The sequence below is a fragment of the Papilio machaon genome, chromosome 25, assembly GCF_912999745.1.
Source record: "Papilio machaon chromosome 25, ilPapMach1.1, whole genome shotgun sequence".
Lineage (NCBI taxonomy): Eukaryota > Metazoa > Arthropoda > Insecta > Lepidoptera > Papilionidae > Papilio > Papilio machaon.
In genome coordinates this window covers 5,834,478-6,070,407 of record NC_060010.1, presented here as the reverse complement: position 1 = coordinate 6,070,407, position 235,930 = coordinate 5,834,478, and the positions used below count along the sequence as shown (strand labels likewise).

The following is a 235,930-nucleotide window of genomic DNA, read 5'->3' as shown; positions in this document are numbered from 1 at the left end:
ATTCCGACCGAGCCCTCCGTGTCCCCGACCCAATGAGGCTGGGAAGGGATGAGGTAGGGCTCGGCCACGACAGCAACGGCAATTTTCCACTCCGCCAGGGCCTGCATTAGCAGGTCCTGTGCGCGGGCGGAGTGGTTGGCGTTGGTCTGCAGGAACTCCGTATGCAGGTGTCTGGGCATTTATGACACCTGCATACGTTCCTCTTCGGGCTGTTGTTGCGGCCCGGGCGGCGGCTGCGCTCTTGGCGCAGGGGGAGGGCCGGTGGAGCGGGCCTTCCCCCTCATGGTGGGGGGGGTGCATTTAGCTCCCCCCATGACGTGGGCGTGCGGGCAGCCTGTCCTTTTGCACACGGCGCAGTGGACAGGCGCCTCGCACGCAGCCCTCTTGTGGCCCTCTTGGCCACATCGGAAGCAGAGGCGACCATCCTCCGCTTCCGACGGGCATAGGGCCCGGGTGTGGCCCAGCTGCATGCACTTAAAACAGCGCAGCGGCCGGGCCCTTACCGCGGTGACGGTGGCCATACTCCACCCTATGGCCACCTTTCCTATCTGAGCGACGGCTTTTGCCGCCGCTGCCGGACATCTCACTAGGGTGGACCCCCCACCCCAGAAGCTGGGCCTGATTAGGCCCACTTTGACGGCCTCGGGGTGGCAGCCTCCGATTGTAGCCAGTTTGGCTGCCACCTCCTCGCACGTTATCGTCTCGTCCAAACCCGAGACCCGAAGGTCTGCAAGCTTGGACGGACGCGCGATGTCCGCCCAGCCGCCAATGACGCGTGTCAATTCGGCGGCCAGGCGGTCGGCCGTCTCTTCTGGGGTGCTCCCCCCCACCTCCATCAGCTTGGAGCCGGTCATGCTGGTACGCACCTTGACCGTCTCCAAGCCGAGGTCTCTAAGGCAGATCGCCGCCTTGGCCTTGGCCAATACATCTGTATATTTGGCCTCGGCGACCTGACCTTCCGCTGTCGTGATCGTGGCCCCCGGTTTGAGGGTGACGGTGATAGCCGCCGTCTTGGGGGCCACGATCTTCACTGCTTTGGGGGGGGGGGCAACCCGCTGCGCTCTTACAGGCTGAGCCTGTGCAGCGGGTGGGGCCCTAGCCGGAGCCTTCTTCTTTTTGGCGGCCTTTCGGCCGACCACTTTGGCCCATGGTGTTTCCTCGCCCCCGGGTGTTTGGGGGGCGGGTTTGGTGGCTCCGGCTTTGGCCTTTGTGGCCGTCTCTGCGCTCCCTCCTCCGCCAGCAGGTGGAGGGGGGGGAGGGGCGGCCGGTCCGGCCTTGTTGATCTTCCGCTTCGGTTTCTGTGCTGGACCGGCTTTGGCCACAGGGGCCTGGGCCGGTCGTACCTCCACGGTTTTAGTGGCACTAGCCACTAAGTTGGGCCGGGCCACAGGGCGCGGCGGCGGCGGGTGGTTCTTGTCCGCCTGGAGAGGCGGTCTGACCACCGGCTCAGGGGGGAGGCGCGTTTCCAGGTCTCCTAGGCGGGCATTGACCATCCCGCCTACGGACTCTAGAAGGTCGCGCCTCATCTCCTCGAGGGCGCCCCTGAGCACGGTTTCCACGCTCTCCTCCCGGGCCGGAGGAGTCTCCCTCGGAGTCGCGGCCGCTTTCCTCTGCGACTCCGAGTACGCTTCCTTGAACGCTTTTAACTCCGCGCGGATGAGTTCGACTTCTCTCGCCAGTCTGGCGTTCTCCGCGCGGAGTCTGCGTTGTTCCTCCTGGGGGGTGATTGAGCGGAGCTCCTCCACCGCCTCAATCACCCCCTTTGTGGCCCGGTTTATCTGGCCTAGTACAGTGCCCTTAATATTTCCGCTTTTTTTAACCTCCCCCTGAATGGCGGCCACATTCAGGAGGGCTTTAGCGGCAAGGGCCTCGATAGTGGCCGCCTCCGGCTGGGAGCACCTCGGCTCCGATGGGTCCCTGGGCGGGAGGCAAGGAGGACGGTAGGGGGGGGGGTTCGAGCCGCCTGCTCCACTCTCCCTCTCCTCCGCCATCTGTGCTCTTGCCTCCTGCAGATAGGTAGCGTGCACCCCTGGTCGTCTAGGACGGCCTCTCGCCGCCGTCGAGACTTTCACGGCAACCGGAGTCGCCGCCTCATCACCTTTGAGTGCCCTCTTTTTCGGCATTTTGGCCGCAAATCGGAGGGCAATCTTCGGGGCCGAAGAGACAGTCTTCTTCCCCTCCTCTACGTCCTTAACACCCTCGACGGTGCTATCCGAGTCAGAGGAAGAGAGTCCGGATATCCCGGACATCCCAGAAATCTCGGACACCGATTGGAATTCGGCGTCGCTCGACTCATCTTCCTCTGCTCGGTCTTTCCCTATCTTTTCTCCTCCTCTCTTCGTCCACTCTTTCCCTTCTTTCCTGATCGACAAATCCGATTCGCTTGCTGTGGTCAGTTCCGTTTTGCGTGCAGTGGTCGTGTGGCATCCTTTGGCCCCCCCAGAATACGAGGGCCGGCCAGAGGTCAGAGTGACCTCTGGGAGGGATTCTCCGCTGGCGTAGCCAGCGGTACCCTCCTGGGGTAATACTGTTTTGGAGTCTGCCATGGTCATTGTTGGTCCGGCGTTGTCGGACACCGGAAGCCGCCTTTGTTGAGCAGGGTGAGGTCCCCCAGTCATGACGCGCGGCCTTGGAGGCCGCCATACTCCGACCGAAGTCCGCTGCCTTTTAACGTGATGCCGCACGCCCTCGTCGATGTTCCGCAGGCCTGCCCGGTATGGGTGGCCCTGTCCGGTGTAGCCCTACGGAACATCCACCTCCTCCTCAGGGTAATTTTTTATAGAGGTTTTCTTCCTCGCGGCCCCACGCTCAGTGCGCAGAGCCCCCGTTTCCGCTCAGTGCGGACTTACGGTTTACTTGGCGTCCACCGATCATAAAGACCAGTGGGCGCCAAGTGTGGTGTTGCCACCAGGGTAATTTTTTATAGAGGTTTTCTTCCTCGCGGCCCCACGCTCAGTGCGCAGAGCCCCCGTTTCCGCTGGGTGCGGATTTACGGGTTTTGGTGTTTGGTTCGCGGGGCGAAAAAAGCCCTACCGCAGCAATATGCCGGGGCGTTCCCCTATCCACCACCCGGGGACGCGCCACGTCGGAGTTCACCTCTCCGCCCACTCGGACAACCGAGCAGGTCCGTGGAACCTAACCTAACCTAACCTAACCTAACCTAACCTAACCTAACCTAACCTAACCTAACCTAACCTAACCTAACCTAACCTAACCTAACCTAACCTAACCTAACCTAACCTAACCTAACCTAACCTAACCTAACCTAACCTAACCTAACCTAACCTAACCTAACCTACCTACCTACCTACCTACCTACCTACCTACCTACCTACCTACCTACCTACCTACCTACCTACCTACCTACCTACCTACCTACCTACCTACCTACCTACCTACCTACCTACCTACCTACCTACCTACCTACCTACCTACCTACCTACCTACCTACCTACCTACCTACCTACCTACCTACCTACCTACCTACCTACCTACCTACCTACCTACCTACCTACCTACCTACCTACCTACCTACCTACCTACCTACCTACCTACCTACCTACCTACCTACCTACCTACCTACCTACCTACCTACCTACCTACCTACCTACCTACCTACCTACCTACCTACCTACCTACCTACCTACCTACCTACCTACCTACCTACCTACCTACCTACCTACCTACCTACCTACCTACCTACCTACCTACCTACCTACCTACCTACCTACCTACCTACCTACCTACCTACCTACCTACCTACCTACCTACCTACCTACCTACCTACCTACCTACCTACCTACCTACCTACCTACCTACCTACCTACCTACCTACCTACCTACCTACCTACCTACCTACCTACCTACCTACCTACCTACCTACCTACCTACCTACCTACCTACCTACCTACCTACCTACCTACCTACCTACCTACCTACCTACCTACCTACCTACCTACCTACCTACCTACCTACCTACCTACCTACCTACCTACCTACCTACCTACCTACCTACCTACCTACCTACCTACCTACCTACCTACCTACCTACCTACCTACCTACCTACCTACCTACCTACCTACCTACCTACCTACCTACCTACCTACCTACCTACCTACCTACCTACCTACCTACCTACCTACCTACCTACCTACCTACCTACCTACCTACCTACCTACCTACCTACCTACCTACCTACCTACCTACCTACCTACCTACCTACCTACCTACCTACCTACCTACCTACCTACCTACCTACCTACCTACCTACCTACCTACCTACCTACCTACCTACCTACCTACCTACCTACCTACCTACCTACCTACCTACCTACCTACCTACCTACCTACCTACCTACCTACCTACCTACCTACCTACCTACCTACCTACCTACCTACCTACCTACCTACCTACCTACCTACCTACCTACCTACCTACCTACCTACCTACCTACCTACCTACCTACCTACCTACCTACCTACCTACCTACCTACCTACCTACCTACCTACCTACCTACCTACCTACCTACCTACCTACCTACCTACCTACCTACCTACCTACCTACCTACCTACCTACCTACCTACCTACCTACCTACCTACCTACCTACCTACCTACCTACCTACCTACCTACCTACCTACCTACCTACCTACCTACCTACCTACCTACCTACCTACCTACCTACCTACCTACCTACCTACCTACCTACCTACCTACCTACCTACCTACCTACCTACCTACCTACCTACCTACCTACCTACCTACCTACCTACCTACCTACCTACCTACCTACCTACCTACCTACCTACCTACCTACCTACCTACCTACCTACCTACCTACCTACCTACCTACCTACCTACCTACCTACCTACCTACCTACCTACCTACCTACCTACCTACCTACCTACCTACCTACCTACCTACCTACCTACCTACCTACCTACCTACCTACCTACCTACCTACCTACCTACCTACCTACCTACCTACCTACCTACCTACCTACCTACCTACCTACCTACCTACCTACCTACCTACCTACCTACCTACCTACCTACCTACCTACCTACCTACCTACCTACCTACCTACCTACCTACCTACCTACCTACCTACCTACCTACCTACCTACCTACCTACCTACCTACCTACCTACCTACCTACCTACCTACCTACCTACCTACCTACCTACCTACCTACCTACCTACCTACCTACCTACCTACCTACCTACCTACCTACCTACCTACCTACCTACCTACCTACCTACCTACCTACCTACCTACCTACCTACCTACCTACCTACCTACCTACCTACCTACCTACCTACCTACCTACCTACCTACCTACCTACCTACCTACCTACCTACCTACCTACCTACCTACCTACCTACCTACCTACCTACCTACCTACCTACCTACCTACCTACCTACCTACCTACCTACCTACCTACCTACCTACCTACCTACCTACCTACCTACCTACCTACCTACCTACCTACCTACCTACCTACCTACCTACCTACCTACCTACCTACCTACCTACCTACCTACCTACCTACCTACCTACCTACCTACCTACCTACCTACCTACCTACCTACCTACCTACCTACCTACCTACCTACCTACCTACCTACCTACCTACCTACCTACCTACCTACCTACCTACCTACCTACCTACCTACCTACCTACCTACCTACCTACCTACCTACCTACCTACCTACCTACCTACCTACCTACCTACCTACCTACCTACCTACCTACCTACCGTAAATCCGTTACCTCATCCATTAGGCTACTGAGTATTGTGTGTAGACAAAGAAATAGTTAAAGGATAGATGAAAAAAAAAAATACTTAAGAATATATTTTAAGATAAAATAGAACAAAAAAAAAAGAACAAAAAAAAAAAAAAGAACAAAAAAAAAAAAAGAGGAAATAACTTGATATTATTTCTTTTTATATCTGATTTCCGAGAATAAAAGTATTTTGATTAATAGCCGATAGATGGCCTGAATTAAGTTTAAATGTCGAATTAAAAAAAAAAAAAAAAGTTTCTGTTATTTCCGTTTGTGTTGTTATTGTTTTAATTATCAGAGCTACTCTCTTTGAAGCCGATAAGCTGTTCCCCTTCCGCCGATAGATGACTCTATAGTTAAAGTGCGTCTTTAATTGATTTGAGTATATTGTTATAATCTGTCGAAAAATATTGAAAGTTAAAGTGTTTTTAATTTACGTATGATGCGGAAAAAAAAAATGGTGTTTTTATTTCCTACTTTTAATCACTATTTTTGTGTCATCATTAATCGACCAAGTCTCAGAGTAAACAAAATTTGTCAGTCATAAGACTGAAAAGTCAAACATGTCCGACGTCTTTATTGCTTTTGAATTTTCTTGTATAATTTTTTTGTTGCCATCCTTACTGATGTCAACTCTTTTAACTCTTTGGCGTTGGTTGGTCTCGTACTACTAACCAGCATTGGTCAATCACTCGTCTCTGCTGCTCCTGCACGACAATTCGCGACCTCATACTGCACAGCAGACAGTCACAGTCAGCTTCGATCCCCAGTTGCAAGAACTGTGGATCGAAGCTCTCCGTCATACGCCTACAGACTACTATTTTTTCCAGAATTTGGATAACTTCTTGACAGGAAAAAAAAATTCAATACCCGCGAGGCAGTACAAAATGCCTTTGAAGAATTTGTTACCTCCCGTCCAGCTGATTTCTTTAAAAAGGGCATCAATAAACTGCCACTGCGTAGGCAAAGATGCATTGATTGCATTGGTGATTACTTCGATTAATACAAATAAAAAATACATGAAAAAAAAAAAAAAAAAAAGAAATGAACTTGATGCAGATTTAGACGTATTCAAAAAAAAAAAAAAAATACACAAGGTGATCATTATATATTTTTTAATATATTTGCCACCTTATCGTATATAAAAAGAAAAGTAGTCGAGAAACATGTAAGACGTCGTTAAGTCAACGATTTTGGTGACTTAGAATTTGCTAAGCAAATGTCTAGCTTAAGCATATTATCTATAAACTCGTAAGATAAGTCTACGCAAAGTCCAAGTACGGACTATAAATTTCAGCCTAAGTCGCCTTATGTTATGTTCTTAAACGTTTATGCCCCATCAACGCGACGTTGTGTTTACGTTTACAACGCGGTTCGTCACTTCACGTGTTCCATTATTTAAGGGTTCCGAATTATGAATTAAAACGATGCTTAAGCCGAGAAAAAAAAATTATATATCATTTATTGTAATAATTACATAATATTATAACATTTTAACATATTACATTATATCAACAAAGTATTTAGTACATTATACAGAATAATAAGGTATGTTTTTATCCGACCTCGAGGACATTTCTGCCTAAATGAATTGAATGAGACGTCTTCAGTGGCCGCGGTGCAACACGAGTGGTGACGAGGCAGACAGAGCCGGGCCAGTGCCAGCTGTAGTTAGCCGCAGTTAGCTGCGCGTGAGGTACTCGTCGGCGACGGCGCGCCAGTCGGTGTCGTCGCCGTCTGGTTGTGGCGGGGACTTGCGCAGACGCCGCAGCAGCTGCCAGCCGCCGGCGCGCGCGCTGCACGTCACGTACGTGTTGGCGGGGTCCTGCTGCAGCGTGTAGGCGCCCAGCACCAGGCTCTGCACCAGCCGCGCCGACACCAGCGTCTACAAATGTATGTATTGCCGATCGTTTTACTTACACCGTAGCATTAGTGAAACGACGGATTAAGTTTTTGCGGATCGAACAACCAATTTCTCCAAAGAACCTATACTAACTATGCGACGGATATCTATTAAGATTTTGTTTTATATTCACTTCAAATTGAGAAAGTTCACAACTAGACATGAAGGGTTCGTCGAGCCTTCCGGAGTATATAGGAAGAATAAGTTGTCCGGAAAGTCCTTCACTTATTCGGGTGGTGGTGTGAGATATGATAGTTTTTGCAAAAAAAAAAACAACCTTGAGCAGGCGGTACTCGTGGTCGGGCAGACGACGTGTGACGCTGTATCCGGCCAGCAGCACGCCGGCGCTGCGCGGCTGTCCGGTCAGCAGCATGAGATAGGTCATGGCGATGGCCAGCTCGAACACGTAGTACGACTCCTGCACGTCACCGAAGTCGATGATGCCCGCAATGCGATACTCGCTGTTGCTGTAACACACTATTGCTACACACACGTCGCCATAAAACAGTAATTTATGAATTTGTAATGTGGTATCGGACTTACGAATGGTTTCATAACTTATAACTTGATTCTGAGAGTATTTTCACTATGGTATGACAAGATTACCAGTGATGTGTCAATTGATTGTGTTACATAGTAATAATAATAATAAATTTGGTATTTAGATTTTTAATATTTTTTTTTTAATATTTATTGTTTTATATTATATTAAGAAAAATGTATAAAGTCAGAAAATAAATAAATAAATATGTGAATAATAATAATAAATAACTGCTTTGTTGTAACACTCATATACACAATTATGTGGAAGCCTTGGTTCCTGAACTAGGGAAAAGCCCTGTGTTTCAGGAGCCAATCCCTTCCCCCTATCATTAAATTAATTTTACATTTAGTGACAAAAGAAAAGAAAATAATCATTTGTAATTAAAAAAAAAATGAAATAACTAACTATTTTTTTTACAATTCGATTTTTTTGCATACGTGTGTTGTAGATTGGTGTGGTTGTTTGCGTGTGTGTGTGTGTGATAAGGATCATTCCATTTTGTCAATTTTATTTTAAAACACGAGGAAAAAATATAGGAGCATTACTTTTTGCAAAAGAAATGTGATACAAATTATAGTTGTTTACACTCATTACACTTTTCCTGAATTTAGTCTTCAGCAACCAACGATCGTAATTGTAATTGTGTAAACCCTGTGGCGTGGAATAGGTAAGAGGTAAACGGAGAGGAGGTATATACCTGGGCTGCGGCTTGCGATCGACGAGCACATTCTGCTCGTTGATGTCTCCGTGGATGACGCCGCGCTCCAGATCGCCCAGCTGCGGCACCACCGCGTACTTGAACTCCTCGATCACCTGCGACACCGCGCACCTCCTCACTCATATATACCACTACCCGTATATGTTGTACTATGTACATACTCTACTGCTACAAAATAAAAAAAAAAACACATATGATCGAATTTTTTCACCTCCTCGACAAGGTCCAGGTTGTCAGGATCTTCGATGACGTACTTGAACTTCTCGAGCTCCGGGACCTGCGACAGCATCCATATGTGTTCGCGCCCTGCCAGCCCCGAGTGCGTGAAGTTCTGCAAGAGACAGTGCTGTTACTGACCCCAGCCACCAAGTGCGTCAGTTTCGGGCGTTTGCCGTTGGGCCGATTAGTTAACTGATCAATCGGTTCAAAGGAATTTTTTCCCGTTTGACCGAAGCCCGCTTTTTATTTCGCATACAGTATAAATATAATAGCTTTTATATCATGTTGAATAATTATTCCTTTTAGTAGTAATTAATATACGATCGATCAATCGGCCAAATCTACAACTGCAGCAGCAGCAGAGACGCCACACTTGTCATTTCACAGACCGCGTCCCCGTCACATGAATATTTTTACAGGAAAAATATTTTTTGTAACAGAAATAAATAATGGCTTTAACGATGTCAAACGTACGCTAAAAATAGAATTGTCAGCTTCTCTGAATCTTAATATCTTTATCAGAAGTAATGATAATACCATAGATAAAACATAAGACGTCGCGCGCAATCTCAGATAACTGTTGAAGCAAAGTTTACTACGTGCGAAGAGCATCGTCCTCAGGTAGGAAACCATCTCATATATACTTATATGATTTATGTGTAGAGTCGACTTCCGTTGAGGGTTCACCTGCAGCTTGTTGTCGAGGTTCGCTACGAACTCGCCGAGCTGGTAGCAGAGGGCGTCGGAGCGCGGCACGTCCTTGAGCAGCTCGCCGGGCACAAACTCCAGCAGGCGCACGGCGTGCTGCTGCCCGCCCAGCGTCTCCAGCGAGTGCAGCTGCCCGAACACGTTACGCACTGGCACCGGGCATGTCACAGAGCGGCGGCCTGCAACCAACACGACACTCCAGCGTTAACATTTCGTAGAAACTAACTGACGTATCACTTCAAACTGCTGGACACGACTACGATATTTCTTATTTAGACTTTGATATTTCTATTGATATTGATTTGATACTGGGCATTGCAATTGAGAAAAATGCCTGATTCAGCTAGTAGATGGATTGGAGTTTGTGGACTGACTTAAGAAGTTCATTAGCTCGTTCTGCGCCTCAACGACGGCGAGGTTCTTGGAGTCCATGGAGTTCATAATCTTGAGGACGTATCCGTGTGGGCTGTGGCGGAGGATTAGCGGGTTCTTGACGTTGGGGTCCTCGGTGAGGCGGTAGTTGCGGTCGTCGTAGCCCGGCAGCTCGGTCAGTTCCTGCACCGAAATGCCGTACAGCCGCTCTGCCAGCAGTCGCACTGCCTCTTCGTCCACCTCCGCACGAATGCGAGCGCCCGGCGCCAGCACTGTGCCCGTCGCGCCCGTTGCACTCCCCGCAGACATTGCGATTTTATCTGCAGAGAGAGAGAGAGAGAGAAAGAGATGAGAGTGACTAATGTAAATGTGATCTCAGTCTATGCATCCGAGTTTCATGCACATCTGGTCGCGAGGCTCAACTGTTACAACTTTCGCAGTCGGCCTAACATCGGTCCATGTGAGTCACAATACTCGTTGTGAGGGAAAACTATATGTCATTATGCCACAAGAATATATAATTTATTGTTATATAGCGATTACACTGTGTGATACATTTTATATTTAAGCCGAGTCATGTGCCGACAAACTCTGAATAAGTTGTGATATCGTGACAGCTCATTTACTCTTCACTTAGCGTCGCCTCGATCGCTGACAGCCGGTGATTGACCTGAGTGCGCCACTTTGTGCTCTCAAAATTGTCTATTTGTGACTGATACATTACATAACCTAAAAGTTTTTCAGAATATACTAAACTGTGTGCGGTCACTCTCTGCACCTTCCCGGGTATCCTTGCCTAAATAACGCATCGGTTTATTATTTGTAAATAGCAAGTGATCTATAAATAGAATATTTGTACGAGGCAAGGCCTCATAAATTGAGTGCGGCGAGCACAGTGGCGCCCCCAGAGCCGCGCCACCGTCACATGACTCCTCTGCTCCGCTTGAGCGCCCTACAGAGATTCCCCAAATGCGTTTGCAACTCTTTTTAGTTTATCTCTTGAAATTATCTTCACTAAAATAACAAATCATTACTGACAGGTAAATACATAAATTGCCTAAATAATGCCTGCCTCGTACAGTGACTCCGCATTGTTCATGTATTATTAGAAACAACAATGCGCTCAATAACTTAATGATTGATTTCTCTGTGAGTCGCTGTTCATATATTTACTACTAGTGCCATTATTTACCTACATATGTGTAAAATGTATTACAACAATATGTATTCGTAGTTAAAGACATGTTAAAAAAAACTCTTGTTATTTTATTATGTAACATTTAGCTCTACTAAAGCAGGATTCTGTTTTCCACGCGATTTTTTATATAATTTGTTCATAACTTTGTTGGTAACTTGTCAGAAAGTTGTTATTGTCAAAACTAAAACGTAACCATGGAAACCGGCATTGTTAAGAAAACTTTAACAAACATAAAAGGGAAAGCATCAAAGGGAATTCAAAACCTTATTTGCCTGACGTTGTCAGGAAGGTTCTGCATCGATTGATGACAGTCATTTTATAAGCAATTGGCACACGAGCAGCAACTCGCCGACCAGAGCTGTGACAGAACATTGCACCCGCGTGCGTATTTAACATAATGTAACAAAATATGTAACTAAAGAGTTGATTCTAAAAGTAAATATATTGTATCTCATTATGTAAGTTTAACTTACGGTTAAAACTGTTTGTAATGAGTTCAACAGACAGAGTTGTGCAGCACAACAGAATTCATGTCTGATAACGTTTAATAAAATTACATAAAAATTTCTGAACAAAGTACTAGGCTATCACTAGTATAAATATCCAAAGATACCGTAATACACACAATAACGTAAACAAGTCTCACCAGTGTATGTGCGTGCGTAGTTTAGTGTAAGATCGCGTGTTTGCGTGTCCGTTTGTCCGTACGTCCTTCCGCGCCGACAGTCACAGCGCGAGTGTCTGTCTACCTATGATCTATGTGACACGTCTCGCGTTCACAAACAATAAAGCCGCATTCACATTTGCCTGACGTGTCGTGTCGTGATGCTTTCTGTCGTGATGGCTACTGTTCACATCTATGTGACGCGTTATGACGCATTTTTAATCAGTTCCGTTATAGCTCTCGGAGAGTTTACACATTCGCAATGTTTTTTCATGAATCATCCGATTCGGATTCAGATTATGAAGAAGATATGCAGTTATTGGCACTGGCAACACTTCTAATAAAACAAAAAAAGAGAAGAAGATATTGGATACATCCAGTAAATACAAAAAGATAGTTTAGTTTTAATAGATTGATCCTTATATTGTTTACATTTTGTATCATAAATCGCTTTATATTGTCGTACGTACTCGATCAGCTCGTCGTCCATACCTTCTGACGCGTCACAACACGACACGTGCGCGTGCACACTAGTCCGACCCGCTGTGTCGTGTCGCTGCGCCGTCCCCCGCACCTCACCCAACTGACGCGGACCGGGATCGCTACTGACGCGACACGACACAAGCCATCACGACACACTGCGTCAGAGAAGTGTGCACGCAACCATATTAATTGTATGAGACCGATACCTTTCTGACGCATCACGACACAACACGTCAGGCAAATGTGAACGCGGCTTTACCACTACAACACAATGCTGAGAGGAGAGCGGCCGTCGTGCATCTCGTCGAGCTGATTGCTGCTTGATAACAGAACTGTCTTGTTTCGTGCGTAGATTAAAAATGATAGCAACAAAAGTCTATTGCCATGGAGCCCAACTAGCTAGACCACAAATAAAAAAAGGAACAGTGTTTCACTGACTAATCGTAGTTCAATCTAAAATATTTAAATTTAAATTTTCTTAAGTTATTTTAATATAAAGAAAAGCTGATCTGATCGTATATATTGTCATTGTAGCTATTCGAACACCTACTTGGTTTTAAATTGACAATTAAAGACAAGTTTATCTACAAACGCGAGTGTCCACTTCGTGTAGAAAGCAATAATCGTAGATTCCTTGACACGTAATAGGTGTCGGGCAGTGATCTTGTCGTGCGCCGCTACTTGTCACTAGCAATGGCGACAGGTGACAGGTGACGCGACAAGTACAAACAACTACGGAATATTTTTTTTTTTGAAAAGACGAATTTTGCAATCAGGCGTAAACAATGTCCTTTGATAAACAACTTATAGCAAAAAAAGATGACTAAAGTAAGGTCGTACTCGCGCAGTATTAAATTAAGCCATATTTTTTTTCTATTATTTCTGCTTTTTATATAAAAATAGTTGCAGGTCTCGCCAGGCTTGTCTTGACAGTTGTATCTCACATTTGTATAGTTTAGGTAAATAAGAGGGCCATATAAAGATCGCCAACAGCAGAAAACGCCCCTCCCGCAACAGTTGTTATTATTTGCTCTGTTGTGCCAGAAAATTTTGTTCAATGAATAAATGTATTTAACTGTTATCTATCAAACAATAGGCTGTGCTCTGTACACATATACTTATCAACCGGCGTCGAGATGCTGTGGACAGGACTCGAAGGTTTGTCATGACCAGTAGAAAAAAGTATGCAGTAGCGACTGTCGTAAACAGTATTTTACATTATCAGTTTCATGACGATGATCATCATTATCAGTTATTTCTGTGTTTGTTTATCTTGGTTTGTTTGTTAGGAAATTTTATAAGCAATCAGTCAAAATGTGGCGACAGGCACGAGATAAGTGCCATCGAGGAGGTCACTGACTGCTTGCTGCTCGACACCCCGCGCTGTGTGTTGTACCCGCCCTGTCCCGGCAATGGTCCCCGCAACGTACACTTACCTTATGTTTGTATGCTGAAATAAATAATTATGAAAATCAGTCACAAATATGACTTTACAGCGAAATCTACACAATCAACTGTAAACTATCTCGAATTCGAACATTCGAATCGAACATTCTACACAACACGAAAACGTTGTATTACCTACTCGCCCACAGAGACCGCTGGAAATGTTTCACGACTTAAACTACTTGATAATAGATGGCGTACTACATCACATTTAAAAGCAAGAAAAGGAACCTGAAAGCGCTAAAAATGTTTAGTTAATTTGATATTAAAAGTAAATAGTTTTATTAGTAAAGTTAGCTGTCAATTAAGTAGAAAAATATACAAATGGAAATTCGTAGTAAATTCAGTCACGTAGAGAATATGTTACATTATGCGTATTTTGAACACTAAACATAATCACTAGATAGAGTTATGTAAAGCACTGAACTTATAATACATTTACTGTCATGGTCAACTCTTTATAACGAAGTCGACTTGCCGTTACTGCCGCCGCGGCGTCAGCACTTGGTCCCTTATAGAACATAATACTGCTGCTGTATTTGACAGTACAATACAGTATGGTATGGTATGGTATTAATTATTTTTAAACCCGTCAAGAGGCAGTAGGTGGCGGTAACGCGGGCGGCCTCTTCGACGCGAACCCCTTGCCGCTACATTGCGCTAATCCTGTCAAATTATTAACCTTGTTTTATCCGGAATCAAATAAAATATCGACCGAGCATCAGCACAGTCTTATACGTAGCTGATTACTGCACCAACATCAATTGGAGTTTGATATCAATGTACCTAGTAGATGTGTTATTGAGTTCGCGAAGACATCAAAATATTTTCTTCGTTCTACGAATTTGCACACGGTTTTGAACTCGCTTTGTTTAAATTGATGCCTTTGCAGCTCGTACACGAGAGCCCGCGATCTGGCTCTGTGACTGCTATCTTATCTCATCTCTTACTATGTGATAATAGCGCTGGTAGAACCTGTGCCGGGTTCTCTGACTCAGCACTCTTCTTGCGATTTTCGCTAAGAAGTAGCAGCGGCTGTCAAAGAGGACGCCGCTCACCCGCTCGGGGCGCCGGAACGCGGGACGCCAGCACTCCGACACAGCGTTAGCCACATAGTGTGGAGACACGACACATTCGTTTGATCGTCGCAAGTTTAATTCGCGTCGTCCTTATCGAGTTCGACGACCAGCGCGCGAGGCCCCGCGTCGGCCCGGCCGCCTCCGCGCGCGCGTTTCACCGTACTTTGGACGAGAGTTATACTTTGACAAATCTTGTTTCACGCTTCGCGTACGTTCACAAAGTCTCTTCCATCTCGCAAGCCTGTATCTGCAGCCCGGACAGTGCGCGGTGCGCTACATTCGACCTTATCCCCGGGCAGGAGAGGTGAGAGCGCGCGGGAGACCCGCAGGCGCGAGTGTCGGCGAGTCCTCAGGCAAAACACTCTCCAGATAGCAATCTCGTTAAAGGAAACGTCTTTTTCAGCTTCCATTGTCTACAATTACTCGGCTTTGTCTGAAGCATCACGCGAGCTCTGTCTGCCGCACGGGGTGTGGCTAGCTCCGTCTCGCTCGACCACCTTTGAAAGTCAATTCTGCTATTTCCACGCGACTCTGTTATTTCAACGTTTTCTTTTTTAATTATTTGTTGTTTTGTACGGTTTCGATATAAGTATTTCGTAAAGTTCATCCTCCGCAAGTCCGCGACCCTCCCCCCGGGTCGCCGCTCACGCGAATAATCAAACATTTATTGGATTAAAACGAGATCGTCTCATGTTTCTGTGATTGTATGAGGAAGTGAGTTGTACCGGAGACAGTGGAGAAAAGTTGCCACATTACATTTATAACTCTTGCTGTAGCTAAAACATGTTGTTTGACGATCGGTTGTGTTGTTGCAATCATGATTTGTCGTTTGGAGTTGTATTACTTCTTCTTGAAGTGCTTCTCCGACAATCAAAGGTTGGCGGTCAGTTTGTTGTATTACGGAACATAGCAATATTACCATACAAAAGTATCGACACCGCCTATAATTTGTAAGTAAAGGTGTAAGTTCGAGTAAAGCCGCGGCTGGCTGCGGCCGACAGCGCCCTCCCCCGCCACCGGCCGGCCGACACCTCGCGAGCCTCTACCGTCAGATAGGGTTGGGAATATTTTTTAAATGTGTTAATACTTTTCCTCTGACAAACATTAACCAAACCGTCATCTCACAACACACAAACAGTAACATCTATCGTACATTGTACGGACGGTCGAGAGAGACGTAGAGGGCTTGTAGAGCTGTACACATAGTAGGTATCTGCATCATCAAGGCAGGAGTAAAGTAAAGCTGCTATAATTTGTGTAAACTTTTATGTTGTGTTATTTTTTATTGTGTAAGGACAGCCCTGTTTGCTGATAGCTGACCTCCCTAAAGCATTTAAAAAGAAATAAAAAAGTAATAAAATACAGAGGCGCGGGGCGGCCGGCAAGGGTTCTAGTGCGGGGGAGTTCGCGGGTCGGGGGCGGGGGAGGGAGCGGGGGCAGAGGACATTCTCCGCAGAGCACTGACACTATTTGCATTTCTATGATCGAGTTATTTTTCTTAAGGAGCAATTCTGACCCCTTTTTTCTCAAATCTGTCTCCATTATCCGTCGACCGCGAGCGACCTGCACTCACTGACAGACGGCGGCGGGTGCGAGGAAGTGCTGTTTGCATCATGTTGGTTACAAATTATACAATATGATATTATGGAACCAAAGATGGGAATGCCCAACTAAAATGTCTGGGGATTTTAGGATTAGGTATAATAATTAGTACGAGATTGTATTGTGAATCGTGTTGCTAATAAGTATAAAACTAGCAATGAGGAAGGTCAAGGTTGATGAGGTCAGTTGAGGACTCAGGCTGCAAACTTGAGGATATCTTGTGAATTTGTGCTGCAGGCCGCTGCACTCCCGCGGCACTGGCTGCAGGCTGCAGGCTGCAGGCACTCAGGTCCCCAGTGACCTGTTGCCGTCGCCACAGGGCCGCATTTACCCGCTCTAACACGTTTATTACTACTTGATTAATAGTCATTGAAATAATAAGACAATTCTTATTTTATGTATATAACAGTAGGTACCTATATATTTAGCCGGTGTGTAACTGTTTTTGATAAACAAATTACTCACAGAAGGCTTTTTCTACGGATTTATACGATATGGTAGAGCAATAGTGTTTGAACTTTCTTTGAAATTAACCAAGTTCAAATCTATAACATTTATCTGAACTGTTTATTATATTAATTTCCAGGTCCGAGTCCGGCCCTGTATTGCCACCATGCTAGTATTTTGTTAGTCGGCAGCTTTGTGGCATCTCTAGCGTTTTAGTTTTTATTTTCCGTCTCTATCACTTGTAGGGCGGCGGAAAGAGAGGGCGGCGGTCACGGGACGTGGCAGTGGGCAAACATTTGACCACTCATTGGCCCCGAGTGCGTCCGGGGCGCAGCGCTAGTGTTTGCCCACTCGACCATCTGATATTTTGTCTTTGTTTGTGTAGCCTCGCACAAAGAGTTGCTTTCTGTTCGCTAGAAGCTCGATCTTTTTGACCACGACGTGTTTGTCTGCCCGCCTGCCCGCCTGCCCGCGTGTACGCCATGACCTGCTCTTCTCTTAACGACAAACAATAAAAATCACAAAATACTGCTTTGTTGTTAATCAGCATAAATCAGTAAGTACAGTGCAACTGCTGTCATTGGCCTGTGATTACGTTGACCATAAATAACAATCACTTTTTGTAACAGATTGATAACATATTAATTGATGAGTAGATAAATTCCTAAATCTTTTGAGTTTTTGAAGAACGACCCTGCTACGTGTTCCAGCACAAACTTGTCGATCAAGTGACATTTTCCTGTAACCGCGCCGTATTTGCGAAGACTTCGAGAAATCTGTGTAACTGTTTATACTTTTAAATTTAAAAAGTGTCGCAACAAAAGACAGAGAAGGTTTTAGCGCGTAGTTTGCTCGGCACATATTTGCTCGAGCGTCTCTCTAATGCTCCTCCAATTTGCCCGCACCAAAGTAAAACCATTCGACTGCCGCCGCAACGCCGCGCCGTGCGGACACATCAAATAGCCATCATTTAATCGACACACTCTCCGCCGAGACATTTACAACCTTATTTTGTTGGCCGTAAGAACTATTATTTCGTTAAAGACGTAATAAATACCGACCGAACAAAATTATTGTTTACATTTGTGTAGTAATAGATTTTAGTAAACGTAGGACGCGGTGGGTAATATGATAAAGGCGACATAAAAATTCTTTTTCGTTTTAAATTATAAATTTGTGAATGTCCGCGCTTCCAACAAATGGAAATTCAAGTTTCTAAAATATTCAAATATTGTGTCGCGTACTTGTTTGAGGAGCGACGTGTGTGTGCGCACGCAGTCACGCGGACACGCGGCCAGGCGGACAAACAAACAGACGTGCGGGCCGCGGGCGAGTAACAACATATCGCGTTACTTACGGCAAGTACAGTCAAGGAAAAGGAGATATATAAACTACCACAAAATACTAAGATGCCTACCATCTCTATAAAGCAACGTTAGGTTAACAAGTTTCCCTAATGGAAAAAAAGAATTACTAGTAGCCTAACCCAATAGATCTAGCAGATCATCGGCTGGCGACGCCCTTGGAGATAATTTCTAAATCTCGATGGATTTGTGCGGATTGTGAGCCGCGGCCTAGATGTTGTGTACGGTCTTGTCAATGTTGACTCCCGGCAATGCACCTGCCATGTCTGCACTCAGTGCATCAGTTTTTTCTCATATTCTGACCAATGCTTTACTAAATCATTGTCGTGGACGACTGTACCGAGGTGACGAGCCGTAGCTTCACGTACGTTTGCGTCATGACACTGTGTCAACTCTACCTGCGACAACAGTGTCACAGGTAGGTGTGCGTGTCTATGTGTGCTTCTTCTTTTAACTCTCTAATGGCGTTTCAGTTCTTTCATCAGATTAATATTTGTAACATTAATAATTTGACACAATTTGCATTCCACGTTCACGACCACTGCTGTGTCGACCCTGTCTCCAGGAATCGCAGCTCGCAAATTTTGTGAGAGGGCGCGTTTTACTATAGCTATAGTGCAACTGATAACTTATCCTTTACCATTGTTATTGAACATATTGTTATATTTAAATTAATTAAACTCTAGATAGATCGCCCTCGGCCCTTGTATGCCAAGCTGCTGAGCTGCCGAGTTGTCAAGCTGTTAGGTAAAGTAGAACAAATGACATGCGCTCAATCCACGAAACTTAAAATCGACGTATAACATTAATAAATTACATTTGTGAATAAATCTCCACTTCTGTATTTTCTTTGAAATCGTCAGCGGAACAATTGCTTCTCACTGGAATACAAACAATGTTTTTAAACAAAATATTGAGTTCTCCTTCCAAAAAATATAATAAAAAAAAAAAACTCCATTGATGTATGTCGAGGTAATTGTTTCCGTCAGTTGAGTATTGTGTTGTGGTTGTGTTGTGTTGTTGTACACAGTCCGAAGTAAGAGGATACCACCGCATTGTGAGTGTTAGGGGCAGAGGCAGGGGGAGGGTGAGGCGGTAGCAGAAGCTGCTCACGCGGAAGCGATTACAAATTAAATCATCAACTTTTTAGGTGAGTTTGGGGCCAAAATAAATAAACAAGGAATCGGCAACAATCGACATCTGAGCGCTGTCATATTTGACAACTTTGGTAGGTGTAGACATGACAGAGCGGGAATGAGACATTTTTAGGAGAAGGGGAGTTGACATACAGAAACTTTTAATAGTTTATACTTCGAAAGAAATAAATGATGAGGAATAAACGTATTTAGATCACGAGAGATAATGTTGGAATATCTACGGCTGACGCAGTCGCCCAAGCACAAGCAGTTCTCAGATCTTCAGGCCAATGTTAGCCCAACAGACAATTTCTGGTTTAAGCGGATGTTGCTAATGTCTCTTGTCTTCAATACCGATTCCATAAAGAAAGCTGAGACGATACTTGCATTTAATTCGTTTATCGTTTCTTAGTAATGTTTATATGAGCAAAAAAAGGTTCTTACATTAATCGATATTGTGTAACATTGTGAAAAGCCAGGGTCAAACTACTGTCCTGCGATGCGATGTGACGTGTAGGCGATGCGAGGCGAGACGAGGCGAGGCGGTTGTGCGGACAATTAGCGATTACACGGCCGACTGACAAACAAACACAATTGCGTTATTCCGCTTCAAGAATTCGCAATTTTTCTCGCCAAATTGAGACGTGAGATAAACTGTAAGACTACTTATTGTTAACAGGTGTCATTTTAATATTGTTATATGAAAACTTGTTTAATAAAACTTGCAGTTGAATTTACTAAATTGTTTAATGTTTTCAAATCTTTTTCACAACATAACTTACACCTCAACACCTCAACATAGACATCTCGGAGACGAAGTGAGTGTCAGAGAGCGCGCTATGCGACGATTTCTAAGGTAACAAAATTGCAAAATATCGCTCAGTGACAATTTAGCCACTTGCTCGAGTCGTAAAATGTTTGTCAAAAATTTACGAGAGCCTAATATTAATGTAAGCACTGCATACAGTGCGTATAGGGGAGACGCGCGAGCTCGTGTCTGGGGCGGGCGGGTGTGCGGGTGTGCGGGTGTGCGGGGGGCGGGGGGCTGGCATACTATTACTATTCAATAACTTCACTCACTATTCAAATGTATTTTACAATTACCATCCACATGTCAGACTCCGAGTCTCTGACGTCTCAACTCTTAATACAGCGCCGTGAGCACAAAGCGGCTGCGGCGGCTCCCGGACATCTCCCACGCACTCGGTCCCGCGCCTTCCGCCGCTTGGAGCCAATGTGACCCCTACGGCTCTTGACATAAAGCCCACATCGGCCGCACCACTCCACACTCTATACCTAAACAAAATATTTTATTTCAAAGCACAAAGGTTATAATAAAATTCTTTTGATTCGGTCGATTCTGCAATGATTTGCTAACAATAAGTAATTGATATGTCGAGCGCTCCCGAATAGCGGACGGCCAGCTCCAGTTGAACCCCCGCGGCGCTCATCTCGCGGATGAATCTATCCCAGTCGCGCACTCGCGGGAGCTCCACGTAATTTGGACGACGATTGAAATAATTTTACCTGCTATTATGTTGAATTCATTGAGAGGTTTAAGTGTTTTTTTATGGTACTTTTTGAACAATTAATATTGTATTGCGGCGCGCCACAGCGGCCACAGCGGCCACAGCGGCCACAGCTGAGCGGCTGCGGTCGGGGGATTGGATGACAGTATCTTTGTTGAAGAAAAAACTTAACCCGTTGTCATTTTAGGATTTTTGTAAAGAGAGCGAAGGCAATTGAAAACGTATTGTGATTATATGTAGACGTAGACAAGTTGAATCGAATAAAACAAATCGATTGTTCTCTAAACTGTGCAGGTAAAGTTAGGAAACGGAACAGGAAAAGAACATTCACTTTTTATGTTTTCATTATTTCTTCGAAAATTGTAGACTCCTTGAGTTGAATCCTTTTACATGTTCAACAACAATAATAAGTAAAATTTATTTATCAACTTGTATTGCTATAGTTAACTCATAGATATCCCTCTCATTATCTTTGACAAAAAACATGTCACAGAAACCAATGTTTGTCGTATAACGTACATAAGAATCATAAAACTTGACGAACACATCACTTAACTACTGAAATAAGTTAAATATATTGTTCGTGACGTCACATGTATTAAATCAAGGGTTTTCTTTGTATATATTTGAAAGCTAGTCCATTATAAATGACTTCCAAGTCGTGTAACCGCTATCAGCGTTTTTAAATAACGATATTTAAAGGCAATTGTAAAGCGGCGACCAACTTCCCCTATTAATTACCGAAATCGGTTTAAAGTAACCACGCCCCAAACAAAGCCAACAAAGCCACTGCTCGTTAAATATTTTTAACACAACTTTCTTTATTTCCATTATTCGCGGAGTTGAGCGGCCGCGGTGGTGAGCGGTGGTGAGCGGTGAGAGAGGTCTGCGTTCTCTGCGCGGTGCTCACCGCTCGGCACTCGACACAGGGGGCAGTCTCGCCTGCTCCCGGCGACATCAGACCGCACTGCAACTTTGTCTGAGACTCGAGGGTTATTCGATAACAATTATTAAGAGGCCCATTGTTATAGTTCTAATAAAATAATGGAAATTATAAAACAATTAGTGGAGTGGTTCTCAGAGAGTAGGTAGTTGGTGCAGTCAATGGGCGTCGTGTGGCGCCCGGTCTCCCCGCGGCCGCGTCCCGCTGCTCGCCGCACAATGGTCGCCATCAGAACATTTGGCTTCCGATATTGACGGAGGGAAATTATTGATCTGCTTAAACTATCGATTCACAACTAATATTACGCTGCAGACCGCACATATGACTTTGTCTATTGAATTTCCTCGTGTTTCCTCAGCCTCTATGTGTCGTATCTGTCTTAGCGGTGTTGTTACAATTTAAATAAACTGATGATAACCTCCTAAAGCTCCTTACGTTTAATATTTCAGAAAGCAGACATATCTATACAATGCACATGTCCTCTTTAGTTAGTATAGTGCTCTATTCCTTACTAAAATCATCAATGTATTTTAGTAAGGAGCACGAAGCCAGTATGTTACTAACTCTTCTAATTTCATTGCATTATAACGTCTGATAGCAACGTGACATGATACTTATGATAATCTCTTTATCGCAACAATCCCTTGCTATTGTTGAAGTTGTATCAAGTAAAGGCGGGGGCGTATCAGTTTGTTTGTTTATCAGCTACATCTGAGCAGCACAATGCTGTTGTGAGACACCTGCCACGGTACCGGCTTATCCTTTACCGCCATTGTCCGCGCGTGGGAAATACTGAGATCTGCTGCAATTGCGGTGACTCAGTGAACCGCGTAAACTATTGCTTCTGTTACAACTTGCGAACACAACAAACTAGAGCTGCGTCTCTCCTTGTCATTGCTATGAGGTGAGATAGAGAAAACACGGCCTCCATAATCTTATCTTAGGATCTTTTCGCAGCATTACCTCGATGCATTACACTTTAGATGTATTGTTGACATATTGTTATAGTTGATGTATTTGATCTGTATATACGAGTATGTGGCAATGGAGTAAATCTTTTGCCTGTATCTACAGGTTTGTATCAGATCAGGTATCTGAACTCTATATTCAGTTAACACCTTAGCTGCGGCAAGTAAAATCTTAAACCTTCGTCTGGTGCGGCGGCGGGCCAAAGTGTGCCCCCAATGATTTTTCCGCCAGTGCGTGGCAGGCCTTTCTCGACCCACCAGCATAAGGTTAGATTAAATCGCTATAACTTTGCGAAAACATAATATAGGTGTGTACTTTTTGGACTGTTAGAATAACCTGGAACCCACCTTCTTTAGAGTTGATTCGCCCCGGGATCTGCCAAACAGGAAATGAGAAATGAACCAGGGAAAGTGGCGGGTCGATATCGACCAGCACCGCACTAGAAAGTATTTTTAGTAGTGATGGGAAAGACAAAAATAAGGAGATATCGAAAATAAAATAGAATTGTAGAAAAGAAATGAAAAATAGTTTATTTAATTATTTATTTATGCTTGTCTTTAAAACATTTCGCACAAAGATTTTGTGTGCACATCCTATTTTTTTTTCTTGAAGGAAAATATCTATTTTTTTCTTGAAGGAAAATATCTATTTTTTTTTCTTGAAGGAAAATATTTCCTCACTGCTGTCACTATCACTTTTATCTGCCTCGCGAAGTAGTTTATTTTCCAAAATTTGTATTTTTCTTTTGTTTCCTGCAATCGTGCGTCGTTAATTTTACGAAAAGAAAAAACGCGACGTACAGTTCAGTGAGATGGCTCAACACTAACTAGCGAAGCGGGGCGCTCCGTGCGGTATCGGGTCGCCAACCGCCTGTTGGGACGGCGGGCCGCGATAGACCCCTGCCGCACCGAGTTGATATTTTTCACCGTCAGTGCGTGGTAGGCCGATAAAGGCCTGCCGTGATTTTTTATGAGATAATCGTTCCGCACCAGTGAGAGGGACATAGTTTTCTTCGTCCGCACCAGCTGAAATTCCGCGGCAGGTCGATCTAGGCCTGATCCGCAGTGAACGTGTTAAATTATTTAGCCATCGAACTTCTACTTTCTATTCTTAATAATCTATCTGTGAGTTATGTTATAATTTAATTGTTAACAAGCGTGTTTGTGATATCGAGAGATTAAATTTGTATTATTGTGCAGTTGCAATCTGTTTCAACTCACTCGGAACAAACGCAATGTTCGCAACAGACGCAATCCATCCGCCGATAGCTGCGACCTCTGTGTCGGTCGTAGTGGACTGTGACGTGCGTTACACAAGTTTGTTCGTCAAGAGATTAGGATTGTATTTGCGTCGCGAGCACAACTTTTTAAAATCCGCTAATCAGAGATGATGGCCGGCGGTGGGTCACGTGTCACGTGTCTGGAGCGCGCAGGACTTGTTGTTGTTTAAATTTAAATCGACCAGATTTAGGGTTGAGTTAATGATTGTTAAATTTAATTCTTGTGGGAAGAACGTTTGTGAAACAAACCAATGAATGGCACGTTTTACGGATTACGCAAACTTGCTACATCGTCGTCACACACAGCTTTACTATGGTACAATTTATACATGAATTATCAACTCGATTACATATACCTTATTAGGTGTTTTCCGGCATGGGGGGTACGTTATGTTTGATCGAGGAACTCTTAAATTATCTTCTAAATATCAAGAACATCCATATTCATCCAAAACACTGTTACAACATAAAAAAAGTCCATGAAAGTTTGGTAAAAATAAAAAATAACGGCCATAAAAGTCTTTGTTAGGTTAGGTTTATTTACCAAAATGATGTCTAAATAGTAAAAAATAATTTGATGTTGTGATATGATTGATTTCTTGATTTACAGAAAATAACATTACAATAGATAAATTGAAACGCTCGCTGTTGTCTGTACTATTATTTATAATCATTACAACACAATGATTCAGTTCTAAAAAACAGTATAAAAATAATAAAGAAAATTTAATGTAAGTAGATAGGACAATATTTCATTGAAGTGATTTATTGATTCTTAGGAAAAAGTTTGTGAAAACTTTTCCTGCGATTTTCATCAGATCTGTATTGGTGCGAGTGAGAAAAGATGATGTTGTCATCTCTCACCTGCAGCTCTCTCGCTACTGTGCCTCGCACAGGACCGCGTTATGCCACATGCGCTACGAGCATGAACTTTTTGTGAGGCTTTCTGATAGTTGCACTATTTACTAAAGTTACCATTACTCTTGATAATGTTTTGATATTATTTTTATCGACAAACAATTATTTATTATCTCTGCACTATGTGTTGAGTAAGAAATTTAACACATAGGCAAATTACATTATATTTGATGAATGGTGACAATGGAAAAAACATCGTCGTGTTGTTGCGCATCGCATACCGCCGTCCCCGCGCTTTACACCGCTGTGTTAAGTTGTGCAGATGAATTATATGAAAAGTTGCGACCCCGAGCTGCTGCTGTCCGCTGAACTGACTGCGGACTGTACCGAGTCACACACACATGTACCCTTTACAATACAGTTTAAAACAGTTTTTATTTGACATTAAACGACAAAACGTTATATTAATGTTGTTGGTTAAACGCTATGCGACGGCTCTCCACAAGTACTTTCCTTCTTAAACTATTAGCGACTTATGTTTGTGAGATCCAATTTGTCTTGAACACCCGCATTATGTTAACTTTCAATACCATGCAATCAAAGGCTCTACCGGTCTGTCCCACATGTTGTGTCTGAAGACAAAGCGGTGGAGCTATTGTGTGTTATCTGGAGGTCGCTACAGCACACTGCATACTGCAAGCTGCACACGGTCAGTTAGAGCACGATAACACTGCCTGACTAAGTACAACTGAACAATCATGTGACGTCATCAATCTGAACACTATTATTGTAGGACTAAACAAAGGTCTATTCTGAGATCGTCTTGTGTTTTCTCCTAAGTCATCAAGTAAATATCAATCTTTTACTGGAGTTCAGCTCAATTTTTTTTTATTAGATAGCGATCTATGTCTATGTTAGTTTGTAGGTTTTTGAATAAACACAATATATATAATGTAGACAGGACGTTCATTTTCCGACTCAAATTCTCCCAATACTTACTTAAAGCGGCAACAGACTACACGAGGATTATTTCACTGCTTATTTTATTTATTTATTTATTTATTTTACATATTTCTCCAATCCATGCTTGCTGAGTAACTTATCTCGATATTGTTATCCTCTAGTTAAAAAGAACGAAGAATGAACGAATTCATAAACATATAAAATTCTATGTACCATTGTTTTTAGTAATATGACATGAAATGCCATAACAATTCAATTTTGTAGGATAATAGAGTGAAATGTCAAATGTGCACTGTTAGAAATTCTATTTAGCACTCCTAAGTCCTAAGTGAGAAGTGACATAACTGCTCTGACAACTATTATCCTCAGTATATTTAATATGCAATATTTTATATCGCCAAAATTGTCCGTGTTAAAAATTACTGTCACATAGTTATATTATTCTTAGGTTAGTGGTTGGTAAAATGCTAAATTAGCTTTAATCTTAGCCTAGCAGTAAATATGTATAAATTTACCCCTGTTTGGTCAATTCCGCCCTTAATCGGTTATCTCTTGACGTATATTCGATTTGGCAGAGATTTTTGACTTCATGACACTCTCCGATGATTTTCATTCAACCACCAGTTCCAACAACTATTCATTCAGTAGCTGAACGTGACATTGCAGTCACTTGTACCCGCCGAGTGGACAGCGTGACAACATTCATACGACACACGCTCGCCCCGAGCCATAGTCACGTTACAGCCGCTCCACAATCGTGCGAGGCTCGACGTGACCGTCGCCATGAAGTATTCGGGGCAGTCAACGTGACAGCGTGACGTGAAAGTGGCGCTCAAGACTCACTACTAAGCTATGGTTCGGGATGTATACTTGTGGTGGGTTCAGAGTGAAAGGAATTTCAACTAAAAGACTTGTATGTTTTGATATTTGTATTTATTTTTTTCTCGATCGAGTCGCGGCACCGCTCTATACAAACAGTGAACAGTGAACAGTGAGACGCCGAGACGATAGAGTGGCGAAACACCGCGCACCGACAACGACCACGACCACGACCACGACCACGACCACTTTGTTACCAGCTAATGTTCTAGTAGCACTTGGTAGTATAACACATATATACTACATACACATGACTTAACACAAACCAAAGATAAAACAAAAATAACACATTTTTCACATACATTATTCTCATTTATTTAATTTTTTACCATAAAGCAAACTTATATAACGAATGAATTTGTATATCTTTGTATGACTACTATATAATATTTACATACACAGAGAGAACTGCTGCGTCACACTACATATTAGATAGGTTCTAATACATCAAATGTCATCAACACATAATATAGTTCTTGTTTATGTTCTCACTAGTTCCTCGTATCATAATATAATATGTATGTACCTATCTATCCTATCATTTATGTATCTGTAGTCTGTCTGCATTATTTACAAAGCGAAGCATTCCACTGGGAATATCATTATGTATTTATGTATATTTACATTTGTCGCTAAAATAATTCAAATCTACGACTTAATATCACTACGCTATGTAACTATACAAACGGTTTTTCACTATTTTTTTTTATATACTTTTACTTGTTTAAGTGTATATGTCGAACGTTTTTTACTTCACTACGACACCACGTTACTTATGTCCACGTTGCTCAAATGAGATTCAACAGTGAGAACAGCGCACACTAGGCAGGTAGCGCGGGGCCGGAGGCGGGCCGAGCTAGTCGGAGAAGCCGTCGGTGTTGGTGTGGTCGGAGGCGGAGGCGGGCGAGGTGCCCGGCGAGGGCGAGGGCGGCGGACCGCGCGCGTACAGCTCGGCGGGCGGCAGGAAGGGTGTCAGGTAGTCCGGCGGGCGTAGCACGGCTGGCAGGTAACCGGTGCCGCTGTACGGCGGCGTCAGAAACCGCCGCGACGGAGAGAACTTGAACCCCTGCCCGGGCAGCGGGGAGAAGGCGGACTTGGGCGGGAAGCCGGCGCAAGGCGCCTCCGCCCCCGGCTCGCCCAACAGCGCCTCCATGGCTGCCAGCACGTCGCCGCGGCAGCGCGCCAGCACGCCCTCCACTTCGTGTCGGCTGCGGCGCGGGAATACCTTCAGCAGTACGTCCACTGGCGACTTGTGCCCGCCGCCGCCATCCTCGTTCGGCGCACCCCCCGGAACCACCGCGCCCGGCGAGGTCCGCCGCGGTCGGTAGCCGTACGCGACCTCCGGTGCGTCCCACTTGTCGTCTTGCTCGCGCTTGACGCGCGTGTCGTCGTCGCGCCCCTTCATGGAGAGGTTCTCCGGGGTGAGCGAGCTCTCCGGCTGCTCCTCGAGCTCGTCCTCCACGTCGAGGTCACGCTCGGAGGGTGCGGGAGAGGGGCATGGCGAGGGCGAGTGCGGGGGTGGCGGGGTTGCGGGCGCTGGCGTGTGCTGATCGCGGGGGCTGCGCGCGGCGGGTGGCGGGCTGAAGTGCTCCGACAGCCGCGCGCGCTTCTGAACTGTTGGCAAAATAAAATAAAAAAACATTACAACTAGAAATAATAACACGGTAGCAGGATGGCTAAGACATGTATTACCCAGTATTAATAACCTTCTATAAACAAAAAGATTCAAATATAAAATGTAGCATTTCTTAAATATATATTTATTTAGATAGAAACAATATTTTCTTATAATGATTTATTTCCGAATGCTGTAATTCACTACGTGAGTTAGAGTATCGATAGCGATTGTTTTACTGTACATGTCTCCCGGGGGAGGGGGTGCGGGGGAGGCGCGCAACACGGGGGCGGGGGCGGGGGCGCCACTCATTGTGCTCCGAGCAATTAGAAAGCGCGGCGTTTTCAGTCGCTTGTGAGAATTTAATGGCCAAACTTATTGTTGTTTCAGCCTCGTCCCCTCGCCCCGCCGCTACAGCCTCACGTGTGCAATCGATCTTATGAAATGAAGCCGAAGCACTTGTAGCCTTTAGCTGGCAGCCGGCGCGACCGGCGCACGTGGTTGTGGGGGCGCTGGGCAATACTACCACCACTGACTGTGTCTTCAGGATACACTAACTTATCAGTGAGTTCAATGGACGCTGTCCTCTAATGTATAGTTTGTAATGTAGAGGTTACAAAAGTTTAACGTTCTCAGAAGCCAAGAAGCATATGAAGGAGAAAGCTTACTTTAGTAAGAAATAGTGAATATACCTATCCTATTGCATAATCTACGATATGTATAATAAGAGATATTCACTTCAAATGCACTTCAAAATGTTCCGTCTCTTGCACATAATTGTGAACTCAATTCTCCTTGTCTCTTGAAACTCTCATTAAACAGAAGTGACGATGTATTCAAACAATTCAACTTATTAATTAAGTACTGCACATGTAAATCATTATCATAATAATGACAACAACGTAGGGCCATATAATGTGCTGTCAGCGACGTGGACGAGGCCGCATTGTACGCTGGCCTGTCGGCGTGTCGGTGTCAGCCTGTCGGCATGGCGGTGTGTCGGTGTCCGTGCATGAGTTATATCGGCGAGTAATGCGCTTGCAATAGCTGATTGCTGGACATTGTCTGTGCGGAAATTATCGCTCGATTAAACAATACCATCGACGATTGGTTATGACATCGAAATCAACAGAAATAAAACTCACAATATTATTATGACATTTATTTCTCTCCATTTAAAGACCACTCTCTTTAACGTAAAATACTCAATTCTCTATATGTCATATCGTATACTTCTGTATAAATAAGCGAGATACGCGATATTTTAGATATCCTCCGCACAAACAAACAAACAAGTTTGATGTATAAGTACGGTCATGTTAACGTCGCGTCATCTCTTACACTACAATGACTCTATACAGAGTCCATTCATTGACTGAACACTAGAATAAAAAAACAAATGTATGTTTATTTGATTATTAAAAAGCGGCCATGTTGAGAGCGGTGCACAATTATATTAATATAAACATAATACAAAGCGGGCAGATGTGCCGCCATACAAATATAATACAACGTGTTGCGTCTCGCTCACTCCCTCCATACAATTACATTCAAAATGGCCAGCATTTCCTCCGCACGAACATTAAATCAGTATTGTTAACTGAATAAATAGAAAAGAGTATTATTTTAATGAAGTTTTCGTTTGCATTGTGCGGGGGGTGCGGGGGGTGTAGCGGGGGGCGGGCACTGTGCCGGGCTGTGTGTGTGTGTGTGTGCGGTTGCGTATAAAAACGTAGAGTTTATTTGGTCGCGGTCTCAACAATAATAAGAACCTTTTAAGATTCCTGTGTTTTATTTTATTTCTTAGCAATAATGTTTAAATACAGCGTCTTTTAAACAGATTCTTGTTAGTTGAATCGGGTTCTTTTCGTCGTCGCTTTCAATACAAAAGCTTCAAAAGTTTGGTTGGAGAAAAATCTATTGAAACTTGAAGCGATTCCACTTTGTAATGGTTATCCGTGTGTTTTGTGAGAACATGCAATATTAACTTGGTGTTTCTTCTTGAATGGTGACAAATACTGCGTTTATTAGCTCATTCTGTGTAACTTGTGAAGGGATTCAAATAAAATTTAATACATATATCTACAAATACGTATACAAAAAAGTATTTTCAACATACAAACATACCACATCTTTTAACATTGTCTGTCACGGACACAACAGCAATAAGATCTAAAGCTGCCGCTGTCCCTAAATTGTCTAAACTGAGAGTTGTTTGACTTCAGAGAGTCAGTCATGAGATTAGTGTATCTAATACAGTTTGATGATTAATTTGTGACATTTGAATAAATATAAAGAAAAAGGTGACAACACGTCACGTAATGTTTGTCATTATAGTGAGGAGAGGTGAGCTTGCGGGGGAGGTGTGCGGAGGTCAGCACTGTGTCGTGTAGGCAGTAGCCACACACACACTGTGGGAGGTGAAAGAAGGAGGGCAGGGGGAGGTGCAATAAATCTGCAACACAATGCCGGCGCCCGGCGCTGCCCGCAGTGTCACCGTGTCGCGGTGTGTCGTCGCTTTGTGCGGGAGATATAGTGTGTCCTGCAGCTGAAGGCGCCCTCTGCTGCCATTGTGTTACACTAAACAACTCGTTCAGCCGAAGCTACTTAATTACCTATCTCGAAATATCTTTGTTAGGTTCAGAAAAGATGTTTGGGCTATTTCTTGATCTCTCTATCGACGGGCCGACTTGTAAAGTATACGAACATGTACGTATGATTATATAGTTGTAACTAGATAGTAACCATTAAATACGACAAAACGTTTATTATGTTAATACAATTTTCTACATTGAAAACTTGTTCTCGGTTCTTAAATAACTTTAGAGACGTTCACTCAGTGTTTGCGCAACGCAACAGTGACTCGGGCCAGGCACCGCCGCGCGACGCCGCCGGATGGCGGGCGTTCGCAAATAGAAAACGACAAGGTTTTATGTCAGAACATTTAACTTTTGTGAAACTCGTCAGAAATATACCAACTCAAAGACTCTTACAGTTTATAACGTAAACCAACAAAGTGAATAATTATGAACGTGCTACGAACAAAAAGTATAGGAAGTAGGAACGGTTGGAGGATAATTAATAAACAATTTAATTAAAAATATGGAAGCACTCGAGAAAAACAAAAACAAATCTCTGCGCGGACACAAGCGGAGTGGAGCGGAATGTGGCGGGGAGGAGGGAGGAGGAGGTGCAGCGGAGTACAGGAGGAGGTGGAGTGGCGGCGGCACGATAAAACTCTTAATTATAAGTGAACGGGCGAGGGGCAGTTAACGGCTAATTAGCCGACGCTTTGCTATTTAACTGTGGCTACAAACGAGCCGGTTATTTACGCGATACAAAGACCCCCCCCCACCCTCCCGCGCGCCCTCTCGCGCTCACCCGCGCCCTCTTCGCGATAATTACACTCCCGGGGCGGCTATTGAATTCTTTTCCTGGTAACGAGATCTCAACGTTTATAATAGTTGTAAAAAATTGATCGCAATGAACGAAGAGAGACTATTTTTGATATGACATTAGGTAACAGATTTACCAGCATTCGATTACACTTAGAGACAAATATGAGCATGCACGTAAACGACCAAAATGAACGCGTTACATGAATGTACTAGTAGCAAAAGAAGTGAACTAGGAGCATGGCGACTGCAAAAGCACAACAAAAAGAGAAGCAACAAGAGCGTCCTTAGTCCGGCCCAGGTCCTCCAAACTCCAATCTCCGCTCCCAGTGCTTTGCTGCCAAAACTCCTCTCTGAGCGGAGCGCCCTCTGTACTTTTTTGTGTTCAATTGAGTACAGATTGTTTTGCCGCGTTTGATGTCCGCTGCAGCGCGTCATCGAATAACAAAAAACAACAACAGAAACAAAGGTAACCATTAGAACAGTTTTGTTTTTTATTGCAGTTGTGCATTCGCTGGCATTGGTCAGTGACAAGAGAGGAAGGCAGAGAGAATAAACGCTGATATAAACATAATAAAAATATTATTGTAACTCTGAAAACCACTTATTCAGTAATAAGAGCAACGTGAACGGAGGACCTCTATTGGGTAATCATACGTTTCTATTGTTATTTTAATTGTACGCAATAATACGTACTTATTATTAGATGAACATAAACAAAATTACAATAGGTGAATGCAGCCCCCCCACGAATGCAGCGGGGTCGCAAGATATTTAGCAAAGTTGATTACAACGCGGACAAAGCCGCGGCGCGGCGCGTGTGTTGCTCCCCTCCCCCGCACGTCCCCCGCACCGCGGACAATAGCGCCCCCTCCCCCCCCTCCCCCCCGCCCCGCGCTAAACGCACTCGCCTCAGACATTCGCACCCAGCACCCACAGTCGACAATACAACAGGGTTGACAAATTACCAAACAACAAAATACTCGTATATTTATATCATGTAGTACCTTTTGTACTTAATTGGAGTGTTTAAATATTATTGTCGTATGAATTTAATATCTCTGACTTTAAATTATAAACTGTGAACAAGAGATATTTAGGAGACATTGATGGTTACTATTTGAAAAATTAAAACTCTAAACAAAAGCTCAATGCGGAGAGATTTTTGATGATACCACTGAACTTAAAAGAAAGCTATTAACAGGTTGAAAATAATAGATGAGTTACAAATGAGCAAAAACAGAAGTAGAATTTATTTGTGAGTTTTTAGTACCGAAGTGATGTAACATTCAGAGGTATAAAAATAATAATAACAAGAAAATACCAAAATACTTTGTCAAAATGCTTTTTGCTCCTATTTTCAGAAATGATAACTAATATTAACCTTTTAGTTATGAAGATCTACTTAAAATGGATTAAATAGATTTTTATTAAATTTATTTCCAAAGCAATAAATTTTATTATCTAGTGACAGCCCTGTGTTGTGAGTCAGGGGTCGAATGATTGCATTGCAATAGAATACTAATTCTTCAATCGAATGCGTAACCCCGCGCTCTCAACTCACAACTCACAGCTCACAACTTGTACCTCGCTGCGTTTCCACTGCACTCGAAACTCGACACTATTCACTCCACATTAACTCTCAAAGCGGACCGAATTAATTCAATAATGAAATAGGCCAACAATTGGTTTTATTGTTACCACCCGTCGATTTAAAGTTACGGCGCTACGCAGAGTTTAAAATGAGGCTTTAATTGAATTTAAACTTTACAGCTTTTGAAATATGGTCACAGATCGGTTGTCAGATCGATTACTAAATAATAGGTGTCGGCAGCAGCATCAGCATCAGCAGCAGTAGGGTTGTCGGGCGGTGCGTGCCGCAGCGACGTTATATTAATTTTTGAACCCACTCATTGATCTATTGGAAGGGATTAGCGGAGCAAACAAATTAATTTGGAGCGAACTGGGGAGTGGAGCGGGCAGGGGAGGGGACAGCGGGGGGGGGGGAGGGGGAGCACCGACTTGTTATTAATTTATTTATTTGTAGTCTATCCACGCGTCCGCCCGCGCTCATAGAACACGACCTTTTGTTCTGATCAACATTGTATGACGTGCAATTGTTCAGTAGATTGGCTCTATAGTCGGACAAAGAGCCCCGCACCGCTGTTCTGTCGGCCAAGGGGTTTATTCTTACTTCAGTTCTAGGCTCGGCCTTACCATTACAAAACGCAATTATTAATTTTCACACAACCATATTTCAAGTCGACAACAGTCTTCTTTGTCTAACATTCTCATGTGAGGACACACATAGATTATTAGATGTTCAAACGCTAAGCCGTTAATGACAAGCGGTCGCCGCGCCGGGCATGTCAGCGTTTGCGGTTCCCTGCAGTGGCGGTACACTACGCGTAGTACAATTAGATAAGTACTAGTAAGTAAGGAAAGAAAGTCGGATAACCGTGTAAGTTACGAGCGTTATTTATTTTTGAGTGAGGGAAACGTAGTGTAGGTGCGGAGACAACATCGCAACCCCGGCCTCCGGCGGCCGCAGCGGCGGGTCTTCTCGTCACTCGACACCGCAACTAATCAATTCCAATAAAAAATCCCCGCGCACTCGCGCTCTCGCCTTTTTAATAAAAATCTGAGAAATCTTACAAGACTGAGGCTCGCGTTACTCCGCGGCTCCAATACCCAGCGCCGAGTGCCGATATGTATCACTTTCCACAATACAAAGGGGAAATCAAACAAACTGAAACTGGATGACACATCTACAACGTTGTCTTTTTACGGTTCGGGAACGTGTTAAAAAGCTTGCACAATTGGACACGCTCTCAAGGCATTTTACTAATGATGCCAACTGCTGAGACTGTCAGCTGCTTTAAGCAATAGTTATCTCTTAGTGCGTTGGTCACACGATGGTCTGTCAGCATCATCTGTATCTCCTCGTAACACATATCAAACGCAGATCTCAACATCGAGTACCGCCTCGATTACAGAGCCATTACCTCGTCCGCACCCGGCGCCCGCCCGACTGCCACGAGAGCTCTCCACGTAAACACACGACCACACAAACTATAACATACCTTATGTCCTACGTGACACGACTACAAATTCAATGCTCACATTAACAAAATTAACAACACAAATTACAAACCATTTTCAATTTTACACCCACATGTTAAAGTTTATAATCGAATGACAAGTTTCCGATTTAAATTATATCAACAGGGTTACGTCGAGTTTTCCTTGTGATTTCAATAAACTGTGGTCAAATGTCGAATAAAAAGTATTGAATTGGCTCTCGCGCTCGCACTCGCAGACACACAAAAGCACAATTTGTTTAGAAACATCTCGTTATATCAAAATGATCCAAACAACTCTTCAGCTTCGTTACTCACCTCCATCCCCCAACCCCCACCCCCCACTCGACCGTAGTGATTGTAACTCGAGTACCTATTTTGAAAATAACAATTTGTTTTCACAAGTATTTTGAATGATACTAATTTACGAGTTGGCCTAGTATACCGACTTGTCGTCTTTATATTTTAAAGTTTTAAACCGTAATTTTAAGGTTAAAATAATTTAATGAAAGCACAGACTTGATCGACATTAAAATAAAATTCAGCCAAAGCCGACATAAAAATTTACTGAAAAAAACAACACGAAAAAATATTCTAGCCGTTCGGTAATTAAATTTTAAACGAGAGAAAAACTAAAACTCGAAATATGATTCTAAAAACGTTTCGCATCTCATCGCATCTCATAGAATGAACTCAACCCTTCAAATATTCCATTGAGTCTCGGCTCGCGGCTCGCGGGAGAACTTCGTTATACCATTTTTATACAATGAAAAGTGAGGTCGCATCCTACGATGACCTTAAGTGGACACGAGATGTCAGATATGTTTGCCATCGAGTGCGAGCGGGACGGACGTATACACGAGAGCCCACTTCACACATAAATGGTATCGGATTCGTGCGAGAGAGACGCGAATAGCGATCCCTGATACGAGGGAAAGAGATGAGATAGCTGAAGAGGTTCGAAAGCGCACTCGATCTTCAGATGTTTAAAGGAACCAGATCAAAAATGTTTACAGAAATTTAATAAAATACTAGCTGCCGCCCGCGACTCCGTCCGCGCGCAGTTAAAAAAAAACTAAAAGGGGGTTATGAAAAATAGATGTTGGCCGATTCTCAGACCTACTGAATATGCTCACAAAATTTCATGAGAATCGGTCAAGCCGTTTCGGAGGACTTCAAGTTCGAAGCCCGTGACACGAGAATTTTATATAATAGAAGTAGTAATGGCTGAGGCAGTGGCTGGTGGCTGGTGGCCGGTGGCTGGTGGCTGGTGGCCGGTGGCCGGTGGCCGGTGGCCGGTGGCCGGTGGCCGGTGGCCGGTGGCCGGTGGCCGGTGGCCGGTGGCCGGTGGCCGGTGGCCGGTGGCCGGTGGCCGGTGGCCGGTGGCTGGTGGCTGGTGGCCGGTGGCCGGTGGCCGGTGGCTGGTGGCTGTACGAGCGCGGGGTCTTTGCCTGTCATTGTTAGCTGCATGTGCAAGTGTAGTCTGCTATGGAAGAGGTTTCCGTCATCGAATAGACGTATTAAAATAATTTGTAAACGAATTCTTTGTCAATATTGCGAATGGGTTTTTCTCGTGAAGTGTTCAGTAAAGTTAAGCTACCTACCTGTTATTGTAAATAATTTTATGCGGAACGGGATATAATATTCCACTTAGGAAGTTTTAATTAGTTTATTTCATTAGTTTGATAATGAAAAATTGTTTTTTCACTCAAAAATGTCCTATCTATTTGGTGAATTTTACCAAAGTTAACCGCATTTGTTATTTGGGTATAGTAATTTGTAACGATATTGTCACTCGCCGATGTATCTGACGTTAAACTTTAATTAAAAAATATTTAATGTTAGTTATTGAATTGTAAAATGTAATTAATTCGAGTGTCACAAGTGGCCACAGAGAGCAGTGATCAAGCCGCAAGACACGCGCCGCGCGCTGTCCCTCCCGAGCCCTCCCGAGCCCTCCCGAGCCCTCCCGAGCCCTCGCACGCCCTCTCGAGCCCTCACATGATATAAACAAAGCCATCAATTTAACAGACAGTGATATTATATTAAATAACGTCCCCGCCGACACCCGGTGACGTCACAATGCGGTCAGTCAACAGTCACACTTTATGTCGGAAACATACACAACAACCGGAACAATCATCAAATTAATTTGTGTAAGCAAATTGAATTTTAAAATTGTTTTATAACATGTTTCACAAACATATGAAAACAAATTTTACAAGCTCATGTTGTACTCATTTTCTGTGAGAGACATAATAAATGTTTTGGCACACGTTTGCCGCCATTGCACAGTTAGCACATAATGTCCGCCGTTACAACTGCAAACTAAATGCAATGATCATAACCAGTTGGGAGCGGGGAGAGCATACAATAAGTAGTGTGGAGTTAGCAGGTCGTTTGCGGGTCGTTGTGGTGGAATGTCGGCGGAAACTATCACTATATCCACCCCGACAGCGACGGCCGCGTGCCAACACGACACAATATCTGTTCCTAGTCTCTCGCCCAAGACATAGGAGCGAGCGGTTATATGACACATTAGCTGTTGCCCGTAAATTTGTTCGCGTGGAATTAAAAAAAGAGTCCAGGTAACTGGGCGATAAATTTTGTAATCTAGCTCTGGTCCAATTTTTTTAGTTTAGGTGCTAACAACATACATCAATACATCCAAACTTTTGAATTTATAGGTAATATAAGTAATATTATCACTGCTTCTGCAGGAATATTTGTTTGTTACGACTTCTAGGCTCAATGGATTAATGTAAAATGTTTTTTACGCACTTCTGTAGATACTGCCGTGCTACTTTATGTATACCTACTTATTTTAACTATTAAGTCCGTGTCAGTGTATGACTTGGAGCGCGTCGAGGCGAGGGCGGGCGGTCACATTCTTGCAATAATGTCGGCGACAATGCGGCGGTGTCACTTCATATCGAATGAGGGACACATTTTATGTGCACTAATATAATGTGACTGAAGACGTCAATACGAGCCTTGCTACGATACGAGCTACGAAATGGGTGCTACGACGAATTACGTATTAAATAAATAACATTTACGAATTAATCACTTAACTTTTTTTATTACAGTGAATGAAAACGACGAAGCAATTGCGACATCATGATGTTTCATCAAAGACCACAACATAAAGCTTTCGAATGCTATTCGCGGCAAGTAAAAAGTGAGAAGAAGCCAAAGGATTCGGCGCTGCTTTGAAACTTCCCTTATAAGTAAATAATTAATAGAGTGACGGAAAACTGAGAGAGGACACGCGAGGTGACGTGACGCGCCGTCAAGCGACGGTTAGACGTCATGCGGCGTCAGACAGCGTCAGCGACGTCAGTCGGCGTCAGCGGCAACTCTTTATACCAAAGGGGCTCCATCCGCTTGCGTTACGACATTAAAGTGAGAGTACAAGGCCCTAGGAACGGAGTGTCAACTCAACGCCGAGCCCCGCACTCCGCACCCCGCACTCCGCACCCCGCAACACGCGACACTTGGCATTGCTATGAAAAAACCTCTTGACGTTGCTCCCTTGCAAAGTAAAACTGTGATTCAGTAATTAAAATTATTAACACATTGATGTTTGCATCGTTTGTGTCGGAAAACCCATTTGAACAGTCAGCTTACAGCTCTGGGCAATTACCAACACAAGACACGCTCGCAATGTGTTCAGATTCAATTTGATAGCTTCATATTTTTAGTGTAGAAGTGAGCTAAATTGGCAACGAAACATTGGCAACGTTGACATTGATTACAACGTTGTCGTTTTCCCATTTAACCGTTATAGTTAGTGAGTTGGTCCTCGTTTTACCTTATTCAAATCTACAAGACTTCAAACAGAAAGTATAAATTGGTTGAGACACGAAATCGTAAATGTTCTGGTCTATCGATACAACATTTGTGCTCAGTGAGGCTGACGGGAGGTCGGCAACCGCGTCACTCCGCCGCGACGACGACTCATTCAACTTAAACACGTTCAAAAGTTAAAAACAGCCGAAAAGCAAAGAAATAAAAAATGTCTGTACATTTCCCCGAGTGCGGGGGCTTTCTCTTAATTAATTGAGCGCAGCGCCCATTAGTCGGTTAAATGTATTACAGTCTTAACTTGTGAATTAACCTGCGCTGCGGCCGCGCGCCGGCAATTACCGCGCCCCAGCCCCGGCCCCAGCCTCGACTGTAGCCAGCGGAGGCTCACTCGCAACCGACGACACGACCACGACCACGACACGACAAACAAATTGGCCAAAATACAATATCAGTCCGTTTCATATAGAAACAAAACAGTCAGAATAAACAAATGTTAACTTGTTGAAACGTAGGCTAAAAAATCGTAACAAAAGGCGTTTTTATGAATGTTTGGATTTAGACGTTGAGATTTGTGACTTTGTTAAACAAATGTGTTTGATATCGTGTCGTCGGCGTGCAGCAAGTGTTGCCCCGGCGGCGGCGGCGCGGCGGCGCGGCGGCGAGGCGGCGAGGCGCGGCGTGGGCGTGACGCTCACGGCAACGCCGCGGCCTCGCTCTTGTGCACTCTGTAGCTTTTTTCTGTGCGCCAACTCGTTTTGTTTGTGCCCACACCTTTATGCCGTAAGTAGACGCCGCTTTGTCTACGCGCGATGTAGACTTTTGCTAAGAAACTCGCTCGACGCTAAACTTAATTGTATAAAGGCAAACACGACTTGTATACAAACGTGCAATTTAACAACGTTTGTATAATTCCTTCTATTGAGCGACGGCGGCGCAACGCTGCAGAAACAGTAAAGGCAGGTATGTTGAAGAAACATTGATTGCAGCACATCCTGCAGCAACACCTGACACAAGTGTCGCTATTTACGCGGCGCGAAACGAACAAATTAATTGGACTCGGAATTCTGATCGGACTCGAAACTTTATAACAAGCGAGGCAATGGTCTGCGCGACGAGCGGAGGCAGACAATGCCTCCGAGAGGCAAGGCGCGAGGCGCCCAACGCCTCTCCAATGCTTTTTAGAGGCACGCCAACGAGCACCAATGGTGTACGCTGATGTTTTTATGTACCAATATTTAATGATCCGCAAAATATGTTAAAACTAAATACTCAATAATAATATAAATGTAAACATTATCGGGCGTACACGTATTTAAATGATAAGGTATCTAATACGTTTATTTGATTTCTTAATAAATACTTAAACAGCTGACTGATGACAGTCACGTATCAAATTCCACGAATCGTTTTGTTTGCATTGAAAATTAAAACCGTAAAGGTTTTGTGTTAAATCTTAAATTAAAGGATTTTAGGTTGTTTTTTAATGATGACTACTTTGAATTATTACTTCTTCATATTAAACAAATAAGACAGAGTACAGAGAAGTGGATGCGGTTTGCAAAAAAAACACAACGACAGCTAAATTTTCCTTGTTCTTTCGCCGTTCTCGATTAATTGATAGATTTTTATCGAAGGGAGAAATTAGAAAGCTTTTTTTTACTCTTTTGACTTGAGATTGGTGGCGTTAGGGCGCCGGGTGCCGGGTGCCGGGCGCCGGGCGCCGGGTGCCGGGTGCCGGGTGCCGGGGGCGATGGCTGTACAATGTAAACAGCAGACCTCACCGCTCGTTAGATTTTAATTACATTGCCCACTTCACTGCCATCGGAGAAATAACTGAAGCAAAATGCTAGGGAATTTTGTTCCAGATTTTAATTGTTCATTATTTCATGTTCTGAATGATATACTTACATAGATGATGTTGTTGGATATTCAGTCTAATCGGTTTATGAAATCTTACTCGTAGTTTTGTAAAAATGAACACGCTCACAGTGGTTCAGTTGGTGCTTCAGTTGTTCCTAACATGTTGTGCCTGTCCTTTATTACAACCTTCCGGTCATCGTCCGTCGTACGAACAACGCAGACTGTTCATTACCGCTTATGTTCCACGACACCGCAGCATCAGAATAAAAAGATAGAGTTAGTACTTGTTGCTTACCTGGCGAGTCGTCGGGCAGGTCTGTGTAGTGGTGCGGGTGTGCACCGGGGGGTGCGGCGGGCGCGGCGGGCGGTGGCGGAGGGCCACCATAAAGCAGGTTCAGCTCGCGCGCCTCGTTCTCCTCCTGCGCCTGCTGCCGCCGCAGCGCCACCTGCACATGTAACACCACGTCACTCCTGACTGCTGCCGCGGTAGAGTCGATCTGCTAGATCAGTAGTGGCAGAAGTTGTGTAGCAATTACCTGCGCGGCCATGACCCGCTGGCGTTCCGCGATGAGCGTGCACTTGGCGCAGACGCAGTCCCGCCAGCGACAGTAGCGTTTGTGCCCCTTGAGCGCGGACACCACGCCGTGGTTGCGGCACCGCGCGCACTTCGGCGTCCGCTGTAACACCAACAACATGTTACAATACAACACAACAAAGTACGAACCGTCTTCAACGATATTCATGTTCTTTAAAACACAAGAGACCTAATTTCTAGAGTAGGTACGATATTCACCGCAGATGTATGTTACATCCAAAGTTTATGTTATATAAATGTAGAAAGTCCAGCGCCGGAAGTCACATCAAAGCCGTTTGGTCAGCGACCGCCAGCAGACATGGATTCTCCGCGGCTGACTATGGAATGCCAGCTAACTAGCACTTTGTCAGTGAACTTCACTAGTTTCGGAAAAATATCTTTAAATTATTTACGCGACTTCATCTGCGTGGAATTTTAAAAAATAAGGGAAACGTATCTCGAGTGTTACTGGATACTATATTCTATATTTATATCAAATTTCAATATCATTTGCTGAACCGATGCAGAATATATCGAGAAAACATCTAAATGAAACTTATCCCGCGGGAACCCTACACATTTCCTGGATCATAGGTAGATAGCCTGTGTGTTTTACATCTTTACCAATTTTCATTGGATTCCTTGCATCTTTTCAGGAGATACCTGCTAACAAATATCCATACTTCCGTACATCAAATCATTCGCATTTATAATATTAGTAAATAGATTGTGACATGAATGTCTACCGGGTAACTCAAGGCCTAATATCTCTACAGGAAACTTGAAAGAAGTCGAAATTTCATTGGTGTCTAGTGCTTAACATTCTTAAGAAAATTGTGTACGACATATAGATATTTAAGTAATTATAATCAACGGATATACAAAGTAAAAGCAGAGAAGTTTTTATGTAATCTTGTTCCACTTCCGCCGCCGCCGGCCATTACTCTCTAAACACAACTCTCATTGCAACAAAAATAAAACAAAACACTTTTTTGACGACGTTCATCATTTTCCAACAAACTGATTTCATTAAATCATATATTTGTAAAAAAAATACATTCTAAAGTATTGCAAGAATAATAAAACAAAAGATTCTTTAATTCCTTTACACATTAAAAATAAACCGCAAAACCTTTTCACACCAAAGACAAAATAGAAGAAGTAATATAATTTAATAGAAAAAATCAGTTTATGCTTTCTCTTGTTACGTAAAAAATAATACAACATAAAACTATAATATATAATGCCGCAATACGTATTTGTTTAGAATTATTAAAATTCATAACCAAAATTACCGATGCGACGGCGGCGCACCTCTTCCGCAACGAGCAACCGATACCCTACGACTGCAAACTGCGCTCTTTGCACACTAATTACTTTGTTACATTGAAATTACAGTGTTACACTTCAAGTGTATTGTAACAATATTGTGTTACAATAGACGAGAACACGTTACATTATTTGATAACAATCCGCGCTAAATGTAACACGACACCGCTTTCCTTGCTGACTGCTCACAAACTATCGTTATACTGTAATTATGTTACAATAGTAACAATACATTGGGGAGTAAGCTATTCAAATAAATCATTAAAGTTATTTTGTAATATATTTAATAAGGATATCACACATATTAAAAAAGGCACAAAAGAAATGTGAGTCTTACGTTAAGTTTAAAGAACTTTATTCTCAGAGATGAAAGTCATATTATTGAGTTAGTATTCTAATGCTAGTGCATTTGCCCGCTACTGTTCCGTGCGGAATTAAAAAATCTAGTAATAAATAAAGGCTACGTCACTCGTGAATAGTGTAGCTTACCAACAATAAAATAATTTTTCAAATCGGCTGTAGTTTCGGAGTCTAATTAGTGCAAACAAACAAACAACTAAATCTTGGCTCTTTATAATCTATATCTATCTATATATACTCGTATAAAAGAAAGTCGTGTTAGTTATACTATTTATAACTCAAGATCGGTCGAACTGATTTAGCTGAAAATTGATGGGGAGGTAGCTTAGAACTAGGAGAAGGACATAGGATAATTTTTACCCCGTTTTCTATTTTTTTTTATTCCGCGCGGACCGAGTCGCGGGTAAAAGCTAGTAATAGTATAGATAACTTTCACATCGTCGTCGTTTTAGTGAAGTAATAGTTTAACATTTTATAGTTTTCTGATGTTAATTGAGACGTAATGTGATGATAATGAGTGAGAGTTAAATGGTTTTAAAACGTTAGCACGATACGGGGTAGAGGTAGGCCTAGGAAGAGATGGACGGATTGCGTGAGAGGTGACATGATCAAAAGGAGAGTGACGACTGAAATGACGGAAGATAGATTGATATAGTAGATGGAAACCTGGTGCGCCGACTCTACGTACCTAAGTGGGACATAAGTTGATGATGATGATGATTTTTAATAAGATCTTACTTAGCTTCTTGTTAAGTTACAATTCTTCGTACGTTGGAACTTTTACTTAAATAAGATGCATTTGTAATTCTTCGTCAAGTTACATTTGTATCGGCAGTTTTCTTTGTATTTTATTTAAGTATTTTTATTAATTTTAGTATTATTTGTATTTAAAGTAGCCAAAGTAACTTATCTTGGACACAAGCTCGCTTTGAAAAAAGCGTAAAATATGGGCACATGAAGTCAAGTCAACGGCCTTTGCGAAATGAGTATACGCTATCCACACAAGTCCTTAGTCGTTTATATCTTTTTTTATTGTAAAAATTATCAAAAATAATAACTGATAAATTTTCAATTTTCAGGTCGAATCTTCGTCGGCGCTGTGGAAAAGGTTCTCACAAACGTGATATCTGTATTATCAGATTTTAAAGGCAAACCAAGTGTAGCTTTACAGCTTTTTATCAAATTAGATTTAAAAATTGTTTTTTAATTCGATGATAATTGATGGATGAGCGCCCTAAAATATTACTTTTAATTAAACTAAGTTCATATTTTTTTTGTTGTAAACAATTATAAGTTGAGGTTATAACAATTTTGAATATTTCACTAATGTCTCCGTGTAGTAGGTTAGTACAATCGGGGAATGTGTTGGTGTTTCATCTTAGAAGCTTTTGTCGTTTGAACACATTGAGACAAACAACGACACAATAACTAATAGGACGCAGCTTGTAAATGTGTCTGTATGGAAAAAGGTTGGTTAACGGTACACGACTAATTTTTTATTATTATCATCCCGTCGTTTGCTTAACTCATTGCTACTTAATTGGTTATTACAAAGGGGTGGAATTTACTCGAGACAATTTTCTTTGTAAGTGTAACACCGCGGATTTCCGCGACTGTACGTACTTGGTTATAATATTGTTCTCATTATTTTATAAATCAAATTCATTTCAATTAATATTCATGTGCCAAAATAAATGTAACGCTAAAAATTATTTCATAATTTTTATAACAATTGTTCAATTGATGAAGTTATTTTTTAACAAACTGAAACAAATTTTGTCTTCATAATATTTCAGCTGAAGTTCAATAGAACTTGTTTAATTTCTTCCAATGAAATAAATAGTGAGATGGAGATATACATTAGCACTTTCTCACCTGATGTTATGTGGTGATTGTAACAAAAAATACACTTGTATTTTTCCTTTATTTATCCAACGCTTTTGTTTTTGGAAAAAAAATAAGGAAAACCGATTTGAATCGGAAAAAAAGCATCTTTGTACTTCATAAAGCTCTACCTAAGTTGCGAGAACACGGCGAATTATAATTTTAGATGCAACTACACACCTGCGTAGTTACAAAATATTTCGTGTACTGTATTCACTCAGTGCAAATGATACTCGAAGTAACAGTTTGACGTCACAACTGTAGGTACAATGTAACTTTCATAATGTTAATTGTAGGTTAATATTGTCATAAGTGTACCTGGTATCGTTCTGAGGCGCGCAGGAAGAAGGGCGGCAGCGCGGCCAGCACCGGGTGCTGCACCAGCTGCGACACGTCCACGCCGCTGCCCAGGGACATCTCCATCGCGCCTCACTCCGCACAGACCGCGCCTCACCGCCTCAGCGCTACCAGAGTCCGCTCGACACAGATCAGACGCGCCTCCTACACATCACAACACTACAGACTCGGACTAAGACACTTGTGGTGACGTCGCGAGCTCGCGGGTGTGGTAACGCGGCGGAAACTGTTGCGAGTGTTGCGAGCGTGCTGCCACTGTAGCGGGCCTGTTGCGACTGTAGCCGGGCGGCGGCGGGCGGCGGGCGCGCTGCCACACTGTAGACACTGTGTAGCCGTCCCGCTCCCGCCGCGCCCGCCGCCCCCCGCGCCCTCCGCGCGACCCCCCGCACCCGCTACACTGCACTACACTTGTATCCGCGGGTTATATAAAGTGTAGAGTGCGCGGGCCAATGGGCGGCGCGCACTCGCCGCCCCCCGCCCGCTATTGGCCGAGCGCACAAATTTATAAAGGTGACTTTTTGGAGAACGAGTTTTTGTATTACAAAGCGCTATTGAATGTGGCACAAAAACACACAATTATGTTTGTTAGCGATCTCTTTTTGTGTCCATTGTTCGCTTTTGTCGCAGCTCTCGCTGGCGGCGGGCGGCGGGCGACGGGCGGCGGTCTATCGGCGGGTCGCTAGCGGCCGCGCCCGTCGCCGCCCGCCGCCCGAAGTATGTCCCACCAGTGTGAGCATTTATGTGACAGAAACTCATTAATGCTTTCACGCGACGAGATGGATCGTGTGATAACACTCTATATGACACACAAAGGTCATCAGTGCGCTTCGCTTCGCTTCGCTCGTATCAAGTTAAAACATCTCAATTAATACCACTCACATCTGTTCAACACACAAAATGTACGGTCGTTATTCATTATCTGTAAGAATGACACGTACATAATGTGTGTGTTCTTTCGATTAAATGTACCTCTATAGTATACATACAAAGGAAAAGAATATAGAGCGAAATATGGTTGTTGTTTTTTTATATGAATAAATGCAAAATTCAGACTGGCATGCGCGGGCGCAAGCAGACACGCGGACATGATGAATCTTATCTCTGCCGCTGTATTATAATTCTAAATAAATTTCAATGATTGTTCTACATGTTTTCATTAACAAACAAAAACAACATAGTATAGGTAGATAGCAGTGCGAAACTTTGGCAACAACAAGTAGGGCTACGTAGGGCTAAGAACCGACCATAGACATTTATCACAAAATTGGAGGTACCATAGACAGTAACACTCCTCTGAACTTAATAAACGTCATGGAACATCTCTTCAATCCAGGCTAGTGTCAGTTACCTCAATGTTCACGGTTCTAGTGATGTGATACATCGGCCATATTGTCGCCGCTCGACTTCCTTCCCAACTCCGCGCCGATATTATATATGTTATAACATCTCTGCTCTGCTCTCGATATATTATAACAACGACCATAAATGAAACTCCAATTGAGCCGAGGCAGGCGCTGGCGGGCTGCGGGGGGAGGGGGCTGGGAGGGGGGCAGGGGGAGGACGAATTGAAATATTTCAATTTACTTGTCGCCGGGAATTCGATTTAAATTACAATGAGAGTCGACGCGCGGCCTCCGAGCGGGCGGAGGGCGCGGGGGGTGCGCGGGGGGCGCGGGGGTCGTGTAATTATTAATGTATAACTGAATGTCTGCGCGTATCGGAAATTAATAGCGATCGCTTATACAGGGTGTCAGCGATCGGGGGGCGGGTTGCGCGGGCGGCGGTCAGGGGGTCGGGGGGCGGCTTTGTTCCTGCTAGCCACCCCCCACTGCAGTTGACGATATCTGTATTGGTATTAATTAGGATGTTAGTAATTAACTAGTAATATTAACGATGTAAAAATTAACGTAACGCGCGCGACTGAAAGAAGAACGATATTTGTCGCACTTCTCATTGACTTAGTGATAAATAGAATTGAATACTAATTACAGATAACTCTTCTTTTTTGGAATTAAACATTAAACAATTAGGAATGAATTAAGCAATTGTTTAGACATTGGCGTAATCCTGTTTCTTTGTACGAAAGTGTTCGTAGATAACGTGTTACAAATATGTAACACGTTATCTACGAACTAAAAGTATTTAACTAGTAAAATGTAACGCTAATATTATTGGTGCTGAGCGTGTACAGTATGTTGCGGCGAGCGGCGAGCGGCGGCAGGTGTGTGTCTGTGCCGTGGGACGGGGGGAGGGGGGGGGGGGGAGGTCGCGGTTCACGGAGCGGGGGAGGGGAGTGAGGGAGGGGAGTGGGGCAGCGAGGTCTCGTCTCAAATGAGAATTCCTCAGGCGGAGATCAATTCGCGAAATGTTCACATTTCGCAAACGTCTCAACTTGGAGATAGTGATGTGACACGATACGTCGCGGCTATCGATAACCAAGATTTTTATACTATTTTGTAACACATAGGTACAACGGCAAACTTAGCTTTTTTTGTAATGTCTCAAATATTATAGATAGCATGAAAAAAAAACTTTTTCATGACAATATCAGGTAATTGTTTAATATTAACATTTCCTTCCCAACAGAGATGAATTTAATGTTTTCTGTTTGAACGAATCGTTTTAAAATCGAACAGGTTATTGTACTGATTTCAAATGTTTACACAAATTAGCAAACATGGAATATCTAATGGGTATCCACATTTTTGTATCGTCACTTACAAAAGTGGACAAACAGAAACTACTTTATCCATTAATGCTTTATTTGCTTTTCACATAAGTAAAGTGTTGAGACAGTCGCCGTGACGTAACAGACGTACGACAATACACAGAAGCGAACAAACTAACTTATGAACTTTCAGTTTTATATGGTCCATAAGATAAGTTAGTCTTTAGTATTGTAGAAAAAAGATTGAGAATAAAGTAGAAAACCGTTTATCGATACTTCGTTTAGGCGAGCGCAGTCGGGCCTCACCGGGAGCACCGTGGGATCGTAGCGGCATATCTTCGCAAAGCGTTAAAATGAAATGTTCGCAATTTGAATATAGTCCGTGTCCCGTTCCCTCCATCTCCTCCCCCGGACTTTCTCCTCGTCCCCTCCCCCGGGCATCCCCCACCTCCCCCGCATGGCCCCGAGTGCTTCTTGTTCCCGATGTAATTGCTAAACTGTTAGCACTTTCTTGTAGAGTTTATTTTTTCTCGGAGCACATCGCGATGGAAGCAAATTAGTTTCTTTTCTTCAATTGTAAAAATAGTAGAAAATTTCCAGAGCAAATTAAAAAGAGATAAGATTTTATTTTTATCATCATGCTTCATACTAATAGGTATAATAAATGCAATAGTTTGGATGGATGGATTTTTGTCACAACCTATCTCTAAGACGGCTTAACATATCTCGATGAATTGTGGCACAGAGAACACATAGACTATACTTACTTAGTTTTTATTTAAAATCGCGGGCAAAAGCTAGTAAATATATAATTTGGATTCTTAATATGTATAAGTATTTTTCCTGTCGTATTGGACTCTACAAAAATACTAAAACAAAAGTTATGATGACAACAATAACGATGGGCTTTGACGAACTTTGGGCGATGTGTGTATAGTGTCAGTAGATCGTGTGTCGGCCGCTGTCACCTTCTCTATGTCTGTCTGCTTGTGGACGTGTTTGTTACAGTGACATCACACAGCGGACATAAGCACTCGTAAAAGTACATATATCTTATTTTTAGTAAGTTTATTGTAATCAATAACAACATCGTATCACAACACAATGGGCGTCTCCGCATCAAAGTAACAAATGAAGAGGTCTGTGGCGGGAGTGCGTCCCTCCCATCCGCGTAGACACTGTGTAGCCGTGTCTCTACGCGGTGGCTACGCGGCGGCTACGACAGGCAACAGTTGCGGGCGCTGGGGGGGGGGGGAGAGGGGTTGTCGCGCGCCGCTATTGGTTGAAACAGTGTTGCTACTGTAGCTTTCCGCCGCCCTCAGACACACGCCCACACAACTACTGCCTACTGCTCACTGCCCCTTGACTGCTGCAGTCAGGAGGTGATGACGCTCTCACCGTAACAACCACGGAGTGATGAATCTGTTTAGTAAGCTTAGTGAACTCATGTTAAAAAACATAAAACGTTTAGCGGTAGAACATAAAGCTATTAAGAGAGAGTGGGTAAGTTGCGCTTGAAAATAATACAGAAAAAATCCAGTAGCTGATTCGAACACACAATACTTTATATTCCGCAGTTCGCACGATCTGTTCTCTGTCCGTAGTTTTTGCTGTCGCAGAACGTCGTAAGACAAATATCTGCAAGTCGCCGCTGACGCCGACAAGATCGCCTTCCCTTCTCACACCACGCGGTATCTGCGGGCACAACACAACGCGCGACGCGGTATTACGTGGACATGACTATTTTCCTATTATGTACTCTATTTTGTTTTTGTGCGATCTTAGCATAACGTAACCTTAATTTGATACGTAGCTGCCTATTGGAAGTCTCCATCTTAAATAAGCTTGAGTTCTAAACACACAGATTTCATCGTATTGATTTAATCTCCGTCAGAATATTGTTAACGTTGTGGACAATATTACACGGTTTGATCAAAATATATTATAATTTCATCTAAAATGTTATCTACCTTATCCATGTTTAGTTAAAGGCTGTTTATTATCCGGCGAGAACTGACAAAGCTGACCAACACAATAATTTACAGAATGTGCCACTCGGCTGGCGGGGAGCGCCCGGAGGAGGCTCTGTGGAGTTGGCCCACACGCGTCTGTTCCCGACTTCAATATTATACTCAATATAACAATATTTAATTAACTAGCAAAAACAAAAATTGTGATTCTGTTGTTCATGAATTTTGACGTTACCAAAACTTACTGTTAACTAAACTATAAAGATTCTCAATTTCCGACTGATGTGAAAGCAGCCGGTGACAGCGCGACGCGACGTAAAGGCAGCTGAGCGAAACGACGTATCTGCAAAGGTATTTCAATACAAGCAAGGCAGTAACGAAACACACGAAGAAGAAAGTATTAAAAATATTTGACGACCGAAACGAAACATTTTTCCACAATACAGTAATTTATTTTTAAATTCAACAACATCTTTAGCGCCATCTAGTGATGAACTGCAATAAGTAATATTTTGTTAATACTATTGGATACAAGATGTCAGTAAAGTCCGAAATGCTGCTTTTTCAACAGCAGACGTAGTGTTACTGCTGTCAGCCAATAGATGGAGTTTGTTTTAATTAAAATACCTTCCGTTTTGGCACCTTATTTTTCAGCTTAATAATACTAGATGGCTCTAGAAGAATAAATTTCAAACTTTTTTGGAATAAATTTTAGTGATTATAAAAACGAGCAAAACTGGTGATTTAAGAGGGCTCGCGAAGTTTTCTACCTAGTCATAATTTATAAAATATATATTTAATAAGTACATATATATCTTTTAGTGTATAGTATGGAATATTAGACATATTTTATTGGTTTTATAATTTTCTAACCACCTGGTTTATTGTTTTGTCATTCTGTCTGGTGTGAGTTGATTAAGTAAGTCAAGTCTATGGGTTTTTTTTTTTCTTATTAATGAACTTGTTAGTCATGAGCCGCGCGCAGCAAGAGTTGCGCGACTCGACGGTCAGTGGAAATAGGCACTTATCTGATGATTATTTTTTCTTAATAACTGTAACATTTAATAATATAACAGCTCTTTGTTTTTTATCGAATTTATGTCGAAATATAAGTACTCAAGTATGTTTGGATGCTATTATATTATGAAATAACAAATTAAATTCATAGGTGCTCGGCATAATATACCTAGACCTAGATTACAGAACTTCACATATTTCTTTATCATGTGAATATTTTTTAATGTAATTATGTTTTATACAACGTACAATACAACATATCACAAAAAGAAAAGTCCGACAAAGTTTATCTAAAAATGTATTTCGTACACAATAGGGGCTCGTGTAGTCTAAGTTATGTTGCTGGCCTCAGTCCACCAGCTCGGAGTTCTTTCTGATGAAGTTCTTCTTGATGTAGACGTCGGGGTGCAGCACGTCCTTACGCCCCTGCTCCTCTCCGCCGCCCTGCGACTTTGTGAGCGAGCCGAGCAGGTTGAGGCTGGGGCCGCCGTGCTTGGCGTAGTCGATGCGCCAGACGGCCGGCGCTGCGGGCTCGCGCTTGTACGCGTAGTGCTGCTGCACTGGCGCCAGCGCGCCCACTGGCAGCTCCACCGACAGCGAGCCTCTCTCCCCGCGCGCTCCCCGCTCCCCCCGCTCCCCGCGCTCCCCGCGCTCGCCCGAGTACTCTCCGCGGAATTCGGGCTGAGCGCTGTACGTCTTGTCCTTGTACTTCACCTTGTGCGGGTAGAACTTGCGCAGTTTCTTGCGCCCGAACATCGAGGTGCGCTTGTTCTGTTTGCTCGATTTCTTTCTCTTCTCCTTCGACCAGTTTACACGCTCCGTCTTGAGCTTCTGTTTTTTGCGTTTCGTCACGCCGTTATCGAAGTAGCCAGTGTTCTGGACCTGGAGAAAATTCGACAGATCCTCGCTGTTGATGAGCGGGTACTCGGTCCTGCGGTTGACGGGCTGCGTCGTCCTCTCGAGCGACAGCTTCTTGTAGTTGATCTGTTGAATGGACTTCTCTATGAGGTGACTGAGCGTGCGGTCCTGCATGATAAGCCGGCAGGGGATGCTGGGGAAGTTCCTGCAGAGCACGGACTGCATGATCGCCAGCAGACGCGCGCCATCAGCCGGCGTGGCCTGTCCCGCCTGGTTCGCGTGCACCACCGCCGGCTCCAGTGACAGGTTGTTGCTATTGTCACGCTGGAACTGAGACATCATCTTGTTCATGAGCGCGTTGTTGCGCAGTATCTTGCCGCGGCAGAGCAGCGCACACGCCAGTACCGCCAACACGTGCAGCGCCGCCGGAGTCCTCCGCACTTGCATGGTTCTGATTTATCTGTAATTTAGTATGATTCGGTTAAAATGAAAGTAGAAATATAATTTGCTAAGTATGCGAAGAGTTCAGAGAGTGTGCGACAGCCGACAGGGCGGGCTGGAGTTAGGTTAGGCGGCGCGCTGGAGACATTTAAATACTTGCCTAACTCATTGTTTGCTCACAATGTTGTCAAAATATTTGGATAACAATTTACCAAACATAAGACGCATGTTATGATACGCCTCTTTGTTATGAATACGCACAAATGATGTTCAAAATATAATCTCTATGTAACAGATGTAATCTAATGTGTCAGTTGAGGTCTTATACTGTAGAAAGTAAGCCAGTTTTACTTTGTAGCTTGTAGCAAACAGGTTACTTAAAAACATTACTTGGCGCAAAATTTATCTGATTACTAAATTTATAGTTAACAACTTACCGAAGCCGACTTGCTTGTAAACTCTACGTGCAGTCGTATCCGTGCATCTGGTAGTACAAATTGCTAATACTCTTCATAAATGTTGATTCTCTGTAATCAGAATTTACAGATATAAACAAAACACACAATACAACAACAGCTATATGTATGTGTACCTATATTTCTTTTTTCTAACTGAGGTAAAGTCTGCGAATCTCGCAAAGTTGTCTCTGTCTTAGGATACGTTTACTGAAAGAAATCTACACTATGAATCTCCCTTAGTAACTAATTAATTACTCTGAGAGCGATTGTAATATAATAATGACTGCGATTTACCTCAGTGATGCGCCACGAATAAAATTTGGCGAACGGACGCGTCGTGTAGCACAGTGTCGGTGTCGGAAAGAGTGTCGGTTGGCGAGTGGCCGCCGTGTTTGTGTGTATTGTGTTGCAGGGCGCGGCGGCGGCGGCGGCGGCGTGCTCCGCGCTGTTTGTAAACACGCGGAGCTCGTGCCCGCTGCACCGGCCACAGGCACGGACACCGCACACCGCACACCTGGCATTCAGTACTTGCAGAAATACTATAATCATACTAAAATTATAACTACATGTGAATGTTTGGATGGAGGGATAAATGTTTGTTACTAGGTATCTTCAAAACGGCTTAAAGGATCTCCATCAAATTTGGTATAGATGTAGAATATAGTCTGGAAAAATACATTGGGCATTTACATTTTTTTTATTATTCCGTGCGGACACAGTCGCGGGTAAAAGCTAGTGTGTTATAAAACTAACAATAGATGATTTATAATAACTATTTGTGATTCTATTTATCTTATTATTTCTTGGAGATGATTCTCCTATATTTTTTAAGAGCGTTGTATGATAAAAACTACTGTTAACGCAACTATTTTTGGTTACGTTACTATTATTGTAGTGGTCGCAGACACCGGCCAGTACGGCCCTGTGCTCAGTCACGTTGTTTAGTGATAATGTTTGGTTTTAGATAAGGTCCCGCCACCTCCCGTTACTTCTCGTCCGGCCGAGACGGTGACGTGCAGAACTGCGGCCAAACACAACATCCGCTGTCACGTCGAACTGAAAGAAGTGATTCAGTAAATCAGATTAATATTAACCATGTTCGATCAACACGTACCGAAAAATTCTATTAGTTCATATTTCCATTTTTTCATTAACTAAAAAAACTACATTGTTTTGTTTACTACTGTTGTACTAATGTTGTTGTACTACTGCTACTGTGTTTTGCTGCTATACGAGTATCTATACATTTTTGAAACGAAAATAACATTTTCGTAAAAATAAAAATTGATTTGGATATTAGACACTGAATTACGACTCACGCGCCATCTCACAATAATCACAAGCATTAACTTACCTCTTTGTTTTTAACCACTATTATTCACTAGATGGCAGTTTATCGCGTCCTCTTAGGTTTATTAATTTCAACAGAACCATCTCTTAGTAACACTTTTCCTCGTTTTTTTAACCCATTTCAAAAAAAAGGATAATTCTAAATCGTTTCTTTTTTTACCTAAAAATGCAAGTTTGTGCGATTTTAAATTACGTGATTCCAATTCAATAACTTGGTAATTTCTAATTAGCCTTAATTAGGGTATACTATGATGTTTCCTTTGGTCGTATCAATGCTTACAAAACATTTAAATGACTGTCGCTTTCAAGATGTACTGGCGCCAGATTCCCCGACAATAAATAATGCAATGCCACTTAACATTAAGTAGAGATGCAGTTATTCAAGACTCAATCATACCAAAAAGCGCAACCAATACGTTAAATTATCATAAGAATGGCAAGGCAAAACAATTCACAGCCTCATACACGCCGCGCCGGTGATTACTTTAAGAAAATACTATTATTTGATTTTTCATGCAAAAGTTGTATATCAGATTCAACATGGATCGAGAAATTAAAGTCACTTGAGCATTTACAAAGTAGAGATTTACTGTTTTAGAAGAATTGCAGTTTCAAAATATGTAAATACTAATATAAATTAAATATTATATTGACTTGTCTGAGAAGGTCTGATCAATATCTGTCAGACGGCGTGGGTCTACTCGTATGTTTGTCAACATGGCGGATGACGCATGCGCGGCGGGCCGGTTTTCCCGCCACACAACAGTATTTTCCTTGTCCATTTGTAATTCAAGAGTCATTATTTCTTTATCATATGATATAATAGCTTTGCTTTATTTATGACAAATTAACTAGGTATTAGAATAACGTGACAACAAACTAAGAGAGAGAAAAACAAAAACAAAAATTTACAACATACATTTTTAATCGCTTAAGTAAATGTATCGGATGTATTATAATAAGTCTATAGATCTATAGACTACAACACAGGCGATTGCATTATCCATACATACAAACATGCTATTGATAGCTATATTGAGATCAAGGCAAGTGCATTCGCGAACCAAACATAGCTCATCATAGTAAATACGTATTGTTTTTTTTATGTGACTACAAAACTGATAACATTCCTTACTCATAATTACTACGAAATGCCTTTGTCTGTAATATAAGAAATATGACAGTAAACTGCGTAGAAAAACTCATAAACTGTATTTAGTTGTCGAACTCATTAATAGCTTAACTATCTCCAGATGGTAAGATAAATCATGATTTTGCTCTGTACATTATGATAATATTATGAAAGAAGCTGGTTATTTATACGATGACAGACTGACGAATAACAAAACAGTAAGATGTTATAGTTCTTTTCATATATCTTGACGGGCCAAGGTGTTCGGCGCACCCTCCTCCCGCGTCCCACTACGCACGGGTTTACCTAAAATTGTGTTCTGCTAAGCGACTCGCGACTCATTACTGTTCAGATTTCTTGGCGGTTCTTAACTTCGCGAGAGTTGCTTCGCAAAACAAAATTTTAGGCTTAGCGGGATGTTTGGGCCGTCAAGATATTTGAAGAGAACAATACCTTTGCGGCGGGAATTAAAACTCTAAACCCATGACTCAGTGAACAATGAGGCTGGGAAACCTCCATTACACATGGCATCTTCTAAACAAATTTATTTCCTAATAAAATTATCCTGTTACAACTAAGATAAAGTTGTTTTAACTACGATAAAGAAATTTTTAAACTTACTTGACCTGCGAATGATCGTAAGTTAAAATATTTGGAGATTTAAAAAGATTTTACAATAAAATAAATACATAAACAATGTATTAATAAATAAGTAAGAAATAAATAAAGAAATAGTTCATGGAAAGTAAATGTATAGAGGTAGTCGATATGTAGGCAGAGTATCTCAAATATACTCGTATGTAAGTAAGTAAGTAGTTTGTATATTTGTCATGTAAAAAGACAACCTTGCAGAAGAACGCATTCAATTATCTTCATTGTGTTAAAAATAAACTATTTATGTATATGTCTAATTATGTGAAGTTTGTATTAAGTTGTTTCATATATCTTAAACCTTTCGTATAATATAATGATCGATTGCTTTCCTTCTTAATTAAACAAACATGATCTTTGAAAACTGATAAAGAGAAAATGTATGTACGTTATCAAACGCTGACCTTTACTTTAAGTATAGGTTAGTTATATAACTGATTACAAATGTATGCCAGATTCATATCATATATTTCATTTTTTATATTTGTAAACAATACGTAAATAACAAACGAAATAGTTGTAAACAATTACTCGTCTCTACAACTAATGTATTCGTCACCTTAACTCACAACAAAAGAAAAAATACAACTCAAGTTTCAGGAAAAATTGTTAAAAAATATAGTCGTATATAAGGTGGGCACGCGTCCTGCTCGCCATTGCAATGACGACGCGCGCCATGTTCCGACGTGCGCTGCTAGTGATGTGCGCGCTGGGGACATGCGTGAGCGCAGGGGCGGGCCATGGGCACCATCATGGACATGCCCATACGCACAGCTCACACACAGGTCAGCTACTTTAAGCAAGTTATATAAATAAAACTGAAGTGAATTTTGCTAATAAGTGAATCTTGCTCTGTTCAAAACAAAAAGTCAATTTTAGTAATGGACCAAGTGATTTTTATCTCTATGTGATAATATGCTACAGGTGGGCCGTCGTTAGGGTCCAGTGAAAATCCCATAGCGATGACCCCGTCGGGACCCATCCGGGGGTCCATGATGCAGACACGACGCGGGCGGGCCTTCGAGGCCTACCGTGGCATCCGGTACGCAGAGCCCCCTGTCGGTGAACTGCGATTTCAGGTAAGTGAGACTACTTTTGTGTTCAAATAAGACCTATAAAAATAACTGAATGATCAATTTTAATAATGTAATCATACATCAATCAGCCACCGAAAATGATTGAGAAATACGAGGGAGTAGTAGACGCTACGCAGGAGGGCCCTGCGTGTCCGCTGCCTGCGCCGCCCGGGTACTACCTGGACGAGGATTGCCTGCGCATCAATGTCTACACGCCTAGCCATAAGAGGTAAAGTAACGAAAAATGGAGTGAGGAGGATTGAGTAGTCGCGAGGAAGGCGTTTTCATTTGTTAATTTTACTAAATCGTCGTATGTTGATTGCAGCAAGGAGCCACTGCCAGTGGTGTTTTACATTCATGCGGGCGGTTTCTACGCGTTCTCTGGTCGCGGAGACGTGGCGGGCCCACACTACCTGCTCGACCGCGATATCGTCCTCGTCACCATCAACTACCGCCTCGGCACACTAGGTGAGCATGTTACAGCCGAGCATGAGAACGAGCAAACGAATGTGTGTATTTCATTGCGTCGAGTGTGACCTCGTACGTTGAGTGAAGGCTTCAAGGGAAGATATGTTTGATGAAGTGAGGATGTTAAGTTACAAATATCGTTGATCAGGTTTTCTGAGTACGGGCGATGCGCTGGCGCCAGGCAACAACGGGTTCAAGGACCAGGTGGCGGCGCTGCGCTGGGTGCGGCGCAACATCGCCGCGTTCGGCGGAGACCCCGACCTCGTCACCATCACCGGCTGCAGCGCGGGCTCCATCAGCGTCATGCTGCATATGATCTCGCCCATGTCTAAGGGTTAGTTTATTGTGTTTGCCAGCAAAGCCTGCAGAAAGTTATTGAAATCGTTTCCATAATAATATTATTTGTTCCTCTATTACGTTCTATTTGTGTGTGATGTCGTAGGTCTTTTCCACCGCGGAATATCAATGAGCGGGTCGCCCACAATCCCCGGGCCAACACCCACCGACCTTCTACCACAAGCCCGGCGGCAGGCCGAGCTAGTCGGCTGCCCCACGTCCCCAAACAGAGAAATGGTTGACTGCCTCAAGACCAAGCCGTGGAAGGAGCTCGGAGACTCTTTGAATGGATTCTATGTAAGCAAGCTTCGATTTTTTAATTCAACAATCAATAAAAGCCAATGTTAAATTAGAACTTTAGAGTATCACAATAAATTTATCTTTGCAACGGATAAAACAAGTTCATTACATAAACAGGAGTTCGGTTTCGACCCGGTGGCTATCTGGTGGCCCGTGATCGAACCGGATGTGGGCCAGGAGCGATTCCTGGCTATCGAGCCTTCCGTTGCTATCCGCGAGGGCAGGATGCACGCAGTACCGCACATCATCAGCCAGACCACAGACGAGTTCTTCTGGAAGGCCTTCAGTGCGTATTCACAATTCATATCACGTCACATCCCACGTATACGTTCTACATTATCTTGATAATTCGTTCATTTTACAAGCGTTCATTATTTTGAAGATAACAGTGTATTCCTTTTTTAGCTATATTAAACAATCAGACCCTGTTGGACGGAATGAACAAAGAATGGGAGCAGATAGCACCCATCTCGCTGCAGGTCCCACGGGAGGGCGCAGCGTCTAAGGTCAACCGGCTGCGTCAGGAGTATTTCGGAAATAGAACGCTGATCAACGACACCGCCACCGCCAAAGCGCTCGGCTACCTGTACGGTGACGCTATCATAAGCTTCCCTGTGCACAGGTTAGCATTAACAATATAGTTTTTGATGTAGATATATCAGGAAGAGTTGTAATCATTTCTGAACACAAACATATAATTACTACAAAGATTACACGAATAAGATGGTTCCAGCGAAATACCACATTACAATACTAGAGAAAAGATGGAACCTTCTGACTTTTGTTCAGTTACGATCTACATAAATTATTATTATTATCATTTAGGATGGCCAACCTGATGTGCCGACACTCGCCCTATCCGGTGTACTACTACGAGTTCGCGTACGTCGGCAACCACAGCCACTACGAGGACCCCGTCACCAACAAGCCCACAGGTGAGCTTCTAGTGATGTAAAGTCCGCTCCTACTCAAAAGACTCGTCGTCGATGTGTCGTGAGGTTATTTGCTTGTGCGATTGTGTCAGGCGCGGCGCACCACGACGACCTGATCTACCTGTTCTCGCTACGGTACCGGTACCCGGACGTGTCCGCCGCCGGCCCGGACGCTGACGTCGTCGACAAGATGACCGCCATCTGGTACACGTTCGCAAAAACGGGGTACGTACAACATACACACAACAACACATGAAGTGTAATGAAAGCGGTGTATTAAATGTGATCTGTTTGTTACAGTGACCCGAACGCGTACGTCGGACTGGACCTGCCCGAGCTGAGCGGGCTGCACTGGCCCGCCATGACGCCCGACAAGCGCAACTACCTCAGGATCGACAGGACGCTCTCCATCCGCTCCAACCTCAAGGAAGACCGGCTCAATGTCTGGGAGGAGCTTTACCCTATTACATATTAATTGTTATTTTGTCGTCATAAGTTACGTTAAATAATAAAGAAATTACTAAATAATTTTTATCTTTATTTCACATACTTCAAATGACATGACATACAACCATTCTTTATAATAAACCTGTTAATTTCTTACTATCTGTTATTTTTGATAAAATAATTTCTGCTACACATATATGTATATCCTCTAGTTCGATCAATTGATTGTTTCTAAGATACATAAAGAAAAAATACTTTATCTGCCAAGATATAAAATATAATTTGCTTTGTTGTGTAGTAAGAACGAAATTCCTACAACTCGCCCTAACGCATGCGTCAAATTCATATTCTCGCCCTTAGTGCGTAGTGATGTACTTCGTTATATCGATAAACAAAAACGGGATATTGCAATATCCAATTTTGCAAATCAATATGAAAACAAATTTTTATGAAAAATTCCTTAGTACATTAACATTAAACAATGCACTTATCAGAGTAAACTGTCTTCATAACTTGATGCAATTCATGTCTTAAAATGTTTAATAGTGTATAAATAATGAACAAATAGCAATTTATTGTAATTTTTTAATAAGGCATCATATGTATTTTTACATCTTAACATAATGTACTAGATGTGCAATATACTATATACAGCCAGGAGTCTGCTTATCCTCATTAACATAAACAGAAGCACTTCGATATGGTCGCACGTCAGCAGTACTGTGTAGGGCATCACTGGCCGGGCAGCGTTCGCGCCGCCGCCATGACACTCGCAGTCCGCGCGCCCCGCAGTGCCCCGCGTCGTGAGTTGCGCACTGCCACTGCTCTACAATAATATAATTTCATAAAATAGCGGAGAAAATCGTCACCCGCTACGTACGTATCGATTCTGTTTTTATTTATTAAAACGTACGTAATACAAGCCATAGCCTCGCGTTCTTGTTTTCTCTTGCTCCCGAACAATCTACATATTTAATACGCATTATATTGAATCTGCATTTTTATATTTAATCTGTAACTAACAAGACGGATAGATTATACATATTGTCTTCATGTTTTCTTTTTAACTTGGTAATTTCGTGAACTCTACGCGAATAATTATTTTCTCTGTGCTTGTTCCAAAGTTAGAATATTTTTATATAATTTTAAATTAATTTGTTAATCCATATACGTAATGGTTGTCGCAAAATACTTTGTAATTTTATGTTCAAATTTGCCGGTGATCGTGTCGTGGGTGATTGTCGTTGCGAATAGGAAGTGACGTGCTCGTGTGAAGTGCTCGTCACTAAACCGACGAAGCGACGGCTTGTTGAAGTTGCTAAATAATGTTGTTATTTGGTAGGTGACGTCACGTGCTGCGACCCGTGCTTTTGTAGCGAACGCCCCTGGCCCAGGTGTCTGCTGCGGCCCGCACACTCCGCCTCTGAGCGCCCCTGGGAGCGCTAATACCGGATATGGGAGGTGATTGTTTATGTTTTCTGTTGTACTTTTTTTTATAAAGTTGTCAGTGTTTACGTTTAAAATACATAGATTTTATTATTGAATTTTAATTTTATGCATTTAATTTAATATGCTTGTAATGACATGATGTTTAAAGAGTGTGAATGGTTCTTTACTTCTGTTGATAAACACATTAGTGTGACCAATATTACGTTACGTTGCAGGTTCGATTCTCAGCTGAAGCGCAATGTCTGATGGTTTTTTGTTAATTTTTATGTCATGCCGTTTGTCTGATAGCGACGAGTTAAATTAAAATTATAGTAGTAATATGTACTTATTATCAAACAATACGCAATTGTTATGCGAAAACAAGATTTTGAAAATGTGTTCCTCTGTTGTTTTGTATAACAATCGCGGTCGCGACAGTGGAAATAAAATAACAATTTCCATTCCGTGCAATGTATCTACTTGATCAGTTCGTAGTCAATATTATATTTCTTATTTATAGCTGTAAGTATTGTTTGTTAGCCTTGATGCCTCACTTTTATTATACGTCATCTCGTCGGCGCTCGGCGACGCGTCTCGTCGGCGGCGAGCGGCGAGCGGCGCAGAAAGTTGTTAAAGCGGGACGCGGTGCATGTTTAATATGTCATTGAGCGATTATTACATACGAATACAATCGAAAATATTCTTTATTCCAACTGAATATAGACTACAACAGAATGTAAATTGACACTAAATGTTCAATGCAATCCATTGAAAAAACAGTGATGTTTGCATGAATTTTGAACTTTACATAATATAATAATAGCATTTAACATATATTGATATCGTCTAAGTAGTTTATAAGGCATAAAAACGTTATCCCTTGAATATGCGTAGGCATATTCAAGGGATAACGTTAGAACGTAGGTTCTGGAATAGATTACGACTTATTGAAAAAATATAGAGACTCAGGACGCACTCACAATCTTGTTTATATTACATTCTTTGAAATTTTTTATCTGTCCTTTTGCTCGCGACTTTGCCCGTGTGGAATTAAAAAGTTCGTAATTATTAACAGTAATCTATGTATGTGCCAAATTTCATCGAGATCCATTAAGCCGTTTTGGAGATATGTATTAAATGACAAACATCCATTAATTCATCCAAACTTTTGCATTTAATGTAATTAAGAAGTGAGGTCCGCTGCCACAAAGAGGACTGGATCAGTATGAGGAAAAAAGCGTAAATAAAATATTGAAATATGTCGGAATCAACTTAGTGTAGCGCTTGTTGACTTGTTGATGTAGAATGTTTGTACTTCACAATGTTGCATGTTGTGTTTCAGTGTCGGGGGAGAGCGAGGGCTGCGCGGCGGCGCGCACGTGGCGGCTGGCGTGCGCCGTGCTGTGCCCACAGGCCGCGCCCACAGCGCCCTCAGCGCCCACAGCGCCCTCAGCGCCCTCCGCCACCGACGAGGCCTGGCAGAAAGTGGTCGACGCCTCGCCGCCGGACTCCGTGTGGCACTCCATCAGCAACTGCGTCGCCTACCAGGTCCGTGTTCTTTATGCACTACTGCCGACTTGAGCCGATAAAAAAGCGATATGAATTGTTGAACCTCTTAATCGTTCTTTCACTTTTGCCCTCGCGACGTGCGACGTGTGACGTGCGACGTGCGACGTGTACAGGCGGGCGTGTGGCACAACCTGCTGTCGAAGGGCATGAGGGACGTGGCGAAGCCGGCGGCCTTCAAGCTGGCGCTGGTGTTGCGCCACACGCCCTCCGAGCTCACCGTGCGCCTGCTCGCCGACCTGCTCAAGTCGCACCCGGAGTCGGTGAGTGTGGGGGTGTGGGGGTGTGGGGGTATGAGCGGGCCGAGGGGGCCGGCGGCTGACGGCGGGGGTGTTGCAGCAAGAGGTGACGGGGTACGTGCTGGCGCTGCTGACGGACGACACTGCGGCGGCGGCGCGGCGCGGCTGCAGCGGGGAGTGCGCGCGCTACGGGCACGAGGTGGCGCTGCGAGACCTGCAGCTGTTCGGCGACTGCGAGCTGGCCGTGCTGGCCGCCTCGCGCGAGGAGTACGACGCGCACGCCAAGCTCGTGCGCGCCGAGTACTCCAAGCTCACGCACCACAACTACGTCGAGCTGCGCATCAAGGTACGTCTGCAGCAGCACGCGCTCCGGCCACTTCTCGTGCACGGTGACTGAGCGGACCGCGATCACTGCGTAGAGACATTGATAGTCTCTAAAATGTAATTTAATTTTCAAACTTCTGGTACAGGTGCTGAACCAGTTCTCGCAGATCCCCAAGTTGTTCCACACGGAGGAGTTCGAGTGCTTCGAGGCGGCGGCGCGCGAGAACATCGAGCGCGAGATCTGCACCTTGCGGGAACACCTGCTCACCGGCAGGACCGACTAGACATCGCGACACGTGCCCCCGACACCTGCCCCCGACACCTGCCCCCGACACCTGCCCCCGACACCTGCCCTCGACACATGCTCCCGACATCTGCCCCCCGACATCTGCCCCCCGACACCTGCCCCCGACATCTACCACCGAACCTTCCCCCGACACCTGCAAGTGGTAACACCTGTGACCTGGAAACTCCACATTAGCTGCAGTGATGCGAGCTGCAGGATCATTGTACTCAACGTTGTAATGACACTTATTTCTAGACCTATATGCTAGTGACGTCATCATTGCAAAATGCCTGTCTTTATATTACCTATTTGCCTATTTGTAAAAAGATTCTTAGCCATTTTATTTAAGTTAAGGCAGTTATTTATTCGTTGCATTTATTTTTGAAATAGAAGACTTTATTTATATTGATTAATTCGTAAATGTTAGGAAAACATTTTCATTGTAAAAATTGGCAGATATTAAATTTTATTTTACCTAAACATTGTAAAAGATATTTTTCCTTTTTGTATATAATAATTATAATGCAACATATGAAATATGAAAATTATTTTAACTTATTTGTTTCATATAAATATAAAAGTTTCTCAAAGAAACTCAACTTTAAATGTGTGATCTTTACAAATAATTACACAATTTGTAGTTTCTCGCTATTGTTTTTGACTTTTATCTCATTTTCTATTAAATTTTAATTGATGATATATTTAATGATTACTTTGTCTATAGTTATATTATATTATGTGCATTTATTTTGAAAAATATATCCACACTAGCTGTCGGTCGCGACTCCGTCCGCGCGGAATTAAAAAAAAAAAAATAAAAAATAAAAACTGTAAATCTAAACCATTCTCGAATCTCCACGAACACACACAAAAAATTTCATCAAAATTGGTCCAGTCGTTTAGGAGGAGTTCAGTCACATACACACGCACACAAGAAATATATATATTAAGATATACTTGTAATGATTTCATAGTAATAGACATAAGGATTACTCTCGCTACGTGGTTTTTTTTATCTTTTAAGTCCATTATTTATTATTACAAGCTTACGAAATACTTAGAATAAGAACTTTAGATTAAACGATATGTACTTAGGTGTTCAATAATGTGTATAATAAAGAAAATCATTTTAAATTATTATTTTCATTTCACACAAACATACCGTCCTCTTGGTGTCTATAAAACTTGGCATAAAAATAAATAAATTTACTGTTACTGGTAAAATAACATTTTGCCGACAATTTTAATTTGATATTATTCAAAAGACTTTTATTTACAAAAAAAGTATGTCTATTTAAGGATGTTTACTTTGATAACTAAGGCAAAAAAAGTCACAAATTAATTTTGTATGAGGTTTAATGTTATGTGCATAACGAATAACTAACAAGTATGAGCAAATCGATTTTATAATAAAATTAATCAAACAAATAAGTACTATAATTAAGGTATTTCAATACTTTTAAAATTTATTCCAGTTCTTTGTCTATGTATCGCTTAACTAAAAAACGTTGAATGCATTTCTTTTATATTATTATTTAATTTCTTTATGCCGTTTTGAAAATTTTGTCGCAAATAAAATTGAGCTTTATGCGATTTAGACAAGGTTCAATTTTTATTTGCACTTCTTTTTCATCAAGGACAAGCGTAGTAAGGCGTAAACGGTAATATTAAACCTTATTTCTATTCAATAGAGGTCGCTTTTATTTGCGATAGAAATCTGCACTGCTCTCCGTCGCCGTTTTTTGAAAGGATCCTAATTTTATCTCGATTAATTAATGTAAAGTGCGAATCCTCACCACTGCTACCAACCGCTACTTTCAGCCGTAAATTCGCGAAAATCAAATAGGCCCAAATTACGTGGATTATAACCCATCCATGTAGGGGTCAGTTCCATAGATACAGAATATACTCTGTGTTTTTAACTAGGTGTTGAAATATCATCTGCAACCATTTTTAATCTATGCTTTTTTAAATTGATCTGAGAAAAGAAAAATGGCGTGTTTGTCTTCCCTTCTAAATCTTTGATTAGAACTAGATTACTCAGAAGTCAATAGGGAATAATAATTGTGAAATAGATTTATCCAAACGTTAAATTTTTTAGCGACAAATCAGTGTAAAGGATCACAAGTACATTGAATCCGAGTTTCTTACAGCAGGTAAACAGTATATAGGAAGAGAGGGGTTCATTGTTCAACGGGTTTGCCACATTTCATCGAGGAAGGATCTTCTGCATCGGGTATGTGAGTACGTCTGTTTCACAATGCGGGTGATGTTCACAGGCAAGTGATGTCGTGGCGCAGGGACGAACGTGGCTCCCGCTGGGGCGAGCACGACGCTCGCTGGGAGGATAGGCCGCGGACGCCCGCCTGGGAGCAGAGGCGCAGCTCAAGCCCGCGGCACTCGCCTCAGAGGGACCGCCACCGCGAGCGGTACGATCGCGAGCGCGACCGGGACCGCCGCGACCGCTATGATCGCGACGCGGACCGCTTCCGCGGGCGAGAACGCTTCGAGAAGCGCGACCGCGAGCGCCGCCGCTCGCCGCTGAAGCGCTTCGATGAACGAGACATACCGGCCCCGCCTTCGCCGCCCAAGATCAGCGGCGAGAAAGAAATTTCACCGAATTACGATTCGGAATCCAACAGCCCTTCGGCAGTTAACCGACAGGAAAGCCATGCCGAGGGTGGCGACACTAAATGTGTGAAAATGGAGGACGCGCAAAGTCCCAATGGCTCTGCTGGAGATTGGTTCTGTAAATGTGGCTCATACAATTTCAAACGTCGTCAGGTCTGCTACCGACGCAACTGCCAGGGGAAACGCACAGAAGGTACCATCCTCGGTATAGACTCCGAAAGAGGGAACAGCTCCGATCCTAACTCTGGGATCACAAAGAGACTTCTTTTCAGACGTTTAGATGCTTTGACAACAGAAGAAAAGATTTTGGAAGTATTGAAAGAGAGATGCTCAATGCAAGTCATAGATTCTATTGCAGGTATTACTATAGGACGAGAGACATTGACGGGGGCTTCAAAATGCCTCGCTTATATCAATTTCAATTCTATCTCTCAATCCACAGCCGCTCACATGGAGTTGATGTCTTTAAATCCACCTCTTGAAATAGATGGTAAAGAAGTGTTAATTACTTTTTATAATGAGCCACCTAAACTACCAAAATCTGTTTCAACCACTTCAGCAGAATATTCATCTTACTATGCACAAATGGCAAACTACAATGCACCATCATCTGCGGCACTCTCAGAAGCAGACAGAGTCAATGCTGCAGCGGCAGTGGCCCAGTCTGCCATTAACGCTGCTCAAGCTCGGCAAATGTCCTGGGTGCCAGTGTCTGCACCTGTGTTTGTTTCTTCAAATTCACAAATGAATGCCGCAACCAAAATTCCTACTGGTGACGGCAAAACTGTGTTCACTGCACCTGATGTTAGAACATTTATGTATGATGAAACATCAGGATATTACTATGATCCTGCCACAGGCTTGTACTATGATGGAGCAACCCAATACTTTTACAACAGTCAGCTAAGTTTGTACATGTACTGGGATGCAACATCCTCCACATACATAGCCGCCACCCAAGCTCAGCAGAACACGGACCAGCCAAAACTGCCCAGTCCACCAGAAGCCACAACAGAAAATACTATTATAAAAGAACCAGAGGAAAAGAAAAAGAAAGATAAAGAGGATAAAGTAAAGGTGGCTAAGAAGATTGCTAAAGATATGGAACGATGGGCTAGAACTCTAAATCAAAAGAAAGAAAATGCTAGAAGCAATTTTGTAATGGAGCAACCGTTGGATACTGGTGCCAGTAAAGGTTCAGCCGATATAGGTTTCTCTGTTCTGGGCAGTACTCCCCCCACCTTGACACATGTCAGAGAACTATCACCTCCTCCGGTGTCGACTGATGAATTTCTTGTAAAAAAAACTGAGCCCGGTTTGTTTGAAAGTGATGAAGGTATCATCGACTGGGCCAAGTTGACATGCCTTGTTTGCAAACGTAAATTCCCATCAGTGGACGTTCTAACAAAACACAAAACATTATCAGACTTGCACAAACAGAATTTGGCAGAGTTTCGCAAGAAAAATGATCTCCTGCCGCAGACCAATGGGTACAGAGACCGAGCGGCGGAGAGGAGGATGAAGTTTGGTGAGGATGAGCCACCGCCTATTAGAAAGCGATACGAACCTTCTGAAAGTTCACATGCATCGGTCATGTCACATCCCCCTCCATCAGTTGTGGATACAATCGGGGGAAAAATGTTGCAAAAAATGGGCTGGTCGGAGGGCCGGGGGCTGGGCAAAACGGAGCAGGGCAGGATAGCGCCCATAGAGGCGGAGCAGCGGCCCACGCTGGCGGGGCTGGGGCAAAAGCGCGGCGTTTACACCCCCACACCAGGGGAGACCTACAGAGATACGGTCAAGAAGTTGATGATTGCTCGCTACAAAGAAGTTGTCGGACAAGAGGAAGGAAATCATTGGTGAGTTTTATTGGTTTTATATATAAATGTTAACTCTTTATTTGCAGGTTGGATTTCTGGAGGTCAGTGGATTTGGAGTTAACCAATCCTTTTCTTTGTGTCAACTAATACATTTATTTATATCAATTAACAGTAACATAATTTACTGAATTTACAATTTAATTTATTAAATAAAACATAAATATCTCATAAAATAAATATAGTTGGATTGAAAAAGTCATTTCTAAAATATTTCTTTTAATAATGTAATATTAAAAACACATTTAATTCACAAAAAAACTACTTCATTTGTAATTTGGCACAATTTGTTGTTACATTGCAACTATGTCGTGTATTTAAAGTTTCTGTACAAGATTTTTTATCACAAAATTCTTGGCCGTACTGTTTTGTCATAAAAGCTATCATAAAATGAAAGACAATATAAATGTTAAGTACAGTAATATTTTTTGTATGTAAATGACAATGAAGACTGATGTTGAAAATGCTGGGTTTGATGTTTCCACCAAAGGCAACATGTTGCAAACATTTCTAATGTGTTGATTCTGATTTCACAACACTAGATGTGGGGGCCGCAAGCGCCTTACGACAGAAGTGGCGTGCGCCCGCACTGTGCGGTGAGTTGTCTTTATATATTTGTGTTATTAATTCATATTTTCCACAGGTCTTTAGATATTTAAAAATAAATTGTTGTCAGAAATGTGAGCCTGAGGGATAATATTACATTTTAATGTGAAACATCTATAGGATCACTTGTAAACCGAATTATTGGCGTGGCGACGCTTGCCGTGGCGACGGGTCGCCACGCTATACTGAGGTATACATATATATATATATATATATATATATATATATATATATATATATATATATATATATTATTTAATAATATTATCTTTTATGCATATTACTTGTACACACACGATGTTTCACATCTACCAGGCATCCCATTGAGGGCTCACATTTTTATTTTTCTAGGTATACAAGATTTTAAACCATTGTCGACTATTGTATACATTGTATACCAGCATTTTATAAAAGTGCCTTTTATTCCTAGTTGGATATAATTTTTTTATCTGACTAAATTTAAAAGGTTATCTATCAGATAAATTTGACTGCCATGATAAATTGTATTCAAACATATTATCATCTCTACTTTTTCAAGTAAAATGTGAGAGATGGCATTATGTTTTTATGTGAGTTTGATGACAGTGAAATCCCACTCTACAATATGCCAGTAGCTAGGCTATGTTTAGGTAAATTTTCACAAAAAGGTAACAGAAAAGAAGATTCATCGAGTAATTAGTGAACATGAACATTTAGACAGGACATGGACAAAATATCTGTGATTGAAACTGTGATATTACATTAGTGCTTGTGACATTGGGACATGAGGGTGGCCATGTGCGACTCTATATTTACTATGGTTTAACTGACAAATATGACCATTTACATTGCAGAGTCAACGCCAGCAACCAGACTCCGTGCCAAACAAAGTTCTCTTACAAAATACAATCCTCTGTTGATATTTCTGTTCACATGTAGAATATGTCAGGAATAGGAATTACCTTTTTTTTTTGTTTTTTTTTTTACTGTCCCTCCATCACATACCGTACCTATATTACAATTAGATTGATAAAGATATGAACTCGAATGGATTCCATTATAAAAGACAAGTTTTTTTTTAGAGCATCTAAATGTTAAAATACTAAAATTTTATTAGATATTTTTGTACTAAATAAGACCATTATAGTGATAATTTATAACATATAACTGTTATTTTATAAATAATAATTAATATAGAAAATAAAAACAAATTAATATAAAATATTTATAATTTCCCAATACAAGAGCAGAAACGAAGACAAAGGAAAGCAAACTTCACTTCAACATTGAATATTGATAGAATTTGTGTATCAATAATTCTACTTGTACAAGTTTTAACGTTATTGAAAAGCAGCATTTTAATATTTATTAAAGGAGCAGACTCAATTTTGTATTATAATTTAGTTTTATTTAGTAAATAGTTGTCAGAACAATTTTTTTAAGGATATTTTAATATGTTTCAGCATATTTTTAAGTATTATTCACATATTAGAAATATAATTGTGTTTTAGTACCTTCAAAACAACTGATCATTAAATTTAAATGCAAAATTGCACATGAAATAAAAATGGATTAATTTAAAGTTGTAATAAATTAACTAAATCAGTTATTTTTGTTTTTATTGTTGAAATGTGTAGATTAAGGTACTTTAACATATGTATGTACATTATTATATAGTATTTTTTATATCAACATGACTTTTATTTTTATAACCTTAAACCTACATAATTCTTCATCTTGCATCTAATAAACTGAGGTATTTTAATTTTGAATTCAAATTTCTAAAGTGGAAATGCACAGATTTGAATATAAAAAATACTGATTACCAATAATTATATGTAAGAGCGTCGGTGGCTCACGGGTTAAGCACTTGACTTGCAATCTACAGGTCCTGGGTTCAAATCCTGCCATGTACCAATGTGTTTTTCGATTTACATATGTACATTTATCCGACGTTCTTAAGGTGAAGGAAAACATCATGATGTAACCTGCACATATCTGAGTAGAAATTCAATGATATGTGTGAAGTCAACCAACCCGCACTTGGCCAGCGTGGTTGACTATGGCCTAGTCACCCCCTAACTTGGGGTAGGCTCCGAGCCCCTCGGTGAGGACGTATAGTGAGCTGATGATGATAATATGTACAATATGAGAGGAGAAAACTTTACTCAACTAAATTCTTGACATCTTTATTACGCAAAATATTTTTCATCCAAAATTTCCACTTTGACGGAAACAACTCTAAAATGATTCGATTTATTTATTATAAGATGAAGAGAACGTTAATAAAACAGAAGATTATGTAAATATATAATTTTAATATTGAAGTTTTTGTGGTTAGGTAATGTGTTTGTCAGATATCTTGGCGGCTTTTAACTTTTTGCGATTCGCTGTATACAAAGTTAGATTTAGCGGGGGGAGGGCACGGCGACGCACTGATGACCTTGGGCCGCCAAGATATTTGAAAAGACGTGTTCAGCTGCCCCGGTAGGTGGTGTAGCCGTAGGGGCTGAGCAGCAGTGGGATGTGGTAGTGCGCACCCTCGGACACTTTGAACACGATCTAAGCACAAGAAAACTTAGGTTATATTAACACGAATGTTAAGTTTTTTAAATTAAAATTATTTAACTACAAAATTGCTTTATTACTTAGTTTTATGAAACGTATCTACGTAAAGATCTGTTAATTGACATAAATTATTAAATGAAGGAATTAATTTGAACAAAAATTAGTAATTAACTATAATATAAACCTACCTCAACAAAAGGATATAAAGTAGTCTTATCGTTCTTTTTAAAATAATCTTCGACATTGAACTTCAGTTTGTAAGTGCCCGGCGCCATGGAGTCCTGCGAGAAGGGAAACTGTACCCGCCCGTCGCCAGATGTCGTTGTACTGTGCCACAGAGTCCACGACTCGTCGCGTTGCTTGTATAGATCCACAAACAAGCCCACCGCTGGGCTGCCACTGGTCGTGTCAAGCACGTGCGTGGAGAGCACTTGACGAGACATTGCGATGTTTGTGAGAAATAACTGAGAATGGTGATGTCTCTCTCATTAATAAACGAGGTCAAATGTTACTGATAATCACTTAGGGTGGGGTTACACGGTTGATTATGTAATTTATTGATTTAACTGTTTTATCACAGGCCTGCTATTTTGATTGGAGCATAAAAAAGACGTACAAAACCTGAGCCTCTTCTCTTGATATTTGATATTAACTAATTCTTAAAGATTTACAATTTTGTCGAAATCTTTATAACAGTAATACAAAATTACGAGTTATGAGGTAAAACACTAATATGTAATAGTAATGTAAAAACTAATAAATATATAGGTACAATATAACACAGCACATATTGAGTGTGTGTACTGGCCTTTGTAATTATATCATGGTTGCAGTATCTGTGGTTTGCGGGAGATGATAACGCCTTAGCGATGTGAAATACATTTTTTTTGTTTATTAAAAAAAAAATATAGATGATGACATCTGACTGTGTTCACAAAACATTCAATAACAAAAGTTCCTTGTGCTTTCTCGAGATTTAAAGAATCTTTTTGGATTTGAATCAATCATCGCCTTAATAATTTATGCTCGCTTATTTTATCATAATTGTCCTAATTAAAAATAGAGATGTAATAGTTATATTTCCTTTATATAAGTAACTTATTTGCATCTCTATTTATCTGCCTTTGTCTCTACGGGGGTCGGCACAATATGTACTACTCTCTCGTACATCTCTTTCAACCGTCAAAGCTGAAATCACCCCCTTCTTACGCATATCCTCTTTCACACAATCCATCCAAACTTTTTTTACTTCTCTGTTTTAGTCTAAATTATTTCTAATTTGGTTACTGTTTATTACGTATTGGGTACTCAGAGTTGTCATTCCTTACTATTTTGCTAATGAAATGGTGAAATTTTAATTGCATACTTATTGGATGGTTGTGGAATAAAGGTCAGTGTGCCGTGGCCTGCAGTGGACCGGCTGGCGGGCGGGTCTGCTGCGGCACGCGCGGCCTGTTGTTACGGCCGCCGAGAAATAGCGCGAAATGTGGCGCCAAGCGTAGTCTACGGCGGGAAACTTACATAGAGCTGTTTGTCATTTTTTAATTGAATTTTGGCTGCTGGTTGGAAGAAGAGTATGGGAAAGGTCACAGAAAACGGTGGTGGATAATACTATGATTATATATTCATTTTTTTAATGATAGCAAAATAAATATTTCATAAAGAAACGGAAGTTATTTACGACTCGACCTAATACATCTGAAATTATTTGGGTATTCATTAATTTGATTAACTTCGTGCATTAAAATAAATATTATTTGTTAAGCAGCTCTATATGATATGCTTTCTCCAGAGAATAGAAAAGTTGCCGTTCTCTTATGCGGCTGTGTGTCCGTCAGCCGGAGACAGTCGAAGCGTCTCTCGCTGACTACACGCGATACCAACCTGTGTCTAACAACAAATTAAAAAAATAAAATAAAGACGCGATGACCGAGAAAAGCGCGCCAACTGGAAAGTTCTGACATTTTTTATTTTTCGTGATATTTTTAGTAAACTGTTGAAAAAAGTGTTGTGCGTGTTGTTTAAAAAGTGTATGGACATAGATTAATTATTTAAAATGAAACTAAATTGTCTTTATTTGGTAAGTTTTATTCGAATTATTCTAGTGGTGGTACTTGTATAAACTAAATAGACTTTGGTCAGAGTTCTTAAGATATTTATTTTGTTTTTACGACTAAATGAATAAAATATCCCTGATATTTGTTGTTGTCGCATAGCATTTATGTAGGCTATAAAAAAAATTCTTTCAATAACTTAAGCATATCATGTTTTCCTCTTATATCTAAAGGAATTTTCTTACGTTACAAGTTAAATCGAAGTGAGAAAATAAAAAAAATTATCGTATTTTACCACCTTCGTGACTTCACTTAAAAAAAATTTAGAAAACAAAATGCACAGAGGTATATTTAAAATCTTTAAGATGACCTTGATTAGGTACCACTGGTATACAAATAGTAAGGTTCCAGTAAACAAATAGTAAGGCAGTACAGCAGCATCTAAGATCATATAAAATAACTGTGCTAACGGCAATTCGTAAGAATGCGGCGATCGACGCCACGGCCGACTGGATGCCGTTAGTAATGCATATTGGATGAGCCTGCTCGCTCCAATGGTTACATTATACATAGAATTATCAGGCACCTGACCCATTTCACAAGCGTGACATAAATACTAAAACCTGGACTAGGTCTCAGGAAATCAGTAAGTTATGTCATTGATGTTTCTGACTGTAACCGATTGACAACTCACTCGTCATAATTGCTTCAGTCGTTAATAGTGACAATGGAATTGACAAACATTGCCTTTCTGAATCAGTTGTGTGAAAATACACGTAAGTCATCTCATCATATAATTTGAAATTTATTGTTATTTAAAGGAACCGTTAAATATTAAGATCTCTTCCCACATACAAACTGCTTATTTGAGGTCGAGGACGTACAAGGTGATCATTTAACTTCAACTTACATGTAAAGTGACACTAATCTGATATAAAAGATTTAGTGAACTTAACACAACTCATTGATAAGTAACGCATTACAAATACTTATGTTACTCATATTTACATTTGTCCATAACTGTAGTGTAATAGTGAAAGTGTTTGTCAGTAAATATATATTACTAATATTATAAATGCGAAAGTTTAGATGGATGTTTTTTTAGAAGGCATCGCCAGAACGTCTCAACGAATCTTGATGGCATAGATAGAACATAGTCTGGATGAACACATAGGCTACTAATTAAGTTTTTGTTTTAATTCCGCCCGGACGAAGTCGCGGGCGGTTGATAGTATACAAGGACATGTTGGGAGCTTTCTCCTGAGATACCGTTACTGCGTTCGTCTTCCTACACAGACTACATTCCATACAAGGTCAAATAAGGATATATAAAAGTGTCGATAGTCAAAAAGGATTCGAGTTTTATATGTATTGAAGGTTTGGCGCACTTGCGCTTCAAATTTTAACAATAGATTAAAATGCCTAATGGATCGTAGGTTCGAGTTCCGCCATTCAATCCGTCTACAAGAAACACTAGTACATATAAACAAATCAATAAAATTAGAGTGTCTTCTTGTGTAATTAAAAAAAAACATATTTCGTACACCTTCGTCTGTCTGTCGTTTCTTATTATCTCTGGAACGTCTGGACCGATTTTGAAAGGAAGGTAGCTGATGCACGCTTATATATTATAGGTAACTTTTTTAATTCTGTGCCGACGAATCCGCGGTCTATTGCTAGTTTCAAACTATCATTTAAAAAACATACTTCAGTTTCAGATCATGTTTTATGAGAGACTATATTCTAAATACGTTTTAGTATATGTTATATTTTCCTTTTAGAAGATGTAATCAACAGTATCCTGGTCGTGCGCACGCTGTCAGTATAAACCTGTTAGAGACATGCGAGAGTTAACAAAATAGCAGGTTCTAGAGGCGCCGCCGCTCACCTGCTCACCGGCTGTGTGAGGCGTAGGAATGCGACATACAAAATACGTGATATTATTAACTATATATTATTTTATTATATTAGATGTTTCCAAGTTAAATCGCTCAAAAACTTTATTACCTATTTTCGATGTTAAAATACTTTGTAACTGACCTACAAGTACATTCATTGTCACAAGTGATATCTACTACATTTTACTTACTACAAATATAAATGCGTGTAAGAATGCTGCAGTAGAGTCGGTATTATGTGTGCGTTGTGTCCGCGGTCCCGTTACACTTTCCCGTGGTACATACAACAAGTACAGTCACGTACAATTACATACAGTCGCGTTCAGGTGTAGTACGCAGTCTTCCTGTGTTATAATGACATTGGTTGTGATATGCAGTGTACTGCGCCAGTATGTGTGACGTCATCGGCTAGTTGTTTGACCTTGGCCCAGTGTGGCGCTAGTGTCGCTGACCCGGTAGGGGGTATGATAGAAAATTCAAACAACGATTAACGCATACAAAATCGTGGTATGAAGATAAATATTAGAATACTAGCTGTCGCCCGCGTTTCCGTCCGTACGGAATTAAAAAAAACGTAATAAGTAGCCTATATGATGTTCTACGTCTGTGCCTAATTTCATTATGATCCTACGAGTTCTGGACATACCTCCAAACAAACATCCATACATCTAAACATGTGTATTTATAATATTAGTAAGATGTGTGATTCAATTATCCAATTACTGAAAGAAAAAAATGTATTATTTTCAATGAAAATATGATTTCATGAGTGTTGCGGTAGTGGAAACCAACGATAAAGATGTCCATATCGGGAGAGGCAAGGCGAGGCGCATCGCGTCACGCTCTGCTTTCTAAGAATACCGGAATATACAATGCTTCTGCATTTGTTGTCGGCTAAAACCTGTGCTAAAAACTTTGGATCTTACAATACGATAACTACAACAGTATTATCGCCATAGGAAGTAAGAGCACATGAGAACGCTATCTTACGGTATCTGAGCGCAACTGGGCCACATAACCTAGCTGCGTGACACTACATCACAGTGAAATAAATGTACACCTTTGTCACAATACCGCTAAGAATTATGGTTCAATTCATGCTTGATTTTGACTGAATCGTAACAATCAGCTGATAATTACCTAAAGATATTGTTGTTGTGCTTTCACACGAGGGCAGTAAAATGGAGCAGAGCAGTAGACAATATTGATGGAATGCACAACGCCGTCACACTGCACTGTCCTCGTGTTGATTAAGTCCGGAGTTAGCAGTACCCCGACCTCTAAACAACGCACTCGTAGAAATGAAAAGTAATTATGTTGAAAGTCAGACAATTTACATTTGAAATATACATTATTATAACACTAGCGACCCGCCCCGGCTTCGCACGGGTGCAATGCAAAATATACCTACTACAGAATAAATGCACAATTTATTTAAGGTACTTAAATGGATAAGGATTAATGCTGTATTGTTTAAAATCACTTCGTAAAAGAATAAAAATGGTTATGCTGGGTTATCCCTAAGAGATAGACATATACCATCGCGGACTTTTTTGTTGAACTTTTTAAGGTGAACAATACTGTAGTACATTATTTTGGTCTATCTCGTAGGGTTCAGCCAGCGTTTGCAATATAAGCGCAAAAAAACGTGCTTATTTACGACATCACATTAGAAAACTTTAAATTTATCAGTGTTTCTCTACTATATTATGCATTTATTATACATACAAACCTTCCTTAAGAATCACTCTATCTATTAAAAAAAACCGCGTCAAAATCCGTTGCGTAGTTTTAAAGATCTAAGCATACATACGGACATACAGCGAAAGCGACTTTGTTTTATACTATGTATTGATTGTAACTTGTACAAGTATAAAATTAATATAATTTTTGACTTTCTCATTTGAAATTGTTGTGTAAAGAAAGTATAATTTTCACGGATTATAATTATGAATGAACTTCAAATTCGGTGAATTAAATGTACCATTCTTCTCGCTGTTTTAATATTTATAGCTTATTGTTGTTAAAATTTTATGTTTTTGAAGATCCATTGTGCGGCAGCCAATTCTATTGCGCCGGTTACATTTAAATAAATTGCCATGTTATTGTACGAATCTGTAACAATTGAAAAGTTTTCAAGTCAACATATTCTACGAGAAACTTGCGTACGATTGAAAACAATATAACTTGTGAAATATTTACTGTAAGTAAGTATGGCAAGCTTTATATACCGTATATAAAACGGTTGTTAAAGTTTACGAGAAGTCAGGTAGCGTGTCTCTGCCATTGTTCTCACCCAGCTCCATGAAAATTGTCTCAATCTGACAGCGGTGTGATCTCAATCTTAGCCTCTTTGTTTGGAGCTCGCTCTACTTATTGCAGTTTCACTTACTTAAGTTGTTACTTCGTATCATACTGTCATAGTTTCTTGTCCATCTACATACATATTTTAATATAAAAGTAAATGGCGATTAGCTTGATCTGGAGGAGGAAGAGTTGAAGAAGAGAAAAAAAGTCGAGGATAAGGATAGGGAGATGATGATGTAGATGTATTGTGCAGGTACTGGCGAGCGTGTGGTGCAGCGCGGTGTGCCAGCAGGTCCCCGCGCCCGCCGCTCCCGCAGCGCCCGCCAGCAGCACAGAGAGCGAGGAGCCTCCAGAAGGTTACTATGCCTTCGTCGAGTCACCGAACGCCACGCCTCCAAGGTAAAAAAATAAAATCAACAAAGGGGTTTTAGAAAGCCCCTAAAAATGTCTTCTTTAAGATAAATTAACAATGTGGGCAAAGTTTGAAGAGCAGTTCATTAAGGAAGACCTCCACTTATCCGAAGATACCTTTTGGTTGATGATAGTTATTTATTTTATAACATTACTTAGAGAAAATAGGATATTTGCAAGTCATTTCCGAGTCTCGCAATAACAACTATCTGCGTAGCGCTGGCTCGGCTTTTCCAAACAACTTTCTCCAGCTGTAGTGAACTGTGCTGTGCTCAAATTCCGTACCGTAATTAATTGCTAGCTTTATGAGGAAAAACGGTAACGTGTTAGATATTTGGCAAAACTTTCACCACTTTGTTCAGAAGGATTTTTCAATGACGCAACATAATAATTATGCTGTTGCAAAACAAAGTTGAATTTTTTCAAATTACTAGTGGATATTTGTTAATTTACTTACACTTTAAGACATTTTTCTCAATAATATGCGAAACTTTAACCACTTGATAGGTGGTAGTAATTATTTTTGTGTATTGTGTTCAGGGTGCGTCCCCCTCCCTACCGGCAGTCGTCTGCGGAGTGCGGGGGTCGTGTGGGGGGTGCGGGTGGTGCGGGGGGTGCAGGGGGTGCGGGGGGTGCAGGGGGCGGGCGGGCGCACGTGACGGCGCTCAACCTGTGCGGTGACCTTAACCGCGGCCTCGTGCCCCGCAACCCGCTCGGACAACTGCCGCACGGACAACCTTACCCCTTGTCAGTATACACATTTGAACATCCTTTTAAAAATACGTCGTATTGTAGGATGTATTTCTTTTTGAATCTCACAAAAGTCCATTTTCAATAGAACATCGAGATACAAGGCATGCCTTTTAAGTTCTGTCGTTTTAATATTTCCCGGCAATTTTGTATTTTGCACTGTTTTATATTCGAGTGTGTTTACATTTTGAATCTTAAAACAGTTGAAAGTATTAAGATTAATGCTATTGTTTAGTCACAGCGTCGATTTGAATTTGACAGGTAACGTACGAAAATGAATCTTTCTAAGGAAACTGTTCGTGCAATAATTTTCTACAACTTTAAAAGACGCCTGACACGGCTTCAGTGTTTTGAAGAGCTAACATCTGTGTTCAGTGATGAAGCCCCATGTCTGCGGACTGTCGAACGCTGGTATTTAGAATTCCAGCGTGGACATACTAGTCTTAGTGAAAAATCTCGCGAAGGACGTCCAAAATCCGCCTTCACCGAAGATAACATCATTGCTGTGAGACAACTAATTCTCGAATATCGTCATGTGACGTATCGAGAGATAGAGGTTCTATTAGGCATCTCAGGGACAACCATTCAGAAGATCTTGCATCAAGCGCTTGGTGTGAGAAAGCTAGTTTGCCGTTGGATACCGCATCTGCTTTCAGACGATCACAAGGCGGCCCGCGTCAGATGGTGTAAGAAAACTCTGCAAAGGTTGGACCGAGGAGAGTCAAACCACGTCTACGACATCATCAGTAGTGACGAATCTTGGATCTATGCCTACGATCCTGATTCCAAACAACAATCTACAATCTGGGTCTATCAAGACAAGCCAAAACCGACTAAAGTTGTTCGTCCGCGAAGCACTTTAAAGAAGATGGTGGGCCACCTTCTTTGGAAAAAAAGGCCATGTTGCGACAATTGCACTTGAAGATCGTAGAACGGTGAATGCAGAGTGGTATACCATAGTTTGTTTACCACAAGTCATCGCCGAAATGCGAAAATCTAACTCAAAGCGACGCATTATCCTGCACCACGACAACGCAAGCTTACACAGCGCTCGTCAAACGATTGAGTATTTGAAGCAGGAAAAAGTAGAAATTCTTGACCATCCTCCATACAATCCTGACCTAAGCCCTAACGATTTCTTTACATTTCCTAAAATTAAGAAAAGTCTTCGTGGTCAAAGGTTCCAGCCTGGTGAAGAAGCAGTCGACGCTTTCAAGTGAGTCATTTTCAACACCCCCACTTTAGAGTGGAATAAATGTTATAATAACTGGTTTGAGCGAATGGAAAAGTGTATTAAGCTACGTGGTGAATACCTTTAAAAACAATAAAAAGTATTATAAGATTCTAGTTGTGTTTTTTTCTTCAAACGACAAAACTTAAAAGGCATGCCTCGTAATCTTCAATTATGTCAGACTCTACATCTACATTACACACGTTAAATAGTAATATCTACATTTATGTAATGTTTAATATGCTATATGTATTGTAGCGAATTGATTCGCAACGAGACGCTGCGGTTCTTGTCCCGCACCCTGCCCGTACTGCGCGCCGACGACGCGCTGCCCCGTGTCGCGCACGTGCCGCACCCGGACACCGCCCACTACCCCGCGGACAGTGCCCACTACCCCACGGACACCGCCCACTACCCCACTGACAGTGCCCACTACCCCACGACCGGCGCTCGCTACCCCGCCGATCTACCGCAGGTAGCGGAGATCAACGGCAACAGGTTACATACCAACATTGCATATTCTTTATCTTTCTAGCACCGTTCATGTAGAGAACAAAGTTACATCAATTAAGAGGCCCCAAACTCATGTAGCTTTTTCAATAAGCATAAGAGTATTTGCAGACTGGAGGAGCGGGCGCGGCGGTCGCTGGGGGCGGGGGCGGGGGCGGGGGCGAGTGCGGGGGCGGGGGCGCTGCCGGCGGAGCACCGCGGGGCAGAGGCGGAGCACCGCGGGGCAGAGGCGGAGCACCGCGGGGCAGAGGCGGAGCACCGCGGGGCAGAGGCGGAGGCGCCGCGCGAGAGCCGCAAGTTCTGCGACGGCGGCGGCGTGTGAGTACCTCCACTTTGTACTAGATGGCGCCACACACAGAATAACACGCGCTAACGTTTGCTGCACTTCACATTTTATAACAACCCCCACTTGTATGTGGTTTCTTACGACTTCGGTCGGTCTGCTGAAGTTCCCAGTTATTTTTCATTAACTAATGATTCATTTCTGTTATCGGCGAGTTATCTGTATTGGTTTTAATTGGCGAGTCAACTTGAACTAAGTTTGAACGGAGTAAAACTCAAGTTAAGTAATCTAGAACATCAATTGAGTAAGTTATCGAACTAAAAGCACTATCAAAGGATTAAAACGACTTTAGCACACCGCACTTAATTCTCCCACCTTGGGTTTCCGAGTCTAAAATCTCTGTTTAAAACATATTGCTATCTTTGTTTTTTCAAAGACAGTGACAGGAAACTATTTTGGAAAATTGAGCCCCTTTTCCAAAATGAACCGTTACCTCAGTCCCCCCCATGGCTAAATTACCTACTTTTAAGATCAATTATTATTTTTCATTCTGACTTAGGTCAATAGAAGACAGAGTGAGGATTAGCAATGCTTTAAGTTCAATATTGACCCCAGGGGGTTGATATCGATCCATTTGGGAATCCCTGTTTTAGAGTTTATAGAAAAAAAAACAAAATTAAGTTTATAGTGAAAAGTTTATTTTTTAAATTAAAATGCACTAACAGTAAAATGAACAACATTATATAAGCAGAATTACAAAGTTTATGTAAGAAGCATTTATATTTGTTTATTTTAAGTTGATTATTTATTAATTGTGATAATCTTTTATATGTGTAAATGTAAATAATTTAACTTAAGTAATTCTGTTGCTGAATTACATATGACGTCATTACAGATGATTTTTTTTCGAATAATAGATTTGAATTGATTTTAACTATTTTTAATAGTCATTTTTATATTTTACAATATAATACTTAATATTACTCTAATACAAGCAAAAACCCTTCAACATTTTGTTCTTAATAAAGTAGACATTTATAACAGTGTTAAGGCAAACATTTTCATACTAAAGCTCCCAAATAATATTTATTAAGAAAAACCTTATCTATACCATTGGTGACATTGATGACAGCTGAATGTGCTCTTGTTGTATCATGGGACTGGGGGAGTGTCATGTGTCATGTGACACCGCGGTGGCCCCCATTTTGTGCAGGTGTGCCATAACTTGGTGCAGCGCGTCCTGTCTTGTACCATCCAACATTGTCACACGACTGTCCTTCTCTATCTAAACAGGATAATAATTTTACTGAGTAATGATTGTGCTTGCCGGAGGCCCATAGTCTTCTCTCCCTCCATCCTCTTCTTAAAAGGAAAAGTGGATTTGACAGAGGAGGGGATACATTCTTTACCACAAATTACAGATTTCTATGGGCAACATTCACTTTGCTATTTCTGTGAATTCAAGTGGACGCTTGCTCGTTTGCCACCTTGTTATAAAAAAAGCAAGCATCATTATTAATTCGGCTGAAATGAAATCAATCGAAATTTGATCATTAAATGATTAAAATCCAGTATGGTAGGATATCAGAGATGCAAAAATCATGTACGTAAACTAATTTTCTTCATACATTATATTGAGGTAAATTACAAACAAAAAATATATAAATCAGTGAAGTTAGTCTCGGGTAAGCCGAGTTGTAACAACAATAACTTGTATTAAAATATTAAAAGTGAGATGTGTGAGATGTGTGAGTGTAGTAAGTGCGGTGTGTGTGTCGTGAACTACACCTCTGTTGCTGTAGTCACGAATTGTCTATTCTGAATAAACGTGCCTACACACGCATGTGTACACGTATATGAATCGAGGTACCTACGTATCCCGTCGATAATAACTCTAAATCGGGCTGCACCCGTCACTTAATCGAGGTACCTACGTATCCCGTCGATAATAACTCTAAATCGGGCTGCACCCGTCACTTAATCGAGGTACCTACGTATCCCGTCGATAATAACTCTAAATCGGGCTGCACCCGTTACTTAATCGAGGTACCTACATACCACGTCGATTTTTACTCTAAATCGGAATGCATCCATCACAGATTCGAGATACCTACGTACCTCGTCGATCTTTATGTAAGATGAACATCCTAAAGCAAGGTTTCGCACCCCACCAATGGCCTCCACCACCCCTTACAGCCATCCCTGACCACACTGTCTTAATAACTCTGATTAATATTAACAAACAACTCACCGCAGTGATAATAGTGATACACGACATATTGACATCGCATATAAACTGTACTTCTGATATTAATGGCAATTGTATAATCGCTTACCAACTGTATCTCTGAATCTGAATCAAAACTGAATCACGATCTCTGTTTGCCTTTTTATAGCATTCAGCCAAAGTGAGTAAAACATTACCCTCCAATAATTATAATATTCTGAAGTTGTTAAGGAGAAAATATTGCTAGTTCAAATACTTAGTTTTTTACCGAACTAATTCGCGTGCGTTCGCGACAGTCTGGAGGCGAGTACAGTCTGTGTGAGTGTAGTGAGTGCGGTGTGTGTGACCTGTGCGCGGTATCGGAGGTGCTCGGGCCACACGCAGGTGTCGAAGTATCCGGCCACGTCTGGAGGCGAGTACAGTCTGTGTGAGTGTAGTGAGTGCGGTGTGTGTGACCTGTGCGCGGTATCGGAGGTGCTCGGGCCACACGCAGGTGTCGAAGTATCCGGCCACGTCTGGAGGCGAGTACAGTCTGTGTGAGTGTAGTGAGTGCGGTGTGTGTGACCTGTGCGCGGTATCGGAGGTGCTCGGGCCACACGCAGGTGTCGAAGTATCCGGCCACGTCTGGAGGCGAGTACAGTCTGTGTGAGTGTAGTGAGTGCGGTGTGTGTGACCTGTGCGCGGTATCGGAGGTGCTCGGGCCACACGCAGGTGTCGAAGTATCCGGCCACGTCTGGAGGCGAGTACAGTCTGTGTGAGTGTAGTGAGTGCGGTGTGTGTGACCTGTGCGCGGTATCGGAGGTGCTCGGGCCACACGCAGGTGTCGAAGTATCCGGCCACGTCTGGAGGCGAGTACAGTCTGTGTGAGTGTAGTGAGTGCGGTGTGTGTGACCTGTGCGCGGTATCGGAGGTGCTCGGGCCACACGCAGGTGTCGAAGTATCCGGCCACGTCTGGAGGCGAGTACAGTCTGTGTGAGTGTAGTGAGTGCGGTGTGTGTGACCTGTGCGCGGTATCGGAGGTGCTCGGGCCACACGCAGGTGTCGAAGTATCCGGCCACGTCTGGAGGCGAGTACAGTCTGTGTGAGTGTAGTGAGTGCGGTGTGTGTGACCTGTGCGCGGTATCGGAGGTGCTCGGGCCACACGCAGGTGTCGAAGTATCCGGCCACGTCTGGAGGCGAGTACAGTCTGTGTGAGTGTAGTGAGTGCGGTGTGTGTGACCTGTGCGCGGTATCGGAGGTGCTCGGGCCACACGCAGGTGTCGAAGTATCCGGCCACGTCTGGAGGCGAGTACAGTCTGTGTGAGTGTAGTGAGTGCGGTGTGTGTGACCTGTGCGCGGTATCGGAGGTGCTCGGGCCACACGCAGGTGTCGAAGTATCCGGCCACGTCTGGAGGCGAGTACAGTCTGTGTGAGTGTAGTGAGTGCGGTGTGTGTGACCTGTGCGCGGTATCGGAGGTGCTCGGGCCACACGCAGGTGTCGAAGTATCCGGCCACGTCTGGAGGCGAGTACAGTCTGTGTGAGTGTAGTGAGTGCGGTGTGTGTGACCTGTGCGCGGTATCGGAGGTGCTCGGGCCACACGCAGGTGTCGAAGTATCCGGCCACGTCTGGAGGCGAGTACAGTCTGTGTGAGTGTAGTGAGTGCGGTGTGTGTGACCTGTGCGCGGTATCGGAGGTGCTCGGGCCACACGCAGGTGTCGAAGTATCCGGCCACGTCTGGAGGCGAGTACAGTCTGTGTGAGCGCCGCAACAGGCACTCCGCGTACTCCAACACAAAGTAGTACCTGCACACGCATACATCTACTCTAACTATATACACTCTAACCTGGATAAATCAGTGTTCAGAGGACGGCGATATTTCTCTCACTTATAAATGTCTAGGAAATAGTCATTATCAGAGCTGGGCATTAACTCGTTAATCCGTTAATCGTTAATTAACGAAGTTAACATTTTGCTTAACGGATTAACTTTTAAGTTAACTTCAAAAAGTGTTAACGCTTTTGTTAACTTCCGTTAAACTCAACTTCCGTTAATAAAAGTCCGTTAATCGTTAAATTAGAAACTTGGAGACATGCTGTCATTTTGTTTAAATTACGCGCCACGCCACGCTCATAAGTTCAGCTATGTTGGGCGACTGACGGCGACTCGAATTGGTGAACGAACGAATTGATAATTGATATATGTGAAGTTCACGTGCAAGTGTGATGCATCAGCGTCCGGGAAAAACGTGACCAACAGAAAAAGAAGGTTCGAAATAGTATATTTCATTACGAGTATATAAAAGCAAGAGTATGTAATAGCCCACATTCCGAACGCTCTTCGTCCCTGCAATACGCCACTTTTTGAGCAACTGTATTAAAACACTTTTTTACTGTGTGCTTTTTCTTTAGCTTTTCCAAACTCGGGCGTTCTCTTTCCCAACCGTCAAAATAATGTTTATTAAAAAGAAAAAAACAACCGCGAAGTTTTTACAAAAAAAAATATCATTGAAGTTTATGATTCATGCAATTTTTTCCAAAAAGAAGCTCCTAATTTGTTACAATATCAGATTTAATGATTTGATTCAATGAATTAGGTTAGGTTTCATTTTATTTAATATCTTTAAATTCAATTTTCATTTCATAGTAATAAAAATAATCTACTGGAGACTTGGACGATTGGGCATAGTTCCCTTTGCCTTCCCAGAATGGGTGAAGAAAACAAAAAAAATCTCTGTTTGTATTCTTTTACGGTTGGCGCCATTTTTCAAACATTTTAGTTAGTTGAGTTTATTGTGTTTTTATTATTCTATTAAATTGTTTCATTTTTCGCAACTATATTAAAAATAGTTGTTTAGTACACGTGCGGAACTGTCATTACAATTTGTTCCAACGGTCAACCCTCACCTTCGGCTGCGCCTCGGCTCGGGTAGACATTTGTTGGAATTCTTTGCAATGACAGGCTTTCCGCACTCGTAATGAAATATACTATAATGGATTCATACTTGTCTCTAATACTAATGTGTTATAGAATGTATAGTCAAATTACTATTTTAAACAAGTGTCGCCACAATAAGTGTGAAATTAGTATGTACAATTTTGGTATGGTTAACTGTTAACGATTAACTTTAACTTGCGTTAAATTTTCGAAAATTTTACGCTTTACCGATTAACGAAGTTAATTTTTTAATTAACGAATTAACGATTTACGAAGTTAACTTTTCGATTAACTGTGCCCACCTGTGGTCATTATCAATTATAGGGGTTTAGTAAATGATACAAAAAATATAAAATTGCATCTTTATATGGCCTTTAAATGTTTTGAGTTTCATTCATACAAATATTATTTTTAAAACGAGAAATTCTTGCAATAAAGCAAATAAAAGTTTCAACGTACCTTAAATTACAAATATTCATGATAGGTGCATAATTCAACACTGTAAAACCTTCCACTATCAAAATACTCTTCCCTTTCAACTCCAATCTCCCTTCTTCTCTCTCTTTACAGGAATAATGCGAACAATCCTTTCCCTCCATAGTACTTATTATATCTTTATACATCTTATCCATATCCAAGGACGATAGTATATCATAGTTATTATGTTCTAAGCCTTCACACTTCACATGATTGGGACTATCATCGGGATAGAAATATTTATCTTGGTGGAAAACATATACCGGAGTTAATCTATCTTTCAATTGATTTGCTAAAGTAGTTTTCCCACCACAAGTAACTCCGGACACTCCGATGACAATCCAATTGGCAGATACATTAGTCATCTTGGAAGTTATAAGTAAGGGTGTATGTGGTATAAAGTGAAGGACATTAGACCACCTATGAAGAAAAAGCCCCAAACAGCGCAAGCCAATAATACCCACTTTGGATCCGGAATATATTGGTATATTGATAAATCTAAAATTTTAAAACACAATGCAAACTCTAACCTTTTACTTCAACTTGACACAGGATTAAAAATAATTATTGTGACGTTTTTTTCAACATTTTTATGCAAGCATCAGAACTTCGTCACAAATAACTCTCAGATGTTTTATAAAACATCGAAAATCATTTAGTATACATTTAATAAGAGAAATTCACACTAAAAACTCCTTTACTAACCAACTAACTACTATGTGGCATTTGTCCAGAAAATTATCGGAAATCTCTAAAAAAATTGTTACAAAATAAAACTAATCTTACGAATATTATAAATACATTAGATGGATGAATATTTAAAGGTATCTCTGGAACAGCTCGATGGATCTTAATGAAATTTTGCATAGATGTAGTGCCAAGTTTTTTCTCATATTCCGCACGGACGGATTCTAAGGTGACAGCTAATATATAATAAACTAAACAAAATAAATGAAATCTTACCTTTGTCTATAAAAGGATAGGTATTAACCCAGAACACGAGTAAAAAAAAAACTGTAACCGTACACAGTAGGGTCAACTTGCCTAACACTGCATCTGGTACATCCATATATGCATTGTGACAACAAACGGCAACTTTTTGATAATTTAGCTGCAGAAATATTGCTTTTCAAATTTCTTGTAAGATTCTCCCGGAAACAGAATTGATTTGTGGTCGTCCTTTTTCACTTCAATCTTTTCCAATAATGGTTTACGTTTTACAGCTCTCTCTACAATCTGAAAATAAATATAAAGTTTTGTTAAAAATGACACTTTGATGAAATTAATTACTTCACTGACATCATAGTTTTACATTAAAATAAGATTTACCATTTATAAATAAAAATTATATAACAATTAAAAGTTATACAAATTCTATACATTAAATAAAAAAATAAAGCAACACAAAAATAATTATATTTTGAAATATTAATACATTCTATCTTTAATAAATTCACAATGTAATAAAATACACTAGTTAACACAGTTTACATAATGCTTACAAAACCTTGCCATTATCTTATCACTGTACAAAACAAAGCAATAAATCATTTGATAGTAAGAAATTAAATGTACATATATGTAACATATATACATAAGAAAAAAGCATAATTATGTTAAAAACCCTTAATACATAGTAAAAATTCCATCTCAATAAATCAAGTGTCTTTATTTTTAATCTATATGTTAAGATGACTTGCTTGAAACTGAAGTGTTCTCAAATCCTACTATATTATTATGATTTAAATTAAAAACATGTCCATGATAGAATATTTGTAATCTACAATTCATTCTTGTTTATACAATACCAGTCATCTGTTAAGCATAACATTTTGACAATGACTTCAAAACATCACTAACCGCTGTACTTAATTGTTGAACAGTAACATAAACTAAACTTACACTTCATGACTCTTGACAATTGTTGGATGCATCAACAAAATATATACTATAATCATGTGTTTCTCCTACAAAAACTTGTCATGTATCTCTTTGACCAGAGATATATTTTTGCACAGATGTTTCAGTTGAGTAAACAGATAATGTTCTCACTTCAACATGATATAAAATACCACTTACTTTTTCAGCAACAGTACTGTTTGCAGTAGGCTTTGACAAAGCCAAGAGTTTTTTGATATTTTCTTCTGCTATTTCCTTCTCCGACTTTTTCTTTTCTTTTTGTGGCTTTTTAGTCGTACGTCTGTACGGATGATTCAAGTCTGTAAAGTTTATAACATTATTATTAGGACACGGAAAGATAATTTTTTATATTGTAAAAGTCAAGGCTCTAATGATTATTTTTATCAATGACAAATGATATTTACGCACACGATATTATTTTCTGTAATGTAAACAGTTATTTTTCACATTTACTTGATAGTAACGTCAAAACTTGAATATTAAAATTCCTATATAATAATAGACTAACTAACCTCGAACTATGTTCGACTCCTGAGGTCGCGTCTTCTTTTTCCTTCCCTGTGGTTGTTTCTGTCCACTCTTCTCTGTAACAATATATCGGTTGTTATAACCACGTTATGGTTACACTTTTAAAAAAATAATGTACAATTATCCACTAATCACCTTCTTCTTCAACGAATGCGAGCGCTTGTCGTACTAAAGCTGATGACATTTTATTACTAGGGAACTCTGAGAAAACATTTATTTCGTAGTGTAAGCGACTAATAATTCTAACCTCTCTGAAAATTTCAAAATGTGAAACGTCAATGTCAAAGAGTTTGTCTTGTGTCAATGTCACAGCGCTGCACAAACGTTCGAAACTTTCACATAAAACATAGTGTCTTTGTTAATTTATTTACAAAAAAAAACTCATTTTATTGTTTTAACGCCACTATACGAATTTTTAAGTTTTTATTTTATTGTTAGAGCAAATAGCGTATATTAAAAAAATTTAATCGCAGGTTGTGCATGCTGTATCGTGCAATCAATGGTGACTCCGCCGCGGGTCCGGAGCGCCGCGAAGACCCCGGGGCTCCGGCTCCCGTCCCAGCTCGCTATGAGGTACCGCGCATTCAGAAAATTCCTTTTGGAATATTGGTTACTCATCTATTATCTCTTCCCCTTGTTCAAATTTATTTTCTGTCATCATATACCCAAGTTTTCGACGAGGTGACGAGGTGGCATGTTACACTGTGCATGGTGTTATCAGGGTCCGCCGACGCCATGTCCAGCTCGTGTGGAGTACGCGACGCCGGTGTTCGCGCGCAACTACCAGGGCGTGTGGCGCTACGTCGTACAAATACCTTACGAGGGATACTTCACACAGACTGTTGAAGTCACCAGGTGGGACTTATTATTGTTACAATCTTTATATTTTCACATTTAAGATGAAATGATTATTGTAAGAGTGTGGTAAGCAAGTGTTGAATTGTCTTGTTGTTTCAGATGTATGCAGTCACGTTGTCACTTCCTGGAGGGGGGATGTCTGAGTTCACCTCGCTGGGTGTCATTGCTGGTGGCGGAACTGCACCAGCAGCCGCAACCCTCACATGTCAGCACAAGCAATACATACAGATTTAATTAGTCATACAGAAGTCGTATTGTGTATATCTATATATATATATATATATATATATATATATATATATATATATATATATATATATATATATATATATATATATATACATAGTCAGAAAGTCGTTTTAGTTACACTATTTATAACTCAAGAACGGCTGAATCGATTTGACTGAAAATTGGTGGGCAGGTAGCTTAGAACCAGGAAACGGATATAGGATAATTTTTACCCCGTTTTCTATTTCTTATTCTGCGCGGACGGAGTCGCGGGTAAAAGCTAGTTTATAATAAACGTACATTACAGGAGGAGACGCTGGAGGGCAGCTCTGAGAAATCCATACATTGTGACACTAATACATCTCAAGGTTGCTATCAGGTCAGTTACATTGAGATTCCTATAACAGTTCTTTCCAAAAATCGATTTGTCTACCTAATTTGAGATCCATCTTTTAGCCACCTTAAAAAAAAATCGCTCCTAAGTCATAATTGTTTCGTTTACTACACTTTACTGTGAGATGACCGTGTCCAGGTGAGGCTGTACTACGACTGGTTCCTGGTGCCGGGCTCCTGCAAGTGTTGGAGACCAGATTACTTCGCACGTTACGTCCGCAGACATCATGAACTCTAACTTAGGTATATTCAATCTGAACATTCTTCTCAATAACTTTGAGGTCAGTATACTGCAGTGTATTGCTCACTTCATTTTTATTTATTTATCAAAATAACATTTCTATAACTTTTATATATAACTCTGTGGTATTTTTTTTCTGCTTAACTTTTATTCTGTAAAAAGTAGACGTACATATTTATATAAATGATCAGTATTTTATCTGTATTTTTGTTGCGTAAATTTCGTTATAACTATTTTTAATCTGTAGTATTTCAGTCAATCTTCCTTTTTATCTATGTCTTGTTATAGTTTTCGTATTGGTCCTTCAAGTCGGATATGACCAAAAATACTCATTTTTTATTATCTATGTTTTATTTTTTTTTAATTAATTACTTTTATTTTTTGTTAGGTTTCATTATGTTAACCTCATTTAAAAAATTCAACTTTTATTTTTGGTCTACATATTGGCGCTTAACGATTGAAAAATATTATATGTAATGTATAAATGCATTTTATTTAATATATGACCCATTTTTTAATGAAAATTACTTAATAAAAAAATAAATAGTAATCACAAGGTTAAAAATAAATAAATAATGTACATAAATAATTATATCTTTAAAATATATAATATATAAGAATAAATAGAATATTTTATCAAATGCATAATTACGGTGCTAACTATTTGTAGGAATATTTAAAATTATTATATAATATTGTAATTATTAATGTTAAAAAATACATAATAATAATAATGATTATTTCCAAACTCTGGTTGCATTTATAGTTGTAATAAATATAGTATTAGATTTATATTTATATAAGTTTAATTTATTAATAAAGCACCAAACAAGAATAGCTATTTTATTTATCATCGTGTTATTAGAAGACGCAAATATCTTATTAATTTAGATATATTCTCTACTAGCTTTTGCCCGCGACTCCGTCCGCGCACATTTATAAATAAAATGTAATAAGTAGTCTATGTGTTCTTTCAAAATATGTTCTACCTCATCGAGACGCGTGCAGCCGTTCTGGAGATATCTTCAAACATACATACATCTAAACATTCACATTTATAATATTAGTAAGATAAACTGCAATTGATACAAAATTAAACGCATAAAATAATATTTGTAAATTATATTTCGTGTATATTTGTCATAATTCACAAAAAAGATACATTCCTAAAAACTTACAGTTAAGCTATATTTAGATCTATACGTTTCTAAGAATAAATATAAGAAGTTATGGAGATTTGAAATATTATCTGTGTCACTACGCGCCCTAAGTTTGTGCCTCGAATAGACTTATTATAACTGGGACTGTCTGAGTTATGATAAAGTAAATAAATCACTTATTTATTGCTTGAAGTTTGATTACAAAGCTTGTTGACAGCTTTGAAGTCAGCCAATATTGACAATATGACTCCCCCCTCCGGCCAAGCCGCTTGTCGATGGCATCGAGTCTATGATTGTCTCGTCTCTGTTCTCTATGTTTGGATTCACAGCTGACACAATTATGTTATCACAACCATCACTTTTATCGATTGTATTTTGCCGTTCGGGCTCACTAACGCTCCTCTGAGGTTCCACACTGAGGTTTTGTCCCTGCCCGTTGTAAAATTGCACGGAGGGAATGCCCTCCTTCGGGTTAGAGAATGCGACGTAGCAGGCGGAGTAGGGCGGCGGGGGCTCCTCCAGAGTTACATTACGTTTGTCGCCGGCGGGCGCACAAGCCGAGTAGGGCGGCGGCGGGTCCGCGCTATCTTCGGACTGCGATCGGGAAGGAACGTCGTCTCCTTCCAAGTATTGTTCTGAAAAAAATAAGGTCTCATTATTATAAAATGTCACAAATACATCAGTATGGGACTAGATAACAATGTTATATGAAATAGGCCAGCAACAAATACTCATGAGTTTGATTTTCCACGTTTATCGTTTGCGTTTGGTTCTTAACGGAGACAAGTTACATTATACCGAGACATAGATGTATGTAATAAGTAAACTCATATACTTGACGAGCGAGATATAAATGGGATGGAAATGAGGAAAGAGCAGGATATCGAGATAAGAGACTCATTAATCAATTTTATGACTCTATTCATCTGACAATGAAACAACGAGCCGCAATCAGCTGAACTATTCCTTTCAGATTAATTAGGAATAACAGATACATATGAAGATATATATGATAATATCAAATGCGAGATACAAAGCAAGTCCGTCACCGATGTAGTGAGATAGAGCGGGGACTTACGCGAGGTCGCGAGGACGGTCGGCGTCGGCCATTCCTCCGACGGTCGCCTTCTCACTGAAACCACACGTACGCTTGTACAGTTCACATTGTACTAAACCCGGACATACGAGTAGATAAAGCAATATACCTATATTGTGATTGTAACAAGTGAAATTTTCTTTTAATTATCCCAAACACAGTAAGAGGCAACTTCCACATATTTTAAATTGACCTAATCTGTTTACCTTTCGTTTTAGTTTATAGTTATGAAGTTAAGCTGCGGGTAAAGGTTGTTATGAAATTAAGCCGAAAGGTTGGAAATAGGTAAGATGGGAAATACGGTTGAGGTTCTCTACTTGTCTTTGTTTTGTCACATTAGATTAGGGCTATCAATTATAAGATTACGTTAACATAGAGTAATGGTAGTGTAGGAATTCGAGGCCCGTTGCCTTTATTTGTATATTGCCTCCATGTTGGAGAGTATGCGTGTACTTACGGCTGAGTATCCTCCTGGTGAGGCGGTCGACAAAGCGCACGAGCAGAAGCGCGGCCAGCAGAAGCAGCACCCCCGCCACCCAGCCGCCCGCCAGCCCGCCCCACTCGCCCCCCACCCGACTCGCTCCCCCCGCCTGTCCAGCTCCACCTCCCCCCACCTCCTGTACACAAAGCATAGGCGACTTAGTTAAGGCCTAACGATTGAAGACAGGTTATTAGACTCTTAGTCCTTGGAATTTCTTGGGACTTGACGTATCTTTCCAACTGTAGCAATTCAATGTTTACTTTTAATGTGACGCAGATTTGACAGTGTGTGTGACTAATACCGAGTTGCCTTTATTGCTTATTATTCTGTAAGTTAATAGGCGTACTTACAAAATGTGGCGGCGGGGTGGCGGGAAGCCGCAGCCAGTGTGGAGGGAAAGTGCCCGCACCCGGCACTCGGCCCAGCGTCTTGTCTAATCTGGAACATCACGAGTTTCAATTGTACAACAACTATTAAATACAAGATAATTTTTGTGATTTCCAGCTTTATGGAAGGGGAAAGATTCACTTCTCAAACGTGCTTCAGCGTACGAGCTGATTGCAAACGATGATGATTTCAAACGAATAGAGTGCACAGTTACAAAGATAAATTACCGAATAATGGGTTCTTCGCCTTTTGATGAGTAAAATATAAAATCGTGGCTGGCGACGTGCGGCCAGTTGAGTGGTAGTCGCTGCATGGCCTGCAGCTCTCGCAATGACTGCAGGGACTGCAGCGACTGCAGCGACTGCAGCGATTGTAGCGACTGCAGGGACTTGAGTGACTTGAGAGCTTTGAGCGTCTGCAGCGTGATGAGGGGGTCTTTGGGGTCATGCAAGCCGCCGAGCGCGCGCCGCGAGCCCCACACGCTTGCGAGCGGGGGCCATTTGGTAGGATGCATCTCACATCTGCAGCATACACGAGACAAATATAATGTCATATATATAAAAGAAATACATAGATCTGCTTACGCCCACACCTTAACCAGCTCGATTACGGGATTCAACATATGTAATGTTCAGTCGTAATTTATAATTCGTATAAACACATATCGTCCTTCCTCTTATACTTTATGAAAAAAGCTGAGATAGTTAACAAAGTGATTTTGTAAGATTAAAAGTGCAACAGTAGAAAACTCAAGTAGTTGAATAATAGAATCGTAGTCATTCCTGCCGATGTTTAATTATCATAAACAGGATACGCATTAAATGTTGTGTATATTTGTATTTAAGACCTTATCTCATCTGAATAAGAGCTATTTTACTTTCAATTAGCAATTTTAAAATTTTTCTGTTTTTGGGAAATTTGTTCAGGGTTATCTTTGGTTTAATTAGTTTCTATTGATTTCATTTGATGTGCTTAAACTTTAACACTCACATATTTTATATTGATTAATTTGTGAAATGAAATTACTAAGAAGAGAAATATAATACTAAACATCACTGCCAAAGATCGCGGTATTATCATTAGTTGTCAAGTTGCCAATTTATACTGAAGAAGAGTGAAAAAGATCTCTTTTTAGTGCAGACTTTTTGATGGATTAGCTATCGCTAGAGGAATACATAGCTAGGCGATTTAAGAAAGCCTTTCTCATCGCAAATGTGACTAGGTTTTAGCCTAAGTACTATTCATTACAAAATACTCGACAACCGGTTGTCACAAATATGTTTTCAATATCTACTTATGTTTGCGAGTGTACCTGACTACATATAAACATTTACACAATGGTCACACTCCACTTCAGCTGGTGATTACAACCGTAGCGTAACACTGAGTTCACTCGTATAAGTTACTGTAGAATTCCATTGTTGTCATACTTGATTTAATACTATATGTGATACGGCAGTGGAGTTCTACGGTTAGAAAAACTACATGCCTTCATTATGCAAGGATTATTTGATCACAAACAAATATAATTTGAAGCACTAATATCAGGAAGCTTGTAAACACTACACACAGACACTTTTCTATAAACCAATGAAGATTGACTTTATGCAAGTAAACTTACCTGAAATGATAGTAACTTAATTAAAAAAACTCAGCATTTGATTTCCAACCAAACAGATGCTATAACAAGATCTGCAGTGAACTCCGCATTGCTTGCGAGGTTTGTTTTCATTACAAGATTCAACTGATTATCAATTGGTATATTCACTCACCAATTGTGTCCTAGGTCCAGGTAACCTAGGGGCTTGTTAATTCACTGTATGGGACTGGGATTGGGACTGGAACGATTGCACTGTGAGTGTTCTTGCAGTGGAAAGTGCAAGTGAGGCATGTAAACACGGGGGTTGCGATACGCATGCGCGAAGGTGGCGGGGAAGGGGCTGCGCGCGCTGCAGGAAAGAGGGTGGGGAGGGACCTTCTAGAGGGGCTCTGCTATGAGTATTACCTGTACGACCCTTGTACTAATATTTTTTATGAAAACATTTTCTTTTTTTTTTCTTGCAGTTTTAATACTAGTATGTTTTAATTATTTACGCATTATGTGATATTCGAAGCGGAGAAGTTAGTGGTGTAGTTTCAGATCAACCCATCTAATTAATTGATGTACAAAGAAACTGCTTTTTACCTTGGACCTAAACGATTATATCGTGCTTATAATAAGGGTCTATCTCACTATTTACTTCCTATATTTTCTTAATGTTTATCGGCTTGAATTTACGATATTTAAATTTTTGCAATATCTGCAAGTAATGGGTGATGGTCGTCGTTATTCTCTCCGGTATAACAGGTGTTTACAGATAGTGGCTAGTGGTGACAGACGGCAGAGGACAGACGAGGGTTGAGTTACCAAAAATGTAGGGAAGTGTATAAAGGGATGTGACAAGGATCATTTATAAGATGAATGCTGGAATATGTGATAAATAAAGTATGTAAACAAATATATTAATAGGTATTTGAAATATAATTTATTTATGAATATTTTTAACAAGAATACATGTAGGTATGTGAGAGCGGCAGAAGAAGCCGGACATAAAAATATACATTTTTTTATTTCTCCGTAATTTATTTAATACATTAATAGTTAATTTGTTGTAACATTTATCATAAAATATAATGGACATAACTTTTCATATAATATACTAGACCTAGACTAGAACTAGACCATAATGTAATAATATCTCTCTATAGATAAAAATATTAAACGCGATGTTTTTTTACTAACTCTCATTGTTCTAATACGTATTTAATTTGACATTTCTTTTCATTTAAAATTCTCATCTCAGATATCCGACTCAAAAGTTTTTAATTAGTTATTAGACATAAGAGAATTTCACTGAGTGTTTTGTAAATCTAACTAACTATCTAAGTCGGTGTTCTGCCGGCACCTGGCCGTGCCGTGTATGATGCCTCTGGATCCTCTTGTTACTTCGATGTCTACACACTGAGAAGTATCTACATCAATTTTGCTGTATGTACTGTTTAATCATCAATCCTCTTGTATGAAGACATATTGTCATCCCATTCATACTCTATGAAAAAGCTGAGATGATATTATTTATATGAAGGGGTGATTCAGACCACCCTTACAGTGAGGCATTCGCGTATAACAGCGTGTCATTATGCACCATTATATCGCGGTCTCCTTGCGCTGTGCGATGGCAAGCACTTGCAGCTCGTCGTAGGCTGGCGGCGGCTCGTCGCATCCCTCCAGCTCGTAGTCCAAGTCGCTCTCTGTAACACGTACCTCTTTTTTAAAAATTAAAAAATAAATAAAAAAAGACATCAAACAACGCACGATTATTTTTATTTCTAGCTATATTGGTTTACTTAGTTAACTGATTAAAAATTTGTTTTTTATGCTGATGTTAACCTAACATCAGATGAATGATAAGCCATTAAATAGCATCGTCATTTAAAATTACCGGAGAGTGCGGCGGAGTGTGGACGCATGAGCGGCGCGAGTACGTCCCCTGCGCTGGCGTGACGCGCGCGCACCACACACCGCGAGCTCGAGCCCGCGCCGCCACCGCCCCGCAGACACGTGCCCTCCAACACGCGGACTGGCTCTACACAGTATACAATAACTATATTCTGTGCTGTCTCTCACACAAAAGCGGTAATAAATGAGAATAGTTGACCTGCTGCGGGCGGCGAGTATGGCAATTCTGGCGTGTCGCAGTAGCTGGCCCTGGAGTCGAAGTGGTGTACCGCCCCCGAGCGATCCATCTCCTCTCCTGACACCTGCAGCTCGGCCAGGGGACACAGGATGTTCCGCGGCCTCTCCCGGTATTTGATGGACTCGTTCACGCTCTGTTTCACGTCTTTGGCTTTCACCCTCTTCTCCTCTACATTCCAAACTTTCAATTCTATGTTCTCTTTATTGAGCATACAGGACGCATCGCCGATGTAAAAGTTTGACATGCTGGAGGTTTGCTCCGTCACGTCCTCGTCTTTTATGTCTTCCGCGGTCAGTTCCTTGTATGATGTTACAGCGGTTTCAGGTTTCTTATTGCGAGAGCTCTTTATATTTGTGTAGTGCTTCTTACAAGGTCTGGTGACAACCTGTTCGTCAATTGTGTGGTCATGCTTGTCGACACCTGCAATCTGATCTATGTTGGGGCTGGTGTGGGGCGTCAAGACCTCGACCTCTGGTTTGAGCGGGATGTAAAGGTCCCTGTTGGAGCGCTCCCAGTCGCGCCGGTGCAGGACCTCGTCGATGACGCTGGGCGCGGAGTGGTGGCGCGCCGGGTCATCGCCCGTTTCGTGGTGAGACTTGCGCCGGCTTCGGATCTCCTCGTGGCTCCGGTGGGCAGACAGAGGTTGCTTTTTGAAACCTAAGCATCAAAAACATTTTGTTCTATTTTTTTATAAACATGTGACATGTGAGCTGCACTATATGCAATAAGCATTGCTGAAGTAACAATCATAAAGTAAGTTTAAGTTATAATTGTCTAATATTTTCTTCAAAGTAAAAGTGAAACTCCAAAAACGTGTTATTGAATATATCAATGTCCTCGGTAACATAATATGTTAACCCTGAGACATAAACTTAGGTTCCTTTGACATAGTTGTAATAGATGACCTAGTACGGTGTGACGACACTGACCCGGTGTGGGGGGGATGTGCAGGGAGACGGCGCTGCTGCCAAAGCGGCGGCCGAGCAGCTCGCCCGAGTGGCGCCCCGACTCTAGAAATACATAACAGTAGTTACATTCAGGTCAAGGTGAAAACTGTAAACATATAGGACATTGAGGACATTGAGATAAAAATTGGCAATTATTGTGTATACAAAATGTCTTATTTAAACTCACCAGTTGTAATGACCGGTCTCTTTGGATGCTTCTCAGAGCTTGTGTCTGCGAACAAACCGGTTTAATTAATTAATAACATCAGATCATCATTACCATCACACATATTATGTTTTCCGTAAATTTTTCTGTAGAAATCCACGACAAATGAATGTTTTTATCAATTCGCAGATAAATAAGTAGTGGTAATTTCTTGTATCATTGGAACATTGATACTTAATAAGGTGTTAAGCTTTAAAAATTGCCCCCACAAAATAATCAAAGTCACCAGTTGACTGGATCAGGGCATTACTTTTCGAGGATTCCTCCGAGGTCTACTTCCAATAATTGTCTAAGCGGTCATAATATTGTTATACCCAGTGTAGAGGGCGCACCTGAGTTAGTGTCGTCCGGCCAGCAGCAAAGCCAGCACAGCAGCAGCAGCGGTGCGCACACCTCCACGCCCAGCAGTGCTGCCGCGCCTCCCAAGCCGCCCATCGCGCCTCCACTCCTCCGTGACTCTACACCTATGTACCTCCTCACCACTACACCTCTGCACCTTTACCACACCTGCTGACAAAGACGATACATCAGCACGAATCAACACAATGCCGGATCTAAAACTGCTTTATAGTGTTCCGAGACGAACTGAACTTGGAACTACTTGATCACTTACCCCAGATATTTTACATCCAGAAACCAGTCCTCACTTTCATATATCGGATTTCTGATATAGAACGAAGTTTCGTTACTTACTAGAGAAAACAACAGTGAATTAAAAATCTGTGGTGCAGTTAAAGCAGATTAATGAATACGAGCTCTCGCAAATGGAAAAAAACATTTAAAAAGAAAACATTCCTTTATTGATTTTAAAACATACTTTTTTCATTAAACGTTATGTGATTTATGTGTATGTTATTTAATTGTTCCTTAAATCGTATTACAATTTGAAAAAGAACTTTTCCTAAATCAAAACTACAGAAAATAATACATAAATTAATCATTAAATAATAATACATTATTTCAGTTAATACTAATTTAGTTTACTAATTATTTTCTTACCTTTACAACAGATCACTAAGATACATAATAATAGGTTGTACACTGAAAATATTCCCGTTTGTTGTTTGGTAGTGCCACTAGATCTACTAGTAGTGGAATAGTTTCACTTTCCCCGCTCGCCGCGGACTCCACCGACTCCTCCGGGATTTTCGCCACAACAAAACGCGCACCTCTATCTATATCTTGGCTGAAATACACGAGAGAATGATAAAGTTCGGGACACACTGAGCTATTTTCGATGTTTGATTCGACAATGTGCATGAATTTAATCTAATATAGTTAATAGAAATTAAAAAAATTAAAAGATTTATATCCATAAATTTTATATTAATATTTATTCTTTTGATGTAATTATTTAAAATGTAATTTATGAGACCAAATAAAAAAATAATTATAATCTATTTTACGTTTCAAAATACTCAGAAACATTAATAACTGAATAATCCTCTATTTTAAATAAGTACATCAATCGATTCTAAAGTGAAATACGTCCATATTTAAAAATAAAATTCAATGAAAATTGTATTTATTTCCACCCGGTGTGCCGCGGCGTGTTGGAGGCTGTGGCGCCGGAGTGTCGGCTACCATCGATCCCTCTCCCCCGCCCCGCACCCGCACTCACGTCATCCCTCTTTCACACATTGCTGCTCTCTCTCTTTCGCGCCTGAAAAACCTTTCATCTCACATCACTCGTCATTTATTCATGATCAATATGTATCAATAACTCAGAATTCATTACATCAGTTTAGTAATCCGTAGTTAAGTGTTACACTTAACATGGTTATGGTCAACTTAACTATTCTTTAGTACAACTCAATTTGTAATATTAACACAATCTTACCATCTTACTAATATTATAAATGATACGGTTTTTATAGATGTAGAATTAGTTTGGAAGACCACAGAGGGTACTAATTAAGATTTTTTTTTCAATTCCGCGCGAACAGAGCCGCATGAAAAAGTCAGTAGGCTGTAAAATTCAAGGACAAGTATACAGTTGCCGTAAGTATGGGAAACCACACAGATACGGTCCATTTTACGGATTAACCCATACATTTTTAATTTTTAACTAACAATGAAATATTATATAAATGATCATAAGGTCCTAGACTGTATATTATATCAAATATTTAAATAATAGGCCCACAAAAAAGACCCCTAAAACACAATTTCGGTCCACCAAAGACAGATACGAGCCCACCTCTTAGGTACAGTTACTTAGGTCCACTCCGAAATTACTATAAAATATGTGAAATAATTATTATTTATCATTTCTCTTCTTTTTTTTTATCATAAAATTCATTTTAATATAATTGATAAGTACATAATCAGTAAATCACCATTTTATTACAAAACAATGTACTATTAGGATTACCATGGATATTAATTTAACGGGTCACAATGTCAATCAAAATACTTGTCAAATTTATTAAAATTTTATTGTTACATTAATATACCTTTTTCAATTCCTACTAATAGCTTGTTCATCGACTATATCGGTTTATATATTTTATCTTATACAAATCTTGTAACTTAAATTAGATCCGTTGTCAGAACTTTTTTCATTACTTTACCCAATCTTTTCATTGCTTTCTTAAATTTTAACTTTTATAAAATTTCACTTGTGTAATTGTGCTTTTTGGAACACTAATTTAGTAAGGGGTAAGATTTAAAATATGGAGTACGGCGACGCTTGCCTTTAACTAACACATGCCTGTTTTATATTTAACAGTCATTTTTGTATTTAAATCTTTTATGAAATGTTTAAAAAAAGGTAAAATAGATAAACACAATTAATATCAACTTTTATTTCAAAATTTGTATTAACAAACCTTAAGTTTTCCGTTTTACATAATATGGTAATAACATTAAGCGATACAAACTTACATTAACTATGTTATATTTTATTGAGTCAATAATTCTTTGTTTATTTATTGATTAATTTTATTTTTAATAAATAGTTGAAGTATAAAAGCTACAGCAAAAGGAGGTATTGTAACTGTAACGTAGAACATGTTCGTAACACTTTACGTAGCCTTTTTCGTAGCACTTCTACTTGGTCGGATTGATTTTTTTGGCACAAAATCTGACAAAATACTTTAAATGTATAAGAAAAATTTGTCTAAATATAAGTTTACAAATTCATAAGTTATTTTATTTTTAATTAATATTACAATAAAAGTTTAGAATAATGTGTCATTTAATATTGTTAATGCATTATTTTATTGATTACTCCTCAATAGATTTAAATAAATTACTAACAAACTAACAAACAATATAACTACAGCATAAATATAGTTTACACAACCATACAATTGAGAAGAGTTTTTGTGTAAATAAAAATTAATCTTCAACAGAACGATCAAACAGCCAAAATTTATAAATGTTCTACTAGATTATTTCCCTAAATATATTTTACAAATATATAACTATATAAATGGATCTAGCAAATAGATAAAATTGACCAAACTAAATAGTGAGTCGAAGTCTTTTTAATCTGTCAAGCAACAAATATTATAATTTATGCTTTATTTGTTTATCGCAATGGTATGACGGTGGGTGCGGGCAATGTGTTGGACGTGTCAGTGGCGGGAGACAGCACGATGGCGGGCGGCTTGTGCGGGGAGCGCACGCGGCGCGCTGGCACTGTCGCGGCGCGGTGATGCGCTCGGCCGCGCGGCGACGTCGGAGACAGGGGATGTCTCCGGCTAGGGGAGGTCGGGGACAGGGGACCTCTCCTAGGGGAGGTCGGGGACAGGGGACCTCTCCTAGGGGAGGTCGGGGACAGGGGACCTCTCCTAGGGGAGGTCGGGGAAAGAGGACATCGTCGCGAAATGTAGTACCCATCGGATCTTCGATTGGGAGATGTTGGAGATATTGAACGTCTCGGGGATGTGTAGTAGGCGAAGACCCTCCGGTTGGGAGAGGTGGGCGACACGGGCAGCCTGGGGGATGAAGCGAGTAGGGGGACGGGGGATGTGGGGGAGAAGGCGGAATGGCCGCGTGCGGGGGAGCCGGGGGAAGCGGGGAACACGGTGTCCTGCGGCAGTGCGCGGCACAGCCGGGCCATCGCCGTCGCGCTTTCGCGCACTCCTGAAAAATTACAAAGAACTGGTTAATATAAAGCAACGGACAATCGTGTGAGCCTGTCTTATAGTAATACCTTGAGCACGCCTCAGTACATTATCAGTAACTACAGCTATGTATCAATACAAGCGACGTGATCATGGTCCAGCAGTATGCAGTAAGTACTGACCGGGCTGCACAGGGTAAGCAGTGGGCGTAAGCGGAGGCGGCTCGAGCTGCGGAGGCGGCGGGGGGCGCACAGAGTGCACCTCCTGGAACTCTTGGTGTGACAGCTCTGGAACACAACACGAAACTCTGTGTTACAGTCAGTTTTCACTACCGTAACATTTATGGAGACATGTTGCTATCTCTGTTTATTCAAAGAGAATGACAGGAAGAGGAGAAGACAACATATTCTTGTACAGGTATTTCGGCAGCGAGTGAGTGATGAGTAAACCAACTATTGTATAAAATCAGTTGATACATTTAGAACTCTTATACAAAAGACTTCACTGAACTCACCTTTAACTCTCCTTAAGCAGAAGAATACAAAGTAGCAGCAGACGCAGATAAGGAGGAGCAGCACGCCTGCGATAGCCACGAAGTAGGCGACATGGCTGGGCACCTTGGTGGCGCCCGCGCCGTACGAGCCCGGCACACCCATCTTCTCTTTCACCTGGGAACCAGCGGCTTTAGTGTGTTAGCACCAAGAACTTTGGCAAATCCACCAACTATAAGTGTAATTCTTACGTAGCTAGTTGAAAAGTTAATTGTTTATTCAGTATAAAACTACATAATGCTGTAAAAAAGATGCCGGGAAAGCTTTCGTTGATGTCTTTTATATGTACAAACGTAATTGATTTTAAATTGAACTTTCGTCATAAATACGAGCAATTTTGTGAGAATACATATTGGTCAAACTATTTTGAGAAGTATCTAAAGATAAATTTCAATGATTTGTATTAAAATGTCTCTAGTACTTAACAGTAATTAATTTCAAACCTCTACGCTACGTGTTATATATCTTTTTATAATTTTGTATTGTATATTATTCAAAGGTAAGATTTAATTTTTATTTGAGTTTTTTTGTTTCATCAACTCTTGTATAATAATACTTAGAAGACTACATTCAGACTTACCTTATCTTCTAGCAGGATATCTTTCACGACATTTTCAGTTAAAATCCATTTTTAAACATCTACGCCAAAATCCTTAATAGTGTTTACTTCAATAAATCCAACATTTACACCAACATAATTAATAACAACATAAATTCTCCAATTCTAGTTATTTGTCATTTCTAAGCATCACAATTTCAATACATTTCACTAGTCATTATAAATACTGTACACTTTGGTAATATTAAATAAATATTTTAGAGTAAGTCACATGATCTTTTATGCTTAACAGTAAGTAGCACTGAATGCCGGATCGCAGCCTCTAGATTTAGACACGGCGGGACACATCGGAGCACGGTGTTGGTTCTCTAAGCGATATCTGAGTGTATCCGCTGCGTGTGCGTGTGGTTGGAAGACGAGATGTTGTGCGGAAGACAGACGTAGCAACAAGTGGCGCCGCCAGCCGGGCGCCGGCGCCGGCTCTTAGGGCTGCCCGCGAATACACTAGTCTTTGAGATATTAAAGTTTTCCTAAACCGCCTTATGTATTTGTGTACGGATGTATTAGAGATCTTTTATTTCAATTTTGGTATTAAATTTATTACATGTGTTTTCAATAATCGTAAAACTTTTAATTTATGGTGGTTGGATTGTGTTTCTAAAAAAGAAAATATAAACGGCACGAAACAATGTTTTATTTTTTGTGGCAAACACTTTGGAATTCTTGATTAAATGGTATTTTCCAAGTAAACTTATGTAAATTCATTACAGTTTTATAAAATTATAGTTTAGGAGTTTGCTTCGCTCTTGTGTTTCAGAAAATTTGTTTAAGAAAGTATGTACAACCCTGTGCGGGCGCCGCGACGACGGCGACGGAGAATCGTTGACCCCCGCCCTCGCCGCACGCACCCCGTCTCCGATACACCCTGTACACTTCTTATAGAAAGGCAAATATCACTCATTTTCATAACCAATGTAACCAACACTTTCTTCAATCTTTATACCCTTAGCGGATTATGAGTAGGAGCAGTAACAGTACTTAGTTTAGGCAATTTCTAAAATAATTTCACACGTCAGTATTGTTCCTTGAGAATGTGAACTTTTGTCGTATTTTAAAGCCACTATTTTCTGATTAATATTCTTGTATGTTGTTTTTTACGAAAATTGGACCTCCATTATTGAGACTATACCTATATATATATGCTAGCACTTCTTAAATCTTAACATTATGTAAAAGATCGTAAAGTAAATAAAGCAATATGAAATGTATCTGTCTGGTGACTTGTGACATTGTAGGAGACAATTCGGCAAAGCGCCAAAACAATAAACATTGTCTTGTCCGTACTAAATTACCATCTGACCAATTAACACGAAGAAATACGCGACATTAGCAAAAATTAAATAAACCGCAATGTAAATAAGAAACATCGATGAATTATGCAAAGTATAAGAATCTTAAAAATTACATTGCGTTCTATTTGTAGTTGTCCGATTTCTTTAATATCGTTCCAGGTCAAAAACAGTTTTTACATATTTATTTGTATATTTAATTTGATATACAGGATGTATAAAATGTATCAGTCTGTCTAAATTCAGATATGTAGGAACTAGGAGTATGGATATATGAGATATAATTATCACCGCCTGTAACTTAAGCAAATACAGAGATTTTAAAGTGAGTGATAATAAAACAACTTAATATGTAGTATATTTATTAAGAATTAACATCAAAGGTACAATTACATTCATACAATCATTTTGTTCATAAGATATATAATTACTGAGTACAACCAGATATGGGGCGCCGCAGGCTCCGGAGTCGAAGTGGCGCCTGCGGTGCACACTTAGATACCCTATCTTTGGAAGATTTGCCACGACCCCAAAAATAAGTAGGCGCTGCAAAAATCTATCCCAGGGCGCCGTAAATACTAAAACCGGGCCTGCTTATTTAAAGAGAAATTGACATGACATCTTAAATAAACTTGTTTAAAAACAATTACACTTTTTATCATTAACTACGTTTATGGGAAACCTGTAAACATTGAGCTTTTATTATGAACAAGCAGAGCGGAAAATATTATTTCATTATGGCAACATTTTTAATCGTAATTTTTTTATTATTAATAATAAAATGTCTTTTTTTATCTGTATTTATTTACTGTACATTTTCTTAATCTCTATTATGTTCTATCAAATACTTTGAGAATTCTATTTGAAGTCTATTTAACAAATTAATCCTGTGTTACCATATTTTTATACACCAAAGAAATACATTGTGAATATTTGGAATTAACACATCAAAAAATGGAAAATGCAATAAGTATTTATTTACATATTCTATAAAATATTATACATATTGAATTTAAATGTTAATGTACTTGAAAACTTATTAAATGCAGACTGTGACATGCTTCGTGTTGCCAACAACAAAATTACTACCAAATTAGTAGAAATAACTACTAAATTAATTATGTATAGTTTTTTTTTTAAATTATAAAGTCAGATTAGCACCAGTTATGTAATGCAATTGATAGTATGTACTTTGAAAATTAATAACAAATATAATAAAAACATATTTGAACGGACGGAGAAGATGGAAGTTTTAATATATAAGTACTCAAATATATATTTTAAATAAGTTTAAATTCCAATTATCTTTGTAGGAGATATGTTTTTGTGCAAGTGTTTCAACAATGTAAACGCACAGTAAAATGAAGAAGTTGATATAAAACATGTCACAGCGCGTTCGTAAGATTTTAATAAATCAGTCTTAATATAAATCGTAGTGAATTAAAAACATATTAAATTTTTATTCGACTTAAAATTATATTGAGTTAAATTGAGTCGAAATCTTTTAATTGAGCAACATACATAAATGAAAATTCTCTTTTCAAAGAAAATAACTCAGAAATAGCGACAAATATATCCAACACTTTTTCTAAAATGTTTTTTTTTATTTTTTAAATCTAAAACCCCCATTCATTCATACTTTTGCTTATTAGGAAAAATATAATACTAGAAAATTTATGTAAAGTGGTTTTTTTCATTTTATTCTCTTAATAAGGAATCATATAGTAAAAGGAGGTGAAAAACTTTGGTTTTTAATACTTTGAACATATTCCAGATACTTTAGGTAACATCGCAATATTGATGATATATTTTTAGAAATTTTTTAATAAACTATATATTATAATGAGTTTTTTCTTTGAGTGAATATAACCGTTGATTTCCATTGCATAAACTTTTCAAAACAAAATGTCTTTCTGAAAAAAAAAAGCCTTTTCAAATCCGCTGTAAACAGTCACGAGTCACGAGAGATAAATTTTGACTTATAAGGATCGTAAAAAAAATCTATTTTTTTTAAACTTGTTTATGTAATACAAAAAAAACATTTAAACAAAAATAAATTTACTGAGAACAAGATATTTAACTCATTGTTATTAAATTGCTAAAATATTAAAATTATATATCTATGGATTGCGTAATAAAAATTATAAATAAAATTCGGAAATGTTTATTACATTAAATTAATTACCTTGTTTTATGTTATTCTCTATGTATATATTAACTGTAGGTTTCTGAGTCCAAAATCTCTGTATAAAACATATCGTCATCCCTGTCATTATCTTTGACGAAACCGATATAACAATATGTTTTAAAAGGAGAATTTGGTCTCAGAAAGTCACTGTTAGTGTATGATACGATAAACATTTAATTAAGCTTATCTACATTGAGACATCGAGGTTATGTTCAGTAATTTATGTACTTTAATAACTATACTATCACTTTTAACATATTATGAACATCACAAGAAAATTTAAAAAAAAATAATATTAAAGGTTAGATATTTAAATAGAGCACATTTGACACTTCGTCAAAATCCAACAACGTAACCTTGTAACGACGGACTTGTTTACCTTTTTTTCAAATTTCCATTACATATTTATTGCAACAATAGCAATTGAACGTCGTTACAATGTTTCGTCAGTGAATTCTTTTTCTTTTTAAACGCAAAGAATTCACATATTATATGTTTGAATTGTGAATTAGATTCATTCACTTCAATCGATCTTTCTATGCACATCCCCTCACTATGAAGCTAAAAATAAATAAGATAAAATAAAAAAAGCTAATATAATAAATGTCAAATGTGACCTAGTAAATTGGCCCACCTACAGTTTTTACATGCGTCATAAAGTGATATATACGTTTTGACAGCTGTCAATGTCACTTTAATTAGGGCTGTGTGTTATCGAAAAAACGGTTATCGAATTAAAAATATCGATATCATAGTTTAAAATTCTAAAAACATACATTTAATAATTCGACATTACGAAGTATCTATTTCTTTCGAGTACAGTAAAAAAAGGCTTAATCTATTACACATTTATCATTAAGTTACGTAATGAACAAAATTTAAATTATTATTCACTTAATACCAGCTAAGGAACAATGGAGACTGAAGATAAAGGTCTAGGTATAACAGACACTTAGAACTTAGGTATTAACTTATAAGCCTAAAACTCGCCCGCAGTTCAGTGGTGACCTTTGCCGACTACTTGGTCGTAAGATGGCGGAAGAGCTGAAAAATTAAATTTAATTACTAAAATATTAATTTTTAAATCTGTATGTATTACACTATATTTAATTTAATTATGGTTTTAAATAAATAATGCAATTTTAACTATGTTATGATTCTATATAGCTAATGGTTTATGTTTGAAACAGTTGTACAATTACAAAATACTGTTCTCAGACTTATTCAATGAACAATCACTCCCAAAGTCAAAATTTCTTTCACTGAATTTAAACCCCTTAGTGACAATTAAACGAAACTAAAGTTCATTTAGACATAAGTTGGAATCGTACGAACAAAACTCGACAGTCGCTTCAGTGCGAGACAAACTTATACGAGATACATATTAATCTCGTTCTGAAGCTGCCGAGCGTTGCTTGAACCTTAAGACCTAACTTGATTACGATGAACGACATAGATATAGGTACTATTAAAAAACTAAATGTTATATCATGCCTTCATGCCTTTTATTATAATTATACAACACCTATATGTATTTTAGTTAGCCTATAACATGCCTTAGGACATCAGCTACCATCCCGTCAAAGTCCCATCAAAATCGGTCTAGCTGTTCCAGAGATTACTCTAACAAACACGGACTTGCGGAATGACATAAAGATAGACGATTAGTTTTTCTTAAATTTTATTTAAAAATATACGTGTCTACAATAACGCACTTAAGTGTCGTTAAGTTGTCTCCCTAAGTAACCAATCAACTCTGATTAGTAAGACGCTAAATAAAGATTCAATGTACAAGACCTCAGTTATAAAATCTTATATACGTTGTATGTATATCTTAGAGACAGACTCATGTTAAAATCAAGGCAAGAATTGACGCAAGCGAAAAATTTGAATCGCATCGAAATTTCAAATTGACCATAAACATTAATATTTAATTTTAAACTTCGAATTGTAATTCAACGGCCGCTTTGACGTACAAACATACAAACAACTACAAAGATGTGTGAAAAATTGTTGCAATTACAGATAACTGATACAGCAGATGCAGAAATAATAAAAGGAATATTATAATACATATTGGACCTTTTTAAAGCTTATTTTCTCCTTGTCTTTGGATTAAAAAATATACAACATACATACAAGGCCCATAACCTTACCATAAAAAACTTAGACAGCCTTTCAAATACATTTTAGCTTAAACATACGTCAAATCTTTTATACCATGACTCTAGCGCTCGGTGGGAGTTTTTGACAAATCATCGTTATTGAAACACTAGCTGTCGCCCGCGACTCTGTCCGCGCGGAATTAAAAAAACATAAAAAGTAGCCTATGTGTTCTTCCAGACTATGATCTATATCTGTGACAAATTTTATCAAGATCCATTAAGCCGTTCTGGAGATATCTTCAAACAAACATCCATCCATCTGAACATTCGCATTTATAATATTAGTAAGAGTAAGATTACTTCACGCAAAATACGCGCTTGTCGTCTAGTTGCGGAAAACTGAGCCCCTACTACTAACTAAATACTAAGAGTAAGATTATTATGCGCAGGCTTGAGAAATGTGATCTTTATCAATAAGTAATACTTATACCGAAAGCATGTGTGGTGACACATATTTATGGTGAAACATATAACCACGTTGACGTCAATAATATCAATCAGCGGCTGTCAAAAGGTTAAAAGACTTAACAGTGTCTATACTTATTGAATCATGACTCACTCGCCAATATTCGTTTAGGTTTAGTCGTTTGGGATAAAAAGAACAAAGGAAGTTACATACATACAAATCCACATACATAAAACCTTAGATACGCAAAAACATTATCCTTCTGCGTCAATCGGTTAAATATGAATTTTACATAAAACATACGACGAACATTGCTTATTTTCTGTACAATTTAAATTTTAAAATGATGTAAATCTCAGTTACAGAGACGCAAAACCTTTTCTGTTGTTTTCTTTACATGCAGATTTCAGTGATTGAAATACAATGTAAAATACATATAAAAAATATAAAACGATTTATACATTCGCGTAAACAACACGAATGCTGCAACTTTGATCTCGAAGTACTCTCTTCAACTCTCAACATAGCTGTGGATTTACTCTTACGTACTATCTCAAGAACGGCTCAACGGATTTCGATTAAATTTAACATAATCTGAGAGAACCCGTAGGCTACTAATAGAGTTTTTGGTTTAAATTCCGCGGAGACAGAGTCGCATATGACAGCTAGTAGGTTATATATCTAAGATGAAAATTATAGCAATGAATGAAACATACAAATAATATGTTACCCAGCTAGCTTTAACATAACTCATACGTGTACATAAATACATATATAAAGAAAATGCTAAAATATATATGTTATATATTATACCCTACCTTGCGGATGCCAGCCAGGCGCCGCCATACCAAAGAACGCTATAAAAACAACCACATATTTATATCAAACCTAATACCAATAAATTACCTATAAACATTTTATTATTTAAAATTGATTATAAATATTTTAATGGTTTAAATTCGTATATCTAATAGATTTATATTTTATTGTAGCAAATCATTATTGAAAATATTAGCACGAAATTCCAACAAAATACGTGATCAGATGTAACGTAAGACGAACTCTTAGATAAGTCACGATCTTTATTATATTACTGTTCTGAAATTTTAATTTAAACAAAGGTTAGGTCTGAAGTGTAATGCAAAATCAGCAAAAAAAAAAATATTTGAAATGAAACTAACAGAAACGTAAATTAAAAAAGCTTTTTTCACTATTTTGGAATTTATGTTATCTTTAGTAATGACGTGACCAATCAGTTTTCCCGCCATTTTGACCTTGTATTACTTCTAAATTTCATGTGAAAGGTCACACGAGCGTACAGCCAACGGATCAAGGAAACAATATATGTTAAGGATACATTTCAGTTAAACAAAATATCCTGCTCTAGCTATTTATAACACAATTTGGTAAACTTCAAAATTAATTTTAATATTATTCAATTTAATTTCTAAAAAACTACACGTATATTTGACTTTGACTGAAAATTTTAAAGAAGTTAAAGTAAAGAAGTAAAAATAACACACAGATAACGTCTATAGTTATTTAGTGACTCCTCCCGAGACATGTTCTATCTCTGTCGTTCTTCTACAAAATTTCGTCCCGCTCATAATTTACGAAAAGACATAAATTTTTAAAAAATTAAGATTTGTGACCCGAATTACTCTGACCCTACGCACGCTATACAATAAACACAAGGTTGTAATTACTCATAGCTTAAATAGTGCTAGTACATAAACTAAAAAAAAATCATAAGATTGACAACGAAAGCTAACGTCAAATAATTACGAAATTAAACAACTACCGAGTTGATACGTTCATATCAGCTGTGACGTAAATAACGTATTTACCTAAATAAATATAATAAGAACACAATTTACTAAAAATATCCATTATTCACGATTTAAATGACGATGTTCCAAAATATTAATTAAAATATTCAAAATACATTACCATTTGCTTCTGGAGCGCTTGGAGCAGACGGTTGAGTTGTAGGATAAGGCGCACCGCCAGTAGGATACGGCGCTCCTCCGGTTGGATACGGCGCACCCGCTATCGGATACGGAGCACCGCCCGTAGGATACGGCGCCCCAGCGGTCGGATACGGCGCACCTCCAGTTGGATAAGGTGCTCCACCAGTTGGATACTGTGTACCGCCCGATGGATAACTCTGATTGGCGACAGGATACGGAGATGTGGATGTCGGATACGGAGCACCTTGTGTCGGATATGACGCTGCAGCTACAGGATATGTTGTCACCACTGTAACTGTATTAATGATAAATAGTACAGAGTGAATTCCTAGATACATTGCACCAGATATGGTGCTTTTTTTCATATAGACGTTGCTAGTATTAATGTTGAATTACCTGGATAAGGTGTATACTCCTGCTGTGGGTAGGGCGCAGGGCCAGGCGGCACAGGGGGAGGCGCTATGCACATAAAACAGTGGCATAAGTACACTATTTTTAGAAAAACACAAATGGACAAAGTAAATAATATTAATGAACCTTATTGCTTTCAATTACACCACTGATAAGGAAACAGGTACATTAATTTATATTTGATTCATTCATTATTTTGAGTTATTAAAGATTTGTACTTTTAGAAAAATGATGAAACGAAATTGCCTATCATGTGCTGTAATACCACAAAGTGAGAGTATACTCACGTGACAGCACTTGTCCGCGATTGCGTCTGCGGCAGCAGCAGCATGCGATGATGCAGAATATCACCACTGCTACAGCAGCAATTGTACCAATTGTCACATTCATGATCTTATCTGCGTAGTCTTCCTGTAACAAAATCATTCGACTATCGTCAGATATAATAATAATAACATCTTCATTAATAGAAATATTTAATTTATGTATTCCTCAACATAAATTTTAATCTTATTGTTACTTTTATAGGACTATTAACACTTTATTGACCGGCAATTTTACAGAAAATCAATCAGATAAAGAATCCGCATATAATTCTTTGAAATCTTTCAATTCTTCATTACGTTGAGTCATCGTTTTTTTATTTTTTTCTAATAATTAAATATTTTTTACAACAATAGATTTGGCGAGTTTTTAAGCGAGAGAAACAACTTATGTTATATTAACAATTGCAATGTATGGTCGCCAACAGAGAAAACAACAGTGATGCGAAAAAAAAGCGCATCACGAGAAGTCCTGTCATAGCTGTGAATATTGAATACAAATTTATATGTTACGCTCAATTTTCTTAATTTTTTTTTATAAGACCATCCCCAGATAACAATAAACATTAACAAAAAGAACTTGCCAAATTGTTTCATCCATTCATGCATCAACAAGGGAACTAGAATCATTTATTTACACATATTATATAGAAGATAAGTAAGTTAGAGATAACATGAACAGAATAGTAAATAGACTCAGTACTAATATTTGTTCATGTACTTATTGTAAAAGGATTAGTTACGTAGTTCAACAGCTTTCGTAAGAATCATGCATAACTGCAACAAGGTCGGATAGCCTTAATAATCGAATCATAGACAAGTTAAAAATATTTTGGATATTAGATTGGACTATAACAGTACGTATGTACAGGAATATTGACTGTTGTTAATGTACTCACCGCTATATCGTCATATACATCGTCGTCACTATAAAACATATAATGTCCCATACTATCACAACGAGAGTACAACCAATACTGTCGTCATATTGCCGACTGAATAAACTGTGTTTTAAATATACGATGACTAATAAACCTCTGTCGGGTAATCCCAAACACTAAGAGGAAATCTTATTTGAATTTTCGGAGGTCTAAACAAGTTCACTTGATATACCGAATATAAGACGACTAAAAAAATGTTTAAACAATATGTTTCAAATCGACCGTAATAATCAAAGTAATTTCGTAAGCACTTCCTAACGATACCGATATAAAGTTTATTGAAATGAAAGGAAAGGGGAAGGATATTTATTTGCTGTGACTGACAGTTGACGGTGACAGTTTTTCAACAATGTTGCCAATGCCATACTATAACAATGTTTTGACGTGCGACGGTAATGAAGGCGAAAAGTAGTAAACATTGGCTTCATTTTTTAATTGATTTATTGAATTTAATTGAATGATCCCATAAAAAAATTAAGATTAAGCAGCCAAAACGTTTCTTTTGTTGATAATAACTGAGAAACCTCAAAATACGGTTCTTAAAAATAAAACGTATGAATCGAAAGGGGATAGTATCGTTTGTATTTCGTATATAGAAACACCGTCCTTTGACACTTGAATACTTGACAGTGACATAATTCTAATACTAATTGTAAATATAACCTAAAAAATAATTCGTAACGTAACATCAACTGAATTTTATAAAATAAACATTACCTGTTGTATTCAGGAATTATATACAAGAATGTTATTACTACGAAATTTATATCCTACTTTAGCTAAACTGAACTGCAATGTAGCTTTATTACCATTAATTGCCAGTGGTAACTCCGCAAGTTTACACAGCACAGCAATAAGTTGTGCTGTTGTTAAGAAAACTACTGCAGCGGCTGGAGGTATTTATTCAAGACCAATTAGTAAACTTCAGTATTGATTTCCATCCATTAATGAACAAAATTTATGAAACAAATGTATTTGTCTTTTATTTAATAATTAGTACAATATGGATACTAACATTATTCTTTTAATTGTGTAATGTTAAATTCTTTATTTCAGGTGTACTTGGTCTTGGCAAGGGTAAAAAGAAGGTTGGAAAAGTTGGTGCCGTAGAGAAAAAAGAACTACCAGTGGAAACAGACCCTGAGAAGTTGGTGAGCCAGGTGTGCGGCTCCAACATCTACATCACTGGGGAAGATGTTAAAGTAAGGTTTTTATTATCTTTAGTTGAAAAATTAAAAACTTACTGCCACTCTTAGAATATATGGTAACTTTTAACATTAGATACTCCATCAAAAAATAGCAATGTACCAATCTTGTAATTGTAACCATAGACTTAAAATATTATATGACTAGCTTTTACCCGCGGCTCCGTCCGCGCGGAACAGAAAATTGAAAACGGGGTAAAAATTATCCTATGTCCGTTTCCTGGTTCTAAGCTACCTGCCCACCAATTTTCAGTCAAATCAGTTCGACCGTTCTTGAGTTATAAATAGTGTAACTAACACGACTTTCTTTTATATGTATAGATATTGAAATATTAATTGCTTGATTTTTTATATGATTACAATTAATGTAAGTGTACCTCTTTTCTTTTTAAACACTCGGGGCCTTACAATAAAAAACTTAGACAATGTCTCCAATACATTTTAGCTTAACATATATACAATACCCCATTTGTACAATGATTCAAGCGCCTGGTGCATCTTTTTTAATCAAATCATGTTTATTGAAACATTATAAATGTAGGCTTGCAAAATGCGATCTTTATCAATAAATGATGTAATTATATCCTATGCAGTGTGGTGATTCATATTTATGGTGAAACATAACCATGTTGGGGTCAATAATATAAATCAGCGGCAATCAAAGTCAAAGGCTTAAAACACATGTTTAACAATATTCTTTAGAGTTATAAAGTCAGAATGTTACAAAAAAAATCTACATTGATTTGATTTTTGAAGTTTGTGTTCATTCTTTCACTTAAATTAATATTGTTAAGCAGATCATATCACTATGAAGCTTTAAGTGATAGATGTAAAATGTGAACTATTAAATTGATACTATAAATCTACACTAAGGAAAGCATTAACCAATTAACAACAAAGTATAACAATAAGTAGCTCCATAACGTTTAAATTCTCTGTTGTAATTAGATTTTGATAAGGAACATAGATTTGTTTGTCACATTTAATTACAAGAGATTGCACCAAATATGCAGCGGGAACTTCATTCTTTAACATATATGAAAAAAAAAATCCAAAGCATGCTAATTTATGAACTTTGTTTATTTCAGTTGAAAGATGACAGTGAGTATCCGGAGTGGCTGTGGACACTGGATTGGGCTCCTAAGAAGCTTGACGAGCTGGACCCTAACACCAAGGAGTACTGGAAGAGGGTGCGAGCTGCCGGCATGCGGAGGAACAATAGATTGAAGTCTATGAAGAAATTCTAAGTCATAGTTTTAATATGTACTAATTGCCATTTTACTCTGAAACCAACTGACGCAATCCAATTAATTGTTGTTTCTATTGTCAAAAGACTTGTTTTGAAACACATTGGCATCTAACTGAAGACAATTTTTTTTTTTAATATAAGTACTACAGCAGTGGTATTTTATGGTGGGAATTGCAAGACAGGAAATACATAGATTTATCATCATATATATTTGTATACATGTGCTACTCCGCAGGGACGAAGTCGCGGCCAAAAACTAGTTGTAAATAAATTGTATAAAATGGCATTTGGTGTAAAATATTTTATATGTAAATAGATTTAGGAGATTTAATAATAAAAATACATGAATTCAATTAGTTTCATTTAATGTAAACATCCACGAAAACAATACAAAAATCAAACGATTTGATTAAAAAACCTCAGTAGAATATATAACCGCACTTTACGTCACAACTTACATATTTTTTTTTCACTACAAAAGTTACTGTCTAATGTTGCTACTTGCCAAAAAGACTGGTTGCTAAGGCGTTACAATGTCAAAATTTTTACCTACAATTTATTTTTTTTGGAAAAAAAATTACGACAAATTGTCATCCGCTCGTATATTCTATGTTTATTTATTACATAATATTACGAATGCCAATTTTTTTTTCATTACATCAACAATGTAAACAGTATCACTGTAGACCTTATGTGTCTTTTGGCCGTAAAATATTTAGAGACAGTCCATAGTGTCTTCTTTTATTATCATTGGACAAGCATATTCGTTGTGTTTCGTACCAAATGAATATGAGTAAGGATTCTGAAATGGAAAAAATTAAATATAATCTTCAATAATCTTACTAATATCAATGAGAAAGTTTAGATGTATGTATTTTAGTTTAGATTTGTCAGAAGGTATCACCAGAACGGATTAACAGGCGTAGATGATATTTGGCACAGATATAGAACTCAGGCAGCTAATTAGGCTTTTTTTAATTCCGTGCGGGCGACAGCTAGTTATACATACTTTTCATGAAAGTGCCACGTATATTGCGATCAAGTTATCTGACCCGTTGGACATAGATGACACAATAATACAATGACCAATAAGCGCTCCCTGTCAATATTAAAAATTGTCAAGACCTAGTTGAACTGTAATGTCTTGTCTTTTATATGTGTCATTTTCTGGGACTAAGTAGGTTCTAGGTACAGATTTCCTGACAAGATTAACCGCGATAGCAGCGCCACTCTTGCCAGCCCCGATAAATGGGTCGTATTAAAATCCGCTCTTAAGTTGGTAAGGACATTCATATAAGCTGTCATTGTAAAAAATATATACCTTTTTAGTATTATATAGATTTGGTGGGTAGGCCGCAGGTCCCGGCGTACGCGTCGCCTTGCCCGCGCCCCCCAGCCGCGCGCCCAGCGAGTAGCATGGGTGTCTGGTCGTAGTAACAAGATAACAAATTAATAAATCATGCTCCAAAGTATGATAATCCAGAAGAGAATTCGAATCGAATGGAACCTCACTCTTCAAATTCGGTCAAGTCATAAATGTGCAAAATCAAACTGATATCCATTTGAGATTGAGATCAGTTGGAACCGATAGGAGTAGGTAGTTACTGCCAAATTCTACATGGGTGAATTTTTTTTAAAAAGGAGAAGGGGGCAAACGAACAACGGGCCGCCTATAATTATTTGATCCGACGCCCATGGACATCCGCAACGCCAGAGGAATCGCAGATGCGTTGCCGGTCTTTAAGGAAGGTGATCCCCTTTCAACTAAATCCGCAAGCTGATTGTGCATATCTATGCCTACATGATCGTCTTTTAGACGTCTTTCTTTACAATCTGAGTACCTCGTCTTGTAAATATCGGCATCCTTCTGGTAGTAGACGGCGGGGCCGGGAGACAGCAAGGGCGGCATGACGCCCAGCCGCGCGCCCATCGTGTATGCGGGCCCACCGAATCCGTAACGCGTGTTGTACGTGTTAGGCGCAGGCCCGACTTTTTTCATGCGGTCTTGTGGGCGCGCGCCCATGGAGTAGATGGGCGCTTGCACACCGCGTGGGCACCGCTCTGGCGCATGGGCGCCCGGCCCCGGCGTCCGCAGCAAACTTCGTCCTGGGATCCTGAGTGAAATCAAATGTGAATGGAAGTTGCAAAACAAATTACAGTCAGTTACAGATTTTCAATTAGTTCATTAGTTAATAAGAAGTACACATTATAATTAAATCAAGATAATTTTAATGGATATTAGTGATTTATTATTTTAAACATTTCTACAATTTTTCAATGTTCATTTTAAAATTACTCTTTCTTTCTTTTGATTGAGTCGGTGTAAACAATGCAAAGGTATTTGCACAAACGACAGGTTTGAATAAAATCAGGTGTACTTAACCTGTTTATCTTAAGAGAACAAAATGCTATAGTCAAAATATATGTTATGTAACTACGTTCATACCTGGATCCAAAGGTCCATGCGGGAGTGCTGACGACGCCGTCGCGGGTGACCCTGTCGATGCGGTAGGCGGGGCCGGGGCCGACGGGGCGCATGCGAAACCCCGACGTGCCCGCCAGCGAGAACATCGGGTTCCGGTAACGTGTCGGGTCATGCTGCTGAAACCCGACGCAAGGGGGAAGCGCGTACGCGCCGGGTCCGGGACCTGAACACAAATCAATCAATTCTCCAGTTAGTGGCTAGCCGTGCGACTTCAGCCGCGCGCATCTGCTGCTATTTATGTGAGATTCGAGTAGCATGACGTGCGTTTCGGTTGTATGGCTAGCTCCTCTAGTGAAAAATGGTCGTAACTGTGCAATAGGCAAGTTTTTAACATATTGTATAATCTATAAATAGTCCATATTTTTATTCCTAAAACGCGCTAAAATATGGAGTGAATAAGAAAGGAATTTCTTGGTTGAAAATATGAAAGAGCCTTCTTGCTGTTCTTTATAAATACAGAATTTCTTCTCATAGGCCAATCGCTTCTCCAAACAGTTAATCCTATGGCTATGTATAGGAAATGATATTCCCGTCAGATTATAATCTGACAGACATATCATTTTTGGCATTAGCTAGACACGTAGAATCAAAGGTCGGTGGGGCCATGGGTTTAAATACTGAACTATGGCAAATCTATAAAGATACATTATTCCTGGACTTTCTATACTCTTACCTAAAGGTTTCTTGCAAGTCATTTCGAATTTTGATATATGTGTATAAATTCACTGTAAATTTCACAAAAAATCACTTGAACATAATTTTGGTGCAGCCACGCGGCTTGACGGCCGATAGCAAACAAATGAATTGACAACTACATATTTAATCACTGTATATTTCTTGAGGAGGTTTGATACATTGATATTGCTTAGAGGTTCGTTTTAAGTTATATTAATACCTATACTATGAAAATCGCCTTGAACTAGGGCCGCTTTAACGCCCGGGGCACCAGGCCTTAGGGGTTAAAATAATAGAAAATAATTTGTCTATCGATTTATTTATTTATAGCTTGAACAACAGAACATAATTTACAATTGTAAATATCTAATTACGGTAATTAAATATGTAAATTTTTTGAAGCTGCCGCGCGTGCATGGGGGCGCTAGCGTAGCGGAGTGAGCTCTGCCGCTTCTTCCTCGCTATCGTCGTCAGTAGGTGTCCCAGCGCCCCACTGATAACACAAAACAAATTTAATTTATCTGAAGAAATAGTTTTTACAGTGGTACAGTCCGTAGCAGTATTGTTGCATGTATGGCCTGTACGGCCGGTGCAATACTACGATCACACAGAAGACGGGCGAGGAAGAAACGCATTAATTAGTAAGTAGGGTCGTGTAAGTCTTTCCAAAAATTATAGGCAGATACAATTTACAACAGGTCCATAACCTTAACGGTTTTGCAGACTTAATATTTGGAGTATTTCGTAATGTACAATATTTGACCTGTGGTGAGAGTGGATGTGCGGTGAGGGCTCGGTAGAGTAGCGCGGCGTACAGCAGGTTGGCGACACCGAGCGCCCGCAGCGCCGTCTCGAACCCCACACACCATGACAGTACGCCACCCACCACTGGACCTGTAGCCAAAAACATGATGGCCTTTACAAGTTGTATACGGTTAATAGTTCTTCGGCTTCATTTCTTCTAACGTAATGATATGCGTTTAACATCAAAGATTAAAAAGACAAGACAACAAAGACAGTGTGTAATGACCGAGTGCATAGGCGGCGCTGGCGGCGGCCTGCAGCAGCGCAGCCAGCTGAGGAACGCGACGCGGCCTGCGGGCCAGCAGAGCGGGCGCCAGCGCCGCGTCCGCTGCACCCAAACCTAGCCCAACGCACAGCTGCGGCGTCGCCAGGCCCCACACCTGCCGCATACACACGTCACAATTCACATTTCACTCATAGACACTGCTTCAAGACAGACAGAGAGCAGGAGAGAAACAAGATATTGTAAGGTAATTAGGCAAGCGTTGCACAAGAGCAGGGTGCCAGGTAAGTCTACTACGGGGGAATTCATTGTTTTTTTTTTGCGAAATTGAGAACATTACTGTGGAAAAATAAAGTGATACTTGTCAAAAAGTAAGCATAAAGCATACTAACGGTAGTTGCGTATGGAACTGCTAGTGCTGCCGCGCCGACGGTGACCTGACCCACTAGAGCCACTCGCTCGGCGCCTACCAGCCGCGTCACGCCGCCCAGCGAGCTGGTGGCGATCAGGTAGCCCAGACTATCTGCTTACGAATATCCAAGTGACAATAAGCCATTCTACGTTTTATCCTTTTGCTGTCGGTCAATAACAGTTTACTGAAATTAAAATTACTATCGAAAGTATGAAGGTACACAGAAACGTAGTACAGGAGAAAGGTGGAGGGAGGTAATAAGACGTGTGACCTGGTAGGAAAGCGGCGCCAGTCTGCCAGCGCTCCGGGCGGAACTTTTCCAGCATCCAGAGCGGCAGGCAGGGCTCCAACGCGGCCATCACGCTGGTAGTAAGCAGCACCGCGCCCGCACACTCCAGCGCTCCTCCGCGCCGAGACACCGCCCATATAGACTCCGGTCTGGCTTGGTTGTTGTTGTCCCGGTTACACTGGAGCTGTAGAATGGATTAGAGGAGAGGGCGGAGATCTCTCCAGAAGCATTGGACAACGTTGCTTACTTGATTGAAAGTTTTTGATACAAAGTGGAGCTATTTATTAAAATAGATTAAGTAAAACTTACTTGATATTGGCAATCTTCTCTCAAAAATGCATACTGTAAAACTAAAAATATTACATGTTTGGGTAAGTTAATTATACAAATTCAGAATTCCGTAGAATTTGAGCCAGTAGATTTCACAGTTTGTACGTGTCGTTACACAATGTGATCATCTAGTTGACATTTGAGTTTGACATACCAAAATCCAATAATAACGCGAAGCATATCAGCTGGAAAGGTGCTGCCGGACTCCACAGGAAGTACGCGGAGCCTCCAAAAGGATATCCCACCAAAACACCTGTAAACGGAACTTATGGTTAATATTTCCTGAAGAATGAGCGAGTCTTTGCTTCTCGTAAGGCAACTTACCCAGTGCAACTGCACCAAGGAGCACGGCCACAGCGTTGCAACGCAAGTTTGGTAATGACGCAGCCACGGCCATTCCCGACACGCCGGCCAGAGCCGCGCCCGCACCGTGCACCACGCGGCCTAAACCCGCTGCCAACGCACCGCTGCCGCGACGTGCGCACCACCCGAACACTGCACACGACATATTTTCTTGACCAAGTGATTAATTTCTTGAAACAATTGGTACCACGTAGTGTGCACACCTGCTGCAGCAGCCGCCAGTAGTGCGGTGGCAGCCCGCAGCACAGGCATAGGTCCGCGGCGGGCCACAGCGCACGCGGCTGCCGGCGCCGTCAGCAGCTGCGCAGCCGCCTTGGCGCCCAGCACCGCGCCCACTAGCGCCTGCGAGGCCCCAACACCTGTACAAATTGAGGTTGAATTTTAACCCCAATAACACTTATCTAAATTATGCTAAATTAAGCTATTACCCTCATCCTCATCAGCGGTGGTAATTTTATTCACAGTTGTGTTAAGAAACTTGACAAGTGGAGCGTTGTGGGTGGCCCACAGTGCTAGAGACTCGCCGCGAACCCAGTCCGGGATTATTGGAACTATAAAAAAAATCCTAATTCAAAATTTTGAACGCATTCCAAATTCAAAAAAGTTCCAAACATACCAAGCACTGTCAGGAGAACATTATCAAGGAAGAAGGTAAGATAGACGAGAGCGAATGCTAGTAGGCCGTGCCCAGACGCGCGTTCGTCCAACATGTCGGCGCAAAATGACGCGTCGCCGCAATAACGGATCCACTGCGAATACCGCGCGTCGTCGCCGCGACAAAGAACCCAATACATCTTCAATCAGTAACCAGTCGCGCGTGTGAGCCGGTCCTAATATGATTTTCTGCTACACTCGCTATTTTGTACAGCGATGTTATATTGCAACATTTTCTACTAAACATTTTTGTTACTATATAAAAGTCTGAACGTCGGAGTGCAAATGTCAAGCACTTGACCGGCCGGACCGAAATCTAGACGTTCAGTTTTCGTCATGTACTATGTTTTTCGAATTCCATATAGACATTTCTCTGATATAGAAGTATATAGGAACCAATAGGAGGCCTTGCATTGTCATAAGACCTTACAAATGCCAGAGCTCTACGGTTAGTATAGTAAATTAAAAAAACGCATAAAATTAACATGTAATAAATCATTTCAGTAGCTTTTTGTCGTAATTAATGTAATATATTAAACGGTTTTATTCAGTTAATAAAAAACGCATGAATCTAGATAGTTGCAAAAAATAAAATAGAAAAAGTTTGCGATTTGCCGGCTCGTTACCAAACCTCATTACACGCCTGTTAGCGACACATCTGTTCATCTCCTTTACCCTTGCCTTGCTTACCGCTTCCGTTCAAAGCTTATAAAAAACAGTGCAATTTTATGAGTTTTCGTTTCCCAAGAGAATAAAACACCTCGCCATGTAGAAGAAAACCTACGTTACTAAGTTATTTCTAACTAATAATGGCAACCGCAATATGATGTTTTAAAAAAAACACATAATATATAGGAGTCTAAACATGTATAAGTCCAAAAAATTGGACTACTCAGGGACTGGGATACTCATGACAGGGTTATTAAATTTCTGGTCAGGCTATAAAGATTTTTAAAAAATACTAAGCTAACTTCTATTTTATTATTTCCAATATATGAAGTTGGGATTAAGGTTTTGGAAAGCAAGCATGGTAGTAGTGATATTTGTAACCATCTGAGAGTAAACTGATCAGATGAACAATGTTCTCTACGTTTCATTTAATTTGGGGTTTGAGTTTCTGGTACGCCTGTAGTTACAAAAAAGTATTCAATTCAATAATGTTTGGCAAATCATCATCTCCCTGGGATTTTCCGGCACACAAGGTTTTATAAACCTTAAAGATTTGGCTAAGTTTTTTGGCCACCTGCCTGCTTGACGTCATCCCAAGTTGGGAGGAATATCTTAAAATTAAATATAATATAAATTAAATAATTCAAAATATCTTCTAAAACACACCAAAATACTTTTTAAATCTTTTAGCTTAATCATAAAACGGAACGCAAAAGCCGTTAATTGTCACTGTCATACAAAATGTAAATCCAATCCAATTCATGCATGCGTCAATGTCAAATTAGTCGACTTGAAGATCGTAAAGTGGTGGTGGTGTTGCTTGAATTTTATTAACGTTGCCTGATGAATGTCGTGTCTTTAGTGCTACATGTGATGTAGAAGCATCAGGCTAAAAATAGGTTTACTTAGTGTCCTTACTTAGTGCCCAATTCGTCAATATACCAGAAAGTACGCTGACTGTAATCAAAACTCTTCCTGTGCCCCCCACAAATTCCGCCCCATTCTCCCTTCTCGTTATGGTAAGTTCATAATTTTTGATATCATTCGAGTATTCAACGTAACAATAAATATTACACCAGATGATCAAATCTTTTGGATACGTTTTATTGTATTACTTACGTTATTTTATGTTTAATTATTTTAATTGCTTATAATTTCACGAATCTTACATAAACAGTTAAATAACGAACAAGTTTTGCTATATTAACATGTTTTTACAATCTTTTATATCAGAGTTTCTTGAATTCATTAATTAAAAAGGGAAACATAAAATATATTCTATAGACAATTTTTTTACATTATTTATCTCGCTTTAACTATGAGTAAAGTAGAATAAGAAAGATGTATGATTTTTTATAACTAAGACAACTACAATTGTGACCAAAAACTACAGTTTTTTTCTTCTTTATTTTTTTTAATTCTATTTATTTTGTTACTTTTTGAACTCTGTTTTCCTATAGACATGCTTTAACAGTGTTGATTATATTTTTGTATGGTAGCAGTTATTGTAGCAGATTATTTATTTGTGACATTGTTAGTTAGTTTTAAAAAATTCACATAAATTGTATAATTATAAGCTTACTGTTTCTATCTGTTGTTCATTATATATCATACAATGTAATTTGTTATTTTTACAATCACAGATTAAAAAAAATTAAGCTCAAAGTGATTAAAACAGAATTGGGTTGTTCTCTTCTTTAGACTATATGAAATAGGTGAATTTCAAATTAGTTTTACTATATTTAGTATGTACATCTCAGCACAAGCAAATCACCACAACTTGGATTTAAACATTTTCTAACTTGTCTAGAACTTACAATTATAACTTTGTGTATAATATTTTTAACTTGACAGTTCACTACGGACAATGTGATTTCATGTCATTGAAGAAAATAGATATATTTATTGGGTACATTCATCATCTCCCAGGCCTTTTCCCATGGCCTTTTTCATGTGGGGTCGGCACATAAGGTTTTTATAAATCTTAAAGTTTTGGCTTAAGTTGTTATGGATGACTACCTGCCTGTCAACAAACCTTCTTTCTATTTATTTGGTACATGAAAAAAAGTATAGACTTAATTCTCAAAATTAAAGATGCACCAAAGATATGGTTTATGCTGATTTTAGGTGGAAGACAGCTGTTGATAAAATATCTATGATATTTGATATATTTTACTAATTTGTTGACTGTCCATACACATGCATTACAATATGTTACCATTCCTTGCAATCGTTTTGACAAAAAAGCAAATATATACAGTTAAACCTGTTTAAGAGAGAAGCCTCTATAAGCGAGAGTCGTGGATCGGTTCCAACCAACAACCTCCGAAAGCGAAAAAATAAAGTGTTCTCTAGGACTCTCGCTTATTCAGGTTTGTTAGTATATATGTTTAATACAATTGATTTGGTTGTGTAAACTTATGATTGACAAAATGTTTAATTTTTGCATTACAAACATATTGTGACTCAGTTGGTTTAAGTGCAATGTATTATTGATAGGGTTGTCAAAGTAACTTCTTTGTAATTTTTTCTTTGAATACTAGGCTATATATTATGTGACCTGTGTGCATATGATAAGTATAAATTTAGTCAAACTAGGATAGGCGAGAAACTACAAGCGAGAGTCATTGTCTGGTTCTGATGGGCGACCTTCATAAGAGAAAAATATCGTGGTCCCTTCGACTCCTATATTTATAGAATATTTATTTAAAGTCATGCTTTAATTTATAGATAAAAAAAATGGAATACAGGAACTCGGTTGATAAAAATGGCGATATTATCTCGTAATAAGGAAAAAACCACAACTAGTAACCTAGTAAGAGATGTAAGGAGAAGTTATACACAAATTGCTAGGATATGAAAAAATACATACTACTTTAGTAGTTTAGTGTCAACCTTACATCTAAGATGTAATTACGAGAAGTAGCGCCGTGCGTGTCGGTTGTAGGCACACAGCACACTCGCCTGCTTACGAAGGTCGTCGCCAGATTGACGTATTTATTTAATACTTATCATTCAATTTCATAATATGTGTTGAAACACATGACATTTCTTGTTAAAATATCATCAGACAATAGTCAAATAAGTCTGGTAAAGAAGTGGCAGAAAGACAACTTTTGCACGTGTTTAAAAAAGCAAGTTGCAGCGTGTGTGCGCGACAGTGGCGCTACAGGTCATTTTATAATATGAAACTGAACTGAACGGACGTACGCGTATTGTTCTCTCATAAATTCATGTAAAACTGTTTTATCAGCACACACAAATACATTGGTTAAGTTAACAAATTACCATCAAATATTCCTACTGCATCCCTTATGTGGTGTAATAAAAAAAACATCGCAAATCATCTGATTACTAATATAATACATAACAGGCATAATAATGTTTAACTATGGATTATTTATTGAGACCTCGTCTGCTGTAGATGTTTTCGCAAATAAACAAAGTCAATATTTGCCATGAACGGTTGAAAAGTAGGACAAGAAGATCGCAATTCATCTTTGACTTGACAAATAAATATCGAGGTATCTCGTATATTTGTACGACTAGCGTCTATATTTATATAGATTGACAAATACAATAATATTAGCAGATATATGAGCATATATAAATATTACATACATAGATATTTGACATCCTTCAATCGCCATTTTACTTCTTATCTAATATTATAAATGCGAAAGTTTAGATGGATGGTTGTTTGAAGGTATCTCCGGAACGGATCTACGGATTTTGATGAAATTTGTTCTACATCTGCGCCATTACGTTATTTTGTTTATCACTTCGGCGCAGACGGAGTTGCGGGCGACAGCTGGTTTTTTTTTATAAATATTCTCAACAGATTTAAATTTCTCTGCCATTCAGGAAATGTTTCTTAAGTTTTATTACTCAAATAAGAAGATTAAAGTTAGCTAATTGATAATTAATACATATGTAGTTTCAATTACATTCGAGAATAAAAGTGAATTATGTATTGTTTAGACATGTTATGTATAACTTAATGTGGCATTGTGAATGTTTGTACGAGTCTAGTGTTGTGTATAGACTTGTGTCAACTCTCACGTTCACAGAATTATTTCTATGTGAAACAAGTTTGTACATAAAGGTGTTAAAAGGGTGGATATTCTCAGCTGCGGTTCCCAGCGGATATTGATAATAACTGGAAAAGCAGCTCATACTCGGCTCCTTTATTTCTACCTATATTTCGTTTTGATTCAAACCGAAGAATTTTCACCATAGACAAATTGCAAATGTTTCACAATTCAACTACTAATTACGAAATGAAATGAAATTTGAAATTGGTTCACAGATGGTATTGAATGGAATTTGAAGTAACTTTGTTAACCTAATTTCTTCAATCGATTGAAATGAGATTAAAAGGTTACATATTGCAATGACACAAGGTGTTTTCGTTATCAAACATGTCAAACACTTGTGTCATTTTCCGTCAGACAAGTCAGCCACCGAAGTTCGCGTCGGACACATCGTCCGGTTGGTTTAATTGCGTTGTGACGAGGTAACGGAACAATGACATGCGACACGCGAGATCATTGTTTATGTCCGGTGTCGTGTGTCAGACAACGCTCTGTCTCGCAACATTGAAGTGTAAACGGTCACAGATACAGCTGAAACGCATGGTAAAAAGCGAAGATATCAGGTTATTTATTTAAAGAAAGACGAGATTTATAATTAAAGGTTGTTCAACTTGGGAGTTGGCACTTATAACAATAAAAAAGGGTTGGTATACAATTTATTCTGAAGCTTTTTGCTTATAATTATTGGTAATTTTCAAACAAGGTAAGCAACGGTTTGAGCGACATTGGATTAGTGTTTTATTACCGCGCTGCTGCCTTATACACTAACTGCACTAATATAACTCAATTCCGGTTTAAAACGTGCTGGCAGTTAATGAAATAACAGTACAAAGATGTGTCTTGAATACTCAAGCGATCGTACGTCTATTGGAACAAAAAACTATTTTTTATAAAAAGGTTTAACTCGTAACCGGCATTTCAATGTCACATATCTCGTGTGAAGGACTCGTCTATATAAGGCCTAGGACTGACTAGGGTTGACACGCTATGGGTTTTCCATTGATGTCTTCTCAAACTAGGTTCAATGAAGCAATTCACTAGATGTTTGCATCCCCTAAAGATGAAAGTAGTAATTTTTGGTTTGTTTCTTCGACAATAGTTGGGCCATTCATTAAAATTGACAGCCCTAGAAACAACCTGCCGTACTTGAAGACAGATGGACTTCTCTATAAATAGATGGGATGTTTTATTAATAACATGAAATGTGTTTGTGCTTTTAGGTTCCAGTTTATATAACTTTGGTAATTGTTTTCCAAAATTCAACGTTTTTTTGTCATCTGTGTATCCTGCTCTTTGCCGTCTAGGTTTATCTTTATCTCTTTTTTACACATACAATCTCAGATGAAGAATTATATAGATATGACACCCGCGCGCGTTCACCCGTAAGGGACAGATAGAGAGTACTATAGACTATACATATATATATGTAAAAGGATTGGGGTTACCAGTTATTTGTTATTGTCCCGAAAATGAATAATTACGATATAATTTAATATATACCAATTTATATATTCCCAATTATATTGTAATTAATAAATGAAATAAATATAAAAAACAATGCGTAATTTTTGTTTATGTGACTAAGATTAGGTAAACAGATTTTTTAGTAATACTTAGTCAATATGTATGTACTTAGTATGTTTAATATAAAATAATTGAAACAAGTTTATTCATTATGTGACCATTTATATACCAAAATGAACTTAACAAAACATAGATTCTTATGACACTAAAGTTTATTCAAAATGACCTCCGTGATTTTGAATACAGGCCTTCAATCTCCGCGGCCAGTTGTCTATCGCAGCACGAACGAGGTCCATGTCAATATCGGCGGCTGCCTTAATCAAGGATGTCTTGAGTGACTCCAAAAAAAAGAATTTCCCGATATTTTTTTCCCGCGTACCGCTTCAACAAAGCGCGGCATCTCTTCAGTCTTAGGTCCATTAGACCAGCATTCAAACGATGTCCTGTTTTTCTTCGATATGCACGAAGCCCTAAGTCTTCTTAAAAAGCTACAAAAAACATACCAATATTAAAGTCATATAATTTTAAATTATTCTGTATATCATTACAGTGAACACTATATGTAAAACTTCTTCTTCTTCTTGAGGTGCCTCTCCGACTAGCGAAGGTTGGCGGTCAGTTCTCCATATTTCTGTTTATTCCTTGCGAGGCGAAACAGTTGGGCGGCACTCGCAATTCCAGTCCACTCTCTGATGTTGCGTAACCACGATTTCTTCCGACGGCCAACACTCCTTTTGCCGGCAACTTTTCCCATCAAGATAAGTTGGAGGAGATCATATCTATCGTGCCTGAGCACGTGTCCGAGATAGGATACTTTTCTCATCTTGACGGTCTGCAAAAGTTCCCTTTTTTGGTGGACTCGTCGCAGAACCTCCTCGTTTGTCACTCTTTGAGTCCAGCTTATGGCCAACATGCGTCTATATGCCCACATCTCGAACGCTTCTATACGTTTCCTGAGATCTTCTTTTATTGTCCAAGCCTCGCATCCGTATAGAAGGATGGGCCAGATGTAACATTTTAGAAGGCGGACACGCAAATGTATTCCAAGGTTACGGGAGCAAAAAATTTTGCGCATTTTTTGGAATGCATTGCGTGCTACTTCGATACGTGTCTTGATTTCCTGGTCGCTTTCCCAGTTTTCATTTAGCCACGTACCCAAGTATTTATATTGACGCACCCTCTCTATGTAAAACTACTTAATATTTAACTACATATTTTGATTGTACTTTCTAAGAAATTAAGTAACCGATTTCGATAAAATTTACATGGGACAAATTAAAAAATATACTATAAATCAACGGGATAAGAAAGTATCAATAAAAAACACAGCATATACCAGAATTAAAAACTACTCATTTTGAAATCTGTTGAAAATAGTATAAAAAATGTGAATTGTTTCATTTATATACATTACAAATACTATACTTTATTTCCCCTAAATTCAGGGTAATTTTTACAACAAGATGGTGGTATTATTTTTACGGGTAATAACCAACCAATTTGAAAAGAAGTTTAATATGGCCGCTTGTTTCCCAGATATACAGTATATTATTTGACACAAATGACATCTGCGTTTGGGCGCATAATGTTCGAAAAATACGATTTTATTTTAGCTGATTTTACACGTATTTTAACATATTAGTTATTACAAAGACTGTAAAGAACAATTAGTTTGTATTTTCTTCCTTATTTTGTATGAATACATTTGAATAGGTGCGTAGTTACAGTACTTACGAGTGAAAGGTTATGTTTTCCTCTTTTCGCTCACTACGGCTTTTACATCCAACAATATAGCAGTATACCATGTTTTATAAACTTTACCTAACTAAAACTGAAATATCAAAATATTTTTACACAATTACAGCCACTAAGTACTCACAATTTTCGAAAAATAACACGAATGTCAAACTTTGCTAGGGACAACCTAGGTTGTTTGTAGGGGACAACCTTTGTTCCAAACAAAGCCCAAACCCTGGTACGCAGAAAGGGACAGAAGATAGTTATCCCTGTCTTTGTCACGTCACAGGAATTGGGTATAACTGTATCTCTCTCACTCACGGTATTATTATTACCGTGTCATAGACTTGCATACAATACATCGTTCCTTCTCTTTCAATAACGTACTGTCATAGAGTAATTAATCGTAGACTAACTAAACATAGTATATACCTACAACCGGTTAGATATAGACAATTTAATTAGAAAAGCATCCGAGTTCTATTATTATATAATAAAGGTTAATTGCTTAGCATGGCGCGACCGGCGTGCAATTGTAGCCATTGTCTATAGCCTAATATATACACGACCGGACTGATTAAGTGATACTTTGTTACATTTTAGTATCACACTTGCATTGGATCTAAGCAAAACTGATCTAAGATTATTCTTTTATTATCAAAAACTAAGGTACTCTTACTGGTTTAAAAATAGAAAGTTTATACTACTATGGATTCATTTTACGCTTTCATTTTTCATTCACCAGGCTCGCATAACTGTCTACGGGTAATCATTTTTTCATAATTATCTACTTTCGTTGCTTCCAAAGTATAACCCGTTCGCATGTGTTACTTTTAAATTTAGGAAGCAAATGTTATTGCTACCTACTCTGCTCTGGTCTTAATACGTATATCCCGGACCTAAGAATATATGTTCGTCTGTTTGTCGATACTTGATCGAGTGCGGCTGTGAACTGTCGACAGGTGCGGTGACCGGTCAACAACGCGGTTCCCACGCGTCCAACGCACGTTGCACGCCTAAAACCAGCATTCATACGAATAACAGTGCGTCTCTCTATCTCTTTCCGATCGTATGCGATCACGCGAGACGGGACATGACGTGTGTATGCGTGACATTGCCCTCCCCCCACGTTGGACACATACCCCCTCCCCCCTTATGCTAGTTTAACACGAGGGTAGAACAGTGAAGCGAAGAATTAATATTTAGATAGTGTAATTTTGTTATTTTTTGAAGGCACGCTTACTACAAAAGGAGTGCTGTTCTACTCCACCTGTGCGTACTACTGTATTGTCCAACTGCTCTGTCTCACTATTTTCCAATCGTGCGAAACTAGCTTTAGCTTTTGAAGGCTCATTCGGTCTATCCCTCCTCCCCTTTTCTGTAGGTTGCCCCTTCCCCGCTCCCCGGGGCCTTGAGGGCCTTGACCCTGCGCTAGCGCACGGCGCGCCGCTACAAAAAGCTCAGACGCGTCGCCCGCATGGAAGTTACGTATTGAATTATGCTCTGCTTCTAGAAATATCTGTGTTCATTCAATGATGTCTTATTACAGATAATATTAAATAACGTTTTTAATTTTATTTTTTACCCACGTTTTATGTAATTTTTATCATAATATGCATCTCATTCTTCATCGATTGGTTTATTTTCTTAATTGGCATCTATATTATAAAGAGGGATGATTTGATTGTTTGTTTGTTTGCATTGAATAGACTCCGAAACTACTGAACCAATAGAGAAATTCTTTCACTGTTGATAATTTACAATATCCCCGAGTGACGTTGCGTATATGTTTTACTAGTTTGTTTTATAATTCCGTACAGACGAAGTCGCGGACAATTTCTAGTGTTTTATAATATCTGTTCTGTCTTGTAGCGGGTTTTTACAACAAGCTGTGTTTAGGAATTTTGCAGGAAGTTGAGTCATTTAATACCTAAGTTAATTGCTATGTCCGTCGGGTTGTTCATCTTTTACACTGAGTCATACAGTCCTCAGACAATGTTATTATAAAAGGTCGGATGTAAAACATTATTGTTATCTTTGAATCGTCCTGTATTTTTGTTCGCGTTAAGAGTTTACTAGAAGGTTAATATAACTATATATGATCCAATTCAAATAACCATAGACAAGTTGCCCATTGCTTTAAAACTCGACAATTTTTAAGCAGGTAATCTAATGTTAGGTAGAAGTGTAGGTCGAAGACGAACATCCTGGCTTAAAAACTTGCGCCAGGGAAAGAGTACCCGTTCGCTCTTCAGAGCCGCGGTGTCAAGGGTACAAGTTGCCTTAATGATAGCTGACCTTCGAAAGAAGATGGAACTGTAAGAAGAAGAAGAAGAAGAATCTTATGTTACATTTAAGTTTATTTTCTAACATAATTTTTATAAAGAAAAAATATAGTATGATTAGAGGGAATATTACTTCGATGTGAAAATACCGCTGACAAAGTTAATTCCAGTATGTATTTGTGTGATTTTACATTTGTTGAATGTTAAACGTTGTAATGTGTATGGAATTTAAAGTTTATTGATATACTAGCTGGCGACCGCGACTCCGTACACGCGGAGGAAAATAAAAACTTAATTAATATTTATAATATTTAAAATGATTCGAGTTTAGATGGATGGATGTTTTTTAGAAGATATCTCAAAAACAGTTCCTCAAACAGATCTTAATGAAATTTGTCACAGATGTAGAACATAGTTTGGAAGAACATATAGGCTACTTATTAAGTGATTTTTTTATTCAGCGCAGACGAAGTCGCGGGCGACAGCTAGTTTATAGTATTAGTAAGATAGCTTTACACTTTTCCTTGTCATTTTACCTAGTTGTAAGTGACTAAAATACTTCTAAAATGTGTACTATGTACAGGGTCATATAGTTTGGACAATAGTCCGTTAGTTTGTTATTTATACATTAAAATAAAATAGTTGAGGCTCAGAACTTTTCCGCTCTAAAAAATTTACATTTTATATAGATGATGTAAAACCAAACTATGTCTTTGAGCAGAAAATGTCACTGTCACAATCGAAATCATTTGTAATTTAAATTTGGAACTCGACAAAATTTCCAAATTGTGAAAGATTTTTTTTTGTAATATATATTTTTGGCCAGTTATCCACGACCAATGTACATTGTATATATGTATGTATGTATGTATGTATCGCACTTGCCCACAGCCATTGTTATTTGTTACCAATAAACAATGATGTCCACATCGATAACTTGTACACTTGATATCGACTTTATCTTATAAATAAGAAGTCACTATTGTCGACAAAATGTCGTCACATTGTCTAACACTAAGGATATATACATCGTGCTTAACAATTGCACCATAGATAATCCTCATAACCACAAGGTCTATGATGTCAGGTGATTAAAAAATCGTGAATCTATGGTTTTGTGTGTTGTATGACGAAGGTTAATTGGCAGATCGTGCTGTATCGCTTGACATGTCGTGTTTTAAAACTTGGGTGTTAATCCTTGAAGCTTTATGATGAAACAATTTGTGAGTTTTGACTGTCGTGCCACTTGTATTGATACATATTGTCATTTCTCACATTCTGTTTGAAAAGACAGAGACAACATGTGTGTACAAGTACTCGAACCTGGATAAGTGAGAGTCCAAGGAACCTCGACATTTTTCTCGCTTTTAAAGTTAGCCGAGTTCTCGCTTATCCAGGTTCAATTGTATAAGTGCAGACAAACCCTACAGTAACTTAAAGCATTGAGATTGAAACTTTATTACGGCTAGTGTTTAGCTGCGAGCGCGTGTCGAATCGAGGGCTTCCTACATTATGAAATCGGTAAAAAGCAAGCAAATAGTAAAGATCTAAACTTTGACATTTATATTTTTACATCCACAATAGAACTATTGGGCCACGAAATCAGAGTTACAACATCGTTGATCCAACATAATAAAATAAACATCTGATACTGTCAATGACATTAGGAATAAAGTGTTAATTGAGATGTGAATTACTTGTATAGAAACATTTCAAAATATCAGCAACACACAATGGCCAAATGTTGGCCAAGTGACAAATAATATGACAAACATTTGCTGACACAATCACGTTTTGTGCTGGCCACACACGTTAGGTTTTGCGGTTTAGATTTGCAAAAATAACCAAGTATCCTAGTACTCGTAGCCAGGATTATACTCTATTTCCTACGAAGTTTACGCACAGTATGTACTACTCTTTCATGTATCTCTGTCAGCCGTCATATCTGAATTTACTTCCTTTTTACGCATATCCTCTTTCACACAATCCATCCATACTTTATTCGGTATTCTATCTTTGTAGTCATCCACATTCGAAATTATTGTACACACTTAACTGTGCAGTTTTGGTACACAAAAGTAGGGTTTGTCTAAACGTTATGTATGTATGGTTAAATTACTATGTATGGTTATTTTATCTTCAAATATTGCATTTCATACAACGTGTTGAATGATCATATTTTCGTGACCGCCATGTGGCGCTCGGGTGACCAACATATTTCAAGGACATTCCCCATTTATTTCCCGGAACTGATAAACTTTGAATAAAGCAGGAAAGATTTGTTTTAAAAATACTATAGACGTAATTTTATTAAATATTTTGAAAGTAGTAATGTATACAACATTTATGTTTGTATGTATGTAAGTTCTTATGTAACTCGTAGCCGAAACGACTGAACTGACCACTTAACTGATTTTCGTATTTGATTCGTATTCCTACGTAGTACATTAAGTTTTGCTTTTTCGTTTTTTTTAAATTAATCACTAGTGTTAACAATTATCTACAACTTTTAAATGTTTTTTTTTATAATATTTAGCTTGTTGTAGTGTCACAGTGGTATTTCGCATACATCGTAACGTGTAGTACTTTTTTATATACTCGTACAGGGGACGCGTGTTTTCGATTGAGATAATAGTTTTACATTGTTCGGAAAGTGTCGTTTCTAATAGCGAAACGTGGTTACAAACATATAGCTGTCTCTTTTAATTTTAAAGCGAATTACGGAGATGATAATATGTTCTAACATAAGTTGATATTTCTGCAGAAATATGATCTACGTAAAAAAATCATTCTACTTAATTAAAATATTTACGAGTTTCCGGAAATAGACGACGTGTATCGTGACGTCATTACTGTGTTGACAAAATAAATTGAATAAACTTAAGCCTTAATTTATTGTAATTTCATTTTTAGTTGTTGTTATTCCAAATATCTTTGCAAAGCGTTACGCCTCCAAGTAACACTCAGACTCATTCTACAGGGAGTCTCTTTGAAAAGAAGCTAGTATTCTTTCTCTTTTTAGCAAAATCGGTGCAACTGCAACTTCCCTACTTTACTTCCTTCTTCCTTAAAAAGTCAAGTATTATCAATATTGTGTTTCTAATCAAGTGTAGCTACAATAGTGTTGTATTGTGATCCGGCTGGTCATCGTAGCGCGAAGGTCTGGGTTTGAGGACGTGTGCCTGTTGCGGTCACCGGTCACCGCTCACCTTGACACTTTTGTTGTTCTTCTTCATTGATTGCTTGCTATGTCACGTCAATGTAGACGGAAATCACCACTATCGAAGATAAGGGCAATAAGTAGTAAAAAACAAACAAAACGTTCCGATTCAGCCTTTCGATTTGTATGTATCTGTCGATGCAGACGAGAGCAGACGTGTAGACGTGTCTTGGGAGACAAAGTCCTGCGCAATACATTGTTATGCGCAATGCGTCTATCATAACATTCTTGCGTTGCGTCGGTAAAATGTGAATGTCCTATCCTCTGTAAACGCTACCAGAATTATATTAATTTGGATTGTAAATTAGTACATTTATATTGCAATTTACCAGACGATTTTATTCTTTTGCAGAGTTTGGGCTGATCGTTATCAATGGGCGTGCTGGGCGCGGCGGGGGGCATGCGGCGCGCACACGCCGCCGCGCTGACCGCGCTCGCCGCCCTGCTGCTGCTGCTGCTGGCCCGCCACGCGCCCGCACCGCCGCCGCGCCGTCCGCGCCCTCTGCATCTCCCACCCGCGCCGCACGTCACGCCTCCCGCCGCGCCCGCAGCGTCCCTCGCCCACAACACCACCACACACGCGCCCACGCCGGCGCCCACACCGGCGCCGCCGCCCCGCGACCCCCGCATCATCCTCACCCGCGACGTGTATGTAGCGGGACACGAGCGGCCGCACCCCGAGCTGTGCCCCGCGCTGGGCGCGCGCCTTCAGTTGCTCGTGCTCGTCACCTCGGCGCCCTCGCACGCCAGCGCGCGGGACGCCGTGCGCCTCACCTGGGGACACTACGCCTCCCGGAGCGACGTCGCCCTCGCCTTCGTGCTGGGCGCGCCGCCCGCCGCGTTACGACCCGCCATAGACGCCGAGGACTCGCTGTACGGCGACCTCATCGTCGGCAGATCCATAGACTCGTACTCGAATCTGACTCTGAAGACGTTGTCGATGCTGGAGTGGGCGGACACGTACTGCCCGCGCGCGCCGCGTCTGCTCAAGACCGACGACGACATGTTCATCAACGTGCCGCGCCTGCTCAAGTTCGCCACCGCCCCCAACAGGGTCAACGCCACCAAGACCATCTGGGGCAAGGTCGTCAAGAAGTCGCTGCCGAAGCGCACCACCAAGTCAAAGTACTACGTGTCGCCGCTGCAGTTCCCCGGCAAGGTGACCGCGCCGATCTATGTTGTCGACCATCAGAATATTGAGTGAAACCGAGGTGTTTATTGTATACATGTATGTCCGGCAGGTGTTCCCCGACTTCGCGACGGGTCCCGCGTACCTGGTGTCGGGGGACGCGATACGCACACTGCTGGGTGCCGCGGGAGGCGAGCGCTACTTGCGGCTGGAGGACGTGTTCGTGACGGGCGTGTTGGCGGCGCGGCTGAAGATATCGCGCGTGCACTCCGCGGAGTTCTACAACCGCAAGGTGGCGCCGCACCCGTGTGCGGTGCAGCGCGGCATCGCCATACACATGGTGCGATACCACGAGCAGTTCGATCTCTGGAGGAAACTTCTAGACGGTAAGACCAAGTGTGCCAGCTAGCGGTCACTCGCATAGCTGACCACCCGATCGATATTCTATCCTTACTTTGTATGAAACGAAGTACAGATTATTCGAATGCCCTCTAAATAGATTAAAGTTTCTATTGAAATGATTTCGGCCGTAAAATGAGATTTATCGATCGACTTGTATCTCAATTCTTATAGGTGTTAAGTAAAGATGGTATAAAAATATACATATTTAAAACTTTAGTAAATACTCTCGAATATAAAATGCTCCGTTTAATGACATATATAAAAAAAGATTAATATATTTTTTACCACTTTTTTTTAGATTTTTTTACAACGTTAATTGTCTATGGTCTAAATTACACTGACAGCTGTCACTGTCCAGTACGTTATGGTTTTTACCGCGAAATGATTTTTGTTTACTAACATTAAATTTTTTCTGTGATAATTCCATACGTCTTTAATAATTATAAATTTTATTCTATTCAAAAATTCGATTTTACCTGCATTTAAATATAACAATGTTTTTTATAAAATAATAAAAAGACCAGCTCGATTTTATATTTTAGTGTTATGTTTGTAAGTAGCGGAAAAAAAGAATCTCATATACAGGGTGTCCCAAAAGGTTACGTACATATGAAGGGGGGTGATAGGGGTGGTCACAAGGGTCACCAGAAAAATAAAATAAAAATTCCCCTCTGGGTATTAAAAAAAATAAATGGCATTTTGTAAAAACTAAAAATTTTACACCTTGTGGGGCGATTTTGCTACCGATGACCTACAAATATTGCTATATTTAAAAAAAAAAGCTGTTATGTTATCGTCAATAACCCTTTATCAATATGAAATAAAAAAAACAATACATATCTAACAAAGATTTTAAAGAAAATTAAGTTCTTGTCCAGTCAAGGACTTAGTAATTACGATTTCACTCAACTTCCTCCAAGTGTACTGAAAAAAAAATGTACTATGCAACTCCGGCGAGTAACTTAAAAAGTTAGGTAATTTCATTGCAATTCCAAAATGGTATAACACTTACTTAAAAAATTCATACTAGGACATTTAAAAATATTTTTTGGGAACAATACCCCTTCAAAACAAAACATACCAATAAAGCAATAGTCTCAAATTCGTACGCAAATACATTTTTAAATGTCTATTCTGTTCCTTAAAACTTAAAAAGATATGTAGGTAATTGTATGGTATTGCAATGGTTTTCAATTAAACACAAAAATTAACCAAAATTATAATTATTTATTCAAATAAAATGCTCGAAATGTCTACCACCAACATAAATACACGCCCTACATCGTTTTAAAAATGAGCGGGAGATATGACGAACAAATCTTCTATTATTAATTGATTCCGCGGCCTCTGTGATCCTCGCCCTCAAGTCAGCCAAGTCCCTGATGGGTTTTCCATAAACTTTTTCTTTTATAGCACCCCAGTAAAAGAAGTCTAACGGGTTTAAATCCGGTGAACGAGCTGGCCACGCTATAGCACCGGCCCTTCCCATCCACCTACCAGGGTATTCTTCGTCTAGGAAATCCCTTATAGGACGTGCATAATATGCTGGGCACCCATCATGCTGGAACCACATATTCCTGACTGTTTCTAGCGGCACATCTTCCAATAGATTTGGTAGTTGGTTTTGTAAGAAGTGTAAGTACGCCTCGCCAGTCCTCAGGTATCAAATCTATTGGAAGATGTGCCGCTAGAAACAGTCAGGAATAAGTGGTTCCAGCATGATGGGTGCCCAGCATATTATGCACGTCCTGTAAGGGATTTCCTAGACGAAGAATACCCTGGTAGGTGGATGGGAAGGGCCGGTGCTATAGCGTGGCCAGCTCGTTCACCGGATTTAAACCCGTTAGACTTCTTTTACTGGGGTGCTATAAAAGAAAAAGTTTATGGAAAACCCATCAGGGACTTGGCTGACTTGAGGGCGAGGATCACAGAGGCCGCGGAATCAATTAATAATAGAAGATTTGTTCGTCATATCTCCCGCTCATTTTTAAAACGATGTAGGGCGTGTATTTATGTTGGTGGTAGACATTTCGAGCATTTTATTTGAATAAATAATTATAATTTTGTTTAATTTTTGTGTTTAATTGAAAACCATTGCAATACCATACAATTACCTACATATCTTTTTAAGTTTTAAGGAACAGAATAGACATTTAAAAATGTATTTGCGTACGAATTTGAGACTATTGCTTTATTGGTATGTTTTGTTTTGAAGGGGTATTGTTCCCAAAAAATATTTTTAAATGTCCTAGTATGAATTTTTTAAGTAAGTGTTATACCATTTTGGAATTGCAATGAAATTACCTAACTTTTTAAGTTACTCGCCGGAGTTGCATAGTACATTTTTTTTTCAGTACACTTGGAGGAAGTTGAGTGAAATCGTAATTACTAAGTCCTTGACTGGACAAGAACTTAATTTTCTTTAAAATCTTTGTTAGATATGTATTGTTTTTTTTATTTCATATTGATAAAGGGTTATTGACGATAACATAACAGCTTTTTTTTTTTAAATATAGCAATATTTGTAGGTCATCGGTACCAAAATCGCCCCACAAGGTGTAAAATTTTTAGTTTTTAAAAAATGCCATTTATTTTTTTTAATACCCAGAGGGGAATTTTTATTTTATTTTTCTGGTGACCCTTGTGACCTCCCCTATCACCCCCCTTCCTATGTACGTAACCTTTTGGGACACCCTGTATATTTGAATCTCTATCAAAAATATATAATATAACCAGGTGGTATTTATAAAAATGTAAGATTTTTTTAATTCATGTTCGAAATTATAACGTATTCAGAAAATCAAATTTTTTATAAATGAAATGAAAACGAACAACATATAAGTTGTAACTTTCCATTTACACAAATTATTTAATAAGAAATATTAATTGATATTATTTACCTTTACAAGTTTGTATTTTTTATTTTTTAAATAATTTTTTTTATAACCCGGTGATAAAAAATTATATATTGCAAAGATCTTTTGCAATAAGAATGAGTGTTAAAAAAGAATCTACAGTCGAACATAAATAATAAAAGTCCAAGGGGTCGCAATATTTTTCTCGCTTTCAGAGGTTTCTCTCTAACCAGAGTTTCTATGTTCGAGTCCGTCCGGACCGGACAATGACTCTCGCTTACAAATGTTTCACATATCCGGTTCTCGGTTATCCATGTTCGACTCTATAATAATGAAAAGTGTACTAGCCAAATAGAATTATGTTTTTTCTCAAGTTGGTTTATTTGCATTTCTTCATAATTTTATTTTTTTATATTTCATTCGTAAAACTTAGTAATTACAGGCAAGAAACTCTTTATATATATATTTCTTTTTAGATAACTACTTACTTTTAATTTAAGACTCTGTGAATTACGAAACATTCCATATTGTTACATATTTATATGTAATTATATTTTTTCATGCCAACAGATTTTATGTTACTCTTTAAAGGCTCAACTTGTTAGCCGACTTCAAAAAGAAGGAGGTTATCAATTCGACTGTATTTTTTTTATGTGTGTTACCGCGAAGCTCCGCCCCTGGTGGTCCGATTTTGATAAAAATTATTTTAATCGAAAGGAATTGCTTGTAGATGGGTCCTATTTTTTTGATTTTTATTTTAAATAACTAGAAGACTAGTATATTTTTAAAACATATTTTGTACCAAACCAAATTAATAATCATAGTCTAATTGAATATAAATATGAAATATTTTGTGGTATAATATTTTTTATACTTATCTATTTAAATTAGATGCACATATTTAACAATATGATTTCATTTTAACTAATTATTTTCATAAAATAACTGTAAAGGTGCAATTTCAAAATGGCCGCCATTTTTCTTTCCTCCGTTTATTCAATTTTGACTATGGATAGAATGGAGGCAAACATAATATGTACAATTTTATCAAAGGTACATATATTTTTTATCTGTAATGGAATGTTTAGTCGTTTTCAGAGTTAGTTTTACTCTATGAAGTTTTTTTTAAATGTGCTTCTTTCGAGATTTTTACATACATTGATATTTTATTCGTATTTAAATTAACTTTATTGTGATAATTAAAGACAATTTTTTTTATCTCTCTCACAATTATAATAATTTTTTTAACTTATTTGGTATGTGCTCATTTTTTAAGACATTTTTTGATGTATGTGTTTGCTATAATAATGTCAACTTTTATCAAAGTTTGTTGAATCTCTTATTATTAATTCTTAAATTCCAGTGAAATGAGTAATTTTCGAACTCACTCGAACCTTTGTAATATTCAACCAATATTTGAATGTACGATTTCAGTTGACTTTATATATTTTTAAATCTAGTTTTTTATATTTAATATACATATTTTAACTACAGTCTTACCTCGATAAGCGAGAGTCTAAACCTTTTTTCTCGCTTAAAGAGGTTCCTTACTTATCCGAGTTCTCGCTTACGGAGTTCGTTCAACGGAACCGTACAATGACTGTCGGTTATCCAGGTTTGACTGTATTTATAAAAGCAGTTAAACGCTTGCATAAGAACATAGTATTGTCTGTGTTTAAAAAATATAAGAAAGATGGAGATATTTGTTCAAGTGTAACATCAGTGGAAATATACCTTAAGTTCAACCAATCACAAGTTCACTCGAATAGTAAAGTCACAACTTTATTTGAACTTTATTCCAAATTTAGTGAAATTTTACAAATAATTTTTAATAACTCAAACATGTATCACAATTATATCAATTTTAAGTTTAATTAATCGCTGCCTTAAAAAAATACTCAATTTAATTGAATTTTTTCAATTTACAAATGAACCTAATTATTCTTGAATCTATGTAACTTTCGCTGGTCGAATGATTTCTATAAAGAGATCTGTGGTCCTTCGAGGCGGATGTTTTTGTTTAGTACTTAGTTTTGATGAGTTGTATATGTTATTTTACAGTGTAAACGGAGCTAAAGCGTATCTTTAGTATATATATTTGTATATAGAGTACAAAGTAGCGCGAGGGTCGCTGCTCACGGACTAGCATTTTAGGGATGGACTAGTTAATTTGTACTTTGCCTGTTTATATATAATGAAGTTTGGAAAATCATTAGTCTATTTGCAATTATGAATCTCAACTCAAGTTTATCTTTTTCCTCTTCCCGAGTCCCTCCTCTGTTGCCAATTTCTAATGACAATTACTAGAAATATGTACTAACGATCTATTAAAAATAATAAGTCTCATATATTCTTAAATATATTATTTAGGTGCTGAAAAATGGGCAAAATTTCCTTAATATGCACTTTCTGTATCCGTATTCTGCTAAAACAATGGCTGCTGTTTGTATTAGCAGAATACGGTTGTACTGTATTCTGCTAATAGCAGAATAGCGAAGTGTCGTGCGGCAGCGAGCCTCGAGCCGATAGTTTGTAGTTATGTAAGTATTGTTGTAGATTTGGAATTGAAATGTAATCAAATGTACACATTCTGACTTTGAGAGAAACGTCTCATGTAAATATAAATGTATAACATAATGTAAGGATTGTTTTATTTTACCTTTTCATCTGTAAAACCCTTAAAATAATTATATGCATAAATATTATGCATATTCATGGAAAATAAACGAATTTTATTTTTATTTTATAAGGTATCAAACGAACTAGCGGCTATCTGATTACGCCGAAGTAGCGAAGTGACCGCTGCCCAAAGACATCCGAAATTGCAGATGCGTTGCCTACCTTTAATCGACGGAAGAGGGTACGCATAGAAAAATGACATTATCCGTCCCTATGCGTCCCTTTCAAAATCCTTCCTACGACAAATCCACATTCCGTTCCCATTCTAATAAGAAAATGGAATGGGAATAACATTAGGTCTCCGGAATATGCACTCATCAGACTGTAGACGACAAATTCCAATAGATGGCGTCCGTTTGCCGGAGTTTGGCAAATTCTACAAAACATTGTTTTGTAAAATTTTGTTGCAATTTATTTAAACATATTTTTTTATAATTTTTATGCATTATAAAACAGCTTTATGATTTAAAAAGTGGTATTACCAGTCAACATATTTATGAAATTTGAAAATACTTTTGCAATACATATTTTTGAAAATTTGAAATTGCCATTATGTTTCAAAGATGTCGCTTTTTGTCGTCCGCGAAACAGATATTAAGTTTTTTTATTAAACTATTAAAAAGCAAAATGGTTAATGGAATTTGTTTTCTTTTCACGTTTTTAAATTAAATAACAATAAATATAGTTTTTTAAATTGCATCAAAACGTATAATATGACAAATATCTAAAAGTGGTCTAACACACGCTATCAAAGTTTTTGTGTTCCGTGTGTATATATAAGCTCGGAGAAGTAATGTCAGTGTACTTGCTTCGGCAGTACATATACTAAAATTGGAACGATACAGAGAAGATTAGCATGGCCCCTGCGCAAGGATGACACGCAAAATCGTGAAGCGTTCCACATTTTTTGGACATTTTTACTTTAATAATTATTGTACTAAATATATAGAAACACTAACTATCACCCGCGACTTCGTTCGCGCGGTATTAATATAGAAACATAGGAAAATAAGAGATGTAAATATGTTTTTGCTCTAGTGTTTCAGCAGTAAAAACCTAAGTGGAATAGATTAAACACTACATAGAATAAAAAACATTTTAAATTTTAAAAATTATTATAATAAAAAAAAAGATACAGAGTACAAATGGATACGTTAATATTCAATTGGAAACAGTTCTTCCCAAAGTTTGATGCGATCTTCTTTAAGATTTGTCATCACAGACAGCGATGTGTCGATCCTGAGGTAGTTTCGCTTGTCGGGCGTCATGGCGGGCCAGTGCAGCCCGCTCAGCTCGGGCAGGTCCAGTCCGACGTACGCGTTCGGGTCACTGTAACAAACAGATCACATTTAATACACCGCTTTCATTACACTTCATGTGTTGTTGTGTGTATGTTGTACGTACCCCGTTTTTGCGAACGTGTACCAGATGGCGGTCATCTTGTCGACGACGTCAGCGTCCGGGCCGGCGGCGGACACGTCCGGGTACCGGTACCGTAGCGAGAACAGGTAGATCAGGTCGTCGTGGTGCGCCGCGCCTGACACAATCGCACAAGCAAATAACCTCACGACACATCGACGACGAGTCTTTTGAGTAGGAGCGGAGTTTACATCACTAGAAGCTCACCTGTGGGCTTGTTGGTGACGGGGTCCTCGTAGTGGCTGTGGTTGCCGACGTACGCGAACTCGTAGTAGTACACCGGATAGGGCGAGTGTCGGCACATCAGGTTGGCTAGTCTATACACACAAAAAATAGTAAAATTGAGCTATATTTAGTACTGCAGAACAGCCCGGCGGACGGATTGTTGATTATCGCCATCTAGTGAGTATAACTGACACTACGACGACATTCAACCGCGCTGTCAATGATAACGAGAATCAGACCGCTTTTGATATCCATAGAATAATGTGTCGAGGATCTATATGTTACTTTACTGTTACCTGTGTACAGGAAAGCCTACAATGGCATCAGCATACAGTCGCCCCAGTTGACTGGCGCTCTCAGCGTCATTGGCTAGTGGTCTGTCTCTCAGGTACACCTGCCTCAGTCGTGTCAACTGCTCGCTCACATTATCTCGAGGAAGTATGAATGAGATCGGAGCGACTTTCTCCCAATCATTGTTGAACTTTGATCTCAGAGTGTCGTTCTTTAATGGATCTGTAACACATACAATGGTAAAATAATTGCAAATAATTGGAAAATATTTTGTATATATATGAGTAAGGTACACTAACAAAATGCCATCCAGAAGAACTCGTCTCTCGTCTGGCTGATGATGTAGGGTACAGGATGCATGCGTCCAGCGCGGACCGCGGCCAGCGGCTGCTCCGTCAGGAACCGCTCCTGGCCGAAGTCATTCTCCACCACCGGCTTCCAGATGCGCACCGGGTCGAAGCCGAACTCCTGTGCAAATCGAAGGATTAACTAAAAAACTATAGGTATAGTTTAGTACTTTTTAAATAAGGTCTTTTAAAATTCCTAAGAGAAGGAACATGCAAAAAACTGTTGTAATGCTTTCTTGACTCACATAGAATCCTCGCAAGGAGTAACCGAGATCCCTCCAACTCTTGGTCTTGAGGCAGTCGATGATCTCGGCAGAGCCGGTGGTGCTGCAATTGAGGAGCCGGGCCTGGCGCTCGGCGAGGTCCCTCAGATGGTGGGGGCTGAGCGTGCTGCCTATTGGAGACCCGCTCATGCTTATTGCCCGGTGGAAGAGACCTGAAATTAATCGTTCAGTTTATAATAGTAGCTAGCAATTCTGGTAATAGCTGTAAGATGAAAAGTTGTCCAAATTTTGTAAAGATCGGAATTTGGGAGGAAGATAATAATTTGTGTGATGACCTTTGGACATTGGTGACAACATATGCAAGAAGACGCTGTGTGATCCCGCGCTGCAGCCGGTGATGGTGACGAGGTCGGGGTCTCCGCCGAACGCGGCGATGTTGCGCCGCACCCAGCGCAGCGCCGCCACCTGGTCCTTGAACCCGTTGTTGCCTGGCGCCAGCGCATCGCCCGTACTCAGAAAACCTGATCAACGATATTTGTAACTTAACATTACCTCATCAAACATAACTTCCCTTGAAGCCTTCACTCAACGTACGAGGTCACACTCGACGCAATGGAATACGGGTGTTTTTCACAAAAAATGACCCTAGCAAAATCGGACTGTCCCACAACTTTAACCATTTTTATTTTTACTTTCTTATAAAGGACATGTAAAAGTGAAATTTCATATGACCTAGGTAAATGTTTTAAAATAGAATTAAATTATAAAGGGTCATAAAAAGCGGATATTTATTTTTATATTAAAAAAAAAAAAGTAAAATAGGAGATGAAGATTTCGTGTGTCCCACAGTACTCTCGGAGACTTCAAATACATCTCATTTGTAGAATATTGGTCTTTGAGTATGTTTAAGTGTTTGAACATAGTCTCTGTATGTCTTAAAGTGTCTTTTCAAGTTTATATGTGATAAACTTATGGTTATTTTAAAAATATGTATAACTATTTTAATACTGTCCTACGAAAACCTTAGTACCGGTAAACCTTAGTAAATCCCGTTTCGTCACGGTGAATTTGATATTTTACATAAGACTAAATCTACTAATTTGTGTATTTTCTTCCTTCCTGGCAAAATTGTGATAGTTTTTGATACCGCCATTGTTGTTTTTAACGTCAGTTGGAACAAAAACTGAGACGAAAGTGTTGGTGTCTTCGGCGTTCAGAAAAAGTTTTCTGGATAGTGACAGTATTTAAAAGGTAAATAAACTCGTATTCTTTACTTTATCATATTGCTTATAAAACATAATCTAACCTTTATTAGATTAATAAAGCTAAAAACAAGTTAATTTAACAAAATATTAGTTATTTTTAATTTTAAAACTTTCGTGGGATGTAAACGTCACCTCCTGTGCGTCACGTGACATACCTATCGGAACAAAATCGTGACGAACTTGAATTGTAAAGCTTAGTATACCGTGAAATATTTTAAAATTTCAATTTAATTATTAATTAAAATTTTTAGTTTTATTTCAATTAAAATCCAGAAATTACATAGGATGTTAGAAACTAGTCGCAAACGATATTACCGCGAAAAACTTCTGCATGAAATAAAGAATCGCGAAATAGAGAAAGAGAGGTTTATTGCATCTATTGATTAAAGTAATTGTGATAATTATCTCGTAAGTAAAAATTTAAAATAATCACCTTAATAATATTATGTTATATGTCATCTCAAATTGATAATTCTATGTCTTTCAATACTTTTATGAGTAATAAAAAAGATTAATGCAGTTAAAACTTTTTATTAATAATTTTAAGTTAATAAAACGTTAACTTCTTTGTGATTGTGTTTTTAAACGCGGTGGTGTGGACACTGCTCAAATTATTCCTATTCGTAACGCACTTGTCATAATAGTCACTGTCCCATATTCTGAATAGTACAAAAATGGTTTTTTAAATATCTATTTCTCATTTTATAGTGTTTATTTAGTAATTATCAGTATTATATTATAGCCAAAAATTCCTCAATTTGCTCAATTTTTAAATTTGTTACACGTATCATTAGTAAAGACAACATTTCAAGTGCCATTTGTCAAAGAAGTGACGAACATGAAACTATTTCCCTGATTGTTTATTAATGTGATAGAAATATGTTACCTTATTGATGTTTATGGAAAGATTTTAAGTATATCTATAAGGTAATATACGTTGATTTTCTTTCAATGCCTGGTCTTTTTATATCTGATTCATTATATTTTGTGACGCACAGGAATACTTTGCATCATATGCTGAGAGAAAAACTTGAATATTTCTTATAATTATGGTTTTATATTAATTTAAATAGCATATTTAGCTAGTTAATAATGTATTGTTTCATACCAGGGACAATATGAACAATTTCATGTACAACCAAAATTATTTTTCCTGATCGTCACAGGGTCAATTTTTCTGAAAAACACCCATACACAAATTCGTTTGCTCGTTCTCATGCTCGGCTGTAACATGCTCACCTAGTGTGCCGAGGCGGTAGTTGATGGTTACGAGGACGATATCGCGGTCGAGCAGGTAGTGTGGACCCGCCATGTCACTGCGCCCGGAGAATACGTAGAAACCTCCCGCGTGAATGTAGAACACTACAGGTAAATGTTGGCCACTGGAAGTTTTTGACACAAATAGAACGCAATGTCAAGTAACTTTTAAGACAAAAGTTTCTATATAAATATCTAATATTGGTCAAAAGCATAAATCAATAAGCGAAATAAGCTAAGGCTTTTCTTTGACAAGTAAATGTCCAAAAAATGTGGAACGCTTCACGATTTTGCGTGTCATCCTTGCGCAGGGGCCATGCTAATCTTCTCTGTATCGTTCCAATTTTAGTATATGTACTGCCGAAGCAAGTACACTGACATTACTTCTCCGAGCGTATATATACACACGGAACACAAAAACTTTGATAGCGTGTGTTAGAACGTGATTCGATAAAGTATTTCTCAAGTTCTAGTACCAAAAGCACAGCACATAAAAATTATTAAATAATTGTGTTAGTAGAATAATTTTGATTTATTCATTTTGTAATTCAGTTTAAATTATTAAATTAAACAATAAATAGTTTTATGTATGTTGATAATTTTTTTTTCAATTTCCAAATTACATACCTGCCATCTATTGGAATTTATAAAATGATGATTCCTGATTTTATTTTCCGTCGATAGATGGCTCTTATTTCATTTTATCTTCCGAAAAAATACTGACATCTGTTAGAAATTCTTGAAAATAATCAAGCTTCACACTCATTGGAATTTCAGATTGTTCAATAGATGGCGTATGAAATTTAAAGAAGTTTCAAATTCAGAATAAAACTAAACACATTTATTGTTTTTTATTAATAACAAAAAAAAAAATATTAATTTAATGTCAAAAGTAAAACAAATTATTACACAAATTTAACAAAATTTTCTAACCTAAAATGGTTTTTTTTTTAATGTTCGGTTTTCAAAATTGTTAATAGATGGCACCGAGAAGTTTTTAAGACGATTTTCGTGTATTTTATAATTTAATATACAAAATTAGTAGAAAAAGCTAAATTAAAGTGTATTTAATTCGTTTCAAATTGCGAAATTGTAATTAAACTATTTAATTATTAGAAACAGTCATTAAACCAACAAAAGATGCGTTCTAACACACACTATCAAAGTTTTTGTGTTCCGTGTGTATATATACACTCGGAGAAGTAATGTCAGTGTACTTGCTTCGGCAGTACATATACTAAAATTGGAACGATACAGAGAAGATTAGCATGGCCCCTGCGCAAGGATGACACGCAAAATCGTGAAGCGTTCCACATTTTTTGGACTAAATTAAATTGCTGCTCGTAAAGAAGCAACCATAACAAACACCTGATCTTGATCCTAAGGCATTTTAATTGAATTATAAAGTATATATATTGCAATCGTTTGTATTCTTTGTTTATGAAATTATTTAAGTTGTTCACAAGCTTGTTGGCAGCTTATCCTACCTTTTATGGCTCGGCGTGTAAACATTAATTCTGAGGCAGTCTTCATCGAGGTAGTAACCTTGACGCGCCGGAAGAGGGCAGGCGGGACCCTCTGTCGTTGCGTTCACCTCCTCTTTGTACGACAGGATGGGTACAGGCGGCTGGAGGTCACAACAACAGGATGTTTTAAACTTAACTTAGTTTATTTATTAAATCGTCACGATCTGTCGATCGAAAGTTACGACCTTTTTATACATAACCGAACCGAATATTCCCTTAATTTACTTGGAATTTTAAATAAATGTTAATTAACATTTGTCAAACCTGAAATCGTAGTTCACCGACAGGAGGCTCTGCGTACCGGATGCCTCGGTATGCTTCGAAGTCTCGCCCCCGCCGTGTCTGCATCATGGACCCCCGGATGGGTCCCGACGGAGTTATCACAACGGGAAATTGTTCGGATTTAGAACCTAAAATGTATTATTAACTTCTGATCATTTTATCAATAGTATTCTTTAAAGTTCAAGTTGATTACATGTTTGGGAATTTGTATTTTTACGGTATAAAATACTGTTGGAATCGCACAAGGAAGTTATTATTTTGTGAAAGTTTAATTATATGGTGGGTTTCTAAACTATTAAAAGGTAGAAAAAATGTATTTATTCTCTGTTTAAATTTAAATCATTTACTGACCTTTACTTCCATCTCTCTGGTCTGCGGTCCGGACAGAAGAGATGAGACATACTAGCAGGTACGGGACCAGACATCTGGACATGATGAAAGCGCGGGACAAACTGACACACTCAACATACTTTAGTATTATTGTTGAATGTAAAATGCATTCTGATTCATTATCATAAAGGAAAACCATGCATACATGTGTTTATTTAATTAAAGTAAAATATTTTTTTTGAGGCATATTTTTCCTTCTTTATAAAGTAATATACCCCATACAAAAAAGTAATATGAATTGATTGTGTTTGTTGTTGATGTTTTGTTACATTCTAACCTCAATAAGTTTTCATTACAGGAGCCAAAAAAATTTTTATTACGTTGTTACAATACTTATAATAAAATTATTTAAATATTTAAAAATTCCAATTGAACAATATTCACGCATTCGTTGTTAACTTGTCGACTTCCCGCTCTATTCTCTCTTTTCATGTATCTTTTTTTATAACTAATAAGGCAAAGGTTCTTAGTGGCCATTATGCCACGTCTTTGGCAGAATGTTTAATTCTGCACTAAACAGTTTATTAGTTACATTTTTAAAATGATAGGTTTGTTTTTATTGTTTTTCATATCAATTACCGATTGTTATGAAATTTTATATTCATATTCAGTAGGTCTGAGAATCGGTTACTATTTTTCATACCCCTATTAAGTTTTTTTGAACTGCGCGCGGACGGAGTCGCGTGCGACAGCTAGTTAATTTATAAATCGAAGAGATTCAGTGCACGGTACACTGACAAAAGCAACTCAAGTTAATAAAGAGACGTGATAGTTTCATAGAATAATTACGAGTGGATGAGGAAAATGTAAAGATATTTGTTGATCGGAAAATCCGACTGTAAATAGTAAATAGACTTGTGTAATTTATTTACTACTACTAGCTTTTACCCGCGATTCCGTCCGCGCGGAATAAAAAATAGAAAACGGGGTTAAAATTATCCTATGTCCGTTTCCTGGTTCTAAGCTACCTGCCCACTAATTTTCAGTCAAATCGATTCAGCCGTTCTTGAGTTATAAATAGTATAACTAACACGACTTTCTTTTATATATATACTAGCTTTTACCCGCGACTCCGTCCGCGCGGAATAATAAATAGAAAACGGGGTAAAAATTATCCTAGGTCTAATTTTCATCCTCTTTCTTTACCTACCTTTTATTATAAGGAAAGTGTATTTGAAAGGTGAGGGGGAAATATACTTTTTCTGTGTGTCTCTTCCTCCGACTATTAATAGTAAACGCATCTGCTCTTGCAGATGTCACAGCGGCCGCTTGGTTATTTCGGCGAATTTAAGGTGCCGCTTGCACGTTTGCCACTATAAATATATTAGGTCCTTACATATGAAATTGGCGTTTTTCGTACTGGCCACTTTAATCACGAATTTCTCCTCTTTGGTAAGGAATTCCAAATTCAAATTTGTACAGCTATAGACTCATGTATTTGTGGTTCGATGACCGTCATTCATTTGTTTTTTTTCTTCTGTTTTTTTCTGTTTGCGTCACTCATTTTACAAAATGGAAAACTTAAAATATCGCATTATTTACGAGTACGAGTTCCGCCGTGGCACTAGTGCTGCGGAAACGACTCGAAGGGTGAATGATGTGTATGGCGGTCGTGTTGCAAAAGAAAACAAAGTTCGTTTTTGGTTCCAACGTTTTCGTTCTGGAAATTTCGATCTGCAGAACAAGCCCCGTGGACGGCCTGAGACTCAAGTTGATAATGAAGAGTTGAAGGCTATTGTGGAAGCGGATCCATCGCAAACCACGTCCGAGTTAGCTGCAGGCTGCGATGTTAGTTATAAAACTGTTTTAATTCACTTGAAGCAAATTGGGAAGATTAAAAAGCTTGAAAGGTGGGTACCTCACGAATTGACTGAAGCAAACCGGCAAACGCGCGTCGACTGTTGCGTTACATTACTAAACCGGCACAATAATGAAGGTATTTTAAACCGAATCATTACCTGTGATGAAAAATGGGTTCTTTACGATAATCGGAAGCGCTCAGCGCAATCGTTGGATCCTGGCCAGCCAGCCAAATCCTGCCCCAAGCGAAAATTAACCCCAAAAAAGTTACTTGTAAGCGTTTGGTGGACTAGTGCCGGTATTGTTCATTACAGTTTTCTCAAATCTGGCCAGACTATTACGGCTGATGTCTATTGTCAGCAATTGCAAACCATGATGGAAAAGCTAGCGGCTAAACAACCTAGGCTGGTCAATCGCTCCACGCCACTGCTGCTTCACGACAACGCTAGACCACACACTGCGCAACAGACGGCTACTAAATTAGAAGAGCTTCAATTGGAAAGTCTAAGACATCCTCCGTACTCCCCGGACCTTGCTCCAACAGATTACCATTTTTTTCGAAATTTGGATAACTTCTTGCAAGGGAAAAAATTCAACTCCGATGGGGCAGTCCAAATCGCCTTCAAAGATTTTATTGATTCCCGTCCGACTGGTTTTTTTAGTAAAGGGATCAATGAACTACCTATGAGATGGCAAAAGTGCATAGAAAATAATGGTTCATACTTTGATTAATTAAATATATTATATTAAAAAATATTCGACTTTTTGTTCCTCCCATACAAAACGCCAATTTCATATGTAAGGACCTAATATTAAAAAATGAATACATGTAACGATCTGAAAAATTAATGGAGACAAAAACTTCTAGCATTTGATAAAAAATACTATTTATTTGTAGTATATATTAGATATTAGATCCTATTGAAGACTATTGAATTTTGACCCCTAAAGTTGATTGACCCCGTCACGTCCACACATGACATGTAACGCGTCTGCATGATCACTTGACAGCATAATTAAGTTAAGACATTGAGAGCGCATATGTAACATAAGTTAAAGTTCATGTAAAATTTTATATTTAGTTACATATGAATAATATTCAAGTTTAAAATTTTATGTTATTGATTATGTAACATTTTTTAATTTTCGAAACGTTTTGGGAATTTCTAAATATGTTAGGGTTTGAAATAAAATTAAACTGGGAATTCTTAAAATGTATTAAAGTCTCTAACTGTAGGTTTCTGAGTCCAAAATCTCTACATAAAACATATCGTTATCCTTCTCATTATCTTTGACATAACAGAGGTATATTTTAATCGGAGATTTTGTTCTTAGAAGCACACGATTAATGAAATATTTATTCGAATGTATTTAAATGAAAAATGATTAAAATTAAAAACATTAATTAGCGATGGAATTTTTAGCGCAGCGACACGATTATAATTATCTGTTTTATAAAAAATATATTACGATAAAAATTCGTATGAATGAAAGCAACTCGCGATTAACAGGAAAATTAAGAATAGATTTATGGTTTTCTCCAATAGATGGCGTTGTTAAGATGAAACTTACAGATTCGAAGTGCGCGCGAATTTCAAAGCCAACTGCAAAATTGAACATCTATGTATTTAGTACATTTACTTTATATGGATTGAATTTATGAAAAACTAGCTGTCGCCTGCGACTCCATTCGCGTGGAATAAAAAAAATGTTAGCGTGTTCTTCCAGACTATGTTCTATATTTTTACCATATTTCCCGCCATCCCTCCATCCATCTATCCATCCATCCATCTATCTAAACATTCGCATTTATAATATTAGTAAGATTTACGGAATTTTTGATACTGTGCCGACACTATGAAGGAAAAAGGGTTAGATCATAATATTATTTAATATATAAGCTAATATATAAGCTAATATAATGTCACATATAATTTCTATTTCATTTTTTAAACTATAGAGAAATGTTTTAAGATAGTTTTATATCGCGCCAAACGGGTTTAAAGTCCGTATACTGTCACCACCACTACTCCACCACAGTGATCGCCAAGTGGTGACGGAGCGCGCGCGACACCACTAACTTACATCTAAGTTGCATCTAAGTTACATATAAGTTAATTAAGTTTATAACGTCGCAAGTTATACTTTTTGGGTTGTGAGTGTTTAAAGTGTTATTTTGCCCAACTTTAAATTGAAATCAACGGAAATCGATAATCTATCTAAGATCTAAGATTTTTTTTATTTAATTAAATCATTTTCTTGTTTAAATTTCACCGATCACAAGAACAATCGAAAAATACGATCTATCGATTTGCAATCGTATAATTATTATTCCATTTTATCCAGATTACTTTAATTAATCTGAAATACTTTTTTTTTTATATTGAAAAACCTGAACATTGATTTCTTCGTAGCCGTTTTATGAACTTAATAACTTAAGTGATAAGATTTGAGAAATAACATAGTTCGACAGGTTCAAATCCCAGCTGGCTTGTAAACATTTTTGGCATTTTATACTATACCAACTAGCTGTTTCCCGCGACTCCGTCGGCGCGGCATTAAGAAAAGCTTTGTTAGTAGCCTATGTCAAATTTTATCAAGGTCCGTTGTTTTTTTGATATTGAAAAAAATTGTATAATAATAGTTTTGTATTAAAAATAGTTAGGTATTTAATTTTTGCAATGTGATTAAGTTATGAATGTGTCTCATCGTAAGTTTCCACTGCAGAAAATAGAAACATATTGCTGTCTCAGGTTTTTTCAGGGTTGATAAAAGAGATGACTATAAATGTGATTGTTCTATTAATCACTGTATGGAAATACTTTAGTTAAGTCAAATAAAAGTTTTAAATATTGAAAAAAATCACCTATTATTACCTATTATATTCATTATTAAAAATGTTGAAAACCAATTTTGAAAATTTTTGTCTTTCCGCAAGTCCGCTTTTGTTCCTTACAATCTCTAACACAGCTCGTTCGATTTTGTCGGGACTTTGACGGGAAGGTAGCTGATGCACGCGAGCTAAAATAGGGTAATAATACGAAAGAAGTCTTCTGAAGAAGTCTGATAAAGTCTTGGGTGACCTCAAGTTTATTATAACACATGGCATTTAAAATAAATAGTAATATTAATCAAGTATTAATCGTACTAATATTATAAATGCGATTGTTTAGATGTATGGATGTTTGTTTAAAGGTATCTCCAAAACGGCTCTACGGATCTTGATGAAATTTGTCACAGATGTGGAACATAGTCTGGAAGAACACATAGGCTACTTATTACGTTTCTTTTTTTAATTCCGCGCGTACAGATTCGCGGGCAACAGCTAGTATATTCATATTATTACGATATGTCATATGCCAAGTCACTTATTGTAAAATATTACCGACTGGGATGACATAAGTTCGAATAAGTTGTATTTAACTTAAAAGGTAAAAAGAACATGTTATGCTAATTTGCATCGTAATGTTTGCTCGCATCTTCATCGTAATATATAAAAATAATATACGAATCTATATGTTGATATTTCTTAATATGTGAATAATTTTTCTTTTATAAGAAAAAATCGTTGTGTGACTTTCTTACTTTATGCCACACTGTAGAGTTACTTACAGTCCGTTAGTGTAATATTTTTTTACAAAATCACCATTAATGGTCTGACTTAGTGAATGTTAAATGTCTATTAGTGTGCCAATTAATTTTTGTCTTTGGAACAACTTAGAATATCCTCTTTGTTATTGTTTCCAACACAACCGCGTCTGTTTTTTTTTTAAATAATATAACGCTGTACAGGAATACTGCAGACAGACTTACTTCTACGTCAGAAGGAGTTTTTGTTTTTGTTAATTATAGAAAATTGCTTTTATGTACCAGAGTTTTTTTTTCAATTTTTGTTTAAATCAATAGTTATTACTAACGTTGGAAACTAGTTAAACAACCTTAACATTTTTTTGTTTTACTTATTTTGTATTTACTTATAAATTCCTCGAAGAGTATATTATATTCTTTATTTTATTTAGAAATTAATATGAGAAACGACAAGAAAGCAATGCCTGTGGTATATATGATTTTTCCTACATGATTTAGTAGAAAAAAACCATCAGTATATTTGTAGCTTTTTTAAGCTTTTAAAAGTTAACATATGTTATGAAGCTCTATTAAAATAAATTCAAAACAACAAAGCTGTTGATTCAAGATGTTAAATTTTAAATCTATTTCGCAACGTATCATATAGAAAATATTTGATATTTGTTATGATTTACTTACAAACTAAATAAGGACAGAGAAAACTGGATTTTTTTTACTTTCACTTGTCTTCGTCCATTCTAATATTTAATTATCGTCTGACTCTTTTCTCGTTTAGAGATCTGTATATTTTTATACTAAATTCATAATAAAACGATAGTAAAATTAAGTTTCAAACAATAGTCACTAATTCAAAAACAATTTCTATTTTAATACTTTTGCTAACTTGAAAATTTATTGTAAAAAAAAATCGAATTTTTCATTTATTTGTATTGATTTCTATATTTAATTCTTTTGATTTTATTGCAAGATGTATATAAAAAAAAGGATTTTAAATAGAAATATATTTTCTTTAATTAGTTAGGAATCTTTTAAGCATACAAGCCAGAAGGGATTTAGAACTGACAGCAGTTAAACGGTTATGTTAAAGAATATATTACGGAACCATAGAATGTAATAATTTTAAGTGCATTACATCATAAGGTGTGTGTTTGATTTCGTTACGGACACGAGGCAAGTTTTAATTCAAGTTGTTTGGAAGATTAATTGCTTTTTTCACTAATACACTTATAATTGCCTCGGCCATTCAAATGTTTAACCTTTTTAAAGTGCGGTCCAGATTACAAAACATTTTGCAACGTAACATAACCTCAAAGAACATGTGAAGTGTAAATGTTCAACCGATAAAACTAATAAATAAACAATTGAAAAAAATCAAGTAAACATGGCTACCGATAAACAAAACGAACAGCAAAATATTAAAAAAGCATTAAATATAAAAGAAAAAATAACAATAAATATTGATAGCTCCGATGGCGCGAAACCAGACAATCATAACCTCAAAATGGATGAACCAAATGGAGTTAATAATGATAAAAATAAACTGGACATGCCGAAAGATTTATTAGGAGTTCCAAGAAGAGAGCATAGGAGATCCTTCATGGAAGAAGAGAGTGCAAAAGAAAGAAGGAGGTTAGTTCTCTTGAAGCAATGCTCGGCTATACTGAAGCAAGGAGAGCAGAAGTACACCAAGGAGTCTCTTCATAAAACCTTTCAGGATGAGGTTAGTAATCACCAGCACAGGTAATTATTGCGATTTGTTTAATTAAAATAAATCTATAAATCGCTCCGCTTATGAAACCGCGTTTTTAATGGCCCAACACTATACATTACCACACACTGTCCGCACATGATCATCGTAAACTCTAAATTAATATTATTAAATACAACTTTCATTACAAGATGCCGAAATATATTTGATATTGAATAAAAAATAAACTCGATTTTGAACTTTATTTCGATTGCAATAGTTTGAAAATCATTATTAGAGTTTTAAATTGATCGTTTCGTGGAAGGTTTTTGCTTCAATAAAATCGCATTTATTTTCGATTTCAATGTAATTTGAAATAATAAAATATTTCGAGATTATTTTTCGCTCACGGGCATGATAATGAGTTGAAGTTATTTAGGTCAACTTAAAGAATTTCGTATCGAAGAAGTTACTTTACCTATATCTATATATATAAAAGAAAGTTGTGTTAGTTACACTATTTATAACTCAAGAACGGCTGAATCGATTTGACTGAAAATTGGTGGGCAGGTAGCTTAGAACCAGGAATAGGACATAGGATAATTAGTACCCCGTTTTCTATTTTTTATTCCGCACGGACGGCGGTAAAAGCTAGTATTGTATAAAAAACAACAACAACATTGTAAACAATAACTACACTAAATCAAAGATAAATTGGGAGCTCTCAACTTTATTTCCCGCTGCTATGCCTGTCACGTTTTCCACGAGGAGTCTTATGGAGTCTTTGACCTGGAGCTTTTTGAAAATCACAATTCTTTATTATTTAACAATGGTAGACGCCAGCACAACAACATCTGTTACAAGAATTGGCTCGACCGGTGACATACCACGACCACACAAGACAAGCGTGAAGTGGAAGCAATTCGTTTCGTCTGATTAGTGTGGTGCCTAATTTTAGATTTTCTCCCATCCAACACTTTTCTTATGAGGAAAGTATCGGAAGGGAAAGTAGCTTTGACAGAAGATACGTTTAGGAATATAATCTTTCTGTGCGTTCAGTCCTCCGTCGATTAATTTAGGCATCGTATCTGCAATTACGAATGTCTATGGACAGTGATCGCATCACTATTTCGGCGAATTCAGCGAGCCTCTTACTCTTTTACCATATTATAATTGAAAAAATGGAATCAAAGAAACAGTACGTTGTACAAGGAAGGTTGAGGAAGACATTTATACCCGTCACATGGACATAGGCACATTAAATACTTTTTGCTCTGTCTCTTTAGTATACCGCCAGTTTAATGGCCCATTACCAACGCATCTCTATCTAAAGGTTTCTCTCTCGCTTTCACTAATGGATAAATTTTATACTTTATCCCTTTCGGATAAATAAAAAGGGCTATCTTGAATAATACATCTTGCACGGGTACCGTATCCATCACTCACTAATGGTCCATAATATATCATTTAAGTATACGAATATATACAATATTATCTGTAATTTGTTATGGTATATATTATATGAACGTATAACTTGATTTAAACTTGAATAAACTTAAAAAGCACAATATTATTTAGCACGTTGAAATAGTCGAATTAAATAGGAATAAGAGATTGCAAGAAACCTATTTAAACAATTTTAACTTCTTACATAATTATTAAAAACAGAAATGTTGGTATCATAAATAAAACATTACAAAAAAAAAAAAAACAAACAAATGGGACCCATCTGCAAGCACTTCCTTTCGATTAAAATAATTTTTATCAAAATCGGACCACCAGGGGCGGAGATTCGCGGTAACATTTCGCGGCAACACATAAAAAAAAATCAGTCGAATTGATAACCTCCTTCTTTTTGAAGTCGGCTAAAAATAAGACCATAGACAATGGTATTTCTAGCCAGTGTGTACATAAAGTCTCATTACCATTGAATTGATGTTTCAGTATACAAAGTTACAATAATATAATTAAATATCACATTTAGTACGAACTGATTTGATAGTTTAATAAATAATCCTAGTTTAGTATTACAAAGGTTCCCCGCTGAGTTGTAACGCGTACAGACTGCGCAGGCGCAACCTTTTCTGTTACATTCATACATCATCCAATGGTTAATTATACCATTTTTATCTTCTACCTGCTGGGAACCAATTAAATTATTATAATAAGTATACTAGCAAGTTATTACCAGTGGTCTAAGAGTTAAGTGTACGGACTATCAACGTCGTGGGTTTGATTCCATTCGACTATTGTTATGAATCATATCCTAGAATAAGCTCGAGCTATTTTTGGTTAATACAAAAGTAATCACCCACCATTACCTACTCATCTTCCTGTTCTTATCCCACTCACGTAGAGTCGGTGCTCAGGGTTTTTTATAAACCTTAAAGTTTTGGCATTCATTTTTTTGCATCCGGCCGCCTGCCTCCTGACAACCCTACTTTGTAGGAACTAACAATAACTACGAACAAACTAATATAAAATGAAAATATACCACGATCTAGCGCCCCCTATCATTGTCCGACTGTAATTGACTTGACATATCTTTTTCAAGGCAGTTTAGTATGTAATTTTTCCATGGTAGAATTAAGCGTCATAGCAGCGACTTACTCACCGGCCAGATAAATTAATCGCACTATAAACACATTCACGATTCTTAACCTTCATAATTACCAACACTAGACACAAAAACGAGTGCAACAAGTGATTGGTCAGAGCTTAACGTACATTGACCAATCAAGACACGCTGACCTAGATTTGTTTGTACCTAAACAATCGCACATAAATCTATCTCTTGACAAGACTGGCTTAGCGACCTTATGTTGTACATATATACATGTAACAAATATATATATACAAGTATATTTCATTTAATAAATACAGAAATAGTCAGTTTTACAATAACACAAGTTAGACACGTTAGGTTTTGCTTGACAGTTTTTCCCTTGAATACCTCTAGGCTAATAGACACCAAAGTAGTACCAAAGTGTCTGGATAAACCAGCAATGGGTTTATAGACACTTTTATTGTAACTATCTTTACTCTGTTTAATTATTTTTTATATATATCATAAGGTGGGAAACGAGCAAATGATTATCTAAGTTCGGTTAAATAACAAAGCGACCGCTTCCCATAGACATTCGCAATTGCAGATGCGTTCACTACTTTTAATCGATAGAGGAGGGGACGCACAGAGAGAGGATATATACTCTTCCTATGCGTCCCCTCCTTCGTTAAATGCACTTCCTCTTCCCATCCTTACCTTATAAAAAAAGGGTGAGAAGGGAACGTGGACTAAAATTAGGCCTCCGGCACTACACTCATACATATGTAATCAAAATACTACATATGTAAATCGAAAAACATATTGGTACAGGGCGGGATTCGAATCCAGGACCTATAAATTGTAAGTCAAGTGCTTAACTCCAGAGCCACCGACGCTCATACAATAATTAGTTGGTTAAAATTCTAATACGACTTATAAGGCGTAGTTATAATATTATACGCGCAAGCTATAACAGAAGCGTGCTAGTCTAGACCAAATACAAACGCTAATTAAGAGATAAGGTCTAGATTTGATATCTAGACATGTCACACAACTGGATTTCTTCGCTAGATATAGTTGGAACTTTCTAGAATGTCTATAATTTTGAGAATATATTTAATACCCAATAAGGCTGTTGAACTGTTTTACTTCTATAAAATATTACTATAAAGGGATGAAATACTTTCACTCCTTAAATGATACGATCATCATAAAATGCACGCTCTAGTTCGAATAAGGTAATTTGTAAATTTACAAGATAAACACAGTAGGGGGCGTTCAAATCGGGTTTAGGATATCCTATAAATAATTCAATGGACACTTAGATGTTCACTACATTACTGAATTGAAGTCCTGAGTCTGTAAAAATATTAAACAGATTACAAATCGTTTAGTTTTTTATTATAACATTTGGTGATAAACAAGCAAGCGGCCGAACAAGAATATCTGTACCGTTGACAATGGCGCGGCTATCGAGGTTTGTTCTGTCAAAAAATAAAAAAAACCTACTTGGATACATAAAATACCATAAAGGAACTAGCGTTGGGGATGTCTATGGGCGTCGGATCAAATAATTTTAGCCGGTCCGTTGCTTGTTTGCCCCCTTCTCCTTAAAAAAAATATTTACAAGACAGCTACCGTACGAAAAGTATCTTGCGACATTTTTTTGACATTGACAGAGTGGCAATAGTGAGATGTCATAATTTAGTTTTAGTCGGTCTATAGTCGGACAAGGATATTGGAACGAAGTTCCTTATCGCGCGTTGTGAAAGGGGGCTAGACGGAAAAAATTCTTACGAAAAGTTGTCACGACACTTTTTGCTATAGACGAATGAGCGCTACTTCACCATGGCAACGACGTGACAATATATAACGAAAATTCATAGAAATAAAATGTACTTCTTGTGAAGACTTAAGTTTTTTATTCATAGAATAAACATTGGTTCCTTCACTAATTAATTGAAAGGAACTTCGTTCCATCCGGGTGTCCCTTGACACCTCTCAAGTTTTGTGGTACTATATTGATATTGTCAGTGGAGCCCTTATTACCTATTGCATTGTCTTTAATTTCACTTTTGCCCGTCGGGTCAAAAAAGTTCGTCGATTATAAATATTCCAATTTTAAAAATGGACCCATCGGCAAAACGAGTTACATATTTTTAAGAGATACAACTTATTCCGTCGTCTTTTAAGAGTTTTTATAAGATTGGTCGAAGTATCAGCTGTCTGAAGTTTACCGAGCTTCCGTCTAAATCAACAGCTTAGCTTTAATTCACATTGACAGACGGACAAACGCTCGCGACTATTGTACACTCGTCTAATGAGAACCGGACTGACAGGCCTTGTGGTAAATGTCTCCAAACCAACATACTTCTTATGTCATTATAGATAAGGGACATTTTTGCGTGTTATCAGATTCAGATGGCTTTGAGATAATCATAAATCTTTCTTTTTGTGTCACACTATCCCTAGCGTGCACAGAGTAGAGCAAGCATAGAGGTGTCACATTATTATTTGACTTTTTTCTATAGTATTTAATCGCATTTTTATCAAATCAATAATTATAGAAGATCTAAATAATTAGATATTTAAGCCTAATACCAAAAATTAAAAACAAACTTAAACAACACCATGACAGAATATGAATTGACCCCTACAATTAGAATTTGTAGTCTCTAATTTACCTGTGCATCTAATGCCGATTATTTAAATAATTAAATCAATTCAGTCTGATAATTTATTATTCTGTGCATTTTATACGTGTTGAGCTTACGAAGGCATTGCGACGGCGCATTGAAAACTTAGGGCTGTGCAAGGAGTCTTATCAAACTTTATTTAATACTAGCTGTCGCCCGAGATTCCGTCCGCGCGCAACAAAATAACTTAATTTATAGCCTATGTGAGAGATACGAATATCTTGTATGAGTTAAGAATTTTGGTATCGAGAAATATTCAAAGGGCTTAGTCAGCTCACATCCGAAGTACTGAAATATTTAAACAATCTCGAATCCTATATAAGATGAATGCGAGTAAAATCTTTCTGGAACACTTTAAAAAAATCATTAAAAATAGTGTTGGCAACCCTACATCTCCCCCGCGGCGTCGAAGCGCGCGCGACATCCGCCACTGCTGAGTCGCGCTGCGCCGCGCTGCGCCGCGCTGCGCCGCGCCCACCGCGCCCACAAGAACACAAACAATTTGTATATGGTCACGTGACACTAGATTTACCAGACCAGTCATTTAGACTGGTCGTGCAATTTCAATTCAAAATTCCTACTATATTACACATTTTTTTTCAGAACTGATGTTATGACTTTTGTAGCTATAATAAGAGAGTACGTTTTATAAACTTAATGTTATTTTATATACATTAGTAACAAATATAATTTTTGTTGTTGACATTTATACCAGTACGTCGCCTCAGTGCTTTTTTGTTCTATCGACCAAATTGACCGAAAATGGACTTTAAATGTAGTATCGTAAAGATTTAAATTTCAGTCTTGTTGGTAAAGGAAGATTAGGAAGTTTTTGTTTCTAAAACTACAAAAAAACATTTAAATTTTACGTATGACACGACACTGCAATGAATTTTTTGTGCTTATTTGTTCTAAGTCCAGTGTTTGTTTTATATCCTACATCGTTATAAAAATTCAGTGCTTGTGTGTTCTATGTCCAATGAATTGACCAATCACAGCCCACGACGCCATGTCCGCCATTTTGTTTGATTGTCATTGTTTCCGAAGTCATCACTGAGACCACTTAGTCGCTCCCGGAAAAAAAAAAGAAAAACATATCAATCGTTGTGTGTTTGTGCCAGAATTGTTTCAAAGAAGTGATAAACAATGTCTGCAACTAGTCGCAAAAATAAATATAAGAAGATGCAGCTCCGAACTGAGCAGTGAGAACTTTTTAACCTTCTCTCAATCCCGTTATGAATTGGATACAGGGTGTTGTTTTTAATAACTGAGAACCATTTCTGCTAACTTGTACACTTTTACCCATCCCTCAAAGGGAGAGGGAGGGTCCGAAAAAATCATCATAAATCACAAGCGAGGGGGGGGAGGTTTAAGGAGATATTATGACGTGTATTTATTTTCGAGACCGAAAAAATAAGTTTTTACAATCTTGCATAATAGCGCTATAATAATAACTGATAACGCTAACAACATTTTAACCGACTTCAAAAAAGGGTGAGCTCAATTCTACGGTTTTGTTTGTTACCTCACAACTTTCGACTGGGTAAACCGATTTTGATGATTCTTTTTTTATTTGAAAGCTTGTGCTTCCCGTATGATCCTATTGTCTCCAGGTCAGGATCTGATGATGAGATCCCGGAGAAATCGAGGGAACTCTTAAAGTTTTATAGGCACACTTGAAGCGATTTGTATATATAAAAAGCTATTCAGGTACCAACTTGAACATCGAATCGAGTTGCTGAGCTGATGATGGAAGGTGGAACTCCTTAACCGTTAGGAGTTAAGGGAAAATTCTTTGAGTAAATGGGTACGATTGGATGTAAGTTGCTATCTTTCCTGATACTTTCTAAATGAGCGGCACTAAGAAAGGATTTTTTTATATAAAATGACATTATTTTTACTTTTTGGTGGTACTCGTACCTTCTGTTTATTTGAAGTCGCTTTACATTTTTTTCCAATTTAGTTAATTTTAAATAATTAATATCTTGATCCGGAACCACCCTTAAAATTTTAATACCTACCTATTCTTTATTCTAATCTCTCATTTATTTTTTTCGCTCAGCATCATTTAGCCCCAAGATAAGCACCTAAAGCTTGTGTTATGGGTACTACATGACTGATATACATATAATACGACTGATATACACTACTTATATAGATACAGGCTAGTTGAGTCTGCCTCGCTCTTGTCATTGCGAGGTATGACTCGCCTGAACGCTGCGGTCACTACGGCAAAGTCGTAGTAAACTAGTGCACGAAATCCCTTAATATTATTATACTCATAAAAACAATTAATAAACGTATTGTTATAGTAAGAGAGAGAGTTATGATATTGAATGTTAGTTTGACAGCTAAAAAAAATAAACATCCTATATATACTTTTGGCACATAGAACAAACAAGCACGCAAAAATGGAACAATAACTTTGGCCTATCTCTTATGTGATAATGTTCTAACTCCATATTCGTAATAACATTTGTGCATGTTTGTTCTATCTCCAAATATAAACTGTGAAATAAGGTATAATTCATAACCATCCCTACATGAGAATTATAAAAATCTATTGATTGGTAACTATTTTACTAAGAAAGACTTTCGAATCTAAAAACAAATGCTTTTTTTTAAAAATCGAGATAAAAACGTGTCTACTGGAAAAAGTAACCGTTGGTAGATAGAACAAATAAGCACTGAGGCGACGAGTACCAGTCAAAATGACAGGTTGTGTTTGTATGAAAAAATGTATGATTTTGGGAATCATGAGACCGATACAGTACATATAGCACTGAAGCGTTTTTTGTTATCGTCTTTGGAGTCAACTTTTGCAGGCAGACAAGTTCGCTTTAGTCTCAGCAGTTTGGGATAAATTTATTGAAAACAGTAAAAATTGCTTCAAACCGGGAGCTTATATTACCGTGCATGAGCAACTTTTTCCAACAAAGGCCAGATGCAGATTTACTCAATATATGCCAAATAAACCCTCAAAAATTTGGCATAAAATTTTGGTTGGCGTCCGACGTAGAGACGAAATATGTGGTAAATGGCTTTCCGCATTTAGGAAAAGACGAAACACGAAATGCATCAACCCCCTAAGCGAATTGATCGTGATGAAACTTCTTGAACCATATACCATGAAGGGTAGAACTGTAACAACTGATATTTTTTTTACAAGTATTCCTTTGGCGTTGAAATTACGATCAAAACACTTCATTACTTGGAACAATACGCGCAAACAAGAGGGAAGTGCCGAAAATTTGCAAACTGAATAAAGACAGTATGGCACGTTTCTCAATGTTGCTGTACCAATCTAATGGATGCACACTTACTGTTTATAAGAGCAAACCTAATAAAAAAGTACTAAGTACAAAACATAAACACATAAAAATTTATAAAGCTGCAAAGAAATTACCTGAAACCGTATCGTTTTATAATAATACCAAATTTTTATTTTTTATGTAAATTTTTTATGCACCAGTCATTTTGACTGGTCTGGTAGAAATAGGTATATTCAAATCGCTGGTATATCTAGTGTTAAGGTGATTTCTACACAGGCCCGCATACCACACACTTTTTACACGCCTCCTGTACAATGACGGTTGCAAACCATTAGTCTCGCGCACAACACCTTTAAAAGCATCAATGTACTTAATAAATAATTATGCGTTTTTTACGTATTAGACAGGTAGAACTAAAATGGTCACTTTGTTATTTAAAAGTTAATTGGTTATCTAAGAACTAAGCAGATTATTTTTGATTTTTATAAATATTTCTTGTAACCTAACTAAGCTTCTGGCTTGAGGTAGGATATGGTTCACAATAGTTCAATGGCGGGATGCGAACCCACGACTTCGATCAATAAACCTTCAACCATTGCTACTGGTTACTGGTGCTTCAGTCAGATGGTCCTTCGAGCCGGTTATCTATCGTATATCTTTCTCTTGGGTGTTAACTCTTATAAATAGTAAACAGTCTGTGGTACGGTAAAAAAACAGCAGACGATCCATCATGGCGTCGTGTGCTGGCGATAATTTTGTAATTTCAATCGCCATTTTGATTGATGGTGGCGAAAGCGATGCAGTTACATATCAGTGGTAAAGAGTTTCGAATAGTTTTGTGATACTTTTTCATTATAAAACTATTTAATGTACACTTGGGTGGTGTGGATAGAATTTTAATCAGATATTTTTTATATTAACCTTACTTATATTATAAATGCGAATGTTTAGAAGGGTGGATGTTTGTTTGAAGGTATCCCCGGAACGACTCAACGGATCTTGATGAAATTAGGCACAAATGTACAACATAGTCCGGAAGAAAACATATTACGTTTTTTTTTAAATTACGCGCGGACGGAGTCGCGGACGACAGCTAGTACATCATAAATTATGTTTTCTCATTTTATAAACACATTATTCTTCCTTCATCTATATATTAGGTCCTTACATATGAAATTGGCGTTTTTCGTACTGGCCAATTTAATCACGAATTTCTCCTCTTTGGTAAGGAATTCCAAATTCAAATTTGTACAGCTATAGACTCATGTATCTGTGGTTCGATGACCGTCATTCGTTTGTTTTTTTTCTTCTGTTTTTTCTGTTTGCGTCACTCATTTTACAAAATGGAAAACTAAAAATATCGCATTATTTACGAGTACGAGTTCCACGGTGGCACTAGTGCTGCGGAAACGACTCGAAGGGTGAATGATGTGTATGGCGGTCGTGTTGCAAAAGAAAACACAGTTCGTTTTTGGTTCAACGTTTTCGTTCTGGAAATTTCGATCTGCAAAACAAGCCCCGTGGACGGCCTGAGACTCAAGTTGATAATGAAGAGTTGAAGGCTATTTTGGAAGCGGATCCATCGCAAACCACGTCCGAGTTAGCTGCAGGCTGCGATGTTAGTGATAAAACTGTTTTAATTCACTTGAAGCAAATTGGGAAGATTAAAAAGCTTGAAAGGTGGGTACCTCACGAATTGACTGAAGCAAACTGGCAAACGCGCGTCGACTGTTGCGTTACATTACTAAACCGGCACAATAATGAAGGTATTTTAAACCGAATCATTACCTGTGATGAAAAATGGGTTCTTTACGATAATCGGAAGCGCTCAGCGCAATGGTTGGATCCTGGCCAGCCAGCCAAATCCTGCCCCAAGCGAAAATTAACCCCAAAAAAGTTACTTGTAAGCGTTTGGTGGACTAGTGCCGGTATTGTTCATTACAGTTTTCTCAAATCTGGCCAGACTATTACGGCTGATGTCTATTGTCAGCAATTGCAAACCATGATGGAAAAGCTAGCGGCTAAACAACCTAGGCTGGTCAATCGCTCCACGCCACTGCTGCTTCACGACAACGCTAGACCACACACTGCGCAACAGACGGCTACTAAATTAGAAGAGCTTCAATTGGAAAGTCTAAGACATCCTCCGTACTCCCCGGACCTTGCTCCAACAGATTACCATTTTTTTCGAAATTTGGATAACTTCTTGCAAGGGAAAAAATTCAACTCCGATGGGGCAGTCCAAATCGTCTTCAAAGATTTTATTGATTGCCGTCCGACTGGTTTTTTTAGTAAAGGGATCAATGAACTACCTATGAGATGGCAAAAGTGCATAGAAAATAATGGTTCATACTTTGATTAATTAAATATATTATATTAAAAAATATTCGACTTTTTTTCCTCCCATACAAAACGCCAATTTCATATGTAAGAACCTAATATATATAAAAGAAAGTCGTGTTAGTTACACTATTTATAACTCAAGAACGGCTGAATCGATTTGACTGAAAATTGGTGGGCAGGTAGCTTAGAACCAGGAAACGGACATAGGATAATTTTTACCCCGTTTTCTATTTTTTATTCCGCGCGGACGGAGTCGCGGGTAAAAGCTAGTTATTCATAAATCGAACCAATTGACGAAAAGAGTTATATATTTTAGGCACCCCCTTAGAAGATGAATTAAGTAAGTATAATACAGTTGTGAGAACCTGCCGTGAGTTTTCACTGCAGATACATTTCTATTTTTCTAAAGGAGAATGGCTTTGCTAAACATGTTTTACGATAATGAAAACAAGCGGATGGAGTTATTACAACCTTCGCTTCAACATGAATACGACTTAATTCAATTACGTATTAATTTGAGAAGGTCGTGCGCAAACGAGCGGTGCTGGATTACACTAAGACTCTTCGTAGCAACACCATTAATTAAATACGTTCCAGATTAATTTACATAATCCATTGGCTTGTCTAATTCGACCGAGTTACAGCGCAGCGGCCGGATGTCACACGATTTATAGATCAAGTTGTGATGTTATTAATTAAATTTTAGTAAGCTATAATTATTGCCAGTGGAGAGCGTCTGTGGCTCAGGGGTTAAACACTTGACTTGCAATCTGCAGGTCCTGTGTTCGAATTCCGCCTTGTATCAATGTGTTTTTAGATTTACATATGTACATTTATCCGACGTTTTAACGATGAAGGAAAACATCGTGGTGTAACCTGCACATATCTGAGAAGAAATTCAAAGTGAAGTCAACCCGCGGTGGACCAGTGTGGTTGACTATGGCCTAGTCAACCCTAACTTAGGGTAGGAGAGCCCCTCAGTGGGGTGTGTAGTAACAAGAAAAATTCGTTCTTCAATACGAGTAACCAATTAAAGAAAAACGCAGATTTCTTAGAATAATATTGAAATCGAATTTTAGATCTTTTAAATATTTTCGTTAAATTCAAAAGAAAAGAAATCGATACATCCGACGAAAAAGGTTATATCTCTTAAGGCACTTAAAAGATCACATACACGATGTAACCCTTTTCGTAGGATGACTTGAAATACTAATCTAATCCCACTAAGAATTAGTTAAGACGGGAGCTAGGAAATTGTCCTACGAAATTAAAAAAATCCATGGGTTCTTGTATATAACACTAGCTTAATTACCTTTACTTATGTATTTCAAAAACCCCATACATTCCATACAACTAAACAATTTTAATGTCTCTATAAAACAACTTTGGTTAAATTCTTTTAACGCAATTTAAACAATTTTAACTTCAAATATTTTTAATACAACCTAAATGGCGAAGGCTACTCGACAACGCCTTGTACAATCGGACACAAAAGTCACACACACTTTTTTCTTATGTGGAAAATTAAATTACACTACAGACATCGATAAGTATTTCTAAAATTATTTAAATGTTTTAATTTTTATTTATAGAATAGAATAGGGTTCGACTGACTGTCTCGGCCTGTTGTATTTGGCCGAGGGCACTGTCTTGTCAATCTACTTGGTGGTTGTAATCAGGCTATAATGATCATCAATTCGAATGGAATCGATTACAGTATCGATACTATCTTTCGATACAAATCGATTTGGAGCGCATTAGACGGGGCGCGGCGCGGGCACACGACTGTTGTGACACTCTTGTGCAACAACATCGAATGTGATAGCCGCGCCATCTACAACCCATATCACATCTCTTTAAAGATATAGGTTACTAAATACTTCGAGAAAAGGATTGTTCAGTGCTAACTACAGTGGTCACTACCGCGCCCCTAGATTTGCTTTGTTTAGTTGCTCGTGATTTAAAAATCTTTTACTTTAAATTCGGCGTAGTTATGTAGTTTATTTCACTTGATAGTTTTTACATAATAAGAAAGTATACTAAATTCATAAAGTATTAATAAAATTATTTTTAACAGTAACTACTTTTATTTATATTTAGGGAGTAGACTCGACCTATTAAGGACAACTGTAGACAACGTTTTATGTACGACTATACGTGTTACGTGTATGGACATCATTATGTTCAAGTTGTGTTTTTTTATTATTTTTTGATGAATATATAAACACGACTGGTGTTCGTAAATGGCTAATTGGATATCTGTCGTCTACACACTTGACAGATATAAAAGTTGCCTGTTGTAAAAACTTTCTGCTTTTGCTTCCGGCCTCCGCTTCGGAGTTGTCGAGTACAGATTTTTTGTAACTGAGTATTATGAATTTTGTGTATAATGGTTAATTTACTTCTAAACTATATAATAATTAGCCTTATTTTAAATAAGTAATTCGAAAATAGCAACACTTTACAAAAAAAAATTAAACATTTATCTATTCAAATTATGTGTACAAATTCCAAACTAAAATTTTCATGTCTCGAAATGAATTGAGTTCTTTTATCTACACGTTTTAATTGTGTCCGCACGAGCAACTGTAGTTATCTATACTAGTCATTAATTATATTATCTGTGTAAGGAAGGTTGATGCGATATTGATCTACGAGACACGAGGAAATGTCCCCGGCATTTGCTAATTGATGCGAAAAAACTTTTACATCTGACTCCTAAAGTGTCTAATGTCGTCCTTCTGGGGTCCATGGTAGACCCGGCGAAGGTGCACAATGGGTTCTAGTAATGTCTATTTACGCTTCCATATACAGCATTTTACAGTGATATTAAAGTTAATAACTACGCAAATTAACATATTAAAATTAAACTTTCAATAAATAATTATGGCGACGACTGTACATCTGGGACTGTACCTTCAAACAAAAACCCATCTGTACATACTGTACAAATGAGTTTTTGTTTGAAGGTATCTCAAGAATGGCTCAACGGATATTGATGAAATTTAGCATATAGAACAGAAAAATGTAGAACAAAGTCTGGAACATATAGGCTACTTATTATTTTTTTTAAATCCCGCATGTACGGAGTCACGGGCGACTGCTAGTCGATAATAAACCAAATAAATGTTCACGATTAACTGACAAAGTTGTATAACAAGTGAAAAATAACACAAGACATGTTCAACTACTGATTCAGATAGTAGAAAATGTCTCACTAATTGGATGGATTTATATCTCAGTCCGTATAAGTGATAACTAACAGACATACAGAGATATCTATATATTGGTTCATTAGACACGACTACTTCAAGTCGCGTATTACCAACAATGATAAGGGTATAACCACACTTGATCTATGATAAGTAAAATAAAATTAATCGACCCTCAAAGTTAAGTACCTATCAAGAGATATGTTTCCTTCTTAGGTTGGCTATCAGCTGTGATTTTATTTTGATTAGACCTTATTGGTAATTACTATAATTATATTAGTAATTTCACCATTGAATAAAATAATCATGTATCCTTATAGAGATATTAGGTATCAAACAATTTCAATCCACTTTCATACAGTTCACATTCAACAAATTGAATCCCATAGCAACGTACGTCGGCTTCCTGTCACATCGTCTGTCCTGCACTTTATAAATTATATTAACACTAGCTGTCGTCCGCGCGGAATTAAAAGAAAACACAACCAGTAGCCTATGTGTTCTTTCAGACTTAATACAGGTGAACCTAGTTAAGGAGCCAAGGCGATACTGATGTTGTAATCAATTAAGTATGCATTAAAGAATCTTTATTATTATTAAAAAAAGGCTTTGACCTACATCTATGCCAAATTTCAACGAGATTCGTAAAGCCGTTTTGGAGATACCTTTAAACAAACACCCATCTATTTATCTAAACATTCGCATTTATAATATTAGTAAGATTTTGTAAGATATACCAAAATAAAAATATTTTTTATTTCGATATTTTTATTGCCATGTTTGTAATTAATTTTTTCGTAATGTGAACATATCCTTATGTTTACTTGAGTGTGATTTAGTGTTTCTGCGTTGTAGCCGAGTACTCATGAGTCCTATGTGCACATGTGACCCTTTTCTGTTCTAACGATATACTAAGTTAAGTTAATCATTCTGAACGGTGCTAACGATTGTAAGATACATTTATTGGAATTAAAAACGAGAAATACACTGCATTTTTTAGGATGTTTTATTATTTCTGAAATACTAAAGTTCTTAATTTAAAATTAAATGAAAAGAGACATCTAACGGCCGAAACGAATATTCAATTTCGGAACTCCGGTACTCCGTTTCATAAAAAGCATTTAAATAAATTTTGTGATCGATTTTCATAATCGGATATTAAATTCGGATGTAAAACAGTAAACTTCCGTAGTAAATGTTCAGTGGCAGAATTAAATATTCTGCCAAAGTGGCATACTGGCCACCAAGACCTTTGCCTTTTTAGTCAATGGAAAAAAATAGAAGAGAATCGCGCGGGAAATGTTAACAACGTGATGTAGTAATTATTAGAGTTGTATGGAATTTTAAATTAAATAAATAGTCTTTAAGTGTGCTAACAACGTTACAAAGCATATTTGGCTGCCGTGCTGCTTTTTTTTAATTTATACAGTAAGAAAGCTAGAAATTAGAAGCGGTCACCACAAAACAGTCGATACATAATTGTACTTAAGTTATGTACGAGTTAATAAATAAAAATAAATAACATAAATAATGCATGAAGCGGCTCGCTACAAGACTTGCTCTGATACGTATTAAATAAATAAATAAATGTAACCATTATTTGACTTGTCAAGTTGAGGACTAATCCAATCAACGAGGTAATAACTCTTAAAAGCATTAGTTTGTAAACTTTATAAACTTTAGTCCAATGTCAACATATCCATTTCTTGTTTTAATACATCTTTAGCTGTATCTAGGTTGTTTTATGTTTGCTCCCTTTCATTCATTTTAACAGAGATAATGTAAAGTGTTTACAACAATGTAAGTCCACGGTTAACAGCTGACCTTGGTATGATAGCCAATTGCCAACGAGGAGATAAGTGATTGGTTGCTGTGGTGAGTTCCCGCCACACTTAATTGCGATATGCTTTAACTGACATAACACTTTATTTGGAGGTTATATTTATCTAGGACAAACATTTATCGTGTATTCAATGAAATAAAGACAACTCTAATGTGCATTAGAGTTGTCTTTAATAATTTGCTTGATATTTTCAATATCTTCCTAATATTATAAATGCGAATGTTTAGATGGACAGATGGATGGATGTTTGTTAAAAAGTATCTTCAGAACGGCTTAACGGATCTAAATGAAATTTGTTATGAATCTGTTCTAGATTATATATAGTCTATAGATAGTCTGGAAGAAAATATAAAGCACTAGTTAAGTTTTTTTTTTAATTCCGCGCGGACGGAGTCGCGGGCAACTGCTTGTACTTACAGATCTAATCTTTACATAGGAAGTTACAAAGTTGTGTTTGCCACTTACTCTAGCATGACTATGGACGACCCTTAGTTGACACTAAAGACCTCTTAACTATGAGTACGGCAGTCACTGTTCATTAATTTGTAATAACATTTTTTAACAGTCGACCTTCCTTCCAAAAATGAAAGTTTTATAATAACATCATACCACCGCTAGATGGCACTACGTGTTGCACTTGCGCAACCAAACCCCATCAGTCTTTTACATTATCATATCAATTGCTCCCTTTGACAAATGACCTCATCTGAGCCAAACGCCTCGAGGTCTGCGAATGTAATTGCATTGTGATTAGAGATGTGTATCAAGGTTTATCGATTGACTAGTGTTGTACTTGAAAAATATCGATACTTTTTATAAACTGGTTTTTGAAAATCAATTAAATAACGAATCTAAACCTTTGGGTGTACACTGACCGTTCTAACATAATATAATAAAAGATTTAAATTACTCTTCTTTGAATGCTATATACAGAGACGTTTTGTGTAACCATGTATTTGACGGAACCTAAGATTCTGGGTTTTTTAATGTTGTGCCCTAGAATTTGTAATTCTTTTTTTACCTTCCTCGTTCTTTTGATGGATTATTTCTCCGGAACCCTACCCCTAGTATTTTTTAACTATGAACAGTACCTATTTTTGTATACCTCACACAAAGAAATAAATTTCTTACATCGATAAAAATTCATAAACTCACACACATACAAAGCTTAAAATCTTCATTATCATTGATATAATTGTATTGTGTTATACATTCCTGCTCTTATTACCGGTTGATTTATTGGTCAGTTACAATAACAAGCAATGTACTCTAAACGTTAGTTGTATTAATGAGCTTTGAGTCCCGCCTTCAGATGAAGGAGAAATTAAATGACCTTTTGGGATATAAATTGTATTCTAGTTAGATGATATTATTATTATATTAATGACAATACGTGAAGTTAAACTGTTAATGATTAATTTTAATTAATTATTTTCTTTCTCAGGCTACTGTAATCTTTATTATATTGCTACAAGGTGTCGCTTGCGACTCTGTCCACGCGGCATTAATAAAAAAATTATGTAGCCTATGTGTTCTTTTGACTATGCCAGATTTCATCAAGATCTGTTGAGCCATTTTGGAGATGCCTTGAAACAATAATCCATCTAAACATTCACATTTATATAATACTAGCTGTCGCCCGCGACTCCGTCCGCGCGCAGTTAAAAAAAAAAAATGAAAAATAGATGTTGGCCGATTCTCAGACCTACTCAATATGCTCACAAAATTTCATGAGAATCGGTCAAGCCGTTTCGTAGGAGTATGGCAACGAAAACTGTGACACGAGAATTTTATATTTTAGATTAGTAAGATACCTAGTTTATTACAGCTCAAAGCCTAATGTTTGTAAACAAAAAGTACTTACCGTTTTGCGATAAATCTAGAGAAATTTTTCAAAGATAATGAAGAATTGACATAAAATAATCTAATATACTAAAGCTTATAAGAAGGTAAAATACATCATTCTTATAGAATATATAAATCTTTAAAGTTTCTATATATCTAGCAATTCATCATCATCTACAGCCACATGTAGCGCAATGCTGGCCATAGACCTCCCTCATAGATCGCCACGATGATCTGTCTTTGGCCGTCTTCATCCAGAATTCTTCCCCAAACTTTAATAAACCATCGGCCCATCTTGCGGTAGACCTGCCTACGTAGCGTCGACCTGTCCGTGGCCACCATTCTTAAACCTTGTCACCCCATCACTCATCCGTTCTGTGGGCAATGTACTAGGATTATAGCTTCTAAGTTTTGCAATTCTTCGGGCAGTGTATTTATTACCTGAATTTTATTTGCTTTCTTCACTTATCAAACAATAGGAAAGTAGCGAATTTTTTTAACTTAATTAAACATATACGTAAGTTATAAATTGATTACAGTAGTGTTACAATGTCTGAGGACTAAGACAATACTTTATTAAACGTGTTACATTTGTCACGTCACTATCGGGCGGAATCTCCGACAGCGCGTCGTCTGCGATCCGACAACTGATACAATTTCAGCACGAACTACACTAGAGCGTGAAATGATCTCGCAATCTGATCTAATACAGACTTAGGATGTGTTCACACTATGCAAAGATTAAACAGCTTTCATTACGACAATTTGACGACCTAATTTTGTCTCCTTTTACTCGTTAACTTACGGTATTTATAAATAACACGGTAACTACGTTAGCCAAAAATTTTAATCGATAAAAATCATAGTGATAAAATATAGTTATAAGCTTTGATACATACTTAAATTCAGATTATTCTGACTTCTTCGACCATCCATTTTAGGATTAGTGTTCAACCATTGTCAATGAATTATCTGCCTAGTCTTATGCCACTCACATGGGGATCGCGCACAAGCTTTTCTAAAGCTTACTTTTTTCTTTCAGCAACCCGCCTTTCACGAACCCTACGTGGGAGGTACAAATTAAAAGTAAATATTTATTTTTACATAAATTAAAAATACATATTTAATCTTAAACTAAATTATTAAATTTATTTCAAGAAATACACTTCCTTCTACTTAATTATAAATAATTCATCTATATCCAAGTCTAGATTAGAAATATTTGATTAATAATTCACACATACGATAGTGTGCGTCTGCCCTTAGCACTGTAAGCTGATCGTCTAGTCACGATTGTCACATTAGGTACAAACTGCAGGTGACAGGTGACAGGCTCGGCTGCAGCGAGGCCGCAAAACGAGGTGGTCTAGTGCGTGACTAGACACGCAGCGAACCTAAGGGATAAGAGAACTGACGATATTTCGTGACTTCGATAAATAGGTACAATAAGCTTTTATCTTCGATAGGCTAGTGAAAGATCATCGAAAATAGAATAAGAGTAATCTTATATCCTTGACAAGAATATCAAGTTCAGATTCAGAGACATCATTGTAATTAACAAAAAAACTATGCTACAACATTGCCATCTGTTGTCAAGTAGCGTTTCTATCAAAAGGTAGGACATACTTATTAACAAAGAAGTTCATAATAATTACAACAGATTACTATTGTAAGTGTTTTAATTTCTCAGCACATACAAATACCGCTGACATTTTTAACTAGATTACCACTCGAGCGTGGGTGTGACAAACTTGTGAATAACAAATGATATAAGCATTCGTCGCGCTACATGTGTGAGTGGGCAGACAGCTGCAGAGCCCGGGGCTGTTTGCTTGCGATGTGAAGGTGACTGCAATCAGGTCAGGAAACGACCTAGCTTCATACAGAATCTATATATTCAGTATATATTAAACTAGCAGTTGGCCGCGAATTCGTCCGCACGGACTAAAAAAAAAATAGTAATATATAGACTATGTCACCCGGAGATAGGGTAGCTTCTCAACAATATTATAATTTTTTAAATCGGTTCAGTATAGTTTTGGAGACTATTCAATGCAAACAAACTATTATCCATACCACCTGCAACGCTGGCATTCTACACGACGGGTTCGGGTCCCGCGGCACAACCTGCCTTAAACTACGTATCACAAGGCCTGGCGTAATATTGTAATTATATGAATTGGCACCCACCTACTCGATGCCCCGTTCACCGCCTGCAGGTGCCTGGTCACTCTGTCGGTGTCAGTCGAGTCAAGTAAGTCACTGTCATACAGTCTAAAGGCGCCAGCAATGCTGCACTCCTGATGCACCCGATGCACCGCTTCCCGTAAGCGCCCTATAGACGCGTCCTTTACCGAACCGAACGCGGAACCGTAAACTTAGCGACCCTGTACGCTAAATAATAGACACGTCCGATGAGCTATCCAACTGCCGACCACTTTCTATGCTGCCACGATGAGCTCTGTCGACTCACTCCTTCCCCGCACCAGCCCCCCCGCAGGCCCCGCGCCCGTCCGTAGCGGAGAGGGATTTCCAACTACCCGCTTGTGCGGGAGAATAAAAATGAGTCGACCTACCAACATAAAACCTGTGTAGGTCAACCGCGAAATTCAAAAATATACATATAATATAGTACATCTGTACCGAACAGTCCCCCGCCCCAGCCAGACGATATCTGGCTGCGTCTAAAACCGAAATTCGAAACCAAAAATTAAACGAGCGGGGGGAGAGTTGCCACTGCTCGCTTTACCACCAAGTGGCCTAATAAAATCTACGTAACCATCCAATTCGCTTTACCTGTTCCGCGAATAAATCCGTAATCCGTATCCGTATCCGGTCGATCCGCGACCGTAAATGTTCCACCGACCATATTTAAACAATGCATCCCTATGAACCCGAGTCCAAAACCGCGCGCGTGGTTACCTAATTACTCCGAAGAGAACCGACGCGAACCTGAGCGGTGGACAGTGAAACCGTACTAAGCGATGAGATGCATTGCGATGGAATAGACAGGAACGAATTAACGTTCCGGAGAATGATTGTTAATAAGTCGCGGTGAGGAAATCCGATCCTGATCACTTACCACCTGATGATCCGATTGATGCGGCCGGCGTCGCTCCAACCGAGGCCAGTCCATGAAGTGAAGTGGCGAGCGAGCGCCGCCCGTACAAGGCTCCTCTGCCGCAGCTTGAGGGGCGCTGCAGGAGTCACGCGCCCCCCCGCCCGTGCTCGTTGGTGAACCCTGAACACATTGCCGTCCGCTGTGGTTTGCCCTAAGCCGTGGTGGAGACCTAACATCACCGCGACCTGATGTCCGCTGCATAGCTCCAGACCACTGCTCCCCTGCATTTTTACTACGAACAGGGGAAGTTACAAGTCCCCGAGTGTTTGGCGAGTGCGAGCCGTTGCGGTTCCCACACAGCAGGAGATGATGCCTACCTCCACACTGACCGCACGCACGAGTGGACTGGCAGTGCGAGACAAGGTGGTTCCCCAAGCAGCAATAACACCAAAACCGTTGGCGAGCAATACCGCGCCGAGCTTGCCAACGTAGTTCCCGGAACTTGGGGCAACCCGTAACACCGTGTCCTGTATCCCGACAATAACTGCAGTGAATATCCTGTGCCTGCCGTACAGCTGCGTTAAACATCCGTGGCCTATTACGCGCCCAAACCGGTGGACGGTGTTCGTTACCCGCGGGCCTCGCTCTAGGAGCAACTACGGGAGGCCCCGAAGGGGGAGGGAGGACATTCTCCGATCGACGACACTCATCCTCCAGGAATAAAATTAGGTTGTCAAAGCTGGGAAGATGAGTGGCGGAGTCCCCGCCGTATTGCAGTTCAAATCTATGTTGTAAATCGTATGGTAATTTGGAAAGAATTATATGTAATAATAAAAACGACCACGTGGACACAGGTAAATCCAAACCCTTGAGACCGTTGACCGCTATTAACAACGGGTTAAGAAGCCGTGTGCGCAACGACTGCGTAACCAAAATCCTAGGTAGGCCTAGAATAGCAGCAACATGACTATCTGCTAATCGCCGAACATTCTGGTACCTACGATTGAGTAAGTCCCGGGCGATATCATAATTACCGTCAACCAGACCTAAATGTTGGACAAGGCCCTTGGCCTCTCCCGTTAACGACGCCAACAAATAGGCAAGTTTCTGAGCAGGGGTCAAATCCCTACGACTGTGAACAATGCTTTCAAATAAATTGTTAAAAGCAACCCACTGTTCCAAGTCACCGTTAAATTGTGGCAAATCGAGCAGCGGCAATCTACTCATGAGCGCTGATGACGCCTCCGACTCCGCAGTAACGCGCGCGTCAGCAGCGCTTGACCCCTTAAGGCAACCAACAGCCTGAATAATTTGATCAGCCAGGTCGTCGGCCTGATCAATGTCAGCATTAATCTTCGCCATGGCATCCGCTTCTAAACCTAACTCTAGAATGCCACGGTACGCCGCATATAGATCCGCCATTTGATCGTCTAGAACCTGATATCTAGCCATAAGGGCTTGCTCACGGTCCGGCCTAGAAATATTCAAAACCGCTGAGCCGAGCCATCTCAGCACACCTGTTATCCTAGCGGTATATTTGCCGGCCATGATTAATAAAATGAAATTTCAAAAAAAAAAAAAAAATCGAAGGTAGAAAATTATCGATGCTTCCAGAAACCGCTTACTACAAATGGTCGTTAAAGGAAAAAAAAATCTAAATGGTGGGTAGATAATTCTCGCCTTAACCAAATGTATGAAACCCGTTATAAAGAATTACCTAATAAAAAAAAAAAAACAAAATACCAACCGTAATGAAAACTGACCAACTTAAATTATCGACGGTAACATAAAAACTACCAAACACAAAAAAAAAAAATACTAAATTAAATTATTAACCGTAACATAAAAAAAAAAAAAAAAAACAAATTAAAAACTCACCAAATTATATTATGCACCGTAACATAAACTACAAAAAAACCGTTACGTAAAAAAGCCCTAGAAAAACCGTGAAATTACTCAATTAAATATAAAACTATTATGAAAAAACCCTAAATGAAATAATCTAAACTATACGAAATCAATAAACGGAACCCTAATGGCCGATTAATATTACGTAGCAATCGTACAATAAAGAATTATCATAAACGACCTGATTAAAAACCTACCTAATTGTACGACGTAATATATTGTAATATTCCGTTGTATTCCGTTAGATTCCGTTATATTCCGCGCGAGAAGGACGTTACAATATTTCGCCAAGCAATGTAAATACGTACCCGAAAAACACGTAACCCGAATATAACCACGCGGTTATAACCTACGTGTTAACCGAACCACGCTCTGCTACCATCGCATTGTGCCGTACACGACGGGTTCGGGTCCCGCGGCACAACCTGCCTTAAACTACGTATCACAAGGCCTGGCGTAAATAATGTAAATATATGAACTGGCACTCACCTACTCGATGCCCCGTTCACCGCCTGCCGGTGCCTGCAGGTGCCTGGTCACTCTGTCGGTGTCAGTCGAGTCAAGTAAGTCACTGTCATACAGTCTAAAGGCGCCAGCAATGCTGCACTCCTGATGCACCCGATGCACCGCTTCCCGTAAGCGCCCTATAGACGCGTCCTTTACCGAACCGAACGCGGAACCGTAAACTTAGCGACCCTGTACGCTAAATAATAGACACGTCCGATGAGCTATCCAACTGCCGACCACTTTCTATGCTGACTCGATGAGCTCTGTCGACTCACTCCTTCCCCGCACCAGCCCCCCCGCAGGCCCCGCGCCCGTCCGTAGCGGAGAGGGATTTCCAACTACCCGCTTGTGCGGGAGAATAAAAATGAGTCGACCTACCAACATAAAACCTGTGTAGGTCAACCGCGAAATTCAAAAATATACATATAATATAGTACATCTGTACCGAACAGTGCGGTTCTAGCGATTTTTTTACCACGCACGGTTGTATTATGGAATGGTCTGTCTTTGGCGGTATTTCCAAACCAGTACGACTTAGATTCCTTAAACAAGCGAGCATATCTCTTTCGCAATTACCGGTAACGCATCATCTGCAGTTCATCTGGTCTTGCGGATGTCCATGGGCGTTGATGATCGCCTCGGTGTTTCTAGTTCGGTTTTCCCGCATCTAGTTTGCCTCCTACTCTTATAAAAAAAAACAATCAATCAAATATATCCATACAATGAATTATCTGCCTAGTCTTATGCCACTCATATGTGGCCTCTTTGTATAGAAAAATAAAAAGATGTAGGCTAATGTTGAGATTAAAAATAAGTCGATAAAAATCTTCACTCTGCAATTTTATGCCTACTTTTACAAGATTTACATCTAGATTTAGCACTGTACATACATTGAGTTGATACAATTATCAGTAATATTAATACATTAATCTATCACTATTTATTTTTCGTTACATACTTATATTTGTAACACACTAATTTCATTTCATGTATCAGTTGAGATAAAACTGGCTTTAAAACATCAACACAAACTTCCGTTGAATTTTACATTTCAGCGAACACGACCGCAGCCACCGGCGCCGCGGCTGACCTGTCACCTGTCAGTGGTGAACAAGTAGGAGACGACAGGTGACAGGTGGCAGTGCAAGTAACCCACTACATTAACACTCCAACTTATTAAAAATATATCTTATCGATGATCGAATCGACTTGAGAAGCTTTCAATGTGTTGCACTGATCTTGATATACTGAGACAAAAATTCCCCTTTATAACATATTGTTTATATGTACTATACAGAGATTTTGGACTCGGAAACAAACGCTTAATCATTATTGTTCTGGTGTTTAATTTTATTTAATTAGATAATAAAATGCTAATTATATTTATTACACTCAAATTCCTAGACGTAATTATTTTTTTCACACAAAAATACTTTGCGTGGTTATCTCGAATCACGCCATCCAGTAACTAGTAGATAAAACTGTACAATTTTTAAAGAGCTAAAATTCTCCTAAAATACTACTAGTGACATCTACCGTTGAGTAGAATAGGAACGAAAAAATTAAGAAAAATCATGCAATGTTTTGACGACGCCATCTAGTATCGAAAAGATAAAACTACAATTGAAATTTCAGAAATTGTATCCCAATGTAAAACTATTTTAGCAAACAATTATGATAAATACTGAATTATAATACATCGTAGTTTCAAATTAAAGTAAACATCTATTTTATAATGAATAATATGAAAAGCTAAGTAAATTTCAGAATACCGACGAAATTGTAATCAAAACATGTATGGTACTTATAACATTTATGTTATTGTATTAAGATGTTGCGAATAGTTTATTCCGCTTTTAATTTAGTTGCTGTAAATTAATTTGTTAGTGAAATAGGTGAGATTTTAGTTTCCTTTTAAAAATTGAATACTACACTACACAAAGATGTGATACTATAAGAATTTATGTTTGAAATAGTTAATATAACATATTTATTTTACTTATAACCCGCTTATTTATTCCAGGATCTGCTGGACAGGATATTCCGCCTGTTCGACGTGGACGGCAGAGACTACCTCGTTCAGGAAGATTGGATCGAGCATCTTAAGGAAAGACTTCCGTAAGAGCTTTATATAAAGTATAATATATACACATAATCAATAAAAACAAAAATAAACTCTATAAGATCTTTTTAAGTGTTCCGAAAACAAAATTCTTCAGCATCGAATCTCGATTTCGGCAGTGAAAAATGGTTCCAACGAGACTTTGTAGGCAAATTTTTGTATAGCGTGTATGTTGTTCGTATGTAGTGAGGAGAGACAGCTGGAGCTGGTGGAGCAGGTGGAAAGTGTGGCGTATGCGCTGTGCGGTGATGGACCTGTATGCCCGGCCATCTTCACACGTATATTGCGCAACAAAGTGGTCTGTATCAATAATTACACTAAACTCAGTGGAATTTAATTAGAATTTCTGTCATACTCAGAATTAAGTGGTACCCCTAAGTGTAGAATGCGAAAGTTTGGATGGATGAAATTTGACACATGTGTAGAACATAGTCTAGAAAAACACATAGGCTACTTAATAAGTTTTTTTTAATTCCGCGCGAACGGAGACGCGGGCAACAACTATATTTTATAAAAGTGTAAATAAGACTTTATTTATAGGTAACCAAGAAATTATTCCGCGTCGTGGACATTGACGACGACGGTTACGTTACAGCTGAGGACGTCATGGAGTTCATTGCTTCCATTTCTAGCAGCAGGTTAGTTTGATTTCTAATGTAATGTGTTAATAACGAGGTAGAACAGATCAACTGAGCGAAGTGTGGGCAATAATAAGCTGGTCTATTGTCCCCAGACCACGCGTTGGCATCGACAAGCCGAGCGTTGACCGGTTGGAGCAATTGTTCCGAGACACCGCCGGAGACCAGAAAGAGATCACCAGGGACCAATTTAAAAAGATTGTCGTCTCCAAAAATGTAAGACTTTTTTACGACACGCGAAAAGCAATAGCTAGTAGAATTCTGAATCGAGTTTCAAATAATCTTTAGATCACTTCCGGTATTCTAAAGGGATGTTTTATAACATCCCTTTAGAATACCGGAATATGAATATGAATAAAAAATGAAATCGACTTCATAGTCGATTTCATTTTTCTGTTCAATTTTTTGGGTAAAACGACTTACTACACTTTTGTTAGCTTATCGAGAAATTGTTTACTGAAAAAAAAAGTCATGGAAATATCATTTGTTATTGATCGTTAAGTCTGACTTGAGTTTATTTTTTTTCACACATTTTCTAATAGTTCTTTTGCTATTCGCAGCCATTCTTCACGGAGCGTGTGTTCCAAATCTTCGACGAGGACGACTCCGGCAGCATCTCGCATCACGAGTTCATCGCGGCTGTGCACCGCTTCGGCCGACAGACTCCTGATGATAAAATCAAGTTCTTGTTCAGAGTTTATGATTTAGATGGTGAGTTTCGAGTTATTTTTAATTTAATAATAATCTAGATTGTACTTCATTCGTTTGATGTTAGCTGAATGTCTTTGATTTATAGGACAAGTAAATACTTACCATTGTAGAAATGAAATGAAGTGTTCTTCACAATGATTCCACATCCCGGATTCAGTATTTCCGTCTAAGTATGAGGTAGGGTCTTTCAAAGGTAAACTAGCGCGCACCATCTTTCTTTTGTGGGCGTGATCAAGCGGTAGTTTATTCATTGTAAAAAAATCTCATTTTCAGTTTTAAGCCTAGTTTCAATATCTTGATATATCTTCACCTTTACCATGTTCCAGGTGATGGTCTGATCCAGCACCGAGAGCTGCAGCACGTGATGCGCGCCTGCATGGAGGAGAACGGCATGAGCTTCAGTGACGAGCAGCTGCTGCAGCTCACCGCCGCCATGTTTGAGGATGCAGATACCGAGCGGCGCGGCGCCATCACATACGAGGCACTCCGTGACCAACTCAGCAAGCACGGCGGACTACTAGAGAATCTCTCCATCAGGTAGTACCAGACATTTTTAAAGAAGAGAGAATATTATCATAACTTTAAAATAACTCTAGCCTAAACATAAAAAGTTGTAGATATTGTACATACAAATCAGCCGATTTGACGTGCCAAGACCTGATACAATGTAATTATCAAGTATACTCTTTTTTATAACTGGTAGCGTAAGATCGTAACCCATCTGAGTTATATGGCGATATGGTCGAAATTGTACGCGCTAGTATAGTAACTACCTATTTACTTTAATCTTGAAGTCCCCCCACTCATCTCATCTATCTCAAATCTTTGCCTCCTTTGTCCAGTATAGATCGTTGGTTGGTCCCGCCTCCGCCAGAACCTCAGTCGACTTCTTGGCTACGGCGGCTGTACAGCATGAAGCCGCACCAGCTTTCGTGGCCATACATTAAAAATAACCAGGTCTTCCTCGGCTACCTGGCTCTGTTCTTCCTGGTCAACCTCGCTTTGTTTGCTGCGAGGTGTGTGGAGTACAGGAACGCCAATGGATTCGTCATGTTTGCAAGAGCTTGTGGTAAGTAGACTTTGGGCTATTATATTTGACATTTTTTCAGATGGAACTTGGTAAGGTTCATTTAGATACAAGCCGGGATCGTACGAACAATGCTGGGCGGTCGTTTCAGAGCGAGATAAACCTATTGGAATACGTTCGTCTCGCCCTGAAGCGACCAAAGACCTTTGGATTACGGCGTATGTCCAAATGAACCTTTAGAATGAATATTAATTTACACATCAGTTTTCTAATTTTATACTCAAAATTGAATCATAGCGAGTTATATGTACCATTATAATATAGAAACCAGAACTAAAGATGTAATGAAACATTTTTCTTCTAGTTAATTTGGCTACTTATTTTGTGTTCTGTATCGCCAGGTCAGTGTCTAAACTTCAACTGCTCGTGGGTGCTGGTGCTGATGTTGAGGCGCTGCATAACGGCGTTGCGCGGGCGCGGGCTTGGCTCCGCGCTTCCACTCGACCACCACGTCTACTTGCACAAGCTCACCGGCGTCCTCATCGTACTCTACAGCATATTACACACCATCATGCACTTGTGCAACTTCAGTTAGTTTAAAAAATATTTAGTTAGTATGCAAGTATTTGAAAGAATTTTCTTCTTCTTCTCAAACTAACATATTCTTTTAATGGTCGATGATCTATAGGGCAATATGAACTCTGAACCAAGTGAAGTATAAAGAGTGCTTTTTTGAAGCCATTGATTTAGGTAAAACCATATCTATTGATACTTCGGCGGTTACATAGTCGTCTAAAGTCAGCATTCTTACTTAAGTCCAAGTCTTAAGTCCATACTTATACAGAAATCTATTTATTGATCTGACTGTGCTGTTTCTTTTCCAGGTCTGATAGTGGTGAACGACCCTGTGTTGAACGCAAACAACTACACGGTGTGGGAGTGGGTGGGCACGACGCGACCCGGCCTGTTCGGACTGGTGGGCGGCGTGGCGAACCCAACGGGTCTTGCGCTGGTGGTCGTGCTGGCCATCCTCGGCACCTGCAGCCGGCCCGCCGTTAGACGAGGGGGGAGCTTCGAGGTGGGTACAAATGAATATGTAGTAATCGTAATGGAAAACCTAAGTGCCCATACACGGACTGCTTTCCGTGTGGAGCGGCCCTAAGTGTAGACTATAATTACCTGGTTGTCTATCTCGTTTGGGAAGCTTAGTTGAAGAAGAACTTATTAATACAAAAACGGTATGATTGATATTAGTAGAAATTAGCATATTGATATATAATTTTCAGGTATTCTACTGGACTCACCTGCTGTATATTCCGTTCTGGATCCTGGTGATATTCCACGCGCCCAACTTCTGGAAATGGTTCATTCTGCCCGGCACTATCTACATTATTGAACGGATCATGCGATTGGCTTGGATGAGGTAATTTTCCAATGCTTTGTGCTTATAATTAATTATGCCAGATTAATTTGGTGCACGTAAAATCTGGTGCGTCAACCTTCGTAAAGTGGGAGAAGGACAAGGCGATGGTGATGATACTAATTTCAGCTAACAGACTGCCACTGCTAAATTTAGAGTTTGCCAACTTCGACCAAATCATTCGTTTAACTTGTGGAAAGCCTCTATCCTGCGCCTATCTACCTATCGTTACCAAGAAACTACTAATTCTCAGTTCACACGTCCCCGTAGGTCTGAAATCGGGAAGACATACATCTCGTCCGGTATACTGTTGCCGTCGCGTGTTACACACTTGGTTATCCGGCGGCCGCCGCTATTCGACTTCCACGCCGGAGACTACGTGTTTGTCAACGTGCCCGCCATCGCGCGCTACGAGTGGCATCCCTTCACTATTAGCAGTGCGCCTGAACAAGCTGGTAAACAATAATCTACTTATAAAGAAGTTGATCACGTCATGTCTCAGTCTGTTCTCTAGTGTAGATGTTTACCTGCCTCGGTACTTGTTCTCTAATAATTAAAAAAACGTAATTGTGTTATACTTTTACCAACATTAGTAATAAAGCTTTCAATTTTTTAGGATGGTACTGTTATTGAATAGGTTTAGTTTTGTTGCGTGGTTCATATCGTACTTGTATCAGATCACGTGTGGCTGCACGTGCGCGGTGTGGGTCAGTGGACTAACCGGCTGCACGAGTACTTCGAGCGCGAGCACCGCCGCCTGCACGCGCCCGACGTGCCCGACGCGCAAGACGCGCACCGGTATGTACTAAAATGGGTAACCTAACGCCTTTATGATTTTTAATTATTTATTATATTAACTTTGATTATTAGAGATATTGAAATTACATAAATATTTTGACATTATGTTATACAATGTTTTTGTTGTCAGTAAGGTGAGCCGCACGTTGTCGGGGCAGAGCGCTCGGAGCGCACGCAGCGCGCGGCGCAGCTCCGCTGGGGGGCGCTCCGGCCGCGGCAAGCTCTCTGTCGACTTCTCTCCCAACTCTTACACCAACGATGCCTTCTGCATCGATGAGGAGCCAGAGGAAACTCATAAGGGTAAGACATAGGAAAGACAATTGTCAGATTATCGCAGGTCTTTTGACATTATGTTAATGTTTGTGTGTCTTGATGCAGCGCCGGTGGCGCTAGCAACGCGCGCGGCGGCCCTGCTGTCGCCTCTCCGGCTACTGGAGAAGTCTCGCTCCATGCCTGATATGCAGAGCGTCGCCAGACATGGGTAAAACACACAACACATATCTGTAATATCCATGAAAAAAAAACTGTGTCAAGTGTCATTGAAAACGGTTCAAAATTAGTATTACGCATACTAGCTTTAACCCTTCAACTGCGTAACGCTTGATATATATTGCATTTTTTTTTTATTTAAATATTAAAAATCAAATTTTTATGTTGTTTACGGACAGAAAAAAAATTAGGTCGACCATTAATATAAATGTTCTTTTCTTTTCTTTTCTAACATATTTTGTTAAGGAGTATTTTGTGCGTGTAAGACTGCATTAGCTAAAGCTTTTCCGTCAGAGCCTCTAGTCATGTATGTCTCTACATTTAATTAGTAATTCCCCTACTGTACAAGCAGTGTTCGCGACTACACGCGCTCAGAGTCCGAGCTGGGCTTGTCGTGTGGGGAGGCGCGGCGCGCGCGGCTAGCGTCACTGGCGCGCTCACCTCGACATCGCGCGCTGGCTCACAGCTTCCGCTACATGCGCACCAAGCCGCCCATTGTCGCACTCCACACACCCAACCTCGACGACAACGAGAGGAGACGCTCCAACGATAGTATACTCACTATAGGTTAGTGTCTTACAGCAGAATTAATTTTCTGTATAGTAACTAATTAACAAAAGATGGCGGCAAACAACTGTAATAGAAATAACAGAACCGACAACAGTTGAACGATTGACTTTTGTTTGTTTATCAGCAAGAAGACGTCTATCCAAAAGTCTATCACCCGATAAGGATACGGAAGCACAAAACGACTCGAAAATTAACACCGCGCCCGACCCTGACACTGCTAACGATGCTAGCGATGATTATCCTGTTGGGAAACCGTTAGAAGTAAGAAACACTTAAAGTGGTTCATTATTAATATAATCACAATCAATCAATGTGTCATACTCTTTTTTTAACTTTGATATAGCTTGAAAGTTAAAATTAAAAATTAAAAATTCTTTATTGTTCGGTTCAATCGGCAACCATAAATGGAACATTGATCAGGTAATCAGTCTATCCTTAATGTGATCATCAGATCTACCTGGAGGGTCCGTACGGCGCTGCCTCATCGCACATCTTCCGCGCAGAGCACGCGGTGCTGATCGCGGCGGGCATCGGCGTCACGCCCTTCGCCTCCATCCTGCAGAGCATCATGCTGCGCCACCGCGCCGCGCGCGCTCTTTGCCCCCGCTGCGGACACACCTGGCACAATGACGTGCCCCACTCCAATATGACGCTCAAGAAGGTACATCTACTGACTTAATTGTAGGCTTAACTTGTACTACCAATCTAGTATTCTATGATTCATCCTCTTCTATATTTTATTATCTTCTCTTATTAATATTGTAGTAGTATAAGTGAAACTTTCTACATGACGTTTTATATCTGAATGCAGGTTGACTTCTTCTGGATCAACCGTGAGCAACGGTCGTTCGAGTGGTTCGTGTGGCTGCTGTCTCAGCTTGAGATGGAGCAGGCGGAGCGCGCTGGAGAGCGAGAGGAGAGCGAGCGGCTGCTCGACATGCACCTCTACATCACCAGCGCGCTGCAGAGACACGACATGCGCGCTGTCGGCTTGCAGCTAGCACTTGATCTGCTGCATGAGAAGGTATGAATGTACAATTGAGGGTGGCGGATAAGCGCTTTCTAGACTGGCTCGTCTTTTTTTATGTCTACAGTCCTTTTTGGGCCCTGTTTTGGTACAGCATTCGCTGGACTTTGACTATATCTGTTCTAAATATTATTGTTTCTAGGAGAAGCGCGACCTGATCACAGGCCTGAAGAGCCGTACGAGCGCGGGTCGGCCCAACTGGGACAAAGTGTTTCAAAGGTTAAACGAGCGGCGCGCAGGCAAGGTGACTGTGTTCTACTGCGGTCCGCCGCGCCTGGCGCGCACACTGCGCCTAAAGTGCGATCAGTTCGGCTTCCACTTCCGCAAAGAGGTGTTCTAAGACCATTCTACATACTCCACGTAGACCATTTATATCTTAAAAGGATATCTTTTACTTTCTCGTGATGGTCGAATGCTTTTTTTTAAGAATTGTGGAAGTTTGTGAAAAAGAGATTGATACAAGAAGATCCATGTTTTAAGACGCTAATTAAAAGAATGAGTTTTAGAAAATTAAAAACAAACTTACTTTACAGTGTGCCTTAGTCGTATATTCTAATAATATATATTATGATCTAAGGGCAATTAAAATTTATTTTAGAGGCTTTATTGAATTTGCCTCTATGTACAATTCTTGTGTAAATGTTTAAGAAATGATTTACTCTAAGGATGTCTTTTGCTCCAATTGTTAGTAGTTTTGACTTTCTATTTAGTTCAATTGTTGTTTTATATTAAATGGTTATTTCGTTTGTTTAATTATTTTTGTGTATTAATAGGATACTTGTTTTAGAAAAGCTCGTTGCGCAAGAAAACAAAATAAAACGTTATTATTTTAACATTTTCTGACATTGGATGAGCATTGTCATAATTATTGGTATAGTTATCTTTAAACAGTACTTTTAATTGTTTATGGAGACCAATTTTTTTTGTCCAAAAAAAAAGCAAAAGCATTCCCATGTGCCATTAAAAATACTTTTGTTCTAAGACATTCATATGACATATTTTTTTGTTGATTATTTTTTTATTTATGACATTTATTTATTGACATATCACCTATTTTTTTATTTACCTTGAGTCTTTTTTCTATAATGAAGAATTACTTAGATGCGAAATAAAATTAGTAGTTTTATACAACGCGCATACAATAACATGAGAACTAAATGGCAAACAGCGCCGGCGCCTACTATGTATTTAATTACAAACAAGCACAAATAATATTTTTGTAACGTCAGTCATGAAGTAAACTTTATTTATACTGCAATGTAATTTATATATTAAGTCTCATGTTATTTTGTACGGGTAGTATTTAGCATCAAATCTATGGTAATTTTTATATTTGTGAAATAATCATATTTGAAAATAAGAAATTTAATTATAATTCGCTTTGTCTTTAGCTTCTAATTCTTAGAAGTGACGCTTTTATTTTACTCCCTTCCTTTTTTCTTTTTAAATTTTAACTCAGTTAATATTTCTATTTTCGAATCTGACGAATGATTTTTTTTTTGTAAAAACTTTTACTTAATTTATCATTAAATATTTTTCGAGAATTATTTATACAGCTGCTGTGTTTTATAGTTTTTTTTTATTAAAAACTAAAGGATTTTCCTAACTAAATTATTCAACACTGCGAAAAAAATGTCTGCGAAATAAGTTACCAGCCTTTTTTGTTTATGTTTAAGATTTTTTAAAGTCATTTTATATTAATGTAGTAAAAATACGCATATTTTAGTTTATACATTGATTAATTTATAAAGTTACCAGTGATCGTTACGTTATAAAATTTATTTATTACATATTTTTGAGTTGGCGGTTAAAAGGTTAACTAGTTACTTTAAATTACGACATTTTGGAAAATCTTCTCTATAAAAAATTAAAGAATAAATTTTTATTTGTCAATATTGTTTTATTTAATTTCGATATGATTCAAATTAACGGCTTTCAACTGCATTCAACAATGTCCTTGAATTAAACGAAATAAGAAAACAATGGCGTCATTGATGTTATAACAAAAATACAATTAAATTAATCGATCATAATTTTCATGAAAATAAATTAAAGGTTATGTAATTCTAATAAACAAAGCTTTGCGAGTAATCGTTCCGTGTCATATCTACGTCATAGTACATATTAATATCTATGTATAGATAATTTGCGGAAATATGGCGAACGACCTCGCCTCAAGGTAATGACTTGAAGGTCCCTGCGACCTCAGCTGAGGCCGAGTTTAGAAGACCTTGTTATAAAGGACGGGACCTTGGACCGAGGACACGGCCGTGAATGAGGTTATGTCAAAACTCATCAGGGTCGCAATAGTTTGTAAAGGTCGCTTTGAAATATTCGCACAAGAGTTCGTATATATAGTATTTTTTTATATTTCATAGTTCTGGAGGACATTTTTTTATTAAGTAAAACTATTATTGTATAAAATTATAAACAAAATTCGCAATGAAATTCTTCGCCATCTATTGGATATTTTTATAACTATTTGATGTCAATTGTTGCAAGTTTTGGTTGTTTGAACAATAGATGGCAGTCAAAAGCTCAAGAATTGCCCATATCGAGAACAATTTTAATTTCGTAAAACAACTTCTAAACAATACAGCAACATTGGTGTTGATTCTATTATTTCTGATACAGCAATTTTAGTTTTTGTACAATCTTATTCTCAAATGCGTAATTTTAGAATAAATTTTATTAATATTGGAACGAAGTTCCTTATCGCGCGTTGTGAAAGGGGGCTAGACGGAAAAAATTCTTATGAAAAGTTGTCACGACACTTTTTGCTATATCACCATGGCAACGACGTGACAATATATAACGAAAATTCATAGTTGATCATTAGTTGTTGTGAAGACTTAAGTTTTTTATGCATAGAATAAACATTGGTTCCTTCACTTATTAATTGAAAGGAACTTCGTTCCATCCGGGTGTCCCTTGACACCTCTCAAGATTTTTTTGTAACTAGCTGTCTCCCGCGACTATTTATTATACAATCTGTTCCGTCTGCGTGGAATTAAGAAAATGCCTATAATTTCTTCCAGATTGTTCTACATTTATGCCAAATTTTATCAAGATCAGTTGAGCCATTCTGGAAATACTTTCTAACATCCATCCATCCAAACTTTCGCATTTATAATACTAGTAAAAATAATTTTCACATGTCTATAGAACGCTACAGCGGATTAGAAAAGGGTATTTAAAGAAAAAAAAAAACATTTTCAGTGTAAAATATATTTTATTTAAAAAACCAGTCTCTGAATTAGTCCCAAACATACTAAAACGTATATCTCGAACCATTGCTTGTGTACAAAGTATATACAATAATTATATACATAATATATAAGGGTTTAAAACATATAAATATGAGTAAAACAACATCTAGGTGCCGCAACCCGCAGATTTATTTGAGATCTATGAACATACAGAGCGAACTAAGTAACCTATTTGCTAAAATACAAACTGACTTGTTAAAAAATTGTTACATAATCTGTTGATACGTTTATTATTTATAACTATTTATAAATGTAAAACTGTGATAAAATTAAAACTTCAAGACTGAAGCAGATTAAAAAAATGGGTAAGCGGGTAATTTGAAGTATTAAAAAAAAAAACTACATGCATTTTAATCATTTATAGATTAAAAAAAATTATAAAATCCTAACAGTACCGACAAAAGTGAACAAAGCTACAATTATATCGCTTTAAAATCACCCAAAAATCTCTACTGAGTGATAATTATGAGAGTAGAATTAAAAAAACACATTCTGTCAAAATTTGAAATGTCAAGTAAAAACAAACATCGCTCTCTTGTCTCTGGTAAATAAAACATACATATCGTACAAAGGAACTAAATTCGAACAACGCTCACAGCTCTAACTTAAAGACGAGATAATAAAAGCAATATCTAAGAACTTACATAATATATTATATAGAATTCATTACATAAGAAAATTACTACCTGAATAGTACATAAACTTTGTTAACATGAATGAAAAATGTAAATAAACATGTGTTTTATAGAAAAAAAAAGTAGAAACATCTTGTTCCAAATAAATATTTTATTAGAAACATGTTTCTTATAAAACATTAGAAATAAATATTTCATTAGAAACATGTTTCTAATGAAATATTTAATTGGAACAAAATCACATGTTACTTATTTTTGCTTCTAAACGATATATATTTTACAATTTGAATAGGCTAATGTTGTGTGAAAGAGTTTAGTAGAGTTTTTATATTTTTGGTTAACAAAAATTCTGAGAACTAGATCAAGTCTTGTTTTGTAATTATAAGTTTTACGTAAAATACGCACATTTGAATTACGAACATCCAAAAACAAATCAATTTTCTCAAGTACTAAATTATCAATAAAATAATAAAAGGGAATAAGAGTTGAATAAAAATATTACGACTTTGTTACATTTTGAAACAGAACTTTGAACATAGAATCAAATTTACAATACATTCTTAGACTAATCGCCCTAATAATAAACAAAGCAATCAAAAAACAATACTTGATAGTACAAAGTGCGCGTAAGATTGTCTTAAGTAATAAACAAGTAAAAATACATTTTCAAAATTGACAAGAAAACTTAAACTAACATTTAAATATCAAAGTTAACATTCACAAGTGCTGTGTTCTCATTAAATTTTAAAACATCGTAATTTTAAACCAAGGGACATTAGAAACATGTTTCTAACATTGTATTGTTTTGTAAAAAATATGTTTTGTTAATTTTGCTTATAAATACAAAATACGTAAACATATTCTATTTATGTATTGTCGAATTTTAAATGCCAGTTATTTCAAATATTTATATGTTTTGACAAGTCTTTGTTACAGTTGTTTTATTGTGATTTTAAAAATTCAGAGTTTCACGTCAGGGTTTTAAAATCAATTATAGCACTGTCAAGTTACACACTATTTATAGCTTTGTTACAATTCCACAAGCAAATATTCTATAGAACCAGAACATTGTCTTTATGTTAGGTTCACTTAGGTCATAGATAACACTATAGTTTTAAGTTTAAATGGTACAGTGACAGCCAAACTTGAGTTAAAAGTTCTACAATACAATAGAAAACTTGATAGAATACTTTAATACATTATTTTTGAAAAGTGATATTTATTATTAGCAAGTATTACTCGCGCAAAACTTTGACTCTTCCTAGGATGTGAAATAATCATTATTAGTTATTGATTTCGCAGAGTTCACATAAAATTGCCAGTCACTTTAGTAAACATCATTTAGTTAGTAGTACGTATGTATTACAATTTCATACAAACATAAAATATAGGCAACATTGTTTTGAAAGTGAAAAATGCAACAAGCAAAATACAATTATTATGAAAAGTAGATTACATAATTTCTTATTTGTAATTTTATTTCCGTATTTGTTTCAATGCTTTGGAAAACATTTTTCTATTGGTCATTTAATCTTTTATTAATCTAAAGGAATCTCTTATAACATATGCACAGTGGTATCCAGTTTTAGTACGTGCAAGATAAATCTATAAAATAAAACTTACTAATCTGACCCAGTGATCATTTAACGACGATTTGTCAGAAATTGTGTCAAAAACCTTCTTGGGTATATAGTCCAGTCGCGGAGCACGAAGAATTTCGTACATTGAACTCGCATTACCTGTCTCTGTCACTCCCGCGTAAATACAATGAGTCTCGCTCGCACAGAACAAAGGCCGCCGTCCTCAGAGATTGTAAACCTTTTATTGGAGACTATAAGTTTAATTTTTAATAAGAGGAATCGAAATTAGCTAGACTAGATGATAATGTTGACAAAACTGTTGATTCTTTTGTAATAAATGTGACAGGCGAGACGTCTTCGGAAAACAGTTACTCCGAAACAGAGGAATCGGATTCTGATTTTTGATTTTTTATTATTAGATACTTGTCTAGATTTTTTTTACTTGTATTATTAAATCTAAATAAATAATTTATATAATAATAATAACTATATTTTATAAGTTGGTAAATTTTCTTTCTCCTTCAAATAATTCATGTAAACCGCACTAAATACAAAAATGTTTGTAACCTCTGTCAGTAGGTAAAGAGGTCATTGTACGAAATTCTTCCTGCTCCGCGACCGGACTATAGAAAATGACACAAAAACACAAGACATCTACATTCCGACAAGAATGTCACACTTTAACATGATCTATAATATAGTTTAACTTATACCCAATGGATCAGATAAGTCGCCGTATACATATTTCTAGATTTATCGCAAAGTAACAGTTAATCTGCTGGCAGCTACCATTTTGTTGTGGAACTTCTTTTTAAAACTTTCAGCTGCTGCGGACGTTTTGAATGTTAACTTCGCGCGACGCTCTTCTTTATCCAATACTAAATTCTGCAACATCAATCCGTGCGTTTGGGTTTCACTCTTACTATTTGTTACAACTAAAACTAAACTTAGAACTACTTAGAGACTAGATTACAATTGATATTTGATTGAAATGTATGTTGTTGCAGAAAAACGGTATGATGACATATGTATTCACTATTAAAAATTATTTTTAATAATGTTTTACGTTAGTTGTTTGTGTGTTATATTGACACAAGTTCATAAACATGTGGAAAAATTTACATTAATATTTTTTGGACAATCATTTTGATTTTTTAAATATTTCATACCAATATTCTTCTATATAATTAAATGCATAGTTATAAATAAAAAAAAAATTAGTTACCAAAGATACACCATATAGAGTTTACATTTATAAGAGATACAAAAAAACATATAGTACAAGATCCATTATAAAATTGTTTCATTAATCCATTAAAATATTGTTTCCATAAAATCAATCCATTAAAATGTTGTTCCATAAAATCTCATGTTAAAATGAACTACGTAATTAATAACATTATTGTTCTTTTACAATTTAACCAGAAAAATATCATCTAAAAATGTTTTATTTGACGTCTTTTGAATTGAATAATATTTTTATTTAACAAATAAAAATATTTATGATTAAAAAATATATGAATATTAGTCAGGTAGGTGTCAGAGATAGATTAACACTTATATACATGTGATCCCATTTTTTTATATAATATTCATAAACACATAATAGTTTCACAAGTGTTATTGCAATTTATTATATAAAATAAATATATTACATATACATATATATATATACAATCCAATCGAAACATATTACTATGTAAAAGATTTGTATGAAAATATATTTATATAAAATCAACATACATACAGTTGACATTTAGTTATTGCAGTCAACATTTTTCATACAATATTCATGTATTTTTAACCGGAATTTATTCAATGTTATTTTCATTAGAAACATTTTTCCCAAATGAAACAATGTTCCTAGGTACACTCAAAGGAGATTTATATTTTAAACTTAAACCTTTTTTTTATTATAATTGAAGCCTATAAAATCAAAGGTAGCTAAAGGCTTTAATGTCGTAAAATGATATAACTATGTTGCCACCTAGTTTACTCAGACACGCTTTAGTATTTTTGTTTTACTAACAAATGCATCTAAATTCATAGATAATTCAGTTCAAAAATCAATACTGGCATCAAAGATAGTTACATATCGACCAGAGTAACTTTAGCTATATGAACAAAGTTACTGAATTATGCAGCTTACTGTATATTTGACAGACTTATGGAGTTAAACTTAATTTTATATGCCTCAATTATTTGTATTCGTCAGTCATGCACAACTATAACTAGATTTATTAAAAACTTACATCTAAAATGTACAAAAAATATCACATACAATATCACAAAATTAATGTCACAATGTTTTTATGCTTCGATAATTATCAAGTGTATATTTATATAAGAAAAATAATAAAATTATAAAAATGTTCAGTATACCCGAACTAAACAACAAAATATATGTGGGAATGTAAAGTAAGACGATTCATTTATTTGTGTGAAATGGAACAAAACGGAAGTGTAAGCGAGAGGGTGTGTGTGTGAGACGAATGAGAGAGGAAGTTGAAGGGCAACCGGCGAAGGACGTAAGAGCAAACGACGCTAAAGACGAAAATAAAGTTTTTTTTTTAATTTTAAAAGTGTTTCACTTGATTATCGATCCATCCCACTACTACAATTTTGGGGGCTCGTCCGGGATATCGATTTATCAAGTGAATAAGACGTGTGGACGACGATAACTTTAAAATATTTTACGACGGTGAGCAACGGTTGGCGTGGACGACGCGACGCGGCGCGGCCATTGCAAAATACCAAACATCAAGATGCAAGAAAATGGAGCAGGAACGCCAGTCAGCCTGATAGACGGTACGTTCAACATTTCTAAATTCAGAGGGGATGACAAAATCTATTCATCTAACAAATGGGCACAAGACATCGAAAACAATGCAGAAATACTTGGATGGAGTCCGCAACAAACACTAATTGTCGCTCGCAGAACACTAACGGGTACGGCGGAGCTATGGCTACGATCAGAAAAGGCGTACCACGCGGAAATGGTCAGGTAGAGAGAGTTCATAGAATCATTATACCTATTCTAACCAAGTTATGTGTTGAAAACCCATCTGAGTGGTATAAACATGTGAGTAGAGTGGAGCGAGCATTGAATAACACTTTCCAAAGAGGGATAAATACATCACCCTTTGAATTATTGATGGGGACAAAAATGAGAAATAGAGATGTAGAAATTTTAAGTTTATTACAAGAGGAAATTATATCAGAATTCAATGAAAGCAGAGAGAACCTAAGGAAAGCTAAAGAACAAATATTAAAATTCAAGATGAAAATAGCAAACATTTTAATAAAAATAGGTAGGAAAGTATCAAATACGTTGAAGGGGATTTGGTGGCTATTATACGAACACAGTTTGGTCCAGGTCTTAAACTCAAACCCAAATATCTAGGTCCTTACAAAGTTGTTAAATGTAACCGCAATGACCGTTATCATGCGGAGAAGGTAGATAGCACACACGAGGGGCATCCCACTACTACATATATATTTTTTTAAATTAGTTTTTAAAGGGTGTAAACCCTCTATGAATTATACGAGGTGGAAATAAAAACATATTTTTATATTGTGTTAATTCGTATATACGTCAACGATTGTAAACTGTTTCAAACAGGGAAGTATTGTAACTGTATGAATTACAATTCACCACACACTCAGGAAATTGAGATGTGGTGGAAAACTGTTTGAAACAGGAAAATATTGTAAATTATTTTATCAATTGTAATTACCGCATGGGCAAGAAATTGCGAAACAAACAAACAGTTTTGATAAATAAATAAAACTGTGACAGAAAAATATTGCAATCTTAAAAAAATTACAATTCACCGCACGCTCAAGAAATAGCGATGTGGTGGAAAACTGTTTGAAACAGGAAAATATTGTAAATTATTTAATCAATTGTAATTGCCACACGGGCAAGAAATTGCAAAAAAAACAAACAGTGTTGATAAATATCTAAAACTGTTTAAGGCAGAAAACTATTGTAATCTTAAAAAAATTACAATTCACCGCACGCTCAAGAAATAGCGATGTGGTGGAAAACTGTTTGAAACAGGAAAATATTGTAAATTATTTAATCAATTGTAATTGCCACACGGGCAAGAAATTGCAAAAAAAAACAAACAGTGTTGATAAATATCTAAAACTGTTTAAGACAGAAAACTATTGTAATCTTAAAAAAATTACAATTCACCGCACGCTCAAGAAATAGCGATGTGGTGGAAAACTGTTTGAAACAGGAAAATATTGTAAATTTGAAAATAGAAATTCAGTGATGGAAGCTCCAGTATGACAACATTTAGTAATAATTTTTTATAATACATTTTCTTATATTTACTAAAAGACATAACTTTTATCAGCTGAACAAAATAATAACGAGATAATTGTGATGAAAGAACCAATTTAAAGAATCTTATAAAGTGGAATTCAAATTAGAAAATGGTGAGGTAAAATACTAGGCATATCTTCTCTCTGATTTTTAACAATGTAGGCATAGACAGGGCCGCAATGATGTATTCCTTTAGCGTTGATCTTGTCTGACAAAGCTATTAATAAGGATATAGTAGTCTTGCGTGGATAGCCCTTTGTGAAGACTCTGGGTGTGTGACACAAAAATAACTATGCGTGGACAATTTTCAAAGTTTCAAACAAAATTGTTCAAAAACTTAAGGTAAAAAAAATAACTTAAGGTCATTCCTCCGAAACATTCCACCAAGTGAAGAACATCTTTTCAGTAGAGATGCCAGATTCAACCAGCATCTTTAGGCGGAACTCAGATGTGGTTAAATACCCCATCCTATTTAAGAGAGAAGAGGAGATTAAATAATGCACAGACCTAGGATAAAAGATCTTTTAAATATAATAATAATACCAGGGAGAGGGACAATTATAATAGATTTCAAACAAAAATATATAAGACTCTAAATAAACAATGCTCGCCCTGCCCAGAAAAAACAAAGTTGACTATCAAATCAGTGCATTCAAGGAGGTTTGCTTATTTGTGGCAACAACAAGGGGCCGGGCTATTAAACGAGATTGCGGACCTTCTGTCCAGAGGTCGCAGGTTACCAGAGTGGCACATTCTTCCCCAGGCCACAGAGGCTATATTCAAAGAGTGGGGAATTCCCGACGTCGATCTGTTCGCGTCCAGAGTCAAGGGTCGTACCAAAGTACGTAACTTTAGATTCAGAAAATGGTTGCGCAATTTTTTGCAACACGTTCAGTCGACAGTGGGACTTTCAGCTAGGCTGGGCATTTCCCCCACCCAGTTTAATACCGAGGGTTCTAGCCCATCTCAGCGCAAAGGGGGCTTACATTCTGATAGCCCCTCAATGGACCAAATGGTTTCGACTACCAGAGTTATTGCAGAACCATTGCCGATAAAGAACCTGCGGAAGGTTCTTATAGATCTGACAACCGGCACCTGCCCTCAGGTGGACAAATTGTCCTTTCTAGCTTGGAAAATTGGGGGTGGGTAGACCAGATTGCAGACTGGTCTAAGTCAGAACAAGAGCTATTAAAGAAAAGCTGGCGTAGTTCAACTTTAACTATTTTTAAAGGAGAACTTGGCATACAGAACCATTCTCTTACACAAATCAGCTATCTCTATTTATTGTGCTACATCAGGTTTAGATTTATCAAAAAAAAAAATCTTCATTTATCATAGTAAACCAGAAAAGAAACAAATACTAATTTGGAACACAAAAATATTATTTGATTGATTAATAAGTTTCACAAACTCTAACTCATTATATGAGATATCTAGGCGCAATAATATTATTTCTAGCATCAGGATGTAGAGTCCATGATATGACTTTACTAGATATAGTCCTACAGATGATCATCTGAACTGGTCGGGGAATGACTAACATTTTCAGAAGGTACGACGCAAGACTTAGGAATATTTTTCAGTTAGTTACTCTTTATGCGCGGTTCAGATGAGAGACAGTGAAATATAGACTTCAATAAAAATAAAAAGTTTTGTTATAATCTGTGGCACAATATGTCTATGTAAAATTGTCTATGATTGGTCGTTGCGAATATAACAAAAAGAAGAGTAAACGTGATTATTTTCTCCACCGTGTTTTATTGCAATATAACGTCGCAAACATTCTAAAAGCCCATAAAACATAACAGAGACAGTTCTTAGTTTTACGAGTACTGTGTAAAATTACTGAAACTTATAAACGTCCCTAAACTCAGGGGTCGTGAAAACTACGAGTGGGCATTTGCGGTGGTAAAGTTTCTTAATTTTGTAAGGCGTCGAAATCAACAAACAAAATGGTGATGATGTCAAAACAGACAACATTAAAGACAAAAAGGTAAAAGCTAAATTAATGATGACAATAGATTCGTCGTTATATGTACATATCAAAAAATACTGTTTTGGATGTTTGGTAACTTCAGGGTTGTCAAAAACTCCTTATGAACTTGGAACTGGTTGTAAACCAAGTATCAGTAAACTAAACATTTTGGTTTAAAATATGTCAAAGATGATTTAGATGTAATAGGCTATGCCGATGCTGATTTGGCATCAGATTGTGTCTTGCGTCATCAGTCTTATGCAAGATTTATGTTTTTTTTGATATTTTTTTTTGAAACAAGTTACTCTTTCAATTAAACCAACTGTGTGTTAAAATGTCAACTAGTGTCATATTATTTGGATGTAAAAAACAAATAATAATAACTTTATCTAATACAGAAGTTGAATATATTGCTATGTGTGAGATAAGTAAGGAAGTTATTTAAGAAATAGGTTAGGTTACCTTTGAACTCTTTGAAACTTTTAACTTTGAACTCTATGAAACTTTTTACCTTTGAACTCTTTGAAACTTGTTTGAACTCTTTGAAACTTTTATCTTTGAACTCTGTTCGCGCCAATTCGCCGTTTCACAACGCCTACCATTTTACGATGAGCAACGGCGTAATTTTAGGATCACCGTCATAGAATTAAGATTTGTTAATCTAAATTAATTTTTAACTCTGTCATTCTGTTCGCTGTTATCGATCAACTCGCATTTATACGTCTTTTCCCTCTTTGGCAAAAATTTGTTTTATTCCGTATTAAACTCACTAACTTTTACAAACTCTATGAAACTTTTTATCTTTGAACTCTTTGAAACTTTTATCTTTGAACTCTATGAAACTCTTTGAAACTTGTTTGAACTCTTTGAAACTTTTTATCTTTGAACTCTTTGCAGACAGACTTTCCTCACTTATAATTAAAAAAACATATTGCTATAAATAAAAACGTTTCACATTATCTTCTATTAATCATCAGAAAGTCAAATACATAAAAAAAAACCATTTAAAATTATCGAAGCATAAAAGCACACAAACTAGTATACCATTATTACCTGGACGTGGTCTCCGGCGAGGGTCTTGAGACGTGTATCAGTGATGCCGTGTGGCAGATTGTCTACATGTGCGGTGCGGGCTCCGCCCCCCGCAGCTCCGCCCCCCACAGCCCCGGGCGCTCCGCCCCCCACAGCCCCCACAGCTCCGCCCCCCACAGCTCCGCCCCCCCCAGCTCCGGCCTCGTCTGAATCAGAGGCGTATTCAACTTGTGGCTCGTGTTTGTGCGCGGAATTGATGGCGGTTCTGACAGCGCGTGTGAATATACCCATAGATATAGTCTGGTTTGGTTTCCTTTGGAGAACCACTCGTCGGTTGCTGAATGGTTTAATACTTTTCTCCTCCTCTTTTGGTTTCTCCGTCTGAAAGGTAGTAAATGTATTTTATTAAGCTATCGCCCGTGACTCTGTCCGCACGAATTAAAAATAAAATTTAATTAGTAGCATATGTGTTCTTCCAGATTTTGCTCTACAAATTTCATCAAGATCTGTTGAGCCATTTTGGAGATACCCTCAAACAAACATCTATCCAAACATTCGAATTTATAATATTATTAAGATAAAATATTTACCTCTTTCTTATTAAATATGATCCTTGTTCTAGACTTTGTTGTGGCATCGCTCTTTGATTTTGTCTGTTAATAAAATGAAAAAAAATTATTTGTAAATTTATACATTGCCATAAAAAGTATAGTTATTTTCACTATTCAATTTTAATTGTTATATAAAATATATACATATTAGTAATTAGACAAGATGAGTAAGTTTTTAAATGACACTGGCAATACAAGAAGCATATGGCAACACCACAAACTTGAAATTAGCTAAAATATACTCTGTGTCAGACAAGAGGACTTTTACTCTTTGACATGAAATGCCATATTTTTGGAAAAAAAAAAAAAAGAATATTCATTGACATAAAAAAAAGTTCTGATGGCTTTAACCTAATATTAATATAAATATATACCTTATTGGTTTTCTTATCCTGTTGTTCATCAGCTTTAGTAGAACTGGTCACAACAGTTCTGCGCACCGGAGACTTGTCTGCATCAAATATATTACATAAATATATTTTCTCATCATTTTTTTTTATATTAAAGGTGGTAAACGAGTAAACGTACACATGGATTCGCTAAAATGGCGAAGCGACCACTGCCCATAGATATTCATAATTTCAGATGCGTTGCCTACCCTCAATCTACGAAGGAGGAGACGCACAAAAAGAATATTTAACCTTCTTATGTATCTCCTTCTCCATCAAAACCACCTCCTGTATATTGGTTAATATTATATCTGTCGCCCTCGACTTTGTTCTCGCAAAATAAAAAAATAGTAGCCTGTGTTCTTCCAGACTATGTCTAATATGTGACAAATTTCATCAAGATCCATTGAACCGTTCTTGTTGTTTATCTAATTTTACCTTGTATATTTTATATCTATATATATAGTCAGAAAGTCGTGTTAGTTACACTATTTATAACTCAAGAACGGCTGAATCGATTTGACTGAAAATTGGTGGGCAGGTAGCTTAGAACCAGGAAACGGACATAGGATAATTTTTTATCTTGTGTGCTTTTTTTTTATTCCGCGCGGACGAAGTCGCGAGTAAAAACTAGTTATTAATATTATTTGTAAAGATGTCAGCTGAAAACCAGCACAGAGGTAGTTTAGTATATTCTTACTGAAGTGGCTCGCTTTTGACACACTATTGTACTAACTTTGTACCTTGTATTTTTTTTTCTTTCTTTCTTCTATCTTGAAACAAACATCCATCCATACATTTGTAATATTAGTTGAATAGATGTATATCTGACCTTTCTTACGTTCCTCCTTGTGTTCAAAGACAATCTTCTGTCGTTGCGGACGTTCTGCTGGCTTGTTGGTGACCAGCTTACTGCGCAGGTCTACCTGCGACTTCTGCTTCTCCTCCTCAGACCTACAACACGTTCAGGGTCACATTAACTATCGCTAAGTAACACCTTTAGTCTACATTTCTTAATACAAAGTCACGATACAAATGTCATTGTAATTGCAAATTTAAACAAAGAAATTTTTTTTTAATTAAAGAAATATACATAATAAATAGTCTATATGTTCATCCAGACTATCCATCCATTCAAACATCCATCCAAACTTTTACATTCATATTAGTAAGAAGCAAGATTTATCTTGGGTTTCTAAGACCAAAATCTCCGTTTAAAACAGTGTTTCCCAAAGTGGGCGATAACGCTCCCTTGGAGGCGTTTGAAACCTAGGAGGGAGCGATAAGGGGCCCAAAAAATGGGGGACATTGAAATTAATTAAAGTAATGAAATTGTAGTTTTTAAATTTAAGGGTTGAATAAAAATTAGGGGCGCTCTGAAATATAATTGATTTTCAAAGGGGGCGGTGAAAGAAAATAAGTTTGACAATCACTGGTTTAAAACATAGTTATCTCTGTTTTATCAATTATCTTTGACAGGGATGAAGATATGTTACTAATATTATAAATGCAAATGTTTAGATGTATGAATGGATGGATGTTAGAAGATATCTCCGGAACAGCTAACCGGATCTTGCTGAAATTTGGTACAGATGTAGAACATAATCTGAAAGAACACAAAGGCTAATTATTCCTTTTTTTTTTAAATCCAGTGCGTAATCGCGAGCGAAATTTAGTGTTTTTTTACAGAAATGTTGGTCTCAGAAACCTACTGTAAATGAATGAAACATTATACTGACTGCACAGAGTCTTTGAAGCGGCCGGTGTCATCATCATCGGAGAGGATGCCATCGATGTCATCAAGGATGAGGTCGAGCTCGTCGTCACTGGCCCCCCTCCCCCCAGCAGCGGGTGGCAGGGGAGGGGTGAGGGCGCGCTCGGGGGAAGCCGCACTCTCCTTCACTGGCATCTCTTCTCTGGGGGGTGTCAAGTTCTCTGCAAATAGTTATATATTAGTCAGTCATGTTTAAAAACAGAAATAAAAATAATATTTTTTTAGAGCTTTTAGACTTCATTCGATTATAATTTAATAAATAAGATGTTATAATAATATCGATTCTGTATGAACTAGTTGTCGCCCGTGAGTATGTCCGCACGGAATAAAAAAAAACTTAATAAATAGTCTATGTATTCTTCCAGATTATGTTCTACATTTATGCCAAATTTCACCAAGATCCATTGAGATGTTCCGGAGATACATTCAAACAAACATTCATCCATACATCTGAACTTTCACATCTTATATTATATAGTCAGAAAGTCGTGTTAGTTACACTATTTATAACTCAAGATCGGTCGAACTGATTTAGCTGAAAATTGATGGGGAGGTAGCTTAGAACTAGGAGACGGACATAGGAACTTTTTTATCTTGTGTGCATTTTTTTATTCCGCGCGGACGGAGTCACGGGTAAAAGCTAGTTTATAATATTAGTACATAATATCTATAAAAAAAACTATGCCTTTCAACTAATTCCATATAAAAAAATCCAATAATTTACTTTATAGTTAAAAACAGTCAAAAAACTTGACATGAATACGGGGGCACAACAATGCCCCCGTCAAAGCAACCACGACCTAAGCCATAATTATATTTGTATAACTTACCACAAGTAGAATTAACTTCAGGATCCTCTTGGCTGATCGGGGAACGCTCTCTGATCTCCGGCTGCACTTTCACCTCCTTGTCCGGAGACCTGGTGGTGTCCGGTCTATCCGGCTGGGTGCTGCTCGGCTTGTCAACTGGTTCTACAGTTTTTATTATCTCTGGTTTATCATCGACTTTTGGTACATCTTGTTTAGTTTCTACTTCGGGTTGTGTATCATCTTTGTCTGTTTTATCTCGTTCCCTGGTAACAAAAAAAAAACGTAATTTTATTCATATTTTTAAAAGTACGATAATATTTAGATTATACTAGCTTTTACCCGCGACTCCGTCCGCGCGGAATAAAAAATAGAAAACGGGGTAAAAATTATCCTATGTCCGTTTCCTGGTTCTAAGCTATATGTCCACCAATTTTCAGTCAAATCGATTCAGCCGTTCTTGAGTTATAAATAGTGTAACTAACACGACTTTCTGACTATATATATAGATTAATTTAAGACAAAACATTTTCACTTTTCACTACTTTTAGTAACACTTTTTTACCTCCTTTTGTAAAAAAAAAATCACTCCTTTAACTTTACTAACAAAAAAAAATATAACTTTCTGTTATTTAAATCTTAGCATCAGTATTTATAATTAAGTAATTAGATAATCTTCTAGAAGTAAACTACATACTTGTCATCTATCTGCTTCTGTAATGCGACTGCGTTCTTGCGCCTGCGCACCTCCTTAGCGCGCAGTACTCTCTCTCTCAAACTCTCCTGTTCTCTGAGACGACGTCTGTACTCACTCTCCTATAACATAAATTATATAATACACAATATTTAATTTATTAAAGTATTAACAAGTATTATAACACACATTAAAAAAAAAATACAGTAGAATTGATAACCTCCTTCTTTTTGAAGTCGGCTAAAAAGATCAACAGTAGTAGATCCCGCAACAACAATATTTGTTGTGTTCACGAATTGTCCTCGCTCAGTGAAATACCACGACCTTACAGAAGACAGTGGAAGTAATTCCAAGTACAGTCTGATGAATGTGGTACCCGGAGGCTTAATTTTAGTCCTCTTTCCCTTCTCACCTTTTTCTTAATAGGAAAGGATGAGATGGGGAAGTGGATTTGAAGGAAGAGAAGAGAAATATCCTCTTTCTGTGCGCCCCCTTCTTCGTTGATTAAAGATAGGCAACGCATCTGCATTTGCAGATGTCTATAAGCAACGGTTGGCTCGCTATTTCGGCGAATCCAGGTAGCCATTTGCACGTTTGCCACCTTTGATAAAAAAGAGATGGGTGTTTATAAGGTGGCAAATGAGCAAGGTAACCCGCTGTCCATAGACATCTGGAATTGTATTGCATACAGTTAATAAACAAAGGAGGGAAAGCTCCGAGATTTTTTTCCCCTTCCTATGTGTCTCTTCTCTGCCAAATTCACATCTCCTTCCCATCTTACCCTATAAGAAAAAAGTGAGAAGAGAAAGAGGAGTAAAATAAGTCCTCCGATACACATTTATCTGACTTTAAAAATTACGTCCATTTGAGCGTCGGTGGTTCAGGAGTTAAGTAGTTGACTTGCAATCTGAAGGTCCAGGGTTCGAATCTCTTCATGTACCAATGTGTTTTTTCCATTTACATATGATTAAGGAAATCATTTTGATGCTGCACATATCTGAGAAGAAATTTAATGATATGTGTGAAGTCAACCCGCACTTGGCTATGGTTGACTATGACCTAGTCACCGCTAACTTAGAGTAGACTCCGAGCTCAGTGGTGACGTATAGTGAGGTGATGTTGTTGCGGGTGAGATATGTGAATGTGTGTATACCTCGTCGTGCACTTCATTGCGAGTGCGACGCGGCGGAGAGCGGCGGGGGGAGGGCGAGCGGCGCGGTGGGGGGCTGGGGGACCTCATCCTGTACAAACATACATACATACATACATATATCTCACACCAACATATCTGTCTACAACATCTCTCATTATCTTACACAAAACAGAAAAAACAATACGATTTAGACATTTTGGTTTTAGAAACCAACGATAAGAAACTGTTCTACAATATACAAGTACTAAATAACATATTTGGATATAATTTTTCAAATAAAATGGACATTGGCGTTGCCCATACACCAAATAATCTGTGAAATGCAAACAATTTCTATGTGACAGTTAAGTTATTTATAAGTTATCCAACACTTTACTTAAATATTGTGACACAAACCCTAAAGATATAGATTAAGTCATATCTACACTGTGACTAAATAAATCAATTAAATACAAAAAAAAATTAAACATTAACTCAGCTAATATAATATTAAAATTATCATACATAAAATTGTTTTAATTTTAAATGAAATAAGTAATATTATAATTATCCTACAAGTTGTATAAGTATACACACCTCCTTCGCAGACCAGCTCTATTTGCATTGATAAACTCTTCCTGTCTCCGCAACAACTCCTCATCCTCACTGCGACGAGCCAACTCATTCTCTATCTCTATAGTTGTGTTCTCAATGTATCTGAAAATATATATTTTTAACTCAAATCATACATTTACCAACTCATTTTCAAATTTTTACATTTTTTATATCAAAGTGACAAACTAACAAGTGGCTACCACAATACATTGAAATAGCGGAGTAACTGTTGCTTTTCATCATCATCAGCTCACTATATGTCGCAACTGAGGGGCTCGGAGCCTACCCTAATTTAGAGGTGACTAGATCATAGTCAACCACAGCCAAGTGCAGGTTGACTTCACACATATCATTGAATTTCTTCTCAGATATGTGCAGCATCACGATGTTTTTCTTTCATCGTAAGAACGTCAGATAAATGTACATATGTAAATAGAAAAACACATTGGTATATGACGGGATTCGAACCCAGAAACCGCAAATTACAAGTCAAGTGCCTTATCCCTGAGCCACTGACACTCTTGTACACATCCGCAATTAGAAATGCATTACCCACCTCAAATCGACGGAGGAAGGGAGGTAAAAAAGAAAAATATTCTATTTCTTTGGATCCCGTTCTCCATCCTTTCCTTATAAGAAAAGGGCGGGTAAGGAAAGAGATATTATCACTAAATGAAATTGCGAATGTCTATGGGCAGCTGTCACTTCGCCATTTCGGCGATTCATGTGGCCGCTCGCTCGTTAAAAAGTAACATAGGCATATTAATATTGTTTTAAATTGTGTCTAGTATTAGGCTATTTACCTCTGCGGTGACCTCCTGGGTAACTTCCTACCAGCTGCACGAGCTAATGCATTCCTTTGCTCTGCTATGAACCTCTCCGCAGCATCATCTATATCTTTAATGGGACCTGAAAAACAAACATATATTTATATTTTACATATAGTATACATGTTACGAGATATATATGTCAAAGTAACATATATAAGGAAGAGAGAGATCAACTATATAAAGAAACACAGATGAGGTGTATGTCATTTGGTTTTTTTTTTTCTAAATATGCAATACAACCATCATACACAGAGTTAAGTTTTAAAGTAATTAAACCAGTAGAATAATTAATATTAATTATAACATAACTCCGAGTATGATAGTAACAAATTTAATTTCTAATATATTTGCATGCAAGCACACATATAAGTTAAAAAAAACTTGAGAGGTGTCAAGGGACACCCGGATGGAACGAAGTTCCTTTCGATTAATTAGTGAAGGAATTGTAATAATTTTTTTTTTTTTTAAGTCGCGACACCACACTGTTCAATGCGAAATAGAAATGAAAATATCTGGCTTGCTTTCTATAAGAGAGAGAGAGACAGACAGAGAAACATGCAACGCCGCACAGCTTACAATAGCTTACTATAGCAAAAAGTGTCGTGACAACTTTTCGTAAGAATTTTTTCCGTCTAGCCCCCTTTCACAAAGCGCGATAATGAACTTCGTTCCAAAAAAAAAAATTAAAGCATAATAAAATATATATTTACAATCAATTGTAAAAACTATGTGCACTACTAGAATTTTCAATTACAAAAAAAGAAAAAACATACACAAACACACGGAAAACCAAATTATTATATAGAAAAAAAAAACAAACTTAAATTTTTACGTGTTATTTTTTAACACAGTGCTTGTAAATGTCTCATAGTCAAGCATAAAGTGTAACAGCAAATTACAACTTAGATCTAACTTAGAATATAATTTACCAAATTTTTGCTCGAGTGTGGGGCTCAGCGGCGGACTCTTTTGTATTCTTGTCGGTATGTACGTAGGGAGCCCTATGACATAATTTTATATATATATATTTACATCTTATATATTAAATAAAAAGGAACTATAAAATTAGACTTTTCGAGCTCCCATCACATTTATATTATTTAAATATTTGTTAATATGTTATTAGTACATAAATTCCTTGTTTAACTTTCATAATGTCAGTTTTCAGATCTAGTCTGTTTGTCTTGTCAAAAATCTACATTAAATTTATTACCATTTCCCCCTTCCAATATATATTACTAGGAAAAAAATTTATGTCACAAAAGTTATAAATATCATTTTTTTATCGTTCCTGTGTTTAAAAATTTACTAATCATTGGACACTTTCAATATGAAAACAATTATTACGACTAAAATCACATATTCAAAGTAAATACAATCATATTAATACTAAAATTATAAAGAGGAAAGATTTGTTTGTTTGTCTGCATTGAATAGGCTCCGAAACAGAACCAATTAGAAAAATTCTTTCATTGTTATGAAGCTACACTATCCTTGGGTGACATAACCTATATTTATAAATTCCGTGAGGACAAAGTCGCGGATAAAAGCTAGTTTTAGACATAAAAAATATCATACAAAAAAATATAATGACTATACACTGTGATTATAAGATACTAGCTGTCGCCCGCGACTCCGTCTGCGCGCAGTTAAAAAATGGGAGGGGGGGGGTTATGAAAGATAGATGTTGGCCGATTCTCAGACCTACTGAATATGCTCACAAAATTTCATGAGAATCGGTCAAGCCATTTCGGAGGAGTTCAAGTTCGAACCCCGTGACACGAGAATCTTATATATTAGATATATGTATATTAATAATTATTATTAACTCACCTTCAACTGGTGGTTGGAAGTTGCCTTTAAAATGTGGATTGATCAACACCTTCTTTCCGGCAAGTCCTCCGGGTGGTATATTAGGTGGCAACTGCATCGGTAACATCCTCACTTCAGGTTCACGTCCCATCTTGGGCATAACTGGATGTTGGTGTATAGTCACTTGTGGGATATGGGATACACCGCTGGGAACTATCTCCCGGATTGGTGGGAACCTGGGGTAACTCGGTGGATACTGGAAGGCAGGTCTCGGTTCAAAAGCCGGTCTAGTAACGAACGGTCTTGGATCATTCGGTCTGAATTGATTGAAACTTGGTGGATAACGGTTTTCAACCGGTCTCAATGGTTCTTGAGGTAACATTGGTCTTTCTGGAGACACATCCGGTACGATCTTCGGTGGCGGTATATCAGAACGTATTTCAGGTATGTTAGGTCTGATTGTTTTAGGTTGATTTGCCCAAACTGTCACTTGTGGTGTAAAAGAAGGTCGGGCTACGTAATTATTCTGAAATAGAGATAAATTTATGACATTGTCGTTTGTAATTTAGTTAACATTGACTTGAACCATTGATCTGGAAGCTCAAGGCAGACCATCATGTGCTCACACTTTCGAGTCTTGTTAAATCAGATAGTGCACTTTAAAATCTCATTGAATTGAGCTGTGAATAGGTTCACAGATCTTCACACATGTGAACAGTGAGCTGATCTGCAGGACATCAAGCAATGGCTTCTTTGAAACTAGTTTGGAATGTCTTAACCTATGTGAATAAAGGCTAGGCACTTACCCTATGCATATTGTTTCTGCGGTAAGGGTGCGGGGTGCGGTAATGAGGATTGCGCCACGAGTTGCGCCCCCGTCCGCTAAAACCACCCCTCGGGACTACCACTTTGTCTATGGACAACAGAATAAATTAGTGTTGTATTATGGTTTTATATAATGTAATATCAGATAAAATTATTGTCATTTCTACTTTTTAAACTCTTTGATGTTATTGAAAATTAAAAAAACAATTAAAGCTTTGTAAATGGAGACTGAGATGTGAAATTACCTAAGCTGTCTGGTATATCTCTGACTTGAGGTGTCCTCTGTGATCCTGGAGGTCGCTCCGATGTAAACCGTTCTCTGGCACCTAGGTCACCTAAGATAATTTATATAAAAAACATTTTAGTATCTAAATTACAATTAATCAAGATGTTTATTTGAAAAAAAAAATTATATGTGCTTTGAATATAATTCGGTCTGTGTAATATTAGGCTTACTGAAATTAGGGGTGATTAGGCTGTCAAGTCAATCACGTTAACCCACTGCAGTATGATTTGGCACACATCTTATAATTTCTACACCATAAAATGTCAGATAGTGAATATATTTGTGGTATAACTTACCAATATTTGATGTTGGTACTTCAGAAGGTACAATCTGAGGAGATTCAATTGGTGCAGCTGGCTGTAATAAATTGAAACCCAAACTTACTAACATCATAAACAATTAAGAAATGGCTTAACTCACGTTTGATCGTTCCGTGACGGCACCGACTAGTTTCGAAGTCCACGGAATAAACACTCGCCCTGAAGATGGACCCCCGATGGGTCCGAAACTAGTCGGTGCCGTCATCGGACGATCAAACGTGAGTTTAGCCGTTTCTTAATTAATTAATTATGATGTCTCACGAAAGTTTGAACAATTTAACATCATAAATGTGAAAATTTAGCTGTTTGGGATAAATATTTATTATTCCAAAATTCAGAACAGCACAGATCTTGTTTAAATTTAGCATAGATGTAAAACACAGCCTGGAGGGTACAACACGGGCTACTAATTAAGTTTTTTTTTAAACTCCACAAGAACTAAATTGAATAAATCTACAGATTTGTGGACCATACTGGTTTTTGCACTGCTTTTTTACATATCCCTTATGCTATGCTAAACCAAGTCATGAGTTCAACCGATACTATTTTTTTTACCTTTGTAATTAACTTTTTTAAATAGTATACTTACAATTGGTGGAGGTACAGCATGTTCTAATTCATATGTCCGTGATTCTGGGTATGGTGCATAGGTGGAATGTTCCGGAAGTCTTGTGTCTTGTACTTCTGTTGTTATATTAGGTACCACACATTCACTATCACTTATCACTGGATATGAGGCAGGCTGCTGGAAAATAGAACTTTTTTTAAGTTTGAAATATTAATGTTACTTAATAGTTTTTTTTCAGAAACACTAAACCTTGTGCTAAGGTCTAAAATAAAAGGTAAATCATTGGTAGTGAACATTTCTGCAAGAATTAAGAAATGTGTTATTTATATAGGATTTAAGATTCTTTTTGACTTTTAATTTTTGGACATTAAACTATACCTTAATACTAACTTAACTTGTATATATTAATAAAATAAGTTACCTGTGAATAATCTATATGATTGGAATCATAAGTTGGTTGAACAATATCAACACTTTCTCCGTACGCCGTGGCGTCAGATGTAGGCACATTCTGTGACGTACTATGGTCATAATCGTCGGCCAAAAGCTCTTCTTCCTCTTCATTACCTAAGTTGTAGTCTGCAAGACTGTGATCACCAAGATCATCGCCTAATATATCTTCACTGAAAATACAAACGAATATCTATGAAACACATGGAAGACAAAGTAACGCGATTGTGAAATCTTAGTCTGCATCTTTTGTACGCATTGTAAATTTTAATATTTAGTTAACCACTATCAAAAGTGTCATGAACATTAAATAGAAAGCAGTTTAGGTTCCAATTTAGAAGATTTTAATAAAATTTAACAAAACACTAACTTGTCCGACATGTTGATAAAATTTTTATAAAGCGTTTTTCAAAGAGTAAAATGATTTGGTTTCTTTTTAATTTATCATAGAGCAATCAAAAACAGTGTGGACACGTCGTTGGTTTTCCTGCGTGCAAGCGAGACAAACTTATAGCATGTGTCATGAGAGTGAGAGTAAGTGAGATTTTGACTGTCTATATCTTTGTGCGAAACAAACTTTAGTTCATAAATTTCTTAATTCTTTTAACAGTTTTAAAAGGCAGATAAAAAACAAATGTTTTGAATCAGTTAATGAAATAATTTAATTTTATATCGGAGGAACAAAAACAAAAAAAAAACGCAAAAATAAAAACACTATGGCAATGAAAAATTGCATTCTATGGTCGAATGAACGATTTTTTTGAAAGCTGCTGTCATTGATATCAAGATAAGAAAAAGAAAATAACCTCTAGCGACAAATATACATTTACTTGTAATTATTGAAAAGTAAAGTTATACAAGTGACATATTCTTTACAAGACATGGCTGAAGATGACGGTGAAATCGAATTCCTAGATGAGGATGCGGATATTGTCCAACAATGTGTTCATACTGATGAAGACCCGCCGCCTCTAAAAGCTCCAATTCCATTTCTTGTCGAACGAAGTCCCGTTGAAAAGCCAAGAAAAAAGCGAAAAACTGAAGAAGATTCTGATTACGAACCTTCAAAGGATGCTCCATCGAAATACAAAAAGCGTAAAACTCAAAAAATACCACGATCATCAATAAAGTCTCAAAAGTACGAATATTTCGCTCAATCTGCGCCAATCAAATATAAAGTCAAGGAGTATGGACCTCGAAAAATGAAAAAATCACAAATAAAGACTGAAGAAATACCTAGAACACAATTAGATATTCGTATACCTGATTATGACGATCCATTATGTATGCCAGTTCGTGCAGTAAAAAAGGACGGAAGTGACACAACGAAGTTGAAGATTTGGAACAATTTGTGTTTGGAACATTTTAAGAAAAGTGACACTGTGCTAAGACCCGATAATGGTGAGACTGTGTCATCTAAAAGAACTGTGCTCCTAAAAAATATATTCAATAAATTTACAGGTGGGTTTCAATTCTTTTTATAACAAACAACAATATTTTTAACGTTATCTCAAGATGTTGGTCAAAGATGTAATCTGTAAAGTATTTTATTAACAAATTATATTCTGTAATTTGTGAGTTTTTATCTGTCTCCTATGCATTTCTCTAGTAGCGAAGAGATCGGAGGAATTTTTCAACTTGCAAGATATTTAGTATGATCATAAGATTTTTCATGTTTTAACTGGCAATACAATAAATGCTAGTTTCAGTTGAAAATAGATTGCATTTAAATATGATGGTTGATTTTTCTTTCAGGTAGACAAGAAACAAGCATGTGGACTAAGACAATGGTCACAAACAATAAAGGAGTGACCAAATCCGATGTAGTTCAATCCGTGTTACCAAAGTACAGAGAGAAGAAAGTATTAAACTATAACCTTATTGACACCAAGAGACGGAAGTCTTACCATCATGTGGATGAAGTGATATTAACTAAAGAAGATCAGAAGGATGGAGAGCAATTGATAGTTTATAAACCAAGAGAAACTATCTCTTTGGTCTATAAAATGTTTGAGAAACCGTAAGTTAATGTTTTAAAAAACTCAGACATAGAACATAATTTGGAAGAACACATAGGCTATTTTTTTTATACATGTAGGCTTATTCCGTTTTTTTTAATCCGCACGGACAGAGTGGCGGTAACAGATAGGTAGAAATACTTTGGAATTTATGAGTTTTAGCATGTGCATTTTGTAAAAAAATGAAGCCACATCTTTAAGGTTTATAACCATGTGCGCCGACCCCATGTGAATGGGATAAGGCCAGGGAGATGATGATGAGTGTTTGGATTAGATTAGAATAAAAAAATCATTTATGATTTGTACAATATCTCTTCTTCTTCTAGTGAGAATTCTGAGGGTAAGGAAGAAGATGAGGAGCAGAAGAAATATATGAAGGAAGTGGCAAGCTGCAGGATGTGTGCCCCATGCTTTCAGGTATCCTGGCGAGGCTCCCGGAAGGAGGATAAGAGTAAGTTCACACAAGTCATTTTTTTTATAAGTCATTATTAGTTTAATAGTTTTTTTTTATAATTTCATGCTGATATAGTCATAATGTGTATTTTTTTATCTATTATATAAAGTTCTCGTGACACGGGGTTCGAACTTGAACTCCTCCGAAACGGCTTGACCGATTCTCATGAAATTTTGTGAGCATATTCAGTAGGTCTGGGAATCGACCAACATCTATTTTTCATACCCCTATTAAGTTTTTTTTAACTGCGCGCGGACCGAGTCCCGGGCGACAGCTAGTTTACTATATATTTATTTACTAATCTAGTATTCAAGTTTTTTCTTTTTTGTCTATTTCTGAGCTGACAAAGTCGCAGGCGACTGCTAGTATATTAATATAATTTGTAATTTGTTGTAGAGATAAGATGTCAAATCTGCTCGGTGGTGTGTGCCAGCGTGCAGCGTCTGCTGGCACACCTCAAGTCGCACTCCGCACATGATATGAACAAGTACAAGAGGCTTGTCTCCAGAGCCTTGGCCAAAGTGAGTACTGAGACACAGTCTATATTTAGCTTTGTATTTTTTTATGTTATAAAGGATACTAGCGTTCAGCCTTACGAATTCGCCGAAATAGCGAATTTACAGCTCCTTATGGACATCTGCAATTGCAGATGCCTTTAATCAAAGCAGGAGGGGATGCACAGATATATATTTCCCCTTCTTGTGTGTAAAATTCTCTTCCCCATCTCATCATTTTCTTATAAGAAGAGATTGGGAAGGGGACATGGACAATTAAATCTGCAACACAAACTAATCAGATGAAAAGCACAATACCTTCTATCCTTCGAAAAGCTTATCTTCTGTGTTAATATTATGAATTTATTAACTACTAGCTTTTACCCGCGACTTCGTCCGCGCGGAATAAAAAAATACACACAAGATAAAAAAGTTCCTATGTCCGTCTCCTAGTTCTAAGCTACCTCCCCATCAATTTTCAGCTAAATCAGTTCGACCTATCTTGAGTTATAAATAGTGTAACTAACGCGACTTTCTTTTATATATATAGATATAAGAAAACTTACAGACGGTCAGATAAAATGTAGTTATATTGTTACATGTTGTATGTGAATGTTTGTTAAGTGTGAACGCATCGTGTTGTGTTACAGGTTGTTGGGTACCAGTACAGATGTCGCATCTGCCAGCAGAATTATCCCGGAGTAGGGGAACTTCGCAGACATGTGCTTACACACCGAGGTTACATTTAATTTCAAATATTTTATTTTTTATATATTACTAGCTTTTACCCGCGACTCCGTCCGCGCGGAATAATAAATAGAAAACGGGGTAAAAATGATCCTATGTCCTTTTCCTGATTCTAAGCTACCTGCCCACTTATTTTCAGTCAAATCGATTCAGCTGTTCTTGAGTTATAAATAGTGTAACTAACACGACTTTCTGACTATATATTTTTTATATATTATAAGAGGTAACCAGAAATAACGAAGCCAACGTTATTCATAGACATCTGCAATTACAGATGCAAACAGAAGAAAAGTTCAGAGAGGAAATTGCCCCTTTTGTGTCCACCGAGCATTAAGAGCATCGGTGGCTTAGTAGTTAAGCACTTGACTTCTAACCTGCAGGTGCTGGGTTCGAATCCCGCCATGTAACCTATATGTTTTTCGATTTAGAAATGTACATTCATTCCATGTCATTACTGTGTCATATCCGTGTCATGTATTGTAGTCATGTGTTTTAATGTCACTATGCATACAGTTTGATATAACAAACCGCGACAGCTGGCTCCCACCGGGCCAAATATCTTTGTTGGACTATATTTATGTTGCTGAAGAGATTTCAACATAATTGTATTGTGAGTCTTACTGCAATGGGTAGGAAATAAATGTCCTCGTCTTGTTGCAAAATAAATAACAAGTTTGAAATACAATTATTCCAATATGTGATATTTTCAGTATTATGTTAATATTGTTCTCTATTTTGCAGGTACGGAGACATTTATCTGCGAAGTTGGCGGACATCTTGCTACGTAATTATCTTGTCTTGTAAATATAAAAAAATAAATAAATAAATTTTCAAAATGACTTTTAATTATTCATTTGATGTCCATTAAATAAAACTATTTCTTTGTTTTCTCAGATTAATAACAAACAAGGCAACAAAGTTAATCTCATATTATTAAATTAAAAAAATTGTAAATAATCTCGAACAAGTACAACATGCAACCAACAGATGGCGCTATTTTATATTACATAATAAATCTTATCTATATTATATATCTATATATATATATATAGTCAGAAAGTCGTGTTAGTTACACTATTTATAACTCAAGAACGACTGAATCGATTTGGCTGAAAATTGGTGGGCAAGTAGCTTAGAACCAGGAAACGGACATAGGATAATTTTTACCCCGTTTTCTATTTTTTATTCCGCGCGGACGGAGTCGCGGGTAAAATTTAGTTACGTATACAAATCAATCGGACAGTTTTTTTTATAAACTATCACTTACAGAAAAAGGATAATCTATCCCCTATATATCTCCTCCCTGACAAATCTATCCTCCCCATCACATCATTTCCGAAAAAGATTTTGACAACAAAACATAACCTATAAATTAAAAAAAAAACTAAAATTTCTTTAACAGAAAAATAAGACAACATAGCTTATATACTTGATTGTAACATATCGATTGAGTCCTGAGAGAGTCGGTGCTTCGCAAAACATTTTGATTATGTGTTCACACAGACATGTCTCGTGTCTATATGATGCGTGCCCAATAACTAAATGCCTTTACGAAAACATTTTCTATGTCCATTTTTTAAAAGGACTTATGACAAGGATAACAATATATTTTTCTATATGCTTTTTGACAGTGGAAATCAATACGCAATATGTGTTTGACTTTATTAGGGTTGTCAATTTATAGATTTTAATTCAATGTTTGTTTAAATTTTAGAAAACAATCCTCCCTTTTCTTAGATAAAAATTTAAATACAAATTTAGACTTCGTAAAGAATCGTTTTAATCATGTAAATTATTGCAGAGTTTTATAAATAAGTTTTTGTAGTAGTCTACAAACTTAAAACAGTTTTTCCGTTATTGGATGTTATGAACTTATACACTGAAAGTTAATTGGTGTCTATGAGAATTCCTTAGTGTTGATCGGTATGATAACTTTTAAACAACTGCTAAAATCTTAATATTAAAAATCATTTTTTGTTGTTAATCTTTTTTTTTAATTAAGATACCAGCTGAAAAGCAGACAGTTTGGTCTATTCCTACTTCGCTGAGCTAGCTTCTCTTTTGCAATAAGTTTATGCCTTGTGTTTGTTTCATGTGTGGTAATAAATGTATTTTTTTCTTTCTATCTTTCCTTCTTTAATATTAAAAGCGGAAGATTTACGCTTTTAAAGCTTTCAAAATTCCATGTTTGCCAACCCTAACAGCCAATCGTTGTATTTCGTGTCATGGAGGGTGGATGAGGGATGAGTTCCGCCTGCGAATTTCCCCTGTTGTCTATTTAATGATATTGGGTACTAGAGTAAATATATTGATACCCAGTTGTGACGAACTTTTTTGCAATGTTTTTTTTTTCAATTTATACATCTTATAAGTTACTGTGAATTACATAAAAAAAACATTTTCGATAGTGTTATTTCACGGTTAACTATTAAGGTCTTCTATTACAAAGGCGAAAGTTTAAATGGATAGATGTTTTTTAGAAAGTATCTCTGGAACGGCTCAAAGGATTTTGATGAAATTTGGTATACACATAGAAAATAGTTTGGAAGAACACATAGGCTACTTATTACATTTTTTTAATATCGCGCAGACGGAGTCACGGGTGACAGCTAGTTTGAGATAAATTTAAGGAGCAATCAGTTTACCTATTGATGAGAAATAAAGACATACTTGAGGATTTCCTAGCTTTCAAATAATCAAAAAATTTAAAAAGATAGTAAATTTCTAATACCAATGTTGCGTTCGTTTGGGAAAAGAAAAACTTTAACTTTCTTGCCCATATTGGTCGATACCAACAAATAAATGTTTAAAAAAAATTATTTACATTAAAAAACAATAGTTTTGCTGTTTTTTTATTCTTGCTTCATTACATTCAATGAATTTTATCCCCAAACAAACACTGATATAATTTTTGATTTGTTTCCCCCATTCGTCAATAAACGCTACCCCAATATCACAGAAATTGGATTTTCTCTCTGACAAAAGGGGGCTATATTTAAAAAAAAAATCACCCCCGAAATGGTCGTTGACCTCGGCACGAGGCACGGTCGTTGACCCATGCTGACGTCATCTTATCTTCACCCTCACTTGCAACCTCGAGTGCATCCGTCTTAAGCGGGCAAAGGTAGAAAATGCTTTGTTCGTATAAATCTTTTTCAAAATATAAAGTACAATTTTTAAAAGATTTCTTGTATAACTATTACGTAAAAACTATACGTTGTTAAAAGTCCTAGTTTATAAACTAAAATATCAGTACTATGTTTGTCCCTTATGCATTCAGCAACCATTGCACAGATTATAATAAAATTTTCGGAGCGAGTTAAAATGTTTTTTTTTTAACATGCCACGTTAACGAGTGCATTTATATCTAAACTAATAATATAAAGAGGAGAGATTTCCTTGTTTGTTTGTTTACATTGAATAGGCTCTGAAACTACTCAACAGATTTGAAAATTTCATTCAGTTTTGAGAAGCTACACTGTCCCTTAGTGACATCATTCTAATATAATATTAACCTCGCTGGCTGAAAACCAGCTCGACACTGTATCCTGACCGGTGTTGGCGAAGCTGCGCCATCCCCTTTTGTCATCACTGAATATTGTAAATTATTGTGTTTTAAAATTTTGTTAATTTCTATGGCAATAAAAAGTTTATTATTATAAGAACATAGTCTGGAAGAACACATATGCTGCTAATTAAGTGTTTTTTAATTCTGCGCGGAAGGTTAGGCTATATTTGTTAATAGGTTTTTTTTCAATCCCGTGCGAACGAAGTCGCGGGCAACTGTTTTAATAATAAAACTATTTAATAATAAAATATTTAAAGTATGTTTCACGTAGGGTGTTTAGTTTTTTGGATAATAATTAATTCGTAAAACAGTAGAGGTGTCACGCGTCGCTAACTAGGGAGTAACCGCGAACTGATTATTTTAGAGCCTATTTTCACTACTGCAGCCGCAAGGTGGAAGTACCTACTTACTAATATGTTATATACAAGGTAGAAAAATTATAAGCTCTCACCGATCAGAATATGAGGTGATTTATGGCAAACAATTCAGCAAATCAGACAATGTTCTACGTTTAGTAATCATCTTAAAATTAAGTGATTTTTTTTAAATAGACAACCGGAAAATAAAAATAAATTAAGTGTCATTGCTTCCCCGGAGTGTTATAGAAACAGACAATCGAGTTTAAGTTAATTTGAAAATGAAACGAATATTCTTCTGTTAACCCTTACTTACTCCGCTGGCGCAGCGACCCAAAGTGGGTCTTGGTCTCCGACACAAGAGATCGCCAGAGTCGTCTGTCCTGTGCCTTCTCCTGCCAGTCCATCGCTTGTAATTCCAGCAGGTCTATCTCTACAGCGTCTCGCCAGCGGTATCTCGGTCGGCCGATAGGTCGGCGACCAGTCGGTTCTGTTAACCCTAAATCCAGTAAAATCTAATACAATAAACATACACTCGCTTATAGAAGTGTCTCTCTAACTTGATTTAGTCGCTTCTCACTTATCCAGGTTCGACTGAAGTTATTGTTAGTACATACTAATATCTTCATTAAAACTAATGTTGATAAAAATCATTAACTCAAGATTATGTATTAAGATTATGAACTCAAGATTATGAACATTATATTGTGGTAACCCTAACGAGATCGCGGGGTTTACACCCCTGTTTTAGCCTCACGGCGACCCTCGCAATTTATTATTGACGAATTTATGCGTATCGTACAGTAACTATCTGTCCGTATGTCTGTATGGATTATTTTACTATTATTATAAATGCGAATGTATGGATGTTTATTAGAAGGTATTTTTGGAACGGTTCATCGTATCTTGATGAAATTCGGCATTGATGTAGATAGGCACTGACATAGTCTGGAAGAACATATAGGCTACTTACTAAGTTTTTTTTACACCGCACTAACTAAGCTGCTTGTATTTGTACTTTATGTTAAAAGCAAAATAATTGACTGGTATTTTAAAGTAAAGTGGTCAATCCCGACATCAAATGAACTGCAAGTATTTTGCCTATTCGGAAAAGAGTACGGTCTTCTCTTTATAAATTAACTAGCTTTTACCCGCGACTCCGTCCGCGCGGAATAAAAAATAGAAAACGGAGTAAAAATTATCCTATGTCCGTTTCCTGGTTCTAAGCTACCTGCCCACCAATTTTCAGTCAAATCGATTCAGCCGTTCTTGAGTTATAAATAGTGTAACTAACACGACTTTCTTTTATATATATAGATAAAGATAGATCGATATGTATTTTTTAACTCTGAATTTACTGTACATGTGAGCTTTAAGCCGATCTTTAGTATGAGTTGAAAGAAATATAAGTTCAGAATTTATAACATAAAGGTGAGTGGGTTTAGGAGAAATAAAACATAATGCATGTCGGGTTTTTTTATATATTTAGAACAAGAAATGTATAGGTACAACCATTGAGGATATTAAATATCATATTGTAAAAACTATTGTATAAAGTGAAGAAAATGTGACAATTTTTCATATTTTTTTTTTCAATTATTTCAATTATAATTAATTCCAATAAATTAATAATTATAGACACATAAATTACGTGAAAATATTAATGAATAAATTAGTTAAAACAGCCAAGTAACCACTACTCATGTAATAATTGGTTAATAATGCTTAATTTTAGGTAATGAGTATTTTTTTTTCGTAAAACTTCTATCCCGCTCGCCAGGAGGCGCGCGGTGGCTTTCCAACGCGAGCAGCGCCGGGGGCGGGGCTTGTTTGGAAAACCATTTACTTATAAATTATTGGAAACAACATTTATTTAAGGCGATACCAAAACTGAAGGCAGCGGGTATCGCGGCGCAGGTTCAGCTTTGGTGTCGACTTTCTCCACTACTATTTCTTGTGCAAATCAAATATTCTCCACAAAAGCTATAATGAAATAGAGGTAATGGTTTAAATAGACGATAAGTATATAGAAATATCTAAGTATGAGTGCCGGCGAGGTAGCGCGCGGCGCTAGTGTGCGCGTCGGCCGGCACACTAGCGCCGCGCCGCGCACTACCTCGCCCGCATTACAATATCAACTAAATCTGTTAAATACGATCAACACAGACACCTATCTCTTAAATTTAATTAACCGTAAAAGACAAAAAGAAATCTCAACACTTCTTTTTACTTTCAGGAAGATCTCGAGTATTATTTTTTTTTTATTTTTAAATTTCAAAAAGTTTCCCGCTCTACAAAATACGCTTTGTATCAAAGTCTTGCCAGCTTCGAACGAGAATATCGCCGACAGATAATTTTAATTATTATTATTTTTTTATTCATTATAAATAATGATTGCTTTCGTTCTCTAATACATCTTAAAGTTGGAGTTGTTAAAATACTTACAATATTTTAATATTTGAGATTCTTAATTATCTTACGATGCAATTTTTCTAATTATTTCCTAGTAATGAATTTAGTCTGTCGGAAGTTTGAGTGAGAAATGCGCTTTCACCTGATAAGTTATAGGAATTCTCTTTGTCTAAACTATTTTCATGGGATTATGGAACAGTATTAATTACGGTTATGCACTAAGTGTATCACATTCTACTCCGCGCGCACTTTGTCTGCCCCCATTCTGACCTATCGATAAATCGTTGTCTAGTGTAGACACATCACTACGGGTAGTGTTGGAAAGATGAAGTATTATGTTGTCGATAACTTGTTCACAATGGAATAAATTAAAATGTACAAACATTAAATCCATATTACGTTCTATCGGTTTGATAGAGTTTTTACAGCTTGTATAGGCGTCGGTGCAAAGATCTAAGAGATGACTAGTTTAGAAGAAGAGAAGAGAAAATGAGATAAGAGAGAAGAAAAAGCAAGAAAAAGGTTAGCACTGTACCTGCTACAAGCTGTAAAAACTCCAATTTTTTTGTATAAAAACATGTAGTTTTTTTTTCGTTGCAATATATAACTTGACAGCTGAAATATCGACAACATGTCACATCACTACGCAATGGGAACAAACTGGTGCGACGCAGTTCGATAGAGGAATCAACACCGAAAATGATATCCTAATATATAGACAGTGAAATTGATAATAAATTATGTTTATTTTCAATTAATAATTAATTCATTTAATAGTTTTTTTAATTCGAAAATTATTCAATTAAAATTCGCTTAATCGAAGCCGGACCGATGTCAATATCGTTCTATTTACATATTTATTGCATTCTGCAGTTTACCCGACTTTGTCGTAAGTTAAGTACTGTTTATAACTACGATTATTATATATCTGGTGTGGGTTAGAGTGGTTATTGAATTTAACTTAAGGTACCGTTCTTTTGTTGCTATTTTTCACTGTCTATAAAAAACGTGTGGCGGATAAATCGGCATTAAAAACTTATAAATACTTTTAAATTAAGTACAATACAGAGAAATTTATTACAAATAAATGACTTAAACTAAACGAGTACACAAAACAAAGCTGAGATCCTAATAAATACTTGTTAAATATAATATCTACTTACATTGCCGACTTAGTTGTGACTAGTACAGATTAAATTATTAATAAAATTACATAAATGCAGTCAATAAAATCAGGTAGCGCCATCTGTTATCCGCCGGATGTGACTATGAGTATGGGTTAAGGATAAAGAGTTGCCGCGAGTGGCTATAACATTATAAAACTATTAGGAGTAAAGTCTAAAAGCTACCTACTAGAGAAACAGATCCAAAAGACAAGGAAGTACCCGATGAGCAAACGTAGTTTTTATATTATTAAATATTTTTTTTAATAATTTTACAACAATATAGCCGCGCAGCGCTGAAATAGGAGGTGTTATGCCATGCATATTGCATTTACATCAAACTGACGAGCATATTGACGTATGAAGTAACATTTAGTCGATGTCTCGAGTCGCCGACGCGTGAAAGATTTTCCAAACGTGACTCGTTATCGATAGGTGCTCGGGTATCGATACGCCGCGCGTTGTGTCGCAGCACTAGCGCGGCCATTGAGCATAGACTAGTGCCGGCCAGAGGCGACACAACATTTTGGACGATCCTCACGCGAGGCGTGTAACTTACATATTTATTTCCTATGGAAGATTTCTTTTCATCAATTTGTGACTTAACTACGGGAATCGCGTCGGTCCCGTCCGCTCTTTACTTTGTGCACGCGGGCGGGCCCGGTCGGTTCCCCCGTACACAGTGACAAGCTGCACCCTACACATGCACAGAAAACGCTAGCGCATCGACCGACGTCGTTCTATCACCTCGTCTAATCACCTGGACATGTACAGTCGGACGCTCGCGTCATTTCGTCGGAACTATCGATTGATTTACTTATTATATGGGCCATTAACCATTTAATACGCGTGATAACATGATAAATTCGCCGAACGAAGCGCAGTTATGTACCGGTATGAATAATGTTTGTGCTCTGTCTGTCAGAATCCGCGAGCGAGTCGTCTGCCGGTAGCCGGCCACCGTTAGGGATGTGCCCTCACAGTACTCGGTTGTCGACATTTCCCTCGAATTCCCACTAACATCTGTTTGATACGTGAATACATTGAACTCGTGTGATTTAAAAATTCATCCAAAAGTCAGGTGTTCCTGAGACGTAACAAAACGTCGCCTCAGTGGGACATTCGCACACGACATATTACCTAAACAATACGAAAGTCGCACTCTCCCTTCGTCCCGCGAACCCGCTTAACCATTAATTTAATTAATTAAGGTCTTTTGTCACGTGTATTTATTTTATTTTTGCTAATTTTCACAGCCACAATGTCAATTAGCCTATGCGTATTTAGAGTAATGTTTCTGTGTTGCCAATTCAATACGATTATTTTTTATAATATCATTATTTTTTTTTATAATTTCTTAAAAAATGCTTCAAAACACCGTTCAAAAAGTAGCCGTTATGCTATTGATGATAGGTCTGATAATCCCTTGTCACCTACAGGAGTCGGCCGCGGGCCATTGTGTTCGCGTCGCCTCATACATACGGCGCTGCGGAGGGCCCTCTCGGAGGCCTTGACCACCGTGTACTCCTTGCTAATATTGCTTATTCGTTACCCGATCTACTCCAGCCGACCCTAACCTAAACTTTCCTGCATTTCCGCGGCAAAACCGCCCCACACCGCCATTTTGTGTCTGCGGTTGTCAAGTCCTCCCCGTACATAATTAGTAGAACGTTTTGTTAGTCGACCACTTACAACTATGAAGATATGATAGTATAATTTTTAAAATACATATAAAAATATCAGGTTAATAATATTGTAGCATACCTAACCGTGTGTAATGGCTTAAAATTCACAAGTTAATTTATTGCTTTTCCAGTTATTTTACGTCACTATCAGGCTCATCGTTTTCTAAGCTATTTATTGAGCACTATCATTTAATTATTATAATTTGATCGACGATCGTAACCGCACGGATACCGCATGAAGACCGCACGGATACCGCAAGGAAACGCACAAAACATTCTACTAAATAACTCCCGCAAGGTGACCGTTGACCGTATCCTACCCGTACAGTACACCTAACCATAACCAACAGTTCGCTCCAAAATATGTTGCAATTTCACAATTATCATAATTTATTATCTAAAAAGTCGATGAGTTAAACTTTGGTGTTTTCTGTTTCGTTTTATAATATTTATTACGTCATCTCACGAACTGAAATCAAAGAAAAAGGAACGGACGTACGCTCTCTTATACCACATAGTATGTATGTATAAATATCAAACACCCCGTAGCTCTCGACTCACTCACAAGTGTCGATCAATCGCCCAATATATTTCACTAATAAATAAATCAATTTAGGTCACCTCACCGATTAGAGATATCAAAATTTCCTTAAAAATTTGCAACGTCTAATTATTAAAAAGCGAAATACAAGTTATAAGAACTAAATAAGTACATTTGATGAAACTACAAACGAAGGAATACGACAAATAATTTTTACCAACATCGAGTTCCAACTATTTAAATTATTAATACACCGCCCGCGTTAACACAACTGACTAGAGAAATGTAGATGTATGCAGTAAAACACAAAGTACAACAATTATATCTAAAACTTAGCTATCGAAGCGTATAATATGCAAAACTTGTGCATAACATCTCCATCCGTTATTTTTAAATCAAATATGCTTATTTGACACGTTTCCGAACGTCAAAATGGCGGCAAATCTGACTTAACGTCAAAGTGACGTTCGCCGAATCTTCTGGTAACTTACAATTCATCTAAATTAATTCAGTGTACCTAATAATAAAACTTATTAATACTAAATTGGAATGTAAAGCATATCGAAGCCGGAAAATAAAGCCGAAAAAGTTTTTTTGTTTTTAAAAATGTTAAATAAAGTGTAATAGCAAACGCTCGCTCCACGCTAGTCGCCCGGGTGTCCCGGATAAACCAATAGAGTACAATAAATAGTAACGCGACAACCTCGCAACCACACTGACACGATTAACGTCTCTTCGAGTCAATTTGTTTAATATATTTTCATTAAATTATCGACTATCAGTTATTGCACGATTTACATTTATAATAAATATATAAATACTTGTAAATTTAATCTCATTTGGTATGTAATGCGTACCTATTTATTAGTAATATTTGAAATGTTACAAAACTGTTTTTACATATATTTTTAAGTATATATTTTTTTTTACAAAAGTCGTAGGGTCGTTAGGACGGCACGATATTTAATCTATTCAAGTTCGATGTTTGTTCAATAGGTCTTCGGATGCGCCCGCGCCGGCGCCGGGCGGGGCTGCGCGGCGGGGCTGCGCTGTGGTGGCTGCTGCCTTACGGACGCGGCGAGACTATTTCTATTATATTTTATTTTTTTTAAACAAATTTCCTATTTACAAATTTCCATTTAAACTAGACGATTAAAGCCTACTTCGAATAGATGCAGGGCCGCATCCATACATTAATATTATTTAGCAGGTACCGAGCATATGTGTAGACATTCATTTCAATTTTATGAAATCGTTAGACTAATACGCACCATAGTTCCGCTAAAGGAGCCCTCCCCCCGGGTGTCCCGGGCCGAGGCGGGAGGGGCCTTGGCGCTCCCCCGTGCCCCCTCCCGGGTGCCCGGAACGGCTGAATCGATTTTCCCCATCTCCCTCCGCTTTGTGTGCTGAATCCCTAGATCGTAATCCGTCCCTCGCGCTAACTCGCTTTAAAACGTATCTCAAAACCTAACCTAGCCCCGTGGCCGTGGCCGTGGCTGCGGAGCCGCCGTGGCCGTCGTAGCCGTCGTAGGCGAGACGTAGAAGGCCTGCGCAACGACTCACGTCGCACCTCGTTTCGTTCGTTTTTATTTTAAAATTTTATCAAAACCTATCACAGTTTTTGATTAGTTTTCATCCTTAATTAGTTAATATATGATTAAAATATACGTATAGACAATATATATTCTTCGAATCTTTAACAATATAACAGTATTTTAGTTCGGCGGAGTGCGGTCGGCGGCGCCGGTCGCGGCCGACATTGCGATATGAACGTCTAAATGCGATAGCTTTACGGCTATTATTGCTAATTATTATTTATTAATATCCGAAAAACTATTTTCTCGTTAACCACAACCTTTCATAAGCGAAGTCGATTGTCACGTATTGTATGCCGAGCTGACGAGTTGCCGAAAGTGTAGGGCGCCGTGGTCACGGCGAGCGGCGCGGCGCCCTTTGATGCCTCGCATCTGGTACCTGCACACGTCCACATCGGCCACATCGCAGGCCGCGGCCCTTCATTCAACGTCCGCCATGTTGCCGGATGCGCGCGGCGCCGCTCCATTCCGCCATTTTGATTTCCTGAAACACTTAACCCAATTCGCGCGCGCGGCGGCGGGACAGCGGGGCGGCGGGGCGGCGGCGCTGGACAAAGGGCCTGCTACATCTACTCGATACATTATCTACTCAATACTTATGTTAACGGAGTCCCGGGCGTTGTCCGGGGCAAGGAGTCCCGGCGGGTGATGCGGGTGTATGGGTGCGCGCCTGCCGTGCCGTCCTAGCGCCCGGCTAGGCCGAGAGCGGACGACCGCTTAGATCGTCTTTATCTTGTTGGTCTTGAAGCTGACCTGCAGCACTCTGTTGCCGAGCGTGTACCCGTTGAGCGACTGTATCGCGACGACCGCCTCGTCGTAGTTGGTCATGGTGATGAAGCCGTAGCCTTTGCACTTGTTGGTCTGCAAGTCGCGGATCACCTTGACGCTCTGCACGGCACCGAACGGACCGAACAGCTGCCAGAGCACGTTCTCCTCGGTCTCGGGCGCCAGGTTGTAGACGAAGATACACCACTCGGAGCCGACGGCGCCGGGCAGCACCCCGCCCAACAGCTCGCCGGCCAGTGGACTGTAGCGTTGGAGACCCTTGTTGATGGCAAGTAGCGACTTGCCCGAGCTGAAGCGACCGAGCGGCGCGGGGAAGCGCAGCGCGGCCGGCAGGTACGCGGCCAGTGGAGCCAACGCTTTACCGTTATTACTCGGGTTGTTGGCGAACTTGACGGTGATCGGTTCCGAGGCGCCCTTCGGCACCGTCCCGTTTAGTTCTTGGATGGCGCGCTCTGCTTCTACGCGCTGGTCGAAGCGGATGAAGCCGACGCCTTTCGAGAGGCCCTGCTCGCCGCCGGTGAAGGGCCGCCCGCCGGAGTTCTCGCACAGGATTCGCGAAGTGATGATGCGCCCGTACGGGCTGAATAAACGCTCCAGCTCCGATTGTGTCATCGTCTTGGGCAAGCCGGAGACGTACAGGTTTGCGCCCTTGATGGCCTCGCTACTCGGTCGGGCGTAGGATACCTTTATGGTTTTGTTCTGCAGCCTCAGCCCGTTGAGCGTATTGATGGCCTTCTCAGCGTCCTCGGGCCGGTGGTAGTTGACGAAGGCGTAGCCGAGACTCTGTCCGCCACCATGCAGCGCGTGGTTAAGCGCGTCGGGGAAGGCGGCGCCCTTGTTGCGGATCAGCTTGCAGGACTCGACCTCGCCGATGCTCGAGAACAGGCTGCGGATCTCCTCCTGTGTCATGCTCTGCGGCAGGTAGTTGATGATCAGGTTGGTCTTGGACTCCTCGCCCGACCCGTTCTGCTGTTCACTATCGCCCTTCGACATTTTGGCTCAAATCATAAACGGAAAGAACGAAAGGGAAACGAAAAACGCGGTAAAAAGAAAACGGGGCACGTCCGTCGCGGAGGCGCGCGCGAGCCGTAGTGCCGGCGGCGACGAGCGCCACGCGCATGTCCGTCGCCCCCCGCTCGCGCTCTGCGCGCCCCCCTTCACCCTCGCTATCGACCCGCGCCTTACATAACGCCGTTCGTTCACCCCTCCCAGTTAGTATAGTGTCCGAAAAAACCAGATACGAGCCAACATCGATCCCGGAGTCCCCGGGAATCGAGCTCGCGTAACTGGGTTCCGCCTCCACCCCCGGCCGCGCGCCCCGCGCATCCACTGCGCGCCCCGGCTCGCCCCCAGCGCCGGGCCGCTACGTTTCCGTGCCTGTCGAGGAGCTAGATTCCTTTGTCCTCGCTCCTTGTGACCCCAAATTGTAAGATGGTCCGCGCAGAGATCCTGTCAGTATTTATTACTAACTAATGGAATTGCAATACGTCTTGTGGAATGGGGCGTCTTCGGCGATGTGTGCCAAAAACTTGTGCCGCTGTTGGCGGTCGATAGAGCGGGAGTTAGTAAACACGTCCCGCTTTATAAAACATCAATAATCTTAAGTTGTAAGCTCACAACTTCCGTCCACTTAGCATGACGTACTTATGGCATAAACTTTAATATTATACGAATACTAAATACATCAAAGTTAAAAAAATATTCAAGTAAAAATATTTTTACAATAAAATAAAACAAAAAAATTAAAGCACTTTTTCAAAAAACGTAATGATAATAAAGGATATATTGTGACTTAATTTATGCATAAAACGAGGGTGGTGCAGGGTTGGCATTTACCCCCAGTTCACTTTGTAGGTCATAGGGGTGCCACAATTCTGTTCAAATACACAGCTTTACTGTTATTTCGGAATTGTTACTATGATTATTAACATATAACTGATATTAATTTTAATATTTTAATGCATCTATAACTTTGTTGTAAAAATAACACACAAGTATATCTTAACTTATATCTTACTAATATTATAAATACCAATGTTTGAATGGATGGATGGATAGATATTTGTTTGAAGGCTGAACGGATCTTGGTGAAATTTGGCATAGATGTAGAACATAACCTGGAAGAACACATAAGCAACTTCTTAAGTTTTTTTTAATTCACAACTAGTTTTAATTATAAAGATATCCCAACTTTGATTGTACTAAGCATGTTCATCAACTACGCTGGCCAAGTGCAGGATGGTTGACTTCACACATATCATTGAATTTTTTCTCAGATATTTGCATCACGATGCTTTCCTTCACCGTAAGAACGTCGGATAAATGTACATATGTAAATCGAAAATTGAAAAACACATTGGTACATGGCGGGATTTGAACCCAGGACCTGTAGATTGCAAGTCAAGTGCTTAACCTCTAAGCCACCGATGCTCTACATATTTACACACGTACATATGTATCCAATATGGACATTATTTTTATATCTCGTGTTTTTTGAAGTAGTAAAACTCGTCGGGGCACTAAGACTTGCCAAATATTCCGATTGCTACAAGGCATTTTTTTTACACGACGAGACATGTGTAACAATTATATATCTACATATATCTATATATCTATCTATCTATATATATATCTATAACCTTGACGAACAAGACTCTAGGAATCGTGCTGTCTGGAGAATTAGGACAAGGAAGGCTGACCCCAAATAATTGGGAAAAGAAATCTATAACTATTGACAAATATTCTGTCTGACTTTTTCGCTATAAACAGTGAGCCTAACACGGATGTTTGTGTCAATCGTCTTCGTATTTTCATCTTCAATTATGCAGAAATTAGTAAGAGATTTTTGGTGTACTTTACGTCCGTTGCACACATTTTTAATAAAAAAATTGTCGTTGTTGATAGACTATTGAAAAAAAAATCATTCTAGACTCACTATTTTTATGTAGATGTATTTATGATGACAAATAAAAACGCCTGTTTATAAGGCATTAATGGTTTACATATTTTTAATTTGAACATAGCAATCGATCATAGTCAGTTAATATAGTGAAAAATTCAACGCAATTACTATTGGCAAATATTCCCATACGACGATGAAACGCTTTCGTAGACTACTACGCAATCCGCTACGTTTAGAACTACGCAGCACGCTACGTCTGACGCTACGCTGTCTTAGCGATCGCGTGGAAAAAGGCAATAAAAAGGGTCATGACAGACAGATGGACGTACAATAAAGTGATCATATAAGGGTTCCGGTTTTTCTTTTCCAGGTACGGAGCCCTAAAACACAAATATATGTGTTGACTTCTTTTCAAAGTATAATAATCGTGGTTAGTATTATTTATTATTTATTATTATTTTAAGTCGCAAAATTGTATGAAAATAAAAATAACTCATATTAATACGGTTTAAAAAATTCTAACTACGAATAAGCTTTATTTAGAACAAGCGTTAGCATGCGACTTCGTCAGCGCAGAAAATAATTGATTATAATAGAGTCGCGTGCATCAGCTATCTTCCCGTCAAAGTCCTATCAAAGTCGGTCCAGCCATTCCGGTTATAACCCGAAACAAACGCAGCCTTGGAGATAGACATACAGACAGACGGAATAAATGTTCGTTTTTCGTCATCTACATAATGTGTACGTAATATATACGTATTTTTAGATACTACATGCAGACTGTCCAATTTTATTAATATGTATATAGCCTATTTATTTTTAAATACGCCATCCAAGTGAACAAGACAATTTGCTACTCGTGAAATGAAAAATAGAAAAAAAATATGAATCTAAATACGTTCTGAAATTGAAATTCTTTTCCAATTTCAGTTTAATTTTTCTCGTCGTTCCAGTACTGGGTGGCTAAAGGAAAAATAATTTAGAGCTCAAATATCAGATGTAGGTACAAAAGGCTCTCCGGCGGTGCGGAGGTGGCAGCGTTTTGCAAGTTAAATTCCTCGCCAAGTTTTACCTGCTACCAATAGGGTTGGCTCTAAAGTGTTTTGTAATTTACTCCCAATAAAAAAAATTATAACTCATCTCATGAAAATAGTTACATCAGTTAAAGGATTAACTTAAGATGTATCTGTGTTCATCGGAAAGATTGAAAGAAATACAAGTTCAATTAAATTCAAATGGAAGAATTCAAAGAAAAGACATAAAATATTCTGTCATCACTGCAGTGATGACGATATGTTTTATACAGAGATTTTGGTCTCAGTAAACAATTGTTAGTCATATTTTTAGTATACCACATTTGCAACATTACAAAAGTTATTAAGTAATAACTTGAACGTGTTTTTTTATTTACTACGCACATCTGTTGCCAGTTCAAGGTACACACCGACGTTACTTTTATAGGTTTTAGTCACGCGACGAATTTATTTGTAGTTAAGTTTTTTAATTTAAATTACAAAGCCTAATAATTTTTATATTGGATATTTTACATTGAATTGCATAACTATTTTATCAATGAGTAAAGTTTTAAGGTTTTATATTACATGGTAATAGTTCGCATGTGGTTTAAAATTTAGTTACGCCGCCTATTTAGAAAAAAAATTCCGTTGACGAGTTCTAGAATTATGTGATAATAAAAATCAATACATTAAAACTTTTGCATTTATAATATTACTAGCTGTCTCCCGCGGGTTCGTCCGCGCGGATAAAAGTCTATGTGTTCTTCCAGATTATGTTCTAAATCTGTGCCAAATTTCATCAAGATACGTTGAGCCGTTCTGGAGATACCTTCAAACATACATTAAATTAAACTTTCGCATTAATCGCATCGCATGATATTAGTAAGATTTATTAATTTTGCCAGCCCTAAGTTCAGTACGGTCGGAACAATTTAAATGGTAATTCTAGTGGACGAGCGCCTTTCACAAAGCTTTCAGATAACCGCTCTCATAGACCGCTGTGTTGTGCTAGTTATTTACTTTTTTGTGTTATTTTTAATAACAATTTACTTATTTTAAATATCCATTATTAGTTTTACATTAGTTAGTTTACATCACTGTTAATTAATGGGTCGTGTTAGCTTTTTAAAGTTGTATAATTTACAAACTTAAAAACATCTACATTGTATAAAAGAACCAAGGAGTTTTTACAGTCGTTACATTTTCAAAATCACAATATTTTCATCACTCTTTGTCTTCTTGAAAACAAAGAACAATATACGATCTGTAACAAAGGTGTAAAAACGCTTATGATTTGTCGTATGTGTACTACGAGATACGAATCCTATTTCAGTCGTACACATTCCTTCACTTCTATTCCTAAAACCTAATTCTTTTCTAGTATAAAAATCATAGTATTTGTGTCCGTCATCGGATATAAAAAGGTATACTAAAATACCTATATTAAATCTAAGTACCTATTTTCATGGTATTAGTGATAACGTGCTTTTATTCAGTCACGAGGTCATCACGTTTTTAAAAATTCTTTTCAGCGAATCAAAAAAAAAATGTACATTTAGCTCATTTTACTTCCCGGTCACGAAAACGTCGGTGATCAAGTAAGAAATATTGAGTTTTGCGCGGCCCGGGGTAACATAGCCTTGTGTAAAACTCGCAAAATTATCAACAACAGAAATTTGCAACTTAACTCCACCTGTTACGGTTTGTTTTCGAACGTATATATTGAAAAACAAAAAAATACATTTAATGCATTGTAAAATAAGCTCTACGTAAAGTGTTAAGAGCTTATTTTTCCATGTTTATATTTGTAAAATTGAACAAATTTAAGATTGCATTTAAATAAATTAGAACTCTATTTCAAAGGGAAAAGGTTGAAATTGCCTTGGTTATGTCTTTATTAGGGTAGCTACCGCCATTTTCAGCCGTGTCGAGGGTGGTGGTGCGTTTCCATTGTTAGAATTTATAAATGGCATAAATACATTTGTTACGGATTTTTAAAATAAAATATAGAACTTTAAAAATGAGCTTGTCTTAATTTTATAAAAAATAGTTTTCTCTTTTCTCATACACACAATTGGAACATAATATATATTTAAATATTATAAAACATGTTTTTAATGTTTCCTGTTTTATATACATTTTTCCTTAATTATTCAAAGTAATATAGAAGCGTACTGTTTAAATTTTTTTAAAAGCGAATTCTTATTTCAAGAACATTCCAGAACGGTGCGATCCACGTGCAATTTCCTGCTTCGCACAGGCTTGTGGAACGGTCTGTCCTTGACGGTATTTATAAACCATTACGACTTAGGCACTTCCAAGAAGCGAGCATACCATTTCCTTAAAGGTCGGCAACGCATCAGCAGTTTCTCTGGTGTTGCGGATGTTCATGGGTGTCGTTGATCACCTTGATTCACGCCATCGTTTGCGCCCTTCTCTTATAAAAAAAAAACTAATTCTAATAACTGACATTTTTTATAATCTATTTTCTATGCTAGATATAAGCAGCCAAATTATCTGTAATTCTTGGTATTATTTTATATCAAATCAAAACGCGAACACGCAACACAATGAGGGTGGCATCCCCTGCGCCCCCTCGCCTCCATAACCCCCTGCCACCATCCGGCCCCAGCTACTTGTCAACGTGTAGAGGTCAATGACATTCGCGTACACCTTGCGTTATCTGTGCAATAAACCAACATAGATATACTTTAACTTGAATATGTACTTAATATAACTTACACATAGGTACTAAGTTACTAATATTTTCATTTATTTAAATAATTAAAAATAATATATACAAGTAATAAAATTAGAGTCTTTGTATGATTCATAAAAAAAGTATTTACGTCGCTTATAACGAAATTTTTTTTTCTATGTTTGTCTTCAAAAATAGTTTGTTTCGGGTAAATATCTTAAACAGCTGGACTTATTAGACGGTATTACTCGAAGTTGGCTTATGTGTGCAGAAGTAACTTGGGCTATTTTTTTTTCAGTTCCGCGCTTAAGAAGTCGCAGGCAACCTAGGCCAGTGTCAAAAAATAGTCTTGTGCAAGACAAACTTTATATTTCAGAACATATTAAAGTTTCGTTTAATTTGTCCAGTTATTTGGGAACGCAAAAGAGACAAATACAATGTTTGATGTAAGTAATGTAAGTAAACAGGCTCATTATTTATATATTTAGGTATCATTAAAAGTTAGGTGTTATTATTTGATATTCCTTTGTCTCAGTGTTAATGTTAAATGTAAAAATACTATAATTAAAGGGACTCCAATCAAATACAACCTGGATACAGTCTACATGTATTATTTCCAATAAAGTGGTGCAGATTTTAATTTAAATTGATACACGAACATCAAAGCGATATACCGACATACGGAACCGATTTCAAATTACACTCAAAGAATAATTAGTTGAGTGTACATCTATCTCTTTCTATATTGTGATGTCCTATACATCTGT

At 38.3% G+C, this 235,930-nt stretch overlaps 22 protein-coding genes and 3 non-coding genes across 32 annotated transcripts; 10 read left to right on the top strand and 15 right to left on the bottom strand.

Moving 5' to 3' along the window:
• Positions 1–179: 179 nt before the first annotated feature.
• Positions 180–2,546, bottom strand: LOC106710186 (actin cytoskeleton-regulatory complex protein PAN1-like). The gene has a single exon (XM_014502190.2). The coding sequence runs from the start codon at positions 2,544–2,546 to the stop codon at positions 180–182; it is 2,367 nt and encodes a 788-aa protein (XP_014357676.2).
• A 4,756-nt stretch (positions 2,547–7,302) lies between these two features.
• Positions 7,303–12,241, bottom strand: LOC106717579 (hydroxylysine kinase). The gene is made up of 7 exons (XM_014511499.2): positions 12,105–12,241; positions 10,263–10,580; positions 9,868–10,067; positions 9,173–9,292; positions 8,941–9,056; positions 7,977–8,166; positions 7,303–7,681 (listed from the first exon to the last, which is right to left on the bottom strand). Exons 2-7 carry the CDS (start codon positions 10,567–10,569, stop codon positions 7,478–7,480), a joined length of 1,137 nt encoding a protein of 378 aa, XP_014366985.2. The 5' UTR covers positions 10,570–10,580; positions 12,105–12,241; the 3' UTR covers positions 7,303–7,477.
• Positions 12,242–27,955: 15,714 nt separating this feature from the next.
• On the bottom strand, positions 27,956–45,626 carry LOC106715938 (doublesex- and mab-3-related transcription factor A2). Its single transcript, XM_045684151.1, has 4 exons — positions 45,325–45,626; positions 41,396–41,536; positions 41,155–41,305; positions 27,956–28,713 (listed from the first exon to the last, which is right to left on the bottom strand). The coding sequence occupies exons 1-4, from the start codon at positions 45,427–45,429 to the stop codon at positions 27,956–27,958; spliced, it is 1,155 nt and encodes a 384-aa protein (XP_045540107.1). The 5' UTR covers positions 45,430–45,626.
• Positions 45,627–51,323: 5,697 nt separating this feature from the next.
• Positions 51,324–53,177, bottom strand: LOC106716818. The gene is made up of 3 exons (XM_045684276.1): positions 53,070–53,177; positions 52,755–52,844; positions 51,324–52,336 (listed from the first exon to the last, which is right to left on the bottom strand). The coding sequence occupies exon 3, from the start codon at positions 52,321–52,323 to the stop codon at positions 51,367–51,369; it is 957 nt and encodes a 318-aa protein (XP_045540232.1). The 5' UTR covers positions 52,324–52,336; positions 52,755–52,844; positions 53,070–53,177; the 3' UTR covers positions 51,324–51,366.
• Positions 53,178–56,540: 3,363 nt separating this feature from the next.
• On the top strand, positions 56,541–59,510 carry LOC106716113 (esterase E4). The gene is made up of 11 exons (XM_014509592.2): positions 56,541–56,693; positions 56,833–56,987; positions 57,074–57,213; positions 57,310–57,452; positions 57,601–57,786; positions 57,895–58,085; positions 58,206–58,374; positions 58,494–58,710; positions 58,914–59,023; positions 59,113–59,245; positions 59,321–59,510. The coding sequence occupies exons 1-11, from the start codon at positions 56,570–56,572 to the stop codon at positions 59,493–59,495; spliced, it is 1,743 nt and encodes a 580-aa protein (XP_014365078.2). The 5' UTR covers positions 56,541–56,569; the 3' UTR covers positions 59,496–59,510.
• A 634-nt stretch (positions 59,511–60,144) lies between these two features.
• On the top strand, positions 60,145–63,375 carry LOC106716888. The gene is made up of 6 exons (XM_045684163.1): positions 60,145–60,343; positions 60,810–60,928; positions 62,238–62,443; positions 62,578–62,724; positions 62,801–63,046; positions 63,171–63,375. The coding sequence occupies exons 2-6, from the start codon at positions 60,922–60,924 to the stop codon at positions 63,306–63,308; spliced, it is 744 nt and encodes a 247-aa protein (XP_045540119.1). The 5' UTR covers positions 60,145–60,343; positions 60,810–60,921; the 3' UTR covers positions 63,309–63,375.
• Positions 63,376–65,266: 1,891 nt separating this feature from the next.
• Positions 65,267–69,551, top strand: LOC106715861 (RNA-binding protein 5-A). 2 transcript variants are annotated; one of them, XM_045684315.1, is made up of 4 exons: positions 65,267–65,466; positions 65,590–67,800; positions 68,361–68,414; positions 69,258–69,551. In XM_045684315.1, coding segments are annotated over exons 2-3 (2,205 nt in total). In that variant the 5' UTR covers positions 65,267–65,466; positions 65,590–65,596; the 3' UTR covers positions 68,362–68,414; positions 69,258–69,551. The 2 variants fall into 2 exon arrangements, with proteins under 2 accessions (XP_045540271.1, XP_014364742.2); XM_014509256.2 differs by having other exon boundaries at positions 65,267–67,800.
• Positions 69,552–70,819: 1,268 nt separating this feature from the next.
• On the bottom strand, positions 70,820–71,473 carry LOC106716673 (probable 5-hydroxyisourate hydrolase R09H10.3). The gene is made up of 2 exons (XM_014510275.2): positions 71,160–71,473; positions 70,820–70,965 (listed from the first exon to the last, which is right to left on the bottom strand). The coding sequence occupies exons 1-2, from the start codon at positions 71,412–71,414 to the stop codon at positions 70,879–70,881; spliced, it is 342 nt and encodes a 113-aa protein (XP_014365761.2). The 5' UTR covers positions 71,415–71,473; the 3' UTR covers positions 70,820–70,878.
• Positions 71,474–72,824: 1,351 nt separating this feature from the next.
• LOC106715765 lies at positions 72,825–90,344 on the top strand. Its single transcript, XM_045684150.1, has 12 exons — positions 72,825–73,051; positions 77,484–77,629; positions 78,182–78,237; positions 78,280–78,388; positions 79,881–80,120; positions 80,244–80,319; positions 80,383–80,450; positions 88,955–89,054; positions 89,203–89,336; positions 89,439–89,544; positions 89,875–89,946; positions 90,100–90,344. Exons 1-12 carry the CDS (start codon positions 73,028–73,030, stop codon positions 90,196–90,198), a joined length of 1,230 nt encoding a protein of 409 aa, XP_045540106.1. The 5' UTR covers positions 72,825–73,027; the 3' UTR covers positions 90,199–90,344.
• On the bottom strand, positions 81,410–87,144 carry LOC106717424. Its single transcript, XM_045684168.1, has 4 exons — positions 86,997–87,144; positions 86,016–86,531; positions 82,990–84,424; positions 81,410–81,700 (listed from the first exon to the last, which is right to left on the bottom strand). The coding sequence occupies exons 2-4, from the start codon at positions 86,396–86,398 to the stop codon at positions 81,587–81,589; spliced, it is 1,932 nt and encodes a 643-aa protein (XP_045540124.1). The 5' UTR covers positions 86,399–86,531; positions 86,997–87,144; the 3' UTR covers positions 81,410–81,586.
• Positions 90,345–91,294: 950 nt separating the features above from the next.
• Positions 91,295–95,227, bottom strand: LOC106715669. Its single transcript, XM_045684149.1, has 6 exons — positions 95,098–95,227; positions 93,553–93,846; positions 93,289–93,376; positions 92,915–93,074; positions 92,440–92,493; positions 91,295–91,996 (listed from the first exon to the last, which is right to left on the bottom strand). Exons 2-6 carry the CDS (start codon positions 93,837–93,839, stop codon positions 91,587–91,589), a joined length of 999 nt encoding a protein of 332 aa, XP_045540105.1. The 5' UTR covers positions 93,840–93,846; positions 95,098–95,227; the 3' UTR covers positions 91,295–91,586.
• A 1,074-nt stretch (positions 95,228–96,301) lies between these two features.
• Positions 96,302–98,670, bottom strand: LOC123722425. The gene is made up of 6 exons (XM_045684148.1): positions 98,568–98,670; positions 98,197–98,241; positions 97,992–98,072; positions 97,024–97,719; positions 96,808–96,951; positions 96,302–96,616 (listed from the first exon to the last, which is right to left on the bottom strand). The coding sequence occupies exons 1-6, from the start codon at positions 98,668–98,670 to the stop codon at positions 96,513–96,515; spliced, it is 1,173 nt and encodes a 390-aa protein (XP_045540104.1). The 3' UTR covers positions 96,302–96,512.
• Positions 98,671–107,714: 9,044 nt separating this feature from the next.
• Positions 107,715–113,485, bottom strand: LOC106716363 (MAPK-interacting and spindle-stabilizing protein-like). 3 transcript variants are annotated; one of them, XM_014510046.2, is made up of 6 exons: positions 113,130–113,485; positions 112,195–112,314; positions 111,893–111,955; positions 111,477–111,791; positions 110,345–110,383; positions 107,715–107,999 (listed from the first exon to the last, which is right to left on the bottom strand). In XM_014510046.2, exons 2-6 carry the CDS (start codon positions 112,295–112,297, stop codon positions 107,953–107,955), a joined length of 567 nt encoding a protein of 188 aa, XP_014365532.2. In that variant the 5' UTR covers positions 112,298–112,314; positions 113,130–113,485; the 3' UTR covers positions 107,715–107,952. The 3 variants fall into 3 exon arrangements, with proteins under 3 accessions (XP_014365532.2, XP_014365397.2, XP_014365462.2); XM_014509911.2 differs by having other exon boundaries at positions 112,195–112,318; positions 113,130–113,479; XM_014509976.2 differs by lacking the exon at positions 110,345–110,383 and having other exon boundaries at positions 112,195–112,318; positions 113,130–113,477.
• A 340-nt stretch (positions 113,486–113,825) lies between these two features.
• Positions 113,826–115,943, top strand: LOC106716955 (39S ribosomal protein L54, mitochondrial). The gene is made up of 3 exons (XM_014510674.2): positions 113,826–114,067; positions 114,228–114,373; positions 115,465–115,943. Exons 1-3 carry the CDS (start codon positions 113,917–113,919, stop codon positions 115,621–115,623), a joined length of 456 nt encoding a protein of 151 aa, XP_014366160.2. The 5' UTR covers positions 113,826–113,916; the 3' UTR covers positions 115,624–115,943.
• A 141-nt stretch (positions 115,944–116,084) lies between these two features.
• On the bottom strand, positions 116,085–118,805 carry LOC106717142 (outer dense fiber protein 3). The gene is made up of 5 exons (XM_014510905.2): positions 118,784–118,805; positions 118,072–118,273; positions 117,467–117,739; positions 116,947–117,049; positions 116,085–116,427 (listed from the first exon to the last, which is right to left on the bottom strand). Exons 1-5 carry the CDS (start codon positions 118,803–118,805, stop codon positions 116,341–116,343), a joined length of 687 nt encoding a protein of 228 aa, XP_014366391.2. The 3' UTR covers positions 116,085–116,340.
• Positions 118,806–119,189: 384 nt separating this feature from the next.
• Positions 119,190–121,936, bottom strand: LOC106715492 (synaptic vesicular amine transporter). Its single transcript, XM_045684290.1, has 11 exons — positions 121,823–121,936; positions 121,635–121,757; positions 121,410–121,565; positions 121,168–121,338; positions 120,998–121,096; positions 120,823–120,863; positions 120,496–120,697; positions 120,205–120,335; positions 119,816–119,969; positions 119,549–119,679; positions 119,190–119,278 (listed from the first exon to the last, which is right to left on the bottom strand). The coding sequence occupies exons 1-11, from the start codon at positions 121,914–121,916 to the stop codon at positions 119,210–119,212; spliced, it is 1,371 nt and encodes a 456-aa protein (XP_045540246.1). The 5' UTR covers positions 121,917–121,936; the 3' UTR covers positions 119,190–119,209.
• Positions 121,937–123,442: 1,506 nt separating this feature from the next.
• Positions 123,443–137,167, top strand: LOC106714305 (beta-1,3-galactosyltransferase 5-like). The gene is made up of 3 exons (XM_045684262.1): positions 123,443–123,548; positions 135,742–136,548; positions 136,631–137,167. Exons 2-3 carry the CDS (start codon positions 135,763–135,765, stop codon positions 136,925–136,927), a joined length of 1,083 nt encoding a protein of 360 aa, XP_045540218.1. The 5' UTR covers positions 123,443–123,548; positions 135,742–135,762; the 3' UTR covers positions 136,928–137,167.
• A 6,088-nt stretch (positions 137,168–143,255) lies between these two features.
• Positions 143,256–143,362, top strand: LOC123722444. The gene has a single exon (XR_006756493.1). It is a non-coding gene; the product is annotated as a U6 spliceosomal RNA (small nuclear RNA).
• Positions 143,363–143,592: 230 nt separating this feature from the next.
• LOC106716018 (esterase E4) lies at positions 143,593–149,736 on the bottom strand. Its single transcript, XM_045684311.1, has 11 exons — positions 149,642–149,736; positions 149,273–149,418; positions 148,970–149,109; positions 147,465–147,607; positions 145,296–145,481; positions 144,982–145,172; positions 144,689–144,857; positions 144,395–144,611; positions 144,081–144,190; positions 143,859–143,991; positions 143,593–143,783 (listed from the first exon to the last, which is right to left on the bottom strand). The coding sequence occupies exons 1-11, from the start codon at positions 149,721–149,723 to the stop codon at positions 143,609–143,611; spliced, it is 1,692 nt and encodes a 563-aa protein (XP_045540267.1). The 5' UTR covers positions 149,724–149,736; the 3' UTR covers positions 143,593–143,608.
• Positions 147,749–147,855, bottom strand: LOC123722443. Its single transcript, XR_006756492.1, has one exon. It is a non-coding gene; the product is annotated as a U6 spliceosomal RNA (small nuclear RNA).
• Positions 148,696–148,802, top strand: LOC123722442. The gene has a single exon (XR_006756491.1). It is a non-coding gene; the product is annotated as a U6 spliceosomal RNA (small nuclear RNA).
• A 3,795-nt stretch (positions 149,737–153,531) lies between the features above and the next one.
• LOC106715309 (NADPH oxidase 5) lies at positions 153,532–189,345 on the top strand. 4 transcript variants are annotated; one of them, XM_045684217.1, is made up of 21 exons: positions 153,532–153,632; positions 156,335–156,788; positions 182,011–182,105; positions 182,296–182,407; positions 182,650–182,747; positions 182,843–182,963; positions 183,308–183,458; positions 183,785–183,995; positions 184,301–184,527; positions 184,887–185,075; positions 185,370–185,563; positions 185,772–185,908; positions 186,176–186,360; positions 186,583–186,703; positions 186,834–187,003; positions 187,076–187,184; positions 187,545–187,759; positions 187,887–188,023; positions 188,214–188,423; positions 188,574–188,786; positions 188,932–189,345. In XM_045684217.1, the coding sequence occupies exons 2-21, from the start codon at positions 156,450–156,452 to the stop codon at positions 189,127–189,129; spliced, it is 3,432 nt and encodes a 1,143-aa protein (XP_045540173.1). In that variant the 5' UTR covers positions 153,532–153,632; positions 156,335–156,449; the 3' UTR covers positions 189,130–189,345. The 4 variants fall into 4 exon arrangements, with proteins under 4 accessions (XP_045540173.1, XP_045540170.1, XP_045540172.1 ...); XM_045684214.1 differs by having other exon boundaries at positions 153,532–153,635; XM_045684216.1 differs by having other exon boundaries at positions 153,532–153,635; positions 156,209–156,788.
• Positions 189,346–194,875: 5,530 nt separating this feature from the next.
• On the bottom strand, positions 194,876–213,118 carry LOC106717338 (serine/arginine repetitive matrix protein 1-like). Of its 2 annotated transcripts, none has more exons than XM_045684236.1 (20): positions 213,099–213,118; positions 212,700–212,901; positions 212,300–212,455; positions 211,687–211,747; positions 211,350–211,439; positions 211,086–211,192; positions 210,301–210,805; positions 209,397–209,468; positions 208,441–208,546; positions 207,620–207,739; positions 207,044–207,131; positions 205,894–206,012; positions 205,221–205,462; positions 204,356–204,551; positions 203,449–203,570; positions 202,602–202,678; positions 202,207–202,269; positions 201,808–201,997; positions 201,638–201,768; positions 194,876–195,158 (listed from the first exon to the last, which is right to left on the bottom strand). In XM_045684236.1, exons 1-20 carry the CDS (start codon positions 213,107–213,109, stop codon positions 195,027–195,029), a joined length of 2,790 nt encoding a protein of 929 aa, XP_045540192.1. In that variant the 5' UTR covers positions 213,110–213,118; the 3' UTR covers positions 194,876–195,026. The 2 variants fall into 2 exon arrangements, with proteins under 2 accessions (XP_045540192.1, XP_045540193.1); XM_045684237.1 differs by having other exon boundaries at positions 201,638–201,772; positions 201,812–201,997.
• A 478-nt stretch (positions 213,119–213,596) lies between these two features.
• On the top strand, positions 213,597–217,249 carry LOC106713291. Its single transcript, XM_045684270.1, has 6 exons — positions 213,597–214,189; positions 214,484–214,748; positions 215,073–215,197; positions 215,597–215,721; positions 216,345–216,432; positions 217,183–217,249. Exons 1-6 carry the CDS (start codon positions 213,610–213,612, stop codon positions 217,227–217,229), a joined length of 1,230 nt encoding a protein of 409 aa, XP_045540226.1. The 5' UTR covers positions 213,597–213,609; the 3' UTR covers positions 217,230–217,249.
• A 9,863-nt stretch (positions 217,250–227,112) lies between these two features.
• LOC106716194 (ELAV-like protein 4) lies at positions 227,113–229,624 on the bottom strand. The gene has a single exon (XM_014509697.2). The coding sequence runs from the start codon at positions 229,538–229,540 to the stop codon at positions 228,479–228,481; it is 1,062 nt and encodes a 353-aa protein (XP_014365183.1). The 5' UTR covers positions 229,541–229,624; the 3' UTR covers positions 227,113–228,478.
• Between the last annotated feature and the right edge of the window lie 6,306 nt (positions 229,625–235,930).

What these genes read in the sequence shown, in the direction of transcription:
- LOC106715938 (XM_045684151.1), bottom strand. Translation starts at nt 45,429, where the DNA reads ATGGAGATGTCCCTGGGCAGCGGCGTGGACGTGTCGCAGCTGGTGCAG. An exon ending in AGCGGGTCATGGCCGCGCAG is followed by an intron (nt 41,306 to 41,395) that starts GTAATTGCTACA and finishes TTACATGTGCAG; the next exon opens with GTGGCGCTGCGGCGGCAGCA. An exon ending in CCTGCCCGACGACTCGCCAG is followed by an intron (nt 28,714 to 41,154) that starts GTAAGCAACAAG and finishes TTTTGCCAACAG; the next exon opens with TTCAGAAGCGCGCGCGGCTG.
- LOC106710186 (XM_014502190.2), bottom strand. Translation starts at nt 2,546, where the DNA reads ATGGCAGACTCCAAAACAGTATTACCCCAGGAGGGTACCGCTGGCTAC.
- LOC106716194 (XM_014509697.2), bottom strand. Translation starts at nt 229,540, where the DNA reads ATGTCGAAGGGCGATAGTGAACAGCAGAACGGGTCGGGCGAGGAGTCC.
- LOC106716955 (XM_014510674.2), top strand. Translation starts at nt 113,917, where the DNA reads ATGTTATTACTACGAAATTTATATCCTACTTTAGCTAAACTGAACTGC. An exon ending in AACTACTGCAGCGGCTGGAG is followed by an intron (nt 114,068 to 114,227) that starts GTATTTATTCAA and finishes TCTTTATTTCAG; the next exon opens with GTGTACTTGGTCTTGGCAAG. An exon ending in TCACTGGGGAAGATGTTAAA is followed by an intron (nt 114,374 to 115,464) that starts GTAAGGTTTTTA and finishes TGTTTATTTCAG; the next exon opens with TTGAAAGATGACAGTGAGTA.
- LOC106714305 (XM_045684262.1), top strand. Translation starts at nt 135,763, where the DNA reads ATGGGCGTGCTGGGCGCGGCGGGGGGCATGCGGCGCGCACACGCCGCC. An exon ending in CGCTGCAGTTCCCCGGCAAG is followed by an intron (nt 136,549 to 136,630) that starts GTGACCGCGCCG and finishes TATGTCCGGCAG; the next exon opens with GTGTTCCCCGACTTCGCGAC.
- LOC106717338 (XM_045684236.1), bottom strand. An exon ending in AGTACCAACATCAAATATTG is followed by an intron (nt 211,440 to 211,686) that starts GTAAGTTATACC and finishes AAATTATCTTAG; the next exon opens with GTGACCTAGGTGCCAGAGAA. An exon ending in CAGAAGCAGATAGATGACAA is followed by an intron (nt 205,463 to 205,893) that starts GTATGTAGTTTA and finishes TTTTGTTACCAG; the next exon opens with GGAACGAGATAAAACAGACA.
- LOC106716818 (XM_045684276.1), bottom strand. Translation starts at nt 52,323, where the DNA reads ATGCAAGTGCGGAGGACTCCGGCGGCGCTGCACGTGTTGGCGGTACTG.
- LOC106716113 (XM_014509592.2), top strand. Translation starts at nt 56,570, where the DNA reads ATGACGACGCGCGCCATGTTCCGACGTGCGCTGCTAGTGATGTGCGCG. An exon ending in TCGGTGAACTGCGATTTCAG is followed by an intron (nt 56,988 to 57,073) that starts GTAAGTGAGACT and finishes TACATCAATCAG; the next exon opens with CCACCGAAAATGATTGAGAA. An exon ending in TACACGCCTAGCCATAAGAG is followed by an intron (nt 57,214 to 57,309) that starts GTAAAGTAACGA and finishes TGTTGATTGCAG; the next exon opens with CAAGGAGCCACTGCCAGTGG.
- LOC106717142 (XM_014510905.2), bottom strand. Translation starts at nt 118,805, where the DNA reads ATGACTTGCAAGAAACCTTTAG. An exon ending in GACTTGCAAGAAACCTTTAG is followed by an intron (nt 118,274 to 118,783) that starts GTAAGAGTATAG and finishes ATTTGTGTTCAG; the next exon opens with GTCCCGGACCCGGCGCGTAC. An exon ending in ATCTATATAATACTAAAAAG is followed by an intron (nt 116,428 to 116,946) that starts GTATATATTTTT and finishes TTTCCATTTCAG; the next exon opens with AATCCTTACTCATATTCATT.
- LOC106715309 (XM_045684217.1), top strand. Translation starts at nt 156,450, where the DNA reads ATGGCTACCGATAAACAAAACGAACAGCAAAATATTAAAAAAGCATTA. An exon ending in ATAAAACCTTTCAGGATGAG is followed by an intron (nt 156,789 to 182,010) that starts GTTAGTAATCAC and finishes TATTTATTCCAG; the next exon opens with GATCTGCTGGACAGGATATT. An exon ending in CGATAGTATACTCACTATAG is followed by an intron (nt 187,760 to 187,886) that starts GTTAGTGTCTTA and finishes TTTGTTTATCAG; the next exon opens with CAAGAAGACGTCTATCCAAA.
- LOC106716888 (XM_045684163.1), top strand. An exon ending in TCAAGTCGCACCCGGAGTCG is followed by an intron (nt 62,725 to 62,800) that starts GTGAGTGTGGGG and finishes GGGGTGTTGCAG; the next exon opens with CAAGAGGTGACGGGGTACGT. An exon ending in ACGTCGAGCTGCGCATCAAG is followed by an intron (nt 63,047 to 63,170) that starts GTACGTCTGCAG and finishes CTTCTGGTACAG; the next exon opens with GTGCTGAACCAGTTCTCGCA.
- LOC106717579 (XM_014511499.2), bottom strand. Translation starts at nt 10,569, where the DNA reads ATGTCTGCGGGGAGTGCAACGGGCGCGACGGGCACAGTGCTGGCGCCG. An exon ending in ACCTCGACAACAAGCTGCAG is followed by an intron (nt 9,293 to 9,867) that starts GTGAACCCTCAA and finishes TGTCTCTTGCAG; the next exon opens with AACTTCACGCACTCGGGGCT. An exon ending in ACCTGGACCTTGTCGAGGAG is followed by an intron (nt 9,057 to 9,172) that starts GTGAAAAAATTC and finishes GCGGTGTCGCAG; the next exon opens with GTGATCGAGGAGTTCAAGTA.
- LOC106715492 (XM_045684290.1), bottom strand. Translation starts at nt 121,916, where the DNA reads ATGTTGGACGAACGCGCGTCTGGGCACGGCCTACTAGCATTCGCTCTC. An exon ending in ACTGGCGGCTGCTGCAGCAG is followed by an intron (nt 121,339 to 121,409) that starts GTGTGCACACTA and finishes TGTCGTGTGCAG; the next exon opens with TGTTCGGGTGGTGCGCACGT. An exon ending in TGGCGCCGCTTTCCTACCAG is followed by an intron (nt 120,336 to 120,495) that starts GTCACACGTCTT and finishes ATTCGTAAGCAG; the next exon opens with ATAGTCTGGGCTACCTGATC.
- LOC106715765 (XM_045684150.1), top strand. Translation starts at nt 73,028, where the DNA reads ATGAAACTAAATTGTCTTTATTTG. An exon ending in CGGGGGCGGGGGCGCTGCCG is followed by an intron (nt 80,320 to 80,382) that starts GCGGAGCACCGC and finishes CGCGGGGCAGAG; the next exon opens with GCGGAGCACCGCGGGGCAGA. An exon ending in CAGACTGTTGAAGTCACCAG is followed by an intron (nt 89,337 to 89,438) that starts GTGGGACTTATT and finishes TTGTTGTTTCAG; the next exon opens with ATGTATGCAGTCACGTTGTC.
- LOC106716018 (XM_045684311.1), bottom strand. Translation starts at nt 149,723, where the DNA reads ATGTCCAGATGTCTGGTCCCGTACCTGCTAGTATGTCTCATCTCTTCT. An exon ending in CCAGAGAGATGGAAGTAAAG is followed by an intron (nt 149,419 to 149,641) that starts GTCAGTAAATGA and finishes AATACATTTTAG; the next exon opens with GTTCTAAATCCGAACAATTT. An exon ending in GTTGTCACCAATGTCCAAAG is followed by an intron (nt 145,173 to 145,295) that starts GTCATCACACAA and finishes GATTAATTTCAG; the next exon opens with GTCTCTTCCACCGGGCAATA.
- LOC106713291 (XM_045684270.1), top strand. Translation starts at nt 213,610, where the DNA reads ATGGCTGAAGATGACGGTGAAATCGAATTCCTAGATGAGGATGCGGAT. An exon ending in TATAAAATGTTTGAGAAACC is followed by an intron (nt 214,749 to 215,072) that starts GTAAGTTAATGT and finishes TTCTTCTTCTAG; the next exon opens with TGAGAATTCTGAGGGTAAGG. An exon ending in CTCCCGGAAGGAGGATAAGA is followed by an intron (nt 215,198 to 215,596) that starts GTAAGTTCACAC and finishes AATTTGTTGTAG; the next exon opens with AGATAAGATGTCAAATCTGC.
- LOC106716363 (XM_014509911.2), bottom strand. Translation starts at nt 113,180, where the DNA reads ATGGGACATTATATGTTTTATAGTGACGACGATGTATATGACGATATA. An exon ending in GGAGTATACACCTTATCCAG is followed by an intron (nt 111,792 to 111,892) that starts GTAATTCAACAT and finishes TCATTAATACAG; the next exon opens with TTACAGTGGTGACAACATAT. An exon ending in GCCTGGCTGGCATCCGCAAG is followed by an intron (nt 108,000 to 110,344) that starts GTAGGGTATAAT and finishes TTAATTTTTCAG; the next exon opens with CTCTTCCGCCATCTTACGAC.
- LOC106717424 (XM_045684168.1), bottom strand. Translation starts at nt 86,398, where the DNA reads ATGACTAATGTATCTGCCAATTGGATTGTCATCGGAGTGTCCGGAGTT. An exon ending in ATGAATATTTGTAATTTAAG is followed by an intron (nt 84,425 to 86,015) that starts GTACGTTGAAAC and finishes ATGCGTGTGCAG; the next exon opens with GTACTACTTTGTGTTGGAGT. An exon ending in ACCTCCGATACCGCGCACAG is followed by an intron (nt 81,701 to 82,989) that starts GTCACACACACC and finishes TATCCTGTTTAG; the next exon opens with ATAGAGAAGGACAGTCGTGT.
- LOC106715861 (XM_045684315.1), top strand. Translation starts at nt 65,597, where the DNA reads ATGTCGTGGCGCAGGGACGAACGTGGCTCCCGCTGGGGCGAGCACGAC.
- LOC123722425 (XM_045684148.1), bottom strand. Translation starts at nt 98,670, where the DNA reads ATGGGCGGCTTGGGAGGCGCGGCAGCACTGCTGGGCGTGGAGGTGTGC. An exon ending in GCCGGACGACACTAACTCAG is followed by an intron (nt 98,242 to 98,567) that starts GTGCGCCCTCTA and finishes GTTTGTTCGCAG; the next exon opens with ACACAAGCTCTGAGAAGCAT. An exon ending in GAGACCGGTCATTACAACTG is followed by an intron (nt 98,073 to 98,196) that starts GTGAGTTTAAAT and finishes ATGTATTTCTAG; the next exon opens with AGTCGGGGCGCCACTCGGGC.
- LOC106716673 (XM_014510275.2), bottom strand. Translation starts at nt 71,414, where the DNA reads ATGTCTCGTCAAGTGCTCTCCACGCACGTGCTTGACACGACCAGTGGC. An exon ending in CTTTATATCCTTTTGTTGAG is followed by an intron (nt 70,966 to 71,159) that starts GTAGGTTTATAT and finishes TCTTGTGCTTAG; the next exon opens with ATCGTGTTCAAAGTGTCCGA.
- LOC106715669 (XM_045684149.1), bottom strand. Translation starts at nt 93,839, where the DNA reads ATGCATCCTACCAAATGGCCCCCGCTCGCAAGCGTGTGGGGCTCGCGG. An exon ending in CCACCCCGCCGCCACATTTT is followed by an intron (nt 93,075 to 93,288) that starts GTAAGTACGCCT and finishes CTTTGTGTACAG; the next exon opens with GAGGTGGGGGGAGGTGGAGC. An exon ending in GACCGTCCTCGCGACCTCGC is followed by an intron (nt 91,997 to 92,439) that starts GTAAGTCCCCGC and finishes TATTTTTTTCAG; the next exon opens with AACAATACTTGGAAGGAGAC.